Source organism: Sus scrofa, chromosome 14 (assembly GCF_000003025.6).
Source record: "Sus scrofa isolate TJ Tabasco breed Duroc chromosome 14, Sscrofa11.1, whole genome shotgun sequence".
Lineage (NCBI taxonomy): Eukaryota > Metazoa > Chordata > Mammalia > Artiodactyla > Suidae > Sus > Sus scrofa.
Genome location: NC_010456.5, coordinates 21,355,078 through 21,632,139, shown reverse-complemented (window position 1 = coordinate 21,632,139; position 277,062 = coordinate 21,355,078). Strand labels below are relative to the sequence as shown.

At 39.1% G+C, this 277,062-nt stretch overlaps 1 long non-coding RNA gene across 4 annotated transcripts; it reads right to left on the bottom strand.

Moving 5' to 3' along the window:
* Positions 51,844-239,132, bottom strand: LOC110256686. 4 transcript variants are annotated; one of them, XR_002338564.1, is made up of 3 exons: positions 238,619-239,131; positions 237,127-237,219; positions 51,844-52,535 (listed from the first exon to the last, which is right to left on the bottom strand). It is a non-coding gene; the product is annotated as an uncharacterized LOC110256686 (long non-coding RNA). The 4 variants fall into 4 exon arrangements; XR_002338563.1 differs by lacking the exon at positions 51,844-52,535 and adding an exon at positions 125,689-127,904 and having other exon boundaries at positions 238,619-239,130; XR_002338565.1 differs by lacking the exon at positions 51,844-52,535 and adding an exon at positions 142,223-142,637 and having other exon boundaries at positions 238,619-239,132.

Genomic DNA, 277,062 nt, shown 5'->3' with positions numbered 1-277,062 from the left:
TGCTGCCTGAGGTGGCTCCTCCTGACTCAGGCAGCCCATTCCAAGTAGGGATCAACTGAGAGAACAAAAGGAGAACTTTTCACTGGAGACCTTCCTTTTTACTACTTAGATTTTTTTTTAGTATTTAAGATAAATCTGTAAAATTTATAGGCATGCTATTAATCAAAGATTCTCCTTGACTGAACTCTATTCCTCTGAGCCCTTTTCAATCAGACCTCTTGCTTGCCATGTCCTTAAGATTCCAATGTTGACAATAATCCTGCTGGTCAGTATAGAAAGACTCCCACCCTCAATATCTGATCACCTTCCATCTGAACAATTTCCCAGCCCCACCCCCCACCCCCAGGTGACACCAGATACATGGCCTGCCCTCAGCAGGATCCCTGGAGGTTGTTGAGCCAGAAACCCTCCATCCTAACCCCTCATGTTTCCTTTTAGTGAATTTCCACCTACCAAGCTCCACCCACTTCTTCCTGGCCACAAACTCCCATTTTTCTTTGTTGCATTTGAGTTGAGCCCAGTGTTTTCTCACTGCAGAATCCCCTTGTGGTCGCCCCTATACCTGCGTCAATAGACCTGAAAACAGTCGGCCTTGCTCTTTTAACAAGTGTCATAAATAATATTTCCTTTGACATGATCTACTTTGAAATGAAAGAAAAAGGAAATTAGAAAAAAGGGAAAATTCACTGAGAGAATGCATATCACACTGATCACCATGTTAACTGTGGGGCAGGAATTAGAGGCGGGTTACAGGTCATTGTTATGGCAGTGGCCCAGCAGCCCTGCGCCTCAGTGTATTAGCTCTATAGACAGCCCTGTGGCTTAGTGTACCAGCTCCAGCAGCTCTGTGGCTGCAGTGTGTCAGCTCTTTTACCTGGTGAGACACCAAGTGAGCACTTGGAGAGTTGGAGTACTCAGGTTTATTATGCCGGCGTGATATCAGAATCTGGGTTCTTGTTCACTGCGGTCGAAGAATGAACTCCGGGAACACACAGGCAGCAAACAAGCAAAGTTTCTATTGAAGGAAAGCAGATAGCTCCCAGGGTTATTGGGGGGGGGGGGAGAAGAGCCCCCCTTTTCTCTATAATCCTATAGGGGTTTTTATTCCTTAAAGTTGGGGGGGGGTTACCGACGTGAGGTCCAGAGAGATGTGGTCTTCTCCCATTGGCCTTATTCAGTTACCCATATCAGTCCTTGTCCAATGGGATCGAAATGTTACGGCAGCTGCCCAGCAGCCCTGCGCTGCAGTGTATCAGCTCTGGCGACAGCCCTGTGGCCAGTGTACCAGCTGCAGCAGCTCTGTGGCTGCAGTGGATCAGCTCTTTTACCCGGCGAGAGACCAAGCGAGCACTCGGAGAGGTGGAGAGCTCAGGTTTATTTTGCCGGCGGGCTCAGAGGAGATCGCTCTCCAGAGTCTGAGCCCGGAAGAAGGGTTTCACAAGGCTTTTATGGGCTACGTCTTCCGGTCCAAGCTTGGCTAGTTGGACTGGAGTGACGTCAGGCAAGGTAGTAGATGCGGAAACAAATTTACAGAAGCAGATGTGTGGGGGAGGGGTGGTTGGGACAGTTGGCTAGACTTTGCTTAGTCATCATGGCCGGGGTCTCTCTACATTTTTATTGGGACATTTTCTCCTACACTAGGGGTGGACATGTCCTATACGTCTCATAGTTTCTTTGTCCTTTTCATCCTGTAAACTGAGTCACAGGGGATTAGAGATTAACGTCCCTCTGGGCATAAGTACACTCCCTATAGTAAACAAGACCTGTGGGGAGGTTACTCCCTGGAGCCCTTAAGCCGCAAATGTTAATCAATGGTCATATCAAAGAAAGCATCAAAGCCCATGCTCCTACACTGACTACCAGAGTTAATATTCTGCTTCAGGCAGGCTCAGAGGAGATCGCACTCCAGAGTCTGAGCCCCAAAGAAGGGTTTCACAAGGCTTTTATGGGCTGGCTCTTCCGGGTCCGTGCTTGGCTGGTGGGACTGGAGTGAGGTCAAGCAAGGCAGTAGATGCAGAAGCAAGTTTACAGAAGCAGATGTGTGAGGGAGGGGTGGTTGGGGCAGTTGGCTGGACTTTGCTTGGTTATCATGGCCGGGGTCTCTCCTTTCTACCTTTTTATCGGGACATCTTCTACGTCATGACAGCGATTCCCTAACTTTAGATGCTTTTCAATGAACGTGTATTTGCAGATACACGTGCTAATGTTTTATTTCCATAATGCAAAGGAAAAAAAAAAAAACAGGAAAAAAGCCAAGTCTGGTTTGGTTGTTGTCTCTACTGTGTCGTTTCGAGGTTTGCATGGTTTACAGCATCACATAAATAGCTGTGATTTTTTAGTGTTGTTAAAATAGCAACAATAGGGGAGGTGAATTGAGATATTCTGCCATCTAAGAGAAGTGCTGTAATTAATATCAAGGAGGGTAAATTTAACTCAGCTTCTCTCCACTTAAATAACCCAGCTGAAAATGAAACAGATGCTTCAGAAGCTTTGCAGGCTAATATTCAAGGAAGATTTTTCTTTCCAAGTTTTTGGCCAGAGCTTTGTGTTGCTAAGGTTGGAGTTCTCTAGTAAATGGAGCTCCTTCATGCAGAACACTTAAGGAATGTTTGCATATGTAAGACTAACCCCAGAGCTGAATCTGCCCAGGGAAATTGTGCATTATCACAAAGTGTGAGAAAATCTGCACTTCACAGAAACTGGAGGTGGGGAGTTGGGGGGCAGGGGGTTGGCTGGGGAAGACAGGTGAGTCCACTAAAGATCTATTATTATTGTTAAATCGCATGCTGCCCTGTGCTACAGTCCTTTGAATTGCCTCATAGTTTCAGGAAAGGCCCGAAGTGCAGGCTAACTTCGGTGAGGTGAAAATCATGGTCGCAGCTTTGTCTTATTTTAGTCCTCATGGAGAAGAAGCTGAATCTCGCCTCCTTCGAGGAGCCACTGGACGCTCAGCACCAAGGCTCTTTAGGAGATCTGAGTTAACCGGCCGTGTTCGAACAGGAGAGAACACTGGAGTTTCCTCTTAATGAAATTCAAATATTAAAATTAAAGGTGCTCATTGTTTTGGTCATGCATAAACACCCAGTTAATCTTTGAATCTTTAAAATAAAATGTCACAGAAGCTTAATTTTTGAATGCAGTCGGCTTGTAGTTAAGGCTTCAGGAGCCAGGAAGCAGGTCCAAACAGAAAGGAGGTCCAAAGAGTTGTAGGAAGTGAGGGAGTTTGATGGACCAAAGTGAGCAGATGTGAAAAAGAGGTCTACCTGCTGAGGTCCAGGGAAGTCATTTAACTGAAACTAGAACAGCCACACTACGGCCTGTCAACAGGCAGTGTGCAGGTGCCTTAACCATTAAAGAAAAGAAAGCATTTAAAACCCGAACTGGACTCATGGTGGTTCAAGCATCCAGGATGGAGTCGGGTGGCCTTTGTGGTTTCAGACACACTCCTGCATCACTGAGAACTTGAGTTTTCTGAGCTGTATCAGTCAAGGATACAACTGGCTTTTCTCAAAACAATACCTGCTGGCAGCCACCAGCTGTGACCTTAGGTTTCAAGGTCTCTCCTTGTGACTCTGCAAACATTTCAGACCCCAAATAGTCCTGGCTTAACTAGCTCCCTTACCTCTTAGCAGCTCCAACCTTAAATCCTGAAAAACAACTTCTGTAACTTTGTCATTTTAGCCTAGAAAAGTCTTCACATTTTACGGTCTGGAGGGGAACATTTCAAGGGCTCCTTGAACCTGAATCTCCTGAGCTATAGTCTTCGGTTTGCTCATGAAACTCTATTCCTGTTGTAGTGTTACGGCAGCTGCCCAGCAGTCCTGCGCCGAAGCGTACCAGCTCTAGTGATGGCTCTGTGGCTGTAGTGTGTCAGCTCTTTTACCTGGTGAGAAACCAAGCGAGCACTCGCAGAGGTGGAGAACTCAGGTTTATTACGCCGGCGGGCTCAGAGGAGATCGTTCTCCGGAATCTGAGCCCCGGAGAAGGGTTTCACAAGCCTTTCATGGGCTACCTCTTCTGGGTCCATGCTTGGCTGGTGGGACCGGAGTGAGGTCAGGCAAGGTAGCAGATGCGGAAACTAGTTTACAGAAGCAGATGTGTGGGGGAGGGGTGGGTGGGGCAGTTGGCTGGACTTTGCTTGGTTATCATGGCCGGGGTCTCTCCTTTCTACCTTTTTATCGGGACACTTTCTCCTTCAGTAGGTTGTTTGTTTTGCATCTACAGCAAGAACAGGAGGTTACCCTGTGCATTTGCTGGCTGGTTAAAGCCGGTCCCTTTTGTTAGGAGCAGGGTACTCCTGAAGAAGTGCTAGTGACTTGTACTGAGTGGGCAGATGTGAGTGATACAGGAACAAGTTGAAACTACCACTAGGCACACCGGGAGATAAAAATTTAGACACAGGTTCAGTCGATAATGGTGAAAGAGATATAAACCTTACATAGTCATTGGTGATGGGGCCTGGGACACGATACCCCTAAATACGGCACCTCAGCATATTGAGTACTTTAAGCTGAATGGAGTTTGAGAAAATGGCAGAAGCACGAAGGTCACGCTGACCTTCCTCCCCTGAAGCAGGGCACAGAACCCTCAGATGAGAGGTGGCCTCCGTGCGCCCAGAGGAAGAGAACACCTGTGTCTCCAAGCACAGGGGGACCAAGAAGAATCCTAGCAGGCAGGCCCTGCTGACCCCCCCTGTTGCCATGGTTACCCATCCTCTCTGACCCCGCCCTCCCCCAGGGCTGCCCCTCCCAGCATCAAAGTGCTCTGGTTTAACCATTCTTTTGGGTCCTCCTGTCTTTATGAAGGCTCCCCATCAGGTGAAACTTGCACTAAAAATCTGCATGTTTTTCTCCTACTAACCTGTCTTTGTCATTGTAATTTTCAGACCCAGCCAGGGGCCCTGAGGTGTTGAGAAAAACTTCTCTGTAGCAGTTTGAAAGGACTACCTTGTGCTGGGGGCTGGGGGCTGGAGGGTGGAGGGTAGGGGGAGTGCTCTATTGCTACAGGGCAGGAGAAATACTGAATGTGAAAGCACACTTTAAGGGAGAAAATATAATGTTCTCACTACCCTTTTAGGTTTTTAGTTGAGTCAAGTTAACTGTGGAAAACCAAACATAAGTTTAAAAAGTATCTTCTGTAAACATGGGAAAAATCCAGTAAAACTGAGAACTCTCTGAAACCGCCCAAGTCATCACCTTAAATATCATATCCACCTAAAGAACAAAAAATTGGGGGGAGTGGAGACGAGTTAGGAGAGGTTATCAGGAAAGCAGGTAAACAAGAGTGGTTGTGATGCAGATGGAAGCTGATGCCTGGTCTGCTCCTTGAAGTTTCTAGAGGTGGGCATCCTGGTACTGGGGCACCTCACAGAGAGACTTCCCTTCTAAGTGCCTCTGGCAAAGGGTTGTCTCTACTCTGTATTCTCACCTTTCTGGTGTCTGCTGTTTCCTAAAAATATTCAGCGTGAAGTCATCCTTATGCCCAGAAAGACAGTTCTGTCCCCTCAGTGCTGTGACCATAAGCTCTGCGAAGTCTTAAGAATCTGGCAGAAGGTTTTCTTCTAAAGAGACGGATGGACAGGGATGGAAAGGACGGGAGGATGGGCCTGGGGACGTGGGCTGAGAGATGGCATAGTGCGCTCAGTGTCTGCCTTGAGGCTGGTCTGTTCCTGGGAGGGGCCCAGGTTTAGGGCCTGGGGAAGAACAGAAGCTTAACCAAGATTTGCTTAGCAAGCATTTTGTTCCCGTGGATCTGTGGATACAAAACGATTCGGGTAGCCTGTAAGGAGACAGCTGAGATGGGGGAGTTGGATAATTTGTGTCTGGTGTCATCAGAGGTAAACTGGGGTCCTGCTTCAGTGTGACCGGTCCTGGGAGACTCTGCCCCTTGGGCTGGTCCCCAGAGATTCCCTTCAGCCTCTGGTTCTCCAGGAACCCAGGGCTGAGGTCAAACTCAGCTGGTCCCAGGGTGCTCTTCCTCTGTCCATAGGCAGGGGTGTATGTTCATAAAGATGCAATATTTACTGTGTAATAAGCAATTTTTAAGGACAAACTATGAAACTGTAGGTCTTACATGATGCACACAATGCAAACACAAATAATAATACCATTAAAAAGCTTATGAGGCGTATTGAAACCTTTAGAGCTTATTTGATTCTGAGTGTTGTAGAGAAGTGGGCCTTAGTCTTCCTAGGTATCTAGGACCCAAGTGAGGAGAAAAGCAACTTGGACCAAATTCTGTTTTTGTAGATGTGGCCATTTTTAAAGATAGATAATTACTTACCAGACATGACTTTTCCTTTTTAAGGAAGCCAAGTCCTTAAAAAAAATTTGTTGACAATTGATGCTTCTTATTTTTTAGATAAATTTAGACCATAAGAATCAAAATGTTTGAATTATGTATTTAAGTTATTGTCTCAACAGTTTAATATATGTAAACTATTTATCTTCATATAATAAGTAACCCATTTAACAGATGAGAAAACAGTACTACTGCACAAAATTATCTAAATATAAAGAAGAAAATTCATATAAAGCATTTGATAAAATAACTAACAAAATTCATATAAAGCATTTGATAAAATAACTAACATAATAAAGAATTTTTTTCTTTCTATATTTGTTCACACAAACCAGGTGTGAAATTCAGTAAGTAGGCACTAATTCTTTATATTAATGTGTCATTTGGAAATGCTTATTCATGAAGGCTAAGCACAGGAGAATTTCACATTGAGAAAGTTATTTTGGGGTTTTATTTCCTCTTCTATAAAAGGCCTATTGTTATTAAATTTGGCTTTTCATCCCTTTTATATAAAATAGATAAAAGAAAATGAGGGTGTTTAGTTGGAATAAAATCAAACATGTCATCAGGAAAAAGATTTGAGAATGTTTTACAGTAAAATGGTTGGTTACCTTGGGGTATTAAGAGTCATCACACTTGCAACATCTGTTAATAAAATATTGGAAATGGTAAGAAGATCTTAGCATAATTTTATGTATAAATGTCTATGTCTGTGTGCTATATTATGTAAAGTGAATTAGCAAATTGTCAAGTAAAATTCAGATATGGGCAGAAGCCATGCTAATTTGCATATCAAATTAAGGTATGATGAGAAAGGAACAGATGATGGCTGTTTTCTGTTTTGATTTTAAATGTTTGCAAATGTCTGGTTCTATATTGCTCCTTATTTGTGTGCATTTTCAATGGATTTAAACTTAGACATATATGGTTTAATGAGGACATCTAATGAAGAGAAAAGAAAGTCTAATTTCTAAAAATGCCAAGCTGTTTATGCAGTATAAATATTCAGCATGGCTTATTTTGGCTAAAACATTCTTAACTGAGGAAATATAGGCTTGGAGTCCCTTTTGCCCTGATCTTAGAATTTATTCTTTTTATTCTGTCCTGCGGCTCTTGGTGTCTTTCATGAATCCACTTAACACAGATATTTTTTGAGCTTATATCATATGCTGAACATTGCATGTCTGCTGGAAAAATCTCATGAAAAAGTCAGAAGTGGAGCATATCTCCCTGCTTCTTGGGCATTTGATGCCCTGCTCTGATGTATTAAGTTGTTCCCCGGGTGAGTGGATGAATGGGAGCCAGGATGTGGAGCAAACACAAGCTCTATGGTTTTGTCCGGAGTGACTGTGGCCTCTCCCACCAGCGGCAGACCCTGTGTCCCTCTGTAGGTCTTGCTCAGCCCTTGAAGTCCCTGCAGACTGCAATCTCTCCATAACACGCTTGTGAAGCATTCATTTATTCATGGCTACATTTATTTATTCTCTAAATCTTTGCCAACCACCTGTTCTGCGGCAGGAATTTTGCTGGGCTTTGGAATCCCTCACAGCCTCTAGTAAAAAACAGACTTTGGGCAAATCATCTGAAGTGTAAAGAGTATTACAGAGAAACCTAGGGAACCACAAAAGCGCAAGTAATCTTGATGGAAAAACAAACTGAGACATGAAAAATAGTTGAATTTGGCTGGAGGAGACTGGAGGGTGTGGGGATGAACAGTGCAGAAAGGGATGTCCAAAGAGGGCCACATAGAAAAGCCTGGAAGTCAGAAAAAAGGGGCCCGAAAAGAAGGTTGTTTACATGTCATACTGAGAAAAGGTCAGGCAGGCAGGATGGGGTCAGGTCACAGGAAACACCTTGCATTTCCACGAGGAGAAGCCTACCCCTCTGGTTTGCACTCCCAGCTTGGCATGGTCCCTAGCCAATGGCAAGAGAGCCATCATTTCTGTTAAGTGAGAAATAAATGCACTTCCAATATTATTTCAACTGAGCAATGATTTTTAAATTGACGTAATTAATCAATAGAGGCATATTTATGGACATAAAGGTAACTGCCTACAAAGAGTGGTTTTAACATCTGGTTTCTGCTTTAGTTCAATAATCTTCCACTTACCTTACTTGTAAATCTACTTTTTAAGTTACTGTAATAACTCTTAGATGGAATTTATTTTTGCTAAATAAATGTATTAAAAGTCTGATACACATAAATTTCTATTTAAAATATTCCTAGCTATATTTTCTTTATTATATTTATAAATTATTTAGTAAATGCTTTGCTACAAATCACATCCAATTTCAAGGTGAAAAATTATTCTGCTGACAACACTCCCTTCTCTACATTTTATAAACTGTTCCCCCATTGCATAACCAATATATGTCCTAACTCTTAAATGCTACATCTATTTTGTGTATAAATGTTTTGTGCACATTTTTGAGACTATATGCAGCATTGGGTTTCTTTAAATTGCTCTTATTTAAAGTTATAGGAATACTTTTGCCATTACAGAATTCTTAATAGCGTGCAATAGTTGCCAGAATTTAAGAGGTTAGAAAAAAATATCAATTCTTTTTTTTTTTTTTTACACTTGAGGAGATCAACTTTTAAGAAGAGGATAAATATTCTAACAACCTCCCAAGTCATTTTTTTAAATTATTTTATTTTATTTATTTTTTTCCGCTGTACAGCATGGGGACCAAGTTACACTCACATGTATACATTTTTTTCCCTCCCTTTGTTCTGTTGCGATATAAGTATCTAGACATAGTTCTTAATGCTACACAGCAGGATCTCATTTGCAAAAACATAGATGGAACTAGAGACTCTCATACTGAGTGAAATAAGTCAGAAAGACAAAGGCAAATACCATATGATATCACTTATAACTGGAATCTAATATACAGCACGAATGAACATTTCCACAGAAAAGAAAATCATGGACTTGGAGAATAGACTTGTGGCTGCCCGGGGGGAGAGGGAGGGAGTGGGAGAGATCGGGAGTGTGGGGTTATCCTATGCAAACTATTGCTCTTGGAATGGATTTACAAAAAATATCAATTCTTAACCTGTGATGCTTGTTGGATTTCAGAGCGTAATGACCCTAAGATATTTTTGTGAAACACTGAAGGTCCATTTGTGCATGCATTTTATGGCCAGTGGGGAAGTTATTATATCTTTCAACACATTCTCTAATGGGTCTGTCACCTTTCATTAAAATGTTAAGATTCACAGTTGTAAATAAAGACATGTTTTCTCTAGTGTTTTATACATGCAGAAAATTTTGCTTGAGAAAGTGGCTCCCTCCGGCCCCATCCACTTTTGAAACTTATTTCTAAGACCAAGCAGAGCAAGATGAGTTTGAACCAAAGAATTCCACTCTTGGGGCCCATCAGTTACATGGCTTTGGTAACATAAAGAAGCTTTCATCCATCCCTTTGGTTTTTAATTAATACTGTGTTCCAACTTAGGCAGAGAACAGAAATCTTTAACCAGATGATTTTAGACAAATGATTTGCATCCGCGTGTCCACATCGCTGCATCACCGCAGGGCAGTAACCATGAGAAAGTCATTAGTGATCGCCTGTTGGGTCCACTTAGGGCTGTCCTAGGAATTGGCACATCTGGCAGAGCTGACTTGCCAGTGTCTGGATAACCACATCTCTGCACTCCTGGTTGGTTCCTTTTCTTTCTCTTGGTTCTCTGGACACTGCCCCTCGCCTTATTGCAAGTATCCTGCTACCATCCTTTTGGAAGAGGCTTTCAGAAACGTCTAGAAACTCCCTGGCTGTCTAGTACTGAGGGAGGTGTCCTCCACTGTCTGCAGTACAAAAACGAGTTTGAACTCTGGGTCCAGGGTCAGAACAGACTGCTTTGCTCCCCCCTACCCCGCCCTGCGCTCCTGGGGTTCCAACCTTAACCCCTGCAGACAGTGTGCAGAAAAGAGGCAGAGCATCTGTAAGACGGGATCCATACATGCTAATAGCATTTCCAAGTCATCATTGGAGCTTGCAGCTGTGGAAGTATTTTTATAAACAGAAATGACCTGTTAGCACCTCTGAGCTGACGACCTTCTGTCTCTTGCCTGTTTCAGGAGCTCCTTATAAACTAAAGTGTTTACTAGTAAAGAGTCTGTAAAGCATGAGGCTCCCACAGGTCTCCGCTGGCCGAGGTGTTACAACCACTACTTATAAAGCAAAATTAAATAGAATTGTTTGAATTCCTCACTACAACTAAAATACATAGATGTGTAAAATAAATGTCAGTAATTCTATCATGGTCCATATCAGTGATTAGACCTCATCTAATCTCATGATATTTGGCAGCTTTCCAAAGTGAACTATAAAAAAAAATTTAGAATTATAAAATAAAGCAAAACATCCCTAAACTGACATAATGCAAGAGTGTTTAATGTGTTTTTATATATAACGATACACACCCAGATCTAAGAGTTTTAAAATTGTATCATCTTTTATCTTCTTAAGAAATGGAGTCATGCTGAACATTTAGCTCTAATTTTTTTCTTTTTAACAAACATGATTTTTTAGAAAGTTTCAGTTCAGATTCCCTCTTCAATATGGGCAGTGCAGAGTTGCCATAAAGCCATACCCAGTCTTCCCTATTGTTAAGGTTTTAGGTTAGTATGGTGCATTTATTATAATTAGTGAACCAATGCTGATGCTTTATTATTAACTCAAGTCCAAACTTGGATTCAGGTTTCTTTAGTTTTTACCTAAGGTCTTTCCCTTTGCCAAGAGCCCTATCCAGGTACTACCTGAGATTTAGTTTCTGTTCTCCCGAGGCTCCCCTTGGCCATGACACTTTCTCAGACTTTCCTCTATTCTGATGCCCTTGAGAGTTTTGAAGAGGACTGATTGGGTATTTTGTAAAATGTCCCTGTATGGACAGTTGTCTGATATTTGCTTAGGATTCACGCGAGATTATGGGTTTCGGGGAGAAAGATTGTAGAGGTGAACTACCATACCCCTCATGTCACTTCAAGGCCATGTCCCAGGACTTAATCACCGTGGTCTCAACCTTGACCGCAGGGGGAGGGCATGTATCAGGTCCTCTGTGAAATCACTCTCTGCTCTCTCTCCTGTCCCCTTGGAGGCCAGTCCCTCTGTGGCGTTCCACTGGGGAGTTATACCCCCGCCATGAGAGCAGCGTGTCTGTATAAATTATCTCCAAGTTTCCTGCCAATGAATGTTGTGTCTTCTATGCTTATATATATGCAGTCCATCATTGGTTACATCAGAATGTATTCATGGATATTTATTTTATATTTTGGGTTATAATCCAAAACCAATTTATTTGGTGGCTCACCTTATTCAAGCTTTTGGGCAGCAGGTGCTTTCTGGTGGTTCCTGTGATCCTTTACATGACCTCATGAGGATGACTTCTGTTAAAAAAGCTTCCTGGAGTTCCTACTGTGGCTCAGCAGTAACCCTATTAGGATCCATGAGGACAGAGTTTTGATCCCTAGCCCAGATCAGTGGATTAAGGATCCAGTGTTGAGGTGAGCTGTGGGGTAGGTTGCAGACCTGGCTCAAATCTCTTGTTGCTGTAGCTGTGTTGTGGGCCAGCAGCTGTAGCTCCGATTGGACTCCTAGCCGGGGAACTTTCATAGCCTCAGGTGCAGCCCTAAAAAGACTTAAAAAAAAAAAAAAAAAAAAGCCTTCCTTACTTGCTTACTTGTTGGCACTGCACATCACTCCAGCATCATCTTATACTTGTCTATGCTAGTCCTAAAATCAGCCATTTCCCTAAGTAGTCCTAATTCTCTTGTCTTTATTTTATTTTATTTTTTTTTTTGTCTTTTTGCTATTTCTTGGGCCGCTCCCGCGGCATATGGAGATTCCCAGGCTAGGGGTCGAATCGGAGCTGTAGCCACCGGCCTACACCAGAGCCACAGCAACGCGGGATCCGAGCCGCGTCTGCAACCTACACCACAGCTCACGGCAACGCCGGATCCTTAACCCACTGAGCAAGGGCAGGGACCGAACCCGCAACATCACGGTTCCTAGTCGGATTCTTTAACCACTGCGCCACGATGGGAATTCCCTTTTTCTTTCTTTCTTTTTTTTTTTTTTTTTTTTATATTGTTTTTCTTTTGCATTTCCCTCGTTGCTGATGGCTAAACATTTTTACATACATATTTTAACTGTTCCTGGTTCTCTCTGCCAATTGCTCGTTTATTTTCTTAGCAATTTTTTTTTAATGAGCTGTTCTTTTTCGTAATTTTTTATTTTTCTTTTTAGGGCTGCACCGGCAGCATTGGAGGTTCCCAGGCTAGGTGTCGAATGGGAACTCTAGCCACTGGCCTACACACAGCCACAGCAACGTGGGATCCTAGCTGCGTATTCGACCTACACCATAGCTCATGGCAACGCTGGATCCTTAGCCCACTGAGCGAGGACAGGGATCGAACCTGCAACCTCATGGTTACTAGTCGGATTCGTTTCTGCTGCACCACAATGGGAACTCCGGTCATAAATTTATGTTAGTATACACTTTACAAAAATCTTCCTGTTGGTTACTTATATTTTTACTTCTGTTTTCCCTTTGTAAAATTATATTAATGTGGAAAGATTAAATAAGCAGTTTTCTTCATGTGTATATGATTTTTTTCCTGGAGGACAAGTGGAGCAGAGGAGGAAAATATTGTCCTGTCTGTCCTATTGTCCTTTCTGTCCCAGGGAGATCATACAGTTTATCTACATTTTTCCTAGGAGTAATGATATTTTGTTTTCAAAATGCAGATATTTACAATATAGAAATTATTATGATGTGTGGCATGAGGTTGGAATCTTTTTTTTCACCGTGGAATCCAGTTGTCTCAATACTAATTACTTTGTAAGTGACACTTCCCCCACTTTTTCCCCGTGCTGGTTCCACATCACCAAGTTTCCATGATCTAGAGTGTTATACAAGCACCTACCCCAGCTGTGCACGTGTTATATATGCACCACCCCAGGTGTGTGGGCCTTATGTATGCACCTACCCCAGCTATGCACATGTTATGTACGCATATACATATGCAAGCAGGTAGTTCAAACAGATACAGAGTTAACCTGTCATATTATATATAAATATCCACACATACATCTTTTGTGTGTGTGTACAAAGAGGCGGAAAGATAGATGCAGAGAAATATGAAGGAAAAAAGAGACAGAGACAGAGAGAGAGAGAGAGACCTAAAATTATTAAGCATGTCTTTGATTTTTTTTTTTTATGAAACTACATTGAACATGTGTAACCATTAGACCAAGAGATACACGATTCTGAGACCTAAGGACAAATCACATTTTGGGAAATTTTAGCATTGTGCACGTTTCTTTAGCAATATGTTACTGGACTCCAGGTGAACACTCTTTTTTTTTTTTACATTTAAAGATTTTTGCTGAGTAGGTGGAAAATATTTTTCTATTCTTACTTTATTATTTATTTATTTATGTTTTTTGTCTTTTTGCCTTTTCTAGGGCCGCTCCTGCTGGCATATGGAGGTTCCCAGGCTAGGGGTCTAATTGGAACTGTAGCCGCCGGCCTACGCCAGAGCCACAACAAGGAGGAATCCGAGCTGTGTCTGTGACCTACACCACAGCTCACCGCAACACCGGATCCTAAACCCACTGAGCAAGGCCAGGGATTGAACCTGCAACCTCATGGTTCCTAGTTGGATTTGTTAACTACTGAGCCATGACGGGAACTCCTACATTTAAAGATTTTTGCTGAGTAGGTGGAAAATACTCTTCTATTCTTACTTTAAAATGTCTTTGCTGAATTGAAGGTTGAGCATATTTTAATATTTGTTAGAGTTTCCAACTATCGAGAAGCCTTCCTCCTCCCCTATTCTCTTTATGTTTAAAAATTTTGGGAGTTCCTGTTGTGGTGCAACAGAAACAAGTCTGACAAGGAGCCATGAGATTGCAGATTTGATCCCTTAATTCACTCAGGATTAAGGATCTGGTGTTGTGGTGAGCTGTGGTGCAGGTCACAGATGGATCCTGTGTTGCTAAAAAAAAAGAAAAATTAAAAAATTAAATTAGATTAAATTAAATTTTTGGATGTTCATTATTTCTTAATAATATTTAAAAATTCTGTGGAATAGAAGTTATTTAAGTATTTTGGTTATCATACATTTTTAAATTCCCATCTAGTTTTCTGTTAAACTTTGTTTCTATTGGACAGACTTTTTATTTCATATAAAAAAGTCAATATTTCTTTACGATTTCATATTCTCTTTTAAAGTTAGAATATGCATCGTTAGTTTAAGATGAAATATTCTTCTTTGCTTTCTTCTAATTCTTTTAATGTTCCAATTTATGTGCTTATTTGACTTTTATGTTTTATTTAATGACATGGAAAAACAATGAAAAATTCTATTAAAACTAGGAATTTGTTGATATGGTCAGCTAGTGAAGAGTCACTACTTTCTTTTTTTTTTTTGTCTTGGGCCGCTCCTGCGGCATATGGAGGTTCCCAGGCTAGGGGTCGAATTGGAGCTGCAGCCACCAGCCTACGCCAGAGCCACAGCAATGCAGGATCGAGCCGAGTCTGCAACCTACACCACAGCTCATGGCAACGCCGGATCGTTAACCCACTGAGCAAGGGCAGGGACTGAACCCGCAACCTCATGGTTCCTAGTCGGATTCGTTAACCACTGCGCCACGAAGGGAACTCCAACTACTTTCATTCAAAATATATTAAGAAAATAATGGAACATGCAGTAACTCTGAGCTCTTGAACTACACCAAAGAAAAATAAAGTGGAATTTGAGGTATAGGAGCTTGAAGCCTTGACATAAAGCTGATCATCCCAAGTGGAGGGACCTTGCAGGTATGAAGGTGCATTTGTTACACCTGCATCTTTGAACAACCACCTACATTCCTCTGAGCTTTTGTCTTTTATTACCAAGGACATTTCTCAGCTTAGGATATGCTTTTAGATGATAGGGCGTTGAATAAGATACAGAAACACATTCACTTACTTGTTGGTAGGTGTAGAGAGAGGATGCACAACTATTTTGAAATATGACAAAAGTTCCTTTAACATTCAAGGACTGAATGGACAGTTCAGAAATCCTCCAGAGCTCTTTGGACTGAGCTTTCTTTTAACTATGTTCCTGGAGAATCTTCTAAAATTTTATATAAAGAAGACAATTCTCATGTAATATATTGACTGGAGTTCCTAACATAATTTCATACTCACCTTTCTGTCTCGTATGACCCTTTATTTGCCAGTTCCTCACAATGTTATGAATTGTTGTGACTGCTTTATTCAAAATCTTAAATTCAGTTTATCTGGTAAAAGCAGATGCTAAACTAGATTCAGTAATTATCACGTAAAATGGAGCTACACATACATATGTATGACTTTATCTGGTGATACCAGGTACTGAATATTTATCCCTCAAGCCACTATGGCTGCGTATTACACATTTATGACTTCTTGAATCCACTACACAGCATGCTTCCAGCATCCTTAAATGGGCAATTCCAACCTTTCTTTTCTTCTGGGGTTCCGATGGATATTTATATGTGTGTATGTCCAGATATACCATGTATACATATAAGTCATATAATGTAAACCACAACTAATCACAATGATGATCCTGTGTTTAAAAAAAAAATTTCTCTAAAATGGCATAAAACGGAAGACATTCCTGCCAGAGAATCATTTGTGTTGGGAGGTTAATAAATAAGCAAATTAAACAGTGTTGAACGCAGGCATACAGCACCTCTCCATAAAATAAGAATGCTTGACAGTGACCTTGAGGTTTAGCATCTTAAATGTTTTATGCATTTTTCTTCCAGGGGAGCAATTAGGTAAAACTCATAGAAGCTAATATATAATCTGCTAGGGCCTCCTTCTATTTACAAAGGGCAAATAGTTTTCCTTCTTTAGGAAGAAGTTTTTCTAATTGAAGTATAGTTGACTTACCATGTTATCTTAGATTCATTCATTCATTTATTTATTGGTCGCACGCAAGGCATGGGGAAGTTCCCAGGCCAGGGTTGGAACCAGTGCCGCAGCAGCGACAATGCCACATCTTACCCTGCTGAGCCACCCAGGGAAATCCTGTTGTGTTGTGTTAGTTTCAAGTGTATATCAAAGTGATTCAGTTATATATACATTCTTTTTCATATTCTTTTCCATTATAATTTATGCCAAGATATTGAGTAGAGTTCCCTGTGGGGCGTTGTTGATTATGTTTTATACATAATAGTGTGTATATCTTAATCCCAAATTCCTAATTTACCCCTCACCCCTTTCCCCTTTGGTAACTATAGGTTTGTTTTCTATGTCTATGAATCTGTTTCTCTTTTGTTAATGTTTGATCGCATCTTATTTTATTTTTATTTTATTTTATTTTGTATTTTTAGGGCCACACCCACTGCATATGGAAGTTCCCAGGCCAGGGGTGGAATTGGAGCTACAGCTGTCAGCGTACACCACAGCCACAGCAATGCTGGAGCCCAGCTGTGTCTGAGGCCCACACCACAGCTCACACAACACTGAAATCCTTAACCCACTGAGTGATGCCAGGGATGGAACCTGCGTCCTCATGGATACCAGTTGGGTTTGTTAACTGCTGAGCCATGACGGGAACTCTCCGTTTCATATTTTAGATTCCACATACACAGAATATCATATGATATTTGTCTGTCCAAAGGAAGAAGTTTTTTAAAAATACAAATATAGGCACTTCTGCCTTGGGATACTTGATTTTGGAAGGTACTGTACAAACAGTGACAACCCTCAGGGTACTGAAACATTTAGGACAAGACATCCTCACCTGTCCAGCCTCCTTGGTGCTTGACCTGGTGACCTCCAGGGTAGCCCAGCCAGAGGATCCTCTCCTTAGGATCCGTGCACAAGCACACCCCCTGCCTTCAGCTCCTCCCTCATGCCCTCTGTCCCCAAGGAAGTGGAAACTGGCAGGGACCAGGCTCTCCCTTCTTCCCCCACCTCCCTGCTCTTGTCCCCTCGGAACTTAGATGACATTCCCTCTGCCCATGCACTGTGTCCGCAGCACCTGCACCAACTTTCCTCTTTCAAACAATGACTACTGTCATTCCTTCCGTCTGGATAGATCCTGTCTTCACCCTGTTTCTAGCACGAGCATCATCCCTTTTTCCTCCATCCAGTTTCAGAAATGTCCTGAGTCACCTGTTCCGGCCATGCCCCATGGTCTCCTGCATCTTACCCCAAAGCCACGCTGGCCAGACCTTCCTATGCCTGGTCCTGGGGGTTAGACTCCACATCTGGAAACTTGGAGATGCCTCACCCCTTGTCCTCACATCCCGGAAAATGGATGAGAAAGGCTGCCACTCCCTTTGCTGATACTAGTGAATTTCACACCTTGTGGGCAGGGGCTTGGGGGGCTCCCCACTCTGGCCCCACCTCAAGCCACAAGGAAACCATTAGTCAGGCTTCTTCTCTCATCTTTGGAGCCATTTGGGACCAGGCAGGGAGGCTGCCCTGCTCTCCCCAGTAACTTCGTTCTGGACTAACCAGCAGCTTCACACCGTCTCCTCATGTGTGGGTGTGTGTGTGCATGTGTATGAGTGTGTGGGGTGTCATCAGTTCACTTGCACCCTCTCACCCCTCTGACCACCCTTCTCCATCGGCTTGACTGGTCCCCTCTCTGCCTCCCCCTTTCCGGGGGCGGGGGTGGCTAACCCAGGGTTCAGAGCCTGGATGGCGCCTCTTTCTGTGTTCACTTCCTCCTGATCCCATTCATAGATCCTAAAACACAGCTATGCAGAGGACTCTCGAATCCGTAACTCTACCCACTGTCCCTCCCCTAAAATTCAGGCTCACAAATCCAAGTCATCTCCTTATAACAGCTGTTGAAAGTTGAAAATTATTTTTAGTTTGGAAATAAAATTTGTGAGAGTTCAGTCCCACAGCCTAGTTTATACAGTGTCCTTTTGGAATCATCTTCATGAACATTCCTTCACACTTAAGATTTCACAGCATCTCAAGATTCGCGTACTTATACTTTTTGGTCCTTTAACAATAGGTGACATTATTTAACCAGGGCAATGTCTGTAGTGAGTGCTTTGAAGGACCTGTTTATTTCCTAGTTTGGCCATTCAGATCCTGCCTTCTGTTCCCCAGTCCCAAACTACCTTTAGAAAAGGCTTTCTAGGAGTTCCGTTTGTGGTCCAGAGGAGGTCTGACTAGGGTCCGTGAGAATGCAGGTTTGATCCCTGGCCTTACTCAGTGGGTTGGGGATCCAGCATTTCTGTGGCTGTGGCGTAGGCCGGCAGCCGTAGCTCGGATTTGACACCTAGCCTGGGAACTTGCATATGCTAGGGGTGCGGCCCTGGTCCAGGACCTCAGGGACACCAAAATCTGTGGATGTACAAGTCCCTTTTATAAAATGGCCCAGTATTCGCATATAACATGCACATGGTTTAAATCAACTCCAGATGAATTGTGCCACCTAATACAATGTAAATACCATGTAAACAGTTGCCAGCCTGTGGCAAATTCACTTTTTGCTTTTTGGAACTTTCTAGATTAAAAAAAAAAATTTTTGATTTGCTGTTTGTTGAATCTGTGACTGTGCAACCCTCAGCTGTGAAGGGTAGACTGTGATGATTTTTCTCCTGTGGAAGAACTACAGTTATAGTATTTACACAATTTGCTAAACAAATCACCTTAAATTAACTTCTGATCTATTTTGTTATTGCTCCAACTTCTATCAAGATGTAAAAACCTTGGAGTTCCCGTCGTGGCGCAGTGGTTAACGAGTCCAACTAGGAACCATGAGGTTGCGGGTTCGGTCCCTGCCCTTGCTCAGTGGGTTAAGGATCCGGCGTTGCCGTGAGCTGTGGTGTAGGTTGCAGACGCGGCTCGGATCCCGCGTTGCTGTGGCTCTGGCGTAGGCCAGTGGCTGCAGCTCCGATTCGACCCCTAGCCTGGGAACCTCCATATGCCGTGGGAGTGGCCCAAGAAATAGCAAAAAGACAAAAAAAAAAAAAAAAAAAAAAAAAAAAAAAAGATGTAAAAACCTGGGTAATTCTCATTGTGGCTTAGCAGAAACGAATCTGACTAGTATCCATGAGGATGCAGTTGTTTCCGTGAGCTGTGGTGCAGATCACAGATGTGGCTCAGATGTGGCGTTGCTGTGGCCTAGGCAGTGGCTACAGCTCTGATTCGACCCCTAGTCTGGGAACTTCCATATGCTGCGGGTGTGGCCTTAAAAAGACTATATATATATATATATAGTATATATATATATATACACATGGGAAGTTAATGATAAAAATGTCTCTAGGCAGTAAACCACGTTTCTTGGGAATAAGATTTGTATATTCGCTTAACTAGTTTGAGGGCCTGGAAATGTTTCATCCTAGATGTTTCCATTTCCGGATGAGTGAGTGGTGGTTGGTAACCCTCTGCTTATTCCACTCACAGCCCAGCCCCTGTGCCCCAGCAGCAGATGATCTTCCAACCAATGGAAGGTCATCTTATTACAGGTAATGCCCCTGGCATGTTGTGACCAGGGCACATGGTGGGTAAAGACAAGCTCATGGGTGTGACTTCTTTTTATTAGGGATTACATCTTCTGTATTGTGATATGGATTATCGCTATAAATGCAGTAACACTGTGGCAGCTCTATAGGTGTAGTTCAGTGGATGCTGATTATGAATTAAATGATAGACCAGTCACTGTGCGAGTGACTGAAGAGCCATCATCTTCAAAATACCGTTTCTAGGCGCCTGTCATCATAGGGTCTTCACATCACATGTCACTGATGTTCAGGGCCCCTGCTGAGGGAGCAGATGGTCCCTTGCTGCCTTTTGACATCACCCTTGATGTCACCCTTGCTGTCACCCTCTCCCCATTGTGGCTCAGCTGGTTAAGAACCTGACAAGTATCCATGAGGACATGGGTTTGATCCCTGGCCTCGGTCAGGGAGTAAAGGATCCAGCATTGCCACAAGCTGCAGCATAGGTTGCAGATGTGGCTTTGATCTTGTTCTCTCCCATGTGTTAATGCTTGAACTACACTAGCTGGTCAGGGGGCATTACCTTCTTCCCCTCCTAAGTCTCAGTTGCAATGTAGTCTTAGTTCTACAAGTACCTGTCCCTCCAATGCTGATCACGATGAGGGTGGCTGGGTCTGCCTGGCACCCAGTGAGAGCTCACAGAGCAGCAGTTCTCAGCCTTCCACGTCTCCAGCATTTTGTCTGTTATTTGAAAGTCACTTTTTCCTGGATATGAAATTTTCAGATGACAGTTTCTTATGTATGCTACTGTTTTCTGCTGACACAAACATTTCTGCCGATAATCTAATTGTAATTTTCCTTGAGAATCACTGGATTTTTTGGCTATATGCCCAGCACATTATTTTCTTTCCTTTACAATTTGATAATATTGTTTGAAAATTTTGGTGTTAGTCTTTCTGGATCCGTATTATATGTGAAATAGCCCTAATATGAAGTTTCTATTTATTTAAAAATTTTATTTAGGAAACTTTTTAAGTATTATATTTAATGTTTATATCTGTTCTTTTCTTTTGGTTTTCATCTTCAGAATAGTTACTATTTGGGACAGTTTGCCTCATTTTAATATTTAACACTTTTCTCCAAATTCTTTGAGACACTATTTTTTTTGATTATATATTTTTCAACTTCTGCTTCTCTTAAGGAATTAACTGTTACATTTACTCATTGTTGTGGTTCTGATTTAATCTTTATTTTTGTTATAAATTTTAATTTTTTTTCTTTTTTTAGTGCTGTACCTGGCTAGGGGTCAAACTGGAGTTATAGCTGCCATCCTATGCTACAGCCACAATAACACAAGATCAAAGCCGCATCTGCAACCTATGCTGCAGCTTGTGGCAATGCTGGATCCTTAACCCACTGACCGAGGCCAGGGATCAATCCCACGTCCTCATGGATACTTGTCAGGTTCTTAACCAGCTGAGCCGCAATGGGTATGTCATAACTTTTAATTTTATTTCTTATTCTTTATAAGTTCTTTTACTCTGAGGTTTTTGATTCATTGTCATTTTTTCCAGGTTATTATTCTCTCCTCTCTTTCACCTAATTTTATTTATTTATTTATTTATTTTTGTCTTTCTGCTATTTCTTTGGGCCGCTTCCGCGGCATATGGAGGTTCCCAGGCTAGGGGTCGAATCGGAGCTGTAGCCACTGGCCTACGCCAGAGCCACAGCAACGCTGGATCCGAGCCGCGTCTGCAACCTATACCACAGCTCATGGCAACGCCGGATCCTTAACCCACTGAGCAAGGCCAGGGATCGAACCCTCAACCTCATGGTTCCTAGTTGGACTCGTTAACCACTGCGCCACGAAGGGAACTCCCTTTCACCTAATTTTAAAAGACTAAGCTATAGTTTTGATATGTTTTGTTGGTGTGCTTTCTGGAATAATTTCATGGTCAAAAAGAATGTCATTCTGTTTATCCTAATTTTTTCCTTACAGAAATTTTATATAATATTTGAACTTGATTCTGTTGTACATTTTATTTCTATATGAGGAATAATTTCATGGTCAAAAAGAATGTTATTCTGTTCCTTATTGCCTTTTTTTTCTTACAGAAATTTAACATAAGATTTGAACTTGATTCTGTTATCTATTTTATTTGTGTTTCCAACTTTGGGAGTTATAATTTAGTTAGAAAGTGTGGTAAAGTCAGACAATCTAATTTCATAGAGGTTTGTTTCTGGGATCTGAGTTGAGAGTTAGAAACCGGTGGCTTGCCTTCTGAGATGTTCTGACCCTGTCTCCCTCTACCGCTGACATCTGCTTCTTCCTTTGACTCTATTAGCCTGGACCTCAGATTTGATTCTATTCCAAGTGAGCAGCTTCTGCAGACTATGCAGACTTGCAGTATGAAACCCAGGATTTCCTGGGGGCCAACAACCCCCGAAGTCCTTACTCTGGGACAGTGTTAGCGTCTCTTTACAAGTTGGTTACTCGCCTACTACGGGCCATGTTGGCAGTTTGAGATCTCCTGTTGGTGTGTCCCTCTCAAACCGAATGGCTTCTTGGTTCTTCCTCTTGCATGGATTCAGACACATACAGGTCTTCTGCATTTAGCGGTTTGTCCCCACATGTCTGTGTTTAGGGGTCTGTGGAGGTAACTTATTGCTTTGTTTTGTTGCAAATATTGTCTGTGGACTTTGGGCTTTCCTACTTCATTGCCATCTGTACTTTTGTGAAGGGATCCAGAGAGTTTGAAATACTATGCCTGTGCCATAATTTTGAAGAATCTAAATTTCACAAAATATTTTTAAAAATCGTAACTACAAATAAATTACTTGATACACATTATTTTTATAATAATTTTGTTAAAGTAAGTACTCTAGATGGAGAAAAAAGACTATATCTACAAATTCTGTATATCTCAATTAAAACAAGAATTGCAAATGCCCTCCATTCAGCAAAATTCATTCTCAGTTAACCAGAATCCCAGCACATAAAAATATTTTCCTCAAATCAAAATGGTATATTCTAAAGAGAAACTTCCATTGAAAGGATTAACGATTTCAAATTCACTAAGCAAAAAATGCATCTTTGAAGAAAACTAGAATAACCTTTATTTAAAAATAAATAATTCTTCAGGAAAAATACCAGAATTTTAGAAATAGAAACTGGTTAAAAATGTGTAAATCTATCGATCATTATAATCATACAGCTGACCATATTTCAGCAATACTTTTTTTTCTTTTTTTGCTTTTTAGGGCCGCACCCACGGCATATGGAGGCTCCCAGGCTGGGGTCTAATCAGAGCTATAGCTGCCAGCCTATGCCACAGCCACAGCAACGCAGGATTTGAGCCATGTCTGTGACCCACACCATAGCCCACGACAACGCCAGATTCTTAACCCACTGAGCGAGGCCAGGGATCAAACCCGCAACTCATGGTTCCTAGTCTGTTTCATTTCCTCTGACCCATGATGGGAACTCCAGCAATACTTTTTTTAATGTTCAGAGACTCAGCATAACATTTAAAATTTTTGCTTTAATATAAGTGAACATATATATAGGTACAGCAATGGAATAAAGTCTATTTGTTGGTTAACAAACAAACATGTCAACTAATTAATTTTCATTATTTTGTATACTCTTTTCATTACGGAAATACTCTTTTCATTGGTTTGGAAAATAACTTGCATGATGCTGGCTGCAATGGACATTGAAAAAATAGAAGAATCAACATAATAAGCCCTTAATAAGATGAAGTATGGTTACTAGGACAAGTAACTCAGGGTGTTGTCAGGGAGGGATTTTCTTGGAGTTGAGATTTTGATAATTATGGAGTTATTGATGATGACCATGACTTGGGTATAATCATGGAACAGGTGTTCTAACCCTGGGGAAGGAAATGTTTCGGAAGTGAGGGATGGACAAACTGTCAGCCTCAGCAGTGTGTTGACGGTGTAGGAAGGGGCGGGGGAGAAGTCAGACAGGTGTACTCTTGTCAGTGCAGGATAAGGATGGTGCATCATGATCTAAGGGCAAGCCTTTCATGGGCAGTTCTTTGTCCTCTCAAAATGAATCCATTTGTCACACAAAATTATGCAAATTTCTCAGAGCAAATTTTATTGGACTATACATGTTTCGAAGCTGTAAGTCACTAAGAGAAACATGAATGGTGAAGCCACAAGATACGCCATACCTTAATGTTGAAATGCAACAGAAACTTCTAGCTATGAGGATGCAACATAAAGAAGTAGGTCAAAGTAGATTTCGAAAATGCTCTCCCTTAACTTGGGTGTTTAATGCAGGTCCTCCAATTTCTCAAGACTCCCTCACAGAAAGTAGACTCTATTTGTATTTAATCATACTAAACTTTTGTTAAGCATATTAAACACATTACCAAGTTCCAAAACTTTATTACTTTTTTCTTCTTAAAATATATTTTATTGAACTCCAAGACATACAAATTATTATTTCAACTTATAATCAATATTTTATATGGATATATGAATAATTTTACTTCTTTCTGAGTCTTTTTTATTAAAGTACAGTTGATTTACAGTGTTGTGCCAATATCTGAAGTACAGCAAAGTGACCTAGTCATACACATATATTCTGTTCTTTTTTTAAAAAAATTCTCATAGTATAGTTGATATACAGTGTTCTTTCCATTTCTGTTGTACAGCAAAATGACCCAGCATTCCTTTTCTTATATTATCTTCCATCATGGTCTATCCCAAGAGACTGCCTACAGTTTCTTCTGTTGTGCAGCAGGACCTCATTGCTTATCCATTCTAAGAGTAATAGTTTGCATCTACTAACCCCAAACTCCCAATCCATCCCATATGTATTTCTTAATACACAATAATTCAGTGGACAATTTGGTCACCACTTTATAAGAGACCTCAAGTTTATGGTGACTAGGAAATCTGGCCAGTGTCATGTAGGTGAAGTTAGGCCTTGGATTAAAATTTTCATCTATTAGAAAGGGAATTCTTTTCATTATGTCATGTTGCCTACCACTTTAGGTTTTTGGGCAACTTTTGAAAAATTTAATCCTTCTAATGACAACATTTCTAAGTGTGCTTTACAAATACTTCTCCATTTTCTTTCACTGAGATATAAGGACTAGTAATATAAACTCAACATATGAAAATATTTGTAATGTCATCAGAAATAACACTTACCTAAAATTTCTGAAAAATGGGTTATTCATTAAAGAATTATAAGAGAATATTGACTGATTGATTACCACAAATATTGTTATTTAACAAATGCATTCATGTGAAATAAAATATCCTAGGTTTTGTGTGGGCAATTAACTGTTGGATTACAAAATTCAAAACCCAAACATATTACAAGCTGAACAGTGGAGACAAGAAAGGGGCTCCATAAACTTAAGTAATGTGCAAATATATAAGCGTGTCACTCTTACAGAATTTATATAGGTGCAAAAATGTGTAATGTCAAAATGCAAATAAAACATAAATACATATAATATCTAGGTGATTCTTCCATGTCAATTTTGTAAGCATATAGAAAAGTGTATTTGGGATGCTGATTTGAGCAAATGAACCCATACTAAGTTCACCTACCCCCAATGATTCTAGTTAATTGAAAACTGTAATAAACACAAGTTTGCCATTGTGGAATGGGTTATCTTTTGAAATGAGTTATTACCCATCACTGAAAATTGACCTCCAAAATGATTATGTGGTGTCTAATCCACATATAAATGTAAAATGCGTGGATGTGACTGTAAGTGTGAGTTTTGTATGTTTAATTCTTTTTCCAAGTGATTTGCATTGAATATTTTGAAGATTTCCTACCCACCCTCATCCACCTGAATACTAATGCCACAGTGATACCCACGGTAAAGGGTACATTTAAATAGCAACTTCTTCCTGCAGCCCAGAGCTTAGAAGGTCATGTCTCTTCTCATCATATTTTGTGGAGACCTTGCATTAGCAGAAAGTCTTGGAATTGTCAAATGATGATCAGGTGGGGTTTCCCCCATTATCATGTGAATATGCTATGTGCATTAACTCCCACCTGCTGAACCAGCCTTGCATTCCTGGGATAAATCTCTTGGATGTGGCATATAGTCCTTTTTGTACACTGCTGGGTTCACCCTTGTTGCATTTTGTTGGGATTTGTACATCTTTATTCATGAGGGTGTTGGTCCACTGTTTGCGTGTGACGTTCCTGGCTGGCTTTCTTTCTCTCTCCTTCTGGAACTCCCTTTATGCATACTTTCATTATTCTCTCTTTCTGTTCTTCAGACGTGAAAATCTCAGTCGATCTATTTTTTTTTTTTCTCTTTTAGGGCCGCACTCAGCACACTTGGAAGTTCCCAGCTAGGGGGGTTGAATTGGAGCTGTAGTCGCCAGCCTATGCCACAGCCACTGCAACGCAGTATCTGAGCTGCATCTGTGACTACGGCAATGCTGGATCCTTAACCCACTGAGCAAGGCCAGGGATTGAACCCACATCCTCATGGACACTAGTCAGGTTCTTAACCTGCAGCACCACAGCAGGAACTCCTCAGCTATGTCTTCATTTTGCTGAGTCTCCTGTTTTCTCAGATCTGCCATTGAGTACCTCTCTCGAATTTTTCACATTTAAACTTTCCATTGTTTCTTTCTCTCTGACACTCCCTACTTGTGGGAACATTATTCTAATACTGTCTTTTGAGTCTTTAGCCTTTGTTTCTTAGCTCAGTGAACATATTTTGTAAATAGCTGGGCTACAGTTCTTGTCTAGACCTGCCTTCAAAAACATTGTGTTGTTTACTCATTCCCTCTGTTTATGAACCATACTTTCTTTTTTCTTTGCATACTTCATACTTTTGGGTTGAAGCCTAGCCATTTGGAATAGTTTGGGAGTTCCTGTCATGGTTCAGCAAAAAGGAACATGACTAGTATCCCTGAGGATGTGGGTTCTATCCCGGGCCTCACTCAGTGGGTTAAGGATCTGGCATTGCTGAGAACTGTGGTGTAGGTCACAGTTGTGGCTTGGATCCCACATTGTTGTGGCTGTGGTGTAGGCCAGCAGCTGCAGCTCTGATTCAACCCCTAGCCTGGGAACTTACATATGCCACAGTTTCGGCCCTAAAAAGAAAAAAAAAAAAAAGTTTGATTTGGCAACTCTGGAAATAAGTTTCTCTCTTGTGAAGTTTTTCTAAGTATTTATAAACTTTTCATTTCCCAGGCCTTCCTCTCTAGTCTTCAGTTGGTCCAGTATTTGCCCCACTGTTTTTCTCTGACTTCAGGCAGAGGCTGTAAGTTTTCCATACGTGCAAACCACCCCCTGACCACTGGGTGACAGCTTTAGCACCAGGCAAGCTCTGAGTCTGGGATAAAGACCAGCCTTTGAGCCAGCCTTTCAGGGAGCCCAGTATGGGTCCAGTCACAACACATCTTTGTGATAGTTCTGCTCTGCTCCTCATATTACTACTGGGAATGTGAGCTGGTATTTTCAAGGCTACTGGGGAGTTGGGAAGGAAGATGGGAATGAGACAAGTTAAAATGTTACAAATGCCAGTGTTCTCATCAAGATTCAGTTGTTTTTTTCTTGAATAAGCACAATCTAGGGTGCTGAAAGCCTTTGGTTAGTTTTCAGCAGTCTCAAATATTGATAGTAACAGGTTTTTCCAGGTTTTACATTGCTTTTTTCGGAGGGGCACAATTTCAGCGTTGCTTACCCTACCATTTTGCTGATGACTGTTGGTTTTTAATTTGTAACTTTTAAATCATAATTTAATCAACTCAGAAGTTGCTATACTTTGGGCAAGTAATGATTCATCTGAGAGATCCATAGACTTTTTAAAAAGCACATTAAATATTACTGTACTGTATTTAAGCTAAAGTCATATAAAGTCTTCATTCTTTTTCAAGCTTCATCAAAAGATATTTAATTTTCACTTTTCTGGGAATGTTTATGTGCAGTTTCTTTCAAGGCATAGATATATCCTGTAAGACTTGCTGTCCTGTAAATTTATACCAAAAATATATAATCATTATTCCAGGATTCGTCTCTGCTAGTTCTTTTGTGTTCAGTATAACGATGGAATAGGAATAAACATCAGCGTATTTAAAAATGACTGAACAGGAGGGTTAATGTTCTGCCACCTCAAGTGTTAACAGGTAGTTATGTTGTAGGTATGCGAAAAAGTGGAAGAAAAAATGGCAAGCAGACAGGAGACAGGCATGAAAAATAAAGAGTAATTGGTTTATCACATGTTGAAATTTTACGTTTAAGAGAGAGGAGACGTTTAGTTGGCAGGGACTGTTAGATGGGTGATTTGCAATTTGATACTACAGTGAACAAAAAGATTGTTTTTAGGGGTGACTGACACCAGCACGGTTGCTTATAAATGTGAGGAGGAGTCAGAAACTTGTAGTAAAGTCGCATTTCCATGGAATTATCCTAGCGAATAGGATTTTAAACAGGAAAAATAATAAGTCTATTGCATTAAAATCACCCCCAAAAGAGAATACTTTTATTCCCTACCATCAGAAGGAAAGAATGAATCAGTTTGAATAGGTCCTATTGAATAGCCTGTTTAAATGAATACAGCAAATAATTTAAATGCTCCATGGCTTTCTTTTTATGATTAAAAAGTCATCTAGATAAGAGACAATTAAATTATGTCAGCTCTAGCCGAATGCATTTTTATATCTTAAAAAAGTATTTTAAGAGCACATATTTTTGTAGAATCATCTTTTCATTGTTTGGAAAAGCAGCACGTCAGTGTAGTTTTAAACTTTTCTAAATTTAGAATAGTCTAAGCTGGTTAGATGGTCAAACCTTACCTACTTGATGAACACAAAACGTTTGTGATTCTCTGTATCAGTCACTGTGTATCAGAAAATAAAAGAACTATGAAATTATGCTACCAGAGTAACACAACACTGAACACACACACACACGAATGCGACATTGTTAAGATCTCAATGGGAGCACACCTAAAGTAGAGAACATGAAAAGGAATTTATTACTTTCCATAAAATGTGCTTCCCATATTTTCCTAAACAAGTCTTTTTTCAGAAATGTATTAAATAAGTCCTGGTTCTTAAACGATACTTATGCATAAGATAGTGGGAGAAAGTGTTATGTTAAAATGAACGGCGGAGTGTTGTTTTCATGTCATGGTAAACATTGTGAAAGAGATGGCAGGGCTCAGAGTCGAGCTCTGCCCCCTCCTCTAAGTCGTGTCCAGACATTGTCGTGTCCTCTCCTGGGCCCTGTGGGGTTGACCCGCATCCACATACTTCCTGAGACTCTCCATGTCCTGGCCGCCTGCAGAGACAAAAAGCCTCATAAAAATGGTGCCTATTCTTGTTCTGTTAAAGTATTGAACAACAAGTGACTTAAACAATCCACTAGTTTCTTCTCTGGGATTGATACCTAATTTACATCCTCTTAATCACTGAAAAGTAAATAAGGATGTTTAGGACGCATAAACAAGATTACAAGGATGAAAGTTATTTTAAAAAATTGGTCATGTGACATATTACTGGTATTAAATATTAAAAGTTGTGCCAGTTGTTTAGCCCTGCTAATTTGTCTACTATAGTTTTTTTTTTTTTTTTTTTTTTTTTTTTGTCTTTTTGCCATTTCTTGGGCCACTCCCACTGCATATGGAGGTTCCCAGGCTAGGGGTCGAATCGGAGCTGCAGCCACCGGCCTACGCCAGAGCCACAGCAACTCGGGGATCCCAGCCGCGTCTGCAACCTACACCACAGCTCACGGCAACGCCGGATCCTTAACCCACCGAGCAAGGCCAGGGATCGAACCCGCAACCTCATGGTTCCTAGTTGGATTCGTTAACCACTGCGCCACGATGAGAACTCCAGCCATGCTCATTTATAAGTGTCTCCTAAGAGTGAAAATGCTTCCTTGGGTTTGAAGACAGGAGAATCTGATTTTCACTGAATGAAGCATGTGAAAAAAGCAATCAATTGGGTGCATTAAAGGTTGATGACACAGAAAGAACAAGACATAGAGTACACTCAACAGAAAACTTCAGTATTTAAGTTTATTGATGATATCACGTATTATTTTATCTTTTTTTTTTTTTTTTGCATTTTTTAGGGCCACACCCATGGCATATGCAGGTTCCCAGGATAGGGCTTGAATTGGAGCTGCAACCGCCAGCTGACACCACAGCCACAGCAACATGGTATCTGAGCCTCATCTGCGACCTACACCACAGGTCATTGCAACTGATCCTTAACCCACTGAGTGAAGCTGGGGATTGAACCTGCATCCTCATGGATCCTAGTTGGGATGAAAAGAACTCCTATTTCATCTTTACAGTTATGCTTCTTGAGTAACTTTTGCATTATACTTTAAAATTTCCGACTGTGTCTGAACTTTTGTATTGGTGATGGACTCCATAAATCTTTATTTTTAATAAAATCATATTGACATTTAATTGTATTGGATTTCAATCCTATTGAAAATAATTTTGACAACCATACAAACAAATAAAGATTTAGAAAGTATTGGTTGGGGTTCCCATCGTGGCTCAGTGGTAATGAATGTTCCATCCTTGGTTCCACTCAGTGGGTTAAGGATCTGGCACTGCTGTGGCTGTGGTGTAGGTTGGCAGCTGCAGCTCCAATTTGACCCCTAGCCTGGGAATTTCTGTATGCCATGGGTGCGGTCACCCCCCAAAAGACCCCCCCCAAAATAGAGATCAAATGTTTTATTATACACTTTACTGTTACTTTTAACCTTCATTTCTTTTTTTTTCCTTTTTTGGCCATACCCATGGCATATGGAAATCCTCAGGCCAGCGATGGAATGAATCTGAGTCGCCCCTGTGACCTAGACCACAGCTGTGACAACACTGATTCCTTAACCCAATGAACCACAGCAGGAACTCCTCATGATCTTTTTTTATTTTTTGTCTTTTTGTCCTTTTTTTAGGGCTGCATGGGTGGCATATGGAGGTTCTCAGGCTAGGGGTCTAATCAGAGCTGTTGCTGCTGGCCTACAACAGACCCACAACAACGCCAGAACCGAGTCGAGTCTGCAACCTATACCACAGCATCTGTGACCTACAGCACAGCTCACGGTGATGCCAGTGTCTTTAACCTACTGAGTGAGGCCAGGGATCGAACCAGCAACCTCATGGTGCCTAGTTGGATTCGTTAACCACTGAGCCACGACGGGATTTCCCCTCATGTTCTTTTTGAGAAATTATTTATTTATTTAATTTATTAAAATTATTTATTTATTTATTCATTTAATATGTGTTAATTTCAGATTCATGGGAAAGTGATTCAGTTTTATAGTATATAAATTTTAGATTCTTTTCCATTGTAGGTTATTATAAGATATTGAATACAGTTCTTTGTTGTTTATTTATTTTACACATAGTACTGTGTATCTGTTAATCCCCGACTCCTAATTTATCTTTCTCCCCATTTCTCCTTTGATAACCCTAAGCTTGTTTATGTGTCTGAGTCTATTTCTGTTTTGAAAATAAGTTTATTTGTATTTTTTTCCCAATTCCACATGTAAAGGAAATCATATGATATTTGTCTTTGTCTGACTTACTTCACTTAGTAGGATGATCTCTAGGTCCATCCATGTTGCTGTAAATAGTATTATTTCATTCTTTTTTATGGCCAAATAATATTCCACTGTGTATGTATACCACGTCATTTCATTTTTTAATTCAAATATCATTTTTTAAAAATTATTTGATTCAATAAGTACATAGAAATACTTTATATTACAACTTATTAACGTTTTGATAATTATCAGTAGAAGGGCACTGTTATACCTAGTATTTTGTTTTTAATGTGTAAACTCACCTATGGAATGTTCACTACATAGACCGAACATCTACTCTTGAATATTTGAAAGTCTGAAATCATACCTCTTATGTACATTTGTGATCAGGAACATTTTTAATAAAAACTTTTAAAACACATTCATATACAAAACAAGACTATGGATATGTGAAAGTGGAAGACAGATAAAGTGATGATTTGCACATTTATCATAGACAAGGCACTATTCTGAATAGCTTTGCGGAAATAAAAATGTTGTATTTATGTTGTGCTCATGGAACTTATCCTCCGAGAAAACTGGAAACACTAAGGAAGCAGCATGCCTCCTCTGAGAAGGTATTTCAAGAATGTTTGAAGCAAAGCTTCCTGGACAATTTTGTTGTTATTTTCTTGATTAGATTTTTTTCAGCCTGAACATATCAGCACATTTTATTGATGTAATAACCCATAGCTCTCTTCTTTCTACTCTGGGAAGTTCATTCATGTTGAGAATCGATGGAGCAAATAAATAATCGTATTTCTCCTTAATTTGGGACCACTGAGAAAATGATGGGGCACAGGTGGACCTGAACGCCTGCTCCTGAGTAAGAAAGCAGACAGAGTGTAGTTTCCTCTCTGTGGACGGGGACTTGCTCACGGCCACACTGTTGGATGCACACCCTGACCCCAGGTCTTGCCCTGCCATCAAGTGTGTGGAATCAAGGCCCAGGGGACCTGTGACAGACGGGCTGCATCTGAAATGCAAAGCAAGGAGCCGAAGCATGACATTCAGTCTCTTCTTCCACACTCACCTCTCAGGCAGGGCACTGCCCCCCAGGACATGGCGAGGAGGTGGCAGGGGAGGGACATTTCTCATCTGTGTCTCCTGGCAGGGAGTTCCGGGGAGCAGGAGTAGGTTGGAGGATAAAGCCCACCATACCTGTTCCGTGGATCCTCCATGCATGGGGCACTCAGTGCACTGCTTCCTGGCCCAGATCCACAGGGACAACCACTTGTCTCATGTATACTTGGAATAAGTCTTCCCGTAATTTTATGCTCGGCTCTTAGAAGATGCGAACTTGGCTTAGAACCCATATCGATGTGGGTTTGCAGCCCACGTGGGACAGAAGGCATTTCATAGTGTCAGGATGTCCAATTTGGATATGGCTTTCCCATTAGTATTGGAGTTAGAACACCTCATACTTTCCAATTCTGTTGTGAGAACCACAGTTTACAACTAAGAGAGTGAACATGACAGGTGTTTATTTTTGAAGAAACATTACTGATAATTGTTCTTTTTGTGTAAAGTAAAACACATCATCCTGTCACCACACTGTATTCTTCCAGTCTGAAGGGAGTCTAATATTAGTTCTTAAAATGGGGAAAGCAGGGAGTTCCTGTTGTGGCTTAGGGGGTTACAAACCTGACTTGTATCCATGAGGATGCATGTTCAATCCCTGGCCTTGCTCCGTGCTTGGGGATCTGGTGTTGCTGTGGCTGTGGTGTAGGCCGGCAGCTGCAGCTCCAATTCAGTCCCTACTGGGGAACTCCCATATGCCGCAAGTGAGGCCCTAACAATGCAAAAACAAAAAATAAACAAACATGTAAAAAATAATGGGGAAATCATCTCGCTTCAATCAAATAATTATTGGAAACTGGAGTTGGAAGGAATATTAAGACCCCCTGGAAAATCCTTTATTTTTTACCATTGAAATCCAGATGCTTAGACATGTCAGCTGGCTTTCAGACACAAGTTCATGAGAGATTAGGACTAGAACTCCCTGCTCTTCACCCAAGTCCAGTGGTCTTTCTCATTTACTCTGATGCAATCTATATATTTTCAAATAAGCTAGTTTATTGAAGCCAAGGATCCAGACAGAAGTGAACAGCTCTTAAATATCTGGCTCCATACTTCCTTACACAGTGAGCACAGCCCTGGTTCTCACAGATCAAGAGCCACAGCTCCTCCTGCACACATACTCGCCACACCCCAGTGCTCACCCAGAGCCCTCCTGGGTCTCTTTAGCATTCTTCTCCTCCTTCTTCTTTTTTGTTTATTTACCTCCATATGCACATCCACAGCACATGGAGTTTCCAGGCCAGGGATTGAATCTGAGCCACAGCTGCACCTCTGACTGGAGCTGCTGCAGCCGGATTCTTAATGAAGAGGAGTGCCAGGGCAGGAACTCCTCTTCATTTTTTTACCCTGGGATGGGGAGCTTCTTGTGGCAGCTTGTGGTCAGGAGAATAATGGCCCCCAAATGTGTCCATGCGCCAACCCCTGGAACCTGTGACAGGCGAGAGATTAAGTCAAGAGTCCTGAGGGTCACTGTCTCAGCCCACACGAGTCCTCAAAAGGGGACAAAAACGTGGATAATCAGAGGGAGACAGGGCTGGGGAGGAAGCCTCGGAAAGGTGATGCTGCTGGATTCTAAAGGCAGAGGGACAGGGCGACAAGCCAAGGCATATTCTAGAAGCTGAGAGAGGCAAGAAAACAGACTCTCCTGGAGCTTCCAGGAAGGAACACAGCCCTGCAGACATTTGGCTTTTAACCGAGTCAAATCTGGGTCAGACTTCAGTTCTATGTTAGAACTGAAGACGATCGTTTTGCGTTATTTTAAGATAATTTGTTACTGCAGCAATGTAAAAGTAATGTTGAACTAAGACACGTATACTTGGAACCCCAGAGGAAGGGGCAGAGCAAACTTCTTAAAGCAACTCTCAGACAAAGTTCATGATACTGCAGACTTCATGATAGCCTAGACTTCATTAAAATGAAAACTTCTGCTGTGGGGAAGACACTATTAACGGAAGACCAGCCACAGACTAGGACAAAATGCTTGCAAAAGGCACATCTGGTAGAGGACTGTTATCCAAATTATGCAAAGAACACTTAACCCCCCAAATAAGAAAATAAATGACTCAATTAAAAATGGATCAGAGACGTTAACAGACTCCTCAGCAATAGCAGTGAGCACATGAAGAGATGTCACTAAATCCCTAGTGACCTCAAGATTTATGGTGGCTTTTCCCTGGGCAAAGGGCTCTTTTAGAGGAGGCTGGGTGTTTCTAGCAGCCAAGTCTGAGAAAATGCTGATGGGTCAATGGGAAGTTAGCAAACAGAGATGAGCAGAAATGCTAAAAGGCAATTTAACAGAGAGCTTTCTGGATCACTTAAGTATCAAGTCTAATTATAGTAACATTTACACCTGTGTTACTTGTGTTTTCAGCCAGGTGTTCAAAGGAACAGAGTTGCAAGTGGGTTAAATTGAGTTGGAGGAGGAAGTTGGTGTCTTGGATTGTTGGAGTACCAGGTGGGCTGTGACCGTTGGGCTGGGGTCCTGCCAAGGGTTCCAGCTTGAAGGACAGAACTCCACCTTCCCCTGCTGACCCTAAGTGGCTCACCAGGTTTGCCCTTCCTGCATTTTTTCTTGTTGCTACTATAATCTGCTTAATTCTGTGAATATTACAGAAGGATTTAGCAACATTGAGGTGGGATTGTTATAAAAATGCAAGTTTGCTAGTGGCGTAGAGGTTAAGGATTTGGTGGTGTTACTGCTGTGGCTCGGGTTCCATCCCTGGCCTGGGGAGTTTCCAAATGCTGTGGGCACAGCAGCACCCCCCACCCCCGACATATAATCCAAGTCTCTAGGTGCACAGTGATATACGCATGTGCTCATGCGTACACAACCTGTGAATGTTGAGTCACTTCCACAGTACCTTTTGCTCTGGCTCATTGCTCTGGGTGATGCTGTGACTTCCTAACGAGGTGGCTTCCTAAGTCATGGGTGGTGCCAGGCAGTGCCTGGTGCCTAAGGGCTGAGCCAACCGCAAGGTGGTGACAGAAGTTGATGGCCAGCTGGGGTTTGCAATAGATGCTGTTCAAGTTCCCATCCTTGCTATGAAATACAATAATTGAACTGATGCTTGCCGAGCTTCTCTGAGAGATTCAAATGTCTTCGACTGCAGGACAGAAATGACAGTGGCGATGGGCAGCTCAAGGTCCTTACTCATTGTTCATGCCCAGGACAGGCTTGCCCATACATCCTAATCAGATTCTCCCTGCACTTGGGCTGTGGTCACCTTTGCAGTAGGTATGGGGTCATAGAACAGGGAGGGAGGCCCTTCCATGGGCTTAAGTCTACCGTGACTTTAGAACTTTTGGCTGCCAAGTTTGGGCTCTGGCTTGAATTTTGTTTAGATTTACTGATTCTCCTTTGAGGAACATTGAAGTAAATGTAATGGGAGCTGGATTCTATCCAAGTAGGGTCCCAGGACCAAACTCCCAGGGGGTTTGATGAGCAGGAGGATGGCCTCAGACCCAGGAAGCAGTGGGGGGTAAAGGGGTGTCTACATGGTGGATTCCTGATCAGATAAAGGGGGACTTTAGTGGGAAAAATTAAATCCAGTCAGAAGGTATAGCTGCCTGTAATCCTTTCTTTGCTAAAACTTACTTCAGGTTTATTTTTCAAAAATTCCATGAATATATCACTGTATTCTATTTATCCTACATAGCCCTTCTTCATGCACTTAGAAAAGCCTCTGTGTTAGCTCACGTTCCAGAAACCTGTTCCCTTGAGGCCAATGCGCCACCTTCAAACTAATATTAGCCACTTTCTCTACATTCAAACTTGGCCCAGGGGACCAAGAAAATAGATATATATGCTACTGTATATTTGAAGTACAGAGCTCTTATTTGTACATAAAATTTATTATATATACATTCATATATATACACACACATACATAGTGCTTATAATTATATGTGAATGATATTTTCAATGGTTTGCAATCATAGGTTGTTTTTTTTTTAGGGCTGTACCTGCCGTGTATGGAAATCCCCAGGCTAGAGGTTGAATGGGAGCTGCAGCTGCCAGCCTATACCACAGCCCCAGCAAGGAAGCATCTGAGCTGCATCTGTGACCTACACCACAGCTCATGGCAACACCAGATCCTTAACCCACTGATCAAGGTCAGGGATCGAACCTGGATCCTCATGGATACTAGTTGGGCTCATTACCGCTGAGCCACAATGGGAACTTCTGCAGTCATGTTTTTGATATAGCAATATCTTTTCAGAAGTCTAGAGAACAACCTGCATGTACTATATAAGCAGGAAATGCTTTTTGAAAGAGGCCAAAAGAAAATATGTGAGTTGCTTCATTCAATTTTAAACCAAAAGAAATATTGTGCTTTCTGTGAGAGAGTTGGTGTGTGTGTGTGTGTGTGTGTGTGTGTGTGTGTGTGTATCTGTGTGTTTGCATTTGTGTCTGTGGGTGTATCTATCTGTCTGTGTGTTTGCATTTGTGTGTATGTGTCTGTGACTATGTGTGGGTGTCTGTGTGTGTATTTGTGTGTTTGCATTTGTGTGTGTGTCTATGTGTGTGTGTCTTTGTGTCTGTGTGTACCTGTGTGTTTGCATTTGTGTGTGTATGTCTGTGTCTATATGTGTCTTTGTGTCTGTGTGTGTATTAGTGTGTGTGCACATGTGCATCTCTGCTTGTGTATGCGTCTATGTGTGTCTGTGTGTGTGTCTCTGTTTGCTTATATGTGTGTGTGGACCTTTAGCTCAGTCATTACAGGTACTCTATGGGGATGCCCTCTGGACTCACGTGGTCCACCGCATCCTAGTCTCGCCTGTTTCCGTAAAGGCTCTTTATGACTCTCGCTCGCTGGGTTCCCCCTCTGACATGAGGAGCCTCATTTTCCTTTCAAGCGGTTTCCGCTGTTTCTGTTGCTGCATCTTATCAGCTTTATGATACTGTTACCTCTGCAAATAATGAGAAAAACGAGGAGAACCAGCGGGTGTGGTCCTTTGTAGGATCACAGAATTAGGACAGTAATCAATAGGCTTTAATATGAATGCTTTGATTCTTATTTTTGGAGATTGCAATCTAGAAGTTGTAGTCCTGGATGGTCTGCCTTTAAGTCTCTAAAGATCAGTGAAGAGTAAGCGGGGTATAAATACTCCTTTTTTTTTGGTCTTTTCTCATTGTGTGTAAGTCAAGGTTTTCCTTTTCTTTTTAGAACACCCAATATTATTTTTCAGTTTAGCATACATACAAAATACTGCATTTTACTGAAAACTTGAGAAATGCTGAATATTCGTAGAAGGACTTACCTTGTTTTCCCTCTGTGCCCTGTGTGTGATTGAGTTTATCTTCCGTTCCAGCAGCAAAGAGACCCACACCCCACTGGGAGTAATCTGATGGAAAAAGGACTATGCCACAACTTTATAAAGCAAAGGTATTTTATATATACCTTTTCCTCAGACACATTATTAATGGCAAGGCTCATTTCTGTCTGGCTTTTATTTAATTATAATTTACAATTTGAGCTGCCCTTTATGTTTTCAGCAGACAGATGCCCTGTAGGGAAAACTGTACAGCAAATTCCCATCCAGACTCACTTATACAATTGAAACAGTGACTTTGCTTCAATCACTTAATTTTCAGAAAGCTCAATATTTTCACCTGTGGTATAGTTAAAAGTGATGCCCACCTGAAATTATTGTTTGAGTTTATACAGTGTAATATCTACAACATCCCTTTACATGCAATAAACTGGATTCAGTTCCAGCTGAGCATCCATCTCAAACACTGAGAAGGAAATTGCATCAAGACCAACATTTGAAAAATCAGGGCTAACTGTGCAGAGGAAAACTCTAACACAGGGTTGGCCGGGTTAACACTGGCTCTTGTGTAACCTTAGACAATTTAAGTCTTAATCTCCTTATCTGTAAGTAGGGGATATGATAAAGTTCAGCTTTTCGGGCTATCATTAGGATCAAATCTCAGCACAGCATGGCACATGTGGAGTGTTCAGTACAGTACAGTTATCTGTTAACTTTTTGTTCATCTGCTGTGGCTGTTCAGCTTGTGCTCTCTGCCAATCACCAGATGAAGCAACCTGAAGCCAGGGATGGAGTGGGGCTGTAAGGCTAGTGATCACTGGGCTTGTAGATGCTGTTCTCCGAGATCTGCTTTTCTGGTCTGGATAAACACTAGCACGTGGAAGAAGCCAAGAGTGTGGTGGTCATCGAGTGACTGAACGTATTAGAAACAATCTGAATCTCAAAAACGTGTACTGATTGCTTGTAAATGATCACAGAGGCCTCTATCAGGTCCTCACTCTAAGGGGAATCTGGTTCTATTACCCACCATCTCCTCAACAGCTTTACCTACATTGACAGCATTGGCCAGGAGCTCATTAAGAGGACTTAATTCTATAATCACTCCGTATTTAAGGACTTAAGAGAAGTACAAGTATATTTTTATTTAGCTTATCAATGTTAAATTGTTCAATGCTCATTAAGTGTTTGAGAACAGTTATTAAGTATTTAAAGTTTTTTTTTTTCTGAACTATGATTTAGGTTTGATTTGAAAAGCGTTTGATAATGAATATGAAAAACGAGACGCTCCTATCCAATGGTCCGTGATGGATCAGTGACATAACAAAGATGATCACCTCTCCTTTGCTTGCAGGGGACAGAGATTTTAGTTTCTTTCACAATTGGAATTTTCTCAGGATACTCTAAAATTATTATTTTTTTTCATGGCCACACCCGCAGCATATGGAAGTTCTTGGGTTAGGGGTTGAATGTGAGCCACAGCTGCTGCGACCGACACTGCAGCAGCAATGCCAGATCCGTTACACCACTGCACCCAGCTGGGGACTGAACCTGCACTTCTGCAGTGACCTGAGCCATTGCACCATGCTGGGACTGCCTCTAAAATTCTTAATGTGGCAAAATAATATTTGAAAAGCAGGAACTTACTCTCTTGATCTTGTATTTATCTTGTATTTATAGAGCTGTGGGTTCTTATTCAGAATATAGAGGTACTTGGAGGATTAAGGTCTGTGTCATTGGTGAGCTAAGCTGGTTCTAAGAGTCACTTATCACGTTTTTTGCTATTTTATTTATTTATTTATTTATTTTCTAGGGCCACACCCACTGCACATGGAGGTTCCCAGGCTAGGGGTCCAATCGGAGCTGTAGTCGCCAGCCTATGCCAGAGCTACAGCAATGTGGGATCCGAGCCGTGTCTTCGACCTACACCACAGCTCATGGCACTTAACCCACTGAGCAAGGCCAGGGATTGAACCTGCAACCTCATGGTTCCTAGTCGGATTCTTTAACCTCTGAGCCACGACAGGAACTCCTTTTTTGCTCTTTTAAAATACAATTTTCTTACTTTTTCAAAAGTTTAATAATAAACAATAAATGTATGGAAAAGCTGACGTTTTAACTCCGAGAAATGCCAATTAGAAAATGATATTCTCAACATTCAGGAGAACTAAGCCACCACGTTAGGTTTGTATTGTTGAGAGTAAGTTTAGTCTCTTTTTGGCCTATCCTTAATCTAACCAATCATGTATGATTAACTAAGTGTTAAGTCTGAAACAGTATGTATGTGTTTTGTACAGAGATGCAGACTGCAGCATTTTAATTTGATATGGGCATTATAACAATTAAGTATAATATCATAAGAAAAATGCTATCATCCCAGTAGTCCCATTTTCCCTTGGCTTCAGAGACATCTGATGCTTTATACTTGGTCAGATTGCTTACAAAACCAAATCAAGGGATATTCTCCATACTCTGTGCGTTGTGTATTGAAGCCCAAGCACGCTCAGTCTACTTCTGGACAGTGTTCCTTGTGGAGCCATAGTTGAGGTGTAAACTGTAATTATTGGGACACTTGACCACAGAATAGGATTTGTCAGTGCCCTGTGGGGTGGGAGTGACTAGTGAGCCACGGAAGCTGAAGAAGCCCTGAGCCGGGAGCATGTGGCCGAAGTCCCTATGTGATCCTGGGCCACCTGCCAGCCACAGTCATTTAGGATTCCTTCCTGGGTCCAGCACAGAGCAGCCTGGCTGGACCAGGGTTGCCCTGCCCGTCCCACATAGGACCCTCCCTGGCTCTCATCGGACCTTCCACACGGGGTTCATTCTGGCAGGAGGTCTCCTTCAGGTCAGCTTCCTCAGGCAGGATGGGGACCTTGTGTGTAGGATTAGTGTAGACGGAGACACGAGTGTATCCCAGAGGTTTCCTTTCTTCTCAGTTACTCCATCACTGCAGAGATTTGTTTAGTTCTTACTTTAACAAAAAACAGCATAATTTCTTCTCTGGTAAGAGCACTGCCCTCAGGATAAACTGGCTGAAAGACTGAGTGTGAGAAATTAAGTTGCAATTAAAACACTGCCAGTGAACAAGATTTTTCCCTGTGAGCTGAAAATCCTTTGTAAAAGGAGGCAAAGCCACGGATTTCACAGTTAGAGGAAACTCTAGAATTCACACATCGGAGATGGTGAGATGGATGAGATTTTTCACATTAGAAGAGGGAGACAGGAATGACTGTTCATTGACTATTTTGTGAAAGCATCATTATTATTAGATACGGAGAACAAATCAAGTATGAGGTGTTTTCCTCCTACTGCATCCTCAGCTCCGGTGTGGGCGCCTTATGTTTACTGCCTATGTCTTAGGGTGTTCCCATGAAATAGCGACTCGTGTGTTTGTGAAGACGAATTAAACGAGGCCCAAGTACAGGCCAATCCACGGATAACTCCACAAAAAAGAATGTAACAAATGCAAACTCTGGAGTGGGCTGATATTACATTTATGTAGGGGGGAGGCGGGGGTGGAGTGGGTGTGGGTGAGATGACATATTTTCTTATTGGCAAAGAAAACTGGCCAAGTCCATCAACCTAGAACATTTAATCCTGGGACAGTAAAGGAAGGAGAAGTGTGCTATAGAAATGAGGACAAACTCCATCCTTCTCCGGACTAGACTCAGGTCCCGCAGCCCCTTCCGCATAGAGAGTCATGGCTTATGTCAGGGGGTGGGGGTAGGGGTGGTGGCTGTGGTCATTGGAAGGTCAGCTGAGTGGGAATGCTGATGTGGGGGCCTTCCAGTGTTGGGGATCATTACAGAGCTGCTCTTCCTTCCATTTAATCCCATCCTAAGGATTAAGACTCGCCACCTGTGGTCTCTGCTGCGGAGGGGATGGCAAAGGCTTTGCTGAACAGGTGAAGGAGAGATGAAGAGGAACCATGCTCTGTCCTCGAGTTTCCGGGGCCTGGAGGTAGTCAGGACTGTGCCCGGTGATGCTCTGGGGAGGTTTGGGCATCAGGAGAAGGGGCCACACAAGACAGAACGTGGGCCCTTTCCTTCTCCAACTTCCCTCAGTGAACTCCTGCAATGGGAGTGATTGCTGTTTAGTTACCTGTTGATCAGAACGCTGAGGCTCAGAGAGGTGAGGCAGCCATCCCTGAGTCTCAGGGAAGAAATGGCACAATCCGCATTGTTAAAGCCTTGCCCACTCCAGTATGCTCCCCAAGAGTTATAAGTGATAATTCGAAAATTGTAATGGATCATAAGTGATGATGGTGTATGACTGGTGGCCATGCTGTCACATCCATGGACAGGGGCATACACTTCAGTTGGAACATCTTTTATGAGGCAGAGGGAGCATAGGGAATGAGGGGACAGTCTGGGAGATGCAGAAACTACCCAAACTCACTTTGTACTTTTGTCCACCTTGGCTGATTGTCTAGATGACTTCCAGCTAATCTGTGGTTTTAATTGGCCTTTGTCATTAATTCATTTTAATGAGAGAAAACTAATGGAGAGAGAAAACAAATGTTTAACAATTCATATCAATTACTGCCCCAAATTAAGATCATTTAGTGAAAGAGATGACCTTTGTAAATTAATCACATTTATGACCATTCACAAAGGTGATCTTACATACAAAGAATAACTTATGAGGAGTTCCCACTGTGGCTCAGTGGGTTAAGGACCCAGTGTAGTCTCCATGAAGATGTGGGTTCAATCCCTGGCCTGGCTCAGTGGGTTAAGGATCCAGCATTTCCACAAGCTGCAGCACAGATCCAGTGTTGCTGAGGCTGTGGCACAGGCTGGCAGCTCCAGCTGCATTTCTACCCCTAGCCCGGGAACTTCCATATGCCACAGGTGCAGCCCTAAAAAGAAAAAAGCAAAAACTTAGGCACAGAAGAAACGATTAATGAAAAAAGAAAGTTATTAATACCTGGAATACCCCCTGACCATTTCCTGACATGAGGAGTGGGCAGGTAGGACTGACCATCATAGGGATTGTATGACTGCATTTCCATTTCCTGTTTAATATTATACTTTTGAATGCATTGGTCTGGAAAGGTGGCTCAAGTCATGGTGATGCTTTGATTGGAGTGCAAATGCTTGGGGCATCTAGTGGTGACTAGAAGCAGCATGTATTGCAAATTAGGTTAATGATCGTGAAAACAAAACACTGAGCTGAAGTATTTATTTGTCACACAGGTTGGAAAGATATATATGTTATGAAATGTACTTACAGATAAATAGCAGCAAGTTGGACTAGTCAATGCATAGTACAAAGAGCTATGTGGCCTCTGCACAAAACGATACTAACTGGGTTCTTGCTTCTCACCATAAACCCCTGGGTTTATAAATAACTAAGTATGAAAAACAAAGCGACAGAACTTTAGAAGAAAACATGGGAAAATAATTTATTATTTAGCAATAGGATAACACTTTCTTAATTCATTATGAAAGACAGAAAATGGTTAATTCTCTTAAATAAAACATTAAAAAATGCCCCATTCCAAAAGATAACACAACAAATGAAAGACAAGCCGTAGATAGAGGAATTAGTTATTTGAAAAAAACTCATGGCTGATGAAGGATCAGTCTCCAGACTGTGAAAAAAGTTTTAAAGAATCCATGAGAAAAAAACAAAAAACAAAAATAACAAAAATAAGCAGTTCAGTAGAAAAACAGCAAAAGCAAAAGTTCCTCAAAGGCACACACAGAGCCAATTAACAGGGAAAAGAGGTTCAAGCATGATCAGGGGAATTCGATTTAAGATACTCAGGAACCAGGAGTTCCTGTCATGGTGCAGTGGAAATGAATCCAACTAGGAACATGAGGTTGCAGGTTTGATCCCTGGCCTCGCTCAGTGGGTCAAGGATCTGGTGTTGCTGTGAGCTGTGGTGTAGGTCGCAGATGTGGCTTGGATCTGGCATTACTGTGGCTGTAGTGTAGGCCGGCAGCTGTAGCTCTGATTAGACCCCTAGCCTGGGAACTTCCATATACCACATGTGCGGCCCTAACAAGACAAAATAAAATAAAATACTCAGGAACTGGAGTTCCTGTCGTGGCTCAGTGGTTAACGAACTCTACAAGTATCCAAGAAGATGTGGGTTTGATCCCTGGCCTTGCTCAGTGGGTTAATGATGTGGTGTTGCTGTGAGCTGTGGTGTAGGTTACAGATGTGGCTCAGATTGGGCGTGGCTGTGGCTGGCAGCTGTAACTCTGATTAGCTGGGGAACCTCCATAAGCCATGGGTGTGGCCTTAAAAAAAAAAAAAAAAAAGACAGGATTTTGTGCAGTGGGGATATTGTAGACCAGAATGTCAAATGCCATCATCTTTCCCCAATAGGAACTTGTCATCTTGGTACTGGCCAAGGAACAAATAAAGAATAGTGAGGCCCATTTTTTGTTGAAATGGACCATGTTATTTTAAGGAGCACTTGTGCTAATCAATGTATTCCAGATTTATTAAATAAATAAATTCACAGGTTGAATTAAGTCTGCAGCTCAGAATTACAATTTCTAATTACTTCCCCATCACAAGGTTAACTAGTAAATTTAGTGTTCTTTTACAAATTTGTGCATGGTGATGGTAATGCCAATATATTCTATGAAAAAGCCTGACACTGGGGTGTCATGGAACAAAAGGGGGGCCACAATGGGATGCAGGCCCTGGCCAGACACCTGTGTCCTGGTCTTATGCTGACCCACCCCTATAGCCTCAAACAGATGAAATCGGGAGAAATGGAATAGTACAACCACCAGAAGCATCAGCATCCATGGTGCACAGTGTAAGAGTCTTGTCTGGCCCACAGTCACATTGATCTGTCTTGGTGTGGGAGGGAGGCATAGAGTTTAATTTTATGTAAATATCTGAGATTCATTCACTGGTCCGTGTGTGTGTGTGTGTGTGTGTGTCTTTATGCTTCAGTTTGAATGGTTTTTCTCTTTTGAGCACCACAGAGGTGAATATTTCTTCCTTTTTTTTTTTTCCCCAATTCCTGATTTCTGCTGAGCTATTCTCAGAACAGGAGGGCATTCACATTTATTTGTTCTTTTACAGTCATTCATTCTCTGTGTAACTAACCTTTGATGAGCTCTATGAAGTGTCATGAAGCTGGGCTGATACCTTGAGTTATAGTTTGAACTGGGTGAGCAAGGTTCTTGTCCTAAAGGATCTTTCATTGCAGATACAAGCAAGTTCTTTCATGTTGTGATTGGAAGTGAGTAAGAAATACACTGAGCGCTGTGATACAGAGTCCGTACTTTATGTGTCTGGGGAGGTCATGACTTCATACAGGATTGTTAGAGTCTGAAGTGATTCCCTCAGTTTATCTCACTTTGTGGAATGAGCTGTGCAAGGATTTACTCATATTCATGTTTTTCTTTAGGTGCTATTCAGTAAATATTTACCAAGTGCCCACTTTGTGCCAAGCCCTGTTCCAACAGTTAAGGACACAGCTACTGATGAAAAAGGCAAAGGCTGTTTTCTCATTTAGCAGATGCTTCAGGGGAGGAAAAAGTATGTTTACAGAAGATAAAAAGAATATAGAGAATTTTGAATTGTGATAAAAGCTAAGGAGAAAATGACAGCAGAGCAAGGGGGTAGCGAGTATAAGGCGGAGGGACCATAACTCAGGGTGGATCTTACTGAGAAGGGGCCCGACTGGTGGCCCCAAGTTAGGGGACTGGTGTGTCTGTGCTTTGGGGTGATCAATCCAGGCTGGGAGCACAGCGACCCTGGGGAGGGGAGCTCAGGGAACAGCAAGGCAGATGAAAGGCTCTGGTGGGCATAGAAGGAGGCCAGCAAGAGTGGGGTCAGAGAGATGCGGTGCTGGTCACCTTGTGGACATGGACAAGGACGTTGGTTCTTCCTCTGTGTAAGGTGGGAAGTCATCAGAAAGGGAGGCGTGACTGGCTTCTAGTTCAGCATTTTCATTTTGAAATGAAGAGAAGTGGACATGGGCAGAAGCAAAGGAACTAACCAGGAGGCTTGTCCAGTTGTCCAGGAAAATGATAATGGGTGGCTTAGCCAACATGGTGCTTGTGGAGGCGGTAAGAAACAGTCCCAATCTGGGTAAACTTCTAAAGAGTAGATGGGATTCGAGGTGGAATTTATTGATGAGGCTTTTCTGGTAAAATTATCTATTTTTTTTTTTCATTCTAAAAGGATTATGGTACTACTGACATTTATTGCAAATATTAAAGTTTATGCTGAATTAATTTTGACCCTTTAAAGCATTCACATCTCTTTGCTCCACCAGTTTATGAGATCGGTAGTAAGAACACTAGGTCTGCCATATTGTTTCTAAGGAAACTGAAGCACAGAGTAGTTAAATAATGAGATATTGCAAGGATCACCTGTAAGAACAGGTATGTGTTCCATCTCCAAACACTCTCACTTTTGGATGGGTGAGATGATCTGTACTTAGAAGACACTAAACAACTGAAAAGACTTACTACAGAACATGGATTCCTGTTAGAATAAACATCATCTGTGACATTTAAACATGTAACATTCCTTTGAATCAGGAGCATTTGAATTTAAGCACACTGTGTTCATCTCAACTCTTTGCTAATTCCAAAAATTCTTAAAATCAGAAGCACTTGGGGAATTCCCATTGTGGTGCAGTGGAGACGAATCCATCTAGTATCCATGAGGAGGCAGGTTTGATCCCTGGCCTCGCTCAGTGGGTCAGGGATCCGGTGTTGCTGTGAGCTGTGGTGTAGGGTGCAGATGCCAGCCGGATCTAGTGTTGCTGTGGCTGTGGTGTATGTCAGCAGCGGTGGCTCCAATTTGACCCCTGGCCCAGGAACTTCCATATGCCACAGGTATGGCACTGGAAAGCTTAAAAAAAAAAAAAATCAGCAGCACAGTAAATACAAAATATTCCAACCAAATCTCCCTCCCCTTTGAGGTGAGGTGGCCTTTGTACATTCTTATCTTTCTTGCGCCCTCTTCTCAGATCACGCATGCCCACCTCCTGGCTCCACCCTGATATATAGCATGGTTATGATTTTTCTTTTTTTTCCTCCTTTTTTATTTTTTTATAATGATTTTTTACTTTTTCCACTATAGCTGGTTTGCAGTGTTCTGTCAATTACTACTGCACAGCAAAGTGACTCAGTTACACACACACACACACACATACACACATATATACACATACTCTTTTCTTACTTTATCCTCCATCGTGTTCCATCACAAGTGACTAGATATAGTTCCCAGTGCTATACAGCAGGATCTCATTGCTTATCCATTCCAAAGGCTATAGTTTTCATCTATTAACCCCAGATTCCCAGTCCATCCCACTCCCTCCCCCCTTGGCAACCACAAGTCTGTCCTCTAACTCCATGAGATTTTTTTTCCTGTGGAAAGGTTAATTTGTGTCATGTATTAGATTCCAGATATAAGTGATCCTATGATATTTGTCTTTCTCTTTATGACTTACTTCACTCAGTATGGGAGTCTCTAATTCCATCCATGTTGCTGCAAATGGCATTATTTTGTTCTTTTTTATGGCTGAGTAGTATTCCATTGTGTGTGTGTGTGTGTGTGTGTGTGTGTGTGTGTGTATGACATCTTCTTAATCCATTCATCTTTTGGTGGACATTTAGGTTGTTTCCATGTCTTGGCTATTGTGAAGAGTGTTGCAATGACTATATGGGTGCATGTATATTTTTCAATGAAAATTTTGTCAGGATATATGCCCAAGAATGGGATTGCTGGGTCATTTGTTAGTTCTATATTTAGCTTTCTGATGTACCTCCATACCGTTTCCATAGTGGTTGTACCACTTTAATTTGCATCAGTAGTGCAGGAGGATTCCCTTTTCTCCACACCCTCTCCAGCACTTGTTATTTGTTGACTTGTTAATGATGGCCATTCTGACAGGTGTGAGGTGGTACCTCATAGTAGTTTTGCTTTGCATTTCTCTAATAACTAGTGATGTTGGGCATTTTTTCATGTGCCTACTGGCCATCTGTATATCTTCTTTGGGGAAATGTCTATTCTGGTCTTCTGCCCATTTTTCAATTGGATTGTTGGCTTTTTTTGCTATTGAGTTGTGTAAGTCATTTGTATATTTTAGGGATTAAGCCCTTGTCAGTTGTATTGTTTGAAACTGTTTTCTCCCATTCTGTAGATTGTCTTTTTTTTTTTATGGTTTTCTTTGCTGTGCAATAGCTTGTCAGTTTGATTAGGTCCCATTGGTTTATTTTTGCTTTTATTTCTGTTGCCTTGGGAGATTAACCTAAGAAAACGTTTGTATGGTTGATGTCAGAGAATGTTTTGCCTATGTTCTGTTCTAGGAATTTTTTGGTGTCTTGTCTTACTTTTAAGTCTTTAAGCCATTTTGATTTTTCACACACTGACTGTTGTTAGGGTCTTTGATCCTGTTTTATCAACCACGTTTTAGAGACTTCCAGAAATAACCTATGGTTCTTACCTGGGCCAGCATTTGGCATATTACAGTCTGGATCTCCTCCCATAAGGTGGCACCTACACTTCATGTGCCTCTGAGCTTCCCCGTCATGAAAAGACACCTCCTGGTTCTGGCCCGAGAGGATGCTCAGCACACAGAGGCCACCTAGTGTAGTACTGCAGGCAAACTTTGGTTATTTTGGAATTCTTGGGATTTTTTTCTTAGCTATGGTAGGATCAGACTATTTGAAATTTAAAAATTTAACTAGGAAATAAAAGGATGAAAATGCCACATGAGAAAAGAAAAGCAAGAAGAAGGAAGCCATAAAGAATGTTGGGGAATCAGCACTGGAGTTGGATCTACATGATGGTGCCAATCTGTGTGTCACTCTAACTGCTGGTTAGATCATGTCCTGAACAGTGGATTCCTACTTTCCTGATTTGTATTCTACTCTGGACAACTAGTGTTAACAACTCTCATGATAACATGGTTATCTGGTGACAAGTTTCCCTCTTTTGGCTTTGTCTTTGAGGGCAGCATGGTGAACACTGGCTCCCCAAAGTTGGCCCTACTCCATCCTTAGAACCCAAGAATGTGTTGCTTTGGGAAAAGGGACCCTGCAGGTGTGGAGGTCATTGTCGATGATCTGTGTGGGTCTAATCTAATCACATTGGCCCCTAAAAGAGAAGGATCTTTCCCAGGTAAAGTAGGAAAGATGAGACTAAAGGCGAGGCAGGAGAGCATCAAAGCATGAGAAGAACTAATGCTTCTTGAAGACAAAGAGGTCAGCACGGGGATCAGCCTTGAGAAGCTACAATGAAATGGAACAGCACCCGCCAGGGCCACCCCAGCACAAACCCCTCTCAGCACCCCCTATCTTGTGAGGGTGGGAAAGCTTTAGTCTCCTAGGCATCCTGAGTTCTAAAGGACAAGCTCAGACAGCTGATCACTTAGGAGGGGGCAGAAAGGGAGCAGACATGAGGCAGTAGGGCGAGGGAGGGGAGAGGGACTTAGGCACCAAGTCAGATTGGGACTGGAACCTAAGACTCAAGTTCTTTTGGAGGAAGATGGATGACAGTGTCTGATGCCCAGACCACCACGTGAAAACTACTGACCCTAAACACATAGACCCTACATTGGTTGGAGTCAGAAGACTGATGTTGATATTGCTAAAACAGCACATCCTTCCTTCACCCCCTACTTGTCAGAACACTATCCGTAAGCTCATCACACATCCTGGGATCCGCCCTCCCACCTTAAAAACCTCTTCCCTGAAAACCACTGGGGAATCTTTTGATCATGACCTGCCTATTCTCCTTGCTTGGGGCCTGTAATAAGTGCAGCACTTACCTTCAGCACCACCCAGCATCAGTAGGTTTGGCTTTGCTGCGCTTTGGGTGAGCAGACCCAAGTTTGATTCTGTAACAAAAATGCCTCTCAGTTTATTGTCAGCAAAGATATAATTTGTTTTTACAAGGAACTGAACTCTGCCAACAACAGGAAGTAGTTCCTCCCCTGAAGCATCCAGAAAGGAACGCGGCCCTGCCAAGAACACGATTTTAGCCCATTGAGACCCATGCTGGACTTGGTTCTACGGAATTGTAGGATAATACATTTCTGTTGGTTTAAGCCATGAGGCTCTGGTGACATGTCATAGTAGCAACAAAAAACTGACAGAGAGATCAACTGCCCTTTTCCTGCCCACTGTGTCCATGCCACTCTTGGAAGAAGGCTGTGGGAAAAGTCTGGAGGCAAGAATCCACTCGAGATGTGTTTGGAAAATGTGATGAAACTGCCATGATTGGGGAGAGTATGTTTGGTAGTAAATGTCTAGACATGTATATGTTTGGAGAAATGATGGGAGATCAAATTGCAATATTATTTTGTAATATTGCAAATATTAAAGACTTGCTATTTACTTCAACTGAAAAGTCAGAAACATTTATTCAAAGTACCTGCAATTTAGTATGAGTTCAATAAAGTTTCTTCAGTTCCATCAATGGAGGTCACAAGTTGTAAAAAATGCCTCAAATAAGGATTTCAAAGAAAAATGCACCGTGTTCCTTAAAAATGAAGTTTTATCTCTAACCTGTTTTTAAATGAATAATTGAACATTAAGAATAAATGCTGATGAAAGTTTTATATTGAATAACTTCATTAGGCATGAACATGTCTTTGGCCATTTGTTTCCCTGATCCTGCTTGAGTCAACTTACTTCATTTTGTTAGAATATATGATTTTTCACCCATCTGATTGCAACAGAATTGGAAATTGTCCTTAATTCTTGGGCAGTCCTCTGAGTAAAGAATCTTTCTTCTAATCCCCTTAGGAGCTGGTGATCCAAAGGAGAAGCCCTACCCCTCTCTGTCTCTTGGTTGACACCAAACACACTATCCTTGGCAGTTTTCTTTTCCTAACCCTGATTATCTAGACACTATTAGTAAGCAGATAGCCAGCTAGAAATGGAAACATTGGTCATCCCATGCAGAGAATCTTTATACATTGTTCTGGAAGCTATTTGAGAAAAGAGGACCCTCTGATCCACTCACCTCGAAATCCTCTACAAGGTCACCCTTTCTCCTGTCACTTTCCCTTTATTGAACCTAAGTTGACTATGGTAAGGATGCGGGGTTGATTGTTTTCCAAACGTGCACTTTCAAACAAGTTTCACAGAGAGGTGATGATGACCCTTATAGGGAGACCTCTGCTCTCAGAGGCAGATTAATATGTATCTTTTGTTCTTGACTTAGAGAATAAGATCAATTCTAGGACAATAGCGGAGTCTCATGTGCCTCTATTGCCCCATGTAACTCCAAAAAAAAAAAAAAAAAGAAGCATAACATGGGAGTGTAAATGTGACAGAAGGGATCTTAGATGTTTCACTGAAATATTATAGGACTTCAAAAATAAGTCTTCAAAAGCAGATGAGGGGGTAGGAAATTCAAAGATATGAGCTTCAATATGACACTGGATGTAGGCAATGCAGGGTCTTATGCAAGAATAATGAAAACAGGTGTGGTTTGTTTAACGGAAAATAGTATGTAGCTGGTGTAGAAGAGGTAAGCCTGGAAAAAGAGGGGAATTCTCAAGCACTTGGATTTCTATCTGGAGCAAAATAAAATTTAATAGTCATAACTGACTGGTAAGTCAAATGTTTTCTATAAAAGATATCGGTTCATAGGCTGTTATTAACATTAAATTTATTAGAGGTGAAGGCTCATTTAATAAACTTTTAAAATCACAGAACACTCTTCGTTATTATGATCAATCCCTTTTTCATACTGAAAGCACACGGAACCTACTGCTTTGCTCAGCTGATTGTTCTTGGTTAGAAATTTCCTGAAGCATGGAGACCAGTTCACTTAAATGAATGTGTTGGCTTTTGTGACTTGGGATGTTAATCCTTGAGATTGATGCTCTGAGCATTAGAAAATGTATTAGCAGTTTCTGTAATGCAGCTTTGTTTCTTACAATAATAAATTACCATTAATGTGTGACATACTTAATCAGCTGCAAAGCCAGGTCATAGAGTTGATTTAAGTGATTATTCACCTTATTCCTTTGTTACTGTGCTTGGCATTTATTTGTTTTCTTTCAGAATATTTGAGTCATTTTCTCACTTATTGGTTATTGCCAGTAATGTTTTAGATCTACATTATTTCATGACTTGAATAATACCATTTTATTCTATTATAAATGAAAATAACCTTTCACATATAAGTATGATTAGTTTGTAAAAATATATTTATTTGAGAGGAAGTTAAATGATAGAACTGATGGCTAGAAGAATCAATTCACATTTTTTGCACATTTTAATATTAAATAAAAATACAAGAAAAATTTTATCATATATGTGAAATAACAGATACGATTTCTTAGCAGTTTTATGCCTTATATAAACCACCTAAGTTTAACAGTTGAGAGTAAAGTCATTGTACTGTGGGAATTTATTCCAAAATAAGAAATGTCAATTTTGATCATTTCTGGGCTTCTCACATTGATGGTTCCTGGAACAAAGCTCTCTTTTGTGCTACTGTGTGGCTGCAGAGTGACTTCTATGAGCAAATTTTAATAATTTATAGCCTTTTCCAAATTCTTTAACCCACTTTCACAGATTAAGTAGGTTAAGGGTATTTTTAACATCACCTAAAATATAGAAGAAAACTCTGTGTTACATGGATGAAAAGGAGAGAATTGAATGAAAATACCTGTGCAGGTCTCTATTTGGTACTACCAGCTCCAGAAAGGGCCAGATTCTTGCAGAAGGAATGTGCTTGTCGTGCCTAGGTGGGAGCAGCTTCCGGGGGAACAAGGCGTGGCTCTGGGAGGTGGGGCAGCAGGAGAAGCTGGTGTCTGGAATTCATCATCTCAGGTGGATGCAGGACCCGTCACAGCATCCTCAGTCAGATTAAGCAGCAATTCTTCTTGGAGGTAGTGCTGTCACTCTCCCTAATCAATGATAATTGCGGATGGATTATTGCTGGAACAGGATTGGCTGTGGGTTAATGGTTTAGGGCCTAGGTAATAGATACATGAGGATTTCTTAGACTTTTGCATTTATGAAAATTCTTTGTAATATTGTCAATCAAATTCTACAGAATAAAATGTTCAGAAATATAAGAATTAAAAAATAAAGTTTATACTCCAATGTGCTAATACTTAGGAATTTATTCAATCAGTTTTCTATTGATTCTATTTTGTACTCTGGTTAAGTGAGAAAAAAAGAATTTTATATATTTGTTCTGAGAATTTGTTAAGATTTATTTATTTTCAATAGTTCAATGGTGTTTAAAAGATATGTGTGTTTTTGTTGGATACAAAGCTATCTGTTGCTTTTTTAAATATTCATCTTTGTTCATTTAATGTGAATGAGAACATGAGGTATTCTGGGTCAAAATCAGATTTCTTACCAAATACCTCATGGTAAAGGATAAGAACATGGACATTGCATTTACCCTAGTCCTTATCCCACGGCCCACGTGGTCGGTGCCAGGTCAGTCACTTTACGTGATACTTGGAAACCCCATAGGTGAACAATGAAGAAAAATTGTTATTCTCTGCTTGTAAAGGGGGAAGGGCAGCCATCCCACTCTCCTCCTGCAGGGTCTCCTTGGAAATGTAAGGAACTGAATCTTTTTTTTTTCTGTCTTTTTGCCTTTTTAGGGCCGCTCCCGTGGCATATGGAAGTTCCCAGGCTAGGGGTCTAATCAGAGCTGCAGCTGCTGGCCTACGCAGGAGCCACAGCAACGCGGGATCTGAGCCGCCTCTGCAACCTACACCACAGCTCATGGCAACGCCGGATCCTTAACCACTGAGCAAGGCCAGGGATCGAACCCACAACCTCATGGTTCCTAGTCGGATTCGTTAACCACTGAGCCACGATGGGAACTCCGGGACTGAATCTTAACTGTAATCTCTTGGATAAATCTACCCAGAAGCCAGGTAGACCCTGTGTTTCAGTGCACTGCCTAGAGAATTCCCCTTCTCTGGACTGTCTCCTGTTGACGTGTGTACATGGCTAGAGAGATGATGCTGTGGTCTGTCTGGCACTCTAGGTTTACCCCAGACCTAATCTGGACTTTCTCTGGGAGATAAGAGAGGTCTTATCATCTGTCTGGATAAAAGCAATGGACTAGACCAATGAATACCCATCCAATTGCGATGGCATGTGGTGAAGTGTGTGCATTGGAGGTGAAAGCAAACACTCGCTGTCTTTAGGTCATGTTCATTTCAGGAGGCCAGGGCCTCTGGCAGGGATAGGAATTTTACTCTCTCTCTCTAATCTGTTTCAATTTCGTTAGATCAACCTTGGTGGCTCTGGTTCCTCCAGAGTGTAAAAGCTCAGTGAAAGCAGAGGTATTTTTTGCCTTTTTTAGTTTTAAACATGTGCTCTTCAAACCCGTTTTAATATTTCTTTTAGTCAATTAAATATGTCAATCTGCCATTTTCATAGATTAAAGTAATCAAATATTGGCAAGTTCACAAGGTCAGTGTAGTACTTGCTGGCACAGATGTGTTATAAATCGTCCACTCTGATTTTGTGTATGTTGATTTCTCCTTAAATTTCTCCTTTTCTGGTGAAACAATTGAGAACTATGAGATAAGGTAGAATAATGATTTGTCTTCTGGATGGAGTAAGCCTTAGTCAACATAAAATAAACATTTGAATATTTCCTAGTATGAAATTCTTGTATCTGAGGTTATTGGGGTTTAGAGTTTTCTTTCTTGTATTCAATTTTTGTTGTACTGTAGTTCATATTCTTTTGGAAATAGATTGTTGATTATAAGATTATTTTCCTCTTAGACATTTTGTTGTTGACATGTGTTATCTATACTGTGGATTGTATTAAGATCGCATTTTCTCTTTATCCTTAGAGCATAAATTTTCTCTAAGCTGTATCATATACTTGGATAATATTAATTAAATATTAACACATTTAATATGAACATACTATTCAACATTAATAGTTAATGCTGGTAGTTTTATAAATATATAAATTCATACCCATTACTATTCAATATTAATGTAATTATTAAGACAATCTCATTACTAGGATCTTTATTAAGAGTATCACTATTTGCGATTTGGGGAACTTCTCTACATTTTCTTTCCTGACTGATCATGTTTACCTGTGTGTCTTTGATGGCACATACATAGATGCTACAGATATAGCCACTCCTCCAGGCCCCAGGCTCAGAGACCAACTTCTTAGGTGAGATGTCCTCTGCATTTCTCACCACAGATGCCTCTGAGATCATTAGGACTAAAACTGGACTCATGCTCTTCCCAGACTGCTTCCTGGTGGTCTTCCTATCTCCACAACTCTCCAGTTGCTTTCTGCAGATGCAGGAAACCAGCCTCCCTCAGCCCTCCTTCCCTGACACCCCATCCAGCCTTGCCAGCACACTTGCCCTCTGACACAGGTCCTTGCCTTTTTTCTTCGCCATCTTCACTGCCCTTGTCCAGGCCAGCATCACCCTCGCCCAGCTTCTGTGTCCAACTTCTAGCTCATCTCCTTATTGCCTTTGTCACCTATGAACAGGTGACTGAGGGTATGTAAAAACCCTTATTTTTCCATGTAGTCTGTTTGGGCCTAGTTAGTTCTTGATCCATCCCATAAAACACTGCCTGCTGTGCAGTAGAGACCTGGTCCATGTGTAGGAGAAGTCGCGTGGGACCAGTCTAGCCAAACGGCTGGAGGAAGAAAGCTGGCCAGGACATCAATCACCAGGAGGAACTATACCCTGTGCCAGGTTCTCTATTGGTAAAACCATCATACCAGGACACTTAAAAACATACATCCATGCTTAAAAAAATACAAGCCCCAACCTTTTATTTATTTATTTATTTAGTCTTTTTGCCATTTCTGGGGCTGCTCTCGCGGCATATGGAGGTTCCCAGGCCAGGGGTCGGATCAGAGCTGTAGCCCCCAGCCTACACCAGAGCCACAGCAACGCTGGATCTGAGCCACGTCTGCAACCTACACCACAGGTCACGACAATGCCGGATCGTTAACCCGCTGAGCAAGGGAAGGGATCGAACCCGCTCATGGTTCCTAGTCGGATTCGTTAACCACTGCGCCACGACGGGAACTCCAAGTTCCAACCTTTTAAATAATCCTCTTGGCTTTTCCGTCCACTACAACTCTATGAAGGGCAGAATCGTAATGGTGGTGACATTTAGACCTTCAAAACTCTGTACTTGACTCCTTTCCTCAGATTTTGATTGTCTTCCAAGCTCAGTGTCATTATTTGAACCAAAAATATAAAATAAATACTGTATACACGGTGCAGAATAAGAACAGAAGAAATATATCCTCTATATGAATCCCTTCTTTCTCAAAAAATATGGTTAGTAACCTTAGAATAACTGAATGAAAGCATTTTAACTTTTAAACACAGTAATTTAAGTATGACATTTTGGATAGATTAACATGTGTCAAATGTATTTTTGTACTGCTGATATTATAAGTTGATGCAAGTTCATGAAATGTTATGGTGAAAGTTATTTAAATCACAAAATGTCACAAACAGCTTTTAGACTATGAAAGAAAAGCTCATCAACATATAATATGTCAAAACTATGAGAAATACAACAACCTGAAATAGGGAAATAACATAATTTTCCTGAAAATAACACAATTATATTACATTGCCAAGTTAATGAATTATTTCACTGTTGCTATGGTTACTGAATTATTCAACTCTGATACACCTAGTCACACAAGAGTAAAAGTAGAACAGCCCTCAAAAAGCTGTGTAGATTTTGATATTTCATTTTTTCAAGGTTTTAATTTTTTTTAATTTTGTGATTTTTATTTTTCCATTATAGTTGATTTACAGTGTTCTGTCAATTTCTACTGTATGGCAAAGTGACCCATACATACATACATATATATGTATATATACATATTTTTTTTCTTTATTCTTTTTCTCACATTATCCTCCATCATGTTCCATCACAAGTGATTGGATGTAGTTCCCTGTGCTATACAGCAGGATCTCATTGCTTGTCCTCCATATGCAATAGTTTTCACCTACTACCCCAGATTCCCAGTCCATCCCACTCCCTCCCTCTCCTCCTCAGCAACCACAGTCTATTCTCCAAGTCCTTGAGTTTCCTTTTTGTGGAAAGGTTAATTTGTGTGGTATATTAGATTCCAGATATGTGATCATATGGTATTTGTCTTTCTTCTTCAGACTTACTTCACTCAGTATGAAAGTCTCTAGTTCCATCCATGTTGCTGCAAATGGCATTATTTTGTTCTTTTTATGGCTGAGTAGTATTTCTTTGTGTATATATACTACATCTTAATCCATTCATCTTTTGATGGACATTTAGGTTGTTTCTATGTCTTAGTTATTGTGAAGAGTGCTGCAATGACCATACAGGTACATGTATCTTTTTCAAGGAAAGTTTTGTCTGGATATGTGCCCAAGAGTAGATTTGGTGAGTCATATGGTGGTTCTATATTTAGTTTTCTGATGTACCTCCATACTGTTTTCCATAGTGGCTGTACCAATTTAATTCCCACCAACAGTGTAGGCTGGTTCTCTTTTCTCCACACCCTCTCCAGCATTTGTTCTTTGTTGACTTGTTAATGATTGCCATTCTGAGAGGTGTGAGGTGTTACTGCATAGTAGTTTTGGTGTGCATTTCTCTAATAATCAGTGATGTTGAACATTGCAAATTGGTGAAAAAATACATTTTCAGCTATTTTCAAATACTAAACTTCAGAAAAAACAGTTCATATTTATAATGAAACGCAATAGGAACTCTTAGGTTCACAAGGTAGAATTAAATAAGAGCGTATTACTTTTCTGAGTACATTTAAAAATAATATATATGTAACATGTATCGTACATATTTAATCCTGGCTGTACCCTTTAAAAATACTCCAACAAAGTTGGTATTTATTATAAAAATAATTATAATAATTCTGTTGACGTATTTTTAAAGGATACAACCAGAATTTTTAATATATATAAAAATATAAAAGTTTACATATATAGGAGTTCCTGTTGTGGCACAGCGTGTTAAGAATTTGGCATTGCTACAGCTGCAGGGTAGGTCTCAGCTGCAGCTCAGATTCACTCCCTGGCCCAGGAACTTCCATATGCCATGGATGCAGCCATTTAAAAAAAAAGAGGGGGGAGTTCCCATTGTGGTGCAGGGGAAATGAATCCATGAGGATGCAGGTTCAATCCCTGGCCTTGCTCAGTGAATCTGGGATTTGGTGTTGCCTTGAGCTGTGGTGTAGGTCGCAGATATGGCTTGGATCCTGCGTTGCTATGACTGTGGCATAGGCTGGCAGCTGTAGCTCTGATTCGACCCCTAGCCTGAGAACCTCCATATGCTGCTGGTGTGGTCCTAAAAAGCAAAAAGCAAAAAAAAAAAGAATTTGTATATATGCATAAATCTTGAATGTGCTGAAAAATAATTCTATATGTATACTTGTGATTTGTAGGATAAACCCATCCCTGATTTCAATTACTTGATGTGAAATGCCAATTTTTTCTCTCATAGTTGGAAAAGTGAGATGTATCTTTCAAACAGATTCTGGGCAAAGCTTTGGTCTGTGTTTATTGTGATGCCAAGTTGAGGAGAAAATAAAGGAGTCAAAAAATGCAGAAATATTTTGCTTGATTTTTTTCCCCAAGCAAAAATAAGTAATGACTTGCTCATGAAAACTCCTCTTAGTTTCGTTCAAAAATTTTAACATCACCCTTTTATTTATTTTAAAGGGATTGAAAATGGTTTTCAGGTGTTTTTGGTTTTGACAATGATTTTCTGAATTTCTGTTGCATTGATGGGTTAAGTGTGTGTAACAGTTTTCACATGTGTGGATTTCACCCACCTTTTGTGTTTGACTCCAGTGTTAGTGATCATGCAGTAGAGTAGGATGCTAATGATTTAATATATTTATGAATTTTCAGATTTATAGCTTTTAAAAAAGTATTTCAGATTCTACCAAAATTACTACAAGACAGTTAATTGTGTTGCTTGCAAATGTGAACTCTGGGGCAAACTCTCTGATTCCACTGATAATAACCACGCAAGGTTTGTCGTAAATATGTTCTCTGTGCTTAAGTTTCCTAATCTGTATGGTGAATAGTACCATAAAAAGCACTCAGAGGAAAATCTGGCACTTCATAAGCACCCAATAAATGTAATTATTTTATTTAAAATGATAAAAATAAATAAGAGCAATCCACTTAATATTAGTACTTATATTTTTAAATTTGAGTCGCTATAGAATTTTTAAAAAAAAATCCCAAAAAACAAAAACAAAGGCTCCTATAATGTATTCTCTCTGATGCCATCTTCCTTTGATAAGGGTATAATTTTGAATATTTGAATACAAGTATTCACAGAGGGTAATATGATAACAACCTTGCTTATATTTAAGTATAATAACATTAATAGTTAATTTCATTAGTATCTAATATTTGCTGAGTGTTTCCTGGGTGCTAATAATGTGTCTGAGGATTTTTCACATATTATCTCATTTAAACATAATTATAATCAACTGGGGATATTTTATCTTCATTTTCCAAGTGGGGACATTGAGGGATGGAAAGTTTGAGGAAACTACTCAAGTTCATTTCAGAGATTTGAAGTAAATGCCTAAATGAATGTTGTAATACTTACAAATGTGGATTAGGAAATAATGCATTTTTTTCAAATCATGCTGTCATACCTCAAAACATTTTGGGAATTCCATATTTGGGATTGCATCATAGATGCTTTTTCACTCTGTTCTCTCTGGCAGTACCTCAGGCTTAAATCTGATCTCCCCCCAATCCCAACACACACAAACAGACACACATACATACCTTGGCATTTTCTAGGGTATTAAACATGGGATGAGCATGGTTCCAGACAAGATACATTAGACACACTTTTTCCTATTCCCATAGTACGTACAGCTAAAACCCTGTCAATTGTGTGTGGAACAAACAGGAGAAGATTCTGAGAGGTAGATAGAAGATAGGATCTCAGGGCTATCAGACCCAAGGAATGACCCAGCAGTGACTTTCTGAGGATTTTTCCTGACTTATTTGTCACAGCCTGGGTGCTGGGGAATTCAGTGACCTGGAGATGCCAGTGGGCCCAAGCCAGGGAGCCCATAAAAAGCCTTCTCCCTCTAGCCTGATGACCAGGAGAGGCACGTCCCTGCAAGACAGTGTTCAGCCCACCCCAAGCAATACCACACAAACACTTGGTGCTGCTCCCACCCCATCAGCAGAGGCTGAAAGGGAGCCTGGACATCCATCTTTGCCAGTTGTGCCGAGACCCCAGAGATGCCTGTCCTTTGGTGTGGTGGTGTCAGAGTGGCTGAGTGGGAATGGGGTCCAGGAGGACAGCAAGAAGCAATCTCCACTCTGGTGTCAATGGGGGATCTGTGGGTGCCTGGGCTTAACCCCCACCCAACAATGGGCAAGAACCTTCCTTCTCCCACTGGGGGTATCAGAGGAGGCGTAGAAGGCATCCAGGACTCTGCCCACCATCCCGTGTAAGGCTCTGTATCACATTACAGGGCATCTATGCAGTGCCTGCAAGGCACCCCTCCTTCCAGTGGTGTCATGAAGGCTAAGGCAGGATCTGCACGGCATCACCAGGTGGCCTTGGAAGCCAGTGCCTCCTTCCCACTGGCACAGTATCCTGGGAGATTTGATAAACCAGACTGAAATTAGACTGAGTTTTTCATTCCCTAACACCCCAAATCTCCAGAATATAATGGAAAATCACTGATCAAACCATGAACTAGAAAAGCCCTATTTGAATGAGAAAAGACAGATGCCCACATTGATGTAACCCAGATGTGAGAATTATCTGAAAAGAATTTTTAAGCACCCATCATAAAAATGCTTCATGTGCAATTAAGAACAAGTTTGATGTAAATGAAAAAAAATTAGAAGTCTTGACAGAGACATAAAAAGTCTCAGAAAATAAATAGAACTAGAAGGAGCAACAAATGGATGTTTTAGAACTGAAAAATACAGTTATCATATAAAAACATGAATGGTTAGACTCAATAGCAGAATGAAGAGGACAGAGAAGAGAATCCGTGAACTTGCAGAGAGAACAGGGAAAAAATAGACTTTATAAAAGAATGAACAGAGCCTCCGTGATCTAGGAGACTATCTTGAAATACCTCATATCTGTAAACTGAAATTATGGAAGGAGAAGTGGGAAACGGTAGGGCTGAAAAGTTCCTAAAGTTGCCAACAGACATAAACGTACAGATTGGAGAAGCTGAGCCAATCAAAGCGGATAAATCCAATGAATTCCACATCAAGGTTTATCATAATTAAACTTCTGAAACTAATGACAAAGAAGAAATCTTGAAAGCAGTGAGAGAGAAACAGTACCTTACCCAGAGGGGGTAAGCAATTCACATGACAGCAGCTATTTCATCAGAAACCATGTCGATGAGAAGGAAGGACATGATATTTTTCAAGAGCTGAAAGAAAAGAAGTATAAACCCAGAACTGCATCTGTCTGAAGATACCTTTAAGACTAAGGGAGAAAGGCAGATGATAAATGAAAAGTAAGGGAATGCATGCCCTAAATGAATGGATAAAGGGAATCCTTGAAACGGAATGGAAATGATGAAAAAGTATATTGAAAAGACAGAACGAAGAAACAACAGAAGAAAAAATAAAAATATAGATAATTACAGTAGACTGAAAAGAAAAAAGTCAGCTGCCCAGTGATATGCTGTGGTGGTAAATATTTATTAACACCAGCCTCCATAGATCAGAGAACCTTGATGTGCAGCATTTGATCTTTTCTGTGGCTAAATATACCTGCAGATGCCAGCTTTAAGCTACTATGTGGAGAATTGGCAAACACAAAGTTGGGAAGAGGTATGTACCACTGATGTTTGACTTAACCCATCACTGTGTGGACCCTAAATTAGGCAAGACTGAAAATAATGCTTTAGCAATGGTGTATGAGTGAACTTACAACATAATTGTTTTTAATGTCAATGTTTATTTGATGAAATTTTGTTAAAATCATCTGTGTTATAGTCACTGTGAAAAAAAGTCCATGTGACAAAGTAGTAGTCGCTTTACTGAGGCAATACATATATCACACTCATGAAGTCTGGCACGGTGGCCCTGATATCCTACCTAGAGGGGGATAAGGCAGACTTCAGGTCCTGCCAGATGATCAGCTCAACCAAAGGCTCCTCCCCCTCACCTCCCCCGGCTGCCGTCGCCCTTTGGAAAAAAGAGCCACAGTGGGGAGCTGTCTATTCTCTATCAATATTAGTTATAATTTTACTTGCTCTGAACAAACAGATAAACTTGGTGCAAGTATCTTTCTCAATATGGAAGAGAACAATTAAATTGACTGGATCATCTCCCATTAATGCCAAGATTATCATTAAACTGAAGTCGAATGACTGTGGACCACAAGCTGTCATGGTCACAGTGCTAAGTGTTATGACAACGCAACTAGGTCAGTTCTCCACTTGTGACAGCAGCTGGACAGCATCTCCAGGGGAGAAAATAAAAGTGCCATGATGGAAATTTGCAGAACAACTGCTAGACTTGGAATCAGGAGGCAGAAATCCCTGTTCATTAACAAGAAATGCTTAACTCCTTTCTTTCATCTCCCTCTTTCTTTACACACACACCACACATATACACATACATACACCACACACACACATTTACACCACACACATACACACTCACCGCACCCACACACATACATACACACACACAAGCGCGGACATAAGCATACTATTATCAAAACATGGATGTAGCCAGGAATCCCTGTATCCTAGAATGATGGAATTTGTTCATAATTTGTGGGGAAGAGGGAAAATGTTTCTGAACACATTACTTGGATTCAGAAATGACTAATTAGGCTTTTAGAACTTAAGTAAAAAATTCAGGATAAATACTGTCTTCTATGTCTCCTAAGATAATTTTTTTTTTTTTTTTTTTTGGTCTCTTTGCCATTTCTTGGGCTGCTCCTGCGGCATATGGAGGTTCCCAGGCCAGGAGTTGAATCGGAGCTGTAGCCACCAGTCTACGCCAGAGCCACAGCAATGTGGGATCCGAGCCGCATCTGCAACCTACACCACAGCTCATGGCAACGCCAGATCCCCAACCCACTGAGCAAGGCCAGGGATCAAACCCTCAACCCCATGGTTCCTAATCGGATTCACCAACCACTGAGCCATGACGGGAACTCCCTAACACAATTTTTAGAGTCATTTTCTCTATGAAAGTTAATGATTGGAATTATGTCATATTCACCTGATTCATGGTGCACCCCCTAAAATATTACGATTAATTTTCATATCATGTGACAGAAAATTGCCTTTCCAAATTCACATTTGTAGAATAATTCTAAAAAATATTTATCCTCATATATCTTGATAATACATTATCCACTTCTTAAATATTTATATCAAAAGTAGTTCAAATTTATTTACATTTACATCAAAATAACACGTGAGAGTTTTTGCCTTTCCTTTTTTTTCATTATATTTTGCCTAAAGATATATTTTTTAAAAATTTATTTATTTATTTTTCCACTGTACAGCATGGGGGCCAAGATACACTTACATGTATACATTTTTTTCCCCCACCCTTTGTTCTGTTATAATATAAGTATCTAGACATAGTTCTCAATGCTACTCAGCAGGATCTCATTGTAAATCCATTCCAAGTTGTATCCGATAATCCCAAGCTCCCGACCCCTCCCACTCCCTCCCTCTCCCCCCTCCCCAGCAGCCACAAGTCTATTCTCCAGGTCCATGATTTTCTTTTCTGTGGAAATGTTCATTTGTGCTGTATATTAGATTCCAGTTATAAGTGAAATCATATGTGCCTTTCCTTTTTGTATAATATTTGGTACAACATTGCTTTATGCAAAAAGGTTTTCAATGTTGATTCGTAATAACAATTTCAATTGTAATATGAACAATTTAAAATTAATAAGCCTAGACTATTCAGGCTTAGTAATAAATATAAAATTTCTCTTTTTTACTAATGTATGTATTATTTAACTTGAATTTATTTAAAATAAGTGATATGAATTCTACAGTCTTACAATTTATCCTTATAATTTTGCTATTCAACTCTACACATTATTGAGGAATGCTTTTTCCTCTTTCAGAGAGGGACCCAGAGCATATTCCTACAGGTGACTTCCAGTTCCCTGACCTCTGCATTTCCAAAGGAGGGTCCTTTCACTCTTTTCTCTCTGAGCATTATCTTGGTTCCAGTGTTCTCCACTGTTCTTCTACATCCTTCCATCTAAGAAGCAAATAACCATGATGAGCTTATGCACAAGGACAAATTCCTGTCTGTAAAACCAAGGTATTAGAAGATAACAGAAGGAGTTCCTGTCATGGCTCAGTGGTTAAGGAATCCAACTAGGAATGATGAGGTTGTGGGTTTGATCCCTGGCCTCGTTCAGTGGGTTAAGTATCCGGCGTTACTGTGAGCTGTGGTGTAGGTCACAGACGCGGCTTGGATCTGGTGTTGCTGTGGCTGTGGCGTAGGCTGGCAGGTACAGCTCCAATTAGACCCCTAGCCTGGGAACCTCCATATGCTGTGGGAGCGGCCCTAGAAAAGGAAAAAAGACAAAATAAAATAAAATAAAAAATAGAAGGTAACAGGAGCCAGCAAAATACAGCTGAGTTGAGTGATCTCAACAGGAGCCCTACAGACCACCAAGCCTACATGCTTACAGTCTGGCACTTTACAGAAAAAAAATTACCAATTCATGTCAATGCACACGATTTTGGGTGTTTTGTTATGTGACAAAAGCTATATAATGCAAGTAACAAGAAGAAAACATGGGTATTCCCTCTATTGGAAGTAGGAAAACTTTCCAACTGTGATTGAAATTCCAAATCATTTAAGGGAAGTGAATGATAATTTTGATGACCTAGAAATGAAAACCTTTCTCATGGAAAGCAACAGGTGATAAAATAGGGAAACATCTGTGCAAATAGAATCTCTGATAAAGTGCTAATATCCCCTATATGTAAAGAGATTCCGGAGTGTATAGAAGGAAACGACCATTAAGTTCTATGAGAAAAGAGAGCAGGAGATAGAAGTACTTTGATGAAAAAAAAAATCCTTAAACATAAAAATGATTGTCAAACTTGCATGCAATGGAAGCAATATAGACTAGAAGAGCACTGAGATACTATGTCCCACCTGTTGGGTTACCCATTGTCTCTACATCCTTCTGAAGTTCTGGCCAACAGCCCTACCCAAGGTCTCAGCTGATAGCTACTAGCCTCAAGGGGGTTCTAGCCCCTGCATTCTGTGTCTTAACTTAGACCCCGGACATGGTGGAAAGAGACAAGTCCTCTCCTACTATCCCATATTATTATGCTAAAAGCATAATAATAATTTTTTACCATCAAATTCTGAGTAATTTGTTATGAAGTCATAGTATTTGAATATTGTATTTCAGAAACCATATTGAAAAAAGTATCTTTTTTTGGCCACACCTGCAGCATGAGGAAGTTCCAGGGCCAGGGACTGAACCTGCGCCACAGCAGTGACAACGCTGAGTCCTTAACTTCTAGGACACCAGGAAACTCTCTGAGAAGAGTGTCTTGAAGTAGATCTTTTTAAAAAAAGTTACGGAGGAATCTATGATATAATTTTGAATTAGCTTAAATATAGTAGCATTTCCATGTATTAACTGTTCTAGAGGAGCATGAATTATACAACACTGCCATGGTGTGTCCTTAGAATCTGATGTTATAGAACTAACATCTTAAAATATTGGAAAATAAAGCTAGAAGAATCTAAGGATTGCTGTGCTTTAAGTTTCTTATTTTATTAAAACACAGTTGAATATGGAAGAGTTATAAAGATGAAAACTTTTTCTTTCTAAAGAAAATATCCTTTATCTCTCATAGACTTTTTAAATGAAAGCAATATTATTCTCTATACTTGATATTAAAATTTCTCATGGGAACAGTCACCTTGGTAACCAAACTCCATAAAAGAATGAATATCAACAACATAGGATGTGGTTTTCACCTTTCTTTTCAGGGATAAGCCGAGGCAGACAGTTTAGAATTTCAGGATATTAATGAGGTAGTTAGAATATTTTGATTTTGAGAATAATGACAAAAATATCTAATAGAAATGAGCTTCACAGGAATTAGAGATGAATTTAAATGGGCCATGTTTTCTCCTCACTTGGAAGGTTTGCTTGGGCTTTTCCACGGGTGTGTGTGTGTGTGTGTGTGTGTGTGGTGTCACAGGTTTTCCAAGAGCATCAAGTGGACATGTCCTCAGCAGCATATGCCCTCAGTCTCTGCTTGTGTCCTGTCTGCTAATGGACCGTTGGCCAAAGGAAGTCCTATGACCAGCTCAGATCCTTCATTACCTTCTCCTTGGAGGGAAGGATTCGGAGTCCCTTCTTCTGTTTTTTCTTTTTCAGGGCTGCACCTGCAGCATATGGAAGTTCCCAGGCTAGGGGTCAAATCAAAGCTGCAGCTGCTGGCCTACAACACAGCCACAGCCACAGCCACAGCAGATCTGAGCCTTGTCTGCAGTCTATACCACAGCTCACACAAGGCTGGATCCTTAACCCATTGAGCAAGGCCAGGAATGGAACCCACATCCTAATGGATACTACTTGGGTTTGAATCCCGCCGAACCACAATGGGAACTCCTGGAGTCATTTTTATAACCTCTCCAGATCTTTCTGGGTGATATTATGTTCACACTTCTATAAAATAACCTGATGTAGGACCCCAAATGTCTAATCAGATATGGCATAAGGCTCAGAGCTGGGATCTGGATGCATGTGAAGACATTCTTGATGTGAGAATTAGGGAAAATATCAGCCACTAACATACCAGCAAGTTGAAACAACATAGGACAGATGCTGCTGGGACCCTCAGTTCCAAGGACAGGGAACATTCTGTGACTTTGAGCCCTGGAACTGCTTCCCCAGTTAATTCCCAGTTTGCATTGCTTAGACTGTTCTCAGGCGTGCACCAATCTGCCTCTTGGGGGTCTATTCCAGTGTCCACCTTGGTTCCTGGCTCTGCCTCTGTATCCCATTGTTTGTTCTCGGAGAGTCCCTTCTCATTTCCTAAGACTCAAGCCACGCTGGCTACTGCGGTACATTAAAGATGCAGCAAGTTCTTCCTCACTCCTCCCACCAGACACCCTACCTCAGTCTGACCGTGAAAATCCAAGCTTGAGTAAAGTGACTGAAAGGAATTTGGTCTCTCAGTCTTAAGTTCCAACAGGGTAGTCACAATTCAAATAAAATGGAGAAAAAAAAAAAAAGGAATAAGATTGTGGTATTTACTTATCCATGGATTGTTGGGCTAACTGAAAAAATTACAAATCTGAAAATAATGAAAATATAGTATATAGTGTAGATGGCTTCTTAAACTGGTGGCAAAAGATATTTTCAAACAGATAATTTCATCAAAATATAAAATTTATCCAGTTCCTCCTTACCCCACACCCAATAAGATTCCAGGCATGGTTTAGCCCACTGAGTTCTTGCAGATCTTCTGGGACAAGGTGATCGGATGTAAGGGACCTATAGGGATCTGCTGTTCCCCTGCAAAAATCAACCCCGGTGATCATAACAGAGAAGTTTGAGAAATAAATTGCTACCATGTACTTCAAAACTAGGTATTAGTTTGAAGTACACGGTAGCTGAGCTACCTCATTTAGTAAATCTAAATTAGTATACTTCAATTCACTGGTGACTTTTGAGGCCGAATTAATACAGTTAGAAAAAGGAAACCATGTTGACAGAACTGCACCTCATGAACCACTAGGAAGAAACATGTATTTTCCTGACTCTAAGGACCTCATCCATCTGAAAGCACTGAGCCCATATCCTGCAATAAGGATGCAGCGGTACTTCTCCCCAGAGGGGACTAGATTAGAATGTCATTTCTGCTAATGGTGTGGGACTCTGATGCAGGGAATCGAAAATGAATAAGAGTAGTTATGTTGCGAGCCACACGGTGTAACTTGGTCCCCATGCTGTACAGCAGAAAAAACAAACAAACAAAAATGAATGAGAGAATAGGGAAAATTAGCCCCTTTATAACCAACTCAAATCCCAAGGTGTTCCTGGCTCTTCTGTAAGTTTTATTCTTCCGTCTCCAGTATACATGGGCTGCATATAATCTAATAATTCAGCTCTCTGCATCTGAGCACCATGTTAACTTCTCTTGTTTTGATACTCCTTTTACTTCCAACACTGTGGCATCTTGCTGAGATGAATTTGCACCACCTTAATCTCAGAAGTTCTTATGAGCTTCTCTTATCGTGGTAGAGCTTCCAGTCCTAGGATCCGATTTTGTGGGAACATTATGAACTTTATAACTAAACCCACTATTAGCAAGACCTTGTTTTGCCATCTCAGGGTTGAAAATATGTTCTCTGCCCTTACTGTGCAAACTGTGTGAAGTGCCTGAAACAGTCCTTAATGTCCTCTATAATACTTACACTTTTCTTGTTTCAAGGTAGCTATTTTCCAAGTTTTTCCAGATTCTTCCATTCCTTAACTAGCTTCTCCTCTGCCTTTATTTAAAGACATCATCTTGAATCTTGGCTTGGATCATTAAAATCCAATCTAAATGGAAGGGAGCCTATGTTTATTTTCCAGCCTAGCACTTTTCATATTTCTCTGAGATATTCACACCCTAGAAAAGGTTTAAGCATTTTTTCTGGGCCCCTAACTCACTATTCGTGAGTAACCAGAAGACCAGGAAAAACAATTAAAATGTTTCCTCAGTCCCCTCCATTGCCTCCCCTCCTTTCCTCCATCTCTGACGTGATCTGAGTGGTTTTTAACGGAAGTGTGATCATTTATGTGATGATCATAATTGCCTAAAACTTAGACACTCTGAAGAATTTATAGAGGACTCAGGTGTGTAGGCATGAGTTCAACAGCAGCTCCCTAAATAAGGGAGCATGAACTGGACACTGATTCTCCACCTCGCTGATTCCTCTGTGTAGAATATGCAATCAGTCTGACCGAATCCAGCAAAATTTGAAGGATTCTGCTTACATGTAGAAACATGCTGGCCACTCAGAGTCACTGTGCAGGCAAAATTATTTTTAGGGATAATTATGTTACTTGATGAGCCTCAATAGGACATTGAGTCATGTGTTTGTAAGAAAGTAATGCGTTTGTCGCAAAAAAACCCCACTTGAAACATCAGTTGGGCCAGACTCCTCAAGGTGGTTCCCGGGAGATGGGTTTTGGTATCTTTAGTTTGATTTTGATCTCATAGAGCTTGACTTTTACCTAAGACTTGGGCCATTTTTGGAATCCTTGATTAAGACAGCCCAACAAAATATGAAGCTGCAATTATGTTAACATTTAATGTGTGTTGATTACAACAGAATGTAGAACACCGAAATGTCATCAAGTATATTTATAGAAACAGTACTACCTATGACTCAAAGTCCAATTGTGTGTGTATCCTCAGCAATTTAAAACTGCAAATATATAAACAGGGATACAAGTATTTATTGGAATTCTAAAATATGGGCCAAAGAGCTAAATACATCTGCATTTAGCTGATATACACTTTAGAAAAAAAATAGCCTTGAAAGAATGGGCTGAAAAAGGCATTTAAATTTTAAGATAAATGAAGAGTAAGTCTAAATATTTCACACACATGCACAATCAAGTTTCTCAAAAAAAATCAGAATAATTAAATTTTAATACTTAAAATAGACATGCCTTTTATTTCGCTGATGATTCTTTAATTCTAATCAGGTAAATATTAAATCAGCTGATGTAATTTTCTATTAAACGACACATTTTTTTCAAAGTAATAGCCATTTCATTAGATTGGGAAGCTGTTGAAAAGTGGCCATGCATTTAAATCAGAATTTTCGCCTTAGACTGAGTCTAAGATGCTTTGAAAATGTTGCCTATTTCGCAATGCCATTTAAGTTTCCACAGCTAGATTTTGAGCGTGTGGTATTTTTAGAGAGCCATGGGCATGTAACTTCTAAAGGCTTAAAAGAGAAGTACAAACATACAGTTTGTAATAACAGCCACAAATCCAGAGTTACTCCTGCCTGCTACTGCATTATTTTGCCCTTAGCAAGTACACACTGGTCATGATTGAAGAACATCAGAGAAAATCAATATATGGCCTTCTAAACAGTTGTGATGCATTTGGCGTTTTATTTTATGTTTAATTTTTTTTTTTCTCTTTATGGCTGCACCTGCAGCATATGGAAGTTCCTGCGTCAGGGGTCAAATTGAAGCCGCAGCTGAAGCCTGTGCCACAGCCATGGCAATGCTGGATCCAAGCAACCCACACCACAGTTTGCAGTAAAGCTGGATCCTTAACCCACTGAGCAAAGCTGGAGATCGGATCCGCATCCTCATGGAGATTATGTCTGGTTCTGACTCTGCTGAGCCTTTAACAGGAGCTCCTTATTTTATGTCTAAATTAGTGTAGGGACAGCTGCTGCTTATTTTATCCTATTTTGTGCCCATGATACTATTTTTACCTGGAAGTTGTGAGATTAACTGCATAATAACATGAACAGCATCATATGACGGCAGACATGGAGAAGAGGTGGGGGGCTTAGGGTAGCAGGTTGGAGTGGTTTTGCAGGGTAAAATACCATCCTTGGAGGACATGTTAAATTTGTGATGGTAGTTGTATATAGGCAGCCAGCTTCCAGTAAAGCATCTATGGGATAATCTATAAGTTCTTCTCACCCCACCTCTCTGCTCACAAAACCCCTTCTTAGTGGGTTGTCAATCACTCTCCATACCCCTATCTTCTTTCATGTTCATCATAGCAATTAACACTACCTGATATTATATTCCCTATTCACTTTGAGTGCCTTTCACTAGAATGTAGGCTTTTGGAAAGTGAGGGAAGCTGTTTTCTGCTGTATTCTCAGAACCTGGAACAGTATGTGGAACAGAGAAAGCATTCAGTAAATCCTGTTGAATAGATGAATGGATAAGTAAGTTTGGATATTACTTCAGGTAACCTCAACAACTTGCTGGGAAGATGACTTTTCCTTCAAATCTAGACTTTGCCCAAAAGTCAGAGTCAACACTTTAGGCAAAAACATGGCTCTTGTCTCTAAAATGGAAGGTTGATGTCCAGGATTTTTTTTTTTTTTTAATGTGTCCTCCAGAGCAGAGAAGATGGGCCACTTGTGATATGGTTTTAATTGTTACTACTTTGGGGCAAGTTTAATGATGAGGTTTCCAAACTCTAATGACAGTGTTATGTAGTAAATAAGGATGCCTGCTGGAAAGATATTTCTCACAGTAATTTGGTTTACATCCCCTGTTCCACTTCTGCAATTCTTGTTTGCAAACTGTCTTACCAAAAAGATGCTTGCATATCTTTGTTTTGCTTTCTTAAAGAGATGATCATAAACAGTTGTGGACTGTATGTACTTCTTAATGAGAAAGAATGAACCATTAATGGTACAGTGAGTTATGGGGAGGTTTCAGGAAGTTACAAACTCACAACGGAGCGCTTAGCTCACATTTGCTCTATTTTCCATAATCACGTGAAACCAAACAAACGAAACCCTCTTTTTCTTGGAATTATTGTCCAGCACAGAAGTTACAACACTGTTTAATCCCTGCAAGAAAAGAAACTCTTAGGTGGAAACTAAAATGAAGGCTTAAAAAGGAATAAGTCCGTATGACCCATTGACCTACCCAGACCCAGACCTGTAGTCTCCACTTGGTTGGACCTCCACAGGCAGAACAGCCAAGCTCATGAAGTGGTTAACTTTCCAAGGACAAAAACAGCCCCAAGGAGAAAGCTAAATTTTTATACCATGGTCTCAACCACCATCCTGGACCTATAGAGCTCAGCACATGACCCCCTGCCTATAAAACCTGATTCTCTCCCAAGGGCAGGGGGCTCTGATTTTCCCTTGCTCAATGCTCCCAGCCACCCTGCTGGTCAATAAATTTTGCCTGAGATCTCACTGCTCCAGTCAACTGTCTTTCTTTCCCCAGTGCTCTAACAGAAACCTATCATGATTTTAAGAACATAGAGAGTTAATGTTAACACAGAAGACAATAAAAACTGCAAGAAATAGAAACTCTTCATAATTATGAAAGCACTTTCCATTTTCTCCAAGGATTAGGTATTTACCTACAGAATTTTTAGTGGATATATATTTTCATTTCTCCTAGGTAAAAAACCTGGAAAATAGATTGCCAAGTAACAGAGTAAGTATAGGTTTTACTGTATAAGAAATTACAAAACTGCTTTCCAAAGCTATGGTAACCTTTGCATTTTGCACCAAAAATGCCTGAGGATTATATTCCCTGCACATTCTCACCAGTGGGTAATAACGTTTACCACTGTGGTTTTAATTCTGTTACTGAATGACGAATGATGTTGAGGGCACTTTATGTCCTTCTTTGCTATCCCTACAATGTTTTTAATGAAGTTTCTGTTCAAATCTTTTCTTTTGATTGAGTTGTTTATCCTCTTAGTTCTTTGTGATAGGTTATAGGTCTAGACATAAGTCCTCTTTTAGATATGATTTTATTTTTATTAACAATGTCTTTCTAAGAGCAGTTGCTGTGATCAAGTCCAATAAGTATATCATTTTAAATTTAATATGGTATTTTATTTTCTATCTAAGAATTGTTTGGTTTCCCCAAAGTCTTAATATATTACCCAGTGCTGTCTGGTAGTTTTCTGGATTTAGTTTAGTTCAATCTATTTTAAGTTAATTTTGAACATGTTGCAAAGTATGGTTTGGTGCCAAATTATTGTCTAAACTATCCTCTTTCTTTTGAGTTTCCTTAACAAATTTGTTGGAAATCAATTGACCAAGTATGTATGGATCTAATCAACTCTAATTAAAAATTTTTTACTTAAAAATTTTTTAAAAATTATAGTTGATTTACAATGTTCCTTCAATTTCTGCTATACAGCAAAGTGACCCAGTCATACATATTGGATCTGTTTTTAACTCTACTCTGTGCCATTGGTCTGTATGTCTTTCTTTTACCAAATACCACAATGTATTCCATTTTATTTTACTTTTTTATTGATATAACATTGATTTATAACATTATGTGTTTCACGTGACCACATATTTCTACTTCTGCGTACCCTCTGGTGTGCTCATACCAAAATCTTAGTTTCCTCAAAGATCTTATGGCAAGTAAAATAAGTCAGAGAAAGATGAATACAGTGTGATTTCACACATATGTGGAATCTTTAATAAACTTCACTGTTAAAAATTTTATGGAAGTGTGGTTGATTTAGGATGTTGTGATCATCTCTGCTGAACAACAAAGTGATTCACCCTGTCTTTTTTTTTTTTTAACTGGAATGCAAAATTTATCTAGTTTTGGGATGGGTGGTAAAATATATTTTAAGTGAGATTGAGATATGGTTGATGTACAATAGTATGTATGTTTCAAGTATACAACATAGTGATTCACAACTTTTAAAGGTTATACTCCAGTGATAGTTATTATAAAATATTGGCTATATTTCCCTATGCTGTACAATATATCCTTGTAGCTTATTTATTTTATACATAGTGTTTGGTGCCTCTTAAACCTCTACCACTATGTTGCCCCTCCCCCTTCCCTCTCCCCCCTGGTAACCACTGGTTTGGTCTCTATATCGTCTAATCTGTCTTTTTTGTTATATGTTCACTTCAATGTCTTTATTATTGTTACTTCATATTAATGTGAAATCAGAAATGAGAGGCTTTTGGAGTTCCTGTAGTGGCGAAGCCAAAATGAATCTGACTAGGAACCATGAGGCTGCAGGTTTGATCCCTGGCCTCGCTCGGTGGGTTGAGGATCTGGCATTGCCGTGAGCTGTGGTGTAGGTCACAAACGCAGCTCAGATCGGGTGTTGCTGTGGCTGTGGCGTAGGCTGGCAGGTACAGCTCCAATTAGACCCCTAGCCTGGGAACCTCCATATGCCACAAGAATGGCCCTAAAAGACAAAAGAAAAAAAAAAAAAAAGAAATGAGAGGCTTTCAAGTTTTTTATTTGTTTTCCACTAAATTGACTATATCCTTTACTTTTACAAATGAACTTTCAATCCATAAAGACCCAACTGGGATTATGACTGGGAACTTATTATACCTATAGATCACTTTGGAGGGAATTGATATGTTGACAATGTTGTGTCTTTTAATCCATGAAAACCACATAACTCTCCATTTATTTAATTTTTAAAGACTTCTCTCATATTTAGGCTTGTTATTCTAACATTTATATGTTTCATATTCAGTTTTATTTGGGTTTTTAATTAAAATACTTTCTCTCACTTGCGCTTTCTCTTTTTTTTTTTTTTTTTTTTTTGCTTCTTAGGGCCACACCCACAGCGTATGGAAGTTTCCAGGCTCGGGGTTGAATTGGAGCTACAGCTGCAGGCCTATACCACAGCCACAGCAACAGGAGATCCAAGCTGTGTCTGCGACCCACACCACACTCATGGCAACGCCAGATCCTTAACCTGCTGAGCAAGGATAGGAATCAAACTTGCATCCTCATGGATACTAGTTGGGATCGTTAACCGCTGAGCCACGAAGGGAACTCCAAAACACTTTAATTCCCTCCTGACTTTCTCTTTGATTCATGGGTAATTTAAAAGTTTGTTGTTGAACTTCCAAATGTTGGGGCTATTCCACATATTTCCTGTTATTCATTTAAATTTTAATTTGACTGGTGTCAGAACAACATACCCTGCATGATTTAAATTCTTTTAAATTTGTCAGGGTTTGTTTTGTGGCCCAGAGAATATGGGCTATACCAAGGAATATTCCATATATTCTTGAAAAGAATGTGTGTTCTCCTGTTGGTGGTGGGTAGTAGGGTTCAAATCTTCTGTACACTTGAGATTTTTGTCTACTTTATTCTGTTGACCAAAGAGTGCAGAAATACTGACTTTTCCACTAGAACAGTGGATTTGTCTATTTCTTCTTTCAGTTATGTTGTTTTATGCTTCCTGTATTTTAAAACTCTGTTGCAAACACACCGAAATTCCCTGTCTTGATGAACTCACCCCTTTATCTTTATGTCATGTCCAGCTCATCCTTAACAATATTCCTTATTCTGAAGCCATCTTTGACAATTCAGATCATTCCAGCTTTCTTTTGGTTAAAGTCTTCATAGTACACCTTCTGCACTAATTTACTTTCAGTCAAGCCATATCTTGGTATCTAAAGTAGGTTTCATGTAGGTAGCATGTAGCTAGATTTGGGTTTTAAATTAAATCAGATAATTTCTGTATTTTAGAACATTTATACTTTGGGGTTTTGGGCCATTTATATTTAATATAATCATTTATATGGTTTATATTTTCCATAAAGCTAGTTGTTTCTTTCTTTTCTTTTCTTTCTTTTTTCTTTTTGTCACCTGTTACCCTTTATTCTGAGAAATCTGACATTCGTGACAGGCCATGATAGACTCCATTCTCTTAGTCATCTTGGACTGCCATAACAAAACACCATTGCTTCTATTTTATGTATCTCTTCTTGTTCCCATTTCCCTCTTAGTCTGTCTGCTTCTATTACAATTAAATATTTTTATTCATAATATCACCTTCATTAATTTATTAGTTATATCTTTTTCATTATGATTTGTTATAGTTGTTCTATGCATATTTACTTTGTAACAGTCTGTTTTTAAATAATATCATACAACTTGAAGTGTTGAATAACATCAAATTGTATACTTTGTACTCCTCTTTCCTACCCACTATTCTATTATTATACATTTTATTATTATGTATTATGTCTTATAATGCATTGTAATATTCACATAGTCTGTGTTTTTTAGAGTGATTGCAAACAGGAAAAAAACATATCTTTTATATGTCTTCATTTCTACCACTTCTGGAGTTCTTTATTTATTTATATAGAGCCAAGATATTGTCTAATATCTTTCTTCTGTCTGCAGAATTTTTTGCAACATTTTTACATTGATAATCTGAGCATCTGAATTCCTTCAGGTTTTCCTTATCTAAAAATGACTTTGTTTTATCTTCACTTTTTATTTATTTATTTATTTGATTTGATTTGATTTTCTTTTGCTTTTTAGGATCGCACCTGCGGCATATGGAGCTCCCAGGCTAGGCGTCCAATCAGAGCTATAGCCTCCGGCCGATACCACAGCCACAGCAATGCAGGATCTGAGCTGCATCTTTGATCTACACCACAGCTTATGGCAATGCTGTATCCTTAACCCACTGAGCAAGGCCAGGGATCGAACCTGAAACCTCATGGTTCCTAGTTGGATTCATTTCCATTGTGCCATGACAGGAACTCCTCTCCACTTTTTAAGTGAAATTTTCATTGGGTATAGAATTCTTGCTGACAGGTTTTGTTTTACTTTCAGCATTTTACAGATGTCATCTCATGATTTTCTGGCTTGCAAAATTTTGACATGAAATCTACTTTAATTCTTATCTTTGTTTTTCTATATGCAAGGTGGTTTTTTCCTATGGTGACCTTCAAAATTTTCTCTTTATCTTGATTTTCAGAAATTTGTATGTGATATGTCTAGAACCTCATTATTGTTTTTGTTGCATTACTTCCTTTTAAAGATCCTGTGTTTTCAGAGTTGATGTCTTTATTTTCTGAAAATTCTTGGCTATGTCCCTTCAAATATTTCTTCTGTCACCTTCACCCTTTTCCTTCTGGATCGCCAATTATATATTTGTTAGATTGCTTTATATTGTATCACAGCTATTATATACTCTTATCTTTTTATTTTTTTTAGGGCTGCACCTGTGGCATATGGAAGTTCCCAAACTAGGGGTTGAATCAGAGCTGCAGCTGCTGGCCTACACCACAGCCATAGCAACGCAGGATCCAAGCCGAGTCTGCAACTTACACCACAGCTCAGGGCAACACTGGATCCTTAACCCACTGAGCGAGGCCAAGGATTGAACCCACATCCTCATGGATACTAATCGAGTTTGCTAACCGCTGAGTCACAGGTTCACTAACTCCTGAGCCATGATGGGAACTCCATCTCTTGGGTTTTTGATGTTCATTTTTTATTAATGCTTTTCTGAATGTGATTATATCAATGATCTTTTACTACATAATACATGCACTAGTCTCCCTTTCTTCAGATGTTACTCCTGGTGCGATGAATTGAAAGCCAGAAGGGAAACTCTTCTACCTGAGTGGCCGAACATCCCATGGATGGGGCTGGAGAAACACAGACCATCTCCATTTATCCATAGTGACAGACAGCAGGTCCTTCTGTTCCATAAGAAGAGAATCAAATAATAAAAGCTTTTGCTCTTTCAGGATGGGATAGAAAGCATCCCAGATTCTCAGCCTTACCTTTTGGAATGTAAATTCATTTTTTCATGGGTCAGATTAAGCTCAGGTGTCTCCAGCTTTCACAATCTAAAGATGTGTCTAAAGTTTAAAAGACATACTCTCTGATTGTAAATATCTCAGGAGCAAGAACTCAGGCTTCCTCCCCCTTGGGGCTGACCTAGTAATCCCGTCACGGTTGTCATCATTTGTCTCTCCAGAAAATATGAGGAGCTTTATTATTATCCTCTGGGATAAGAGCAATAAACTAGACAAGTGGGTACTGATTTAATCCCAATGGTATGTGAATAATCAAATGGTTCTGGGGGAAGTGAAAGAATTATTTCCTGTCTTTGCATCATATGCATTTCCCTATTTCAGGCGCAAAGGCTTTTTTAACAGGACCGCTGAGAAATCCATGGACGTTTTATTTCTCCCCAGGCCCCGGGGGGTCTATGCTGTCACACTAGCACATACTTGGCCTGTAGCACATTTTTAAAAGTTTAGCTGCCTTTTTCTTGCCTATTTGTGGGGTGGCTTGTGCCTGCTCTTCTGCACTCTGCTGCAGATGTACAAACTGCATGTTTCATCTTTCCTTGAAGGTGCCTGTCCTTTGGAGAATTTATGCTGCGTGGCGGCCCTGCAAACCCAGTTTTCTGATTCTCTCATGGGTTCAATCAAAGTTATTATTTTGTTCTAGACCCAGATCTTTCCTGTTGTTAGGTTGAGAGCTGCACCATATATTCACTATGTATTTTTTTGCGCTTTCTCTGTCCTCAGTGGGAGCAGCATATCTAATATTTATTCTTTGGCATCTGGCTTCCTCAGCACAACATTACTTTGTGTGTGTGTGTGTGTGTGTGTATGAAAATTATACACATTGTTCCATATATTGAAAGTCCATTCTAGTTGTATTATCCTGTGTCAATAATCTATAATTTATATATGTATTCTCCAGCTGATAGATATTTGAATAGTATCCAAGTTCAGGCTATTATGAACAAATCTGCTATGAACATTTCTATGCAGATGTTTTGATGGAAACACAACTTTTACAATGGTCAGGCCTTGACATAGATTGGTATATATTTACCTTTTGTAGGTAATCCCATAGTTATGCAAAGTGATGCCACAATCTGCATACCTATTGCAAAATGTGAGAGTATCAGGTCCTTCAAATCCTTGCCAACATTAATATTGTTGGTCTCTTAAATGCTACTATTAATTATTGTTATTATTAATTATTACTCAGTGATAACAGTGACTAGTTTCAATTTGAGTTTCTGCATTGATTTTGGAGTCTAACACTGGAAATACAATTTTGCTCTGGTTTATAAATACTAATTTAGCTATTTTCTTCTTTGGCTCGTTGACTAACCAGTGTCACCCATGACAAAGTCAACTTAGAGAAAATTAATCTAGCTTCCTTCCTTTATTTCTTGAAATATTCCATTAGTATCAGTGGTGCTACATGATGATTTGACATTTGCACACATCATGAAATAAGCACTGTGATTAGTCTGGTAACCATCTGTCCCCAAACAAAGACTATATTCCTTATGTAGTATGTTTTACCCCCCGTGGCTTATTTACTTGATAACTGGAAGTTTGTACCTCCTAATCCCCCTTACTTGATTCACCCACCCCTTCCACCCTGACTCTCTGGTAACCACCCTTTTGCTCTTTTTATCTGTGAGTTTGTTTCTTTTTTGTTTTGTTGTTTTAGAGTCTACATATAAGAGACCATACAGTATTTGTCTTTTTCTGACTTATTTCACTTAGCATAATACCCTCCAGATCCATCCATGATGCTACAAAATATCTATGAGAATGACCCAATTTGACTTCTTTTTATGCTTATGCTTTTGTTTTATTTTTTTGGTTTCCCTAGTGTTATATGGAGTTCTTGGGCCAGAGATCAGATCTGAGGCACAGTTTTGACCTCGCAGCAGTTGTAGCAATGCCAGATCCTTTAACCCACTGTGCCAGCTGGGGATTGAACCTATGTCCTGGCATTGCAGAGGTGTCACTAACCCTGTTGCACCATGGCAGAAACTCCAATGCTTATGTTTTTAAAAGATGAGGAAGGTCTTGGAGTAAGAGATGAACTTAGAAAGTAAAATTTTCAGACTACCTCTGGATTTCAAACTGTTCTTCATTTCTATGAATGCAATGTAGGAATATTTATATTCCTAAAAAAATTCAAATTATCCCAAAATACATGGGATATAAATTTTGACTGAGGAGGAAGAAGCTCTTCAGAATATGTATATGAATATTCTGTAGCTCTTCTTATATTATTTAAATCATTGATTGTGTTCTGCATATAGTTGAATGTGTCAGCGTTGTAGCTGTACCTTAGAAAGCAGGTATAAATTGATTAACTTTCCCTTTTTAATGGACTTGTCATGAATCTAAACTATTGCTTTGAGCTCGTGTGACAGTTATTTTGGTTATCACTGCAAGAATAATGCACTAATGTTGGCATTTAATCATATGCAACAATTTTAACGACTTCATGTCAATACTAAATAACAAAGAAAGAAATATAGATTAATAAATGCTTTTCTTTAGAGGTTGGCCAATTGTACACAGGACATACTGTAATATATTATATTTAATAGGAGAAAAGACATTTACTTAATCCTCTAAGTGAAAGCAGCCTCTCAGTTGAGATATGTTTGGATTCTTTTCATAATATCAACAGCAAGCTGGCCTTCATGTCACCACACAAGTGATAAATGCCTGATAGTCAGTGAGTTTGACCTTTAGGAAGAAAAAAATAGAGCTCTTGGTGTCTTGTTCTGGTGTCTAGGATTGAAATAACATGCACAAGCCTTATCCATCTCCTGGACCAACCATAGCTTGTTATTAAGTGATGGCGCAGTTATGAAGTACTGGTCACACTGTGAGGAGTCAGATCAAGTACCTCTTTCCAAACTTCATCCCACATCCTAGGCCTGTAAGAAAGGAATCCTCATTCTGTAAAGTAAGAGTGTTTAGTCACTGGACGGTGATAGTCCCATGTAAAAAGCAGGTCATCCAAGGTCAGCCCACAGGTCCTGGAGTCTGGGGCCACACCGCCCTGTCTAGGAGGGCTCGCAGCTTCCTGACGTACTGACTCGAGATCTCGTGCTGCTCTGCAGGTAGTGCAAAATCCACTGTCTCTCACCATTTTGCCAGAGACTCTAAGAGTCTATTTAATCATATATCTATTTAAGAGGCACATGGAGAAATGCACAGACTGCTGAAGAGGTAGAATAAGTGATGAACTTTAAAATAATTAGGAAACCCACAAAACAAACAAAATCAACACAGAATACAACAGGCAATTTGACTTTGGAACAGAAATGGCACTAAGTGTCAGTGTTTGCAACATCAATTACTATTGAATAGAAAGGATTTAAAAGCTACCACTTAGTAAAGATTTACCATCAGGGCAATGCCTGACAACAGAGAAGTGACGACAGTATATATTTCCACTTACTGACCACTGGGTTTCTAAAAACAGGGCAGTGCAGGGAACAACATACACTCTGTAATTGATACGAAAGTGCTCAGAGTCATAGAGTTCCTTTTGTTAAAACTACCTGGAAGAGAAGTAACTAGGGACAGATTCAGGGTTGACAGTGACTCCACCAGTGAGGTTTTTCAGGGACCGAAAGACTCCTTGTGTTTCAGCACTAAACTGTGCGCTGCTCTGTTCCAGGTGATGGGTTAGCTGTGAAGGAGAGGACAGGTCCCTGATTCTCAGAGCTCCCGTTCTTATACTCCAGATAACAACAGGTAATAAACAAGAAAGTGCCCTTAATCAGAAAAGGGACAAGTGTTACTAACAGAGATCAGCCTGGGTGCCTGGGATGTAGGCACTGGACTAGATGAGAGAAGTGCATGTGAAGTGACAGGATTTGTTATATAGACATACACAAATTCATATAAATATGATGATAAAATAAGACATGTCTGCACAAATTGTATAGCTATAAATATGTAGACATACTTAAAAGCTTAATGGTCCTGCTTTCCAAGTCATTTCCTTTAGTTGCCCAGCTGCACAGACAGTGAGATCACGTGGTACCACGGGTGGGAGGTTCTCCGCATCCCCTTCAGGGTTTAGATGCTGCCTTCCTTTTTGTCCAAGCAAATACAGTCAATTCAAACAGGAAGGCTCGCTCGCTCTTTGTAATCAAAGAGCAAGTGCGAAGGGCTGGAGAGTTTTGTTTATTCCACAAAGTAAAAAGGAAAATATGGGGTAGGGCTTTCCTAACATCCAGACGTGGCTCATTTCACATGAGCTCTTCGCTCGTCCCTTGCGGATGTCCCAGTAACACATGGATACTTTGATTTTCCGAAACCAGCTAGAGGGGTGTATCGTCTGAACAGTGGTCCTAGGATTTTCAGTGGATTTTCCTTTTTGTTCTTTTTGGTCTCATCACCTTCCTCCTGTCTCTAACTCCGTCCCTCTTCCTCTCATCTCTGTTTCTTTCTGTGCCTCTGTGTGTATGTGCATATTGTACGCACCCGCACCTGTGTCTCCCCTTATTGTTCCTCACTCCATCACTTCTTTCTCCTTTGCCAACCACCCCCCCAACACCTCTGCCCCGTTCCTTAAAGTCCTTAAATGGCTCATGACCTTAGCAACCCTCTGCTCTGACTTGCTTCATCATTTCCCCTCCTGCTCCTTCCCAGTTTCCACCTCTTACTACTCAACCTCCATCTAGATCGTGCGCGCGCGTATGCGCGCGCGCGCGCGTTTGTAAGTGCCCTTCTTTGCAAATGGTGCAAATGATGCCATCGCTTCAGCAGGCAGATGAGAGGATTCAGGTCAGAAGCTCACCGTGGCCAGAGAAGAAAGGACCCCGGGGTGGGATCAAAGTCCATATGCTCTCTCCTCAGGGGCCCCCTACCCACAGTGGGAGGGGCTGGCAAGGACAATGGGCTCATTGCTGTGGAACTGCCACTTTCAGGGGAAAAGGCAGATGGTCAGCGTGTCATTTGTGACGCCTATAGTGATGACAAACAGTGTCTCCCATCACTCTGAGTTGAAGAGGGGTCAAAAAATATCATTAGTACATTTTGTATTTTGTTACTAGGAAACATAAAAGCCAGCTGTCAAAGTTCAAATGAGATCTTACTTCAGTAGAAACAGAACAGGTAAATAGAAGCTGCCATCAGGGGAGGTCAAATTTGAGGCAATACCGATAGTAAGTGTCTAGTGTCAGTGATGCTAATGAAAACACTCTTATTCATGTGGCAACAAACTTTAGTACTAAGGATCTAACATCTTTATTTTAGAATTGGGAGGAAGGTAAATTTCTTTTTCTTTTCTTTTTTTTTTTTAGGGCTGCACCCACGGCATATGGAAGTTCCCAGGCTAGGGGTTCACCTCAGTTCATGGTAATGTGGGATCCTTAACCCAGTGAACGGGCCAGGGATTGAAACTTCATCATCATAGACTAGTCCAGTTTGTCACCGCTGAGCCACTGTGGGAACTCCCAGGAGAAAGGTAAATTTCATCTGAGTGTACCTCCCAGCAACTACTGCCAAGACAATTATGCATTCTTACCTAAACTTTTAGCCTCAGAAAATCGTAGATAAGTTATCTTTGGAAATAACTTACAGCTAGCTGATATACAAACTGTGTAAAAATGCAATTTAAAAAATCATTTATATGATACAACTGATACATATTTTAAAAATCTGGCCTGACTTAGCTGTTCTCCAGGTTTTGTCAGCTATTTCTATGATTGACTCTTAACGTCTTAACTGTGGAATTTTACCTCATTTAGAAAACACACACTCATTATGTTTTATAGTATTTTTATCATCATTCAAATAAAGAAAAAGTGCTTGTGAATAGCGTTGGGGAGCGGTTAGATCTCATTTGTCCCCAGTGCCTGGACATTGGCTGGCCAGTACAAAGAGCTTTCTTACCTTGGCATTTACTGCAGGATCTCCTGACATGCTTTATGAGCCTGAGAAATAGTGACACCCAATCCAGTCAGTCACCCTAAGCCCTCCTGGTGTGCAGATTTGAGAGAGTGCAAGTTGCACACTGCTGTGTGGAAAACACACTCAGACCTCTGGGCATTTAGATACCCAAGTCCTGGAAGCAAAAATTAACTGGTAGATGCTGTTGGAAAAACCACTGCCTGCATTTTGAGTGGAATTTTTTCATGTAAGTATGAAACAGTCTCATTTCAAGTTATCTGTGTACGATTTAAGAGGTTTAAGTGCTGAATGATTTCGGACAAAGCTCCTTGTTTTTTATTTTAACAGCTTTATGCCCATGGACCATGTCTTTTGCTGACTGTGGGTTCCTGTGGCTCAGAAATTAGCATCCAGGGTATAGGAAGCACATGGTCATTGATGAGGCTAGAGCTTCCTACAGTTAATACCTGATGAAAATTCAGGCTCTTGATTTTTGGAACTGGCAGGAGAGGTTTCCTAATAAAGAAAGAATCGTAGCTCTGGGTAATCGTTAGAGGCTGGGATTGATGGTGATCAAGAAACCGTGTAAAGCTTGTTAACAGTTGCTTAATTAGATTTGAAGAAGTTGTTGAGTCTGTGTGCAAATATTCTCAGTAGGTCAAAGGACAGAGCAAGACGTTAACTATTACACTGGTGCTTCTTCCCCTAATTTACTACTCATGTACAAATGAGGAGATATCCCAGGTAAAATACGCAGTAATGCAGTAGGAAAATCTAGAGTCAGGTTTTTCAGAAGAAAAACGATTATATTGACAAGAACGCAAATGGGTGAAAATTAATAGAAGAATCCTTCTGTTTCTCAAACTTCATACCCTAACACTCCTTCCGCTACTCCTGCCAGATTCAGGCAGTGCCTTTTCACTTCCCAGAGACAATAATGGGATCCATGAGGGTATAGCTTTCACAACTTGCTGCTGCCAATGAATGCACAATCTTCGAAAAACCATTTTTAATCATGATAAAATACATGAGACATCATAATTACCAATACGGCCATTTTTAAGTGTACAGGTCAATGGTACTAGTACATTCACATCATCCTGCCGCTGAAACCCTTCCTGCTAAATGGTAACTCCACATTCCTCCCTCCCCTACACCCTGGCAGCCACAATTTGACTTCTGTTTCTTGAATCTGTTGACTCAGAGGCTTCCTCTAAGTGGAATCATACAATATTTGTCCTTTTGTGCCTGGCGTATTTCACTGAACCTAAGATGCTCAAGGTTCGTTCATGGGGTAGCGTGTGTCAGAGTTTCCTTCCTTTTTAAGGCTGTATAGTATTCTGTTGTATGATTGGACCATGTTTTATTTATCTAGTGATGGACACTTGGGCTCCTTCCACCTCTGGGCTGTTGTGAGTAATCCTGCTGTGATATGAGTGTACAAATAAAGCTTTAAGACTCTGTTTCAATCCTTCTGAATACACACTCAGAAGTGGAATTGCAAGGCCATAGGGTAAGTCTGTTTTTATTTTTGCGGGAACTGCCATACTTTCTTCCATGGCAGCCACACCACTTACATTCCTATCAATAGTGCACAAGGTCCGATTCTTTCACACCCTCCTTCTTGGGATTTTCTTTTTAATAATAGTCATATCAAGGGTGTAAGAGTATCTCATTGTGGTTTTGACTTACATTTACCTAACAATGTTTAGCATTTTTTCATGGACTTACTGGCCATTTGTATAAACCTACAGTCTTAATTGTATTCTCAACAATCTTTTCCTGCTGTTGATAATAATAATAATAGTAATATGTTTGAAAAGCTACTATGTAACAGATATGGTTTTCACTGTATTATAAGTATTGGCCCACTTGATCTTTGCAACAGCCCTGAAACCGTGGCCCACAGAGTTGACAGAGCTGGTAGCTAACAGGAATTCTTGAACTTGCTTTGCAGATCAACAGATGAGGGAGAAGCTTGTTAAACCCCTCTGCTTGTAAATGGCCTTCACTTGTTAAGCCTGCTTTTGTGATTTTTTTTTTTTCTTCCTTCTTCTCCTCTCTTTAATTGCACACCTTCCAAGCTTCATGCAGCCCAGTTGTTTGACAGGAACTTGGGGTCAGCTCCTGCTCAACACAAGTCTACTAAGGCTAGTCGGGACCACTGACCCTAAAAGTGGACCTGACAGGTGTCCCAGGAATGGCCTGGTGGCATGCAAGGGCCAGAAGTTCCCACAGATGCTACGCACCTCCATTCTGAACACGGAGACGCAGGAAACCCAGGTGCACCCAATGAGCAGAACACCCATTAATTACCTCACCTCTCCTGCCTCCAATCACCTTCTCCCACACCTAGGACTGCCCTGCTCACCCTATAAATAGCCCAGCCCCCTCAGCAACCTTGGCGACCTCGCTGTCTCAGCAGTTAGGTTGCTGCGTGTTGGGCAGATGGACCTAGGTTAGTGCCAGCCTTATGAGGTAAGTGTCATTTTGCTTGTTTCTCAAATGAAGAAACTAGGTCACGGGTGGGTTAAAGGTATTTACCTGGGTCACGCAGCTGGTAAGTCTTACTTGGTCGGGTACCAGGTTATTAGCCATCCGGAGTTGCTCCTACTGTCTTTGGTTAATTCCTTCTCCTGGGTCTCTGGGAGCCCAACTTTTCTCATTTATGTAGGCCATTAATTCATAAATTATCTTCTTTCTCTGTTTATTTCACATTTTACTGGTCCCTCGTCCTACATGCTGCTGTTACCATGCATGTAAATGTAGGCGGTTTTCTCTCTTATTTAGCAACTCTCCTCACCTCATCTTGGAGGCAAAACTAAAAGCTTTCTCTGGCTCTACATTTATTTTGATTTCTTCCAAGCTTCACTTCATAATCAAAGTCATTTGCTTACTGTTATTTTATTCTAATGATTTATATATTTGTATATTTTGTATGTGTATATACCAATGAGTCTCAAGTTCAAAGCCTGATGCCTACTCTCTCTCTGACCTTTGTGAGCTTCAGACCATATTATCTAAGTTCTTAGGGTCTCTGTTACTTGTTTGTCCTTCAACACTTATAATATTTACACTGCCCCCCCCCCACATATGACCTCTGTTTCCTTTCTGATTAATGCTTAAATCTACATGGTTGTTTAAGCCTGAACTTAGCCTCAGCCCTTTCTCAGCCCCAGCTTTCATCAGCCCTCAATTTCTGCTGGCTTCGCTTCTGGATAATTCTCACATCTACCCACGTTCTCCCAGAGAAAGGCTGTGTCACGTTTGTCCCATTTGCACTGGCCCTGCAATTGCAGGGTCTGAACTGGCCAACATTGATGGAAGCTTCTACTCAAAGTATATTCCTGTCCTGTCTCATAGAGTTGCCTCTATTCAAAATTTGATTTTTATGTTTCGCTTTTATTTATTTTTTGTCTTTTTAGGGCTGAACCCACGGCATATGGAGGTTCCCAGCCTAGGGGTCGAATCAGAGTTACAGCTGCTGGTCTACACCACAGCCACAGCAATGCCAGATCCGAGCTGTGTCTGCAACCTACACCACAGCTCACAGCAACGCCGTATCCTTAACCCACTGAGCAAGGCCAGGGATCGAACCTCCGTAATCATGGATGCCAGTCGGGTTCATTAACCGTTGAGCCACGATGGGAACTCCTCACTTTTATTTTAAATACAACTTATAAAAAACTTTAAAACATTTGCCTAGCCATGTTTCTTTTGTCAGTCTTTTCTTGGACTCAAATATGATCTATCAAACTTTAAAAACTTCTTCTAAAAGGTCTCAATGGAAAACCAATGTATTAGGTAATATGGTTTCATTGAACTTTCTTTTTATTGTCAGATAAAAAACTTAGTATGCCAGGTACATATGTCTTCCATATTACTAGTGGAATTGGCTTCTCTGTCACAAAGTATTTCCTCCAAGCATTTTTTTTTTTTTGTTCAGAATTTTTTAAATAGGCAAAATTCATTTTTATTTATTTATTTATTTATTTTTTTTGTCTTTTTGCTATTTCTTTGGGCCGCTCCCGCGGCATATGGAGGTTCCCAGGCTAGGGGTCGAATCGGAGCTGTAGCCACTGGCCTACGCCAGAGCCACAGCAATGCAGGATCCGAGCTGTGTCTGCAACCTACACCACAGCTCACGGCAACGCCGGATCATTAACCCACTGAGCAAGGGCAGGGACCGAACCCGCAACCTCATGGTTCCTAGTCGGATTCGTTAACCACTGCGCCACGACGGGAACCCCCTCATTTTTATTTTTAACATTTCCTTTGCCAAGTGTTCATTTTGTTTTGAATGTTCTATCACAAAAATTATGAAACATATAATTGAGTGAAATTTTATCCTTTAGAGAACACAAAATAAATTGAGCTATTTTTCTATCTTTAACCTAAATAAAATTGTAAAGTCTCACCAAATATTGTCTGTTGTTAAAGCTTGCTTTTTATGCAATGAAGAGACAGTATTAAGTAGTAATATATTTTAACAAATTCAGAGTCATTTGGCACAAGATGGAAGAAATCTATTAAACTCTAAATGCACATATATAGTCAGATATATTGGCTGTCTGGAAAATGGTTTTCAGAGAATGATTTGAAATTTTACTTATTCTTTATTAAGATTTTGTAGTTTTAAACCATTTACTTATATTTTGTGCATATGGAGTATAAATTATTTATCTCCTAGGCAATTCTTTCTTTTTTTAAAAGATGGACAACTCTTATGAGCAGTTTTAGGTTCCCAGCAAATTGAATTGAAGAAGGTAGAAACATTTCCTGTGGGTTAGTGCCCTCACACATGCTCAGTCTCCCCCATCATGACCATCCATTTGGCATTTGTTACAGGTGATGGAACTGCGTTGACATGTCATCATCACCCAGAGTTTATGGTTTATATCAGGCTTCACTCTTAGTGCTGTGCGTTCTCTGGGTTTAGGCAAATGTATAATGACCTGCATCTACTGTCACAGTATCATAAAGAAGAATTACTCTACCCTAAACATTCTCTTTGCCCTGCCTATTCCTCCCCCTCTTTAACTCCTAGAACCACTGTTCCTTTTATTATCCCCATAGTTTGATCCTTTACAGAATTGGAATCCTACCTTAGGTAGCCATTTCAGATTGGCTGACTTAGTAATGTGCATTTAAGCTTCCTTCATGTATTTTCCATGTTCGGGTTTGATGGCTCATTTTTTGGTTTTGTTTGTTTTTTAGTGCTGAATAATATTCCATTGTCTGTACCCCAGGTTATCCACTCACCTACTGAAGAACATCTTTGTTGCTTCCAAGTTTTGGCAATTACGGAAAAAAAAAAAAAAACCCTGCTATAAACCTTCATGTGCAGGTGTGGACACAAGCTTTTCAACTCCTCTGGTTAAGTACCAAGGAGTATGATCACTGGATATATGATAAAAGCATTGTTAGTTTTGTAAGAAAGCACCAAACTGTCTTCCAAAAGTGGCTAACCACTTTTCATTTGCACCAGCAATGAATGAGAGACCCTGCTGCTCCATGTCCAACATTTAGTATTGTCAGGGTTCTGACCAGTCTCATAGGTGGGTAGTAGTATTTTGATATCTTAATTTGCATTTCCCTGATGACATCTTATATGGAACATCTTTTCATATGCTTATTTGCCATCTGTATATCTTTTCAAGTGATGTGCCTGTTAAGGTCTTTGATCCATTTTTAAATTTGGTCATTTACTTTTTCTTTCCGTTCCTTCTGTTCCAACCACACCCACAGCATTTGGTATTTCCCAGGCTAGGGGTCTAATCAGAGCTGCATCTGCCAGCCTAGCTCTCAGCCACAGCAGTGCCAGATCCTTAACCCGCTGAGCAAGCCCAGGGACTGAACTCACATCCTCAGAGACAAGGTCAGATCCATAACCCAATGAGCCACCATGGGAACTCCTGCTTTCTTACTAAGTTTTATGAGTTCTCTGTATTATAGATAATATTACTTTATCTTCTATGGCAGTTATTTCTTTAAATAAAGAGAATACAAATGAACTGAAAATAAAATACTAATTATGATCTATCTAAAAAGGAAGTCATATGTATTTTTACAATCTAACAATATGGAAACATCAAATCAAGCAGTATTATAGTAAGACATGCTCTATTTACATATTTAGTGTGCCTAATCATTTGACCCTTTGGATTTCCTATAAATGCTAGGCAATTATTTTATTTATTTAGAAAAGGTAGTGTTTCTTCTTCCTAGCAGATGAGAAAAGTTTAAGAAGGACGCTAGAATAGTAAAAGCCTGATTTTTAAGTTGTTGGTAGTGGTTAGTAGCATACAATTCTGTATAGCTTCTATAGTTTGCCCTTCTAAATTTCTAAGAGAATTTAGGGCATCTTAGAAATCTGCAGTGTTTGACTGTTGTGTGGTATTCTGAGTGACATTCTGCTTAAATTGAGCATATTATGCATAGTAAGTTGAGAGTCCAAAAGCAAGGTGGGAAATTTGATTCTCAGTGGCTCCACATGAATGTTGTGGATCCCAGATGTGGCACAGGAGGGCATTCCTGAAGGAAAACTTAACTCTCCAGCACAGGGGAAGGAAACAGCCTATTCTCTATGTCCCTAATAATTGCTTACTCTTACCGATCTGGGAAAAAGCTGTGTTATTTTTCACATACTTCAGGTTGCAGGCACCAACTGTGGGTAGATCTGCATTCTGAGGGCTTCTTAGCAAGTAGATAAACTAGCTCTTGGCTGTTGAGAACCTTGGACAACAACAGAGAGACTTTAAATGCTGCACATCAAAGTATGATAGGGGATTGATGAATGTTTCCCCCCAAATAATGTGTAGCAATTGGTTTAAAGCCAAAGTCTATTCTCATGACTTTATTGATCTTGGAAATGGTTTCAGTAGATAGAATATGAACAAGTTGGTCCTGGGGTTTCTGACGAAAGTCTATTCCCCAACCCCCTCCCTGTGTGGACTGTTGATCCGTGGCCTCTGCTCCCTGGAGGTGCTACGGTGGCTGAATGTCAAACCAGGCGTGTTTGTCCATAAAACTGGCTTAGAAAGTAGATTGACTAACACATCAAATGTAATAGGAAATGGTTCCTAACTGCTTAGATGTTGTGTGTGTGCATTTAACGTGAGGAAGTCACACTGTCTTAACACACAGACCTGGGAGGAAGGATTCTCAGTCTCCCAAGTCACCAGGTAATATGCAACCCTCAGTGAGGGGTGGGTGGGGACGGTGCTGCTCAGCTGTGGCTACTGCCTGAGCACCTTTATCCATCTTTCTTCTTTACTTGCTCATCATGATTGTTTTGATGTTCAGCTACACCCAGTGACTGGCGTGAGGAAAAGCCAGGGGATGTGAGGAGTGAAGTAAGGGGACAGGGAGTGTTTGACCATTTTCAGGGGACGGTCTCGCTTTGAGGGCTGTGACTGCCCCTTTCCCGTCTCACCTGATTAACTGAATCTGCTTCAGGTGTGTGAGATTTCTGCTCAAGCCTCTCTATTTAGCAAAAATCAGCTTCTGTAATGATGGAAACCTACAATTCACTTGCCTCTTTGCTTAGCGCCACAATTAAAGGGCCACTGTGATATCAGGAAAAAAAGATCTACCTCTAACTAAATTCCCATTTTGGGAATCAAAATGTTCATTAACTAGGAAAAGAGTAAGCATGTTTAAAGCTGCTTAGACTATGGAATTGTTTTAAAATAATATTCAGGAGTTCCTGTCATGGCGCAGTGGTTAACGAATCTGACTAGGAACCATGGGGTTGCGGATTCAATCCCTGGGCTTGCTCAGTGGGTTAAGGATCTGGCATTGCCATGAGCTGTGGTGTAGGTCCCAGATGCAGCTCTGATCTGGTGTTGCTGTGGCTCTGGCATAGGCCGATGGCTACAGCTCTGATTAGACCCCTCGCCTGGGAACCTCCATATGCCATGAGTGAGGCCCCCCCAAAAAAATTCAGACAAATATTTAGTTACATAGTGTCAAATGGGCCTCTATTAGAATAATTTTCAGATCTGTGAATCAGAATTATGATCTGACAGTAAAAGTAATTTTGTAATAAAAATTGACCCAGACATATCTATTCATTTGTTCCTTAACATAAGAAACTATAATTTTATTTTAATTTTTATTTATTTTTCATTTTTGTCTTTTTAGGGCCACACCCACGGCATATGGAGGTTCCCAGGCTAGGGGCTGAATAGGAGCTGCAGCCGCTACCCTACCCCACAGCAACACCAGATCCAAGCCATGTCTACGACCTACACTGCAGCTCACAGCAATGGTGGATCCTTAGCCCACTGAACAAGGCCAGGGATTGAACCTGTGTCCTCATGGATAATAACATTCATTTCTGCTGAGCCATGATGGAATTCTGATGAAATGTAACTTTAAAAAATGCTTGAAACCTTAACATTGTTACTTTATTTTAAAAGTTATTTGATTTGTTAGCACTTTTACTTTGATTTCGCTTTCATCTTCTCCGCAAGGTTAGTTTGTTCCCTTAAACTTTTGTGAAGTTCTAGAAGACACTAAAAGGAAATATGAGGAGTTATTTTGTGGCGCAGTGGGTTAAGGATCCAGCATTGTCACTATAGTGGCTTGACTTTCTGCCATGGCACATGTTCAAACACTGGCTCTGGAACTTTTGATCCTGGCTTTGTGTGTGGCCAAATTTTTTTTTTTTAAACAAAGGAAGCATGAATTTGAGTGAATTAAGGAATTAAACTTTAAAAGTAAAAAAAGTATGTGTGCACGTGTGTGTGCATATGCATACTTTTGGGGGCCTTAGGACTGCTAATTCTGTTTCTGAGATTCTGTTTTTGCATATTTTGAGCTTTTCGGCTGTGTTCTAAACAGCGGAGTTTGCCTGGAGGCAGAGTTCCTAATAAGGGGGATATTATGAAAAAGTTTGCTTTTTATTCCTCAAATAATTTCCTTAAAATCACACAAGCCATGATAAAGATAGACTATAGTCACTAGGATTTCGATATCAGGCTTGCAAATCAAAATACTGCCTGCAGCAAAAGCAAAGATGTTCCCTCTCTTGGCATTTAAAATTCATGAAATGACAGGAAAATTAAATAGCACCATCAATCAAATAATATATAAACATAGTTTAAATTTACACTCTCTGTGACTTTATAAGTCTTTTAAAGTTTTGAATTGTTTCATAATAGCCCGTTTCTACAAAGTTATTCCAAAGTGGCTGTTTCACATAAAACTTGAAAGTAAACTCAATCCACAGAGAGACTGCTTTATAGATCTGTGCAGACTTGAGGTATTTAAACATGCTCTGGTTCAAAAATATGCATGAGAATCACAGGGCACTTGTTTGAAAGGCATATTCCTACACATTTCAGTAGAACTTAGACCCTAGATTCCCAGCTTCCGTGATCACCACAGGCAATTCTAGTGCGGGCTATTCTTTGACTACACTTAGAAGAATTTGGTCAAGAGCCTAGTGATAGAAGTACAGTCCACTCAGCACACCTAGAGCCTTGCTGGAAATTCAGAAATCTCAGGCTCCACCTAGGAATTCATATTTTAGCAAGATCTTCAGCCAATTCATTAGCATGTTAGCATGCTCCATTAGAGGCTATTGTGAAGTTAATTTTTGCAAGTAAAAATGCAAATAAAAATTTTCTAGCAACTTGGAAATCCATATTAAAGGGCAAAAAGTGCATTTAGATCCTCAGGAAGTGTGGAGAACTTTGCATTAGTCACCAGGAAGATGCTGTCACTCCAGATATCTGTGCTAGTGCTCATACTAATTTTCTTTCAGTATGCAATGGCAAGTGCTTATGGTGGCAGGTCTCCTGAAATACAGTTGTTCCTGAGCTGCTGTGAGACTTTGAGACATCAATTCTGGCCAGAAATTTGCATTAGCCCCAACTGTGTTTGTAACTTACTGATTTCCTTTGAAGCAATGGCTCATGTCCTCATGTATGAAAAAGGGCACTATACAATGCAGGGAATTCCATCCTTTTTTTCCCTTTTTGGTAGATAGTAGTTTGATTTAATTTTCTGTAATTACTAAACTTTATTTTTAAGAGCAATTTTAGGTTCACACCAAAACTGAGCAGAAGGTACCTAGAGTTTCCATAGACCACCTACCCTCCCAATCCCTCCCCATTCAATGTGCACACAACCTCTTGCTCCACTGACATCTCACACTAGTGGCACATAGTGCAAGTGATGAAGAAACACTGACCCATCCACATCACTCGAAGCCCGTAGTGTACACCAGGGTCCACTCCTGGGGCTGTGCATCCACTGGTGTCCTCCGTGTCACATAGAAGCCTTTCCTCTGTGCTCTGCCTGTTCATGGCTCCACCTGCCTCCCCCAGGCAACACCTGATCTCTTTACTGTCTCTGTAGTTTGGTCTCTTTCAGGATGTCACATAGTTGAAATGATACAGTATGTAGCCTTTTCAGATTGGCTTCTTTCACTTAGTAAAATGTGTTTAAGGTTTCTCCATGTTTTTTCATGGTTTGATGTCTCATTTCTCTTTAGTACCAAGCAATATTCCATAGTCTGAATGTACCACAGTTTATTCATTCATTGGCTGAAAGCATCTTTATTGCTTCCAACTTTTGACGACTATAAATAAGACGGCTGAAAACATCTCTATACAGGGTTTTGTGTCATAGAAAATTTTAACTCCTGTGGGTGAATACCAAGGAATGTGATTGCCGGATCTTAAGGCAAGAGTTTGTTTAATTTTGTAAGAAACTGTGAAGCTTCCAATGTGCCTGTACCATTTGCACTGTGACATCAGTGAGCATTGCTGTTCTGCATCCTTATCAGAATTGGGTGCTGTCAGTGGGATGTTGGCCATTGTAATAGGTGAGAGTATTGCCTCACTGTTGCTTTCACTTGGAATTTTGTAATGATTTTATATGTGTGGAGGATTTTTGCATTATGTTCATAAAGGATATTGGTCTACGGTTTTCTCATAATATCCTTGTGTGATTTTCATATCAGGGTAATGCTGGCTTTACGTGGGAGTTGGGAAATATTCCCTCTGCTTCTGTCTTTGGGAAGAGATTATAAATAATTGGCATAGTTTCCTTCTTAAATGTTTTGTAGAAGTCATTACTAATTTCATCTGGGCCTGGTGCTCTCTCTTTTGGAAGTTTATTAATGACTGGTTCAATTTCCTGAATAGATACAGATCTATTCAGATAACTTACTTCTGTTGAGTTTTGACAGACTGTATCCTCATGGAATTGGTCCATTTCATCTGAATTATCAAATCTGTGGGCTTAGGGTTGTGTATATCATTCCTTTGTTATACGTTTAATGTCTATGAGATCTCTAGTGATGTGTCCTCTTTTATTTCTGATTCTGATAATTTATATCTCCTCTCCTTTTCTGTTAGTCTGCCTAAAGGCTTATTGATTTTTTTTTTTTTTTTGTCTTTTCTAGGGCCACACCTGCAGCATATGGAGGTTCCCAAGCTAGGGGTCTAATCGGAGCTATAGCTGCCAGCCTACGCCAGAGCCATAGCAATGCGGGATCCAAACCATGTCTGAAACCTACACCAGAGCTCACAACAACGCTGGATCCTAAACCCACTGAGTAAGGCCAGGGGTTGAATCCGCAACCTCATGGTTTCTAGTCAGGTTCGTTAACCACTGAGCCACGACGGGAACTCGACTTTTTTTTTTAAATTAATCTTTTTCTTTCTTCTTTTTTTTTTTTTGTCTTTTGTTGTTGTTGTTATTTCTTGGGCCACTCCCGCAGCATATGGAGGTTCCCAGGCTAGGGGTCGAATCAGAGCTGTAGCCACCGGCCTACGCCAGAGCCACAGCAACGCGGGATCCGAGCCGCATCTGCAACCTACACCACAGCTCACGGCAACGCCGGATCCTTAACCCACTGAGCAAGGGCAGGGACTGAACCCGCAACCTCATGGTTCCTAGTTGGATTCGTTAACCACTGCGCCACGATGGGAACTCCTAAATTAATCTTTTTAAAGAACTGGATTTTAGTTTAGTTTATTTTCTTTATTGATATTGCTTTTTCATCTTCATTGATTTCTGTTCTAATTTTTCTTTATTTTCTTCTTACTTTACATTGACTCAGTCTTTTTTATGTCTCCAAAGGCACATGTTTCAGATATTGATTTGAGATACTTCTTTTCTAATATTTGCCTTCAGTACAATAGATTTCCCAGTAAGCATTGTTTTTTCTGCAGCCCACAAGTTTTAATGTTTTTCATTTTTATTGCAAAATTCATTTTAGGCAAAATACTTTAAAATTTCTCTTGATTTCTTCTTTGACCCATGTGTTTCTTAGTGAGTTGATTAATCTTCAAGGATTTTCTAGCTATCTTTTGTTACTAATTTCTAGTTTAATTCCATTGTAGTGTGAGAACATTGTATAATTTCTATTGTTTTAAATTTGTTAAGGTGTGTTTCATGGCCCAGAATGTGGACTATCTTGGTGAATGTTCCTACGAGCTTATAATTCTTCCATATAGAATTTATAATGTTGTTTTGGATAAAATAGTCCATAGATGTTTTATACAAACGTTTGATGGTGTTGTTGAGTTTAGTTATGTTATTTTTGTCTTTTTCCTGCTATTCAATGCTGATAAAGAGTTTAAACATGCCAACTATGAGAGTGGGTGGAACTATTTCTCCTTCCATATCTACCAATTTTTGCCTCACATATATTGATACTCTGTCAGGTGCATACATGTGAAGGGTATTATGTTTTCTTGGAGTATTGGCCCCTTTATCCTTTCTTTATCCTTGGTAACTTTCATTGCTCTGAAATCTGCTGTTAGAAATTATATAGATACTCCTATTTTCTTTTGATTAGTGTTAGCACAGAATGTCTTTCTCCATACTTTTATTTTTAATTTCTGTGTGTCTTTATATTTGAAGTGAGTCACTTCTAGACAGTAGGTTTTGTTTCTTGATCTGTTCTTATGATCTCTGCCTTTTTATTTGGAATATTTTGAAAATAAGGCTCAAAGGGAATACGAGGAGTTCCCGTCGTGGCGCAGTGGTTAACGAATCCGACAAGGAACCATGAGGTTGCGGGTTCGGTCCCTGCCCTTGCTCAGTGGGTTAAGGATCCGGCGTTGCCGTGAGCTGTGGTGTAGGTTGCAGACGCGGCTCGGATCCCGCGTTGCTGTGGCTCTGGCGTAGGCCGGTGGTGACAGCTCCGATTCAACCCCTAGCCTGGGAACCTCCATATGCCGCGGGAGCGGCCCAAGAAATAGCAACAACAACAACAACAACAAAAGACAAAAAGACAAAAAAAAAAAAAAAAAAAAAAGGGAATACGAACATGCTTGAATTAACATCTACCCTGTATTTTGCTGTTTTCTACTTGTTGCCATTGTTCTTTGTTCCTGTTTTCTTCCACATGTTGTTCTTTTGCTTCTTGTGGTTTTAACAGAGCATTTTATAAGATTAAATTTTCTTTGCTTTCTTAGCATATCCTTTATACTTCTTTTTTTTTTAAAAAAAACATTTTTAGTGATTGCTGTAGAGTTTGCAATATAAATTTGCAACAAACCTAAGTGCAATTTCATATAATACTATGCCATTTACAAGTAGTAGGAGTAAATTATAACAACAAAATACTACTTTCTTCCACCTGTCCTTTGTATCATTACTGTTACTTACTTCATTTATACAAAGACAAATATATATACACATATAATCAAATACATTGTTGCTATTATTTTGGACATACTATTATTGTTTAGCTCAATTAAGAAAAATGTTTTATTTTACCTTCACTTAACTTTTCCTCTGATGCTCTTCCTTTCTTTTGTAAATCCAAGTTTCTGACCTACATTGTTTTCCTTGTCTCTAAAGAGCTTCTTTTAACATTTCTTCTCAAGCAGCATTTCATCCAATTTTTGTCTGCAAGTGTTTTTTATTTCTCCTTCATTTTAGAGGATAATTTCACAAGGTACAGAATTCTAAATTGCTGGTGTTTTCTTTAAACCCTTTAAATACTTCACTCTATTCTTCCCCTGCTTGCATGGTTGCAGGTTGAATATGATAAATGTAGCATTTTGGGGTATTTGTTTATCCTGCTTGGTGTTTTCTGAGCTTCCCAGATTTGTGATTTCATGTGTGACATTAATTTCAGGCAATTCTCAGTTGTTGATTTTTCAAATATATTGTTTCTCTTGCTTTTTTCTCCTTCTGGTTTTCCCATCACACACATCGTCTGTAGTTGTCCCATGTTCTGGAATACTCTGTTGTTTTTTTCCTCAGACCTTTTGTCTTTGATTTGTACTTTCGGAAGTCTCTTGTCATGTCTTCCAGCTCAAAGTTTCTTTCCTCATCTGTGTCCACTCTACTCATGAGTCCATCAACACCATCCTTCTTTTCTTTTACAATGTTTTGATTGCTAACATTTAAGAAATATTCATTAAAATTTTCATCTCTCTGCTTACATTATCCACCTATTCTTGATGCTGTTTACTTTTTCCATTAAAGCCCTTAGCATATTAATCATAGCTAAAAAATCCCAGGATGATAATTCCAACATTCCTGCCTTATCTAACTGCTTCTAATGTTTGTGCATGCTCTTCAAACTGATTTTTTTTCCTTTTAATGTGCTTTGTAATTTTTTGTTGAAAAATATGAATGATTCACTGGGTAATTAGGTGTGGAGTTTTGGGGAAAAACTATGGTCCTCTCACATCTCAGTCCTTTGGTTAGCCTATGCTCCTGGGCTGTGATCCTTACAGTGTCTCTCATTTTTTCTCTCCTTAGGTGGGACAATAGCAGAATCTTCTAGAGCTGGGTATTTCCTTTCCCTAAGTAGTTAGGTTCTGAATAAACCCCAGCAGGTTGGAGACTGGTAAAATGGACCAGAACAGAATGCTCTGGCATATTTCAAAATTGCTTCTTTTCTTTCCCTGCCAGGAGCCTGAGGGGGTTTTTCTTGAATACTTAGCATTAGAACCTGCTAGAGTTTGTGGGGGTAAAATTTCGAGTGTTTGATCCCCCATGCCTGGGCCCCATGATTTTTTTAACTTGAGATTTGTCCATCTGGAGCCTCCAGCAGTTTGTTAATTGCTGTTTTGTTTTGGAAGTTTTTATGTTATTTTATTTTTTTCACTCAATGAATTTATTACATTTATAGTTGTGCAATTATCATCACAATCCAACTTTATAGAATTTCCATCCTACAACCCCAGCACATCCCCCCAACCCCCCAAACTGTCTCCTCTGGAGACCATAAGTTTTTCAATGTCTGTGAGTCAGCATCTGTTCTGCAAAGAAGTTCATTCTGTCCTTTTTTCACATTCCACATGTTGGTGAAAGCATTTGATGTTGGTGTCTCATTGTATGACTGACCACACTTAGCATGATAGTTTCTAGGTCCATCCATGTTGCTAAAAATGCCAGTATTTCATTCCTTTTAATGGCTGAGTAACATTCCGTTGTGTATATGTACCACATCTTGATCCACCCCTCTGTCAATGGACATTTAGGTTGTTTCCATGTCTTGGCTATTGAAAATAGTGCTGCAGTGAACATCAGAGTACATGTATCTTTGCAAGTCATGGTTTTCTCTGGATAGATGCCCAGGGGTAGGATTGCTGGATCAAATGGTAGTTCTATGTTTAGTTTTCTGAGGCTTCTCCATACTGTTTTCCACAGTGGTTGCACCAATTTATAATCCCACCAACAGTGTGCTAGGGTTCCTTCTTCTCCACACCCTCTCTGGCACTTATTGTTTGTAGACTTTTGGATGATGGCCATTCTGGCTGGTGTAAGGTGGTACCTCATCGTGGTTTTGATTTACATCTCTCTAATAATGAGTGATGTTGAACATCTTTTCATGTGCGTTTTGGCCATCTGTATGTCTTCTTTGGAAAACTATCTGTTTAGATCTTCTGCCCATTTTTTGATTTTTTTTTTTTTTGTATGTAGCTGCAGAAGGTATTTATAAATTTGGGAGATGAATCCCTTGTCAGTTGATTCATTTGCAAAAACAATCAGAGAACTAAAAGAGATAAAAGGAATCAAAATTGGAAAGGAAGAAGTAAAACTATCACTATCTTACAGATGACATTCTATACTATACCTAGAGAATCCTAAAGACTCTACCAGAAAACTGCTAGAGCTCATCCACGAATCTGGCAAAGTCGCAGGATACAAATTTAATACACAGAAATCAATGGCATTTCTATATACTAACAATGAAAGATCAGAAAGAGAAATTAGGGAAGCAATCCTGTTTACTATTGCCTCCAAAAGAATAAAATACCTAAGAGTAAATAAGCCTACCTAAAGAGACAAAAGACCTGTACTCTGAAAACTATTAAGACACTGATGAAGGAAATCAAAGATGACACAAATAGATGGAAAGACATACCATGCTCTTGGATTGGAAGAGTTAATATTATCAAAATGACTATACTACCTAAGGCAATCTACAGATTCAATGCAATCCCTATCAAATTACCAAGGAGAGTTTTCACAGAACTTGAACAAAATATGTTAAAGTTTTTTTTGGAAGCACAAAAGACCCAGAATAGCCAAAGACATCCTGAAAAAGAAAAATGGAGCTGGAGGAATCAGGCTCCCAGACTTCAGACTACACTACAAAGCAACAATCATCAAAACCATATGGTACTGGCACAAAGACAGAAATGTAGATGAGTGCAACTGGATAGAAAGCCCAGAATTAAACCCACGCACCTACAGCCAACTCGTCTATGACAATGGAGGCAAGGGTATACAATGGAGAAAGGACAGCTTGTTCAGTAAGCGGTGCTGGGAAAACTGGACAGCCACATGGAAAAGAATGAAACACTCCCTAAAACCATACACAAAAATAAACTCCCAATGGATTAAAGACCTAGATATAAGACCAGACACTACAAAACTCTTAGAGGAAAACATAGGCCAAACACTCTCTGACATAAAGGACAGCAACATCTCAGATCCACCTCTTAGAGTACTGACAATAAAAACAAAAATAAACAAATGGGACCTAATCAAACGTAAGTTTCTGCACAGCAAAGGAAACCCTAAACAACACGAAAAGACAACCCACAGAATGGGAGAAAATCTTTGCAAATGAATCCACTGTCAGTTGCTGTTTAGGTTTTCCTTCCCTGGCTCTGGGCACCAGTGAGCTGATTGCTCAAGAGTTTCTGCTCTGGTAAATTGTAATTCTTGGGGTCGTCTTGTCTGTCTGTTCATATTGAAGGGCAGAATATTCCCCTATGACCTCACTTCTCTGAGGGATCTAAGGAGAGTTGTTGATTTTTGTGTTTGTTCTGCTTTTTGCTTTTTGTTGGGATTCAATGGCAGGTTTTAAAAGCTGCTTATGTGCCTGACTGGAAACTGGAAGCTGTCCTTGACTTTTTTTACTCTGTCTCCAATCAAAATGAGTATAGCACCAGCATGATATTTTAGAGTAATTTTTTTCCTGGCACTTGAGGTAGCAGAAGGAATTTACAGTAGGGAATTTGAAAATCACAACTGACTTAGAGAAAGAGACACTTGGGTTTACTTTGCTCATCATTTGCCTTTCCTTGTCTGTTACATCCTGGTGTCACCACATTCCATGCCTATGAGATGAAGGCAGTTTACTTGCCCATGCTGGGAAGCCCCTCTCTGGGCAGAACACTTCTAGAGGAGTAAGGGGGCATAAGGACACCCACTTAAGGAGGACTGTGGTTGACAGTTGAGGTTTTCATTGTTTTATACACACAAACTCATTGCATGGCTAAAAGGTGTAAACTGATTCAGCTCATTTTTTTCCAAACCACTACAGTAAATACTTGAAATGATTTGCTTCTTGAGTTTATGCATCAGATGATAAACCATCTGCAGTTTAAGAGAAGGAAGTCTAAATACAAAGTGATTAAAATACTTAGAAGAAGAAAAAATGAGTATACATACATACAATAGAATTCAGATTATTGGGATTTGGGATTTTTTTTACAGAGAATATTAGTTATGTTTATTTTTCAGATTATAGCTTATATATAATTCTAATTTCTAAAAATGTACTTTGTTAAAAATATGTTAACATTTCTTTCTTAGAGTTGGTTTCCAGTTCTGGCTGCAAATTACTCTTTCCTGGATTCCAATGGAGACCCGAGCATTAGTATTTTTGTTTGTTTGTTTTTGTGTGTGTGGTTTTTTTTTTTTTTGCATTTTAGGGCTGCATTAGTGGCATATGGAAGTTCCCAGGCTAAGGGTTGAATTGGAGCTACAGCTTCCAGCCTACACCATAGCCCATGGTAATGCTGGATCTCAGACCCACTGAGCAAGGCTAGGGATCGAATCCTCATCCTCAGTGGATTCTAGTTGGATTTGTTTCCACTGCGCTATGAAGGGAACTCCTCCCTAGGCATTTTCATGTGAAGTTTGATGTACATTAGTCAAAAATCTCAGAGAAGTTTTTGTTTCACAGACATTGATTTTTACATGGTTAAACTGTTGCTTTATAGGAAATATTAAAATAAAATGTATGTTTATAATTGACTGTATAATAACATATCATACATTTTGTGTAAAAACATTCTAAAACTCTTAGTATCTGTCATTAGGGATCATAAAGGCAAAGAACAAATGTTCCATAAAATTAAACATTTGTACAGTTGTACTTCAATATACAGAGTAGGAGGTATACTACATTAATTTCCTTATATAGTAACCATTTTTGGTAGAAAATAAAGACTAAAAAATCCACTGATTTTAATAAAGACTCAAATAAAATAATTTATCTAATTATAAAATACACATTTATTAAAGATATTAGGTTAATTTTCAATATATAAAGAAAATAATAGATGAGAAGTTTTTTTCCTCTTGGATAACTGGGATTTCTTTTGATATGGAATGATGCGTGCACTTATGATTCACTGGATCTTCATAAGCAGAACAAGAAACAAGTCACTAGAGGGGCTTAAAAAAGACACCTAAGAAGAGGAAAGTACAAATACATGATTTTTAGAATATTTTGCCATTAGGCAAAAAATCATGGCTACCATTAATTATTTATATGGAGTATTTTATGGCAAATATTGGGAAGTATCCTTTATGTACATTATCACAATTCTCATGCCTTCACTTATCCAGTGAGAAAATAATTTTTGACAAGGAAGTATTCTGAGATTATAAACTTGTAAATGGCATATACAGCACATAAAGTCATGTTGCTGTGACTTCAAAGCACATTTCAAATAATGACACTATTTCCTTCACCAGGCAGGTCAGCCATTAAAAATGGTCCTGCATTTATCACCTCCCCTCCCTCCTTACTAAACTATCAAGAGAAATAAAAACTAAACTAGAAATGGAATTCTTCCTAGAAAAAAAAATGTATGGTTATCTTGATAATGACATTGAAATGAACAATATGAATTGGAGTGAATACATTGGGAGGAAGGAAATCAAAGAAAACTTTACCATGTGTGAAAAACTAAGTGGAGAAATGAGACAGATGAGAATAACTAATAATTCTTCTTAAAAATTGTGTCCTTTTTGTTTCATTTTAATTGTTGTAAATGTTTGAACCCCTTTCACTGATTTCTCCCTCCTATACTTTCTGTCTCTGGCAAAAATGCGACTATCTCTTTGTTTTTCTCTCTCTCATTTCTGTATTAGATTTAACATGTAAGTGCTATTACAGTATTTATCTTTCTCTGACATACTTCACTTAGCACAATACACTTACAGTCCATCCATTTTGCTACAGTTGCTAAATAGTATTCCGTTATACATACATACTACATCTTATTTTTCAAATTTATCAGTATTATTCCTTTTTATTGATGTAGAATTGATTTACAATGTTAGTTTCAGGTGTATTACATAGTGATGCAATTTTTCATAGATGATACATTTAAAACAATTACAAAACAATGGCTATATCTCCTTGAGCTATGTAGCACATCCTAGTTGCTCATCTATTTTATGCATGATAGTTTTTGGGTTTTTTTTTTTTTTTTGTCTTTTCTAGGGCCATGCCCCTGGCATATGGAGGTCCCAGGCTAGGGGTCTATTAGGAGCTATAGCCTCTGGCCTACTTCAGTGCCACAGCAAGGCGGGATCCTAGCCAGGTCTGCAACCTATACCACAGCTCATGGCAACGCTGGATCCTTAACCTACCGAGCGAGGCCAGGGATTGAACCCGCATCCTCATGGTTCCTAGTTGGATTCATTAACCACTGAGCCACAACAGGGACTCTGATGTTATGCATAATAGTTTTTATTTCTTAATCCTACATCCCTATTTTGCCTTAATCCACTTTACTCTTTATGCTGGTAAGCACTAGTTTGTTCTCTACATCTGTGAGTCTGTTCCTGTTTTATTTTTAAAATTCCACGTATAAATGATAACACAGAGAATTCATCTTCTGTCTGACTTACTTAAGTATAACATTCCATCTATATTGTCCCATGTGTCAAGATACAATTATTTTTTATTTCTGAGTAATACTCCTTTGTAAATATATACCAAATCTTTATCCTTTCATCTGTTGATGGACACGTGATTGCTTCCATATTTTAGCTATTGTAAATAATGCTGCAATTGATTGGGGTTGATTGGATGCATGTATTTTTCAATTTAGTATTTTCATGTTTTCAAGTGTATGCTCAGGAGTGTAATTTCTGGATCATATGTTAGTTTTGTTTTTAATTTTTTGAGAAACTTCCATTCTGTTTCCATAGTGGTAGTAACAATGAACATTCCTGTACAAGGATTCTGTATTCTATGCATCCTTGCCAACATTGGTTATTTGTGGTCTTTTTGCTGATAGTCATTTTAACAGGTGTGAAGCGACACCGCATTGTGGTTTGGATTTCTCTTATTAATGATGTTGATTATTTTTCCATATGCCTGTTGGCCATCTGTATGTCATCTTTGTAAAAATGTCTATCCAGGTCTGCCCATTTTTTAATTGCGTTGTTTTTTGGATATTGAGTTGTATGAGCTGTTGATATATTGTGGATATTAATTGTTTATCATTCATATCATTTTCAAATAGTTTCTCCTATTCAGCTTGTTTTCTTTTCATTTTGTTGAATCCTCTGCTGTGCAAAAAGGTTTGTATTTAACTAGGTCCCATTTGACTATTTTTCCTTTTATATCACTCACCTTAGATTGATCCAAACAATATTGGTACATTATTTATGTCAAAGATTTTTCTGCCTGTTTCCTTCTAGGAGTTTTAAGGATTAGGGTTTTAAATTTAGATCTTTAATCCATTTTTATTTTATTTTTGAATATGATGTGAGGAACTATTCTAATCTCATTCTTTTACATGCAAATGTTAAGTTTTCCCAGCACCACCATTGAAGAGACTGTCTTTTCTCTGTTGTATATTCTTGCCTCCTTTGTTAGAGACTAAAGAACTATAAGTGAATGGGTATATTTCTATGCTCCCAATTCTGTTTCACTGCTCTGTTTATTTTTTCTTCCAGCACCATACTATTTTGATGACTGTAGCTTTGTAGTATAGTCCTATGTCTGGGAGCCTGATTCCTCCAGCTTTATTCTTTTTTCATAAGATTTCTTTTGAAATTTGAAGTCTTTTGTGGTTCCATAACATTTTAGAATTATTCTAATTCTGATAAAAATATTATGGATATTTTGAGAGGGATTACATTAAATCTGTAAACCTGCTTTGGGTAGTAGGGATATTTAAACAGTGTTAAACTCTTCCAATTCAAGAACTTGGGGTATCTTTCCATTTTTTGTTTCACTATGAAATTGCTTCATGAATGTTTTATATTTTTCAGAATATAGGTCTTTAACCTCCTTGGTCAAGTTTATGCCTAGGTATTCTGTATGATGTGATTTTAAATTTTCTTTTTTTTTACTGTCACATTTATGGCATATGGAAGTTCCCAGACTAGGGGTCAAATCAGAGCTGCAGGCCTATGACACAGCCACATCAATGCCAGATCCTAAACTCGCTGAGCAAGGCCAGGGCTCAGACCCCACCCTCGTGGATATGATGTTGGGTTCTTAACCCACTGAGCTGCAATGGAAAATCCCTTGCTTTCTTTCCGATACTTCATTATTTATGTATATTAACCTCATATCCTGCATTCTTCAACTTGACTGAATTCATTTATTAGTTCTAATAGTTTTTGGTGGAGACGATTTTATCTATATAACATCATGTCATTTGCAAATAGTCACAGTTTTACCTCTTTCTTCCAATTAGGATATCTTTTATTTTTATTTTCAGATTGCTGTGGCCTGGACTTCCAATACTATGTTAGAAGTGGTGAGAAAGTGTATCTTTGTCTAGTTCCTTATTTTAGAAGAAATACTTTCAGCTTTTCACCCTTGTGTATGATGTTAGCTCTGGTTTTGTAATAAATAGCATTTATTATGTTGAGATAATAAACCAACTGTGAGAGTATGTATAATGAATTACTAAATTTTGTCAAATGCTTTTACTGTGTCTATTGAGATGATCATGTGATTTTTATCATTCTAAAAATGTGGTGTATCGCAGTGATTTGGAAATACTGAACCATCCCTGGATAAATCCCACTTTATCATAGAGTATGATCCTTTTTATATACTGTTGAAATCAGTTTGCTAATGTTTTGTTGAAGATTTTTTGCATTTATGTTTATCAAAGATACTGGCCTATATTGATCTTTTTTGTAGTGTCCTTTTCTGGTTTTATTATCAGGGCAGTGATGGCATTATGCAATGAATTGGGGAATGTACTATCCTCTTCAGTTTTTTAGAATAGTTTTAAAAGGATAGGTATTAGTTTGTCTTTGCATGTTGGGTAGAATTCCCCCGTGAACTCCTCTAGTCTTGGATTTGTGGTTTCTGGGAGTATTTTCATAAAAATATAAATTTAGTATAAGTTATTAATGTCTTCAGATTGTTTATTTCTTTATAATTCATTCTAGGTGAGTTGCATGTTTTAGTAATTTGCATTTCTTCTAGGTTGTCCAATTTATTAACATATAACTATTGGTAATATTATTTTTGTATCTCTGTAGTATCAGTTGTTATTTCTCCTCTTTCATTTCTTATTTTAGTCCTCTATTTGCTTCTTTTTTTTGGTCTTTTTTGTCTTTTGTCTTGTTGTTGTTGTTGTTGCTATTTCTTGGGCCGCTCCCGCGGCATATGGAGGTTCCCAGGCTAGGGGTTGAATCGGAGCTGTAGCCACCGGCCTACGCCAGAGCCACAGCAATGCGGGATCCGAGCCGCGTCTGCAACCTACACCACAGCTCACGGCAACGCTGGATCGTTAACCCAGTGAGCAAGGGCAGGGACCCAACCCGCAACCTCATGGTTCCTAGTCGGATTCGTTAACCACTGCGGCACGACGGGAACTCCTCTATTTGCTTCTTGATGAGCCTGGCTAAAGGTTGATCAATTATGTTTATCCTTTCAAAGAGCCAGCTCTTGGTTTCATTAATCTTTTCTAATTTTTTTATTACTTTATTTTTTTTATTACTCAAATGAATTTATCACATCTGTAGTTGTATAATGATCATAACAATCTGATTTCACAGGATTTCCATCCCACAGCCCAGGCACATCCCCCACCCCCCAAACTGAAAAACCATAAGTTTTTCAATGTCTGTGAGTCAGCATCTGTTCTGCAAAGAAGTTCCGTCTGTCCTTTTCTCAGATTCCACATGTCAGTGAAAGCATTTGATGTTGGTGTCTCATTGTATGGCTGACTTCACTTAGCATGATAGTTTCTAGGTCCATCCATGTTGCAAAAAATGCTGGTATTTCGTTCTTTTTAATGGCTGAGTAACATTCCATTGTGTATATGTACCACTTCTTCTTGATCCACTCCTCTGTCAATGGACATTTAGGTTGTTTCCATGTCTTGGGTATTGAAAATAGTGCTGCAATGAACATCAGAGTACATGTGTCTTTGCGAGTCATGGTTTTCTCTGGGTAGATGCCCAGGAGTGGGATTGCTGGATCAAATGTTAGTTCTATGTTTAGTTTTCTGAGGCATCTCCATACTGTTTTCCACAGTGGTTGCACCAATTTATAATCCCACCAACAGTGTGCTAGGGTTCCTTTTTCTCCACACCCTCTCTGGCACTTATTGTTTGTAGACGTTTTGATGATGGCCATTCTGGCTGGTGTAAGGTGGTACCTCATCGTGGTTTTGATTTGCATCTCTCTAATAATGAGCAATGTTGAACATCTTTTCATGTGTTTTTTGGCCATCTGTATGTCTTCTTTGGAGAACTGTCTGTTTAGATCTTCTGCGCATTTTTTGATGGGGTTGATTGTTCTTTTGGTATGGAGCTAGAGAAGTTGTTTGTAAATTTGGGAGATGAATCCCTTGTCCATTGATTCATTTGCAAAAATTTTCTCCCATTCTGTGGGTTGTCTTTTCATGTTGTTTAGGGTTTCCTTTGCTGTGCAGAAACTTACGTTTGATTAGATCACATTTGTTTATTTTTGTTTTTATTGTCAATACTCTAAGAGGTGAATCTGAGAAGATGTTACTGTCCTTTATGTCAGAGAGTGTTTGGCCTATGTTTTCCTCTAAGAGTTTTGTAGTGTCTGGTCTTATATCTAGGTCTTTAATCCATTGGGAGTTTATTTTTGTGTATGGTTTTAGGGAGTGTTTCATTCTTTTCCATGTGGCTGTCCAGTTTTCCCAGCACCGCTTACTGAACAAGCTGTCCTTTCTCCATTGTATACCCTTGCCTCCATTGTCATAGACGAGTTGGCTGTAGGTGCGTGGGTTTAATTCTGGGCTTTCTATCCAGTTGCACTCATCTACATTTCTGTCTTTGTGCCAGTACCATATGGTTTTGATGATTGTTGCTTTGTAGTGTAGTCTGAAGTCTGGGAGCCTGATTCCTCCAGCTCCATTTTTCTTTTTCAGGATGTCTTTGGCTATTCTGGGTCTTTTGTGCTTCCAAAAAAAACTTTAACATATTTTGTTCAAGTTCTGTGAAAACTCTCCTTGGTAATTTGATAGGGATTGCATTGAATCTGTAGATTGCCTTAGGTAGTATAGTCATTTTGATAATATTAACTCTTCCAATCCAAGAGCATGGTATGTCTTTCCATCTATTTGTGTCATCTTTGATTTCCTTCATCAGTGTCTTAATAGTTTTCAGAGTACAGGTCTTTTGTCTCTTTAGGTAGGCTTATTTACTCTTAGGTATTTTATTCTTTTGGAGGCAATAGTAAACAGGATTGCTTCCCTAATTTCTTTTTCTGCTCTTTCATTGTTAGTATATAGAAATGCCATTGATTTCTGTGTATTAAATTTGTATCCTGCGACTTTGCCAGATTCGTGGATGAGCTCTAGCAGTTTTCTGGTAGAGTCTTTAGGATTCTCTAGGTATAATACCATGTCATCTGCAAATAGGGATAGTTTTACTTCTTCCTTTCCAATTTGGATTCCTTTTATTTCTTTTACTTCTCTGATTGCCATGGCTAGGACTTCCCGAACTATGCTGAGGAGTAGTGGCGAGAGCGGACATCCTTGTCTTATTCCTGATCTCAGCGGGGATTCTTTCAGCTTTTCACCATTGAGAATGATGTTCACTGTGGGTCTGTCATATATGGCCTTTAGTATGTTGAGGTAGGTTCCCGTTATGCCCACTTTCTGAAGGGTTTTTATCAGAAATGGGTGTTGGATTTTGTCAAAGACTTTTTCTGCATCTATTGAGAGGATCATATGGTTTTTCTTCTTCAGTTTGTTAATGTAGTGTATCACACTGATGGATTTGTGGATATAGAAGAACCCCTGCATCCCTGGGATAAATCCCACTTAATCATGATGTACAATCCTTTTAATGTATTGTTGGATGCAGTTTGCTAGTATTTTGTTGCGGATTTTTACATCGATGTTCATCAGTGATATTGGCCTGTAGTTTTCTTTTTTTGTGGAGTCTTTGTCTGGTTTTGGTACCAGGGTGACGGTGGCATCATAGAATGAGTTTGGGAGTATCCCTTCCTCTGCAATTTTTTGAAATAGTTTCCGAAGGAGTGGTGTTAGCTCTTCTCTAAATGTTTGGTAGAATTCACCTGTGAAGCCATCTTGTCCTGGACTTTTGTTTGTTGGAAGTTTTTTAATCACAGTTTCAATTTCAGTTCTTGTGATTGGTCCATTCATTTTTTCTATTTCATCTTGGTTTAGTCTTGGGAGATTGTACGTTTCTAAGAATTTGTCCATTTCTTCTAGGTTTTCTGTTTTATTGACATATATTTGCATATGGTAGTCTCTTATAATCCTTTGCATTTCTCTGATGTCCATTGTTACTTCTCCTTTTTCATTTCTAATTTTATTGATTTGAGCCCTCTCTCTTTTTTTCTTGATAAGTCTCGCTAGGGGTTTATCAATTTTGTTGATCTTTTCAAAGAACCAGCTTTTGATTTCAGTGATCTTTTCTATGGTTTCCTTTGTTTCTATTTCATTGATTTCTGCTCTGATCTTTATGATTTCTTTCCTTCTACTACCTTTAGGTCTTGTCTGTTCTCCTCTCTCGAGCTGCTTTAGATGCAATGTTAGCTTGTTTATTTGAGCTTTTTCTTGTTTCCTGAGGAGGGCTTGTATTGCTATAAACCTTCCACTTAGAACGGCTTTTGCTCCATCCCATAGGTTTTGGAGTGTCGTATCTTCATTGTCATTTGCTACTAGGTATTTTTTAATTTCCTCTTCGATTTCTTCAGTGATCCATTGGTTGTTTAGTAGTATGTTGTTTAGTCTCCAAGTGTTTGTGTTTTTTGCAGTTTTTTTCTTGTTGTTGATTTCCAGTCATATAGCGTTGTGGCCAGAAAACATGCTTGATATGATTTCAATTTTCTTTTTTTTTTTTTTTTTTTGTCTTTATGTCTTTTTGCCTTTTCTTGGGCTGCTCCCACGGCATTTGGAGTTTCCCATGCTAGGGGTCCAATCGGAGCTGTAGCTGCCAGCCTACACCAGAGCCACAGCAACATGGGATCCGAGCCACGTCTGCAACCTACACCACAGCGCACGGCAATGCTGGATCCTTAACCCACTGAGCAAGGCCAGGGATCGAACCTGCAACCTCATGGTTCCTAGTCGGATTTGTTAACCACTGATCCATGATGGGAACTCCCTGATTTCAATTTTCTTAAAGTTACCGAGGTTGGATTTGTAGCCCAGGATGTGATCAATCTTAGAGAATGTTCCATGTGCACTTGAGAAGAATGTGTATTCTGTTGCTTTTGGATGGAATGTCCTATAAATATCTATTAAGTCCATCTGGTTTATTGCATCATTCAGGGTCTGTGTTTCCTTATTGATTTTCTGTCTGGTTGATCTGTCCATTGCTGTAAATGTGGTGTTAAAGTCCCCTACTATTATTGTGTTATTGTCAATTTGTCCTTTTAACATTATTAGCAGTTGCCTTATACATAGTGGTGAACTTATGTTGGGTGCGTAGATATTTAAAATTGTTATATCTTCTTCTTGGATTGACCCTTTGATCATTATGTAATGTCCTTCTTTGTTCCTTAAAATATTCTTCATTTTAAAGTTTATTTTGTCTCATATGAGTATTGCTACTCCAGCTTTCTTTTGATCCCCGTTTGCATGAAATATTTTCTTCCATCCTCTCACGTTCAATTTGTATGTGTCCCTAGAAGTGAAGTGGGCCTCTTGAACACAGCATATATATGGATCTTGTTTTTGTATCCATTCAACCAGTCTATGTCTTTTGGTTGGGGCGTTTAGTCCATTAACATTTAAGGTAATTATTGACATGTATGTTCTTATTGCCATTTTATTAATTGCTTTGGATTTGCTTTTGCTGCTCTTTTTTCTTTCCTTCTCTTGTTCTTTTCTGCCTATAGAAGTTCCTTTCGTATTTGTTGTAAGGCTGGTTTAGTGTTGCTGAATTCTCTCAGCTTTTGCTTATCTGTGAAGGTTTTGATTTCTCCTTCAAATCTGAATGAGAGCCCTGCTGGTTAGAGTAATTTTGGTTGGAGGTTTTTTCCCTTCATCACGTTAAGTTTATCTTGCCACTCCCTTCTGGCCTGCAGAGTTTCTGCTGAAAAATCTGCTGATAACCTTATTGGGGTTCCCTTGTATGTTACTTGTTTCTTTTCCTTAGCTGTTTTCAAGATTTTCTCTTTGTCTTTAATTTTGGTCATTTTGATTAGTATGTGTTTCAGGGTGTTCCTCCTTGGGTTTATTTTATATGGTACTTATTGTGCTTCCTGGATTTGAGTGAGTGATTCCTTCCCCATGTTAGGGAAGTTTTTGGCTATTATCTCTTGGAATATTTTTTCTGTCTCCTTCTTTCTCTCTTCTCCTTCTGGCACCCCTATAATACAGATGTTCATGCATTTAACGTTGTCCCAGAGTTCTCTGAGACGCTCTTCATTTCTTTTCAGTCTTTTTTCTCTTTTCTGTTCCACATCCATGATTTCCACTAATCTGTCCTCAACCTCGCTTATTCATTCTTCTGCCTCCTGTATTCTACTGTTAGCTGCTTCTAGTGAATTTTTTATTTCAGTTATTGTGTTTTCCATCTCTTCTTGTTTAAGTTTTATATCTTATATCTCTTTGGTCAGTGTTTCCTGTAAGTTATCTATCTTTGCCTCCAGTTTATTTCCAATGTCTTGCATCATCTTCAGCATCAACAGTCTAAAGTCTTTTTCCTGGAGGCCGAGAATCTCCTCATTGCTTAGCTTATTTTCTGGGGTTTTTCCTTTCTCCCTCATCTGAGTTATAGTTCTCTGTCTTCATTTTTATAGGTTTTTGGTGTAGTGACCTTTTTACAGATGATAGAGTTGTAGCCTCTCTTACTTCTGGTGTCTGACCCCCTGTGGCTGAAGTTGGTATGGGGGACTTGGTGTAGGCTTCCTGATGGGAGGGGCTGATGCCTGCCCACTGGTAGGTGGAGCTGATTCTAATCCCTCTAGTGGGTGGGGCTTAGTCTCTAGATGGGATTAGAGGCATCTGTGTGCCTGAGGGGTCTTTAGGTAGCCTGTTTACTGAGAGGTGGGGATGTGAATCCACCTGGATTGTTGTTTGCTCTGGGGCTTCTCAGCAGCTGACTGATGGGTGGGGCCAGATTTTCCCAAAATGGCCACCTCCAGAGAAAGGCATGTCTGCTGAATATTCCTGCGAGCTTTGCTTTCAATGCCTTTCCCTCACAACAAGCCACATTCACCCCTGTTTTCCCAGGATGTCCTCCATGAACTGCGGTCAGGTTTGACCCAGATTCCCTTGGAGACTTTGCTTTGCCCTGGGACCCAGTGCACTTGAAATTCCATGTGAGCCTTTTAAGAATGGGGTCTCCATTTCCCCCAGTCCTGTGGAGCTCCTGTGCACAAGCCCCACTGGCCTTCGATGCCAGATGCTCCAGGGCTCTTTCTCCCCATGCTAGATCCCCACACGTGAGAGTTTGATGTGGGGCTCAGAACTCTCACTCCTATAAGTGAGTCTCTGGGAACCAGTTAGTTTCCAGTCTGTGGGGCTTCCCACCCAGGAGGTCTGAGGTTGTTTATATCACATAATCTCCCCTCCTACCTCTTGATGTGGCCTCCTCTTTTCTTCTGGAGTAGGATATCTTTTTTTAAGGTTTCTGTTCCATTTGGGTGAAGAATGCTCATTCTTTAGTTGTGAATTTTGTTGTTTTTAGAAGAGAAGTTGAGCTCCAGTCCTTCTATTCCGCCATCTTAATCCTGTCCTCCTGGTCTTTTCTAATTTTTGATCTCATTTTATTTAGTTTCTCTCTGATCTTTATTTTCTTCCCTCTACTTTGGGCTTTGTTTCTTCCTTTCATAATTGTTTTAGGTATTAGATTGTTTATTTGAGATTTTTCTTGTTTCTTTTTTTTCTTTTTTTGTCTTTTTGCCTTTTCTGGGGCCATTCCCATGGCACATGGAGGTTCCCAGGCTAGGGGTCCAATCGGAGCTATAGCCACCAGCCTACGCCACAGCCACAGCAATGCAGGATCCGAGCTGCGTCTGCAACCTACACCAGAGCTCACAGCAATGCTGGCTCATTAAGCCACTGAGCGAGGCTAGGGTTCAAACCTGCAACCTCATGGGTCCTGGTCGATTCTGTTAACCACTGAGCCATGATGGGAACTCCCGAGATTTTTCTTGTTTCTTGAGGTAGACCTTTTTCATTGTAATGTTCTGTTGTAGAACTGTTTTCACTGCATTTCATAGATTTTGGAAAGTTGTGTTATAATTGTCTTTTGCTTGGAAGTATTTTCTGATTTCCTCTTCAGTTTCATTGCTGATCTGTGGGTTTTTTTTTTTTTATTAGCATGTTGTTTAGTCTCCATGTTTTTATTTTTCTTATATTTTTCTTGTAATTTCTGATTTAATACTCTTTGGTCAGAAAATATGCTTGATATTTTATATTTTATATTTCTATCCTTTCAAATTTGTTCGGCTTTGCTTTGTGACCCATCATGTGATCTATTCTGAAAACATTCCTAGTGCACTTGAAAAGAACATATATTCTGGTATTTTTTGAAATTAGTGCCTTGTAGATACCTATCAAGTAAAACTTGTCTGTTGACCACTGTGGCCTTATTGATTTTTTCTTTTCTTTCGTTTTCCTTTTACAGCCACATCTGTGGTATATGGAAGTTCCTGGGATAGAGGTTGAGTAGGAGCTCAGTTGTGGCCTACACCACAGCCAAGCCAACACCAGATCTGAGCTGCAGCTGTGACCTATGCCACAGTTTGCAGCAATGCTGGATTCTTAACCCACTAAGCAAGGCCAGGGATTGAACCTGCCTCCTCACAGAGACAAAGTTGGGTCTTAACCCATTGAGCCACCACAGGAACTCCACCTTGTAGATTTTCTGTCTGGATCATCTGCAGATTGATTTAAGTGTTAAAATCTTCTACTATTATTGTATTGTCAATTTCTCCCTTTACGTCTGTTAGAATTTGCTCTGTGTATTTAGGCGTTTCTGTGTTGGGTGCATATATATTAATGAGCATATTATCCTCTTCTTGTAATTATTATAAAATACCCTTATTTGATTGTGTTTTATATTTGTTGATTTTTTTTGTTTTTATATTTTTAATCTTCATTTTGAAAAAATTTATTGTTAATTTACAATGTTGTGTTAATTTCTGCTATGTAGTAAAGTGATTCACTTGTACATATACACATATCCATTCTTTTTCAGATTCTTTTCCTGTATAAGTTACCACAGAATATTGAGTAGAGTTCCCTGTTACATAGCAGGTCCCCATTGACCATCCATTCCATATACAATACTGTGCATATGCCAGTCCCAAAGTCTTGGTCCATCACTCTCCCACCCCAGCTTTTGCCTTAGGTAACCATAAGTTTGTTTGCAAAGTCTGTGCATCTGTTTTTATTTTGTAAATAAGCTCATTTTATCATTTTATTAAATTTCACATATAAATGATTTCAGGTGATATTTGTCTTTGTCTGACTTAATTCACTTTGTATGATAATTTCTGGGTCCATTCATGTTGCTGCAACTGGCTTTATTTCCTTATTTTTATGGTGAGTAGTATTCCATTGTATATATATTTACTACCTCTTCTTTATCCATTCCTCTGTCAATGGACATTGAAGTTGCTTGCATGCCTTGGCTATTGAAAATAGTGCTCTAATGAATATTTGAGCAGAGGAGTTCTTGTCATGGCTCAGCAGAAACAAATCTGACTGGTATCGATGAGGATGCAGGTTTGATCCTTGGCCTCACTCAGTGGGTTGAGGATCTAACATTGCCATGAGCTGTGGTATAGGTCACAGACACAGCTTGGATCTGGTGTTGCTGTGGCTGTGGCATAGGCCAGTGGCTACAGCTCAGCTATAACTTTTGATTTGACCCCTAGCCCAGAAACCTCCAATGCCACAGATGCAGCCCTAAAAATACAAAAAAAAAAAAAAATGGATATATCTTTTCAAATTATGTTTTTTTCCAGATAGAGGCCCAGGAGTGGGATTGCTACATCATTTGGTTGTTCTTTTTATAGTTCTTTTGAGGAAACTCCATACTGTTTTCCATAGTGGTTTACATTCCCATCAATAGTGTAGGAGAGTTGTATTTTCTTCATACCCTCTCTAGTATTTGTTGTTTGAAGGTCTTCTGATCATGGCCATTCTGACTGTTGTGAGATGATACCTCATTGTAATTTTGATATGCATTTTTCTAATAATTAGGGATGTTGGGCATCTTTTCATGTGATTTTAACATCTGTATGTCTTCTATGGAGAATTGTCTCTTTAGATTTTCTGACAATTTTTTGAATGAGTTGTCTTTTTTTTTATATTGAGCTCCATGTGATGTTTTTATATTTTGGATATTAATCCCTCATTGGTCACTTCATTTACAAATCTATTCTTCCATTATGTGTTTTATGTTTTTATTTTTTTTATGGTTTCCTTTGCTGTGCAAAACTTTTAAGTTTAATTATGTCCAGTTTATTTTTCTTATCACAATTCTAAGAGGTTGAAAAAATCAAAAAACAAAAAGATATTGCTATGATCTATGTCAAAGGATGTTTTGCCTGTATTTTCCTCTAGGCATTTTATAGTGTCTGGACTTACATTTAGGTTTTTAATACATTTTGAGTTTACTTTTGTATACAGTATTAGAGAATGCTCAAATTCCATTCTTTTACATGTAGCTGTCCAGTTTTCCAAGCAATACTTATTGAAGAGACTGTCTTTTCTCCACTGTATATTCTTGCCTCCTTTGTCATAGATTAATTGACCATAGGTGTATGGGTTTACTTATGGGTTTTTTATCCTTTTCCATCAATCTATATGTCTGACTTATGACAGAACTGTACTGTTTTGATGACTGTAGCTTTGTAGTATAGTCTGAAGTAAGGGAGCCTTATTCCTCTAGCTCCCTTTTTCTTCCTCAGGATTGCTTTTGGGGTTTCCATACAAATTAAATTTTTTTTTGCTCTAGTTCCATGAAAAATACCACTGGTAATTTGATAGGGATTGCATTGAATCTGTAGATTGCCTCTGGTAGCATAGCTATTTTGACAGTATTGAGTCCTCCAATCCAAGAACATGGTATATCTTTACATCTGTTTGTTTCACCTTCAGTTTCTTTCAACAGCATCTTACTTTTTAGAGTATAGGGCTTTTGCCTCCTTGGGTAGGTTTATTCCTAGGTATTTTCTTCTTTTGATGTGATTGTAAATGGTATTGTTTCCCTAAATTTCTCTTTCCAATATTTCATTGTTAGTGTATAGGAATGCAAAAGATTTCTGAGTATTATTTTTGTAACTTACAACTTTACCAATTTATGACCTCTAATAATTTTCTGGTAGCATCCTCAGGATTTTCTGTGCATAGTATCATGTTGTCTGTAAACAGTGATAGTTTTTATCTTCCAATTTGGATTCCTTTTATTTCTTTTTCTTCTCTGTCATGACTAGCACTTCCAAAACTATTGAATAGATGGTGAGAGTGGACAGCTTGTCTTTTTCATGATCTTATAGGAAATGCTTTTAGCTTTTCACTGATAACTATGTTATACATAGTTTTTTCATATACGGTCTTTATTATATTGACGTAGATTCTCTCTATGCCCACTTTCTGGAGGGTTTTTATCAGAAATATGTATTGGGTTTTGTCAAACTTTTTCTGCATTTCTTGATGTGGTATATCACACTGGTTGATTTGCAGATATTGAAAACTCCTTACATCTCTGGGTTAAAGCCTACTTGATCATGGTGTATGATACATTTAATGTATTGTTAGATTTTTTTTGCTGGTTTCTTATTGAGGATTTTTGTGTCTATGTTCATCACTATATTGGCCTATAATTTTCTGTTTTTGTGTGTTATCTTTGGCTGGTTTTGGTATCCAGGTGATGGCTCCCTCATAGATGAGTCTGGGAGCATTCCTTCCTCTGCAGCTTTTTGGAAGAATTTCAGAAAAATAGATGTTAACTTTTCTCTAAATGTTTGATAGAATTCTCCCATGAAGCCATCTGGTCCTGGACTTTTGCTTTTGGAGGTTTTTTTTTTTTTTATCACAGTCTCAATTTCAGTACTTGAGATTGATCCATTCATATTTTCTATTTCTTCCTGGTTCAATCTTAGAAGGTTGTACCTTTGTAAGGATTTGTCCATTTCTTCTAGGTTTTCTATTTTATTGGCATATAGTTGCTTGTAGTAGCCTTGGATGATCCTTTGTATTTCTGTGGTGTCAGTTGTAACTTTTCACTTATAATTTTATTGATTTAAGTCCTCTCCCTTTTTATCTTGATGAGTCTGGCTAAAGGTTTATCAATTTTGTTTTTCTCTTCAAAGAACCAAGTTTTAGTTTCATTGATCTTTTCTATTGTTTTATTTGTCTCTATATTATTTCTTTCTGCTCTGATCTTTATGATTTCTTTTCTTCTGCTAACTTTGGGCTTTGTTTGTTCTCCTTTTTTCTAGTTGATTTAGGTATAAAGTTAGATTGCTTATTTGAGATTTTTCTTGTTTCCTGAAGTAAGATTGCATTGCTATAAACTTCCCTCTCAGAACTGCTTTTGCTGTGTCCCATAGGTTTTTGATCATTCTATCTTCATTGTCATTTGTCTGTGGGTGTTTTTTTTTCTTTATTTCATTTGATTTCTTTGGTAATCCATTCATTGTTTAGCCTCAACACATTTGTGTTTTAGTTTTTTTTTTTTTTTCCTTAGAGTTGATTTCCAATCCCACAGCATTTTGATCAGAGAAGATGCTTGATATGATTTCAGTTTTCTTAAATTTACTAAGGCTTGACTTTTGGTCCAAGATGTGATCTATACTGCAGAATATTCTATATGTACTTGAGAAGAATGTGTATTCTGCTGGTGGAATGTTCTTTAAATATCAATGAAGTCTATTGAGTCTAATGTATCATTTAAGGTCTGTGTCTCCTTATTTGATTTTCTGTCTCGATAATCTCTCCATTGATGCATGTGGCTTGTTAGACTTCATTTCTGAATCTCTTTTTGTTTCATATGGGCATGGCTATTCCTGTTTCACACAGTTCAGGCTTCCCCTAGCCTCCCCTTAATCCCAACCACCTTCTAACCTGCCCAGGAGGTTTGACTTCACTTTGTCAGACCCCAGGGCTAGGATGCCCAATGTGTGGCTCAAACTCTGCCCATATACTCTCCTTTTCTTCTGAGTCCCCTCATATGGCATAGGTTCTGATCTGGTTACTTGTTTTCCCTTCCTACTCAATTCTATATGGATCTTACTTATAGCCTTTTTAGTATAGGAGTTTTCACGGAGAATTTCTCCACATTAAGATGTATTTTATGTATTCATGGGGGAAGGTAAGTTCCATATTCTACTCCACCATCTTCATAAACTATCTCTACCACATCTTATTGCATCCATCTACCAGTAGACAGGTTGTTTCTGTGTCTTGGGTGTTCTAAGTATTGTCACAATGAATATAGGGGCAGACATACCTTTTCAGAATATTGCTTTCATTTTCTTTGGATAAATACTCAGAAGTGAAATTGCTGGATCATATAATAATTCTAATTTATTTTTTTGAAAATCATCCATAATGCTTTCCATAGTGGTTGCACCAATTGACATTTCAACAAACAGTGCAGAAGTGTTCCCTTTCACCATGTTCTTGCCAACACTTGTTATTTCTTTTCACTTTGATAAGTCATTCTGTCATTTTTGAAGTGATAGCTCACTAGAGTTTTGCTATGCATTTCTTATTGATTAGTATTTTGAGCATCTATTCAGATACTTGGCCATTTTTATGTCTGTTCTGGGAGAATGTCTTTTCAGAGCCCATGATCATTTTTAATCGTACTGAATTTTTTTTTTCTCTAAGTTGTGTGGATTCTTTATATACTATGGATATTAATCCCTTATCAGATCTATACTTTGCAAATATTTTATCCTGTTCTTTTTTTTTTTCTTTTTATGGCCACATCTGCAGCATATGGAAGTTCCTGGTCTAGGGGTTAAATCAGACCTGCAGTTGCAGGCCTATAGCACAGGCACAGCAACACTAGATCTGAGCCACATCTGTGACCCATGCCCCAGCTTGCAACAATGCCAAATTTTTAAGTCACTGAGTGAGGCCAGAGATTGATCCCAAATGCTCATGTACACCACTTTGAGTTGTTAACTCAAGCCACAATGGGAACACCTTCTCCTGTTCTCTATATAGCCCTTTCTTTTTGTTCATGCTTTCCTTTGCAATGAAGAGGATTAATTTGACTTAGTCTCACTTGATTAGTTTTACTTTTGTTGCCTACACTTTTGGTGTCAAATACATTAAATCACCACCAAGATGCATGTCAAGGAGCTTACTGCCTCTGTTCATTTCTAGGAGTTTTATGACTTTGGGTCTTATATTCAGCACTTCACTCCATTTTGTGTATAGTTTTATCTACTATAAGGATTAGAGAATGAAAGATAATATTCCAGATAATTTATGATTCAATTTTAGTATTGGCATTTGGACTGCTCATATTGTCTATTTCTTCCTGGTTAAATCTGAGGAGATTATACTTTTCTAAGAATTTGTCCATTTCTTCTAGGTTACCTCTTTTATTCATAGTTGCTCATAGTCTTCTTTTATGATTCTTTATATTTCTGTGCTGTTGGTTATAACTTTTTTTTTTTTGTTCCTGGTTTTATCGATTTGGATCCTCTCCATTATTTCCTTAATGTGGCTTGCTAAAAGTTTATCAATTTTGTTTATCTTTTCAAAGAACCAACTTTTAGTTTCATTAATCTTTGCTGCTATTGATCTATACTTCATATATTTCTTCTCTGATACTTTTTTCTTTTCTTTTTAGGGCTGCACCTGTAGCACATGGAAAAATTCCTAGGCTAGGAGTCAAATCAGAGCTGCAGCTGCTGGTCCACGCCACAGCCCCAGAAAGTCCAGATCTGAGCTCTATCTGCAACCTACACTGCAACTTGTGGCAATGCTGGATCCTTAATCTACTGAGCAAGGCCAGGGATTGAACCCACATCCTCATGGCTTCTAGTTGGGTCCATTACCACTGAGCCACAACGGGAACTCCACTTCTCTGATATTGTTGATTTCTGTTCTTATACTTACCTTGGGTTTTGGTCTTCTTTTTCTAGTTCCTTTAGCTATAAGATTAGGATGTATTTGAGATTTTTCTTATTTCCTGAGGTAAGCTTGTAATACTGCAAACTTTCCTCTTAGAACTGCTATTGATGCATCTCTTATGTTTTGGGTTGTCATGTTTCCATTTTCATTTTTCTCTAGGTATTTTTAAAATTCCTCTTTGATTTCTTCAGTGACCCCACTGATTGTTCAATAAAATACTGTTTTACCTCCATGTGTTTTTTTTTGCAGTTTTTTTTTTCCTTTTAGTTCCTTTGTAGTCTCATAGTGTTGTGGTTGGAAAAGATGCTTGATTGATTTCAACTTTGCTAAATTTACTGAGGCTTATTTTGTGGCCCCACATGTAATATTTCCTGAAGAATATTCTATGTGCACTTGAAAGGAATGCATATTCTGTTTTCAGATGGAATGCTCTAAATTTATTAAGTCCATTTGGTCCAGAATGTTTTTAAGACCTCTGTTTCTTTATTGACTTTATGTCTGGATGATCTGTGCTTTGATGTAAGTGGGGCATTATTAAAGTCACCTACTATTATTGTGTTACTGTGTTACTGTCTATTTCTCCCTTTAGATATGGATCTCTTAACATTTCCATTATGTATTTAGGTGTTCCTATGTTGGAGACATAAATACTTAAAAAATGTTTTAACCTCTTTTTATATGCCCTTTATTATTTTGCAATGCCCTTCTTATTTCATTTTATTTTTTTAATGGCTGCACGTGCAGCCTATGGAATTTCCTGGGCTAGGGGTTCACTCAGACCTGCAGCTGGGGCCTGTACCACAGCCACAGTAAAACAAGATCTGAGCCACATTTACAAATCATGCTGCAGCTTGTGGCAACACTGGCTCCTTAACCCACTGAGCAAGACTAGGGATTGAACACACAACCTCATTGAGATGTCAGGTCCTTAAACCACTGGGCCACATTAGGAACTTCCTTTTTTTTCTTTAAAAGTCTATATTTTTCTGATATTATTATAGCTACCTCAGCTTTCTTCAACATATTTTTTTTTTTACTCCCTTGTAACAATGACAGACTTAGTTTCCATTGTCTTGAAAATATTTAGCCATTGGATTAATTTCCTTTTAAGTAACTGTATAGTTAACCATTGCTGCCTAACAATGTTACTACAAATTTAGAAGCTTTAAATATAATTTCTTTAATGTACAAGTTTTTGTGAAAGTAATGCTGACACAGGGTACCTGGGTCCTCTGAGAGTCTTCGATCAAGGTGTAGTCTAGGGATGAGCATGCTGCTGCTGGTGGGTCTTGTCTGAATCTTGAGTAGGAAGAATCCACCTCTAAGCTCATCATATTATTGGAAAATTAAATTTTATTTTACTTGTAGAACTGAAAAATTTGTTTCTTGCTGGCTTTTTCAAGTCACAGGTCCCACTGACATTCACGTTGAGGGGATCACACAAGAGCATAAACACCAGGAAGCAGGGATCATGTTGGCCACAGTTTCTACCATTACCCTTGTCTTGAGAAAGTGTTGTTCTCACTCCACTGAGTAACACCCTTACCAGTCTGCTGTCTCTCCCAGTTTATATAGACTCTCTCCTCATCCGGCCATGCTCTAACGTCTCTGTGCTGTGTAGGCATCCTTCTTACCCTGCTTTGGCTCTCACACTCCATACAAGGCAGATCGCTTCTGGGGACAACCTTCTTATTCCACTTGGATTCAGATACCCTAGGTTGGGTTGTATCTATGACAAGACACCCTCTTCACATCACCTGGGCTTTGACAAGCTGGTGTGATCCACTAAAGCTCTCCACCATTGGGCAAAAGCTGATCTTGTTTAAAACAGGAGTTCCTGTCGTGGCTCAGCAGGTTAAGAAACTGTCTAGTATCCATGAGGATGCAGGTTCAATCCCTGGCCTCACTCAGTGGGTTAAGGATCTGGCATTGCCATGAGCTGTGGGTAGGTTGCAGGTGTGGCTCAGAGCCTGTGTTGTGGTATAGTGGCTGTGGTGTAGACCAGCAATTGCAGCTCTGTTTTAGACCCCCAGCTGGGGAACTTCCATATACTGCAGGCTCAGCCCTAAAAAGAAAAGAGAAAAATGAAAACAAATAGTTCTTGTATAAGTAAATCTTCTGGGAGGATAAGTGAAAAGAGAAGTCTTGAGTTTCTGAATGACTCTTCCACCATCTCCATGCTAGAGCAGAATATATTATGCGCAAGAAATGTTAGTTTAAGCCACTGATGTTTTAGCATTGTGTGTTAGCTTAATTGACTTACTTAACTTTGCTCTTTAGTATTCACCTGAAATATAATATGTTCTAAATAGAATTATTCATGTTTGTGTGCCAAACTTGTTCTAATGGCATCCTAACACTTTGGAATAACATTCTAAATCCTAGGAGCACTAGCATGGTCTGGTCCTTTGCTAATCACTGGCCTGTTTCTACCACTTTTCTTCCTCCTAATAGATATTTTAGCTACAGGGACTTCCCTGTCTTTCTTGGAACACAGCCAGCATTACTCATTCTGTCTTTCTTGGAACATAGCTAGCATTACTCATTCTGTCTGAATTAATCTCTCAGGGATCCATAAAGCTTATTTCCTCATGGCATTTAGGTATACGCTCAAGTAGTATCTCATCAAAATAGAAATTATTCCTCTCTCCTTTCTCTTTCCCTAGCGTCTCTAACCTGTTCTCCACTGCTCATATCACTGCCTGTTATGACACTGTGTTTTTATTTATTGCCAGTGACAATGTGATAGTTCTCTATCTAAGACCTCCAGTGTCCACAAGAATACTTTTTACTCAAGTGCCCATAGAATAAATACTTGTTGAATGAGGGAACAGGGTGGCAAATTAAAGCAACTGCTCTCCTTAAATCAAAAAGCCTTATTCTTCAATTAATTCCACAACTTGTATTGAGGTCATCTGAACATGAAATGTAAAGGAGTGAATGATTAGAGGAACCTCAAGATTTATTAGAGAGTTTCTCTAACCACAAGGCATTCCAGCTCTAATAGGGTAATATGACTTAAATTCTAATGAGAATTTAAAATGTATATAGGTCAAGAAGGAAAAGAAGTTGTGTCATGAGGCAGTAGGTGATTAATTGTTTTAATTGTTCCATTATGCAGGGCATAATTGCTATAATATTTCAGAGGAGGAGGAAAGTACTTTAATTTGAAATGCTAAGGAAGATTTTATGGAGAAATTACAACTGAAAGAAAGCCTGAGAGATATTTATACAAAACAAACCCCAGGCACTTTTTCCCAATTAGCTCACTGAAGAAGCTGCATTAAAAATTAACAAAACTCTAAGTTGGACTTAGTCATAGTCTCAAATCAAAATGAAATTGCTTTCATTTTTCCTCGTCTTTGTCCTTATACATATTCAGCCTTTACCTATTTGTAGTGTTGTCATTCATAGAAACTACCTTTGTGCTCTTTGTGTATTTAATTCTAAAATGACTCTCTTCTAAACAGCATACATGTGGGTTTTGTTATTATTTCCAATAAGCTACCCTACATCTTTTAGCCCACTGGCATTTAAAATTATTAATATGTATGAGTTATTGCCATTTGTTATCTTTTGGTTGTTTTCTTTTTCATGTTCTTTTCCTTTAGTTTCTTTGCTCGTGGTTTGATAGTTTTCTTTAGTGGTATACTTTTGTCCCATTCATATTTTTGTTCTTTCCTTTGGTGGGCCCCCAGGTGAGACACTCAGTATATGGTTCAAACTTCTCAGTCCCCAGGGTGATCTGCCCGTGTAATTGTCCTTTTGTGCTAGGGGCACAAGTCCAGAACTGATTGCTTCTCTTCCCTTCCAACTTGATTCCATGTGGGTCTTTCCTATGGCCTCGGTTGAACAGAAGTCTTTCTGCTACTATGTATTTTTGATGGGTTTTGGTGTTTTTTTGGGGGGGTGAATTCTGTATCTTACCAGTCTGCCATCTTGACTCCACCACCTCTGTTTTGTAGTTTTGTTTTTTTTGTCTTTTTTAAGGACCTCACCCACAACATATGAAAGTTCCCAGGCTAGGGATCCAGTCATAGCTGCAGCTGCCAGCCTACACCACAGCCACAACAATGCAGGATCTGAGCTGCATCTGCAACCTATACACACAGCTCATGGCAATGCTGAATCCTCAACCCAGGGATTGAGGCCAGGGATTGAACCTGCATCCTCATGGATGCTTGTTGGGTTCATAATCTGCTGAGTCATAATGGGAACTCCTGTTTTATAGGTTTTTTGACCCTCATTTCCTTCATTACTGCCTTTTGTTTTTAATTGATTTTTTTGATAGTGAAACTTTTTGATTGTCTTTATTCCTATTGTATGTATTCTACAGAGATTTTCTTTGTCATGACCATGAGGATTAGAAGTAACATGCTAATGTTAAAGTAATCTAATCTGAATTTATATCAACTTAACTTCAATAGCATTAAAAAAAAAATCTCTGCTCTTATGTAGCTCTTTTCTGCCCTCCAGCCTTTCTGTTACTGATGTCATGGATTACATCTTTACACATCGTATTGGCAATAACATAGATTCACAATCATTTGTCTTTTCTATCATGTAGACAGTCAAAAAGTTATATATCAAAATTACAAAAACACTTTTTTACTTGTCCATGAATTTACTTTTAATGGGTATTTAAAAATTCTTTGTATATCTTAATATTACTATCTAGTTTTCTTTCATTTCAACCTGAATGTCTCCTTTAACAATTCTCTCAAGCCAGATCTGGTTGTAATAATTGCATTAGCATTGTTTTTCTTACTTATTTTGAAAGGCAGTTTTGCTAGGTATAGAATTTTCACTTGATTTTTTTCTTTGAACACTTTGAATATTATATCAACCCACTGCATTTTAGTCTTTGAGATCTTTGAGAAACTGATAAAATTATTAATGATCTTTTGTATATGCCGAGTCACCTTTCTCTTGCTGCTTTCAAGAGTCTGTCTTTTTTTTTTTTTTTTTTAAGGCTGCACTTGCAGCATATGGAGAGTCCCAGGCTAGGGTCTAATTGGAGCTGTAGTTGCCGGCCTATGCCAAAGATTCTGTATTTTAATAGTTTGATTATAATGTGTCTTTGAATTTAACTTGGACCTCACTGAGTTTCTAGGACTTGTTGATTAATGTTTTTCTTCAAATGTTTTCCTTGTTCTTTTGGAGTTCCCACAATGTGGATCTCTTTGATGTCCCACAGATTCCTTAAGCTCTGTTCACTTTTCTTTGCTGTTATTTTTTCCATTTTGCAACTCAATAGTTTTAAATGTTTTATCTTCAAATCTGCAGATTCCTCCTTCTAATTTTCAAATCTCCATTGCATTTTTTAAATTTCAATTACTGGATTCTTAAACTCCAGAATCTATTTCTGGTTCTGTTTGTAATTTTATCTTGTCATTGATGTTCTCATTTCCTTCATTAATCATTTTCATGCCAATGTCTTCTTTTAGCTATTTCAGCATTTTTAAGATAGTTGTTTTAAAGTTTTTGTTCATTAAGTCTGATGTTGGGCTTCAAGTATGTTGTCTATCAACTTTTTTTTATTCCTTTGAACAAACCATACTTTTGTTTCTTTGAGTACCTTGTGATTTTTCTGTTGAAAATATACATTCAAATATTACAATATGTTAACCCTGAACATAAAATTATGCACTTTCCACAGATTTTGCTGTTTGTTTTGATTACTTTAGGGTGTCCTCTGCTTGTAATGAGCCTGAGGTGAAAGCTTAATTTTTCTTCCATTATTTTCTGAGCCTATTTCTCTCCTTGGGCATGTGCAATGACTTTCCACATTCCCCTGTATGTCCTTCTGTTTCTGAATGTCCAACAAAAATCTAGATATGGTTATATTTTCTGGAGCATCTTCAGCTGGTATGGTGAAACAATGAGGCCTAGCCTTTGTACTACATCTTAGTGATCCAGAAGCACCAATAGCAATTGGAACCCATAATGCCAGTATTTGGGAACCACTGGCTGCCATCTCCACAACTACCTGGCAGAGGGATGTAGGATAGGGAACTACTGCCATATTGAAGACAAAAGCAACCAAGGTCAACTGTAACTTAACGGCCAAGCTTTCTCCTGGGAGCTGCGAACATTCAAATCAAGTCCAGTGTTCCAAAATAGTCACCTTAGCCATTTTGTGCCATGAAATTATTTTCCAGGTGGAGAAGCAGATTCCTGGCATGTCCTTCTCTACCATATTGCCTAATGTCACTCTGTTTTTCCTAGACTTGTACAATATTTTAATCATTCAGGAAATAATAGATATTAGTTTGTTTCCTAGTCTATATAACCTTAAAATTAATGTTGCTTCCTCATTTACTTTCTTTCTATTTTTTGAAAAAATATTCATTGCTGCAACTTCATTTTCCTTGTAAATGCTACAATTTAGTTTCCTATTTTAGAGCTGGTACATAAGAAGTGAATGATGTAGTCAATGAATTTGAATAAGAAAAGGAGTAGGAAAATATTTATAGCATTTATGATTGGACTCATCTATTTAATACCAAGATATTTTTATTTTCCTTCATTTAGGCTTTTGTACAGAGGAAAATGTTATTGTTCATTTGGGTACAGAAAACGTTCTCTACAACCTGGAAGAAATAACAAGTATAAAATATATTGGAATATTTGTCCACATTGTCCCTTCACTTTAGATATAATGTAACAAACTTGATAGAGTTTAATGATTTGCCTAGGTTGGCAGGACAGGTTGGTGGTATAAATATATTTAAGATAAACAGGTAGTTAGATTACTCCCTAGTTTCATGAATAAAATAAACCAAGACTCAAAGAGGACAAATAACATGAAACCTAGGTGGTATTTTCACAAGTTCATCTCTGGAAACACAAGAAACATTGGGAAATGCAACTATTTATATTTATAGCATTTGTTATATGGTATATTAAGCTTAGTGCCATAAAACATGCTAAGATGAAAAGGAGCTTCCAAAGATAAATGTTTGCATATTTTTCCTAAAGAAATTTTATTTTCATTAGATAATAAATATTTATAAACATTAAGTTAAATGTAATTTTAAACCGTGATAGTTTGCTGAAACACATTTTTGCCTCTTGAGATTTTAAACATTAGGAGAGTTTGCATTTTTCTCCAAGGATATTTTTGAAATCTCTAAAGGACCATATGTATTATGATCCAGAGGTTGCCATGGAAATAAGGTATTCAAAACAACAAACAATAAGTTATCTATAATGTATTCACAAGGCATGTATAACTACCACATTTCACTTTCATGCTTTTAGTAATTTAGTCATAGTTCCTTCTAAAATTTAACTTTTAATCTCCTGGTTTATTTTTTGCAATTAACACTAAATTTGGGTCTTGGGCTAACTGCTTTTTCTGATTTTGTGTTCTTTAGTTGATCCTAAGTTATTTTCCATGTGAGGAAGGACAGGACAATAAATTCTGTGCAAATTGAATTTACAAAGTAAGTCCTTATTTGTAATTTTATTTTATTAATAATTATATATATATCCTTTGCATGGACTGAAGTGCTTTTACAACTGTTTTTTTTTTTTTTAAATCAGTCTCCCGAATAAGGAAAATGCTTCAGAAGTCATTATTTGATGTTTTGATATAGCAACAGACAGTCATTTCTAGGTAAGTGCACCAACACAATAATAAAAATATGCCTGGCTTTTAATTCCTAAGGGCTTCTAACCCAGCCTCTAAATATGCTTTCTCCTCTCTGAAAATATCTGGCTTAACATATTGTTTGTATATTTTATACATTAATATTCATATATATTTCAATTATATAAAGTTATACTATAAATGGCTACAGAAGAATGGTAATAAAAATGATTTGGTTTAAATGATTCTGTGGCTAATTGACCATTGTCATGAAATTCATGGGCCAGCTACTAAAATGTGACTTAGTCTGTAAGCAGGAAGTGATTCAGTTCAGATGACCTGAGTGTGGCCATGAATCAGCACAGGGGAGGTTCTGGAGCTTTCCCTGCTTCCTCAGACCCCGGCATGGTCACAGTTTTGATGGGGGGCACTCTTGATTCAGGGTGAGCCACACCCCTCTGAGGAAGGGTCCTGCACCTGTGGAAATGTTCCAGCGTGACAATGCTTTAGGGAAAAGAAAATACCCAGAAATTTTTGGATTAGTAGACACTGGATCTGAATTTGAGTGGCAGTACAATGTTAGAGCTTTTATCTTTAAAAGTATTTAGATGGATTTAACATTGCTTAGTTTAAAATTTGGTTGACGTCTAATCTCTAAGTACCTATTCACATAATATCAATCATTCCATCTTCTTACACTTTTTAAATGAACACATACCTACCAGCATAGCCTATAAATTGAATCATATGGTTATATTTTATTAGCAGGAATTCATTTTATTAGTTCTGTCAAACTACACTTTTCAAAAAATCAAAAACAGGGCTTCTGGAGTCTTCCTAGGGTGTAGAAAGCTTCAGGGAGCCTCTTGCCCACACTAACAATGAGGAAAAACACTTCTAAAAATAACTTTCTGTATTTTAAAAATAAGCCCATCAGAGAGCAGTATCCCAAGACTGCCAAATATTCTGAAATCTAGGGACCCTCAGGGTGAGCTGTCACCTCTGGCTCACGCATGGTGAGCGGGGGAAGGAGGACTTGGCCTCCATGCAGACCAGAGAAGAATTAAAAAAACAATGTAAAGAATTGCTAATCACCAAATGGTGACCAGCATCAAGGAGAGAACCCTAAGGACCTCAAACACAGTGGTCCACTAGTTCTGCTGACCTCACTGGGTGCATGTGGGAAAGATCAGAAACAGGGCAGTATCTGAGCAGTTCTGGGGAAAAAAGATTTTCAATGCAGAATTCCATATTCAGGCAAGCATTAAATATAATCTGGCAGTAAAGACATTTTACAAAGAACAAAATGGCCCTCCTTTGCACTTTTTAAAAGTGGCAGCTGGAGAAAATGTTTTATAAAAATGGAGGCCAAAGAGTCTAAAAATGTGGAAAACAAATTGAATCATATGGTTATATTTTATATTTTTCCTGGACAGCTAACAGGAAAAAGAAAATTTACAAGCCAGCATAGAGATCAAGAAGCAGAGTCTTTTTAAGGCTTGCACCTGAGGCATATGGAGGTTCCCAGGCTAGGGGTTGAATCGGAGCTATAGCTGCCAGCCTACACCACAGCTACAGCAACATCAGATCTGAGCCACATCTGCGACCTACACCACAGCTCATGGCATTGCCAGATCCTTAACCTACTGAAGCAAGGCCAGGGAGCGAACCCACAACCTCATGGTTCCTAGTCAGATATGTTTCCACTGCGCCATGATGGGAACTCCAAGAAGTAGAGTTAATCAAGCATTCCTGGCAACCGAACAAAAACAAAACTGGTTTTCATATTTAAAAGAAAATTATGCTATAAGAGTTTGGGAGCAAATTAGTGATAAATGCATATAAACTAAGCAAATATTTTTTAAGACATTTATTAACTGAAGGGAGAAAAATATGTTGTAGAGAGCAAATGAAATTAGAAAATGCATTATGGCATAGCTGAAAATAGTGTTTACATATTAGGTTTTGTCAATATTGAATACTGACTTAACCCAATATTGATTAGTCCCATTATTGATGATGGGGAAGCGAGTGTGAGGTATGGGCTGTGGTAGGAGTAGGCTAAACCCCCACTGTTCCCAGTAAAATGTCAGTAGATAAGATGTGAAACTTAGCAGTATTTGCAGATATTTAGAAGAATGGAAGCAAATACCATGATAAACAGGTGACAGAGTAGAAAATAATATTCTCTGAAGAGTAGAATTTCTTTATGAAGAATGGCGAGAAAGTAGGTGCTATTCATTTTTATTAGCATCTATAACTATAAATAGTTTTAGTAAAATTAAATTGAAAAAAAATCAGGAAGAAATGGGGCTTCTTTGATGGACTCAGCAGTTTAAGTTCTGGCCATAAGTTGGGAAGAGGAGAACATTTCTTCTGCCAGCTGCCTGAATGGTGCCAACCTCTTCACCTTCTGGTGAAGTTTGCAACTTCTCCTCCAGCCTGTCTGGGAGGAGAAGTTGCAAACCTAATTCATCAGAACTTGGGATGTAGATTGGATACAGTTTCAGTAGTGGGCAGAAACACTGACCCTAGGGCTTAGCGTTGGTCCCACCCATTTTATGCTACTTCAGACTTCACTGAGATAAACATAAGTGCACCTGGGCAAGACCAGATGGGGCTTGTCCTGCATGTGGACTGGTCCCCCCACCTCCCTGAGGAGGGTCAAACTGCCGACTGCCCCAGAGTCTCCAGGGTTATGCATACAACACCACTGTTAAGTATTTGGTTTACAATTTAGCTTAGTTTTTCTTTCAGAAATTCTCTCAAGTTAGCATTAAATGGTTTCCCATTTTTTTTAAACCTATTTGGCAATTATTATTTGCATAACTCTAAAGCAAAACCCCCACAGATAGGAGGAGTACACATATGTTTTAGACAGCAATATCTAAATGAAAACCTAGTATATGGCTACTACTTGTCTCAGCAAATGAGGCTTTTGGACTTTCTTAGTTTCAGCATGCAGAGAAAACCCTTTTTCATATAGAAAAAGACTTAAAAATAACTTTCATTTCTCTCCATCTTCCCTATTATCCATTGTTCTTTCTCCCTATCTTTCTATATCTTGGTTTCCTTCCTTCCCAGTTCTATATAAAATTTCAAAATATACTTCCATTCACTTAATTTGGAAATGTGAAGGACAGTATAGTCAGTTATCCTTCTTTTCAATAGTAGAATCCCTTGCTATCAAATAATGATTGCTGTTTACTTTTCCATCAATTGAAACTTAGGTGAGAAGAATGTTAAGACTTTACTACATAGTATATCACCTGTAACATGCAGGTTTTACATTGACAAGAACACTTGTTAGAACATGCGTATGAGGGTTGCATGTACACTTATATCAGTGTGCTTGCCTGTACAATTTTTGCTGAGCAGATTAGCTGAATTTTTAAAAATACAAGTTCGAAATCCCTACCTCCAAAGTCAATCACACATTTATAAAATGTTCACATATATGTACTAGGATGGCTTTATTTTGAGGTCTAACCGATATGTTAATTAGTATGTGTCGCTAAGTCTCCAGTTGGTCTATTAACATCTAATTTAATTTCAGTTGAAATGCAAATAAGATGTGGAACATGATGCATTTTTGTTGAATTTTGTGGTTTGAGGCAATGCCTCTTCAGATCACTAATCTAGTCCTTCTGCCTTTTTAAATCATGACTAAAACATGGCCTAGGTAAGGATATTTCCCAAGGGACTTACAGATTGGTAAAGATGAGTTTGATTAGGAGCTCATTACAAGGGAAATTAAAAATTGATTCTCAAGATAGACCTTAAAATAAGAACTGCAAAAGAGGGAATACCATTAAGGAAAGTTATAATCTATGTTTTCAGTTAATCTTTCACTGAATACGTTTTTTTCCTTAACAGTTACTTCAAACTTCTTAACAGATTTTACCTTTATTTAAAGCTACTAAAAATATCAGTGTCCTAATTATGTGACTCTTATGCTCAGGAAAATTGTCCAAAATGTACAGTAATACTTCCCCCTGGCTCATATTATAATCAAAGCAGCACAGAGTAGCAACGTCACAAGAGACTTTGCTTCCCCACAAGCAGGGCAACTAACAATTCTTCACAGACAAAATGCCACCATGAAAACCCTAGAACAGAGGAGGGTGGTGAGGCTGAAGAGGCTCTTGGACCAGACCCCAGATGAACAGCATAAGGTAAGAGGAGCAGCTACACTGACCACATGGCACAGAGAACTCTGGTGGCAGTTGGGGCGGGGCCGGGGGGGGGTTTCATCTGGACCCCAGCACTGTGGCCACTTCTCAGGAGGCTCACTCCAATCTCACCTCACTGAGATCATGGGGGAGTCTGCATGGCTTTACCCAAGAGTGAATTGTGACAGAGAAAGAGGGCCCTTGCATCACCAGTCTTAGGACCTGTGCAGAAGAAGTTTCGACCTGTGGAGCCCAAGTCAAAGTCCCATCCAGAGCCTTTGTGCACCTGCAGATCCAAGAAGGTGCAGTCTGGCTGGGCCATCCAGGGCTATAGGTCTACCTGATTTGTGAACTTAAATAGCTTCAGCAGACGTGGAGCCTGGTCTGCCACTACTGAGTGTGGCCACACCAATCTGGAAGCCAGGCCTGCACATCTGGGAAGGTGCCTAGCCAGCAGCACTGCCCCAGAGCCAGGAAGGGGGGCATGTTCTTCTTGAGTCAAGACCCCAAAGAGGCTTTATGTTCTTGGAGCTATTTCTTCAGGCCAGCCAGCCAGGGGAGTGAGTCCTAAAACCCCCCATAGCTCTAGCCTCTTTGATGAGAAAGTCTTGACAGCCTTGGGGCCTGTTCCCCTCACCCCAACTCCCTACAGATTAGAGAAGCTAATCTACACTAATAAGCCTTCCCAATTCATAATTGCTTGCTTCTAACTGTGGCCTTTTCTGCCTAGAGAAGTTTCTTCAGCATTTGATATCATTTCATGTTCTTTTAGAATTTGATGACTAACTTTTGTGTTGTGTTTTGTGTTGGATTCATTTTTCTTTTTTGTATTTTTTTTTAAATAATGGCATTTGCAGCAATATGAGTGGACCAAAGGATTATCCTACTAAGTGAGGTAAGCCAGACAAAGACAAATATATGATATCACTATATGTGGAATAAAAAGATAGAAATGAATTACATATAAAACAGAAATAGGTCCACAGTAGTAGAAGACAAACAATGGTTACCAAATGTGAGAGGCATGGGAGGGATAAATTAGGAGTTTGGGATTAACATATATGCACTACTATATATAATTAACCAATCAGGACCTACTTATAGCACAGGGAATTATACCCTATGTTTTGTAATAACATATAAGGGAAAAAAATCCAAAAAAAAAAAAGTATGTATAACTGAATCACTTTGCTATACTCCTGAGACTAATAACAACATTGCAAATGAACTATACTTCACCTTAAAAAAGGAATTTCCAAAAAATTTAAAATGTGTTCAATATAATCATAACCGTAATAACCTGTTATTGGACATACAATGTATCAATAACCTAATATGAGAAGAGGAAGAGAAGTAAAAGTGTAAACTATAGGAATGCTAACAAAGTTATCACTTTAAAAGTGATGCTGTGGTTTTAAGATTTTTCATAAGCCTTATGATAGCCACAAGTGAAAAACCTATAGTGCTAATGCAAAAGATATTGATAAAACAATTTGAAGCTTGTTGAAACTAAAAGTAATCAAATGACAAAAGAATTAAGCAAGGTTAGAAGCAGGGAATGACTATACAACCAAAACAAGGAACAGAATGACACTACCAAGTCTTGACCTAACATTATTTTAAATTTACATGGATTAAATTCTCCAACCAAAAGATAGAGATTGAATGGATTAAAAACAAGATCCAATAATATTCTGACTATAAAGGAGACTCATACTAGCTTTAAAGATGCACTTGACCCAAGAGTGAAGAGATGGAAATATAGTTCAAGCAAAGGATAACCAAACAACCCTTAAGAAGAAATGGAAGATTATTACAGAATGATAAAGGGGTCTGTATACATCAAGAAGATTTAACAAATGGAAATGTTTGATAAGTGCACATAACACATAAAGAAAATAATAACAGAAATTAAAAGGATAAACAGTTAATAGAATAATAGTTGGGGGCTTTAATAAACTCATTTAAACATGGGTAGATCAGAGAATCAATAAGGCAATTGTTGACTTGAACAATATATATCAAATTGATCTTACATTTATGGAATATTCTATTCAATAAAAGCAGAATATATATTCTTTTCAAGTCCACATAAAACATATTCTAGGATGGATCATATATTAGGTTAGTGTCTCAAATTCAACGTTGAAGTCATACCAAGTACCTTCTTTAACCACAATGGAATAAAACTAAAAAGGATGACAACTGGAAAACTAATGCGTATGTGGAAACTAAACAAATCTAAACACTCAATGGATGAAAGAAATTAAAAAGGAAATAAAAATATCTTGAATTAAATACAGAAACACGTATTTGAGATGTAATAAAAGCAGTTCTAACAGGAAGTTCATGGTATAAAAAAAAATCAAGAAAATAAGGGATCTTAAATAACCTCACATTACAGCTCAAGGAACTAGGCAAAAAAAAGGAAACTAAATTAGCAGAAGGGACAAAAGAATAAAGATAAGAGCAAAAATAAATGAAATAGAGAAGATTAACATAACTAAAAGCTGGCTCTTTGAAAAGATAAGCAAAATGAACAAACTTTAAGCTAGTCTAACCCTGGAAGGAGGACCCAAATAGCAAAGCTATACATGAAGGAGAAATCCCTACAACTAACAGAACAGAAATAAAAGATCATAACAGGATACTATGGAGGATTAAGTGCCAACAACTGGTCAATCTAGAAGAGAGAAAGTCTTAGAAACATACAATGTATCAAGATCAAAAACAAATGGGAAATCAGAAGAGACCAATTACAAGTAAGACTGAATCAGTATCCAGAAACCTCCCAAAGAAGAAAGCCCAAAAGTAAAATTGCTAGACCCTATTCAACATACTACTGGAAGTTCTAGCCAGAGCAATCAAGCAAGAAAAACAAATGCTAGAATTGGAAATAATGAGGAAAATTCTGTATGGTTGCCGAAGACATGATTTCATAAGGAGAAAATTATAAATACCACCCAAAAGTATTAGATCTAATCAACTTCACTAAAGTTTGATAATTCAAAATTAACATACAGAGAAGAGGACAAGATGGCGGAGGAGTAGGGGGACATGCTCGCCCTCTCCCACAAACACAACAAAAAAAGCACATCTACAGAATAAATGACTCGCACAGAACAGCAACCAATCGCTGGCAGAGGAACCTAAACTCCAATAACGGCAAGAAGTTCGTGACATTACTGGGCAGAAAGGGAGAAAAGAGGAGAGTGAGAGAAGGTGAACCCGAGCGGGACGGGCACTCCCGAAAGGGAACTGCGGAGGAGAAAGGGATCCCGCACCCTGGAAAGTCACCTACCGGGGGAAAGATCAAACGAACCGGAGGAATCTCCAGATGCAGAGAAGAGTGTAGCAGTAAGTTGGAGTATGGAAAAACCGATCAAGAACCCAACGGACCATCTGAACTACGGGCACAGTCACCAAAAATTGAGATGCCTGGGTGAGGGGCTGGGCACCGAATCCTCAGCTCCAGAGGTTAGTCCCCGGGAAAGGGCTGGGGGGCGCTGCCTGGGTGGGGGCTGGGCACCGAGACCTCGGCTCCAGATATTAGTCCCCGGACTAGGGGGGAGGGGCAGAGCGGAAACTGCTTGGGAGGTCTAGAAACCATTTGACGGAGCAGAGACTGCCTGGGAGACTAGAAAACAAAGCTGTCGCAGAGGAAGGGAGCAATACTCCAGGGGCAGGGAAGTGGAAAGCCACATCAGAGGGAACCTGGGAGAAGAGCCTGGTCTGTGCCCGTGCTGGGGAGGGGAGAAAAGAAGGGGTGAGTCCCCATAGAATACCCCCCACGCCACAGCAAGCTTACAGGCCCGCTAGCTAGCTGAAAGCTGTGTTTCCCAGTGCATTCCCTCCCCCCACCCCCGCCACACCCTATGCTCTCATGACCTGGGGCTGCCTGCCATCCAGGAGGGCTGGCCTCAACAATTGCCTGAAGCCTACCACCGCAGGGGCTGTCCCTGCACAGGCCTGCTTGCCCTTTGGAGGGGCTACACTTTGGCAGAGCAGCACCAAACACCACCAGCCCCCTAGAAAAGGCCTGCAGCCCAGAAAAGCTAGAACAAGCTTACCCAGGCTGTGAATAGATCGGCCTAATTCTCGGACGGTTTTTCTGAGTTGGGTTGCCCCGGGGAGGAGCCTCTTCAGTTTCCAACGGCCCTGCTACCCGCCCAAGCCCCCAGGGGATGCTCTAGTGGACCAGCTGCATAGGACTGCCAGCTCCAGGCAGGACCCCCTGCAGCCCAGAAAAGCTGCAACAAGCCTGGCCGAGTCGGGAAAAGATCTCAGAGGGTTTTTCTGAGTTGGGCTGCCCTGGGGAGGAGCCTCTTGGGTCTCCAATGGCCCTGCTACCCGCCCAAGCCACCAGGGGGTGCCCCACTCCCGTGAAATAACTGCTCAGCACCACCAGCCCCCTGGAAGAGCCCCTTCAGCCCAGAAAAGCTGCAACAAGCTTGGCCAGATTGTGAAAAGATCCACCTACATTCTCAGGCTGTCCTTCTGAGTTGGGCTGCCCTAGGGAAGAGCCTCTTAGGTTCTCAGTGACCCAGATAGCTGCTCCAGCCCCCAGGGGGTGATGCACCCCTGAAGAGCAGCTGCCCAACACTGCCAACCCCCTGCAAGAACCCCACAGCCTAAAAACACCAGAGCAAGCTCTGCATGACCAAGTGAAATCTGCTACCATTGTGGTGTGGACCTCCCAGTCCTGTCTGCACTCAGGAAGTCCTCCTTTGCTTCAAAGAAACACTGTTAGCCCCATCAACACTCCAGAAAAGCCATACTGCCTCAAAAAAGATTGACCAAATATTCCACGGCAGTGACAAGGCAAACACTGCCCGATAACGGAGAGTACAACTCCCTCAGGAGAAAGAAAACAACAAGCAAGATGAAGAAGCTGAGAAACCACCCCCAGTCAAACCAACAGGAGAACTCACCTAAAACAGTCAACAATGAAACAGATCTCTGCAGTCTGACAGACCTGGAGTTCAAAAGAGAAATAGTGAAAATACTGAAGGAATTAAGAGAAGATATGAACAGTAATGCAGATACCCTCAGAAAGGAACTAGAAAATATAAGGAGGAGCCAAGAAAAACTAGAACATTCATTTGCAGAGATGCAAACTGAACTAAGGGCAGTAAAAACCAGAATGAATAATGCAGAAGAACGAATCAGTGATATGAAGAGAGAATAATGGAAATCACTCAATCTGGTCAACAGACAGAAAACCGAATCAAAAAACTGGAAAGCAATGTAAGAGACCTATGGGATAATATAAAGCGGGCCAATCTACACATAATAGGAATTCCAGAAGGAGTAGAAAAAGATAAGGGAATGGAAAATATACTTGAAGAAATTATCGATGGAAACTTCCCAAGTCTAAAGGATACTGGATTCAAGATACAAGAAGCACAGAGGGCCCCAAACAAACTGAACCCAAACAGACCCACACCAAGACACATCATAATAAAAATGGCAAAAGTTAGTGATAAAGAGAGGATCCTAAAGGCAGCAAGAGAAAAACAGAATGTTACCTACAAGGGAACCCCCATAAGAATATCAGCTGATTTCTCTACAGAAACACTACAGGCCAGGAGGGAATGGCAAGAGATATTTAAAGTGCTAAAAGGAAAAAATATGCAACCTAGAATACTCTATCCAGCAAGAATATCATTTAAAATAGAAGGGGAAATAAAAATTTTTCCCAACAAACAAAAACTTAAAGAATACAGCAACACAAAACCCAGGTTAAAGGAAATATTGAAAGGGCTTCTCTAAACCAAAAAGAAAGGAAGGAAAGGGAAGAAAAAAGAAAAGAAAAAAAAAAAAGAAGAAGAAGAGGAAGAACTAGGACTGAGGAAACCACAATCAGAGAGCAGTCACTCAAATAAGCCAGCATACAGATTTAATCATGAACATGCTTCAAACAAAATAAAATTAAAAAGAAAAAAATAAAAAAGTCATCAAAACCATAAAATGTGGGCAAGGGATGTCAGGAGGTAAATAACCCTTTTTGTTTATATGTATGTCTCTCTTCTTAATTTTAATATAGTAATGAAGTGTTTGAACTTACAGGACCATCGGGCTAAAACACACAATTATGGGAAGGGGTTAGCATACTTAAAAAACAGGGCAACCACAAGCCCAAACCAAATATTGCATCTGCAAAAAATGAAAAAAAAAATACACTCAAGCAGATAATAACAGGAGACCATCCAACCAAAAAAAAAAAAAAAAAAAAAAGAAAGGAAGAATGGAGAACCATAGAATCAACTGGAACACGAGGTTCAAATGGCAATAAATAATCATCTATCAATTATCACCTTAAATGTCAATGGACTGAATGCCTCAATCAAAAGACACAGGGTGGCTGAGTGGATAAAAAGGCAAAAACCTTCAATATGCTGCCTACAAGAAACTCACCTTAGGACAAAAGATACATATAGATTGAAAGTGAAAGGGTGGGGAAAAATATTTCACGCCAATAGACATGACAGAAAAGCAGGAGTCGCAATGCTCATATCAGACAAAATAGACTTTAAAACAAAAGACATAAAGAAAGACAAAGAAGGACACTATTTAATGATTAAGGGATCCATCCAAGGAGAGGATGTTACTATCGTCAACATATATGCCCCAAATATAGGAGCACCCAGATACATACAACAAATATTAACAGACATAAAGGGAGATATTGATGAGAATACAATCATAGTAGGAGACCTAAATACCCCCCTCACATCAATGGACAGATCCTCTAGACAGAAAACCAATAAAGCAACAGAAATCCTAAAGGAAACAATAGAAAAGTTAGACTTAATTGATATCTTCAGGATACTACATCCAAAAAAATCAGAATACACATTCTTCTCAAATGCTCATGGAACATTCTCAAGAATCGACCACATATTGGGACACAAAGCGAATCTCAACAAATTTAGGAGCGTAGAAATTATCTCAAGTATCCTCTCTGACCACAATGCCATGAAATTAGAAATCAACCATGGGAAAAGGAAAGAGAAAAAACCTACTCCATGGAGACTAAACAACATGCTACTAAAAAACCAATGGGTCAATGAGGAAATCAAGAAGGAAATTAAAACTACCTTGAAACAAATGATAATGAAGACACAACCTCTCAAAATCTATGGGATGCTGCGAAAGCAGTGCTCAGAGGGAAATTTATAGCAATCCAGGCCTTTCTCAAAAAAGAAGAAAGATCCGAAATTGACAACTTAACCCTCCACCTAAACGAATTAGAAAAAGAACAAGAAAGTCCTAAAGTCAGCAGAAGGAAGGAAATTATAAAGATCAAAGAAGAAATCAATAAAATACTCAAAAAACAATAGAGAAAATTAATAAAACCAAGAGCTGGTTCTTTGAAAAGGTGAACAAAATTGACAAACCCCTGGCCAGACTCACTAAAAAGAGGAGAGAAAGAACCCAAACAACCAAAATTATAAATGAAAAAGGAGAAATCACAACGAATACAGCAGAAATACAAAAAACCGTACGAAAATACTATGAACAACTGTATGGCAACAAGTTTGACAATCTGAAGAAATGGACAATTTTCTAGAATCTTACAGCCTGCCAAAACTGAATGAAGCAGAAACAGACCAACTGAACAGACCGATCACTAGAAATGAAATTGAAGAGGTCATAAAATCACTCCCTACAAATAAAAGTCCAGGACCAGATGGCTTCACAGGTGAATTCTATCAAACATATAAAGAGGAATTGGTGCCCATCCTCCTTAAACTCTTTCAAAAGGTTGAAGAAGAAGGAATACTCCGAAAGACATTCTATGATGCCACCATCACCCTCATTCCAAAACCAGACAGAGATACCACCAAAAAAGAAAACTATCGCCCAATATCATTGATGAATATAGATGCAAAAATTCTCAACAAAATCTTAGCCAACCGAATCCAACAACATACCCAAAAAATTATACACCATGACCAGGTTGGGTTCATCCCAGGTTCACAAGGATGGTTCAACATACGCAAATCAATCAGCATCATACACCACATTAACAAAAAAAAAGTCAAAAATCATATGATTATCTCAATAGATGCAGAAAAAGCATTTGACAAAGTTCAACATCCATTCATGATCAAGACCCTCGCCAAAGTGGGTGTAGAGGGAACATTCCTGAATATAATCAAAGCCATTTATGATAAACCCACAGCAAATATAATCCTCAATGGGGAAAAACTGAAAGCCTTCTCACTCAAATCTGGAACAAGACAGGGATGCCCACTCTCACCACTGCTCTTCAACATAGTTTTGGAAGTCTTAGCCACAGCAATTAGACAAACAAAAGAAATAAAAGGCATCCATATAGGAAGAGAAGAGATCAAACTGTCACTGTATGCAGATGACATGATACTATACCTAGAAAACCCTAAGGACTCAACCCCAAAACTCCTTGAACTGATTAATAAATTCAGCAAAGTGGCAGGATATAAGATTAACATTCAGAAGTCAGTTGCTTTTCTGTATACCAGCAATGAAACATTAGAAAAGGAATACAAAAAAATGATACCTTTTAAAATTGTACCTCACAAAATCAAATACCTCGGAATACACCTGACCAAGGAGGTAAAGGACCTATATGCCGAGAACTATAAAACTTTAATCAAAGAAATCAAAGAAGATGTAAAGAAGTGGAAAGATATTCCATGTTCCTGGATTGGAAAAAATCAATATTGTGAAAATGGCCATCCTACCCAAAGCAATCTACAGATTCAATGCAATCCCTATCAAATTACCCATGACATTTTTCACAGAACTAGAACAAACAATCTAAACATTTATATGGACCAACAAAAGACCCAGAATCGCCAAAGCAATCCTGAGAAACAAAAACCAAGCAGGAGGCATAACTCTCCCAGACTTCAAGAAATACTACAAAGCCACAGTCATCAAAATAGTGTGGTACTGGTATCAAAACAGACAGACAGACCAATGGAACAGAATAGAGAATCCGGAAATAAACCCTGACACCTATGGTCAATTAATCTTTGACAAGGGAGGCAGGAACATCAAATGGGAAAAGGAAAGTCTATTCAGCAACCATTGCTGGGAAACCTGGACAGCTGCATGCAAAGCAATGAAACTAGCACACACCCTCACACCATGCACAAAAATAAACTCAAAATGGCTGAAAGACTTAAATATACGACAGGACACCATCAAACTCCTAGAAGAAAACATAGGCAAAACACTCTCTGACATCAACATCATGAATATTTTCTCAGGTCAGTCTCCCAAAGCAATAGAAATTAGAGCAAAAATAAACCCATGGGACCTCATCAAACTGAAAAGCTTTTTTGCACAGCAAAGGAAACCCAAAAGAAAACAAAAAGACAACTTACAGAATGGGAGAAAACAGTTTCAAATGATGCAACTGACAAGGGCTTAATCTCTAGAATATATAAACAACTTATACAACCCAACAGCAAAAAAACCAACCAATCAATGGAAAAATGGGCAAAAGACCTGAATAGACATTTCTCCAAGGAAGATATACAGATGGCCAACAAACACATGAAAAAATGCTCAACATCGCTGATTATAAGAGAAATGCAAATCAAAACTACCATGAGATACCACCTCACACCAGTGAGAATGGCCATCATTAATAAATCCACAAATAACAAGTGCTGGAGGGGCTGTGGAGAAAAGGGAACCCTCCTGCACTGCTGGTGGGAATGTCAACTGGTACAGCCACTATGGAGAACAGTTTGGAGATACCTTAGAAATCTATACATAGAACTTCCATATGACCCTGCAATCCCACTCTTGGGCATCTATCCGGACAAAGCTCTACTTAAAAGAGACACATGCACCCGCATGTTCATTGCAGCACTATTCACAATAGCCAGGACATGGAAACAACCCAAATGTCCATCGACAGATGATTGGATTCGGAAGAAGTGGTATATATACACAATGGAATACTACTCAGCCATAAAAAGAATGACATAATGCCATTTGCAGCAACATGGATGGAACTAGAGAATCTCATCCTGAGTGAAATGAGCCAGAAAGACAAAGACAATTACCATATGATATCACTTATAACTGGAATCTAATATCCAGCACAAATGAACATCTCCTCAGAAAAGAAAATCATGGACTTGGAGAAGAGACTTGTGGTTGCCTGATGGGAGCAGGAGAGAGTGGGAGGGATCGGGAGCTTGGGCTTATCAGACACAACCTAGAATAGATTTACAAGGAGATCCTGCTGAATAGCATTGAGAACTATGTCTAGATACTCATGTTGCAACAGAAGAAAGGGTGGGGGAAAAAACTGTAATTGCAATGTATACATCTAAGGATAACCTGACCCCCTTGCTGTACAGTGGGGAAAAACAAAACAAACAAAAATTAACATACAAAACAATAGAATTTCTAAATAACAGCAAATTATCTCTGGGAAAGAATTAAGAAAATGATCCCATTTATAATACATAAAATTAATACTTATGAATAAAGTTAGCTAATTAAAGGGAATGAAAGACTTGAATACTGAAAACTACAAGATATTGATTAAAGAAAGCACATATTAGTACTTTAAAAAAATGGTATGGACCAATGCAGATGTCACCATAAGAAACTGACAGAATTTTTTTTCTCCAAGAATCCAGACATTCTGATAAAAATTTTAGGTACCAGGCATTAAATTAATAGTTTTAAAAATAACATATTACTTTTGTTTTAGAGTTACCTCATAATAATAGCAATGCACTAGGACAATTTATTTTTAAAATTATAAAATGATTTATAGGAAAAAATATGCAAAGCTTGTGGCAAGTCAGGTTTCAACCATCGAAACAGAATGAATAGGACAGACTATTTGATTTCAAGTAATGGGCTTAACATAGTTGTTGGGTCTGACCGAGCTGCTCCCAGGTCCAAAGGGCAAGTGGTCAGAAAGGGAAAATCAGAGGTCAAGGTCCGAGATGTCCACAGGAACCCTTTATTTTCTTCATCTCAGGGAAGTGAACTTCAACAGGAGCAGTACCAATGAAGTCTGAAATATGGGCAACATTTGTGCATGCTGTTTGCAAGTTTGGCACAGAAAACTTACTTCACTATTGTTTTGGGAAATGAATTAAAATCTTTAGAGAGGGAGCAGTAATTTTAATTTATAGATAATACAACTGCTTATAAAGGAAATCATAGAATGTCCAGAAATACCTCTTTGAAATAACATATGAATTTAGCAAGGTCGTAGGATATAAAATCAATATAAAAAGTAAATTGTAATTCTTGGGGTTTTTTTGGCTTTTTTTTTTTTTTTGCCTTTTTCTAAGGCTGCTCTTGTGGCATATGGAGGTTCCCAGGCTAGGGGTCTAATTGGAGCTGTAGCCACCAGCCTATGCCAGAGCCAGAGCCACATGGGACCCGAGCCGCGTCTGCAACCTGCACCACAGCTCATGGCAATGCCAGATCCTTAACCTGCTGAGTGAGGCCAGGGATCAAACCCTCAACCTCATGGTTCCTAGTCAGATTCGTTAACTACTGAGCCACGACGGGAACTCCACAAGTAAATCGTAATTCTATTTAATATCAATAAAATTGTAAATGAAATTAAAGCCATGTATATATAGTGATAATAACAAAATATTTAATGCTACACTTAACAAAATATATGTTAAGATTTTTACATTGAAAATTACATTTTTTAGAGAAATAAAAGAAACCAAAATACACTAAGAGATAGTGATGGTTTGGGACTAAAAGATTAAACATTGTTAAGTTGTTCCTTTCATTATTTTGATCTATAGATTTAATGGAATTCTAATAAAAATTCCAGATGTTTTTAAAGAAAATGACAGACTTCCATAGTTGATATGGAAATGCAAAGAACCTAGAAAGGCCAAACAATCTTAAGGAAAATGATGTTAGAGAGCTTTTACTACCTGATTTCAAGACTTGCTATAAATTCACAGCAATTAAGACAGTGTAGTCTTGTTGACAGTATAGACAAACAGATCAATAGAACATAAAACAATTGAGAAACCCATATATTTATGGCAAATTGAATTTTAACAAAGCTGCCAAGACAATTCAAAGTAGAATAAGTGTTTTTTTTACAACTAGTTCTTCAACAACTGAAAATACAAAAACCAAACAATGAAAATATAAACTTCCCACACAATACACACAAATTTGAGACAGAAGACCTAAATACAAAGGCTAAAACTTCAACATTTCTAGAAAAAAAACTCTAGATAGTAAATTTATGTGTTGACATAGGCAAGGATTTCTTAGCAATAATACACAAAAAAACTCCACCTAACTAAAAGACAAAACATTAATAAATTGGACCTTATCAAAAATACAAATTTTGGATCATAAAATATGTATTTTTTTTCTTTTTTATGGCTACACCTTCAGCATATGGAAGTTTCCAGGCAAGGGGTCAAATCGAAGCTGCAGCTGGAGCCTACACCACAGCCACAGCCATGCCAGATCTCCTGCATCTGTGACCTACACCACAGCTTTCAGCAACCCTGGATCCTTAACTTACTGAGCTAGGCCAGGGATCAAACCCACATCCTCACGGACACTATGCTGTGTTCTTAACCTCCAGAGCCATAACAGGAACTCCAAAAAATATATATTATTGAGAAAATGCAAAGATCAGCCACAGAGTGAAAGGAAAGATTTGCAATTCCTTTATCTGATAAATTTTCTTTATCCAAAATATATAAAGAACTCAGACAAATCAGTACTTGAAGAAGCAAGCCAAATAATATGGACAAAACTTAAGACTCTTTTCCAAAAGTAGGTATACAAATAGCCAAGAACCACATATAAAAACATCTCAACATTCTTAGTCATAGGGCAATGCATATGAAAACTATAAGGACCATTTCCAGCTGACTGAAATGACAACACCAAATGTCGGTGAGAATGGGATGCAAGGTGAACTCTCAAATGTTGTTACTGGGTATGAAAAGTCATACAACCATTTTGAACAGTTGGGCATTTTCTTGTCACATTAAAATTCACCCGAAGCCTATGACCCAGAGTATCAATCACCCAGTTTTAACCAAAAGAAATGAAAATATATATGCACAGAAAGATTTGCAAAAAATATTTCCGGAAGCTTCATTCATAATAGTCTCAAACAAGACACAAGTCAAAGACATAACCAAAGGAGAATGGATTTTTTTTTTCAAAATGTGTTATAAATGTGACAGCAGCAAGATTGAGGGCTAGGAGGTCCCAGCAGTCCTGTTTCCCACAAAAACACAACATGACAGGAGTTCCTGTTATGGTTCAGCAGTAACAAATGTGACTAGTATCCATGAGGACACAGGTTTGACCCCTGGCCTTGCTCAGTGGGTTAAAGGATCTGGTGTAGCTATGAGCTGTGGTGTAGGTCAAAGATATGGCTAAGACCCTGAATTTCTGGGATCAGGCTACCCCTGCCCTGACCCCCACCCCCTGGATCCCAAGCCACATCTCTGACCTTTCATTGCTGAGACCATGGTGCCACTTCCCTGAACTCCACTCTCTAGGCATCAGGCCATGCCTCTAACCACTCACTGCTGAGCTGCCCCTTGGCTCCAAGGATGTGGCTCTGGACTGTAACTGACAAGGATGTGTTGCCACTGGGTCCCCCCCTTCCCCAGCCAGAATCTCTGTGGTGAGTACCTGATCCCAAGGTACTGGTTTTATGGGATACCTGCACATACCCACACATTAGAAACCAGTGCCACAGCCACAGAAAGTACACCTGTGCTACAGGGTCCAGGCAGGAGCCATGCCCTGTGGTAGTTCTGTGTGTCCTAGATCCTAGGGTCTCAGATCCAATCCTGCTCCCAGCACTCTGAGTATCAGCATGCCAGACCAAGTGCCAAGAGTCTATCTCAACTATTACGTCTTCCTTTGGGCAAAGAAAAAAGGAGAACAGAAAGACCTTAGCAGTTTGGCCTCTGAAGATTCCATACATCATAGCCTCTAGCAGGGTCTCTTCCATGTGATCAAGGTCAAACTTAGCTGCAAGAACAGCACAGAGACTATATCACTGTGCCTTCTCTGGACCCAAGGACATTGCACCCCACCCTTCCAGCACCCTCACAGCCACCTGCAGGTAAAAGTCTCTCCTCACTGAGCCTGTACAGAAAGACTAGAAGAGGTGACTTTTCCCTGAATCATGCAGACATCAATGCAGTGACACCAGGAACACAAAAGAAAGAAAACATGACACCACCAGAGGAACAATAATATCCCTGTAACTGACCCAAAGAAATGAAGATCTATGAATTATCTGGTAAATAATTCAAAATAGTTATATTAAGGAAACTAAGCAATATTAGAGAATACAAATGGACAAATCATTCATCTCAGAAAAATAGGACATGAACAAAACAAGAAGTTCAACAAAGAAATAGCAATCATAAACAAGAGCCAGACAGAAATTCTGGAGATTAAAAATACAGAAGGTGAAATGAAAAGTGTGATAGTTTTAACAACAACCTCACCCAGGCAAAAGAAAACTGTGAGCATGAAGACAGATCTCTTGATATTATCCAGTCAGAGAATAAAAAAAAAAAAAAAAAAAAAAAGATGGAAAAGAAATCCTATGTGATCTGTGAGACATAATCAAAAGAAACAAAATCCCCACGTTATGAGTCCGATAAGAAGAAAAGGAGACAGAAACTTTATTTAAAGTAGAAATGGCTGAAAACTTCCCAAACCTGGGAAGAGATATGACCGTCCAGCTCTAGGAAGTTCAAAGATCCACAGACAGATTGGGTCCAAAGAGATTTTCATTAAGACACATTATAATCACACTCTAGAAAATCAAAGAATTTTGAAAGCCACAAGAGATAAAAGAATAATCACATAAAAGGGAATCTTCATAAGATCATAAGCATTTTTTTTTCCTTCTTCTGTTGCACCCGGGGCCATGGCCAGGGATTGAATCTGAGTCACAGCTGTAACCTACACCATAGCTGCATCAATGCCAGATCCTTAACCCATTGTGCTGAGCTGGAAAACAAACCCAGGCCATGGCAGAGACAATGCCAGATCATTAACCCATGGTGCTGCAGCAGGAACTTCCCATAAGCATTTACAGAGTTGGATAATATATTCAAAGTGCTCAAAGGGGGGGGGAAACTATCAATCCATAATACTGTACCCAGAAATTCTGTCATTCAGAAATGAAGAAATAAGGACATTCCCAAATAAGATTAAAGAAAACATATCACCACCACACCTGCCTTATAATAAATGCTAAAGGAAATTCTTCAAGATAAAAAAAAAAACATGCTACTTAGTAACATGAAAACATATGAAAATATAAAATTAACTGGTAAATGTGAAAATAACTTTTTCTTCTTTTATTGGCTGCCCTGCAGCATAGGAGTTCCTTGGCACTTGGGACCTATGTTGCAGCTGCAGCAATGCCAGATTGTTAACCCACTGTGCCAAGCTGGGGATTGAATCTGCATCCCATTGCTTCAGAGATACCACCAATCCTATTGCGCCAGGGCAGGAGCTCCTGGTAAATGTAAATATACAGTCAAATTAAAAATAATACTGCAATGATGGTATGTAAATCATTTTAAAATATACCATTTAGGTTAGGATATAAAGTGTTTAATTTTAAAAGATGTAAATTGGGACATCAGCACAAATTTGGGAGTGCAAGTAAATGGGTAGATTTTTTTCCCCCTGTTCTTAATTTTTTTTTTTTTTTTGCTTTCTGGTGATTTTTTTTTAATTTAAATTGAAGTGTAGTTGATTTACAATGTGTCATTTTCTGCTACACAGCAAAGAAATAGGTAGAACTTTCTTATGCATTTGTAGTTGTCATAAACTTAAAATAGTTATAAGATGTATTATAAAAGCCTTATGGTAACCATAGAATACAAACCTATAATAGATGGACAAACAGAGAAAAGGATCAAAGCATACCAAACACTCAAAAGTGAACAACTAACAAAGAAAGCAAGAGATAAAGGAACTAAAGAAATGCAGAACAATTAGAAAGTTATTAACAAAATGATGCTCGTATAAATGTAAATGGACTAAACGTTCCAATCAAAAGACATAGAGTGGTTGACCATTTGCAAAAACAAGACCCATATATGCTGCCTACAAGAGACCGAAAGTGAGGGAATGGAAAAATGTATTTCAAGCAAATGAAAACTAAAAGAGAACAGGGGTAGCTATACTTATATCTGAGAAAATAGATTAAGTGAAAAACTCAGCCAATACTGGAGCACATAAATATACTAAAAAATATTTTTTTAGATTTTTAAAAAATTATTTATTTAGAGAAATTGTCAGTTCACTGCAAAATTAAGAGGAAGGTGGAGAGATTTCCCATATGCACCCTGCCTCAACACATGCATAACCTCCTCCATTATAAACATCTGCTACCACAACAGTGCACTTGTTACATTTGATGAAACTACCAGGTTTTTTTTGTTGTTGTTGTAATTTACCCAACACAGTTTTTTTTTTTCCCCACTGTACAGCATGGGGACCCAATTACATATACATGTATACATAATTTTTTCTCCCATTATCATGCTCCATTATACGTATCTAGACATAGTTCTCAGTGCTACTACACAGCAGGATATCATTATTAATCCATTCCAAAAGCAATAGTTTGCATCTGTTAACCCCAATCTCCCAATCCATCCAATTTCCCTCCTCCTCCCCCCTGGCAACCACATTCTATTCGCCTAGTCTATGATTTTCTTTTCTGTGGAAATGTTCATTCATGCTGTATATTAGATACCAGATATAAGTGATATCATATGGTTTTTGTCTTTCTCTTACTTCATTCAGTATGAGAGTCTCTAGTTTCATCCCTGTTGCTGCAAATGGCTTTATTTCGTTCTTTTTTATGGCTGAGTAGTATTCATTGTGTAGATATACCACATCTTCCTAATCCAGTTGTCTGTCGATGGACATTTGGGTTGTTCCCATGTCTTGGCTATTGTGAATAGAGCTGCAATTAACATGCAGGTGCATGTGTCCTTTTTAAGGAAAGTTTTGTCTGGATATATGCCCAAGAGTGGGATTGCTGGATCATCACATGGTAGTTCTCTGTATAGATTTCTAAGGTACCTCCATACTGTTCTCCATAGTGGCTGTACCAGCTTACATTCCCACCAGCAGTGCAGGAGGGTTCCCTTTTCCCCACACCCTCCAGCACTTGTTATTTGTAGACTTATTATTGATGGCCATTCTGTATGGTCTGAGGTGGTATCTCCAAGGCAGTTTTGATTTGCATTTCTCTAATAATCAGGGATGTTGAGCCTTTTTTCATGTGCTTCTTGGCCATCTGTATACCTTCCTTGGAGAAGTGTCTATTCAGGTCTTTTGGCCAATTTTCAATTGGGTTGTTGGCTTTTTTGCTGTTGAGTTGTATTAGTTGTTTGTATATTTTAGAGATTAGGCCCTTGTCAGTTGCATCACTTGAAACTATTTTCTCCCATTCTGTAAGTTATCTTTTTGTTTTCTTTTTGGTTTCCTTTGCTGTGCAAAAGCTTTTCAGTTTGATGAGGTCCCATTGGTTTATTTTTGTTTTTATTTCTGTTTTCTTGGGTTTTCTATATATAGTATCATGTCATCTGCACACAGTGACAGTTTTACCTCTTCTCTTCCTATTTGGATGCCTTTTATTTCTTTTGTTTTTCTGATCACTATGGCTAGGACTTCCAATACTATGTTGAATAGCAGTGGTATAAGTTGGCATCCCTGTCTTATACCAGATTTTAGTGGGAAGGCTTTTAGATTTTTCCATTGAGTATTATATTTGCTGTGTTTGTCATAAATGGCTTTGATTATGTTAAGGAATGTTCCCTCTATACCCCCTTTGGTAAGAGTTTTTATCATAAATGGATGTTGGACTTTGTCAAATGCTTTTTCTGCATCTATCGAGATGATCATATGGTTTTTGACTTTTCTTTCATTAATGTGGTGTATAATGTTGATTGATTTGTGTATGTTGAACCATCCTTGTGAACCTGGGATGAATCCCACCTGGTCATGGTGTACGATCTTTTTGATATGGTGTTGGATTTGGTTGGCTAAAATTTTGTTGAGAATTTTTATGTCTATATTCATCAAAGATATTGGCCAATAGTTTTCTTTTTTGGTGGTATCTTTGTCTGGTTTTGGAATTAGGGTGATGGTGGCATCATAAAATGTCTTTGGGAGTGTTTCTTCTTTTTCAACTTTTTGAAAAAGTTTAAGGAGGATGGGTATAAGTTCCTCTTTGAATGTTTGGTAGAATTCGCCTGTGAAGCCATCTGGTCCTGGACTTTTATTTGTAGAGGGTAAATGTTTTTATGACATATTACATTCTATTTCTAGTGATTGGCCTGTTCAGTTGATCTGTTTCTTCTTGATTCAGTTTTGGCAGGCTGTAAGACTCTAGAAAGTTGTCCATTTCTTCTAGATTGTCAAATTTGTTGGCATATAATTGTTCATAGTATTCTCGTATATTTTTTTTTGTATTTCTGTATTATACACTATGATTTCTCCTTTTTCATTTCTTATTTTGTTCATTGGGGTTCTTTCTCTCCTTTTCTTGATGAGTCTAGCCAGAGTTTTGTCAATTTTGTTTACCTTTTCAAAGAACCAGCTCTTGGTTTTACTGATTTTTTTCTATTGTTTTTTGAATCTCTATTTTATTTATTTCCTCTTTGATTTTATGATTTCCTTCCTTCTGCTGACTTTAGGTTTTGTTTGTTCTTCTTTTTCTAATTCATTTAGGTGGTGGGTTAAGTTGTCAATTTGAGATCTTTTTTCTTTTTTCAAAAAGGCCTGTATTGCTATGAACTTCCCTCTGAGCACTGCATAGATTTTGAGTGGTTATGTCTTCATTATCATTTGTCTTGAGGTATTTTTTAATTTCCTTCTTGATTTCCTCATTGACCCATTGGTTTTTTAGTAGCATGTTCATTAGTCTCCATGAACATAATGTAGTAGCATGTTCATTAGTCTCCATGTAGTAGCATGTTCCTTTCTTTTCCTGTGGTTGATTTCTAGTTTCATGCCATGTCAGAGAAGATACTTGAAATAATTTTGATACTCTTAAATTTGTTGAGGTTAGCTTTGTGCCCCAACATGTGATCAATTCTTGAGAATGTTCCATGTGCACTTGACAAGAATGTGTATTCTGATTTTTTTGGATGTAATGTCCTGAAAATGTCAATTAAGTTTAACTTTTCTATTGTTTCCTTTAGGATCTCTGTTGCTTTATTGATTTTCTGTCTAGAGGATCTGTCCTTTGATGTGAGTGGATGTTAAAGTCTCCTACTATGATTGTATTCCCATCAGTTTCTCCTTTTATGTGTGTTAATATTGTATGTATCTGAGTGCTCTTATATATGGGCCATATATGTTGATGATTGTAATATCCTCTTCTTGAATGGATCCTTTTACCATTAAATAGTGTCCTGCTTTGTCTTTCTTTATGGCCTTCACTTTAAAGTCTATTTTGTCTGATATGAGTATTGCAACTCCTGCTTTCCTGTCTTGTCCACTGGCATGAAATGTCTTTTCCCACCCCCTCACTTTCAATTTATTTGTGTCCTTTGTCCTAAGGTGATTTTCTTGTAGGCAGCAGATTGAAGGTTTTTGCTTTTTTTATCCAACCAGCTACTCTGTGTCTTTTGATTGGAGCATTCAGTCCATTGACATTTAAGGTGATAATTGATAGATGTTTATTTATTGCCATTTTAAACCTTGTTTTTCAGTTGATTCTATGTTTCTCCTTTGTTCCTTTTTTTTTTTTTTTGGATGGTCTCCATTTATTTTATGCTTGAGTACTTTTATTTACATTTTTTTGTGAATGTAATGTTCGGTTTTGGCTTGTGGTTGCCCTGTTTTTTAAGTATGTTAACCCCTTCCTATAACTGTGTGCTTTAGCCTGATAATCATGTAGGCTCAAACACTTCATTACAATAATAAAATTTTTAAAAAAGAAAAAAAGAATCTATTTATTTCCTTACCTCCCTTGCCCACATTGTATGATTTTGATGTCTTTTTTTTTAAAAAAAAAATCTTCATGATTAGATCTCTATGCTGGTTTATTTAAGTGACTGCTCTCTAATTGTGGTTTCCTCCATCCTAGTTCTTCCTCTTTTTTTTTTTTTTTTAATATAGAGAAGCCCTTTCAGTATTTCTTTTAGAATGGGTTTTGTATTGCTGTACTCTTTTAGCTTTTGTTTGTTGGAGAAATTCTTTATTTCCCCTTCTATTTTAAATGATATTCTTGCTGGGTAGAGTATTTCAGGTTGCAGATTTTTTTCCTTTCAGCACTTTACAGGCAAGGAGAGAATGGCAAGAGATATTTAGAGTTTCTGTTAGAGAAATCAGCTGATAGCCTTATGGGAGATTTCCTTAAAATTGATACTTTGCTTTTCTATTGCTGCCTTTAGAATCTTCTCTTTATCATTAACTTTTGCCATTTTTATTGTAATATGTCTTGGTGTGGGTCTGTTTGGGTTCAACTTGTTTGGGGCCCTCTGTGCTTCCCGTATCTTGAAATCAGTATCCTTCAGATTTGGAAAGTTTCCAGTGATAATTTCTTCAAATATATTTTTGATCACCCTTTCTTCTCCTTATGGAATTCCTATTATGCATAGATTGACCCACTTTATATTATCCCATAGGTCTCTTATATTGCTTTCATGTTTTTTCATTTGTTTTTCTGTCTGCTGTCCTGATTGGCTGATTTCCATTATTCTATCTTCACATCACTAATTCGTTCCTCTCCATTATTCATTCTGGTTTTTACTGCCCTCAGCTCAGTTTGTATCTCTGCAAATGAATTTTATAGTTTTTTTTTTTTTTTGGCTCCTCCTTATATTTTCTAGTTCTTTTCTGAGGGAGTCTGCATTACTGTTCATATCTTCTCTTAATTTCTTCAGTACTTTCAGTATCTCCCTTTTGAACACCAAGTCTGTCAGACTGCAGAGATCTGTTTCATTTTTGACTGCTTTAAGTGAATTCTCCTGTTGCTTTAACTGGGAGTGGTTTCTGAGCTTCTTCATCTTGCTTGTGTTTTTCTTTTTCTGTGAATTTGAAGAAGCCAAACTGTAGTTTGGCACAGTCGGGGGCATGCTGTGGCAGTCAGAGGCTTCCCAAGGGTGGGCAGAGCTGGTGTGTGCACACTGTGGTGGTGGTGCACTTCCTGCGACCGGGCAGGGCTTGCCAGGATGCACTGCTGCAGCAGGGCACTTCCTGAGGGTGGGTGGGGCTTTCAGGGGCTCGCAGAGGCAGCAGGGCACTTCCCAAGGGCAGGTGGGGCTGGCATGATCGCTCTGTGGCAGTGAGGTACTTCCTGAGGGTGGGCAGGGCTGCTGGGTCACTCTGCAAAGGAAAGTCACTTCCCAGGGGTGGGCAGGGCTGGCAGGTGTGCACCATGGTGGAGGTGCACTTCCCGTGGCTGGTCGGGGCTTGCCAGAGTGCACTGCCACAGTGGGGCACTTCCTAAGGGCAGGCGTGGCTGGCCTGGTCACTCTGCAGTGGAGGTGCACTTCCTGTGGATGGGTGGGGGTGGCTGTTGTGTGCTGCAGTGGTGGTACACTTCCTGTGGGTGGGCAGACCTGGCCAGGGAGCACTCCAGTGGCATTTATAACTATAAGCTTCCCTCTTAGAACTGCTTTTGTAACATCTCAAAGTTTTTGATATGCTGTGCTTCTCCTTTCATTTGACTCAAGATACTTCTTGGATGAGCAGAAGATAAGACTTGAATATCCCTTTTGATTTCTTCTTTGACCCTGGTATATCAGCCCTGCTCATCTTACATTTTGGCTAAAGCGGTTTAATCAGACTTCAAGATGTAAGGCAAATTTCAACCAAATTATTAGTGTTTTCCCTTGAACTATGAGAGAGAAATAGGGGAGGGTGCTTCTTGTCCACGTATTCACATGATTCACTGGATATCACACTGTAATGTCTCCACACAGACTTGCTAAAAGGGCAGGGATTTGGTGCTATTTACAATCTTTCTCCTATGTTGTAACAGTGCCTGACACACACTAGGTGCTCAATAAGTATTTGTTTAATGTATGTGAAAGTGGTTAGTACTTCAAATTTCAACTTTTAATCTCACCCCTGAGAATAGCTTTATGTTTAAAGACCTGAGATTTCAGAAGGCAATACACACAGAGACACAGACATATACAGTGACATAAGGAAAATTCATGGCCAATGATAAGGGAAAATCACTTCTCCTGGTTAGGTCCTAAATTACTTTTTATTGCCTTTTTAGAAAGCATTCAGTTAAAGCTTTTAACAGACATTTTATAACAAAAAGTTATAAAAGATATTATAAAAGTCTATTTTCAATTAAGAATTATTCAATTGGTGTCAGCTCAAGATGGTGATGAAAGGGGATCCGGAACTCACCTCTTTCACTGTCACACAAAATACAGCTATGTATGGAACAATGTCCTCTGAAAGAAACCAAAATCTAGCTGAGTGACTCCTACACATTGGGTAAATGAGAAAAAACCCACATTGAAATGGGTAGGAGGGGCTCAGCCACAGTAAGATATTACTTCACACCTGTTAGAATGGATTTTGTCAAAAAGACAAGAAATAACAAGTGTTGGTAAGGATGTGAAGAAAAGGGAACTCCTGTGCAATGTTGGTGGGAATATAAATTGGTGCAGTTACTATGTAAAACAGTATGGAGTTTCTCCAAAACAACCTTACTTTAAGAAGACTGAAGTCATATCAAGCATCTTTTCAACCACAATGGAATAAACTAGAAATAAATCACAGTAAGAGAAATGGCAGCTACAAAACAATATTAATTTAAGAATATTGAAGTCATATCAAGCATCTTTCCAGGGATTAAACAACATAGTACTGAACAACAAATGGATCAATAAAGAAATCGAAAGAGAAATAAACTATACCTAGAGACAAAGATATGTGGAAGCACAACATACCCAAATTTATAGGATGCAGCAAAAGCAGTTCTAAGAGGAAAGTTTATAGCAATAAATGCCTAACTCAAGAAGCAAGAAATATTTCAAACAACTAAGCTTTACACCTCAAGGAACTAGAAAATGGAGAATAAACAAAGCTTAGAGTTAGTGGCATGAAGGAAACAGCAAAGATCAGAGCAGAAATAAATGAAATAGAGACTAAAAAGACAATAGAAAAGGTCAATGAATCTGAGAGTTGGTCTTTGGAAAGATAAACAAAATTGAAAAGTCTTTACTTAGACTCAGCAAGAAAAAAGAGGGCTCAAATGAATAAAATTAGAAATAAAGGAAATATTATAACTCATACCTATGGAAATACAAATATCACAAAAGATTGCTATAAAAAATTACATGAGAAAAAAGAATGTATACATGTATGTGTAACTGGGTCACCACACTGTACAGTAGAAAATTGACAGAACACTGTAATCCAGCTATAATGGAAAAAAAATTATGTAAAAAAAATTATGTCAACAAATTAGAAAACCAAGAAGATAAGAAATTCGTAGAAATACACAACCTAACATGACTGAATTTTGAAGAAAGAAAATCTGACAGAAAGATTATGTAGATTAAATAAGTCAACAAAAACCTCTCAACAAGTAAGAAAACCAGGAGCAAATTGCTTTACTGGTAAATTCTATCAAACATATAAAGAATAATACCAAATTTTCTCAATCTCTTCCAAAAATAGAAGCAAAGGAAGTCTTTCCAAATTCAAGATGAAGCCAGCATCAATGTGATACCAAAACCAGAAAGACACTACAAGAAATAAAATACAGGACAATATCCTTGATGAACATAGATGCAAAAATCCCGAACAAAATATTAGCAAACCAAAGTCAACAATACATTAAAAGCATCATAATACCATGACCAAGTGGGATTTATTCCAGTGGCGCAAGGATGGTTCAACATCTGCGAATCAATAAATGTGATACATGACATTAACAAAGTGAGGGATAAAAATCATATGGTCATGTTGATACATGCAGGAAAAGCATCTGATGAAATTCAACATCCATTTATGATTAAAAACTCTCAATAAAGTGGGCAAAGGGAGACTGTATCTCAATGTAATAAAGGCTGCATATGACAAGCGTACAGCCAACATCACACTCAATAGTGAAAGACTGAAAGCATGTCCTCCGAAGTCAGGAATAGGACAAGGATACCCACTCTTGGCACTTTTATTCAATGTAATATTAAAATTCCTAATAAGAGCAATCAGACATAAAGAGAAAGAAATGCCATCCAAATACAACATAATAAAACTGTCCCTTTGCAGATGACATGATATTGTATATAGAAAACTCTAAAGACTCTGCTAAAAAACTGTTAGATCTAATAAACCAATTAAGTAAGGTTGCAAGATACATAATGACCAAAAAACAGTTGCATTTCTATACAGTAATAACAAATTATTAAAACAATATGGTACTGGCATAAACACAGACACATAGACTAGTGGAATCAATTAGAGAGCCAGAGATAAACCTATATATGTATAGTCAATTATTTTGATCAAAAGAGCCAAGTACTTGTATTGGGGAAAGAACAGTCTCTTTAATTTACAGTTTGGGGACAACTGGACATCCACCTCAAAAGAATGAGACCACTATCTCACACCATACTCACAAATTAAAATGGATTAAAGATGTGAACATAAGATCAGAAACCATAAAATTTTTAGAAGGTATCATAGGGGAAAAGCTCCTTGAAATTGGTCCCGGCAATGAATTTTTATTTTTAAGATTTGAGAACAAAAGCAAAGGAAGAAAAGCAAAATTAAACAAATGAGACTACATCAAACTAAAAACATTCTGCATAGCAAAGGAAGCATTGAAAAAATGAAAAGGCAACCTACTGAATGGAAGAGGATATTTTCAAATCATATAAAGTTAACATCTAAAATATGTAAAGTATAGTTAATATAAAATATAAAATTGATATAAACTTATTCAAAATATGTAAAAAACTCACACAATTCAATAGCAAAAAATCCCAAATAACCCAATTAAAAATGGGCAGAGGAGCTAAATGGACATTTTTCCAAAGAAGACATATAGAAATACTTGGCCAAAAGGTACATGAAAAGATGCTCAACATGACTATTTATCAGGGAAATGCAAATCAAAACATCTGTTAGAATGGTTATTGTCAAAAAGACAAGAAATAAGTGTTGGCAAGGATGTGAAGAAAAGGGAACTCTTGTGCAATGTTGGTGGGAATATAAATTGGTGCAGTTACTATGTAAAACAGTATGGAGTTTCTCCAAAACATTAAAAATGGAGCAGTCCAACAATTACACTCCTGGGTATTTATCCAAAGTAAATGGAAATGCTAACTCAAGAAGATTACCTACACTCCCATGTTCACTGTATCATTATTTACAACAGTCAAGACATGGTAGCAACCCAAGTGTCCATCCATAGTTGACTGGATAAAGAAAATGTGGTACATATACAATGGAATACTATTCAGCTATAAAAAGAAAGAAGTCTTGTCATCTGTGACAACATGGATGGACCTTGAGGGCATTCTGATAAGTCAGAAAAAGAAAAACGCAGTATAGCTTCATTTATACATGGGGCATGGTGGGTTGTTAAAATGGGTAAAGTGGTCAAAAAGAAAAAGCTTCTAGTTATAAGATCAGTAGGTCCTGGGGATGTAATGTACATGGTGACTACAGTAAAGAATATTGTTTATTTTATTTATTATTATTATTATTATTATTATTATTATTTTGCCTTTTCTAGGGCTGCACCCAAGGCATATGGAGGTTCCCAGGCTAGGGGTCTAATTGGAGCTCTAGCCACCGGCTTATGCCAGAGCCACAGAATCCGGAATCCGAGCCGCATGTGCAATCTACAACACAGCTCTACGGCAACGCCAGATCCTTAACCCACTGAGCAAGGCCAGGGATTGAACCTGCAACCTCATGGTTCCTAGTCAGATTGGTTAACCACTGTGCCACGATGGGAACTCCTATTGTATATTTTAAAGTTGCAAAGAGAGTAGATCTTCAGAGGTCTCAGGACAAAGAAAAAAATAATATAACCATGTGAGGTGACCAATGTTAACTAGACTTAACATGGTGATCATTTTGCAATATATAATATGTCAAATCAATATATTGTACTCCTGAAACTAATGCTATATTGCAATTATATCTCAATCAAAACTCTCTAAATGACATCTCTTTCCCTTTCTAAAAAATAAGGCATAAATCGTTTAAAAAAAATAAAAATTTGAGCTGTCAAGCCAATGTCAATACAATTTAGTTGTCCCATCAGCTTTAAAAGTGGTGGCATCTTGGCATTAACTTGGGGATCCCTTGTTAGAATTCCAGATGCCACCAGTGCTTTGAGATCTACATGAGGACAATTGCTGCCATGGAGAGGAAAAGTGAAGGGGGTAGAGGATGGAGATGCTGGGCCTGAGCTTCCAAATGAGAAGCGCTCATAGAGGGATAGAGTCATGCACCGGAATGAAGACAGCGCCAGCCTCTCAGGGATGAGGGGTGGAAGGAGAACACTTCCTTCACAGTCACCAATGTGCAAAGCAGTGGTGGGAGCTATGTTTCAATTACATCTTAGAGATGAATTGTGTGAAAAACTTCAGAAGAGGAGACAATTATGGCACAACTGGAAGTGTGAAGGGCGTGGTGAAAACATGGGTGAATTGGGATAAAGAAAAAGTAAGAAGAGTAAATAAGGAAGATAGACAATCATTTTGACTGCCAGGTTTTCTTGCCTTTTTGGACTGAGCTGAGATTAGAGCTGCTGTTCTTCTTATATTCCACCATCACTTTTCGGTGGTCACTACCACCACATTCTAACAGGTCGCTTGACCCCACAGAGCAAAAGAATGTGAAAGTGGTGTATCGCTCCCTTAATTACTTTTTCCCAGTTCTTTACCCTTCTTTACCCTCTTCTTCACAATTAAGTGTAAGATGCTTACCGAGGTCTAAGAAGACTTCTACCACCCTTTCTTACCCCTTGTCCACTGTCATTTCTCCTGATGGTTACACAGCACATGTCTGATCCCTGGCATCTTGAACCTCTCAGCAGTGCTTATGCTATTTCCTTAGCCCTCAGAGGGCTGACCCAATTTATTTTACAAAGTTGTCATATTCTTAAAGAAATTGGTTAAGTTTGCAAATAATTGTGATAATGGTTGGATCCTGTGATTTCATCTTAGAAAATCTTTGTGTGTATTTTATAATGATTTTTATTTTTTCCATTATAGCTGGTTTACAGTGTTCTGTCAATTTTCTACTTACAGCGTGGTGACCTGGTTACACATACATGCATAGATTCATCACAAGTAATTAGACATAGTTCCTAGTGCTGTACAGCAGGATCTCATTGCCTATCCATTCCAAACGAAATAGTCTGCATCTATTAACCCCAGACCATCTTAGAAAAGCTTGATATTATTGTTGCTCCAGCCCTTAATGTCATCTAACTTCCTTCCTTCCTTCCTTCCTTCCTTCCTTCCTTTCTTTCTTTCTTTCTTCCTCTCCTCTCCTTTCCACTCTTCTCTTCTCTCTTCCTTCTTTCTTTGCTTTTTTTTTTAAGCAGCCATAGCATATGGAGGTTCCCAGGCTGGGGGTCTAATCGGAGCTATAGCTGCTGGCCTACACAACAGCAATGCCAGATCAGAGCCACGTCTGCGAACTACACCACAGCTCACAGCAGCACTGGATCCTTAACCCACTGAGCGAGGCCAGGGATGGAACCTGCAACCTCATGGTTCCTAGTTGGATTCATTTCTGCTGTGCCGTGATGGGAAATCCAGTATCATCTAACTTTAAATTGGTTAACTTACTTTTTTTCATAAATATGTCAGGAATAATATTTTTAATATACATTTCACATAGTAGTTAGGAGAAGTGATACCGTAAAGACCATTCAAGTGTTAAATACAAGTAACAGTTAAGGAGAAAAGCACTGTGACTGAGCCCTGTGCAAATAGTTCTCACTTCTTTGTTTGCCATAGCTCTCCCTAATTTGCATTTATGTATTACTCTGAAATGCCAACACTCTCAGAATAGTTGTGTAAAGGATAGAGCGCATGTATCTTCATCTTGCATTTAGGTCATTTCTTGAAATACAGATTGATTTTTCTGTTGCCATAATGACAAATGCCATATTTAGGGTTTTCTTAACAGGTTAGGATGTCTCACATAACCACAGGATTCCTCAGAGTGACCATGCTGCTCTTCAGAGTGCTAGCAGGCTAGCACTCATCACTGAGAATGATGGAGCGCCTTCCACACGTCACACCACACCCCCAGGTATGGATGCCAGGGTTGGGGGCAGCAGTGATGACATTGCTGAGCATCGCCGAGGCAGTGTGCTCACAGAAAATAAGCTTTCTTGAGGACTCTGGAATCACACACAGGCAGGTGCATGCAAAGCTTTGAAAGTGACCTCAGTTGTGGTTCAGGGCATGGAGAGGGAAACAGAAATGACAGGAGTTTTAGGGGTAACTTGATGACTCGGCAACAGGACTCCAGAAATTATGCAAACATAGGATTCTAAAATTCAACTGGCATTTTCTCAAGAGCCAAAATAACATTAATGCTTAAGGACCAATTTGTGAATATTTATATTCACATATTGTATTCGGTATGTGAATAAATCATTAAAATGTAAAACTTAAGCACAGCTGGCAGTAGAAAACAGAGTGTAGGGTTTGTTTACATAAAATGAATTTGAAACTCATGAAGAGATGGAGATATTGTTGCTTTTACTTTTCAGATCATTTTGGATCAGTCTCTTAAAGCTGTGCATTTGTAAGCCATGGGATAATTTAGTCATCTTGAATCAGCTATATTGTCCCATTTTTTTCTGAGTAGAATCTTAGGTCAGCTTTCTCTGTTCTGACAGTCTTTTGAAATCCTAAGAAGCTTATCGTGCGTCTGGAATCTAAGAAGTATGACAGTGGTTGCCTAAATTAATAATGAAAATTAATTTTTAATGCATTTTCACTTTTAAAAAATGTTATGGCTGCACCCACAGCATGTGAAAGTTCCCGGGCCAGGGACTGAATCTGAGCTGTGCCAATGCTGGATCCGTTAACCCACTGAGCTGGGCTAGGGATCGAAACCACACCTCTGCAGAGACCTCAGCCACTTCAGTTGGATTCTTAACCCACTGTACCATGGTGGGAACTCTTCCATTGATTTTCATCAAAACTAGACATCATTTAGGAAGATAATCTATCACTTTCTTTTCATTCACTTTTCTGTAATGTCAACCCCCCAAAAAAAACCCTTTCACTAAATATATGATATGAAATCCAGGTTTTACATCATAATTTTTTTGTTTATAATAAACAAAAAATTTGTTTATAATTAATTTAATTATAAAAGATGAATGATACTGATGTAGAACTTATTATTCTTTTAAGAGGAACAGTATATTTTAATAACTATGGAAATCTCTAAGTGCATCCCCAAATTTCCTTGGGTAAAATATTTCTAATATTGGTTTTCATGGCTAAATCTTGTACATTCAAAGTTTTTATTTCCATAGTCTTTAATTTCTAATGTTTTTTTAAAAAACCATCATTTGCTTCACTGCTCTTATGGGACTTTGCTATCACAGGGCAAAATTTAAGTGCTGGCTGTTAGGGGCCCTTGATGCACAGTCAGAACTGTGAAATGTGGCACTATTGCAGAGCTAAAAGGAAAAACCAACAATTGTTTTAATGGACTTTTGATTGTCACTTGCAACAGTCTTGCTTACAGTTTCCTGCTGAAGTGCCACTTTCTCAGGGCAGCCATGCAAGGATACAAGCAACAGCTGGAGTATTATATCCAGTGATGAATTGACGCAAGTTTCCTTAACAGAACTGAATGTTGGTTTCTAACCTGACTAATATATGCTAATATGACTTAAATTGCACAGATCTGAAAAAATGGCCGCTTTTATGCATTTGGAAAAACTATTGGTCTTAATTTCATAAAATGAATTATTCTCATGTTCTAAAAATCCTGCACCTAAGGTGTTTCCATGCTGAATAGATTTTGTTTAAGAGGTAACTACCTAAATATGTAGTTTCAAGCTGATATTTTGAAACACAATTGCTGTAATCTCTAAAATATAACCATTCACCTTTTGCTGATTTAGTATTCCAAATGAAGAACAGGAGATTTAACTTCATTTTCAAAAGAATCTGTCTTGTTTCAGTTTATTTCTGGCTGATTTTTTTAGCTTAAAATATCAATCTTAGAAAATCAATGTTCTTTAAATATTTATTTAAAATACATCTAATTTATCCTCTAATTAGAATTTCTTTGAATCATCTGAGAAGTAAAACATTTTCTTTTGTAGAGGCCTCAAGAGTAAATTCCAGAACCTTCCTTGACAGCCTACCCTTTAATGAGGCCACTAACAGGAAAGCCTCGCTTACATCACCCATAAGCCCTTTGTCCCCTGGCTGCCTCCTCAGCAGAAACCAAGATCACGGGGCCATCTACCAGCCTTTTGAATAATAACCTCTAATGTACTTGAATTTCACTGCTAAGTTTCTCCTAAATCAATAAAAGAATCTGTTTGTAATAGTTCCCTGTTGGGGCCTCTTGGGCTTCCCTGTGCTGTTGAAATAACAATTTTTTTTTTCTACATACACAACAGAAAATACAGGCATCTTTAAATCTTGTATGCAAGGCTCTATTCTCACCACTGTTTGGAATGCTTGGTAGAAACATCCATGAATGCTGCCTTGAGGTCAAAGAGGGTAAGTCAGATGAAAACAAACATCATGAGATCACTTATATTTGGAATCTAAAATATGATACAAATAAACTCATTTATAAAACAGAAATGCACTCACAGATTTCAAAACCAATCCTATGGTTACCATAGATGAAACCACCGGGGGAAGGAAGCATTGAGAGGGTTGGAATCACACACACATGATTGTATAAAATAGATGAATGAGAAGAACTTACTGTCTAGCACAGGAAAATCTACTCAATGGTTTGTAATAACCTATATGGAAAAACAGAATGGATATATTTATATGTATGACTGATTTACTTTGTTGTATGCCTAAAACTAATTAAACAATGTAAGTCAACTATACTCTAATGAAATTAAAATTAAAAACCTAGAGGAAAAAAAAAGGTCCTGTTACTCCCAGTAAGAATGTTTCCATGGAGATTTCTCTATTTCAGTAAGTTATTTCCCTTTTACACTGAACATATTTCGCCCCCCCCAGCCCCAAATCAATATATTTGTATCTTAAGCCCTTATAAATTAATTAGAGTCATGGTTTGAAAGGGGCTGGGGCGATTTCCTTACCAGCCAAGCACAGGATGGCTGGGGTTGACCAGCTGAAGCAGGAGGCCACTTCCCACTCCTGACAGGACCCACCCAGTCTCCAGCTTACCCACTGCCTTTCTTCTCTCAGGTGGGATTCCTTTCAGCATCTCAGGCCCAAAGCCATGAAGTCAGCTTTCACTCTCTTCCTTCACATCCCGCCTCTGATATGTCAGCAAACCCTGAGATTCTTCTCCAAATGCCACCCAGACCCTATTGTTGTCCACCCTCGCATTACTTTGTTTCAAGTAATCGTCTTCTCACACCTGAATTACTGCCATAATCTACACATTTTCTCCCTGCTTTCACACATTCTGAACTTTAAAAAGAGCCAAATTGATGTCCGTACACTTTAAGTCAGTACAAGCTAGTTCTTGGTTTTGACCACTCTCCTGAGGTCCATATGCAAAGTCTTTACAGAGACCCCCTCCATTCTCTTTCTGCCCTCACCCCCCCCTCAGCCAGCCCCACCAGCAGCCACACGTGCTGCCTCAATGCCTATGCAATGGTCTCCCTCTGCTCTTTCTCTGTCACCCTATATTTCCTTTTACCCTTATTGAGAGATTCCTAATCTACCCACCATTGCCTACCCAAATGCAGCTTTCCCATCTTCCCTTTCTTGCTTGTTTCTCCCCACAAAACATCCTATCTGATGTTCTCTATCTTACTCACTGCTGTACACCCAGCACTACAGAATGGCACTGAACAGTAGCTGCTCAATTAATATTTAATGAGTGAATGAATATTTACCATCACATTTGATCCCTTGTGCAATGGCCCTTGCTCCTTTCTGCCCATCTTCTTCAGGTCTGGGGGTACTTTCCCTTCTTTTGGCCACGCCCATGGCATGTGGAAGTTCTCAAGCCAGGGATCCAACCCGTGCCACCTCAGCAACCCAGGTGGCTACAGTGACAACACCAGATCCTTAATCTACACAAGGGAACTCTACTTCCCCCCCCCCTTTTTTTTTTTAATTCTGGGAGGCAGACATCATTCTGCTGCTTGTCTCTTGTCAAGGGAATTTCCTTGAGACAGCCTATTAAAGATTCACTATATGTGGCTCAGATCTGGTGGTGTTGTGGCTATGGCGTAGGCCAGTGGCTACAGCTCTGATTGGACCCCTCATCTAGGAACCTCCATATGCCATGGGTGTGGCCCTAAAAAAACAAACAAACAAAAAGATTTGCTATAAACTGTTTCTTTCTTGAGTCTTGTAATAATAGGTCCTGCTGTTTTTTTCTGGCCCTGAAAACGTACGTGGCATATATTTGCTCCCCTAGAGCTTCAGTCAACAAATAGAGTGCAGAACATTTTCTCCAGGACTTCCCACCCTGCTTCATCTTTGATCTTATACCCTCTTGACTTTATCTTGAGAGAAATGTGTTTCTGGTTCAGTTTCTTCCATATTTGGTGAGCAAAGAAGCAAATAACTTTTACTTGACCCTACATGTCCTTTTCCCTTGTGTTTCTAGGCCTTTCTGTAAAAATAGCACCAAAAGGGAAAAAAAAAAAAAAAAAAACCCCAAAAACGAGCAAATAAAACCCAATCACTGATTGTGCTTTCAGCTACAAAACATATTGCAAAAACTTGGTAAACTATATTGGAGGCCTATCTAACAGATTTCTGGGGCATCTTTTGCCCTGAACTCAAGATAAAATCTTAGATGTTGTCACTTGGTCATTACAGCCTCGTCCAATCAGTGACAGTAAATGGAGTGACAGCACATGTGACAGTGATGCCCCAGGGGAGGGGCTCTGGCAGCAACTTTAATCGGGTGAATGATTAGACAGTGGCCAACTGACTGAAGACAGCAGAGAAGACAGACCAAGAGAGCTGGCTCAGTGCTTAGGACACACTGAGAAACTGAAAGAGGAACAAAAGACGTGAGAAAGAAGCCATCATGTTTACAGACGTTTCAGTGAAAAGTGATTCAACTTTTGCCTTGGCACATGCACACTGAGGTCTACGGAAGGGGTGCTCAAGGGGGACCTGCTGTACAGCACAGGGAACTCTACTTGATATTCTGTGATAACCTGTGTGGGAAAAGAATCCGAGACAGAAAGAATGTGTATACATGTATGACTGGGTCACTCTGTTGCACAGCAGAAATGATCACAACATTGTAAGTCAACTATACTTCAATAAAGATTTAAAAAATAGCTAGATTTCAGCCAACTCATCTATGACAAAGGAGGCAAGAATATACAATGGAGAAAGGACAGCTTGTTCAATAAGCGGTGCTGGGAAAACTGGACAGCCACATGGAAAAGAATGAAACACTCCCTAAAACCATACACAAAAATAAACTCGAAATGGATTAAAGACCTAGATATAAGACCAGACACTATCAAACTCTTAGAGGAAAACATAGGCCAAACACTCTGACATAAACGACAGCAACATCTTCTCAGATCCACCTCTTAGAGTATTGACAATAAAAAGAAAAATAAACAAATGGGACCTAATCAAACTTAAGTTTCTGCACAGCAAAGGAAACCCTAAACAACACGAAAAGACAACCCACAGAATGGGAGAAAATCTTTGCAAATGAATCAACGGACAAGGGATTATATACACCTTCTGCAGCTCCATACCAAAACAAACAAACAAAACAAACAAAACAACCCATCAAAAAATGGGCAGACGATCTAAACAGACATTTATCCATAGAAGACATACAGATGGCCAAAAAACACATGAAAAGATGTTCAAACACATGAACATTGGTTTGCATTATTAAAGAGATGCAAATCAAAACTACTATGAGGTACCACCTTACACCAGCCAGAATGGCCATCATCAAAACGTCTACAAACAGCAAGTGCTGGAGAGGTTGTGGAGAAAAAGGAACACTATCACACTGTTGGTGGGATTGTAAATTGGTGCAACCACTGTGGAAAACAGTATGGAGATGCCTCAGAAAACTAAACAGAACTAACATTTGATCCAGCAATTCCACTCCTGGGCATCTATCCAGAGAAAACCACAACTCGCAAAGACGCATGTACTCTGATGTTCATTGCTGCACTCAATAGCCAAGACATGGAAACAACCTAAATGTCCATCGACAGAGGAGTGGACCAAAAAGATGTGGTACATATACACAATGGAACATTACTCAGCCATTAAAAGGAATGAAAATACCAGCATTTTAAGCAACATGGATGGACCTAAAAATTATGCTGAGTGAAGTCAGCCATACAATGAGACAACATCAAATGCTTTCACTGACATGTGGAATGTGAAAAAAGGACAGAATGAACTTCTTTGCAGAACAGATGCTGACTCACAGACTTTGAAAAATGTATGGTTTCCAAAGGAGACAGTTTGTGGGGTGGGGGGATATGCTGGGGTTGTGGGATGGAAATCCTGTGAAATTTGATTGTGATGATCATTATACAACTACAGATGTGATAAATTCATTGAGTAAATTAAAAAAAAATAGCTAGATTAGAATATTCTCCCTGGATTTACAAAGAAGGAGAATAAGGACAATATGAATTAGAGACTATCCCTCTGTCTAAACTGCCAAATGGGGCAGAGTGTACCTTAAAGTGTCTTCCCTTCCATTGTCTTTCTTTGGGACTATTGATTAGATCTGTTTGGTTTAGCAGTCAGGGGCAAAAAAAATTTATCCAGTAGATTTATGGAAAGATTCTTTGCAATTGAAAATTTTTCCAATATTTGTGTATGTATATATATATATATGTACATGTGTATATATTTGTGTGTATGTGTGTGTGTGTGTGTGTGTGTGTGTGTGTATAATTTCTACTTTCTTCTTTTCCTTTAAGTAATTGCTCTTTGGTTTCCCATCTTAGTCTGTCTTCCCCCAGAAGCAACTACTGAGAGAGGATGTGAGTATGAATCATTAACTGTGAACAGATCTCAGCAACCAATGCTAAGGGAGTGGGAAAATGAGAAATAAGGGAACCTGCTAACAGCATGTGATTGTCTGCACTAGGTGAAGGTGCTCCTGGCCCCAATGGGGACTCTGGGACAGACTAGAGATGGTTCCGGGGATTATTCCCAGGGAGGCATGGAGCTGGCATTAGAGGCTGAGTCTTCAGCCAGCCCTTTTGGAAGCCTTCTTCCAGGGCACTAACTCTGAGGCAAGTCCATGCTGCCTCCCTGGTGCTGAGCTTGCTCCTGCCAGCCGGAAGGGCCCTTGAGCAGAGACCTGCAGGCACGCCAGAAAGCACCCATGTACAGGTGTGCACTGAGGGCAGGTGGGTGGGTCACAAACAGTGATATCCATACCTTCCTTAGAGAACATAAGTCCAGATTGTGTTCTGCAGACTCTCATGGATCCATACTGTTTTGCTAATGTCATTTACTTGATCTGTTTTTAAAAACTACGTCTCCTGACACCATTTAGAGTTTCTGTGAATGATTATTTGTGATTTTTACTTTGAAGAAAAAATTTGTTGGAGGAGCTAGCTAGACCTACATGAGGACTCCAACCAGAAAGAACCACTCAAGAAGGGTGTCTGTAAGGATTTCATAGCTATTTCTGTCAGCCCTGTTGATATCACATTGCACCTTGGGGCTGATGGCAAAGAACCAGCTGAATGCACCACCCACCTCTCCCAGGAAACCATCTGCAAAGGCTGCAGTTCACCTGTATGCACGTTACCATATGTCCTCACGTACTGTAGTTTCCAGTCCTTGCCACTGACATGACAACCTCTCAATGAATTTGCTAGTTGGTTCTGGAACACTCAAGTGTGTGAAATGGCTTGTAGGAAAATGCTCAGAGTTCTTTTCACCCATGCTATGGTGACACATGGTGACCATATAAACTAATAAAAATTATCATATGTACTGATATGATGGGAAAAAGGACATATGACAATCTTTCTGAATTTGAAAGAATGTGAAGAACTAAAAAACTCCCCTGTCAAATCAGATTTAAGCAAGAGAAAGAGACTGATGTTCAAGAAAAAGAGTTCTAGTCCAGCCTGTTCATTTTTAAGATTTTGATTATATAAATGGATATTTACAGGTGCACTTATCTGAAAAGAAGAAACTATCTTAAGTTAAATAAAAAGGTTAAGATCACTTCTGTGTTAGCATTTTCCCCCCTGCATTGGCATTTTAAATCACATTTATGAAGGTATAATTTATGTTTAAATTGTACCTAATTTGAGTATACAATTCTATGAGTTATGACATATTTATACAGCCTCATATCTACCACTCAAACAACATATAGAGCTTTATTACCATCAAAGAACAGCCCCTTCTGACTTTGGTGGTCAATTCAGTCTCTTTGCCAAGAAACCAGAGGTCAGATTTCTATCACTTTGAATTATTTTGCTCTTTCTTGAACTTCATACAAAAGGAATCATCATAATGGGCCTTTTGTGTCTTGCTTATTTTGCTCAGCATCATGCCTTTGAGATTCATTCCTTTGACTGTGTCAATAGTGTGTTCCTTTTTATAGCTGAATAATACTCCTTGGCATAAAAATAAATCAGTTCCTTCCTTCGGACCATTTCTGGTTTTTGACTTTGATAAGTAGAGCTGCTAGGAATATTCATCCATGCATCTTTTGTGAGTATGTTTTCATTTCCTGGGGCTAATTACTTCAGAGTGGAATTGAATTGCTGGATCATAATGTGAGCCTCATAAGAAATGGCCAAACTCCTTGTACAACATTTTTATGGTTGCATCATTTTACAGTTCCACTAGCCATAGGCAAGTGTCAGCTAAGCTACTTCCTCACTACCATTTGGTATTATCAGTTACATTAATTTTAGTCATTGTTGTGGATATAAAGTGGGCACTCATTTTGGTTTTATTTTGCATTTCCTCAAGCAAGGGAAACAGAAGCAAAAACAAACAATTGAACTAAACCAAACTAAAAGCTTTTCAACAGAAAAGGAAACTGTCAACAAACTGAAAAGACCACCTGCTGAGTGGGAGAAGATATTTGCAAATGGTATGACTGATAAAGGGTTAATATCCATAATATACAAAGAAGTCAGACAATTCAACATCAAAAAAACTCAAAAATGGGTAGAAGACTTGAATACATACTTTTCTTTTTTCTTTCTTTTTTTTTTTTGTTTGTCTTTTTGCTATTTCTTTGGGCCGCTCCCACGGCATATGGAGGGTCCCAGGCTAGGGGTTGAATTGGAGCTATAGCCACTGGCCTACGCCAGAGCCACAGCAACACGGGATCCGAGCCGCATCTGCAACCTACACCACAGCTCACGGCAACGCCGGATCATTAACACACTGAGCAAGGGCAGGGACCGAACCCGCAACGTCATGGTTCCTAGTCCGATTCGTTAGCCACTGCGCCATGACGGGAACTCCTTGAATACATACTTTTCAAGGAAGATAGATAGACAACAGGCCCATGAAAATATGCTCAACATCACTAATCAGGGAAATGCAAATTCAAGCCATAATAGGATATACCACCTTACTCCTGTTAGAATGGCCATCAACAGAAGACAGTAAGTGTTGACTAGGCTGTGAAGAAAAGGGAAACTTCATGCACTGTTAAGAGGAAATGTAAATTGGTACAACCCTATGGAAAATAGTATGAAGCTTCCACAAAAAGTTAAAAATAGAATAACCATATGATCTAGCAATTCCACTTTTCTGTATTTTTCTGAAGAGAATGAAAACAATAATTAGGAAATATACTTGCACCCTCATGTTCATGGTAGCATTACTTACAATAGCCAAGATACAGAAACAACCTAAGTGTCCATAAACAATTATCAATTAAAGAAAATAAGATATATTGTAATAAACAATGGAATATTACTAAGGCATAAAAAGAATGCTATTTTGCCACTGCAACAACATGAATGGACCTAGAGAGTATTACGTTTAGTGAAATATGTTAGACTGAGAAAGACAAATACTATATGATTTCACTGACATGTGAAATCTAAAAATCAAAATAAATAAGCATCACAAGACAGAAACAGACTCATAGATACAGAGAACAAACAGGTGGTTGCCAGATGGAAGGAAGGTGGCAGGATGAATTAAATAGGTGATAATGATTAAGTGATGGAAACTCCAAGTTGCAAAATAAGTGAGTTACAGGGATAAAATGTACAGCATGGGAAATATAGTCAATAATATTGTAATATCCATATATGGTGGCAGATGGTAACTAGATTTATTGTGATTATTTTGTAATGTATTGAAATACCAAACATTGTGGTGTGCACATGACTGTTAACATAGTGGGTAGGGCAATTATACTTCAATACAAAACAAACAAATAGACAAATACATAAGCATATCAGAACAGATTAAACTTGGAGTGGAATAAGAAAAATTCCAGATAGATCAGAATAACTACACATTCTATGAAATTGTTATGGTAGCTGCCTAGCAGCGTATCAGCTCTAGTGATAGCCCTGTGGCTGTAAGGTACCAGCTCCAGCAGCTCTGTAGCTGCAGTGGATCAGCTCTTTCACCCGGCGAGAAACCAAGCGAGCACTCAGAGAGTTGGAGAACTCAGGTTTGTTATGCCAGTGGACTCAGAGGAGATCACTCTCTGGAATCTAAGCCCCAAAGAAGGGTTTCACAAGGCTTTTTATGGACTACCTCTTCTGGGTCCCTGCTTGGCTGGTGGGACCGGAGTGAGGTCAGGCAAGGAAGTAGATGCGGAAACTAGTTTACAGAAGCAGATGTGTGGGGGAGGGGTGGTTGGGGCAGTTGGCTGGACTTTGCTTGGTCATCATGGCTGGGGTCTCTCCTTTCTACCTTTTTATCAGGACATTTTCTCCTACGAAATGATAGTAATATGTAATAATTTAGGCACATGGAGGTTCCCAGGGGTCAAATTGGAGCTATAGCTGCCGGGCCACACCACAGCTAGAGCAATAAAGGATCTGAGCCACGTCTGTGACCTGCATCACAGCTCACGGCAACACCAGATCCCCAACTCACTGAGCGAAGCCAGGGATTGAACCCACAACCTCATCGTCCCTAGTCAGATTCATTTCCACTGCACCACCACAGGAACTCCTAGGCATTTTTGACAATCTCTTTCATGAAGTCAAAATTTGTAAATCTTCCTGAAAATAAGTGGGAGATAAGACTAGGTATGGAGCAGGATAAAACAGAATACTATAGACGAAGAATGTGCTTCCTTATTTTTCTTTAATGTTCAAAAACTGACAGGTCTAAACCCTGGTAACTGGAGGGAACGGATAGGGCAAATAATCTTTCAAATGGAGTCATTTGTAATAGGAGCAAAAGATGTCACGGAAAAGTCCTGTTGTCCAAGATGAGTTTTTTTAAGAAATAAAACTAAAAACCTTTGTAGCAGTGTCTAGATTGTTATCACTGATGGAGCATCAAAGCAAAACACTGTCCCTGTTTATAACATTTAAATCATTAAAATTCTAAAAGCTTTCATAAAGTGCTTGCAGCCTTTTCTCTGAATTGTGGTTGTGTATTATTGTTCTACAAATGGACAGTCTATGATTAATATTAGTTTCTATATACAGCATCTTCCAAATTCCAAGAATAAAAATCACACTGTTCAATAAATATCATAAGTATAACAATACTAGAAATCCTTTAAATTGACATTTAATTTCTGGAAGTTCTGCCTTGTCACCGTTCGATTTTGCAAGTCCCTTTGTTTCTCTGTTTCATTATAGGTAATTGAGAAGATTAAATGAAACGAAAATTTTCTCTTTAATACTCTGCTATTTGAGTAATAAATTTTCTTTTATTAAAAAACAGTTAAAATCTTGTCAGTGATGCCTTAACATTACACAATGCTTTTTTTTTTCTTGGAATCTTGATAAATTTTATTTTTTCTTGTCACTAATTCTTAAAATAACAGTGGAGAAAATACCATTGCCTGGCATTTTGTGACTTCTTTTTTTTCTATTTCCAGAAGTAATGTTGCCTGATCTTCCTGTTCTGAAGACAAAATATTCTTTCAGAGGGGGCTTCTGAATTTCCTGTCCAGCACCCCCTTCTGTGTCTCAAAGTTATAAATCATATTTTGCTCAAAGCAAATATCGGAAGAAAATTGTTTACCAAAATTATTTTTTTTTTCACAAGTGAATGCATTACTTTTGCCTTTTCTCTAATGGAAAAAACAAAATCAAGTTACAATCTAATCTGCTCAGAAATGTTCTCTTCTCTACTCCCAGGGGCTCCCTGGGTACAAGGCAGCATCTCCTATTCCTGGGAGCTGGTAGGAGATAAGAGGTACTTGTTCTACAGCTCCTGAAGGAAGAGGTGACACACATATTTACCTGAGGTAGTCTAAGCAATTAAAGACTGAGAGGAGGAAAAAGTCAGATGTCCCGAATCCTACTGCATTGATTTTCCCTGTTAGATTTAACTCATCTTTAGTTTAATTCACTCAGACAGAAGAAAATGCTTGGTATTTTTTCAAGCACTTTAGGTAAAATATACTAAAATACATTGCATAATGTACATTAATAATTACAATTATCATTGGTAAAAGTATCATCCAGAAGAATTTTCCAGATTAATGTTATCTTTGAGAGATATCCAAATAAGTGTTTTATTTACTAAAAGTATACATCAGAATTTTTCTTGTTATAATAACTTAATTGTGATGTCCTACTTATCCTATTACTAATTATTCAGGTTATGTGAATAAAACTGATCTTCAATGAATATAGTTTGAAGAGTTTGTATTTACAATTACCAAAAATATCTAAGAAGAAGAAAAAAAAAAAGAGAGAGAGAGAACTATTCTACACCTGCACTGGTTAAATAGCGATTCAGGAAGGACACATTCCTTGGTGATTTTATAAAACTTTAATGTAACACCAAGAAAACTGAAGTAACCAAACATTTCATTATTTTCATGACATCCACAAAGCTCTTCCCAGGTTAAAACTCCTTCGAAGTACCTAAGGAATCTGATGGAGTGTGGAGAAGACTTCAGACAAGGGAGTAAGAAAATTTTGAGGTGAAAAACATTTTAAAGAATTAAAAGATCTGACCCATTTCTCAGTCGGCTCTGAGTACAGTATTAATATTATGTTGAACCTGATTTGTTTTCCCTTTTTACCTACACAAATGGATTTTTAGCATTTCTTTTCCCATTTACCTTACACCAGGTATTTCTGGTTTTAGAAGATATCAGTTCATGTCTGCAACTTAATGTAACATTCAATTTACAAAATTTAAAATAAACATATAAAATAATAGCATTAATTACAATGAAAAATATAATCACCTTTGCTACCTGTCATAGAGGACATAGGTTCAATTAAGGTAAAATATTACCTAAACACAATATTATGTATAACACAATAGACTCTTGCATTAGAAATAATGCTATTTTACAGCAACCGATCATTATAATGGGGAATTACACTAATAATTACAAAGTTCCTATTTATTTTCACCATTATTTTGCTTGGAAGAATTCCAAAGTGAGAAAACATCTTAAGATACTATAAAATAAAAATGTTCAACATCTATAGCTTGGGCTCATGTAGCTTGTCAGTAAATACACTATTTTAAAATTGCCAACATGTAAGGCATTTTCAAACCAATGTTGATTTTTCTTAATCCTTCAAACAGTACTTTTCACTTTAGTTTCTGGGCTACCTATAAGAGCTTGGAAGTTGCCAATAAGTCTCAATAATAAAACCAGAGAACAGACTTGTTGTTGCCAAGGGGGAGGAAAGTGAGTGGGATGGACTGGGAGTTTGAGTTAGTAGAGGCAAACTATTGCATTTGCAGTGGATAAGCAATGAGATCCTGCTGTAGAGTATAGGGGACTATATCTAGTCACTTGTGATGGAACATGATGGAGGATAATGTGAGAGGAAGAATATATATACATATGAGTGACTGGGTTACTTTGCAGTTCTGCATAAATTGACAGAACAATGTAAATCAACTATAATAGAAAAAAATAAAATCTTTAAAAAAATGAAAAATCAACTCTTCCTAGATCCATCAGAGATGTGAGGGCACAGAGAAAACTGCTGCCTCCAAAATGGGAGACTCTGACAGGTACATGCAAAGAATCAGAAATTACTAGAGCAGGAACCAGTACCAGAACAAGGAAGTCTACATGGCAACCACAAATACCCAGGGATTCAGAATGGGCAAATCTGAGAGTCAGAAACTCCAGGGGACCCAGTCACAGGGAGTCTCCATGCTATTATGACTTTTACCTCCTTTGAAAAAGTTCTCAGAGTGAATACTGGAGGTAAATTCCCTAAATTATTGCGATATTTTTTCAGAAACTAACCAATCTGGGAAAGGGACATAACAAACTTTAGCCCATACTAGCATTCTATTTGTGCCCCAAGGAGGGGAAAAAACTGGGAAAGACTTGGGAATTTCACAGTCCAGAGGCACAAGTCGCTAAAAGGTTGAGAAATAATCACAGGGCTAAAGAAGCTTGCCCTCCTTGCTACCTACCTCATCACCACCACACTCAAAGCTCATTTACAGCATCTCCTTTTATCTGTATATCACATATGGCTAAAAACAAAACAAAACAAAATCCTCCCCAAAACTACAAGACATGCTAAAAGGCAAAAAGAAAAAATATTAGAACCAGGGAGTTCCCATCGTGGCGCAGTGGTTAACGAATCCGACTAGGAACCATGAGGTTGCGGGTTCGGTCCCTGGCCTTGCTCAGTGGGTTAAGGATCCGGCGTTGCCGTGAGCTGTGGTGTAGGTTGCAGATGCGGCTCGGATCCCGAGTTGCTGTGGCTCTGGCGTAGGCCGGTGGCTACAGCTCCAATTCGACCCCTAGCCTGGGAACCTCCATATGCCGCGGAAGCGGCCCAAAGAAATAGCAAAAAGACAAAAAAAAAAAAAAAAAAAAAAAAAAAAAGAAAAAATATTAGAACCAGAATCAGCTATGGTAGATAGATTGGAATTATCAGATCAGTATTTTAACTCCTATAATTAATATGGTAAGGGCTCTAATGGATAAAGTAGACAGCAAGCAAGAATGATGGGCAATGTAAGCAGATGGATGGAATGCTAAGGAAGAACCACAAAGAAGTACTAGAGATGAAAATACTCCAACAAAAACAAAGAATGAATTGATGGGCTCACGGCTAAGGAAAGAATTTGAGTTTGAGGATATCTCAATAGAAACTTCCAAAACTGCAAGGCAAAGAGAAAAATGGACTGAAAAACAAACAAACAAGCAAACAAACAAAAAACTCCCAGAATATTCAGGAACAGTAAGACAATTAGAAAAGGTATAAATAGAGGAAGAAGAAAAAGATAATGAAGCAAAAGAGACACTTTAAGCAACAAAGACAGATAATCCCCACATTAATGTCAGACACCAAATCACAGACCCAGGAAACTCAGAAAACACCAAGCAGGATAAACTCCAAAAATTCTACACCAGAGCTCCTATTCAAAGTCCAGATGTCAAATATTTTATTTATTTATTTATTTATTTTCTGAATGACAGGGGTTTTATTCATCCAGAGGACATAACAGTTTAAATATGTATATACATAGTAGAGCTTCAAAATAAATGAAGCAAAAAGTAATAGAACCAAAAGGACAAAATAGATAAACCCACAATAATAATTGGATATTTCAATACGCCCTTTTTCAGTATGTTAGAACAAGTAGACAGAAAAATCAACAGGGATATGGATGACTTAAACAACATTAGAACACTATCAATCAAGCTGACATGATTAATGTTTATAAAACACTCTACCCAACAACTACAGAATGCACATTCTTTCAAATATGCATGAAACAGTCACCAACATAGATCATTATTTGTTCTTTCACACTGCTCTGTGCAAACAGGGTGCTTCAGCAAGCAAAGAGCCCCAGGTGAAAAGAGAAAGTTCTTTTTTTTAAAAAAAAAAAAAACTTTTTACAGTTTTATTGAGGTATAATTAATACAAAAACTGCACATATTTAACATATACAATTTGATGAGTTTGGACATATACAAATTCTGCTAGATGTACAAACTAAATGCTTCTAAGTCAGATATCAAATATTTTAAAAAAGATTCTGAAGGAAGCTAGAAGGAAAAAAATGCCTCAACTATATAGGAGCAAAGATAAGAATTCTCTTCTACTTCTACTCAGAAGCCATGTAAGCAAGAAGAAAGTGGAGTGAAATGTTTAAAGCACTGTGAGGGGGAAAAAAAACAAATAAAAAAACAAAAACGTGATCCTAGAATTTTGTACCCTGCAAAACTGTCCTTCAAAGTGAAGAGGAAATAAAGATTTTCTTGGACAAAAAAAATTAGGGGAATTTGTTGCCAATAGACCTCCCTTGCAAGAAATAGTAAAAGGAGTTCTTTGGAGAGAAGAAAGCAATATAGATCAGAAACTTCTATCTCTATAAAGACAGGAAAAGCAGCAGGGAAGAAATGACTGAAGGTAGAATAAAATTTTTACTTTTCTTATTTTTGATGTCACATTTAATAGTTTGTCCCAAATAATATTATCAACACGGTGTTTGAGAAGGTAGGAGTATATACAAATAGGTACATGCATGCTTACATAAGTAACAAAGATATGTTGTACAGCACAGGGAAATATAGCCATTATTCTGTAATAACTTTAAATGGAGTTGAATCGCTATGTTCCCTATCTGAAACTAATAGAATATTGTAAACCAGCTATATTTCAATTTCAAAAAAGAAGAAAAGGAATTGCTGGATCATTTGTTAGTTCTATTTTTAACTTTTTGAGGAATCCTCATAGTGTTTTCCATAGTACCTGCATCAATTCACATTCTCACCAACAGTACATAAGTGATCCATTTCTCTACATCCTTGTCAACACTTGTTATTTCTTGTCTTTTTGATAAATTTTCATTTTAACAGGTGGGAGGTGATATCTCATTGTGATTTTGATTTGCTTTGTCCTGATGTTAAACATCTTTTTACGTAACTATTGAACACATCTATGTCTTTGGAAAACTGTCTATTCAGATCTTCTGCCCAATTTTTAACTGGATTTTTTTTTTTCTGGGTTGTATGAGTTCTTATACATTTTTAATACCAACCGCTTAACAAATATATGACTTCCAAATACTTTTTACATTCATAGGTTGCCCTTTTTGTTGTTCACAGTCTCCTTTGTTGTGTACAAGGTTTAGTTTTATATAGTTCCACTTATCTTTCCTTTTGTTTTCTTTGCTTTTGGAATCAGATTTTAAAAATTCATAACAAAACAGATGTCAAGAAGTTTACTACCTATTTTTTCTAGGAGTTTTATGGTTTCAAGTCTTATTTTCAAGTATTTACTCTATTTTGAATAACTCTGTATTTGGTGTAAGGTAGTGATCCATTTTCATCCATTAGAATGTGGCTGTCGAGTTTTCCTAACATCATTTATAGAAAAAACTGTTGCATATTCTTGTCTCTTTTGTCACAGATTGATTGACTATATATTCAGGGGTTTATTTCTTGGTTCTCTATTCTGTTCCATTCATCTATGTATCTGTTTTATGCCAACACCACACTGTTTTGATTACTGTAGCTTTGTAATATAGTTTGAAACTAGGGCACCTGATACCTCCAGCTTTGTTCTTTTGTCTTAAGATTGCTTTGACAAATTTTGGTTCCATAAAATTTTAGAACTGTTATTTTTATTTCTATGAACAATTCTACTGGAAGTAATAGGGATTGCATTGAATCTCTCAATTGATCTGGGAAATGTGTACATTTTAAGAATATTAATTCTTCTGAGGCATGAACATGTAATATCTTTCCATTTAATTGTCTTTTTCTATTTATTTCATCAATGTCTCAAAGCTTTCAGTGTACAGGTCTTTTACCTCATCTGTTAAATTTATTTCTAGTTCCCTTAATTTTTTTGATGCCATTTTAAATGGGATTATTTTCTTAAGTTTTTTTTCTGATGGTTCATGATTTATAGAAAGAAACATATTTTTATACTTTATGTTTTTGTACCCTGAAACTTTACCGAATTCTTTTTTTTTTTTTTTTATTTTCCCACTGTACAGCAAGGGGGTCAGGTTATCCTTAGATGTATACATTGCAGTTACAGTTTTTTCCCCCACCCTTTCTTCTGTTGCAACATGAGTATCTAGACATAGTTCTCAATGCTATTCAGCAGGATCTCCTTGTAAATCTATTCTAGGTTGTGTCTGATAAGCCCAAGCTCCCGATCTGAATTCTTTTATCTAACAATTTTTTGATGATACCATCTGGGTTTTCTGTAAATAAAATCATGTCATTTTTAATAACTCTGAGTTCTTCCTTTCCAATTTTGTTGCCTTTTATTTCTTTTTCTTGTTTGATTGCTATGGCTAGGAATTCAAATACCATGTTCAATAAAAGCAGTGAGAGTGGGCTTCTTTGTCTTGTTCCTGATCTTAGAGGAAAAGCTTTTAGACTTTCACCACTGAGTATGATGTAGTTTGCCAACCATGGTATTCTGAGAGCCTTGAGCCAATATGTGGAGAACACAGGTCATCTACCTAGTGTATCATAATCAAGACAAAACCACAGTGTGGTTATTTTTTGTTTGTTTGTTTTTTTGCTATTTCTTTGGACCGCTCCTGCGGCATATGGAGATTCCCAGGCTAGGGGTCGAATCGGAGCTGTAGCCACTGGCCTACGCCAGAGCCACAGCAACGTGGGATCCGAGCCGCGTCTGCAACCTACACCACAGCTCACGGCAATGCCGGATCCTTAACCCACTGAGCAAGGGCAGGGACCGAACCCGCAACCTCATGGTTCCTAGTCGGATTCGTTAACCACTGCGCCATGACGGGAACTCCCAACTGTGTGGTTATTAATAGTAGTTCCTCTGAGGAGAGAGGTGACTGGAGAGGAGCTTCATACACACATTGCTAATTTTGTTTTCTGTGTGTTTGGGAGTTTGGATTGATAAGGTGGTTCCTTTCTTCAATCCCTGTTCCTCCTCCATTTCTAAAAGATTTATTGATCCACTGATTTGACTCATAAAAACCAGTGATATAGTTAAAACCTGCACTTATATTTGAAGTTGCCCTATAACTTTATTTTATAGTATATTTTGTACTGAATATATAATTTTGAAATCACCATAATAATAGCTTCATAAAATAGAGCATGTGGTTATGGAATAGAGTGTTTAATATGCCCTCCAATATCTCTTCTTCTTGGTACCCATGCCCTGCTAAGCCACTTCTGTTGAGTGTGAGCTGGATCTTCTCACTTGCTCCTAACCAAGAGAACATGGTTTAAGTGATGGGATGTCATATCCACAATTAGACTGCAAAATACTCTGGCTCCTGTCTTGTTTGCCTTCTCTCTGTCTCTTCCTCTTATTCTGTTTCTCCTTTTCCCAGGCTCTCTCTCCCTTGCTTTTGCTATCTGGTTCCCTCTGTGTGTCTCTATGTTCAGTTTTGATGGAAATTTTTCTATGTTAGCCTAAAAAACAATATACCAGCTTTTCTTTTTTAAAAATGATTTTAATTTTTCCATTATAGCTGGTTTATAGTGTTCTGTCAATGTTCTAATGTACAGCAAAATGACCAGTCATACATACATACACACTTTATTTTTCTTACATTATCCTCCACCATGTTCCATCATAAGTGACTAGATATAGTTCCCTGTGCTATACAGCAAGGTCTCATTGCTTATCCATTCCAAAGGCAAGAGTCTGCTTCTATTAACCCCTGATTCCAAGTTCATACCACTCCCTCCCCCTCCCCCTTGGAAACCATAAGTCTACCAGCTTTTAGTTTGGTAATTATCACTATTGCTTTGGATCATTATCTAATTTTATATATTTATTATTTTATATATTATTTTTATATATTATGTGTTTATTATTGTTCTAGTTTATTTTGCTTATTTTTACTTCTTGAATGACTGCATGGTTTATTATAAATCAGTTAATTTAAGTCTATGTATTTTGTCAAATACTGATATCAATTTACCCATCCATACATATATTACACATATTTATTTTTATAAACTTCTTTTATTTTCATATATCTGAAATTTTATTTCATTCATGAATAGTTATGTAGCTGGTAATACAATTCTACACTGACATTTAAGGCTTTTTTAATTGCTTTATGACATTGTCCAATTGGGATGAATTTGTCTGTTGGACCAATTTTTATTTCTTTTTAGCTAAATTATCTCTTTGCATCTGTAGGTATAAATTTATTACATAGAATTTTTATATACATAAGTATTTACATATATGTGTACAAATAAAAATATATATTTATATACCTAAGTGTTACACATGCTTCCATGAAGTATAAAAAATAAATGAATTTGCATGAATACACCAACCAAAGTATGTAGTGGAGAATTACCAATGCCACTGAAGGCTATATCTCTCCTTGGTCATAGCTCCTTCACACATACCCAGATATAATCACTATCCCGATTATGTGTTTATCGTTCCCTTGCCTCTATATGTATTTTAGTATATATGTATGAATTGCTAAAATATATATATATGTGTATGCATTCCTAAACTTTGTGAATAGAAAGTTCCTGTTTTATTTAATAGTTTTTCTAATAAGGTATTCAGCAAGTTGCTTCTCAAAATTTAGTTTTCTATTTTTAGGATCTACTTATGTTAATACATGTGGTCTTAGGTCATTAACTGTCACTGCTATCATCATAGCAGTGACAGTTAATAAATTAACATATTTATAAATTAACAGTTATAAATTAACATTTTTATATGGATACATTTAATGTATCCATATAAATGCTATGGATACATTTATATGTCAGTTATTATTATCCTTTCTTCTGAAATGGGATGTTTAGGGCAGTTGTATTTTGTTTTATGAAAAGTACTTTTTTTTTTTTTTTAACAAGCCTCCATACTCTCTAGTTTGAGTTCTATTTAGTCTATATACCTTGGCAAGAAATAGCTGAAATATGAATTCTCCCTTCAAACAACCGGAAAACCCTATCAGTAAGCCCAGAAAATAAAAAGAAGACTGAGTCCTGCCTTCTAAAGGACCATCTTTAAAAGGGAGGCATGGACCTATTATTATAGACTTTTACCTTATCTGTTAAACTTGTCTGGCTCGACCACTAACTTGCTGAGGCACTACAAAAAGTGTCTGTCTTGTCACACTTGCCTGTTTTACCTCAAATGAGCCAAAATGGTGATCTTGGGGGAGTACTGGCCCCACTGCCCATCCTTCTGTGGTTCATTACAGGGTGTTTTTTTTTTTTTTTTCCTGTTGCAATGACTTAATTGAGCTCTGTGATAACTGGGGGAATGTGACACTGCTGACTTTTTATAGGAAATTGAGAGCAGCCTACTATCAAAATCATGATTATTTTTTGATTCTAAGTGACTGCACTTTGCAGTCAAGGGCACTCTAGATTTTTGAGAGACTGTCAGTTCAGACTTTACTGAAAATGAATTTCTAATGGAAGCTTTCAATCTTTTCTTAAATCCTCCCAGTTTTATAAACTGACCATATCTTATCAGAGGGCAAATTTCCTTTAAAGAATTTCATTATTTCCACAGTTGTCTTTCAAGTAAGTTCATTTCTTTTTCTACTCTAGTATTTTGTCTTTTTGCCTGCTACTCGAAAACGTTTTAAATGGTCTCTAAAATATTAGTGTCTGAGTTTCTTCAAACTCAGGAGGAATCACTGTTACACCAAAGACTGGTAAAGAAATATTCTATGTTCACCCTATTTTGCATCGCTTTAGTGTTAAGGGTAGAGGAATGGCCTGTCAAGTGACTGTAACTTAAACTGCCTGGGAGAAAAACAGCAGTGACTTCTGTTTTCTCCTTGTGGACAATATGTCCATGCTGTCCTCAAAAAATTCTTATATTTTCTCCATGCCTGGCCTCTTATTTGACCAGTGGAAGTATATTTTAACCTTCCTTTCCAGGGCATCTTTTTTCTTTATTTTAACATATAGTGCTATGTTATCCATAATAATTACATATTTATCACTTTCAACTCTTAACAAATATTTGGATAATCTCTTACATTTAAACCAATAAGTATGTTTAGTTGTCTTGGTTAATTGTTTAACAGTAAAAGGAAGAATTGCAATTTATCTCAAAGTTTATATTATTTCTCCAAAGAGACTTCCCTGCTAATTGGAAGGCACCTTTCTAATAAGGACAAGTAGCTTTTTTAAGTATTATAAATCCATTTTAATATCTTATAAGCCATCTAAGTTATAACTAATTTCTGACAGGCAAAATATGTTTGATAACATATTGATTAATATTTTCGAATGGATTAACAATGAGATCCTGCTGTGTAACACTGAGAACTATGTCTAGATACTTACAACACAACATGACAATGGGAGAAAAAATTTATGAATACATGTATGTATAACAGGGTTCCCATGCTGTACAAAAAAAAGGATGTTGAGGGAAATAACAATAAGAAATTTAAAAAAATATTTTCCAGTCCTTGGCATTCTTCAGTGAGTTGGGAGAGACAGATCTTTTGTCACTAGACTGGCAGAGGTCATGTTACCTGCTGCTTGTATCTGTCAGTTCCCTGCTTAAGGGATGTGAGGCTACCTCAAATGTTTGTGATGCATGAGAAATACTGATTGCAAGTTTTAGTCAGGGTGGCCTCATTTTTCTTTCTTTTTTTTTTTCTTTTTGTCTTTTTGCCATTTCTTGGGCCGCTTCCCACGGCATATGGGGGTTCCCAGGCTAGGGGTCGAATTGGAGCTGTAGCCACTGGCCTACACCAGAGCCATAGCAATGTGGGATCCGAGCCGTGTCTGTGACCTACACCACAGCTCATGGCAACGCCGGATCCTTAACCCACTGAGCAAGGCCAGGGATCGAACCCGCAACCTCATGGTTCCTAGTGGGATTCGTTAACCACTGCGCCATGACGGGAACTCCTGGCCTCATTTTTCTAACGGCAACTTCTGATATGCAGTTATGGCATAGAAGAAGTAAGTTATTTCCTTCTCTTACAAGTCATGAAATGTGCTCCTGATTATGGAACCAGCCTCCTGCCCTCATTCATTGCTTCACTGTTCCCCAACTTACAACTCCACAATGCTCAAAAGAAAAATGTAATTTTTGGGTAAAGTTCTTCAGGAAAGCATCAATTACAAAAAGCAACCACCTTTACATAAAGCAAAACTACATCTGTGACAGTCCCAATGAAATGAAGATTTGTGCAAGATGGGGCGAGGTGATTTTCAAATTGGAAGCTGATGGTAAGGAAAAGAATATTTAAGATTCCTAAACTAACTTCCTCTGCCAGGTCAATACCAGAGAGAGTGAGGGAGAAGAATGAGATAAGAAAGGAAAAGGGAAAATATATTTTCTTTATGGGCTTTGCAATGGATTGAATAAATACGCTAAGTGATGATAGCAAATATAAATCAGTAGCAACTACAGGCACTGTGAGTGACCACAGGTGAACATTGGCTCCTTCTGTTGAATAATGAAACAGCAAGAGCTCCCTAGAGAGCATTCACAGCAAAACCAGAAAAGTATATTCATCATGAATAACACATACTGCCTGGAATAAGAACAAACCTTTCAGGAGAGACTAAGAATTCCCTGGGCCCTCATTACTGTGGTCAACATAAAGAAGAGACGAAAACTGGATTCATTTTTCTTTCCATTTGAACAAAGAACAGCAATTAAAAAAAAAAAACAAAAAAAACAAAAGACCATAGTTTGGCTTTGAGGAGCGTCTTTTCTTTTTGAAGAATGTTTTTAATTCACAAAACCTATGAGGATATTATGAAAGCACTACACTTTTATCTTTAATTTACAATCCCATGTTTACTTTCAGTTGTGAATGTCCCCACATGTTATCACATGTTTGTCAGTCACTTGAGACCTGGCATATATTCGATGGAGGATTATAGAACCAGAGAGCTTTAAAGAACTTGGTTGTGTTGGAGTCCATTCCATGTGTTTGACAGACGAAGAGGAAGTCCAAGAGGAACTGATTCTTTTTCACTAATTCATTCTAATAAGAATGAGTCAACGCTTTCCAATTATAAACCAGCATGACTCTCATACTGTTTCTATTTTTATGTCTCACATTTGACTTTGTATTCTAAGTTTCAAAGTAGATTATTTTCATGATAGCTCCCTTTAATTTTGGATTTCCTTACATGATTTTATGTGTATTTTGTCCTCCTTGGTCTAGATTCTTAGATATATGAATAATTCTTAAAGAATATAGCTTACTGCAATCAAAAATCATATAATGGTTGAATAGACCCCCAAACAAGACTCATATACATGCTGCCTATAAGAGACTAACTTCAGATCTAAAGAAACACACAGAAAGTGAAGGAATGAAAAAAGATGTGGGGGTACCAATAATTGTATCAGACAAAGTAGACTTTGAATGAAGATGTTCAAAGGTACAAATTTCCAGTAATGAGATAAGTAAGTACTAGGGTTGTGATACACAACATGATAAATATAATTAAAACTGCTGTGTGTTATACACAAAAGTTGTTATGAAAGTAAATCCTAAGAGTTCTTAACCACAAAGAAAATCATTTTTTCTTTCTTGAATGTTGAATCTCCACAAGATGATGGATTATCCAACTTACTCTGATAATTATTTCACCAGGTAAGCCAAATCACTGCACTGTACACTTTCAATTTACACAGTGCTGTGTGTCAATTATATCTCTATAAAACTGGAAGAAAAAAATGAATAACTCCAACAAAACGAAATGAACAATGAACCTCAACACAATCTGACATCGAGTGTAGAATGTGTGAATTTATCAAAAACTCCCTTCTTTCTGATGCTTTAGTTCATTGAAGCTCTCAGCCACTGGGCTAATTGCTAAGTGGTTCTAGCAGAACTTCAGCTGCTTGAACACAGATTTTCCTGATGAAGGTGCGACATTATGAACAAACTTTCATATCACCACTTTTTAAGTGCATGCTCCACACCTTCCATTAGATCATTAAGATTTAATGAGAAAACTGAAGATTTTCTTCCTGGGGGTCATTAAACTCACTCCACATTCCGAAGCTATCTTGGCACAACAGGCCACCACAAAGGACGCACAGATGTCACTGTATTAAGGGTTCATTCAGGGCAGCCCCCCAGTTGCCACCCCCCACAGATGGGATTTCTGAGCTACTGCACAAAACCTTTGGAAAGCGCACATATATCCCAGAATACAGGGTGGATTCTTCCTACTCCTGTGCTCCCTTCTATCACTTTCAGGGCCAAATTTTGGTTTGGGATCCTCAGCTCCTACAGAATTTAAAGGAGGCTACCTGCTGTGAGGCAAATGTGACTGCATGGAGCTGTCAGAAGGTTTTATTTTGGAATCAGGAAATAGCCCAAAGAACTCAAGAATGATCTGCTGTAGGGACTAAATGGTGACACAAATTCCAGGACACATTTTCTTGTGTTTCAGCCTTAGATTCATTTTGGCTTATATTTGCAGGATTAGAAACAAGTAATTATCCAGATAAATTCAAGCTGCCAAATGTCTGGTCTTCCCAGAAAAGTCAACTGTTTTATTTTCTAAGAGAGATAATTACCTAATTATGTACCTGTCAGGGGTAGAAATTACCAGAAAAGGCAACAGTTCATTGATAACTTCTCAAGATAATTTCATAAACTCACATGTCACAAGCTCTGTCTGGGGGAGGGGAGGCAGGGACAAATAGGCAATATAGGGTATTGTGTGGTCTATCAGGCTTCACACTTCCTGATAAATGAATCTATTAACACATAATGTGCCCATTTACACTTTAATTATCCTGAGACTGAATTATAGGCTAAAGCTATCCTCATTAACCCTCCAAAGAACAGCTTGTAAAATAATGTTATTTGCCATAACATTAATTACTAGCAATATTGCTTATAAGGATGTACATCTATTTGTTTTATTTTACTCATTTTCTAAATACAGATGGCTTTGCATTATAAATACTCAACATGCTGGCACACTCCTTCAAATCTCAGATACATATGTCTGTATGTATATGTGTACATGTATGTATATGTGTAGATAGATATAGATACATGTACCAGCCTAGGCATTGATACAACTCACACCTTTACTTACAGAGATGTCCTGTCAAGGGAACAGGTGTTGACAGAGAAAGTTAACTGAGACTCTAGTTTCAGCTGACCCTTCATATTACGATTAACTACCAATGGTAAGTTACTGAAGTCAAGCCACAGGATACATGACCTTGTCTCAAGTCGGTGCCCTTGGGTGGGTTACTTAACTACTTACTGCTTCTTCCTTTATTTACCTCGTGTAAAATCCAGGTAACAAGGACATCACCTCAAGTGTTGTTGCCAGAAGTAAATGAAGTAATATATATAAACATCACAGAGCAGAGCCTGCTGTATAATAAACATTCGATTCAAGTGTTTTTTCATTCCTACGTACCACGTAGGCTTTGATGAGCATGTATTTGGTCTTTTTATGACTCCTCCGTAGATTCACCTACACACAAGCAAAGCCCAGAATGGACAGCTGCTGTGTTTACAACTATTGAAGGAACTTGAGAAATTATTTTTGCAAATGACACAGAAACCTGGAGACTGAGGTCAAGGAGGCCTCGAGGGATGACAGCCAATCTCCAATGAAGCTGTAAATAGAAGCAGTTCTGTCTTCCAGTCAAGACTGACAGACTGACAGAGAATGCTTCCTCTTACATGGGAGAGGCTCAGCTTTCTGTACAGCAAATGGATGATTTCACTAGGCTTAGAATTGCCTAAAATTACTCACATGGGGACTCAGCAAAAATGTGACAAAGATTTCAGCTGCACAGCCTTGTTTTAAGGCCCTGAAGCTTTGTACCTCTTCAGAAACAGACCTGCCAAGGAGAATTTTTTTCCTCCAGTATTCTTTGCAAAATTGCATCTCGGCTTCTTTTTTGCTACTCTTGAAAAATAATAAAATCTGATTAGTTTCTCTTTTGGAGGGTGGGGCTGGAGAGGCTGCTCTAGGAATGCTTTGTTAAAAAAAGAAGTTGTCAAATGACACTACTGCTGTTCGGTGACCATGCCAGCCTGCCCCTGAGCCCTGTGCTCGAGGCAGCAGTAATAGGGAAGGAGTGCCCACATGCCTCCACCCACAGAACTGAGGAAAGATTCAGGGAGTTACCCATGACACCCGATCCATCAGGTTCCCCTTCTTGTACCACTGATCAGTCTGGACCAAACACCTGCTAACTTGCCCTGGCCTGACTCTGTGAAGCTTCTTTCTCTTCCAAAGGGCCCTGAACTTCATTCACTTTCACCCAACCCTATGTCAATATCTGAGCCATAACTAGGCTGACTTCCCAGACCTCCTCGAGAGCATTTTCTGTTCAGATGCCCAGTCATGCCCCTCTCAGTGCGCTGTCTACACCCAGGTCTTTCTCCACCAGTAAGAGAAAAGGCAAAACTTCTTCAGCCTGACTTTTATGAAGCTTGCGGGTTTTATGGTCAGAGCATCACCCCCTTATTATGATCATCCTTCTGGACAAACACTCTCTTTACCTAGGTTCAGGTTCCTTCTACTGACTGTAGAGCACATGTTAAAGTGTGGAGATGAAAACTATAGTGAGTTCTTCCCATAATTAAGATGTGAAAGTGATGCCCTGCCAGCCTCAGTTCTCACAGAGAATTAAACCTACAGGATCCACAGGTATAAATTACATGAATGTCCAGGAGTTTCAAAGCGGAGGACAAAAACAAGATGAGATTTGCAACCATGAGACATCCATATCCAGCTGATGAAAATATTACAGATGTCATGGAGGGGGAAAGTGAAGACTGACCGATTTTGGGGGGAGCTTCTGGCATTCTGAGTCTCACCCCCCACCCCAGACACACTCAATCTAGGAAGCAGGTGCTAGATAGTGTGATGACATTGTCCCATGACCCCCACAGTGTGGAGCCTACATCCCTGAATCTCACCTGAGTCATATAAAGAGTGAGAAGCTGTGGAGTTCCCATTGTGGCACAGCAGAAATGAATCCGACTAGGAGCCATGAGATTGTGGGTTCAATCCCTGGCCTTGCTCAGTGGGTTAAGGATCTGGCGTTGCTGTGAGTTGTGGTGTAGGCTGGCGGCTACATCTCCGACTAGACCCATAGCCTGGGACCTCCATGTGCTGCAGGTGCAGCCCTAAAAGGACCAAAAGACAAAAAAGGAAAAAAAAAAAAGAGTGAGAAGCTGGATTGCCAGCTACCTGAGCCAGCACTTAAAAATAAATGGGTTTAACTGGGAGAATGGAAACCCCAAGATTTCTCTAAAGGAAGAGTCGGCAGATGTGAGCAAGAGAGAGGCTAGGAGCTGCCTCAGCACCAGTTTAGGAGACATGGGGGGTGGGGGGAGTCCCAACAAAGAGAAGCAGCCATGTCCTAATGGCTAGGACATGTGTAGATGTCATTCTGTCATCCTTCTAGAATTTCACATAAGTGGAATCCCACAATATCCTTTTATCTCTGGCTTCTTTCAGAATAGTCTGAAGTGCATCCCTGTAATTATGTTTATCATGTGTTTATTACTTTTCATTTCTGCGTAGCACCTATTGTGTGAATACACCGGTCTGTTTATTCATTCAGCTCCTGATAGACTCTTGCATTATTTACCACTTTTGGAATGCTGTGAATAAAGTTATTATATAAATCTTTTAGAGGATTTTACTTTGGTTTTTCTTAGATGGATATCTAGGCGTACAAATGCTTGGTTGTATTAGAAGCATTCACTCATTTTTATAAGACACTTCCGAATTTCCCAAAACATTGTTATTTCCAATTCGTGTCAGTTGCTCTGTATCTTTGCAAATATTGGGTGATATCTGTCTTTTTAATTAGAGTCTTTGTGGTGGTACCTAGTGGTGGCTCCTTCTGTTTTGTTTCCGTTTTCCTTGAAGACCAGAGATGTTAGACATCTTTTCTGTGCTCACTGAACCATCACATACACTCTATTATGTGTGAACAAAAAGTTGTGTATTTTTCTTGTTAAATTGTATCCCTTTTATTTCTCTTCCTTGCCTTGTTGGTTTAGCTAGAGCCTCCATGAAAATCAAAATAGCGGTAAAGAGAATGGATATCATTGCTTTTCTCCAGTTCTAGGGAAGACTTTAGTCTTTCACCCTTAAATATGACAACACTAGGTTTTTATTAGATGCCTTGTATCAGGCTGAGGCAGTGGTATTTCATTCCATAATCGATAATGACTACTAAATTGAATGTCATTTCTACAACTACTAAGATGGTCATATGGTTTGTGTCCTTTGTTAATGTGCTGAAGTATATTGTTTGATTTTTTGAATATTGTCAGCCCAGCATTTCTGGAATAAAACCCTTTTTTTTTTGCAAAATTTGTTTTCTTTTTTATATCTTGTTGTATTCAATGTGCCGACATTTTATTAAGCATTTTTTCATCTATGTTCATAAGGAACATTATTCTGCAGTTTTCTTCTCTTGTAATGCATTTATATAACTTTAGTGTCAGAGAAATCCTATTGTCATAATTGAATTGTGAGTTGTTCTGTCATCTCCATTTTCTAAATGAGTTTGTGCAGGATTAGCATTCATTTTTCCTTGAATATTGGATGGAATTTGCTGGTGAGGCCATCTGAGCCTAGAGATTTCATTGTTGGGTGATTTTTAATTATGAATCTATTATTTAAGTTGATATAAGTCTATTCAAATTGTCTGCCAGAAAAACTTCCTCTAACACTTGTTATCCTGTGGAGTCAAAATCCTGTGGCTTTTGTTTGGTGAAAAAGTCTTTACATTCAGTTTTCAGTGATATTTTTAATGGATAAGGAACTCTACTTTCAGTTGTTTTTTTCCTCCTCCCAGCACTATAAAATAGCATTCCTTTCCTTCAGGCTTGTACCATTTCTGACTGGAAATGTTTGGTTTTTCCTTGTTGTTGCCCTCTTATGCAGATGTGTCTTTTTCCATGGTTAACTCTTAAGGTTCTTCTCTTTGTAACTGACTTTCATGAATACGGTCACAATGCACCTTGAGGTAGTCCTCAGTTTGGGTTTTATTAAGATTCTCTGAGCTGTGGCTTTATAGTTTTCATCAAATTAAAAAAAATTCTGGAGTTCCCGTCATGGCGCAGTGGTTAACGAATCCGACTAGGAACCATGAGGTTGCGGGTTCGGTCCCTGCCCTTGCTCAGTGGGTTAACGATCCGGCATTGCCGTGAGCTATGGTGTAGGTCGCAGACACGGCTCCGATCTAGCGTTGCTGTGGCTCTGGCGTAGGCCGGTGGCTACAGCTCCGATTCAACCCCTAGCCTGGGAACCTCCATATGCCGCGGGAGCGGCCCAAGAAATAGCAAAAACAAAAACAAACAAACAAACAAACAAAAATTCTTTCTGCTAAAATGTTTCTGTAGCTATCATTATTTTTTTCTGATTTTGAAACTATGAAAATACATATATGAGGTAATATTGTTCCACTATAGGTCACTATAGCTCTATTTATTTATTTTTGGCATTTAAAAATTTTCTTCATGTAATTCAATTTTGCTAACTTTTATTGCTATATCTTCAAATTTATTTACCAATGTTTAATCCACTATTAAGCCAATGCAGTGACTTTCATGTTACTCAGTTTTTCAGCTCTTAAAATTCCATTTGCTTTTTCAAGTATCTTTAATTTTTCTCCATAACGTTCATGTTTTTCTTTATATCTATGACTGCATTTATAAAGCTGTTTTAAAGTCTTCCTCTGCTAATTCTATCATCTTGGTCATTGATGAATTTCTTTTTATTGGCTGATTTTTATTTTCTCTGGGTTTATCTTTTCCTATGTTTTCTTGCTTTGATTGTCCAGCAATATTTGATTACTAAAAATTTGGGGTATTATGATCTTGAGCAACTTGATCCTTTGCCTACCTTAAAGAGTATTGAAATTTGTTCTTGAAAATGGCTAGGTTACTGGGAAATTTGCTGTACATTTTGAGGCTTTTTTCTAAGATTTGTTAGAATCTGTTAAGAATGGATACTGTTCTAAGGGTATAGGATCTCTACCACATGCATTCTTGTTGGTTCACTCTCAGAACTTCCCTACAGTGAACTGGCTCTAAGATTATCAAGGTTGCAGTCCCTGGTCTTTGTTCTTTGCTCAGCCTCTTGGATTTTCATCCTGTGTTTGCAAAGCATAGTGTCCTTTCCTGCAGATTATATGTTCTCATTTACTAAGTACCTCCTTTACACAGGTACACAGCCTGTTTAACTCCTCTGCTCAGCTTCCTCAGACTCTGATCTCTGCCTTTCAACTCAGAAAATGCTCATACTCTGCTTGGGTTTTCTCTCCTATTGGAGCATAACATGTGCCCCTGTGCAGAAAAGGGCCAATGACAGAGCTCACCCCATTTGTTTCTTTTCTCTCAGGGAGCACAGTTTTGCCCAATGGCTGTCAAAAGTCTGCCAAGAGCTGTTTAATTTATTTTGCTCAGTTTTCTAGTTTTCTATGCAGTAAGGTGATTACTATACAAGATATCCCTGTTCCCACTTGCTTCAGGACTCCCCTCCTCTGGGGCAAAGATCTGGTATGGGGAGGGTAAAAGCACACTTAAAGTGAACTAAGTCAGCTGAGGGCTTCTGCTACAGCAACTCGGAATCAGACTCCTCCCCTGATAGGGCAGTGACAGTCACTAAGCAGAGGGGAATTCCTGCCTCATACCCAGCACTGGCCTTAGACTCTCCATCTCTATCCTACCAAGGTGATAGCTTCCAGCACACTCTAAGGAAAGATGTAACTTGCATCCACATCATAACCAGCCCTCCTGCCAAGGGAACTGGGTATACATACTCCACACAGGGATGCTTCCAGAAATGCCATCTTTCAAGACCACCATAGGTAACTGTTTAACTAAATTCCCAATCCAGAGAGACTTAAATAAAATGAAAAGGCAGAAAAGCTACTCTCAATTGAAAGAGCAGGAGAAAACCCCTGAAAAAAAAAATGAAGCAGAAATAAGCAATTCATCAGATTAAGAATTCAAAATATTGGTAATGAAAATGTTAATTAATTAGGAAAAAGAATCGATCAAAACACTTAACATTTTAACAAAGAACTAGAAAATATAAAAAAGACTCAATCAAAAATAAGTAATTCAATAGCTGAAATTAAAAAACTCCTTCACTAGAAGGAGCAAATAGCAGACAGTGATATAGACGAACACAAAAGTGACTTGGAAGATGGAATAGTGGAAAGAACCCAATCAGAACAGCAGAAAGTAAAATAAATCTTTTAAATGAAAATCTCTATGATAACTTTAAGTGTTCCAACATCTGCATTATAGAGGTTCCAGAAGGAGAAGAAAGAGAGAAGGGAAAAATACATTTGAAGAAAGTATGGCTAAAAACCTCCAAAACCTGATCAAAGAAACAGATATCCAGGTATAGGAAATACAGAGGGTGTAAACAAGATGAACCCCAAAAGACTCACAGCAAGACATATAATTAAAATAGCAAAAGTTTTAAAAGATAATTCTAAAGGCAGCAAGAGGAAAACAGTCATATATGAGGGAATCTCCACATATCAACTGATTTCTCTGTAGAAATGTTGCAGGCCAGAAGAAAGTGGCATGATATATTCATAGAACTGAAAGGTTAAAAACCTGCAACCTAGGATATTCTATTCAGCAAGCTTATCATTTAGAATAAAAGGAGAGATCAAAACAAGCAACAGTTAAAAGAATTAATCAATACTAAACCTACTCTAAAATAAATATTCAACACTCTCCTCTAAATGGAAAAGAAGTAAGAGTCTATCAGAAAGAGAAAATCCTACTAGAAAAGGCAAATATATAGTAAGGATTGAAGATTACTTAAATAAGCCAGTATATAAATTAAAAGACAAAAAATAAATAAATAAAAGCAACCATAGCTACAATCGAAAGTTAAGGGATAAGCCTGAAGATGTAAAATATGACATCAAAAACATAAAATGCAGGTGGGGGGATTAAAAAATATACATCTTTTAGAATGTCTTTAAAGTCAAATGACATCAACTTAAAACAAATAGATATAATTATGAAGCAACATAAATAAACCCCATGACAACCACAAATAAAAAAATCTACAATAGATACACTCAAAAAGAAATAAAACACAAGCATACTACTAAAGAAAACCATTAGACCACAAGGAAAGTAAAAAATGATCAGAGAAATACAAAAACAACTAGAAAAGATGTAATAATACATCAATATGAACATATCCGACAGTAATTACTTTTGTTTGTTTTCTGTTATTTGTTTTTTTTTGGCCATAACCATGGCATGTGGAAGTTTCTAAGCCAGGGATCAAATCTGTACCAGAGCCACAGCAGTGACAATGCCAGACACTTAGCCTCCTGAGCCACCATGGAACTCTGAGCAATCGTTACTTTAAATGTCAATGGATTAAATGTTCTAATCAAAAGTCATAGGGGGATCATCAGATTGAAAAAAAAGACTCTTCCACATGTTGCTTATAGGAGACTCTTCAATCTAAAGACACACAGACTGAAAGTAAGGGAATGGAAAAATATGTTTCATGTAAATGGAAATGACAAGAAAGCACAAGTAGCAACATAGATATGAGACAAATAGATTTTAAAACATAAGCTAAAAGACAAAGAAGGACATTATATAATAATAAAGGGATCAATACAAGAAGAGGATATTACACTTCTTGACTTATGTGCCTTCAATATAGGAGGACCAATATATAAAAAGCAAATACTGAGACATTAGGAGAAATTGACAATCTCACTAATGAATATACATCTGGAAAAAAACACAAAAACACTAGTTGGAAAAGATACTTGCACCCCAATGTTCCTAGCAGCACTATTTATAATACCCAAGATATGGACACAATGCAAGTACCCATCAACAGACAGATGCATAAAGACATAGTACATATATATTGGAATATTTCTCAGCTATTAAAATAATTAAGTATCACCATTCACAGCAGTATAGATGGACCTAGAGAATATTTTGCTTAGTGATATAAGTCGGAGAAATACTGTAAGATGTCATTTATATGGAATCTAAAAAATAACACAAATGAATGTCTATGTAAAACAGAAACATACAAAAATAAGAAACAAACTAGTGGTTACCAAAGGGGAGAAGGAAGCGGAAGGGGGAAATTAAGGGTATAGAGGATTAAGAGGTGAAAAACTAGTATGTAAAAATATATATAAGCAGCAAAAGTATACTTTACAGCACAGGGAATTATAGCCATTATCTTGTCATAACTTTTAATAGGGTATAATCTGTAAAAATAGTGATGATCTATGCCATATATCTAAAACTAATTTAATATGTTAACCAGCTATACTTTACAAAAAGACAAAAAACTCACAAATATAAAATTAAATGAGAAAAAAGTTAAATATGAATATTTAATTACTTAACCCCTTGACAGATTGTTTTACTGTTTATTCTCTTATGAAATATTTTGTATGAAGAGTTCTCAATAAACACTTTTTGAAAGACTATATGATACACCAGGCATTTGAGTACAATGTAAGCCAGGGGGATTTTCACTGTTCTTTCAATCACGTTGAGAGTGCATTAAATCTTGGTGTGCTGAAATTAGTGTCTTTTGTTTCCTAAAAGAATCACATCTTTAAAGATTGCTTTTTATTTTCTAGAAATAATTAGGCTGCTTTGATCTACACAGCTTTGCAGTTACGCAAGCTAAAGTTTCACTAATATTTTACCTCCAATTCCCTCTTATTTCCAAATATTCTTTTCCAATATTGATATTTTAAATATAGATTGCTTCATTTTCTTCATTTGAACACTCAGTTCTTCCTTACAGAAATCTCTCAATTCTAGGAAAGCACAGTTGTGTTTTATCATAGTAGTGTTTGCTGCAAATCCTATAAATGATTCTACCACACTAAGCCAGTAGAAATAGGGTTAGTATTACTGTGATTTAATTTGGTTTGTTCTTGGTGATCAGAAGTCCTTGCAACTGAGTTGTATTGGGGGAAAAAATTTTAAAAAGAACTAAGTGGCTTTAAAAGAAGAGACATTACCTTTTGATGTTTAGGTATTCAAATATAGACATTAGATTGGGCATTTTTGTCACAAAGTTAATTTTGTGCAACAAACCATCATGAAAGAAAAGATGTTTAAATAGTGCATTTTCAAAATCATAAATGCTGACACAACACTCTGGGGTGTCTTTTTTCCGTGGGTTTTAAAAATGCTAATTTGTTAGAAGAAACAAAATGAATTAAATGGAACTTTACATGATAAATGAATAAATGAAATGCTAAATTGATAAAAATGTCAAGTTGTTTAATTGTCAGCATCTGTTGTTGAATTCAGTATCCTTATGCTGCTTTTTTATTTCTCTCTAATAGAGTTGTGTTTGCTGGCCTATCTTCAGATTAGTGGAAAGCCTCCAAAAGACAAATAATCATTCAAAAGCATTCAATTTTGAATCCCCACAATCCTGTCCTGCCAAAGCAAGTATTTCAGCTCAGAGCTAAGCACTAAACTTCTCATCTAATGAAAGGTCTTGAAACTCAGTTCAAAGATGTCACTTTTTAATTGAGATTTCTATTTACATAACTAGGAAGTAATACACAGGAGTCAATCTTTGCCTGTTTTCTAAAATGTGCTTGATCACATCACGGCTACTAACAAGTGACCTGAAATCCCGAGATTATTAAGTAAATAGCATCTTGCTAGCATTACATTCTAACAATCCTGTAACAGACATGACATGCCCATGTCCTGTGTATTAGATTTTTTGACCCAACTAACTCAGAGAGAGGACATAAGCCATCAATCTTACAAGAATCAAAGTGTATCCTCCAAATAAAAATTTGTGGAACAAAAAAGCTATAAAAGGATTTGAGGTTATGTCTATTTCTACATAATAGCAGTTTTGTAAGGAAAGAAAATTTAAGAATTAAAAAAATATATGAAAGAAAGTTACTGGGCTAATAGCTCAGGCTTTAAAGCAAATGGTTATTTTATAGACAGGAATTTGAAGATTTGATAAAAAACAAAATGAAATACAGCTTTGGTAAAGAAGATATAAATTAATTAATCAGAGAAGTTGGGACAGAAGAGTACAAAATATCTCCCCTTCTACTCTTGCATTTCTGGGTTCTCAGCCACTTGGACTCTTGCTATTTTGTGGGACAGAAGTTGTGTCCTATGTCCATTTCCACGTGACTGGCAGCATTTGGTACCACCCTCCTCCTCCCCTTTCTCCTCACTGCCTCCCTCCCACTGAGGATGCTCAGAGGAGCTGAGCAGGTCAGGCTCACTCACTCCTCTCCCCCAACCCATCCTACCCCTTCCCCTCCCCACCCTCCCATTCCCCCCACATCCCCCCAGGATCTGCAGTCTGAAGAGGCCACAGGCTCTGGGCTGCACTTGCTCAAGCAGGGAGACATACTGATAAAGGCCTTGCTCTGCAAAACTGCTCTAGCTTTGGTGGGTGCAGCCAAAGTGTGGGTAAAACTTTGGGTGGTTTGAAGGGGTCACATCAGAGGCTGGACTTCAACTCATGTAAATACCCTCAAGGAAACAAATGGGAGATGGGATGGTACCCCCGAGATGTTTAATTCCAAAGAGATGGCTCCCAGGTCTTTCAAGCAGATGTTTCTAATCATAACTGCTCAGTCCTCAAAAAAGATTTACACGCATTTTAAAGAACTGAGAAAGTGCCTAAAATGACAGGTTGTCTAAGGCAAATGCTCCGAGAAAAAAGAGGGAAGGGAAATCTCTTATTTTCAACAGAGAGACTTAAGCCTCTTATTTTTAATGTGTGTATGTCCTTACTTTAGCCCGGCGATTTTCTGTGTAATTTATTTTTAGCCCTTGAATAACTGCTTCTTTGTAAAAGTGTAGAGAGAGCCACAATCTCCAATCCTTTCATGGGTCTCACAGCTTTTACTTTGGGAGAAGATTTTGCATCTTGGGGACCGGCTGATGTCCTCCCTCTGAAAGATGGGGTTACACCATCCAGGAGTAGCTGTGGCTCCAGGAGGCTCGTCGGGGTGGGCAGGGGGGCTCAGGGTGAGGGAAGCAGGCTGGCCCCTTCCTGCTGAGGGGCAGCCACACTGCTGGCTGGCACACTTCTTTCTAAGCTTAGTGGGTTAAGAGTGGAACAGGATGGAACCTCCAGGAGGCAAGGCTTTGCTGTCCCTTCTGACACTCCCTCTCCATCCGCTCCCTTCCCGCCCTGAGGTGGTCATGTCCTGGTAGTTTCTAGAAGACCTAGAGCTCACTGCCATCAGCCCTTCCTCCCAACAACTGGAGAGGAAATGCTTCCAGGGACCGTGTGCCACACGTTAAACACGACATACCTCCCGCTCCCAGGTCAATCAGAGTGACCACTGCGCATACCTGTCCACTCCGAGGCTCCCTCCCAGGTAACTGTGACACTGTGTGATTAAGCCACGACATGCTCAAGCAAGCCTTTGTGGTAAAAAGATGATAGTTTCACCTCTATCAGCCTAATTTGCCTTAGTTGGCTCTGACATAAAGAAAGAGAGAAGAAAAGAAAAACACTGTAGCCCTAAAGCACCACTAAAGGACAGCATCATTAGCTACCAGATTTCAAGTGATGTAATTTATTTAATTTAATTAATTAATTTATTTTTTGTCTTTTTGCCTTTTCTAGGGCCTCTCCTGTGACATATGGAGGTTCCCATGCTAGGGGTCTAATCGGAGCTGTAGCCCCAGCCCACGCCAGAGCCACAGCAATGCAGGATCCAAGCTGCGTCTGTGACCTACACCACAGCTCATAGCAACGCTGGATCCTTAACCCACTGAGCAAGGCCAGGGATTGAATCTGCAACCTCATGATTCCTAGTCGGATTCGTTAACCACTGAGCCACAATGGGAACTCCCTCATGTGATGTCATTTAATATTCACACAAACTTATACAATGGTTCTATCAGCCTCTATTTGCAGGTGAGCATTGAGGGCACTTTGTCTCAGCAACTGGAACTCACTAAAGCAGCAGGTTCTTGCTGCAGCCTGGCCAGCAGGCATGAAGGCAGGGCCCAAGGATGAGGCTCAGTGTGAAGTGAGGGCTCAGAGCAGTGCATCTACAGTTCAGTCTGGGCCACTCCACACATTATCTGTCACTTAAGTAACTTGTTCAGCTACCAGATACTCTAACCCTCTCCCTGCAACTTCAGTAGCAGGAAACAATTGTCATCACAGAGCACATCCATGGTGAGTGCTGATCCAGAAATGAAGTTGTGCAAGACCAAGGCTAAGCCAGACAGAATGCACAGAACACAACTATCAGCTGGAGGTTGGACAGAGTGATCAGAGGCCGCTTACCTGGTAAGATGCATCTTATCAGTTTGAAATGGTTCATTCTGACAAGCCACAGATGGAGGCATTTGCTGTGACTTGAAATGTCATCAGCAAATCATTTACCATCTAAAATATTAAAATTTGATGAAAATAGTTTGAAAGAAATAAAATAGATAATCAGTGAAACTAATGAGATAGTTCATACAATTTCTGGAACATTAACTGATATGAAAAAACAGCATCCCCTTCCCCTGTGGGCCATGGACTGTCTGCACAGCTCTGATACTGTGGCTGCTGGCCTGTTACCTGGTCAGCAGGGAAGAAAAGGAACGATCTTTCATCTTCATTTATTCATGCCAAACATTATGATGGGCTTGAGCTTATTTAATTAGCTCAACAGATTTTAGAGGTAGAGGTACCCCACTTACAGATGAGGAAACTGAAGACACATTTAGTAAATTTTCAAATGCAATATTCTATTCAAATTAAATTCGGGTCTGATTAAATCCTACCTGTCTTTCACTACAGATAATATCAAAAGAATTCCATAAATTTATTCATCTTTGTGAATAAGATTGGCTTGGGCTTTTTCTCATGGCCCTCACAGTCTAGGTATTTTAAAAATAAATATATACTTTAAAAATAGCTTGACAAACAACTATATACTTTGAATTATTATAAATACTTAAAATCAGGAATTATTAGAGCATCCAATCTAGAGCATTAAGGAAGGCCTTATTTTGGTTGATAACAGGAAGAAAGAGTTAAGGAATTAACGGCAACAGTGAGCCTGGAGCATTAGCAGAGACCAGACCACACGACACTCTATAGGCCCTGCTTCAGAGACATCGTGATGTAGTCACAGCCTCTTCTCTTAGAAGGTGAGTTTGGTTGTTGCAGTGTGGATAGGCTGGGGGGAGCAAACACAGACTCTGAGAGACCAGTGAGGGAAGCACAGGGATAATCACTCAGAGAGAAGATCTTGAAAACAGTGGACACGAGGGAAGCCAGCAGATAAGCGATCTCTTCCGAAATCGAGCCAGGTACTGTGCTTTATCAAGTGTGCATGGGAAGTGACAGAGAGACACCAGTGGCCCATCGAGATCTTCATCGGGAGCTGTAGATCGAGTGGTTGTGACACCTGCTTAAGTGGACATCATGAATGCAGGTACAAGCTGTAGGGAGTAATAAGGTTTGAGAACAAGACATGCTCAGTGTGCTTCCCTAGGAGACATCCAAATAGAGTATCAGGCAGACAGGTCTGTGTGTCCAAAAGAAAACCCGGAAGAGACTCAGAATGAGAATGCAGACTGGGGGAGCTGTTTGCAGATAGACGGTATGTCAAGCCCTCCAAAAATGACCATTTAGACAAAAATACAGGGAAGGGAAAAGGCCAAAAGCAAGTGCCTTTGGACATCCGACACAGAAAGGTCCCTTTGAGAAGAACGAGCCAGCTAAGCATTCTAAGCAGCAAGCAGAGAAGCAGGGGCTGGACCTGAAGGAAACTGTTCCCCACTTCTCCTCCCAGGTCAGCAGACCTGAGGAGTCTCGTGTTAACCCAGAAATAAAAACCTGTACATTTACTTAGGGAAGAATGAGAGAATAACCACTTCTTGCAAGTTTGGCTTTAAAAATAGCCGCACTAGAGTTCCCGTCGAGGCTCAGTGGTTAACGAATCCAACTAGGAACCATGAGGTTGCGGGTTTGGTCCCTGGCCTTGCTCAGTGGGTTAATGATCCGGCATTGCCGTGAGCTGTGGTGTAGGTTGCAGACATGGCTCAGATCCCGCGTTGCCGTGGCTCTGGTGTAGGCCGGCGGCTACAGCTCCGATTCGATCCCTGGCCTGGGAACCTCCATATGCCGCGGGAGTGGCCCAAGAAATAGCAAAAAGATCAAAAAAAAAAAAAAAAATTGCCGCACTGTCCTGGGGGTGGAAAGAGCCAGGCAGAGTGGAAAGTGAGAAGCCTGGACTTTGCTCATGCAGGAACTGAACTGGAAGAGTTAAAACACATTCAATACCGCGCGCCTTGTGCTCAGGGCTTAAGAAACCTTTACAAATTCACCAGCACTGTTTACAAATTTAAGTGAAAATGAGAGAGATAGACAGATGTGAAATACTCTAATAGTTCTCCTCCCAAGGCTTTGCCAGTGAGCTGGCAAAGGAACAGGATGAACGCAGGTAAGGACTACGTTTGAAATTCTTTGAAAAGGTTCAGGGTATGGTATTTAAAACCGTGTAAGTTATCACTGGATTTATTTAGGTGTAAAGCTAAAATTATACCAAGAAGTGCAGGGGATGTTATTATTCTCTCTCCCTGATGTAGGCTGAGGGGAGCTGGCTGGGGGCTGATGCCTGATGGCAGCTCTGTGCTCTGAGACATCACAGGCTATATTGTTTCTTCCCTAAAAAACATAGCAATGCAGCGTGTGTTCAAAAAGGGTAAGAGGGGGTACAGTTAGAGTTAGAATGCACAGGAGACCCCAGAAACAAGAACACGGACGCACACTGACCAAGGAAGCTTCATCGTCTATGGAGCCTGTCATTGTGTCCCAAACTAATTCCAGCTTTTACAGTAAAGGAAAGTTGCACTGTTAGTTCCCAAGCAATTGCCAGTTAAGTAGTGCCTAGGATTTCCAACTCTGCTCTGTGCCCAATATATTGAACATGCTTGGGACTAGTTGATCAGCTTGCTAAGTTTTTGATTAATTTATCAGAAATCAAATTGCTCCTTTGTTAACAATATTCCACACTGCATACCTGAACACAGAAAATTTAATTGGCATGACAAGGTCTGCACTGTCTTGAGAGAAGAGCAAATTTGCTGTGTCTTTGACCTGTGATGCCCTGGGCTGCGAGTCACAATTCCTGCCGGACTAAATCTGCTAGGGCGGCCATACAAAACACCACGGACTGACCATCCCAAACACAGGATTTTATCACAGTTCTGGAGCCTGGAAGGCCAAGGTCAAGGTGTGGCAAGTTTGTTCTCCCCCAAGGTTGATTTCCTGGGCTTGTACAGGGCTTGTGCTCTGTATACACCATCCCTGAAGTCTCCTTCCTCTCATAAAGGACAACAGTCCTAGAGGATTAGAGCTCCTCAGATGACCTCACTGCACCATAATCACCTTTTTAAAGGCTTTATCTTCACATATGGTCATGTTTGGAGATGCACAGGATAGGACTTCAATTTTTGGATTTTGGGGAGACAACTTAATCCATGACACTCAGCTCTCTGGCTCCTAAAAATTCATGTTCTTCTCACATGCAAAATACATTCACCCCAATCCCAACAGCCCCCACGTATGTTGAAACCAAGCCCATGGTCTTACCCTCTGGAAAGACCCTGGGCCTGGAGGGCGGTGGCAGCCCTGCCGACCTCCAAATGGCCTTCAGAGTCACCCTTCCCTTTTCCTGGAGGACAACACATGCTTGTAGCTAGATGGCTCTATTGTCCCATCCTGCAGAATCCCAGGAGTTCCTGAACTGTGCCTTGTCCTTGTCACTTTTAGTTCAAGCAGGCAGTGTTTCTGTTGGTGTAACCCCATCTCGACAGCCAATAAAAGATCAATGACTCACGGTGTTATTACCTCTTTATTGAATGATTTTCTAGCCACATCCCCGGTATTCTCTCCACAACACTCTTCCTCATTTTCTGCAATATTGTAGGCACATTTTCCAAATTTTCAAGTCTGGGTTCTTTTTTGCTCAGAATTCTTTCAATGTAGCTCACTTCTCTCACATTTTACTATGATAAGCAAAGAGACACCTCTTTAGACGTGGCTTCTTCTAAATAGCTAGATTCATCACTCACAGAAACTAGAACACAACTGGGGCAACTTCTCTGTCCCTTCATAGCAAGGATCACCTTCCGTCTGGTTTCCAATGACAGGCTCCTCAAGTTTGTTGGAAGTCTCATCAGAATCACCTTTAACTTTCACGCTCCCACCAACATTCTCTTTAGCTCAATCTGGGCACTTCCTATCATGTTCTCTGAAACTCTTCCAGCCCCCACCCATCATGGCTTTCACATTTCAGGCCTGGCAACAATCCAACAGAAAAATGGGCAAAAGTCATGAACAAACATTTCACACAAGTTTTATAACATATGGAAAGATGCTTAACCTAACTCATGATAAGGTAAATTAAAAATGCAACTACACAAAAATGCTACATTTCATCCAGGATATTGGTAGAAATTCAAAAACTTGACAGAGTACTCATTTTATGATTCAGTGGGGAAGCTGCCTTTCTCACATGTTGCTGGTGGAGATTCATAATGGTACAACTCCACGTGGAGAGCAACCTCGAAAGATCTAACAATCACCAATGCAGCAATTAGGTATTTGCTCAGCAGCCCCACTTCTGGGGATCCAGCCAGCAGATATATCTGCACACCCACAAAACAATGGATGTAAAAGCTAATTGTGCACCACTTTTATAATAGCCCCAAATGAAAACAACTGGAGTTTTCATCCATAGGAGATGGTTAAATAATGACAGCATTTCATTTTACTTCTCACTGGTAACTAATCTTGAGTTTCCTTTTCCCTAAACATTTTCATAAAGTCCAGACCTGCATGTCCAGTTCCCAACTTGGCATCTTCACCTGAATTAAAAGTGGCAGCTCATGCTGATGTATCCCCAACTGAAATCACCACCTCGCTAAAGTCCATGCCCAGTCCTAAACCTGTTCTTTCTCCTCTGCCCCAATCTCTTCACTCCATAGAGACCCTCCTTAACTCTTACCTCCTTTCATATCTACTAATGCAGTTATCAAATGGAACTTACCTGGTGCAACCATCATCTCTAAATTATTTCCTTTCCAAAACTACTGTCATCCTATGTTTAGCTACCATCATTTTTCACTTGGACTACTTCAGATGCTCCTGAAGATTACTTTTATATCCTCTTCGGTCACTTATGATTTTTTAACATAATTGCCAAAATATACATTCTGAATAACAATATAATTTATATACTCGAGAATATACCTCTACAATAATATACAATACATACAACCTATATCAGGAGCAATACTATGTACCACATAAATGATGATGTATAGTAGCATCCAAGTCCATGGTTATAATATTCCAGATTGAAACCCTTCTATCACTCCCTAGTATTCTTAAAGTCCCCAAGAGTGCCTGGCTATGTGTGACTTAGGCTTTCTGATTATTATTCTAGCGTCATATCAGAAAATTTCTTTTTCCTCTATTAGTCTTTCCTAATTTTTCTGTCTTAAACTACTCTTTCCCATTTTAAGTCCCTATAAACGAACTTGTCTGCCTAGAATATACCTATTCCTTTTTTGTAAAACTAGCTTTTCTTTTGTGGCTGTGTCAGATGATCCAGTTTTCCTATAACCTCACTATCACTTATTATTATAGATCTATTTTGGCCATTCTAATACTGGTATTTCGTTTTGGTTTTAATTTGCATTTCCTTAAGGGCTAAAGATGTTGAACCTCTCTTTGTGTGCTTATTATGAACCTCATACATTTGAAAACTTACAAGAAATGGATCAATTCTTCAAAACCCACAAACTATCAGTCCACCAAATGCAACAAAGATAAAACATATAAACTGAACATTTCTAAAACCATCAATGAAATCAGAATTGTAATAAGAAAGTTCCCACAAAAGAAATCTCCAAGCCCTGGTGGTTTTATTGGAGAATATTTCCAAATATTTAAAGAATAATCAACATCAATTTTACATGATGTCTTTTGAAAAACAGAAGAGGATAGAATACTTTCCAAATCATTTTTATGAAGCTAACATTACCCTAATACTAAAACAAAAGAAAATGCAAAAAAAATTATAGATCAATATTTTTTCATTAACTTAGATGCAAAAATTAGCAACAAAATACTAGTTCCTATCTTTTTATTGCTGAGTGATATTTCTTAGGGATGTATTGCAGTTGGTTTATCTCTTCTGTTACTGGCTGTTTGGGTTGTTTCTAGATTTTAACTATTATTTAAAAAGCAACATACATGTATTTCTATTGGAAGACTTTTCATTTCTCTTGGATAAATGGGGAGGAGTGGAATGGCTTGGCTGTATGCTGGGGATATATTTAACTTTTAGAGAGATAGCCAAGCTGTTTCCCCAAGTGTTTGTGCCATTTTAAATACCCACCAGTATTGTGTAAGTTTTCTGGTTCCTCTGCATTGTTACCAACACATGATACAGCTAACTTTTAGTTTTAGATATTCAAATAAGTGTGTAGTATAATCTTACTGTGGTTTTATATTATTATTATATAATACTTATATAACATTATTATATTTCCATAATGACTAATTATTTCAACCACCATTTCATGTTATTTGTTATCTTAAGATTTAGATCATAAGACTTAGTTCTTGCTTTTTGTCCAATCTATCTGTACCCTTAAAAAATTTTATTGGAGTATATTGACTTAGACTATTGTCTTTGTTTCAGGTGTACGGCAAAGTGAATTGGTTATACACATAGCCATTCTTTTCAGATTCTTTCCCATATAGATTATTACAGAGTATTGAATAGATTTCCCTATGCTATACAGTAGGTCTTTGTTACTTATATATTTTATATGTGGTAGTGTGTGTATGTATATCCCAACCTCCTAATTTATCCCTCTACCCCCCACTTTCCCGTTTGGTAACCATACTATGGTTTTAAAATATTGTCTGTTTTGTGAATAGCCTCTTTTGTATCATTTTTATTAGATTTCATATATTAGTGATCTCACATGATATTTGTCTTTCTCTGTCTGACTTGCTGCACCTAGTATGACTATCTCTAGGTCCACCCGTGTTGATGCAAATGGCATTATTCCATTCTTTTTATGACTGAGTACATGTACATATACTTAGTAACTTAGTCCATATTACATATATAGGTACCACATCTTTATCCATTCCTCTGTCAATGGACACTTAGGTTGCTTCCGTGTCTTGGCTATTGTACGTAGTGCTGCAATGACCATGGGGTGCAAGTATCTTTTTGAGTTATGGTTTTCTCTGGGTATATGCCCAAAAGTGGGGCTGCTGGATCATATGGTAAAACAAAAAAATTTTAAATTTGTATGGAAACACAAAAGATTCCAAACAGCCAAATAAATCTTGAGAAAGAAAAACAGTACTGGAGGAATCAGGCTCCCTGACTTCAGACTGTACTTCAAAGCTATAGTCATCAAAAAAAAGTATGGTAGTGGCACAAAACCAGATATATAGATCAGAAAGCCCAGAAATAAACCCATATACCTATGGTCAATTAATCTATGACAAAGGAGGCAAGAATATACAGTGGAAAAAAAGTCCTCTCAATAAGTGGTGCTGGAAAAACTAGACAACTACATGTAAAAGAATGAATTAGAACATTCTCTTACATCACTCACAAAAATAAACTCAAAAGGGATTACAAACCTAAATGTGAGGCCTGTTACTGTAAAACTCCTAAAGGAAAACAAAGAACACTCTTTGACATAAATCACAGCAATATCGCTTTGGATCTACATCCTAGAGTAACCAAAGTAAAAACAAAAATAAACAAGTGGGACCTAATTAAACTTAAAAGCTTTTGCACAGCAAAGGAAAACATTAAAACAAAAACGGAAAGACAACCTGTGGAATGAGAGAAAATCTCTGCAAATGAAGCAATGGATAAGGGATTCATCTGTAAAATAGGGAAACATCTCATATAGCTCTATATATTAAAAAAAAAAAAACCAAATAACCCAATCAAAAAATGGGCAGAAGATCTAAATAGACATTTCTCCAAAGAAGGCAGATGGTCAAAAAGCAAATGAAAAGATGCTCAACATCGCTAATTATTAGAGAAATACAAATCAAAACTTCAATGAGGTACTTCCTCAAAACAGCGTGGCCTTGAGAATGGCCATTACCATAAAGACCTCAGGAGTTCCCATCATGGTGCAGCAGAAACAAATCCGACTAGGAACCATGAGGTTGCCGGTTCAATCCCTGGCTTTGCTCAGTGGGTTAAGGATCCAGCGTTGCCATGAGCTGTGATACAGGTTGCAGACACAGCTTGGATCTGGCATTGCTGTGGCTCTGGCGTAGGCTGGCAGCAACAGCTCCAATTAGACCCCTAGCCTGGGAACCTCCATATGCCACAGGCACAGCCCTAAAAAGACAAAAGACAAAAAAAAAAAAAATGTCTACAAACAGTAAATGCTGGAGAGAGTGTGGAGCATTCACTGTTGGTGTTAATGCAAGTTGATGCAACACTGTGGAGGGCAGTCTGGAGGTTCCTTAAAAATCTAAATATAGAACTATCTCTACTTTTTAATATGGTGTTGAGATCAGTTTTCTATGTCTTCCATCAGTTCTTTGTTCCTTTTGTCTTTTCCCCACTTTTTTTGAATGAAGTAATTTCATCCTCAGTATTGGTTTACTAGCTTTTATTCATTTGTTCATTTATATTTTATTTATTGCTTTAGGGTTTGTAGTCTATGTCTTCAACTTAGCAGTCTCCCTTAAAGTGATCGGATCTGATAGCACTTCTTGTAGGTAAGTGCTTTATAATAAAAATACACCTAGTTTTTTTATTTCCAGCTTTATACTATTGTCATACTTTATATTTACGCATATGTTATAAATTCCACAGTTTATTGCTGTTGTGTTTTCAATGGCTAGGTATCTTTCAAAGAAATTTATAATAAGAAAAAAATCCATGTCTATTCTTATTTACTAGATTATTTATTTATTTATTTATTGTCTTTTTAGGGCTATACCTGTGGCATATGGAAGTTCCCAGGCTAGGAGCCAAATAGGAGCTGGAGCTGTCAGCCTACGCCATAGCCAAACCAGATCCCAAGCTGTGTGGGCAACCTACACCACAGCTCACAACAACTCTGGATCCTTAACCCTCTGAGCGAGGCCAGGGATGGAACCTGTGTCCTCAGGGATACTAGTCAGATTCATTACAGTGTGCTATGATGGGAACTCCTTATTTACTAGATTTTTTAGATTCACTTTTCTATTTGTACCATTTTTTCTGTTAACATTTCAGTAGTCCATATACTGTAGGCCTGCTCATGATAAATTATTTCAATATTTATATGTCCAAAAGTATTTTAAATTAATTTTACTTATGAAAGGTATTCACTCTGTGTATACATAAATTCTAAGTTGTATTTTGGGTTTGTGTGCATGTTGTCTGTATTTTAAAAATGTTACTCCACTGTCTTACTTCATTTATTTGTGGAATAAACACTGCCAACATCCTTATCTTCATTTCCATGTGCCTATTGTGTCTTTTTTTTTTTTTTTAATCTTTCTGCCTTTAAGTTTTTCTCTTTATTCCTATTTCTGAACAATTTGATGATGACATTCCCAATGCAGTTTTTTTTTTTTTATGTTTGACATTTTGGGGGCTTCTTGGGTCTGTAGTTTTTATCTATTTGAAAAATAGAGTGGCCATTATTTCTTCAAATGTTTCTTGTGCTTTGCTTCTCCCAAAGAGAGACTTCAATTACCCTACATTTCACCAATGCCATGTCAAATTTTGCTAAGTATTTTTATCTTTATCTGCATTTAATTTTGGATAGATGCCTTTGCTTCAAGTTCACCAATGTGTTCTTTTTTTTTCTTAAATAGTGAATATTTATTTATTTTTTACAGATTCTTTGAAGTAAAATTTACATGTCCAAAAGTTCACCCACTTTAAAGTATACAATTCAGTGATTTTTTTTTTAAGCAAATATACAGGGTTGTGCAACTATCACCACAATCCAATTTTAGAACATTTTCATCACCCTCTAAAAGATTCTTTGTGCCTACCCTTAACTTCAGGCAGTCACTAATCTACTTTCTGTCTCTGTTGTACTATTTTTAATATAAATGGCTTTTAATGTAAATGCAATCCTACTATTTGTGGTCTGGCTTGTTTCATTTAGGTATGTTTTCAAGGTTCATCCATGTTGTGGCATGTATCAGTACTCCATTCTTTTTTTATGGCTAATATCCCATTGTATGAAATACCAATGTGTTCTTTTGTGATAATCTACCAATATATAATTCTAGCCACTTTACTTTTCAAGAAACAATACATTCTAACTTTTATCACCTTGACTCTATGCCACATATCATTTACTTTACCTTGTTGAGTACTAAATATTTTTATTCTCCTGTAAAATTTTTGCCATGCTTTGGGACCCAGTTTAGTTACCTAGAAACAGTTTGACCCTTTTGTGTCTTTTTAAAGATGTGTTAGACAAAACTAGAGCTATGTTTAGTCAGTTTTTAATGGCTTAGATCATTACATCAAGTTAAAAATATTAGGGACTTCTGAAACTTTTTCTTCATAAAGCTATACTTTAAAGCAGAAAATATTTGATCAATCTAACTCCTACATGGGAAAAAGAGATACCAAAGAGAGTAACAATTCCAAATTAATTAATAAATGTAATTTCATTTAATAGACTTGTATTATACTATTAATTTTATAAAAAGAATAATTAAGCTAGATTTTAATTAAAATCTATATAATAAAATAAAATGCTAAGCTGATATTACTAAGAAAATAAATGAGTATGCTGCATATATTAGGCTTTGTCCCAATAGTAGAAAATTCCTATTATACCTGAAAGTTAACAGATAAGACCTTTCTTACACATTTTGGCCTGAGCTCCTCATTTTTCCCTTCTTGGAGTAAAAAAAAAGAGATACAGACTCTTTTATTGCTGTCTCTAAACAAGCTTTTATTTCTCTAGTCATATATCTTTTCCCTTGATATTGCAATGTATTGTATCTCAATATAATAGTAAAATAATTTTGTATATTTACTCCCTGCTTGTCATGACCTCAAATGCATAAATTGTATCTTGTAAGGGATAATATATATGAGAGAACAAAATAAACAAAGGGAAACATGTATGTGAGATTACAAACAAGACAACAGAAACCTCGTAAATGAGAAAGAAGGACTATATATTTAAAGATTTCAGGGAAATTGAGGTCTTGTTTTTATTTACAAATTTGGGGAAATTATATTAAACCTGAGCCATGTACTTAGTGCAAAATCTTGCTTTTATGCAACCACGATCAGCAAGGTACCTAGAGGCTCCCACCTCATTCTCAGCCAGGTTGGTACTGAATTACTCCAACAGAAGCAAGAGTTTTATCCCCAGTGACCATTTTATGTTTCTATTTCTAAACCCAAAGAGAAAAATAAGATATTTCAAAGCCCCATAATCCCAAGTCCCTAGCAGCTTCTGCCGAATGCAATAGGAAAACAAACTCCTAACTAGTTCTTAGTTTCCTACTAGATTCCAGCTGAAATGGCTTACGGTTCCTGGGTTCCTACTATTTTATTGAGATAATCGATAATACTAACTTATCTTTGTGAAGCTAAATCTGTGTATTGCCATAGACAAATCCCAATATTTCAGTGGTGTAACACATGGTTAGTTTCTCATTTCCACAAAGTATAATATATAATATCTTGTTCATCCACATTCCACTAGCAAGACCTCAGGCACAGGATTCCAGCTGATGTAGACTAGCCTCTGTTAGAAGGACATGGAAACAGTTTGATGAATGGCTAGCAATATTGGCTACCACCTTTCTAGAAGAGGTGGGGTCCTAATACCCAAGGCCTAGGACTTAAATATCCCCAAAGGATGAAACACCATCTAGACGCTTTGGTGCAACTTTGAAAAAGAGGCACCAGATTTGGAAGCCAGTTCAATTCACTTGCTAGGTAATTCTGAGAAATGACACCGTCTCTATGAGTCAACATTCTCATCTGTAACATGGGAATTATAACACCTACTAGAGGCTAAACTGTGTCCTCCCCAAGTCTACCTACCTGTTGAGGTCCTAACCCCAGGGCCTCGGGAGGTGATTGCATGTGCAGGTAAGGTCTTTAAGAGGTAATTAAAGTAGAATGTGGTCATGTGGGTGCCAGTCATTCAAATGACTTACCTTCTCTTAAGAAGAGGAGATTAGGACTTAGACACACACAGAGGAAAACCATGAGAAAACAGAAGATGGTGACCTAAAGCCAAGGGTAGGATCTATAGAAGAAACCAATCCTGCCAACACTTTCCCCTTCCAGCCTCCAGAACCCTGAGAAAACACCTTTCTGTTTAAGCCACTCAGTTTGTGGTGCTTTGCATGGCAGCCCCAGGAAGCTAAGACCTCAGCCAGCTCCAGATATGGTCAAGATCACGTTGGATATTCACACTGCCAGGTCAATATATAGAAATCACTATGGGGAGATCACTCAGTGAGTGACAATTATTTCTACTTTGATTTGGACACACATGTTTAATTGAAGTTTTTAATTTGCTTTCCAAATGTCTGACTGTGGAAACCATTTTAAAAAGTAAGTTGGGTAAACTCTCAATCAAGATGATACCCACTTAATACAAATCATTTTTAGGGTTCTATTATAACACATCCCCTACTGAATAGCTCTAGTGGTCATTTTAATTGCCCTGACTTACTAAGTCCCCTCAGTTGACCTCCATGGTTTTTCTCCCCCCTGTTCTCAGACTAGGAACAAACTGTTAGAGAGTGACATTTATTTTCACTGGAGTCATGGTGTTTAGTGAAATTTAGATGCAGCTTATCCTAGCATACTTTTTTAAAATATTAACTAAAGTTAACATTTTGTTCAAGTTTCAGCAGTTTTGCCTACTCTCCTTCTGTCCCAGGACATCACATGACATTCAGTTGTCATGTTTCTGTAGGTTCCTCTTGGTTGTGACTTGTGGTCGCCAAGAGGGGTGGGGAGGGAATGGGATGGACGGGGAGTCTGGAGTTAATAGATGCAAACTATTGCCTCTGGGATGGATAAGCAATGAGATCCAGGTGTACAGCACAGGGAACTATATGTAGTCATTTGTGATGGAACATGATGGAGGATAATGTGAGGAAAAGAAGGTATGTGTGACTGGGTCACTTTGCTATACAGTAGAAAATTGACAGAACACTGTGAACCAGTTCCAATGGAAAAAATAAAAATCATTAAAAAAGAAAAATAAATAAAAATGTTACTAAAATTCCTACTTGGTACCCTGGGAGCTCTTTCACTTGGCTTCTGTGTCCCTTTAACACAGCCCTTTAAACATGGGGGAGTATTTCAGTCATTCTGTATTTTGCTTTTTGGAGCACTTTCTCTCTGGTGTTACTGCTCCAGGGCATGTTGGCTATTCTCTGCTCAGTCCTAGAATCAGCTTCTGCTGCGAGGAACCTGGGTTTCTGTGACTGAAGAGCAATGCAAGAAGGCAAGATATAGATGCTGGATGTCACTGCTTCTAGACCCTATTAGAATCAGGATAATTTTAAAATACTGGATCTTTGAAGTCACCAAAAGATGTTCCAGTCTATAGAAATATTGCCCTTCAGGTGTATTTGTGGTGTTTTTCTCCAGGAAAAAGTTCGATTGCTCAAATGGCACCAACCCGTAATTAGCACTTCCCCATTTGCAAATAATTACTGATAAAAATTTGTTTAGCCCTGACAATGAAGACTTATCATGTCCTTAATGAAAACATGTTTTGTGTAGTAGCTTTCACTTAATTTTTTTTTCTTTCTTTCTTTTTTTTTTTTTTTTTTTTTGCTTTTCTTTTTAGGGCTGCACCTGCAGCATATGGAAGTTTCCAGGCTAGGGGTTGAATCAGAGCTGCAGCTGCTGGCCTATGCTACAACCACAGCAACGCCAGATCCAAGCAGCATCTGCGACCTACACCACAGCTCATGGCACTCAATAATTTCTAAATTGTGTTTGCATGTCACTTTATAGTTTACAATGTGCTTTATCCTGAGAGTTAAAAAAAGACAATACTATTATGTCATTTCCATAACTGAATTCAACAAGACTCAGGAAGATGATGGATCTAAGTTCTGACACCTAGGCATAATCTAGTATTTTTATGTATTTTTCATTACTGCATTCTGGTTTTTATAAAGTTAGTCTTTTTTTTTGGTAACTATATTATTTTCAATAAAAACAAAATTATTGGATCTCTGATTTATTATAAAAACATAAAAACTAGGAGGATGTGAACTATATGATATATGTTCCTTTATACATCCCAGAAAATATGTGGTTTAAAAACAGTGTGTCTGAACATTCTTAAATTCTAAAAATCGCATGTTCTCCCCATTTCTACCAGTGACTTCTGTAAACTGATTTAAATCACTCTGAGAAAAAAGAATCACTTTACTCTCACGCTTCTACCACCTTACCTAGCTTCCTTGCAAGTGATATTTAATGGTTATTTTTGCCAGTGCCTTCAAGGTGGAAAACCTGCCCCACTGGAATCCTAGCGTTTCATGGAATTCAGCTGCAGCCTATTCTAGCATGTTCTTTTTTTTTTTTTTTTTTGTCTTTTTGTCTTTTTGTTGTTGTTGTTGTTGTTGTTGCTATTTCTTGGGCCGCTCCCGCGGCATATGGAGGTTCCCAGGCTAGGGGTTGAATCGGAGCTGTAGCCACCGGCCTACACCAGAGCCACAGCAACGCGGGATCCGAGCCGCGTCTGCAACCTACACCACAGCTCACGGCAACGCCGGATCGTCAACCCACTGAGCAAGGGCAGGGACCGAACCCGCAACCTCATGGTTCCTAGTCAGATTCGTTAACCACTGCGCCACGACGGGAACTCCAACATGTTCTTTTTTACATTCTTATTAACCATCCTATGATTAACTGCCATCACTCTGTAAATACTCTGTACTATTTAAACATATGTGCTGCTGAGGCCCTTTTTATCTCTTAACCTAGTAAGTTTGGGGCAGGACGTATTTTCCCTTTCTCCCTTTTTCCGTAGACCACTGGTTTACTGCAAAAGTAATATAATTACCATATATATATAATTAAATTTATAATTATATATTATTATAAATATTTATAATTTATATTTTATATATTATTAAATATATAAAATATAAAAAATATTTTAAAAGTTAACGTTATCTTTAAATGAGCCTGTGTCCTTGCATCTCTAGATTTTGTGACAAGGTTATAAGGAATAATTTTAAATTATTATTGATAAATGTCCCCACTTCTTTCCTAGAATCTCATCTTTGTGTTCATCTTTATGTGTTGCCATCTTAATTTTTCTATTATTTCTACCTGATTCTCCCCTCCATTACTGCAGAAAGATCACTAAGGTAGCAAGGTCCCCTTTCCTGTGATCTGTATTTTTCATAGTAATGTAGGGTCTAGTTAGAGACATCTGATTAAAACTGTATTATCTGAAAATACAATTTAACAAAAAATAGAAATTTATACGTCACCTACAATTTCGCAAAGTTACAAAACAAACAAACAAAAACACAAACCTGTGAGCATTTAACGCATTCTCTTCCTTCCATCAATAACTCATGGATTTTGGAATCCTGGCTCTGCCATCTACCCATGTCACTATGGGCAAGTTCCCTCATGAAAACCCATCATTTCATATTCTCTGCTAAGAAGCACTTTTTTTGATCTCTAATTTCCTAATCAGTAAGATTTCTTCCAGAGATCTCTCAGAATATTTGGCCTTTCTAGTGCATTGGCATTTGTTTTATGTTATCTTTTATGGTTACTCATTTAGTTTAAGTCTAAACTTACTATCTTATTACTTAGCACCAAAACTTATACACAGAACGCATTCAGACAAAGTTAACAGGTGATGTTGACAGATTCCATTAGCAAACTTTAAAATTTCATTTTTAGGTAATGTAAAATTTTTCATGATTGAAGTTGTCTTGTTGGTTTCAGCAAAAGAAGTTAAGGATTTTATGTTTTTACTGTTTTTCTGCCTGAATTTTAGATTTCTCAAGAAGTCAATTTGGATATTGCATACCCACTTTAAAAACAGTTGTAATATATTTTTAAAATAAAAATATATCTTTTATATTTAGTCTTTAGTTCATACACTTATTCAAAACATTTAAATCTTACTGTAACCTAGCAAATGCCTTCTCTGTTGGATATAATTTACTGTTACAAAATATCTATTGCAATCATGCAATGCAACTTAGATGTTTTAAAGGGCACTCTTAGTTGTTGAATTCATTTGCATTTACATCCAATCCAGCATCTACAGTGATAGTTCATTTAGGCTTTATTATTCTTGACTCCTTATAATTTCACCTCTGAATTATTATTATTATTATTATGGTCCTTAATGGTAACCACTGTGGACTAACCACACTGCAGAAGAAGCCTAGGCTACTTAGAGTGAAAAAGAGGTTTCTAAATAGGGTGTCAGGTCCAGGACGTGATAAAATAAGAAGCTGAGAAGGATAACTAGGGAAGGTATCTTTGTCATGGAGGCAGGAGACCAGCACAGACTCCAACCAAGGCCCTCTCAGCCATTCCTAGACTCACCATCCCCTGTACTGGTATATAGAGGTCCTGATTGGCTTTATGAAGAATAATGTTTTATTAGAGAACAATAAAATATGCTTTGTTATTGTTCATATAAAGACTTCTAATAAATCATGGCTGGTTAGATTACTGGTACAAATCATTAGTAAAGAGATTGAATCTCAGTTTCATACCAAACCAACACTCTGTACTCTAGGACTGAGAGCATAAATTAGAAATATTTATAATGCACATAACATTTTGGAAATATTTCTTGGTCTCCATAAATTACTCTCAAAGCAATAAGGACATATTTATTATTATAAAACTGTTTTAGATTAACAAAACATTTTTTAGTATACAAAATTGGTAAGAAACTCATACTGTATATGAAATAGATAAATGATGTTATATACATGAGCAAATAATGCAAAATTAACACAATACCAGAAATTATGGGCTTCTAATATTAATATAACATGCTTATTTGATGAAATAGTCAATATTTAAATAGTGCCAAAGAGTGGAAGAGTACTTAGATGTATAAATCAATATTGCTTCTTTAATAGCCACCTTTTAAATAACTCACTGGTATAGAGCAAGATAAGCTATTAAGTAATGATTGATGAAGAAATGGATTATCTTGATGACAAAATAATTGGACAGTCTAAACTATAAGATCCCATTGAGATTCTTTCTATAATTTCTAAAAGTCTCATGAAAGCACTTCTCTTACCCATTAATCAAGGAGCCATGACTCATAAATAGCAACTGAAATATGTAAGAGAGAATGTTACAAAGTATTAACAAGTTTTGTTAAACTGAAATAAACTATTACATTCAGATTCTCTATGACTGTGTACTTTAAGGGCAAAGCAGGAGTGATTCTGTAGCTCCCTTATTTTGTGGATCTTAGGGCCAACAATTCTCTGTTCCCCAGAAGAGAAACAGTCCACAAAGGACATTAATTACATGTTAAGATTTCTGATTCACATCTGTGGAATTCTTTGTTTGCTTATTCTTTTCCTTAATGAGGGCAATAAACCACCACTGTCCAAGGCAGTGTGGCCAGGACACTTCGGTGCAGACTCATTTGTCTCACACTATGAACACCATCCAAACCATCTAAACATGGCGTTTTGTTAAAAACTTTTAAAAAACGGAGTGGAAAATAGAAGCCAACAATCAAAGGTATCAATAAGCTTTTGCCAATCTGCTGACTGGTCGGGTCCTCAGCTCTGAATGTGGTTCCCTAACTCAGCAACTGGGTCTTATGGTGCTTTTTTTTATAACTCACATATCCCCAAATTATGCTCACATTAAAAACAAACATCTGGTGTACATCATTTTAGGCAACAGGCAAATTAATCTACTGAATACAATGTGGTAAAATACATTAATCCATAAACTACAACACTGAGCAACAAAGCAACCATGGAATAAACCCCCAAACTAGCATCCCTCACACTAAAACTCCCCTTCCTGGCTTTCTTGGAGCCACGAGAGTTGTCATTGAGTCCCCGGCTCCCAGGAGTATAATGATCACAAGTGACTCCTGCCCAACAAGGCAGCCAACTCCACAGCTTAGATGCGTTTCGGGAGGACAACATGAGCTGCATGGGCTATGTCACCTGGTGTGTTGAATATTCTACTTCCTAGTTATAGCTGAGTATTTTCCAAAGTTTGAGATTAAAAAAAAATGCTATCTGGGGGCATCACTATCAGTTGAGCAATTAGAGTCTCCATGTATCATGTAGCTCCTTCAAGATTTTATATAAAAAGTCATTTGGTTTCACAACAGACAATTCAAAGACATGAGATATTAATTCCACCTCTAGTTTCAATATATTTTGAGAATGTATACAGTTATAATGTTATTTATTTATTTATCTATCCATGTCTTATAATGAATTTTTAAAACACAAATAATCTCCAAAAAAGACATACAGATGGCCGAGAAACACATGAAAAGATGTTCAACATCACTCATTATTAAAGAAATGCAAATCAAAACCACGATGAGTTACCACCTTACACCAGCCAGAATGGCCATCATCCAAAAGTCTACAAACAATAATTGCTGGAGAGGGGGTGGAGAAAAAGGAACCCTAGTACACTGTTGGTGGGATTATAAATTGGTGCAACCACTGTGGAAAGCAGTATGGAGATTCCTCAGAAAACTAAACATAGAACTACCATTTGATCCAGCAATCCCACTCCTGGGCATCTATCCAGAGAAAACCATGACTCGCAAAGACACATGTACTCCAATGTTCATTGCAGAACTATTCTCAAAAGCCAAGACAAGGAAACAACCTAAATGTCCATCGACAGAGGAGTGGATCCAGAAGATGTGGTACATATACACAATGGAATGTTACTCAGCCATTAAAAAGAACGAAATACCAGCATTTTTTGCAACATGGATGGACCTAGAAATTATCATGCTAAGTGAAGTCAGCCACACAATGAGACACCAACATCCAATGCTTTCACTGACATGTGGAATCTGAGAAAAGGACAGACGGAACTTCTTTGCAGAACAGATGCTGACTCACAGACATTGAAAAACTTATGGTCTCCGGAGGAGACAGTTTGGGGGATGGGGGGATGTGCTTGGGCTGTGGGATGGAAATCCTGTGAAATCAGATTGTTATGATCATTATACAACTACAGATGTGATAAATTCATTTGAGTAATAAAAAAATGAAAAAAATAAATAAAAAAACCCACAAATAAGACAAAATTAAAGTCTCTAACAAAACTGTCGGCAATGTAAAAAATCTTGAACATATTGGTACATGGTCATTTAGATAACTAAATGTGTGTCATACAAAGACATCATAAAGCATCATCTCACCCAGCATGTCCTCCCCTTCACTTCCCATGATTCCAGGGTGCCCCACAGTTTGGCCTGCAGTCAGTCTACCACTTGCCCCAGAAAGGGTAGCATTATGGGGACAGACAATGAGAGCAGAGGCTGGATGCCTGCTGCAGGTGACACCTTACCTTTTTTTATTTACTCAATGAATTTCATTATATTTATATTTTACAATGATCATCACAACCTAATTGTATAGATTTCCATCCCAAACCCCTAGCTCATCCTCCTACCCCCCAACCTGTCTCCTTTGGAAACCGTAAATTTTTCCAAATCTGTGCATCAGTATCTGTTCTGCAAAGAAGTTCATTGTGTCCTTTGACTTGACTTCATTATAACTATTTCTTTGCATTTTCAAGATCTTTTTCTAAAAAGTGATGCTCTCCCCTTATTTTTAACCACTAAGCACAAGTCACTGTCTTTCTGGAATTCATCCACAAAGCCGCATCCAGTGTGTATGTGGAAGAGCATTATTAATCTCCCCACATCGAGTAGACAGTAACTCTTCCTAACAGCCAAATCCCCTGCTCCAGATCCACACATGCAAGTTTCACTGCGATATGGAGAGAAAGAGGTGCATGGTCGGTAGGTCAGCATGTCTTGGCCTGAAGCCAGAAAGGCCCACAATGTGGGGCTGGAGCAGAGAAAGCTGGTCAAGACTGAAACCAGAGAACAGTCCTGGAAGGAGAAATGCCATAACTGCAAGACGAGTGACTTGTAAAAGCAAAGGAAGTTGTGCAGGTTCCCAGGAGAACGTGCACATTCACATTCCAGTATAGGGCAGCGAGATCTGCACGTGACACAGAAATGTGTGTGTCACAGTCTATTAAGCAGAACTAATTTAAGGCAAACTTGAAAAGATGGTTTTCTCTCTCCCCTTCTAATCTTGCCAGACCTGCCCTCCTGAGTCAGGATTTTTTTTTTTTTCCATCTCTTTCTGGCTCCATTTCCCTGTGGTGCTGCTGCTTCTCTTGACAGTGGCCTCGTTTCAACATCCAACCTGCTGTTACCACAATTTATCCTCGGTAAGTCTCAGACTGCAGGAAAGCCCATTAATACACTCTGAGGAGGTCAGAAACTCATACGAAAAAAGATGTTGTATATTTGCACAGGGTATTTCCAGGTAGCATTTGATAGATGACTGGCCACTTAGCATTTCTGACATTTAAGAATAACTGTCATCTACTGGAACCATCTTATCACTGAATTCCACTGAAATTCAATGTCATGTATAATACAGTAGGTTTCACAGAACGTGTAGATATTACTGAAGTTTAGGACTGAGTTGTGTTTTAGGGGCAACCAGGAAGGAATCAGGCTTATAGAGGTGGAGAGGTTGAAGCTACTCAGCATGACAAAGTCATTAAGTAGCAACACTTTATCTTGAACCAAGGAGCAAATTTAGAGAATAAAGCAGGTCACAAGGTCAGAAGCAGCCATGAATGAGATTGGCTCTGTTTAATTTTGTCATTAAAAACGAGCCGTTGCTAATGTAAAATCATGGTAAAAATGGTTACTAATTATCTTCTGTGGGCATGACTACCTTCTAGAGAAGGTGGATTTGGGAGGCACCAAGGTTATGAGTTTTCAAGATAAGAGGGAACAGAGGGAAAACTACTGAGACAGGAGAATCCAATTAGAGCCAGTTTGAGAGAATGGAGTTGCAGATGTTAGAGGCAGCAAGACAGTCTAACACTGGTGAGGCTGACCAGGCACTGACTCTGTGTTCCCCAGAAACAGGTAGGATCTAATAGGGTCAGCCTGTGCAAAGAGAGGGGATTCATTAAGAAGGGAGGGGAGGGCTCATAGGGAGAGGGCTGGGGTAGGGAAGAGACTCAGACACTGTCCTGGATTCATTATGATATATAATCACATCTATTTCAGATTCTGCAGCAAACTTTTGAATCCATTTATCATTTTCTATAGCACCACATTATAGAATGTTACACACTAAATTTTCCGTTAACACTATTTGGCTTTGGACTTCCAGTTTCTGCTTGAAGATAGAGATAATTAGAAAGAACTTCACTCCCACCCTTCTAACAAGAATAAATGCTGAACAAGTCACAATTTTTCTTTAGCCCATCAGATAAATAAGTTTGTTCAGCAAGCAAGTCACCCCAAATTTGAAGAGAAACAAGCACCTGCAGAGAAAAAATCCTAAGCACTTGCTCACCAAACAATCCTGACAAACCCCACAAGGAAGTCAGGGAGAACCTTCAGGAAGCTTTCCCAGTGGACTTACTGAGGGAGAAGAGCACACACTGTTGAGAAAAACATTTTGTCCACATGCTGTAAAGCTAGAGACACATAGAACTATGCAGAAATCGTGTATTCTCATTAGGAAAGGTATTTTTAATAAAGGGATGGATCAGGGATTCTGAGAATGAATTTTAAGACTCTGTGTTGTAGGATTAGTTACATAAATACACTGTAGATACCAAGAGCAGGTTTTTAATCTTCAGAGAAAGAAGCATCAAAAAGGCAAAGGGAGGACAGAGTTAGTCTGAGATGCTAGAATGGACTTGAAGGTGGCAGGACCAACCTGTGGTTTCAGACATGTAAATATTCAAGTGGAGAGATATTGACAGATGCAGGTGCACTTCTTACACATCTGCCTCTTCCACCTCTGTCCTCTGCAAGGATCCGGAAGCAGTAATAACAAATAAGCAATTAGCACACCAGTTGCCCTATCTTGGTTTCTTTTTACCATTCTCCAATAAAAAGTCCAAGACTTGGAAAAATGGCTCAGTTAAGGATAGGAGAAGAGAAAGACAAAGATGTTCTTAGAACACTTTGTGGTGCCAGAAATTAAAGTGCTAAAAAGGGGGGGATTTTATCAAAGATTCTGGAGCCAGCCTGAAGGAGGTCCAGAATGGCGACAACTTGAACAACTATATAAATACTATTATCAAAATACAACCCAAAGAAAAAAATAAATCAATGAGGAACATTAACAAAGCATACGAACTAATAAATAGGGACAAAGGTATAACTATTCTGTACTGTAAGACTCTAAATAGTAACTGTAAAATGAATGAGGAATGTAGAAAGTCACCATTTGGCAGACATCACGGTAATAACTATCACACACGAGTCATCACGGATACTAAAATTAGACACAAAATTAGATTCTAAAAAAAACCCCAGAGGATAACCACATAGACTTGAAGCTTTGTTTTAAAGGCAAAAACAAATAACTGTACCATTGTCACATCCATCAAGTGTCACCCTGTGATCAAAGTTAACATCACAGGTACTGAGACCTAGCGACATCACTTACTTCCTGACATGATGCACTGAGAAGGACATGTCCCATTTGTGGGACTCTTGCTCCAAATTCATAGCATGAATTTAATACAGAAGGAACATTAGATGAACCCAAATCAAGAAACATTCTATAAAATATCTCTTCCAAAATATCAAGTCATAAAACACAAAAAAATGAGGACCCGCCCCAAGTTGGAGGGCATTAAGGAGATATGACAAATAAATGTAATGTGGGATAGTGACCAGTAAAAGGATATTTATGGGACAAGTGGTAAAATTTGAACAAGCTATATGGATTGGTTAATAGTATTTTTCAAGTTATTTTTCTGTTTTTGATAATTGTGCTATGGTTATTTGAAATGTTAACACTCAAAGGAGCTTGATGAAAGGTATATGAAAATTATATGCTGGTACAAAAACAGACATACGGATCAATGGAACAGAATGAGAGCCCAGAAATAAAACCAGATACTTACGGTCATTTAATCTTTGACAAAGGAGGCAAGAAGATAAAATGGGAAAAAAAACACTCTCTTCAGCAAGTGGTGCTGGGAAAGCTGGACAGATGCATGTAAATCGATGAAAACTAGAACATACCCTCATACCGTGCACAAAGATAAACTCAAAATGGCTTAAAGACTTAAGCATAAGACACTATAAAACTCTTAAAAGAAAGCATAGGCAAAACATTCTCTAACATCAACCATAAAAATGTTTTCTTAGGTCAGTCTCCCAAAGCAACAGAAATAAAAACAAAAATAAACCAATGGGACCTGATCAAACTGCAAGCTTTTGCACAGCAAAGGAAAACACGCACAAAAAAAAAAAAAAAAAAAAAAAAAAAATCCAAAAACACAGCCTTCAGGATGGAAGAAAATAATTGCAAATGATGCAACCAATGAGGGTTTAATCTCCAAAACATAACAAACAACTTACACACTCAACAGCAAAAAACCAAACAACCTAGCTGAAAAAATGGGTAGAAGATCTGAAGAGACATTTCCCCAAAGAAGACATAAGGATGGCCAACAGGCACATTAGAAAATGCTCAACATTACTAATTATTAGAGAAATGCAAAACAAACTGCAATGAAGTACCACCGCATACCAGTCAGAATGGCCATCATTAATATGTCTACAAATAACAAATGCTGGAGAGGGTGTGGAAAAAAAAGAAACCTTCCTTCCCAGTTGGTGGGAATGTAAATTAGTACAACCACTATGGAAAACAATATAAAGGTTTCTCATAAAACTAAATATAGAACTACCATATGATACAGCAATCCCACTCCTGGGCATATATCCAGACAAAACTGTAATTCAAAAAGATACATGCACCTGTATTTTACAGCAGCACTATTAACAGTAGCCAAGACATGAAAACAACCTAAATGTCCATTGACAGATGAATGGGTTAAGAAGATGTGGTACATATACACACTGGAATACTACTCAGCCATAAAAAGAACAAAATAATGCCATTTGCAGCAACATGGATGCACCTAGAGATTATCACACTAAGCAAAGTCAGAAAGAGAAAGACAAATGCCATATGATATCACTTATATTTGCAATCTAAAACATGGCACAAATGAATCTATCTACAAAACAAACAGACTCACAGACATGGAGAACAGACTTGTGGCTGCCCAGCAGGGAGAAGGATGGAGTGGGATGGATTGGGAGTTTGGGGTTAGTTGATGTAAACTATTACATTTAGAATGGATAAGAAATGAGGTCCTTCTGTAGAGCATAGGGAACTATATCCAATTTCCTTGGATAGAACATGATGGAAGATAGTATAAAAGAAAAAGAATGTGTATATTTATTTGTACGACTGGGTCACTTTGCTATACAGCAGAAACTGACACAGCACTGTATATCAACTATGCTTAAGAAATTTTTTTAGATAAATAAAAGATCTATCTGCAACATTTTTGGAATTGTTTTTTCTATGTATGAATTCATTTCAAAATAAAAATTTAAAGGAGACTGGATCAAGATAGAAGAGTAGGAAGAGCCTGAGCTCCCCTCCTCCCATTTTCACGCCAAAACTACGCCTACACATAGAGTAGTTATCTCTGAGGGCAGCTTGAAGGCTAGCAGCACACATTTTCTACAACTAAGGAAATAAAGAAAAGGCCACATCAAGAGGGGGAGGGGCAGAGATGTGGTTCAGTCAGAACCCATACCCCTGAGTAGGCAAGTGGGAGGGTATCACAACTGCAAATGGTATCACACCAGGCTCCCAGCTCAGGGGGCCTCACTGGGAAGATGAGCTCCTATAATGTCTGGCTTTGGAAATTAGAGGAGCTGACATCCAGGAGAGTGGGGGAAACTGAGACTCTGCTCTCAAGGGGTGGGTGCACAAACTCGCTTACTCTACATCCCAGCACAGAGGCTGTAGCTTGAAAAGCATCGGTCACATGGAAAGGAGACTCACCAATAGGTTAGTTAGGGTGTGAGCTGGAGGAAATCTGTGATGGAATCCCCAGGGATAGGAGAGCTTTGGGTACATTTTTTGGTTAACTCTCCTTCCACCTACTCGGCTCAGTGCTGGTGGAGCCATTTCTGTCATTTGCCGTCAACTTGTCTAATGCCATGTGCCTCACCCTGGCTTTCCTTGAGTACAAGCCCCATACAACCCACTCACTCTTCCTGGCCCTTCAAAAGTGGCTCCCACCCAAGGGAGTTGACCCCACTCACCAGCACACCTGCAGCAATCATGGCCCAACCACAACACAAGGGCACATGCAGGCCACCCAGGGGAAACCCTGGAACACCTGACTCTGGTGGACCAGGAGGACTGAACCACTGGACCTCAAAGGGTACCTTCTCCATAAGGCCTCTCTTTCAAGACTGGAAGATGTGGTGGATATACCAAATAGAGAGACAAACATGGTGAGTCAGGCAAAAAGAGAAGATAAAGAAATACCTTCCAAGTGAAAGAACAAAACAAAACCTCAGAAAAAGAACAAAACAGAGATAAGAAAAACAACAACAACAACAACGGCAGTCAGTATGGAACTCAGTACACTGTTCTCTAGACCAGTGGTAATTTCTTTCATTATTTAAAAATTCTCCAAATTTTTGGGAGAATGTGCTTAAAGTAAAATATTTAAATTGCAGCCCAATTCAATAAAGTTGGGTGGAATCAAGTAAGTACAATGCAAATAAAGGAATATTTTCCATTAAAAAATAATATAAATGGAAAAAAATTTTTTCTTCAGGGCCTTTATTGGACCCTTCCCTCTAAGAATTGTATCTAAGGTGACTGCAAATAGTACAATCTGCCTGTTTCTGCCACTTATTTGCTGTGTGATCTTGGGTGTATCACTTAACATCACTGTATTTCAGTTTCTTCATTCTGAAAATGGGGATAATTATAGTACTTATTGGATTGTTTTGGGGATTAAAGAAATTAACATACGTAAAAGCACTTAAAACAGTGTCTGGCACATAGTAGGTGCTATATGGTTAAAAAAACAGAGATAAGCAATGTATTAGATTAAAAGTTCAAGGTAATAGTCATAAAGATGCTCACTGAACTCAGGAGAAGAATGGATGGACTGAGTGACAATTTCAACAGAAATAGAAAATATAAAAAATAATCTATTAGAACTGAAGAATACAATAACTTAAATGAAACATTCATTAGAAGAAATCAATAGCAGGAGTTCCTGTTGTGGCTTGGTGGATTAAGAATCCAACTAGTATCCATGAGGATGTGGGTTTGATTCCTGGCCTCACTCAGTGGTTAAAGTATCTGGCATTGCCACAAGCTGTGCTGTAGGTCACAGATGTGGCTCAGATCTGGCATTGCTGTGGCTGCGGTGTAGGCTGGCAGCTGCAGCTCTGACTCAACCTCTAGGCCTGGGAACGTCCATGTGCTGCAGGTGCAGCACTAAAAAGCAAAACAAACAAACAAAACAGATTAGAAGAAGCAGAAGAACAAAATGAAAAAATATTTTAAAAAATGATGACAGTATAAAGATCTCTGGGACAATGTCGAGCATGCTAACATGTACATTATAGAGGCCCCAGAAGAAGAAGAATAGAGAAAGGAAGAGAAAACCTACTTCAGATAATGATCAGAAATTTCACTAACCTGGGGAAAGAAATGAACAACCAGATTCATGAGGCCCAAAGGACCCCCAAATTGACTGAACCCCAGTGGAACCACAATAAGACTATTAGCTAACTTCGGAGCATAAACTTTACATGTTAGAAGAGACTGGTAAAAGTATTCAAAGTACTAAAAGGAAATAACTTACAGCCAAGAATAATTTCAAAGAAAACTTAAAATAGAAAAATGAATTTTAAAACAATAACTATAACAAGAGACAAAGGGAATTACATAATGACAAAGGGATCAATCCAAAAAGAAGCTATGACAATTGTAAATACATATATACCCACCATAGGGGCACCTAAATACATGAAGCAAATATTAAAAGAAATAAAGGGAGAACTTGACAGTAATAGAAAAACAGTAGACTTTAACACCCACTTACATCAATGGATGACAGATTATCCAGACAGAAAATCAATAAGCAAACAATCACCTTAAACAAGACATTAGTCTAGATGAACTTAATAGATATCTGTAGGTCATTTCTTCCAAAAGCAGCAGAACACACATTCCTTTAAAGTACATATGGAATACTCTCATGAAAGATCATATATTAGGCTGCAAAACAAATCTTGATACATTTACAAAGATTGAAATCATGTAAAGCATCTTTTCTGACCATAAAGTACAAGACTTAATTACAAGAAGAAAACTGGAATAAAATCCAAACATGTGGAGACAACATGCTACTAAACAACAAATGAATCGCTGAAGAAATCAAAGAGGAGAAAAAAAAAATAACACCTAGAGATAAGTGAAAATGGAAGCGCAGTGATCCAAGGTCTATGGGATGCAGCAAAAGTAGTCCTTGGAGGGAAGTTCATAGCAACACAAGACTATTTTAGGGAACAAGAATCCTTTTTTTTTCTTTTCCTTTTTTTTCTCTTTGCTTTTTAAAATCTGCACCTGTGGCATACGAAAGTTCCAAGGCTAGGGGTCGAATCAGAGCTGCAGCTGCCAGCCTATGTCACAGCCACAGCAACACAGGATCTGAGCCGTGTCTGTGATCTACATCACACCTCATAGCAACACCAGATACTCAACCCACTGAGCGAGGCCAGAGATCAAGGCCACATCCTCATAGCTACTAGATGGGTTCATATCCTGCTGAGCTATAGCAGGAACTCCCTAGAATCTCAGATAAACAACCTAACATTATACCTAAAGGAACTAGACAAAGAACAAAGCCCAAAGTTAGTAGAAAAAGAAAATAACCATCATAATATAAATTTAAAAATAGACTTAAAAACCAGTATAAAAGATCAATGAAATTAAGAACTCATTTTTTGAAAAGATTTTCAATAGAAGGATAAGCCTTCAGTCAGACTCATGAAGAAGAAAAGAGGACTCAAATAAATAAAATCAAAAATGAAAGAGGAAAAGTTAGAACTAACATCATAAAAATACAAAGAGATACTGGGAACAATTTATGCACCAACAAATTGAGCCACATAGGAGAAATGGATAAATTCCTAGAAATACACATTCTTCCATCAATGAATCAGAAATAGGTAGAAAATCTGAACAGACTGATCCCTAGTAGTGAAATTATATCAATAATAAAAATATTTCCAACAAAGAAGTCCATGACCAGATTGCTTCACTGGTGAATCCTATGAAATATTTAAAGCATTAATGCATATACTTCTCAAATTATTCCAAAAAAAAAAAAAGAAACACTTCAAAACTCATTCTACAGGGCCAGTAGTACCCTGATACCAAAACTAGATAAAAACACTACCAAAAAAAAAAAAAAAAAGAGAGAGAGAGAGAGAAAATGACAGGCCGAAATATATGGGAAGAACTTAGATGAAAAAAATCCTCAACAAAATATTAGCAAATCAAATTCAACAATAAAGTCATTAAAATATTAGCATATTTAATTCAGCAATACAACATGATCAAGTGGGACTTATTCCAGGGATGCAAGGATGTTCAACATCCACACACCCATCAACATGATAAATATCAATCAACATGATACACATCAATTAATGTGATATACATCAATCATCAACATGATACACACCAATCAACATGATACACATTAACAAAGCAAAGGATAAAAAGCATATGATTATTTCAGTAGATGCAGAAAAAGCATCTGATAAATTCAATACCCATTTATGACAAAAAATCAACCAATAGGATATAGAAGGAACATACCATAACATACTATATCATGTTATGTTATTATGACAAACCCACACCTAACATCATTCACAATAGAGAAAAGCTTTCACCATTAAGAAGGTATAGGAACTAGATTAGGAACAAGACAAGAATGCCCACTATTATCAGTTTTATTCAATATAGTATTGGAAGTATTAGTCACAGCAATTATAAAAGGCATCCAAACAGAAAGGAAAGAAGTAAAACTGTCACAATTTGTGGATAACATGGTAGTATAAATAGAAAATTCTAAGATTCCACAAAAAAAACTATTAGATAAATGATTTCAGTAAAGTTGCAGGATAAAAAAAACATAATATACAGAAATATAGTTCATTTCTATACAGTAATGGCAAACTAAAAGAAAAAGAAATTAGAGAAATTCCATTTACAACTGCATCAAAAAGAATAAAATACCTAGAAATAATTTTAATAAGAAGATGAAATAGATGTACTCTAAAAACTATAAGACGTTGATTAAAATAAACTGAAGATCACAGAAAGAAATGGAAAGATACCCTGAGTTTGTGGAATGGACAAATTAATATCAAAAGACCTTACTACCCAAAGTAATCTATAGATTTAATCCAATCCTTATTAAAACAGAAATGGTATTTTTTGTACAACTGAAACACATTATCCTAAAATTTATATGAAACCACTAAAGACCCTAAATAGTCAAAGCAAATTTAAGAAAGAGCAGAGATGGAGATATCATGCTTCTTATTTTGAAAATGTACTACAAAGCTACAGTTATCAAAACAGCATGGTACTAATACAACAGACACACAGATCAATGAAACAGAATACAGAGGCCAGAAATAAATTCACATTTACATGGTCAATTAATTTATGACAAATGAGTAAAGAATACACAGTGGGGAAAAGACAATCTCTTCAATAAATGTATTGGGAAAACTGGACAGCTACATGTGTAAGAATGAAATTGGACCACTTTCTTATACTATACACAAAAATTAACTCAAAATGGATTAAAGACTCAAATGGGAAACCTTAAACCATAAAAGTCCCATAAGAAAACATGTGGTATACTTTTTGGCATCAACCTTAGCAATATTTCTTTCAATCAACCTCCTCAGGCAAGGGAAATAAAAGCAAAAATAAACAAATGGGACTAGATCAAACTAATGATCTTTTGTATGGTGAAGGAGACTATCAACAAAATTAAAATGCTGGACAGAAAAGTATTTGTAAATGATATATCAGATAAAGGGTTAATATCCAAAATACATTTAAAAAATACATTTAAAAATGTATATCAGATAAAGGGTTAATATCCAAAATACATTTAAAAAAATCTGACCAAAAAAATGAATAGAGGACTTGGATAGACATCTTCTAATGAAGATGCAGATGGCCAACAAACACATGAAAAGACACATGATGCTCAATATCACTAAGCCTCATGGAAATGCAAATCAAAACTATAATGAGATATCACCTGACAACCATTAGAATGTCTATTATATAAAAGACAACAAAATCTAATGTTGGCAAGTGTGTAGAGAAAAAGTAATCCCCATACACTATTGGTAAGAATGTAAATTGCTGCAACCATTATGGAAGTGGTGGAGGTTAATCTAAAGATTAAGCATATAACTACTAGATGATCTAGGAATGTACCTTTGGCTATTTAGGCTGAAGAAAACAAAGCATTAATTCAAAAAGATACATCACACCTATGTTCACTGCATCATTATTCACAACAGCCAAGACATGGAGGCAACCTAAGTGTCTGCCAATAGATGAATGGATAAAGAAGAATGTATACACACTGGAGTATTACTCAGCCATAGAAAGAAGGAAATCTTGCCATTTCTGATAACTCAGAAGGACCCAGAAGTTATTACACTAAGCAAAATAAGTTAGACAGAAAACAAATACTCTCTGATTTCATTTATATGTGGAATCTAATAAAAACAAAAACAAGTATGACAGAAATAGATTCATAGATATAGAGGAAAAGCAGGTGGTTCCAGGGAGGAGGGGTTGGGGGCTTGGGTGAAAAAGGTGAAGGAGATGAAGTAATGCAAACTTTCCGTTATAGAACAAATCCCAGGGATGCAATGTACTGCATGGGAGATATAGCCAGTAATACCGTGATCATTTGGTAACAGATGGTATCAGACATATCTTAGTGATAAATTCATAATGAATAAAAATATTAAATCACTATGTTGTACATTTGAAACTAATATTGTATGTCAACTGTATTTCAATTAAAGAAGGAAAAAAATCAACATATGGCCAAAGAATTGTTAAAATTATGATTAAATAATAAAAGACATACTCTTTCTGTTAAAATCTAATCTGAAAATCTGCATACATTATTGAAGGGCTATTTCTACCTAGGATTTAAAAAAAGACATTCATGGCACAGCCAGAAAGGTAATACACATTTTTCTTTTTACTCTTTTGCTGTCTACCACATGAGGAAAGCAGAATCTCATGAATTCTGTAGAGCTGGTCAGTTTGGTTACACAGACATCAAAGGCATCGGGTAGCTCTATGCTTTTAATGTCCCTCTTTGTAAAAATGTCAGGGAAGGTGCTTAATTCAGGCCACTAACTTAAATAAATATTATAGACTTTTGACTTCTTCACCTTCAGAGCTAAACATCCACAATCACATTAAGAGAGTAGAGGGGACATCACACCTCGATTTCCATGTGTACCCCCCCCACCCCAATACTAGTGGAGGATAAACAGTTAACTAACTGAGCTGGCATTAACAACAGTGCCAGGCAGGGTTAGCTATTAGTGTTGTCATTGCTGTTATTATTGTTAATGTCATTGCCCTGATCTTTAACAAAAATAACTCAGCAGACAAGTGTTGGTTTTCCTTTAAGTTGTTCCACTTTCGAAACACTTACATTTTGAGGCATTAAGTCATTTCACACAAGTAGAAAGAGACCATTGAATTATTCAGAAATTAAATTTTACGACACCAAGCCTCAAGGTGGACCTGCTCAAATTGGCAGCACTCAGTGTCTCTAGTCTCCTGCTCACTGACCTTCTCGAAGGCAGTGATCTTTAAGTTGTCTTGTTCTGCTTCAAGTTCTGCTCTGCCTTCAGCACATAAAATCACCTGAAGTTATCACCACCCATGAATGTCAGTGGAACGTGCTCTGCTTTTTTATAGACTCAGTCTGTGTTGCATAAAACCAAAAATGTGCCCAGAGCGTTTGGACATTTCCTGGAAGCATGAGAGATGCTCGTGAAAAGCAGATTGAGCTGGTCTCCATCTTCTCTCCAAGAAGCCAAATAATCAGGGTAAACCATGAAGCAGGCCTTGTGAAAGCTTCGGGGACAGAGCTGAAAATTTTACTCTAACATTGATGAAGGAGCATGTTTCCCCTCGACCCAGGGAGAAACATTTCTGCTTGCAGTCCTGGGCATGCATTAGTTTGAAGTTATTCCTGTGTGGATATGCTGCCAAGGCTGGAGGGAGGCCGGCAGGAGTCAGTCAGGAAAGGCCTTTTGAAAGATGCCTTTGGATCCAGACTCAAGAACACAATCCTTAACAAAAAGTTCAATCATAAACATAAAATACAGGGCTGCTGTGCTGTTCAGTTTATCGAATAAGGCTATTTTTAACTCTCTATGTTTTGGGGCTATATTTCCAATACTGAAATTTATAATCAGTGATAAGGTTTTGAAGTTGTGTGTTTTCTCTTGGCTCATTCTTTTATATTATGAAAAATGTAAAGGAGAAACTGATTTATGGAAGTGTCATCTTCAAGAAGAGCTTTGGGAATGGTGAAATAATAAAAGCTATTTTAATATTCTGCTCTTTCTCTCCGTCTGAATCATGAAAGGAAAGCCACATGCTCAGTCTGGCTTGAACAGGCCCTCTAGGGTTAGTGGATCACATACGGTTGTTGGGGGAAGAAAGAAACTAGAAGGATCCTGCATTCAGCTTACTCATAAGACAGAACAATGGTACTTTAATGCAGCCCTTATTTAAGCAAGCTCCTATGATGATCCTGCACCATAGCAGCGCTGTGGAAAATAGGAAAGGAAGGGCAAATAAAGTCTGTCCTCACCAAGTTACTGCCTGACTAGTGCAGGCGAATGAAGTCCTAGAATGTTGGCAGGAGCAATGGTAAAGAAACGCCAGAACCACAAACACGACAGTGCACATGTTACCTGGGCTCAGAACTAAAAGCAGGCGTCCTCTGGGCTGCGCCCCTTCCCGGACTCTGGGGCAGAATCTACAGAACCTGTGTCTCTTGAGGGGCTGCGTGTCTCCTTGAGACGTGAACCACCCTCTCCGGCCCATCAGGGCGATCCCTCCTGCTGCTGGTCTCCGGTTCCACACCCCCGTTACCCTCCTCACCTGATCAAGACCCTTGTGATTCTCCGCCTACCTGATGAACAGGCCCCGCCCCATCCGAGGCTGGCTGATGAGCCGAGTGGCATTGCCACCAGCCCAATGCCCCTGTTGCCCGGTAACGGGACAGCCAGATTTGGGGACAAGGGTGTGGACCTCTTTGCAGCTGCAGGATGCTGTGGTTACCTTCCGAAATCTGCGCTCTCCAACAGTGCAGGCTGTCCTCTAAATTAAGCAGCATATTTTGTTAGTTTTCTTAGCAAGTCCTTTTAAATTGAGTGCAAAATGCCGTATTGATTCCTGACGATTTTTGAGGCTGTGACCCCTCTCCTGGCCTCAATAAAGCAAAAATGTAATGAAGTCCCCCTCCTCCCTCACCTCCCCCCACCGCCCCCAGGAAGCAGAGTCTTTTGTCCTATAACCAAGATAGTCACCAGCAGTTTGAAGTGAGCACTTTTCTCCTCTTCCTCCCAGGTGTTAACCTCTTTGCTTTTCCTTTCTGAGCTCCTTCTAATCATGCTCTGATCGTTGTTTTTCTCTTATTTTTTACCTCTACTCCAGTGGTCCGCATTTATCTTGTTTAAATATTTTACTGGATTACCTCCACTCTAGGGTAGTGAGTAAAGCTGTGTTCCCTCTATTTTGTAGATTTTAAATGTGATAATGACTCCTCAGCTGAATCTCCCTTTTCTGGTAAAGTTCTTCATTGGAAAGTCTCCCTGAAGAACGTAAAACCTCAGCATGACCTATATTAACTAAAGCAAAAATATTCTCTAAGTACTTTTGGGGAAATTTACCTTGCTGGTCCAAATGCTTAGAATCTTTTTTTTTTTTTTTTTTTTTTTAATTAAAAAGGCCAGTACATACCCCCAAATGATAAAGAACAAGTTCATACAACATATGTGGATTCCAGAGACAAGACATTGGATTCAGGGCTTGGGCTATTTCAATAATTTTTGATGACCATTTTAAGAAAAAGAATGTCAACATTATAAATACTAGGTATATATTTGTTTAAATGTTTTTAGAATGACAAATCACCTTTAATTATTTTAGGAGGCTGAAAAACTTCATAAATGTAACACAATTCTGAAGTGATTAAATCTATTTAACAATTGAATTTCAATCCTTTCTTTTCCAGTTGCATTCAACATGAAAATTCTGAAAAACGTGTAATTTCACCCCTTTCAGAATAAATGCGCATTTGTGAGAAAAGAAGGCAAACCTGAAAATTATACAGCGAACAAACAGAGTAAGTTTGAATGGCTTCTGAGTCAACAGTTTTCCTTTCATGTTTCCCTCCACCACCCACACGTCTCTGGTCTTGTGACCATAGGATGATGTAAATCACAGAGTGACTTTTGGCTCAAGACCTCAAGTCATTACAAAAGGGGGTCAGCTGGGGGCTCAGGATTGCTCCTGAAGCTGTTCCTGCACAGGGACGTCTGACTGCAACTGTGTCCACACAGGGCTATGCCATTCTCCTCTCTCCTCTTCTGTCAAAGTGGAGCTCAAGTTTTTTTTCCACTAAAGAGTGGTTGCTGTACCATATTATTTAACAGGTGTACAACACAGTGATTCACACTTTTTCAAGGTTATACTCCATTTATAGATATTATAAAATAGAGGCTACATTCCCCATGTTGTACAATATATCCTAGCAGCTTGTTTTATGACTAATAGTTTGTATCTAAACCCTTTACATTTGACTTTTGCCAGCTGGCACAATGTCAATCATTTTAATGGAGGGTCCAAGCAAAATATTAAAAAGAAGGGGTTTAATTTCCGATTCCAGCTGCTGTGCTTTTGCCTTTTCTCTTTTTTCCTGACTCCTCAGGCCTGGTGGCTCGCAGCCTCCCAACAAAGCATTATGTGCTCCAGGCCTGTGAAATATACTGGACCCCTGAACACACACACACCAACTGACACTCGCCTCACCATGAAGAGTCCCTTCCTGCATGCCCAGTGGTGCAAAGTGACCCACTTGAGAGACCCAGAGAGCACCTCCATCCAGGGAGCTACAGCCACAACCATCTGAACAGGTCCACACTCAGCCCTGGATGGTGCTGGGTCCTGCTAACATTTTCATACTTAAGCTCATATCTAATAACTTAAAATGTGAAATTTTAATATGAAATTTAAAATTTCCCCTCTACAGAGTGTGGGATTTGGACTCCAACCAAGACAGGAATTACTGGAAAACCATATATCCATTCAAGCCAAGCTAACTTCTCTGTAGCTTGGATACCGAAATGTCTGTGGCCATTAAAATACCACCCAATGTTATGAGAGGGTGAAGTCAACTCATGGCTGAAAGAGATACTTTTAATTAGGGATGTAGTTCTCTCTCTCTCCATATAGATATATACACACTTATAAACATATCTATCATCTATGTATTGGAGAAGAGACAAAGATTTTACACACACACACACACACACACACACACACACGGCCATGAGAGTCAGCTTTGTGAAAAATTTTCCTCAGCCCTGGAAGGCCTAGTCTCTGCATCGTCAATTCCCAATAAAAACGCTATCCCAGGATTGGTAAACTACTGGAGGTAGGATATAGCCAGTTTGCCATGTGCTTTTGTAGATACACTCACAGACTCTGGAAAAATTTATGGTTACCAAAGAGGACAGGTGTGGGAAGGTGGAGGGAGGGACTGGGAGTTTTGGATTGGCATATGCACACTGTGGTTTATGGAATGATTGGCCAACAGGGACCCGCTGACAGTACAGGGAGCTCTACCCAAAGTTCTGTGATGATCTCTATGGGAGAAGAATCCTAGAGAGAATTTATGTGTGTATGAATCTAAGAGAGAATGGATGTGCGTACAGATATCACTGTTGTACAGCAGAAGTTATAACAATCTCCTTATCAACTATACTTCAATAAAACGCTAAAAACTGAAAAAAAAATGCTTTAAAAATTTTATTGAAACATCTATTCTTTTAAGAATTGCCCATGGCTGCTTTCATGCTACACTGGCTTCAATGAGTAGTTGCCATAGCGCTCACAAAACCTCCAATATGTACTGCTTGGTTCTTTACAGATAAAGTCGGCTGTATTACTGAGTGACATTGGATGTTGAAGAAGACAGCTAACCATTTAGGTCACATACACACAAAAAGAAGGAGCCCTTTGAAGTCATCCATTAGTTTCTGATCTAAGAACACCAGGGTAGCTCTACGTGTTTCTTGCAAAGTCAGAAGCCTTTAAATTTTATGTTCGGTTCTTCTACTATGCTATGAAATAATGTTAATGTCAAAGGTATGAACACTAGTTTATATGTTACCTTTTTAAAGTGCTTTTAAAAGACCAATATATTTAAGAAATTCTGTAGTGGAAGCAGAGAGAAATGGACTGGAGAACCACTGCAGAAAAAAAGAAAGCTATTATCAAAGCACAAAGACAGGATGAGGAAGTCATTTTGGAAGCATACTGGAGAAGAGCGGTTGAAATGTAAGAGGAGACTGGAAAAATGGATTAATCAGGCACTTTTAAGACTTCTGTCTAAGTTTCTTTCCTTTTAAATGACTAGCACATATAAAAGACAGTATTAAGGAGGGTTTACATAAGAACTGGATATAATATAAAGGTCACTTATTTAGTGAGATGTGGCGGAATATCTTCTCTTCAAAGACTAAATGTTCCACTAAGCAATAAGATGGTTCCAAAAAATAAATGAGAATCTTAGTAAGATGGAAATGAATGCAGGAGCAAGAATCAAATTTGGTTTTACTTTGTTTCAAGAACAATATGGGAGAAATAAATCTAAGATGCCAGATGCTCTCCTAAACAGACGTGAAAAAGATACGGATACTTCTCGAACATTGACAATTAAAATAAAAGATGTTAATTATTTGGGATCCTTCTTTCTCTTCCTAAATATATCTGGGAGAAATACTTAAATATATACTCAAATGCATATAAATATTTAAGATCAATCCTTTCTTTATCCATTAATTTAAATACAATCAGATTTAAAATCAAATTTCCTTACTGTGGCCCCCTGGGGGAAAACAGATGTACTTGATTTAACAGTGAAATGTCTCTAACTGTGGGTCTGATCACAGAAGCAGCTAGTTTTCATGCTCCATTATTTTATCCATACCCTGATTTATACACTGAATCTGTTAGCCATAAAATAGGACTCAGCATATCAGGAAAGAGATGTTGCCCCAGCCAATGTATATTTCAAATCTCACAGGAGAATAACAAATGCATTGTCATTTGAATACCAAACTTAAAGCACTTACCCTGTAGCAGCCATTGCATTTGGTATCAATAAACTTTCTTTTGAGTTTGTATTTAAATGCAAAACAGGTGATAAAAGTTTGTTTTAAATGATTTGTCCATGAAAGTACTTAACTCATGCAGTTCTATTATTCCTCAATACACATAGGTTTGTTTATCACAGATTTGTTTCACTACTGATATATAAGGAAGCATGATAACACTGGTATTTCAGAATTATCATACGTCTCACACAGGATATATTGGAAATCAACTTGCTCATATGTGCCTTTATTACAAGCCCTAGTAGTTCGACTGCTTTTCCAAAGGAGGAAACATCTCCTAGACAGAGGTTAGTGACAGGCCCCAAAGAGGCTTTTTCCTGCTGAGATCCTCCAAAGCCAAGCCAGAGTGACTTGGCTCTATAGGTTTTGTTGGTTTAGACCCAAAGATACACCATAACAAAATACAGGGAGAAAAAAATGCTAACTAATGAATTGCACAGTGAAGCTCCACCATTTGTCAGCGAACAAACCCAAGTCTCTTCTTGAAGAGCCCTGTTCTCAGTTTCAAGGTCCCTGAGGTAACTGAAGAACCAGAGGACATTAGCACATGAGGTGCAAAGGCCTTTCTCTCAGGCTCCAGCCTCACCAGGGAACACATGCATTCAGGGACCTGGCTCTCTCTTCTGCTCTCCTTCAGATGGTGCTCAGCGCTGATGGATTCTAAATGCATTTTCTCTTTCCATTTGCTCTCTGTTTAGGCCACCACCCTCCTGCTCAGACACCCTGACTTCACAACTGCTCAGGGAAGAGATCATTTTTCGGTTATTTTGTTCTACTCCAAATTCTAAGCGACCGCAGTGATTTAGTGTAGATTTGAGTTGTCGCTGGTTCATGTCATTCCCTGGGCTTTAGTACAGTTTTAACCTCTGAGAAGGTAACGCCGTATCTGCCCCAGGAGGAGGAGGAAGAGGAAGAGAACCACCCACTCTGGAGCTTGGGAAAGCATCATTGTGGAGAAATTGTTCAAAGTGTTTGTTATGTGTGTTTAGCCAACAAGTCCAAGAACCCAACAAAACAAACCAAGTCAGTCTAAGAGTCCCAAGCCAGCACATCAGGGAAAGGCATTAGAGAATGTTTTTATGGTATACTGACTTTCACTTAACAGGGTTTTTAATGATATCGCCCTTTTGCTTGTTAACTTATCAATAAGCTGGCACTGCAGCCCTGCTCTGTGCAAAGACTTTTTTTCAGGCACTGAGAACAGAGGGTTGGATGAGAAAGTAAGTTTTCTACTTTTAGAGAATTTGCGTGCTCGTTAGAGAAGAATGAGGAGAGTCAATTGCAAATCGTTATTACATCCTCCAAGTTCTTCCAGTTGACATAAAAACAGCCTTGCAGAGCGCTAGAATGTGTGCTCAACAGCTTTTATGTTACCCTTTGCCGATAAAGTTAGAAACAGGTGACAATACAGCAAAACAAGTCCCCACTTTCAAGGTAGTAGGACTATGAAGGGTCAGTAAATCAGTAGAAGGTTTTATTTTATTACATACTTATGATAATTTTGTAATTTAAGGTTGCTAGGAATGAACAACAAACAACAAACCCTACCTGAAACTTTCCACCTGTTGAGATCGGTCACATCTTTTTGTTTTGGGAACTGCAGGGATCCTGCCTTCGAGTACAGGACTCAGCAAGCTTGCTCTGCAAAGAGTCAGACAGTAAATATTTGGACTTTGGAGGCCAAGAGATAAAAACAGGATATTATGTAGGTAATTATATTGCTAAGAAATGAATAACTTCACCAATTTTTATTGATGACATTAAAAACTTACTAGTAATGGAGAGTAATATTTTGTAATACAGGTCTACCTATGATAAGGATGGAATTTGGGGGGAGCGTAACATTTCACTTATTTGGGGTTCCTTCCCTTTCATCAAAATACATTGCAAAGGGAGTTCTCATGGTACAGAGGGTTAAGGAACCAGCGTTATCACTGCAGTGGCGGGAGTGGCTGCTGTGGCGCAGGTTCAATCCCTGACCCAGGAACTTCCACATGCCACAGCCATGGCCAGAAAAAAAATAAATACTAATTTGTACTGATATTTGTAATGATATTTACATATGTCATCTTTGAAAAAGTCTTTCACACAGATCTTGTGAATACTGTTCGTACACAGGCAAATATTTTTGATTGCACATTCTCACTTTGGAAGGTGTTAATGGATTTTGTTAGATTCTGGTCCTGATAGGTGCCTTTTGCCCATCACAGCATTGCAGATCACATCCAGCTGAAAGCCAGGTGGAAGTGCCTCAATTACATATTCAAATGGTGTTTTAAATATGAAAATTATATTGGCATTTCACTGGGCTTTGAACTGCATTGCTGGAGGTGTCCTCTGAGTTTGGAAAATCTATGTGGTGTGGTTTGGAGAGAATAAGGATCCCGCTTTATGTGTTAACTTTTGATAGAACACGAGATGTATAAAGTAGTCTTTATTTGCCATTTGTGCTTGAGATTCAAATAATGGTAATTGTCATCAAAATGGCTTAACTAAAGGGTAAATTTAATATCTGTACTATTTTACTTTGTAATTTTAGGCTGAACTCATGAAACACTATCAAATATAGCAAAAGCCAATTCCATGTTATTTAGTGTCTCATAATTAATGGTTGAGGGCCAGTGTTTCCTTCCAGAAAAACATCAGTATCAACTCTGAGCTCAAGTTATCATAAGGACAGTTGACCAGTGCTGAGTTATCGACTGGGAGGCAGGTCAGGACAAGTAGCCTCCATTTCAGACAAAAATTTCCAGACCTGAGGATTCCAGGTTCATGAAAGGGACTGGAGTTCACAGTTGATGCTGCTGATTCCATAAAACCTAAGAGGCAAGTGTTTCACTCAAAGTGCCCGCAGGGGATAATAAAATGGAAAACCAAAGGCTTTAAACAACTCACATTTTCATAAGTTTTGCAAATGGGTTCAAATAACACTTCCCTGCTCCAAGAGTGTATGTGTTCACCACTAATGGTTGTACACACAGATTCCCCTCTGAGCTCTGCTGAATTAGGGCTTTCTTAAGATCTTTAAAGACATCCTTACCTCTCAGTCCCAGGTACACTCTCTCCGTGGCTCACTCCTCAGTCACACAGAACTTAAACTCTCCAAATCAACAACTGAGGGTGTCAACACCACCCAGCCGCTCACCAAGAGCAAAGAGAAACCGCTCTGAAGTGTCTGCCTTCGAAAAAGGAAGGCAGTTTATTGTGGCTGCTCCCAAGGGCCGCCCTCTCCACGCAGCTGCTCCCAAAGTCCTTGTCTGAACAAGCTCTGTACCTGCATCTCTTCAGCTGCTGCAGTCAGGTAAGATTGCACTAACTCAGCACCGGTGAGTGGCTTTTCTTGCTGAGCTAATAAGTGAGATAATTGGAATTTTATTTTGGTTATAGCCTCATTTCAATTTTTTATTTATTGTGAAGAAATTCTGCTGGGATGAAGTACACTGTTGTAGTAAGCTTTCTAGTGTTTCTGAACATTGCTGATCTGTGAGTACAGACACCACGATGGGTGTTTATTCATGTCAGCATGTACTCATCAGCCCAGGTGGAGTGTATTGCATGATACAGGATGATTTGTTATCTACTGTGGTACAAATAATGCATGCTCCACTGTGCCTTAAAAATGCAACATTTGGAATTCCCACTGTGGTGCGGTGGGTTAAGAATCTGACTGCAGTGGTTCAGGTAGCTGCTGAGGCATGGGTTCCAACCCCAGCCTGGTATAGTGGGTTAAAGGATCCATCATTGCTGCAGCTGCAGCTCAGATTCAATCCCTGGCCCAGGGAACTTCATATACTGCACATGTGGCTGTTAAAACAAAATGCAACATTTGTCATTCACTCTGGTTCTTCTGCTTTAACATTATGAATGTGCCCTGGTATAAGAAATAAATAAAATGTGTTATGGTGACACCCAAAATGCAACATTTGTCATTTACTTTGGTTTTTCTGCTTTAACATTATGAATGTGCCCTGGTATAAGAAATAAATAAAATGTGTTATGGTGACACTCAGCATTTAGAATGCTGCCCACTTATAAATGCGTCACCACAATCTGGAAGCACCAAGAAGCAGGAGGAAGGGAGTGTCAGGGGATACACACACACCCCACCTACTGGACAGCTGCGAAGCAGCCAGATATCACATGGGTGGCAGAGTACGGCTGTCTTCCAACAACCTGTATTTGTGGACACTAAAATGTGAATTTCACATAATGTTCATGTGTCATAAAATATTATTCTTAGAGTTCCTATTGTGGTGCAGTGGAAACAAATCTGACTAGTAACCATGAGGTTGTGGGTTCAATCCCTGGCCTTGATCAGTGGATTAAGGATCTGGCGTTGCTGTGAGCTGTGGTGTAGGCTGGAGGCTATACCTCCTATTCGACCTCTAGCCTGGGAACCTCCATATGCTGCGGGTGCAGCCCTAAAAAGCAAAAAAAAAAAAAAAAAAAATTCTTTTGATTTTTTCATCCATTAAAAAATGTAAAGCCAGAGTTGTCTGGTGGCCTAGTGGTTAAGGATCTGGTGTTGTCACTTCTATGGCTCAGATTCCGTCCCTGACCCAGGAACTTCTACATGCTGCAGGAGCAGACGAAAAACAAAACACGGAAAAGCCATTCAAATAAGCTCTAGGCTCACAGGTCACAAGAAAGAGGTAGTGGGCCATGTGGGATTCTCAGGTTTAACTGTAATTTGCCAACCTTTAATTTGTGATTTAGAAAACAAAGTACAGGTGTTGGTGTTTAGAAGACAGAATTTGAACCTAAGGATATTGAATAGTGGATCGTAAAGTGCAAAAGCAATCAAACAGTAAAGCAAGCAAGCTGGTAGCAACATGCTGTGAGTTTTTCGCTGGCTCTGGTGAATCTGCTGTCCTGTCCTTTGCAGTTTATCCCCAGGGGGTTGCTCAGCATCTAGAGTTAATGGTTTGATGTCTTTCCTCAGTTTTGGAAAATTCTCAGGCATCAGCTCTTTTTTCTATCTCCTCTTTTGTGACCGTAATACTATCTATTATGTGATATCATTATATTTAAAGTATATTATTAGTTGATATTGTCAAAGAGTAAGCACACTCAATGTATTTTTATGTATGATATTTCATTTTTCATTTCTAATATTTCCACTTGGTTATTTTTATCTATCTATCTATCTATTTATTTATTTATTTTTAGGGCTGTGCCCATGGCATATGGAGGTTCCCAGGCTAGAGGTTGAATCGGAGCTGTAGCTGCTGGCTTACACCATAGCCACAGCAACACGGGATCCAAGCCACATCTGTGACCTACACCACAGCTCATGGCAACAATGCTTGATCCTTAACCCACTGAGCAAGGTCAGGGATCAAACATGCGTCCTCATGGATGCTAGTCAGATTGGTTAACTGCTGAGCCACGATGGGAACTCCCACTCGGCTATTTTTACCATGTTCATATATATATTGAAATTCTCCATCTGCATCATGAATAAAGACTCTTGTCTTTAGATCACAATTTTTTCTATGTTTACTTCTAAAAATTGTGCAGTTTTCAATTTATTAGATCTGCAACTCATTTGGAGTTAATTTTTGCATAAGTATGAAGTTTAAGTCAAAGTTTTTTTTTTTGGATCTGGATGGTAATACTGAGGTATGAAAGAATCTGAATGAATTGCAAATGCATTATGGGAACTGAAAGCCAATGTGCCATATAATCGATGATTCTGTGTATAAAAAATTCTAGAAAGAGGCAAACTATAATGGCAGAAACTTCTCAGTGTTGCTACAGGCCAGGATAGTGGAAGGGGTTTACTGAAAATGTTTTACATTATCATCATTGGGGAGGTAGGTTTATATAACTATGAAGACTTATTAAAACCTGTTAAATTGTGCCATATATTAGATTCCAGATATAAGTGATATCATATGGTAACTGCCTTCCTCTTTCTGACTTACTTCACTCAGTATGAGAGTCTCTACTTCCATCTATGTTGCTGCAAATGGCATTATTCATTCTTTTTTACGGCTATGTAGTTTTCCATTGTGTATATATATCACAGTATGTGTAACTGGATCCCCATGCTGTACAGTAGAAAATTGACAAAACACTGTAAACCAGCTATAATGGAAAAAAATAAAAATCATTATACAAAAAAGGACTATTACGAGTTCCCGTCATGGTGCAGTGGTTAGTGAATCCAACTAGGAACCATGAGGTTGCGGGTTCGATCCCTGCCCTTGCTCAGTGGGTGAAGGATCCGGCATTGCCGTGAACTGTGGTGTAGGTCACAGACGTGGCTCGGATCCTGCGTTGCTGTGGCTCTGGCATAGGTTGGCACCTACAGCTCCGATTAGACCCCTAGCCTGGGAACCTCCATATGCCGCAGGAGCAGCCCAAGAAATGGCAAAAAATACAAAAAAAAGAAAAAAAAAAGAAAAAAAAAAGGACTATTAAATTGTACAGTTAAAACTGGTGAATTTTATTTTAGGTAAATTAACAGAGCTGTTAAAAAAAGATGAAAAGACATACAAGTTTTCGACTATCCTCAATAAAAATATGTAATCTGTTTAAAAGCAACATATAATTATAAAAATACTATAATGTAAACCAGTAGGGATAGGTGATGTTTCCTACATGGGTTCACTGTATGGAGCGACCACTAGGGGTGAGGTGACCAGGAAGGGTCATGAACATGCACACACTTTCTAAAGGATGTTTTAAAATATATTGAGGAGTTCCCGTCATGGCGCAGTGGAAATGAATCCAACTAGGGACCATGAAGTTTCGGGTTCGATCCCTGGCCTCATTCAGTGGATTAAGGATCTGGCATTGCTGTGAGCTGTGGTGTAGGTTGCAGATGCAGCTCAGATCCTGCATTGCTGTGGCTGTGGCTGTGGCTGGCAGCTGTAGCTCTGATTTGACCCCTAGCCTGGGAACCTACATATGCTTTGAGTGTGGCCCTAAAAAGAAAAAAGAAGTTAAAATAGATGGAATTCAATACAGCGGATAACATTTCTGTAGTGAAATATAACTTGCATGCTCCTAAAGTCATGCCTGCTCACTATGTCTTGATGCATTGGTGAATTTAATTGCAATAAACATTTTCATACCATGAGTAAAAAAAAGTAAAGGGCTCTATTTTCAAGTGTTAGGTTTATCCTGAGCAGTGGATGGATGGAAGAACAGAGCACAAACATTGGTTATTACGAGGTGAATTCAATGACGTGTCAAACCTATAATCCTAAAATCACTTCTTTTAAAGAGCACACTTATTGGGTATGTGATATATTATTACTTCTTACAACAATCTTATAGTACTTTGGTTTTGATTATCAAAACAACTTTTTTTTAGTTAATTGAGAATGAAAGAAAACACATGTTTATCCATATTACATGTAGTAACAGCCTGGGCTCCTTTACAGGTGGAATTATCTATGAAGTTTACTAGATTTTCTATTTGAATTCTTTGTTGAACAGGAAGAGCTTCAAGACACTCAGACAAGTATCTGAATATTAGCTCCCTTCTCCTCCTATTTTTCCGATTTTTCATTTGCAGCCCACTACTACGTCTGTCACCTTAACCTTTTCCTTATAACTCAAGTCTAGTATCTTGGAACCTATGTTATTGACCATGCCAGGGGCTTTGCCTTGATAAGCTGGTCAGTTTCTTCAAGGTACTGGGGTTTTCTTCAACCTCAGTTCCCAATGACCTGGCATTGGCTTGACTGCCTGTGTACTTCTGCCCCCCAACAAGACCACTTACCTTTCTGACTTGAATTCACCTCATACACAACCTATTGCTCTATCTCCCAATATCCTTCTTCTTTACCAACCTGGCCCATCACAGCTCTCCATTACTGCTCAGTGATGAGGTCTTCATGGAAGTAGAAACACCAACTGATTAAAAACTTCCAGAGTCAACAATACTCTCTGATGATGAACAACAGCCCACCTGAACAGACAAGTCTACCAATCAAAATGCTCTCTGATACCTTTTAAACCTGTCTTCCTAAATCTGAAATCTCATTTGACACTGGAAAGGCTACTCTGAACCAAGCATATCCTGTTCTTCCTGCCCACTCGCCTTGCATGGACGTGTCTCCCACCCTCAACACTGTTTAGTGAGGCCCCTCTTCCCCTTGGAGGCCTAGCTCGCCTGCCGCTTCTCCACGAAATGATTCTCGTATCCTCAAGATGGAGGTGCCCCACACATTTAACCTACCTGACCCCGTGAAGTTTTGGGAGAGCTCATTTGTTCTCCATGGTGTTACAATTATATGGACTCATTTCCCAACCTTCCTTAGATCAACCCTCTTGAAGACAGGGAGTATCATGGTACTCACCTCTTTAAGACTCAGAGGGTCTAGCATAACATAATGCTCATATTTTTTATATTTATTATACTAAATAATTACAAGTGATAAACATCAGATGCCTGTTCATGATGCTCTAAATACTGGGTTAAGCAGTAGGTGTGTATGGAGACCTAAAAGATAACCATGTCTTAAAGAATTTGCAATCTGATTGGAAATATAAAGAAATGAGCAAAGTTACTATGCAGGGGTAGAGCTATACCCATGGTGCCTCAGAGCAGAGAAGCTTGGTGATAAAAGTGCTATTAGGAAAAGATTCCAAGAGAAGGTGGTGTCTGAGCAAAGGTGTGAATGGGACTTAAATCCTAAAACAAGGATGGGGAGAGAGAGAGGAAGGTTTTCTGAGAAGAGTGAGCAGGCAGGCAAAGGCATGGGCATGTGGGAAACACGGAGGAGAGTCGCTGAGAGAAAGTCTGCGCACATTCACAGGCATTATTTCCATTGGTGCAGATTTGAATTTCAGATGGGAGAATTTAAGTAGGGTGGTAACATGACCAGGTTTACCTCCTAGAAATGAATTGAGAGCAAAACAGCTGCAGGAAAGAAAAACCAATTTCAATATCATTTCATATGAATTCATTCATAAAATGATAAGGACATGAACTAATGTGAAACAGTTGCCTATTGGACAAGAAAGATGATATTCTAGATTTAAGAATATAAAACTTTTCTTTTGGAAAATAATTGGGAAACAGAAATAAAGAGCAGCATACACATGGTATGACCGTCAGATTTCTGTACTTGGTGACTAGAATAGGAAGTACAGAAGATGATGAGTTCTGATTTGAACACATTGAATTTGAAGAGAAAAATGACTCCATAATGACCTGTGGATGGTTGAAATTATTACACTAGATCCAGGGAAAGGCATCGTTAAGTGTACAGGTTGTTAGTTCCTCAGGCTTGGTCCCAGCTTGCCATTTTCCTCAGCAAATGAAGCAGAAAAATAGAACAAAGGATTTAGAGGGTATTGGCTGAACAGTGGTTGAAGGCATAAAATATATGGTCCACGTCAGTGTCTCTCAAATTTGTATCACGTCTCCCTGGTTATGGTAAAATGCCCCATTATCTTCATACTCCATCTAGCCTCAAACTCCACTGGAAAAATAACTTCAGGATAAAGAATTAGAGTCATACAAAGTACATAATAATTTTGTCAGAGAAGATAAACATGACCATCTATTTAATTACAAAATAATACCTAAAAGGCACCTGATTCTTTCATTAAACTATATTTTATCATAGGCTACATTTTAAAGATCACAAACACTTGGGCAGCATAATGCTTATAAAATGTCACTGACATAAAAAATGCGGGATTCTTAAGATGTGAGTGCCCATCTTAAAGTGAATTTTCATAGAAATGTGTAAATGTGCCCATGCTTAGCCCACCAATGACATGGTTAGGAATGAAGAACAAAATCATTGACCTCACACCAGTCAGAATGGCCATCATTAATAAGTCCACAAATAACAAATGCTGAAGGGGGGTGTGGAGAAAAGGAACCCTCCTGCACTGTTGGTGGGAATGTAAGCTGGTACAACCACTATGGAGATCAGTATGGAGATACCTTAGAAATTTATACATAGAACTACCATATGACCCAGCAGTCCACTCTTGGGATAATCTGGACAAAACTCTTCTTGAAAAGGACACCTGTACCTGCATGTTCACTGCAGCACTATTCACAATAGCTAAGACATGGAAACAACCTAAATGTCCATCAACAGACGATTGGATTAGGAAGGTGTGGTATATATACACAATGGAATACTACTCAGCCATAAAAAAGAATGAAATAATGCCATTTGCAGCAACATGGATGCAACTAAAGACTCTCATACTAAAGGAAGTAAGTCAGAAAGAGAAAGACAAATACCATATGATATCACTTATATCTGGAATCTAATATAAGGCATAAATGAACCTTTCAACAGAAAAGAAAATCATGGACTTGGAGAATAGACTTGTGGTTGCCAAGGGGGAGGGGGAGGGAGTGGGGTGGTTGGGGAGCTTGGGGTTAACAGATACAAACTATTGCCTTTAGAATGGATTAGCAATGAGATCCTTCTGTGTAGCACTGGGAACTATGTCTAATCACTTATGAGGAGCATGATAATGTGCGAAAATAGAATGTGTACATGTATGTGTAACTGAGTCACCATGCTGTACAGTAGAAAAAAATTGTATTGGGAAATAACGATTAATAAATAATAATAATAAAATGAAAAAAAATCATTGATAATTAGAAGCTGAACCAGCAGTGTAATTTTTCATCAAAAATGAGTATGGTTTATAAAGTATGGCTTATAAAGCTCATTTCATGTTTTCTTTTAATACATAATGCAGGAGAGTGAGACATTCTGGATGTTGAGGTTATCAGAGACATTGGGAAGAATTAAGTCACACATCTACATCTAATTCAGCCACCGCCTTCTCCCAATCCTCCTGCCTTGCATACCTGTGGCTCTGTCCCCTCGTCACCTTCAACCTTCCAGGGAAACTGCAGGGCAGGTACCTGACCACACCAGGCATCACTTTGTAACATCCAACACAGGCATTCTGTGCCCAGGTTTGAGGTGGTGTGGGAAAGAGAAGGGGTGGCTCACAGCTGCTGCAAAAAAAAGAGACATGAAAGATCAAGGGAGGAGGAAATCAGAGCAAAGTATGATGGGTAGAACTTAAACCCGCGAGGGAGCTCCCAGGGCAGTGGGGGAACAGCCAGCAGCCTGGGGGGTGGGGCAAGCTATCACCCCTATACCATGATTGTTCCCTCCTGGGGGTGGTGGCTCTTTGACTCCATTCTCTAATCTCGTGTTAGTAAATTCTAGAAAGGTGTTGTCGGCAGTTATATTTTAGTGTTATTCACTTTCTTTACATGAACTCTAATTTGCTTTATGGTCCTATTTAAAAGCCCACCTGTAGTTTTGGGGTTTCCCCCTAATGCGCACCCAGGTGAGCACATGTATGCGTGTGGAAGGATGGGGTAAACTGGAGTCAGGTGCTTGTTTTCTTAATGTCTCAACACACCCTTTGTCATCATTAGTGTGAACAGACTGCTGGTGTCCATGGCTAATAGCAGTAGTTACTCTGAACACACACCGATGCCTCAGAAATCACAGTCATTGATCTCTATGGGTACCCTTTGCTTAGACTGTCAGCGGGAGGGATTTGTGGATAGACTCTTATTCCAACAAGATGATTCTGAAGAGTGAGCAAAACCTAGCAATCTCTGGGCTTTCAATGGAGAGGCACGGAGAAATACATTTGCTCGGTGACTGTTTGCAGATGTGATTGCTGACATGAAGCTGCAGACCCTTTTGCTCAAAAGAGTAATAAACCTCAATATTATCTGTATTGAATGGATATGACTTTGTATTACTCCCCTTATACAACACAGGCCACTTTCAGCAACGCAAAACCTACTTGAAATAAAAGATGCCAGCATATTACTCTCCTGCAGGCTCCCTGCTCAATGAAATCCTGGTTTTCTCAGATTCTGAAGAGAGGTTTGAAGGGCTAAAAAATATTCAAATGCATGTCATTTTAGTCTAGGTGTGTCCGTTTGTGGTCACAGCATGCTACAGCTGAGCATTCCATTGCCTGTGCAGTGCAGGAAATTGGTCGTGAAAGTCACAGTGGGTTTTCAAGCTGAGATCAAATGAGGATATTACTGTTTGGATTATTTCAAAAGGGCAGACAAGATCACCTCTTCTTTGTTTTCCTAGGGTTTCTTTGGGCATTTTTCTTTGCTCCCCCACAACACACACACACACACCACACACACACACACACCACACCACACACACACACACTCAGAGAGAGGCAGCAACAGAGAACTGAGATAAAAATCACTGAATTTAGAGGCAGTCAAGTACCAGTGTGAGCCCGCCCAACTTTTACCCTTTAGGCTGTACTCACAAGCTCTATTAGTATCTGTAAGTACAAAATAGAACAATAAAGCTCCTTATCTACTTCATTTATTTAATCAATGTTTCTTGACTAAGCTCTATGTTTCAGGTGTTGGAATAGCTAAAGAAGACTGAAAGCCACATGTGTGTGTCACCAATGTCAAAATATTTGAACCAAACTGCAGGCAACTGGGGTCTAGTGACCACTTGCCAGTGTTGTCTTCCTGACTCTCTGTAGACAAGTAAGGCATGGTGCATAGTAAAAAAACATTTCTACAGGTTATTAAGAGACAACATATGTGAAAGCAACTTGCAAGTTCTGAAACAAATACAAGACACCAAAAACTGCATGCAAATTACCAGAATCTTTGTGCCTGAAATAATGTTTACTAAAGGAAAAGGAATAGAACTATAAAGATTCATTCCGAAATTGTCTACCAATGGACCTTTCAACACTTCTCAGAAGGGATAATGAGAAAAAAAGAACCTCCCTCTTAAGACTGACTGGTTTTAAGTTAGTACAACTATGGTGATAATGCTACCATTTCATCACACATAGAAGGCCTTAGGTGAAGGGTGAAATTAGAATAATACCTCTAGGAGTTCCTGTCGTGGCTCAGTGGTTAAGGAATCCGACTAGGAACCATGAGGTTGCAGGTTTGATCCTTGGCCTTGCTCAGTGGGTTAAGGATCCGGTGTTGCGGTGAGCTGTGGTGTAGGTCACAGACACGGCTCGGATCTTGCGTTGCTATGGCTGTGGTATAGGCCGGCGGCTACAGCTCCAATTCAACCCCTAGCCTGGGAACCTCCATATGCCTTGAGAGTGGCCCAAGAAATGGCAAAGACAAAAAAAAAAAAAAAAAAAAAAAAAGAATAATACCTCTAATGTGGAGAAGCCACAGGAATATCCAGGTGGACATGTGAGGGAGGCAGTCCACCACGTGAAGGTGGGAACTGGAGACCAACATCAGGTCTGAGGATGTAAATCAGCAATCAGCCTGTACTGCTGGGAGGCGTGAGAGCACATGAGGATGCTGAGAGAGGGACACAGGTAAGGAAAACAAGAGACCAGGGGGGCAAGACCCAAGGGCTCAAATGCTAAGAAGCTGTAAGTGAATTCAGCCAAGAGCACTGAGAAAGGACAGCTGGTGAACAAGCTAACATGTGCAAAAGCCAAGTGAACATGGATCTCAGTGAGAGGAAATAATCAACTTTGCTAAATGTGGCTGAGATGTCAACTAAGATAAACACTGACACCTCACCACTGAACACAGAAAGATGGAGAGTTTTTAAAAAGTCAACAAGAGACTGAGAAAACTAAAGCTTCAGGAAAGTAAGTAACAGAGTTCCTGTTGTAGCTCAGCAGGTTAAGAACCTGACTAGTGTCCATGAGGATGCGGGTTCAAACCCTGGCATTGCTTAGTGGGTTAAGGGATCCTGCATTGGTGTGGCTATAGTGTAGGCCAGCAGCTGCAGCTCCAAGTTGACCCCCCTAGCCTGGGAACCTCCATATGCAGGTGTGGCTCTAAAAAAAAAAAAAAAGAAAGAAAGAAATGTGAGGACATCACTTTTCCTTAGCTCAGATAAAGGCAGACAGCAAAGACGGCAATCTTGCTTCGTCAATGGAGAATGAATGTGATGGAAAGTAACCAAAAACTCCATCATAGTGGCTAAAACCAATATGGGATCATTTTTATCGCATAACAGGGAGTCTATTGGCAGAAATCTTGGGGAGCAAGTTCAGAGGTGAAACCACATCAGGACCGCTGGTCTCTGGTGCTCTCCCTCAAGCTCTCGAGATGAGAGCTGCTGCAGCAAAGTGCAGATCAGGAGGGCGGGGAGGGAAGGGGCATGAATGGGCATTCTTGGAATGGTTCCATTTTTTCATCAGTTAAAAAAAGATTCCCAGACACTTTTCATGAATTGTGTCCTTGACAGAATCAGGACTCTACACCCGAGGCAAATTCTAAGGAGAATGTTTTGTTTTGTTCTGCTTTTCAGCCCAATGTGGGGCTCAGAACTCTCGCTCCCATGGGAGAACCTCTGCAGCATCACTGTTCTCCAGTGTGAGGGTCGCCATCCTGGGGGGTGGGATGTGATTCTATCTAAGCCCACCCTCCTTCCCATTTCCATGTGCCTCCTTCTTTATGTTTTCAGATGTAGAATATCTTTTCTGATAGGTTCCAGTCTCTTTCAGCAATGGCTGCCCTGCAGAGAGCTGTGACTTTGGGGTACTCCTGAGGGGAGGTAAGCTTGGGGCCCACCACTCTGCCAACTTGGCTAACCCCTAACATAAAAATTGAGGGTAAGATTTTATATAAAAAATGGAAAATAAAGTGGTTTTAGGAAATTAACAAATGTATCGGGTTTTTCCCTTAGGCTTAGCAGTTTGGAAGCATGGTTTCTAGATATACTTGGAATAAATTTGAGTGGCCCTGTCAGGTGTGTCTAACATGCTGCAGTCGATAACATGAGTGGCTCCTTCAAATGAGGCCAACGAAATGTTTCCTCTGGGCTGAAAGATCATCGATGCCAAAGCACAATAAACTTACCTGTTCTCATACTTTCATAAAGTATACCCTGCACCCCTTTTTATACCCTAGGCCATAAAGGTATATTCACTCTTTCATAACCCTACACAATTAGAGAGCCACAGTGCAATATTATGGGTTTAATATAAATATCATGGTCAAATATTTACACTCATTCAGAGATGAGAACGTCCATACTTCGACATATTAACATTTTAATGGTATCTTTAAAATGAAAACAACCAAAATCCAGGTTGGAGAATCACCCAGGAAAAAAGTGTCATTTGTAGGATGAATCCATTTCATCCTGGATCGGGGAAATGATGGGTCACGTAGCAAACTTTATGTATGATGAGGGTTACTCCACCAGTGTGGGGTCCTTCTCAGTTCAGCACACACACAGAAGCTCTAACATGAGAGGCAAAACTGAGACCTCACAGGTGTGGTAACTCCATGACCAGTCAATTAAAAATAATTCACTCTAGGGAGTTCCTGTCGTGGCACAGTGGTTAACGAATCCGACTAGGAACCATGAGGTCGTGGGTTTGATCCCTGGCCTTGCTCAGTGGGTTAAGGATCCAGGGTTGCCGTGAGCTGTGGTGTAGGTTGCAGACGTGGCTTGGATCCCGCATTGCTGAGGCTCTGGCATAAGCCAGCAGCTACAGCTCTGATTAGACCCCTAGCCTGGGAACTTCCATATGCCATGGGTGTGGTCCTAAAAAAGACAAAAAAAAAAAAAAAAGACCAAAAAAAAAAAAAGTAAATAAAAATAATTTACTCTAGTATGACTTCCAAACCTGTTATGTTTCTTCCACCCAGTGAATAGCCTGCAAAGTGGCAATCCCCTGCTCTGTCACCATTGGAACGACACCTCATTTTAAAATACTTCCAAGAGTTCCCTTTGTGGCTCGGCGGGTTAAGAACCTGACTTGGTGTCTATGAGGATGTGGGTTCGACCCCTGGGCTCATTCAGTGGGTTAAGAATCCCCCACTGCTACAAGCTGCAGCACATACGGCGCAGATCCAGTGTTGCCATGGCTGTGACATAGGCTGGCAGCTGCAGCTCCGATCCGACCCATAGCCTGGGGACTTCCATATGCCGCAGGTGCAGCTGTAAAAAGAATTTTAAAAAGCCATGCCAGTCCATCCCTGCATGCTAGCTCCTTTCTCCCTTAGAGTCCAAAGCATATGAATCAGAGCTGTTTTCAATTCCTGCTCTGATAATTCTAACATCCCTGCTATATCTAGTTCTGCAGTGTTCTCTGTCTCTTCAAGTTGTGTCTTTTGCCTTTTGGCATACCTTGTAATTTTGTGTTGCTAGCTGGATGTAATAGACTGCATGAAAGGTGACAGTAGTCCTTCAGGAATGCGGTGGAAGGGTGTTGGGGCGGGAGTGTTCTGTGGTCCTGTGGCCTGGTCTCAGTCTGTCAGTGAGCCTGCGCCCCTGGGCTATGAACCTCCTTGACTGTCTCTCTGTTTCTCCCATCTCAGGTGGGACAGGATGGCCTGAATGGGTGGGCCTGGGGCATTTCCCTTCCCAGTTGGGCTCTGGTGATACACCAGTCCCTCCTGAGGGCAGCCTTGACAAAGACAAAATGCATATGGTTCCATTTCTCTTCCCCCGACTGGAAGCCTGAGGGGATTTTTCTCTGATATGTGCTGTGGGAACCCGGCTGAGCTCCTGGACTTAAATCCCTCGGTATTGTGGGGCCCCCCCAGGTCTGAGCTTCAAACTCTCAGACTTGCCCATGCCAAGCATCTATCCATTCATCAAGGACAGTCAGGGCTTTGCTTCCCAGCTGGTTCCTCTGACTGTTACACTCTGCGAGTCTGCTCTTGAAGCCTTGACTCCCTGTAACCACCTGTTGAGACCCAGCGATCTTGGGGAAAGTTGCCTGGTGTCCTCCCCATTTTTATGGATCTAAGAAGAGCTGTTGGTTTGTGAGTGTTCAGCTTTTCACTTGTTAGGATGGAGCATCTACTTCCAAGTTCCCTCCATGCAGAACAAGAGACCAGAAGTTCCCCGCACATTCATCAAGCCCCCAAACAGAAAGAAGCTGAGACGAAATGCACCTTGGGTGAAATTTCCTGGGTGGGTTGGTAATGTCAGATCAGGGGCTCCAGGAGCTGCCTTTACTAGCTACCTTCTTTCAAGGGATATATAAAGATATGGTTAAGGGAGTTTCTGTCATGGCTCAGCAGTGAAAGAACCTGACTAACATCCATGAGGATGTGGGTTAGATCCCTGGCCTCGCTCAATGGGTTAAGATCTGGCATTGCCTTTAGCTGTGGTGTGGGTCGCAGACGTGGCTCCAATCCTGTGTTGCTGTGGCTGTGGCGTAGGCTGGCAGCTGCAGCTCCAATTGGACCCCTGGCCTGGGAACCTCCATATGGTGCGGGTGCGGCCCTAAAAAGACAAAAATAAAAATAAAAAAAAAAATTAAAAAAATAAAATAAAGATGTGGTTAAAAGTGTGGAAGCCTGACTTCAGTGAGAGTTAAGTTCATGAGTTTAGTTATAAGTCTAAATCCAACTACTGCTAAGGCATATATGTGTTTCTAATAAAACTATTTTTTGTTTAAATTTTTGATGAGTCAAGAAATTAAATGTGATTCAGCAGTACTGGGGTATACTGCATATGTTGCATAGTAATGCTATTATTAATAGCATGATAAGTGACCACATCCAGAACTCCTACTGTTCACAGTGAATTTCAGGACAACGGTGTTGTAATTTTTGTTCATACAGATGAGGGATTTCTATGTGACTATACTGGAAGGCAGAGCAAGAGGAAAAAGGGCAACGTATTTAGTGAAGCAAATGATCTGAACACAAAAATATTCGAGGACCCAGGAACAAATCAGAAACTCCTAAAATTCTTAACTGAGCCTTTTTCTCCTAATAACCTCCCCTAAATATTTCCAGATTTGACTATTGTGATCAAGTCCTTTTTCCCGTACCTTCTCTCATTCCATTTATCTTTATTCTCTCTTTACACATAACACGATACGTTTTAAGTATATAAAATAATAATTCAGGGAGTTCCCGTGTGGCTCAGTGAGAAGGAATCCGACTAGTATCCATGAGCATACGGGTTCGATCCCTGGCCTCGCTCAGTGTGTTAGGGATCCACGTTGCCATGGGCTGTGGTGCAGGTTGCAGATGCAGCTTGGATCCTGCATTGCTGTGGCTGTGGTATAGGTCAGTGGCTACAGCTCTAATTCAACCCTTAGCCTGGGAATCTCCATATGCTGCCAAGGCCAAAAAAATAAATAAATAAAATAAAATAAATTGGTATATGTGTTATCTTGTGAAATGACCACCACAGTAAGTTGTCAACATTCATCACCACAGTTACATTGTTTTTTCTTGGATAAGACTGTCTAATATTTACTGCCTTATCAACTTTCCCATTTACAATAGAGTATTGTTACCATAGTCACCACCCTGTCCATGACATCCCACTTGCCTTTAGTTTCTCTATGGAGAAATATGCTTCAACAAGTAATAGTCTAATGTCTCTGTCCACAGCAAATGATGATTTTAACCTCAGCTTTCTAAGGCAAGCAGCAGTAAGAGAATGAGTTCAATCATGTTGCCTTCCAACTGAATACACAGCATGATAAAATGAGTTGCCATTATAGAGCACACTTAGGCTAGCAGGAGAAACTTTGCCATCAGATAAGTATCACTTAAAGGCTATATTCTTTGCTCAAATGAAATATTTTGGAGCTTAAGAGAATAGGAGATAATTTAATAAAATTTAGGATGTGAGTCTGTTCTAAAATGTCCTTACCACACTTGAGAGTAATCCACTTTCCTCATTTGAGGTAAAAGCTTTCTTCCACACAAAAGAAAGAAATGGATTTTACTATTTTTTGCTTTTTAATTTATTTCTATTTTTTAATGACCACATCCATGGCATATGTGTGTGGCTAAGGACTGAATCTGAGCTGTAGCTATGCCAGATACTTTAACCCACAGTACAGGGCTGGGGATTGAACCTGCACCTCTGCAGCAAGCCAAGCTGCTGCAGTTGGATTCTTAACCCACTGAGCCACAGTGGGAACTCCAAGAAATGGATTTTTGGGGGTCCTTTTTTTGGGGGGTGCACTCAAGGCATATGGAGGGTCCCAGGCTAGGGGTCAAATGGGAGCTGTAACTGCCAGCCTACACTACAGACTCACAGCAGTGCTGGATCCAAGTCGAATCTGCGACCTAGACCACAGCTCACGGCAATGCTGGACCCTTAATCCACTGAGCGAGGGCAGGGATCGAACCCTTGTCCTCATGGATGCTAGTTGGGTTCGTTAATTATTGAGCCACAATGAGAACTCAAAGAAATGGATTTTTTTTTTTTTTTTTTTTTTGTCGTTTTGCCTTTTCGAGGGCTGCTTCCCACGGCATATGGAGGTTCCCAGGCTAGGGATCGAATCGGAGCTGTAGCTGCCAGCCTACGCCAGAGCCACAGCAACGTGGGATCCAAGCCGCGTCTGCAACCTACACCACAGCTCACGGCAACGCCGGATCCTTAACCCACTGAGCAAGGCCAGGGATTGAACCCACAACCTCATGGTTCCTAGTTGGATTCGTTAACCACTGAGCCACGACAGGAATGCCCCCATAAATCTATAGACTTTAAGTTACAAAATCAGATGTTTACCACAAAGGTCTTCAGACGTTACCGAGTCAGTGCAAGGGAAGGAAATGCCACCATAAGCACTTTGGACACATCTGCTGCATTAATCATAAAACAGCAGTGATCCAGGATGAACATCTTTTATATACGAGCCACTGTTCTGGATGCTGAACTTGTCTTGACTGGATTCAGTTTGATTTCTACACTCAAAAATGATATTCATAAATAAACACAATCCACAGCTAAACAAGTAAGTCCTGTCATAAAACCATCATTACTATGGAGGGCAAAGGAGGGGAAGTCATCTAAGAAATAATTTCTAACCTTAATTGAGCTTATTTTCTGTTTTGGTCCAACTTTCTTGTACAGTTAAGAGTTTAGAATGTGAACCTAGTGTGAACTGTTCCATGGATACAACCCAATTCCTGATGGTTGTAGGATCAGCTCATTTCTCCTCAAACAAGGCAGAGGCCTGGAGCCTCACACCCACAGCCCCCAGCACACTGTCCTCTAGCAGGTGTCACTGTTTATCAATGTCTTACTTCAGTGTTTTGAGGCTTAGCTGAGGGGAATATAATGTGATAAATCGCAGTAGACAAATGTCAGAAAAGATACCAGAAACAAAATACCCCCTTATACTTGCAGACATTTGTTATAGACTTCCAGGTCAGAAATGGACAGTGTAAAGTAGCATTCACTGTCTCTCTTCAGGAGAAAGAGCCATTTTTAGTTGTAATCATAATAAACCCTTTTTGTGAGCACGAGGGGCCCTGTATGCTCGTTATCAAGCATCTAAAAACCTCCAAAGCTATGCTGCCATTTGTTTTGTTGTGTTTGTTTTGTCCCCAAGAGAAGGGATGTAACTCCCTTCTGGGTTCTCCTGTATGGGACTCTCAAACACACGACCACTTTATAGGGACCCTTTCTTATGACGTGTGCTTTTCACCGAGCTTTTATTAAACACCTGCAATGTGCCCGGAATGGGTTACATACAGAACCGTGTGTCAGAAAATGTTCAAGGTGGGTTTATTGGCTCTCCTCCCTAGGCTGGAATAAAGCCGGGCACAGCCACTCATAGAGGTGGAAGGGGCTATGCAGATTGAGCCAGCACCGCACCCTGCTTTTCAGCATTCTATTTAGAAGAAACATCTCCTCGTGCTGATACCAGAGACCACAGGCAATGGGGACATGGCCTTATTAAGGGTCCTGTCAGGAGGACAAAAGCATCTGGCGGTGGGGGGGGGGGAACAGAGGGTCAGACCATGTATCTTCCTGACCTCTTCCTCCCAAGGAGTGAGTTTTGCTTTAAAGGGAAGGAGACCCAAGGAATCATAAGCCCAAGTCAACAGTCAAAGTTGTGTGTGTGCGTGTGTGTTGTGTGTGTGTGTGTTTGAGTTAAACCTAATGCACAAACCATCCATCAAAGCCCAGAAAGGGCCACAGCAAGTGCTACAGATGCACACCTGACTAGAGCACCCCCAGCCCTAGGGCTCTGTGATGATGTACAAAGCGGTCACCTATGTCCCTGACACTGGGCCTGCTCCCTCACAGCAGCCAAGAAACATGTTTTAAATTGAATCAAATTTAATGTCATATTCTTTTCTCTGTAACAACAGAACAGGCAGCTCTGCTTTGGAAAAGAAGAGGAACAGAAAGTGAAATCTCAAGAGAAACATCTATCAGGGGGAAAAGAAATGTATATGAATTCCATGAAGTCACAACACTGCTTTCTAAGCCTAGGAAGCCTGTCTGAGCAAAGCCGATGCCCGCGGCTCGTGCTTGTAGCTGCAGCTTGTGAAGTCATGAGCGCTGGAGGGAGCAGTCACGTGCCTGCTCAGACTCTTGAGGTCTGCAGGACCAGAGCTACTCAGATGCTCTGGGTTCTCTGGTTCCTGCTACTGAAACACTCCCTCACCCCCCAGCCAGCCCCCTGACCCCACCCCAAGCAGGAATCACACCAGAAGTAGCTTCATCTTGGAATCCAGGACACCCAGGCTGCCTACTTGAACAAATGCATGCACTGATTCTTAAAGAGACCCAGATAAGACAAATTCCAACAATTACACAGCTTCCTGCCCTGAAATCTGGGTTCTTCTCAAGATGACAATACACACACAGGCAATAAGACTCAGTCCTGGGTCCTCCCTCCGAACCCTCTCAGTGCCACCAGCCTGGGCCATTTCCAAGCACCCCACTGGGCCAGACTCCATCCCTGCTGCTTCCTCTTTCTTTCCCTTCTTCCTGCTGCTCCTAGCTCACCCCCTCCTCCTTCATTTTAGGTATCAATTCCTCCAGAATCCTTTCCTGACTCCTTGAGTTGGGATAAAATGTGCATCCACCCCTCAGACATGCACCTGTCCTGTCCTCACAGTAATGCCTGGTGTGTGACATTCTGCCTCCACAGGTATATACGCTCTGCACACCTTCCCCTGGATCACACACCAGGTGGCTGTGAGGTCTCATGGGGCCTGGTGACCATGTTATTCTCGCTCAGAATATTTTCTCAGGATATAGCTTTGTACCTGGCACACAGTAAGAATTCAGTCAACAATGCACCTAAATAGGTTGGAACTGCAATAAGGAGCTGAAAGTGGTTTAACAAATATATATTTCTTTTTTCACTTGAGTAACACCCATCAGGGGACCATTTTCAAAAGTCTAAAGAATCTGAGGCATGTCCCTAGCTGCCACAAGTGAGGAAAGGACTGTGGCACTAACAAACAGAAACAGGTGCTTATAGGTGCCTCGTAGTCTCTTCCCAGGTTCCTGCAGCCACCAGCCAACGCTTCCTCCTCCATCTGCTCTGACTCCCTGCTTCTCATGCTCACATAATCTGACCTCATTCTGTAGACACATAGGTCCTTAGAGAAACCCCTGAACAGACCACTCTGCGACCAAGGTCCTTCCCTGGTCAGCCAACTCACGTCTGCTTTGTGTGTCTACAGCACACAGTTCCAGCTGCTTTGTTGAGAGCACATAGCCTGTGTCATGGCCCCGCCCCCTGCTTAGCCTCCTCTCATCAATCTATGCCTCAAAATGTATGTTCCAGCAAGACCAGGCCATTGCTGCCATTGCTGTCATCTATCTACAAATACCTAAGTAATAAATGAAAACGCAGGTGATATTAAGTCACTGATATACCTAAATCATAAATTCTACAAGAATTTAGAATTTGTAGAAGAGTACCCCAAATCTACCACATCCTTCCACATTTTCCTCAGTGTGTGGGCATTCGTAGGTTGCCCTCTTTCTTCTTTGTAAGGCTATTTGATGTTCATTTCACACTGATTTCATCCAGGTAGGACCTTTAGAGACTTGTTTCATCTGTGTTGAATGGTTAGTAAGGAAGGAAATCAGTGTTTAGGGACTTTGGTCTCCAACACACTGGAGGTGTCCTAATGCAGATGAGGAAGCCACCACCTTCTCCACACTCGGTGCACCAGGGTGCTGGGCATGGCCAAGACTTGGCAGGAGCTCCTCCTCCTGATGCCCTGGCACCCACTGCCCACAGGTATGCTTGCTGGTGCAGACCCCCTTCTACCGAGACAGCCCCCCTCTAGTTGTGAACACAATGAAAGCATCATTTAGGACAGTTGCTATATATTTCAATTAGACCTACATGGAAATAAAAACCTACCCAGAACTTCCCCCTCTCCTGCATGTTTAGAGAACTGCACACACTTTGTGGAATGACACGCAATGGGAGGACCAGCCTGCGGAGACGCAGGTGTGAAGTAGAGACGTGCATACGTGTAAGCGAGAAACTTTTAGCTGCTGAGTATTTTGGGGACAGCGCAGGTGAGTGTGGCTGTCCTGCTAGAAGGTTCCAACCCCTTCTACACAACTACTGTTTATTTAAGGATGTCTCACTTGACTTGAGCTCCAGTCACTGTGACAATAACAAATGGGTGTCCTTATATTATTTTAGTTTGAATTTGGTCGTTAAATTTTAAAGCGTACTGAATTATTAACATTCTTCCCCCTGGACATACTTGTCTTCAACTTAACATATTCAAATGTCTCTTCTTAAGAGGGTGCTGAGTATGTTAGAACTTGTCTCGGATGCTTTTCAGCAAATACGTATAGAACATGCAGATCCCTACAGAAGGCATCACAAACTTTGGACCTGAGATGGTTTCCCATCCTTCCCACATCAAAGCTCAAATGTCAGTCTCTCAGCACATCATGTGTTTTCCATTGAGCAGTGTCCCTGGTGTTCACAAACTCAATCACTTTTCAGTAAGATTCTGACATGATCTCATTCTGCAGTTCTGAATTTCCTTTCTGCTGCTTTTGGCTTTGCTTGCTTAAAAATCCTGCCATGTTTTGGTAGTGTATCAGCAGGTTTTATCCTCCTCATGGGTGAAACAAACACTTATCTGGGAAGTGAAGTGCTTCACACTGATTCCAGTGAAGCGGAGATGTTCTTGTGTAGTTATTTTCATGCCAAGGATAAGCTTTAGTTTAAGACAGATGTGAAACCCACTGACTCACTTGACAGTTTATTTGTATCAAATACTCAATTCTGGATTTCCTTAAAAATGAAGACTTCTTAACCTTCAAACTTACCCTTTCCCCCCAGTTTGCATCACATTTGTGTACTTATTATATCCACAGAATGCTTACATATAAAAATCACCCCTTCTCCTAGTTTCAAAGAAGATGTATATAGGTCATTGCTGCAATGTAAAAGTGATTTTGGAGTTCCCATTGTGGCTCAGCAGTAATGAACCCAACTAGTATACATGAGGATGGAGGTTCGATCCCTGGCCTGCTCAGGTGGTTAAGGATTTGGCATTGCCATGAGCTGTTGTGTAGATTGCAGAGGTGGCTCTGATCCTGTGTTGCTGTGGCTGTGGTGTAGACCAGTAGCAGCAGTTCCAATTTGACCCCTAACCTGGGAACTTCCATATGCTACATAGGTGGCCCTAAAAAGCAAAAAAAGAAAAAAGAAAAGAAAAGAAAAAAAAGAAAGGGACTTTTGCCTCCATGGTTTTCCCCTGATCACAAAGCAAACAGGAGACAAGAGGATGAAGGTGCATTTAGAACAGCATCTTGCCAGAACTCGAGGTGTTCCCCAGTTATGGCTGTGTATCAGCCAGCTCTCCAGAAAAGAAGAACCAGGCTCCTTCCTTAGGAGCAGATTAAGGAAGGTCTGGCTCACGTGGTGATGAAGGCTGAGATGCTCGGTAGCCGCTGTCCGCAAACTGCAGGAGCAGGAGAGGGGGTATGATTTAGTGCCAGTCTGTAGTTGCACAGCAGAAAATGTGTGCCTCTCGCCAGACACAGCAAATCCCCTGCCCCGTTGGTCTGCTGGGGCCCTCGATGGGCTGGGTGATGCCCACCTGCGTGGGCAAGGGATCTTCTCTACTGGGTCCACCTACTCAAATACCAATACCTTCCAGAAACGCCCACACGAACATGCTTAGAGAGGATGTTGTCTTCACCACGTGGGCGCCCCTTAGCCCAGGGAAGTTGCACCTAAAATTGAGCATCACAGTCTGTCTTCAGATCTTTCTCATAGCTGACACTTTAGTGCTTCAGAAAATGCAAGAAGATGAATGAGGAGGGAGATGCAGAGACAGGGAGTGTCCATGCTAGCCTCCGTCCTCAGGCAGAGGAACAAGAGCCTGTGCATGGGCCACCTGTGGCCTGGGCCGTGCCCTCCGTGGCCAAGGAAGAAGCTCCTCTTGCCTGAGATGAAGGTCACAGCCGGCAGTGACCCCAGGCGTCTGCTGTGACCCAGCTCATCCTGCCTCCTTTCATCTTGCCTGAGAGTTTCCGAGTCGTGACACAGTCTATCAGCCTCAAGCAGCAACCATCCCACTTAACAGCCTGCATGTGCATACACCTTTCAGAACATCCCAGTGCATACACTGATTTTCTCAACAACCCTGCGAGAGACAACAATACTATCCTGCAGCTGTGGCAACAGGATCAGAAAGGTGCAAGGTTCTATCAGTCACACCTTAACTGGTGGAGCCAGGACACAAACTCTGGCATCTGATTCCAAACCATACAACTGTCCCCTCCCCCTCCCCCCACTGCAGGTGACGATGCCACCTCCTTGAGAGACCATTATGCCTGTTCCCTCTCTGGTTCTTCTGAGCTACTCTGTTCTTGCCATCGTGTCAGCATGCAAACCGCAGTGGACTTTGGTCCAGGAGCCCTGACTTGCATTTCAGAGTCCCTTTGAAGGCTTGGTGACTAATTATCTCTATACCTGACACCCCAGGCCACCCAGACGTTTTGAATTCAGAGGACCACCCCCTCAGTCTATTTAATAAGGGCAGAGCCTCAGGTGGTACCTTGTAGGAATGGAGGATCCTTGCTTTCTTGTTAACTCCAAGGTGAGAGATGGCGACTGGGGAAACAATAAGCTCCTGTCTGCCTCAGGAACAGATTTTTTTGAGATGTCTGATAAGGGCTGCTCAGACAATGCCTGTGGGACTTGGAGTTCCATTTAGAGAGGCAGAGGCACACTCTGTTTTGTTTGAATTCCACACATTTGTATTAGAGGTTCAGAGGTGGTCCTGCTGGCGGACTCAGGTGATGCTGACGTGCCTGTTTGAGGCGAGGCCACAGGCTGAGCTGGGACGCACTGCCTTCCCAGCAGGCGCAGTGGGACATGTTGGCCCAAGGCCAAGGTGCAGGTGGTGCTGGCAGAGGGGCTGTGACTCAACGTGGCTCCAGCTTCCTACAGTCTCTCACTAGTTTGTTTGCCCTGTACCAAATCTCACCTGGCGATTTTTCTGTCCAATAGCTTTTGTTATTAAAAATGTCTTGGGGAGTTCCTGTTGTGGCTCAATGGCAACAAACCTGACTCGTATCCATGCGGATGCAGGTTCAATCCCTGGCTTCCTCGGTGGGTTAGGTATCCAGCATTGCCTTGAGCTGTGGTGTAGGTCACAGATGCAGCTCAGATCTGGGGTTGCTGTGGCTGTGGTGTAGGCTGGCAGCTGTAGCTCCGATTTGACCCCTAGCCTGGGAATTTCCATATACCCCAAGTGCAGCCCTAAAAAGCTCTTTTGCCCTTATTCAATTAGATAATAAACAATGTGAAACTGGTGACCCTGTGTAAATTGCATTAATGACTCAATTGTCAAGCCCTACCCTGTGCAGGGGCCTGATTCAGTCATGGGACTTGTCTGAGCCAAAATCTAATATAATAACAAAAAAAGGGTTTTGCAGAGTTCCCATCATGGTGCAGTGGAAACGAATCCAACTAGGAACCATGAGGTTGCGGGTTTGATCTCTGGCTTCGCTCAGTGGGTTAAGGATCCGGCGTTGCCGTGAGCTGTGGTGTAGGTCACAGACGTGGCTTGGATTCCAAGTTGCTGTGGCTGTGGTGTAGGCTGGCAGCTACAGCTCTGATTAGACCCCTAGCATGGGAACCTCTATATGCTGCGGGTGCGGCCCTAAAAAGCAAAAAAAAAGGATTTGCTAAATGTGAATTTTTTCATATCTAAGAGCACTGCATATACAAAGAACAAGAATAAACTTTTATCATGTCTTGGAAGGTTTCTGGAATATAGAGCTTATTGTCAGGAAGAGTTTAAAAAATTCAAATGGATTTCTCAATTACATAATCTTGAATTTCCCTCTAGCTCAGCAAGGTAACCTATGAAAATAGATTTTCTCTATAAATATCCATGCTTCATCTGTTATTTCCTGGTAGAACATTTTTAGAAACACATATTTTCTCATTGGTTCATGTTGTGCTGTACCTTGCAGGCCTGTAGGCCTGAACATGCCCAGCCTCCAGATTGGCAGGGACAGCAATGGTTTTGTGAATGGGGTGTGGGGGAGCTTACCCTTCTGAAACAAAGGTCCTGGAGCAAGTCCTGCCATGTACAGCAAATGGTGAACTAGAGTTGGGGGTGGGAGCAGTCATGTTCACTACTGGGGGAAAAGGATGCTACCGGTTACAGGGAACTGATGTCATTGGCTCATCATTTACCAGGGAAGCCAGCAGCTGGAGCAGGGGTCAAGCAGTGAGCAGTGACTAGTGACTGGACCTCATAATTAAGAGGATTGAAAGGTCGCATGAGAGAAGCAGGCCCTGGTGAGGCAGAGGACAGACAGAGAGCAAGAGAATAGCCATCCTGAGTGACATGATATGCAGGTCACTTCTTCCACATCCAAACAACGAGGCCTCCGCTGTGTATTTCTGAACCCTGAAGTGCTTGCATGGATTTGAGCTCCTCAAGCTGGTAGAGGTCTCAGTGAAGGAGCCTGGGACTTTCTGAAGTGTTCAGCAGATTTAGATTTCTGGTCATTAAATGTGTGTGGTGTCCACCTTGATGATGGACACAAGGCCTCAGGAAAGTCACTGTGGTGTCCTGTCAACATCTGCACACAGGCTCCTCCACCTCCTCCTCTGTCCCCAGGGCGACCTGCTGTGAAACTCCAGGACAGGAGGGGACTCATCAGTGATGTTCTCCGCCAGGCTCCTATGCCAGCCAGCCCCAGACCAAGGCATTTAAGTTCTTGGATCCAAGGGCCCATGGTGATTTCACAGAGGGGGTCTCAGTCTATGACCTCCTAAAGCTCTGTGAGGCATTATATTTGGGATAAATTGCATATGTAGATGGACAGCATAGACAGGGAAATGGTAAGTGTTTTGCCCAGTACAAAATAGACAAGAACTTCCAGTACTTTCCCAGGTAATATAATATGAAGGTATAAAAATCTCTCTTGTGCTTTCAAGGAGTTTATACTTATAGACAAAGTTTGATCTCCAACTCCTGTGAATTTAAGAAAGTCAAAGATCTCAAATATTGCGGTGGATTTTTGAACTAAATCATTCCACCAGCTCTAAGCATCGAACAGAAGTCATGCCTCTTGAGGAGGTTCTCGATGGAATCTGTGATTAGTCTACTTACCAGATAACTAATGTCATGCTTTAGTGAAATATTTGAGCATATTACAGTTATTTTTCAAAAGTTTCTAAAATCTTGCTGTTGATGCAGAAAGAAAAGTAAATTGAAATTCAATTAGCCTCTACTTTTAGAACTCTTTTTTTTTTTTTTTGGAGTGAGAATATTTTTTTTTAAATTTTTTTTATTTTCCCACTGTACAGCAAGGGGGTCAGGTTATCCTTAGATGTATACATTACAATTACATTTTTTCCCCCACCCTTTCTTCTGTTGCAACATGAGTATCTAGACAAAGTTCTAAATGCTATTCAGCAGGATCTCCTTGTAAATCTATTCTAAGTTGTGTCTGATAAGTCCAAGCTCCCGATCCCTCCCACTCCCTCCCCATCCCATCAGGCAGCCACAAGTCTCTTCTCCAAGTCCATGATTTTCTTTTCTGAGGAGATGTTCATTTGTGCTGGATATTAGATTCCAATTATAAGTGATATCATATGGTATTTGTCTTTGTTTTTCTGGCTCATTTCACTCAGGATGAGATTCTCTAGTTCCATCCATGTTGCTGCAAATGGCATTATGTCATCCTTTTTTATGGCTGAGTAGTATTCCATTGTGTATATATACCACATCTTCCGAATCCAATCATCTGCCGATGGACATTTGGGTTGTTTCCATGTCTTGGCTATTGTGAATAGTGCTGCAATGAACATGCGGGTGCATGTGTCTCTTTTAAGTAGAGCTTTGTCCGGATAGATGCCCAAGAGTGGGATTGCGGGGTCATATGGAAGTTCTATGTATAGATTTCTAAGGTATCTCCATACTGTTCTCCATAGTGGCTATACCAGTTTACATTCCCACCAACAGTGCAGGAGGGTTCCCTTTTCTCCACAGCCCCTCCAGCACTTGTTATTTGTGGACTTCTTAATGAACTCTTTTTATTATCAGGTTGAAAATATGCACCAACTGAATCCCCATTCTTTAGGGGCATGAATTTTCAGGAGTCTCCCAAACTGAACAGGCACATACGAAACCTTGGAAGAATGGTTCACTAGTGGAAAAGAACTGAGCAATGTTAGTAGACCACGCACAAGTGCAGCAATTTGAATGATAATTCATACCAACTTGACCTCCAGTCCTGGGAATTCGCTTTATCCCATCCCTCACACCTGCACATGTCTCAGGTCTCAGGAGCAGCTGACTAGACCCAGGGGAAGAAAAAGTGACCAGTGACTGAGATACAGACTACTATCTGACCCACAGCTTCGTGCCTTCACTAAGATTCTCTTTAAAGCAGAACTGGATAAAAGATTATTTCCAAGATATATAAGGAAACCCAGTTTAAGAAGGTGAGCAAAGGACTTCACCAGACACTTCACAGAAGAGTTTACCTAATGCGTGGTGAGAAAACAAAATCATTGCTAGTCCTCAGGAAAATGCAGCTGAAGGCACAGCACATTCTACTGCACTCTCATCCAAATGTGGAAAAGAGACATTTACTATGAGGTTACCACCTTGCAATTGTCATAATGTCCATTGTTAACAAGTGAACAAACAACAAATGCTGGAGAGGGTGTGGAGAAAAGGGAACCCTCCTGCACTGTTGGTGGGAGTGTAAATTGGTACAACCACTATAGAGAGCACTATAGAGGTTCCTCAAAAAAACTAAAAGTAGAACTACCATATGACCCAGAAATCCCACTCCTGGGCATATATCTGGAGAAAACCATAATTCTAAAAGATACATGCACCCCAATATACACTGCAGCGCTATTTACAATAGCTAGGACATGGAAGCAACCTAAATATCCATCAACAGAGGATTGGATAAAGATGTGGTACATAAACACAATGGAATATTACTCAGCCCCCCCAAAGGAACAAAATAATGCCATTTGCAGCAACATGGATGGACCTAGAGTTTATCATACTAGGTGAAGTAAGTCAGACAGAGAAAAATAATCACCATATGATATCACTTATATTTGGACGTTAAAAAATGATACAAAAACTTATTTACAAAATAAAACAGACTCATAGACTTTGAAAACAAATTTATGGTTACCAAAGCAGACATAGGTAGGTTGCGGGAAGGATGGACTGGGAATTTGGGAATGACAAGGCACACTTTTGTATGTGAAATGGATGGTCAGTGGGGACCTGCTGTATAGCACTCGGAACTATTCTCAATTTTCAGTGACAACCTATATAGGAATGGTTATATGTATATGTGTGGTTGAACCACTTTGTTATACAGAAGAAATTGTTATTTACAATTCACACAACATTGTAAATAAATTATATTTCAATAAAATAAAAAACCTACCTCAATGAATTCATTTTCTATGGCGTTTATGAGTCTCTTTTATCATGTCAAGCATTTTCTTACTGTTAGTTCCTTCCTCAGTACCCTGTCTATTAGTTCCATGTGGCATTCTTAAGGCTTCATGCAGTGTTTTTCATTTGAAACCTATCATTGACCAAGCACAGCTCAGCTGCCATGTGCCTCATGTGAAAAATTTGAACTAAATGGCTTGACTGAGGCATCACCTGTCCCCAAGAACAGTATTTATTGTTTCCAGCAGATAAACTTGAAAGTGTCTTAGGTGGAGTCTAAATAGTTCTACTAGGCAGTGAAGTTGTATAAATGAGCTCACTCTTACACTAAAATATCTCACACACTAGGCATAGATGATAAATTGATGAAAACACATGTAACTTGTTATTTATTAAGAGTAACAAAACACTTTGTCAGTTCAGTAATTTTCTGTTTCTTTGCATGTATGTTTAGTAGGATTGTAAAGTGTGTGTGTGAAATCTGCCAAGCAGGGGGCTACTGATTTCTTGTATAAAAGAAGTTTAAGTGTTCCAGCTATGTCATTTTATTTTTAAACTGGAGCAAAATTCCTTTACTGCCATAAGTAATATCAATAAGGCAAATAATAGAAGGACATTGTATTTAAATTCCAAACTTGTTCATTCCGTAAACATTTATCAAGTGACTATGAGTAATACACTGTCTAGACTACAGAGAGATACAGAAAGAATTTGAGAGGACAGTCTCCGGCTCTAAGAACATATGATACTGAATAAAAAATATCTAAGCCACCATGTAGAAATAAACATACCCCATAATCTGGGTGAAACATTAACTGTACAAGCAACACCTCTTAATTACTTCCTTCTCCAGACTAATACAAATATTTCCAGTAATTCTGACTCACATAGAGATAGAAACAGCAAGAAGTAATAGAAGTAATTGTGTAATATCAGAGAATTATTTTCTAGTTCTGACATGAGGCAATTTACTTCTATTTCCAACTGTACAAAAAGTTATGATTGTGAAAGATCCATGTTAAATAGCATACAAAATTGGGATACAGTTTTATGCTGGAGAAAAAAACCCACAACTGCAAAGATGAGGTGTGTGAAATTTTGACCAACCACCGTTTGTACAAAGGGCACAGTGAATCACTTCTCTCTTGACTTTGAATCCAAAAAAAACCAATTAATTTTTGGAAGCTAGGTATAGACAGTCATAGACATCTATAATAAATTTTGGTAATACACAATCTGGACAGTCTCTTAAAGAGTCACAGAGGTGTATTACAGGGGACTATATTTAGTTGTCTTTTTCAGTAGCTCTGTAACAATATTATTTTAAAAAATAGTCTACTAGATGAATGTGATAATAGGCATATTAGTCAAAGTAGAAGATCATAATTTATTTATCCACATTTAATATTATTAATTAAAGGTCTACATCTTCCTCCTGTTCCTATAAAAGTACTATAATGCCTAATACTTCACTGGCGCTTTTAAAATGTTTCTTGGGGAGTTCCCGTCGTGGCGCAGTGGTTAACGAATCCGACTAGGAACCATGAGGTTGCGGGTTTGATCCCTGGCCTTGTTCAGTGGGTTAAGGATCTAGAGTTGCCATGAGCTGTGGTGTGGGTCGCAGACACGGCTCGGATCGGATCCTGAGTTGCTGTGGCTCTGGCATAGGCTGGCAGCTACAGCTCTGATTAGACCCCTAGCCTGGGAACCTCCATATCCCGTGGGAGCAGCCCCAGAAAAGGCAAAAAAAAAAAAAAAAGTTTCTTGGAATAAACAAACTATAATAGTTAAATTTAACTGTTTAGAGTTTGATATTTATGAACTATTTCTCTAAAGGACTGAAATATTCTTGAGTGAGCATTATGCTTCTACAAAATACAAAATGGGACATTCTGATTGCTATAAATATTTGGAAAATACATATTTTTCAATAAATGTCCATTTTAGTAAACAAATATGGGAGTAAATCAATATATTTATAATTTATATTTCTACTTTTTAAAGATAAAATGAGATTCCTATTCTACTTTTAAGAAAACTGGAGTTCCCATCATGGCTCAGCAGTTAGTGAACCCGACTAGTATCCATGAGGATACAGGTTAGGTCCCTGGCCTCGTTCAGCGGGTTAAAGATCTAGCATTGCTGTGAGATCTGGTATAGGTCACAGACGGAGCTTGGACCTCGTGTGGCTGTGGTGTGGGCCAGCGGCTATAGCTCCGATTCAACCCCTAGCCTGGGAACCTTTGTATGCCACTGGTGTGGCCCTAAAAACACCCCCCCGACCCCCCAAAAAAAGAAAACTCACTTGGCCAATTAATGTGAAAGATACTGGAAAAGGAACGCTATGGGTCGTGGAGTAATGTATTTTAGGAAGCAGATTCATTTGGGGTGTTAGAAGTAAGAAGACTTGGGTGGAGGGAACATTGCAGGTACAAAGTAACAGGAAAGACTATTCAATTGGACCTGGGAATCGATCCAGAAGAAAAAGCTGAAAATGACACAGATGAGATTTCTGATACTTGGGAGAATAGTGGGAAATGGAAGTACTGATTTTTTTTAAAGGAGATAGAAAGGAAAAATTTGTTTTATGGTAAAGATAAGAAAAATGATTTTTCAAATGAAAAATTACTAGTGTACCCCTCCAGGTGAAACCGTCAGTAGATCCTTGACAAATGTGGAACTGAAGACCTGGAGTGAGAAGATGTCCACAGAGGGGGGTGGGTTAAAGTCTCAGATACTGAGATTCACCCAAAGAGACAGGGAGGGAGGGAAGAGGGGAGGGAAGAGGAGGGGACAGGAGGGGGAGGGAAGAAGGAGAGGGAGGGGCAGGGGAGGGAACTTGGGTGGGGAGATGGCAGTGCTTACAGAAGGCCCTGCAAATAGGGTGAGCCAAGGGACCAAAGGCAAAAAAGGTGCAAAAGAACCCTTGTAGGCAGGGAGCAAACATGGGGCTGTTTGGATACTGACAAGGGGGAGGAACTGGTGAAGCTTAATGGAGAAGGTAAAAATAAGACTGACAAAAAGAGCTAAAAACTGGGAACATATTTACAGCTTTTAAAAATGTAGGTTGGGGAGAATGGCTAAGATTTTTTTGAAAAAGGCAAGGTATCAGGCGTGAACACAAGACAAATGACACAGAGCACTGACTTTCTTTTTGACAAAAATTTCATTATAGAGGGAAGGAAATACTTAGAAAAGTATCTACAAAACTCAGTAGGATTATAGGAAAATGTCATTTTTGGAAGAAGATTTACATGTTTTTACAGAGATAAAAAAAAATAAAATTAAAAGTAATCAATGGAGCCAGACTCAGGGGAACTTCAAGATTGTTATGTGTACCGTCTAACCCTCCATCTCAAAATACTTGATTAATTGAGAAAGTAATTTGTATCAAGTGAGGACTAAAGTTTCAAACTGCTTTTAGCACTGTAATTGAGAATTTAAATCATACAGATAAACTGTGACTCCAGATAATTAATACAGTCCATTACACATTTCCATTTAAAATAAGAATAAGTTCCATTAGAATTTCTGCTCAACGTTCATATATGAACCTTATGGGAAATTTAGGGCTGAAGAAAATACGATTTCTCTAATGTCAGATGTTTTTATTTTTAAAATACTCTCCAAAGCAGCAAGAGATTTGTTGATGAACAGCTGTGTCCCTCTTGCCACAGCCACCCCAACCCTGAAATAAGCTACAGTGAAATGCCACATGCAGATTTTACTAAATTTGTAAGAAGTGAAGATTGTCTGAGTTTAATTGTCTTGGCTATCAATTAAACTTGGCTAGCCTATCAACTATAGGCTATAAAATTTAATTCAGCAAATCATGAAAAGCAAAAACTCACCTTGAGAATCAAGCATTTTTGTTTGGACAGTTAAATTTAGTTTCTAGGTTAATGAGCTTTGATAATTTTTCAAGACTGAGAAGGAAAGACAGTGAAGCTTCTGGAAAGTATTTGGCAGTCAGGCAACACCTACCAGGCCCACAGGCAGTGATGCCAATCACACGGTCCCTTTGGCACACACAACCACTCCCTGGCTCAAGTGTCACATTCCTAGAGGAAAACTGAGTGACAGAAAATGACGGGACCTTTGGCTTGAGGGTCTGATCCTCTGGGAAATAAGCATGGTGAGGGGAAAACACAGCACAGAATTAGAGACTTTATTCTTTGGTTCGGATTTCCTACTGGTTGGAAACATCTACCAGGTCTTATTTTTTTCAATTCAGTTACAGCTCTTATAAATTAATTCTGCATTTCAGCACCAATAAAGTACACGTGAAAACGACACATTTTATCCTCGAGCACTCTTGGTACCAAAAAATAGAAACTTACCTTTCCTGGATAGTAAAAAGAGCAAGATAAAGGTGGTTCTGTATCACCTAAGGTATTGAAAAGCATATTTATAATTCATTTCTCAACAGAACTGTTTTCCCAAAAAGAAATATGTGCCTTGAGCTAATCATTACTGAGTAATGCTGGCCTAGTACAAAAGTATTTTGAAATTTTTTGTTACCATCTGAGTAATTAGCTGTTACTTTTTAAGGTAACAATAATGTAATGTCTTACAATGTGGGTTTCCAGTGAATTATAAATTAGCGGCAAGACAATTATATTTACCATGGTAGGAACTAACATATTCTGAAGTATCTCATTAGCACACATATTTCTTTATCCAAGCAGCTAAATTATCAGATGAGATATTTCGAGAGGCTGAGTTCATATAACTGAAGGGAAGATACTAATTAGAATTTTATGCTTACATGAACTATGTAAAATAATCGGCTAGAAATGTGAGATCGGGTATTCTCTTTAGTGTGAATTATTTATTATAATACACTGAATGGTGGACAAAAGAGAAAATATCTCTTCAGTTCAATTAGATGTTTCAGGTCACTTTCTATGAGGAAAGTGTCAAGTGTGAAGCAGAGAAAGATGCCCAACATGGGCTCACAGATGTGCTAGGGATCCATCTACATCACAGGGCAGTGGAAAATAGGGTGAAAAGAGTGAGCTCTGAAATTACACTTCAAATATGGAAATGTTTCAAATCCTAGCACAAAACATGTTCCAATGAATGATCCTTGAATGAATTAATTGAATTGTTGAAACAGGAGGGCATGTGAGTTACAGCTACTGGCTAGTAGCCAGACAGCAGGAAATACATATAACAACATAAAATTTGATTCATTGTTTGATTGGAAAAACCTTTAGCCTCCTTTAACCAACAGGTCCTTTTCTGACATTTTACTCAAGACCAAGGAGTTCAATTTCCTTATTTGCATCTCACTGATCTTTTTTTACACTTTTGATCCTTAAGAGATGAGGAAAGATAATGAAAGTGAAACCAATGACCTTGTATTTAAGTGTAAGCGACACAGTGGTGTGGGAATAGAAGAAATGAGTTCAGCCTTCGAGAGATGAAATCATGTGGGAATCTAGAGAGGATGCTAGACCATGGACCCCATCACCAAATCCTGGAAGTCATCAAAGTCTGTGGGCTTCGAGGTCAGAGCGAAATTGGGAAGTTTTGAGTGAATTAACCATTATCCAAGAACAACCTAAAGGGAGTTGTTTGCAGAGGTTTCCATTTCTGTCTGTAAACTGCATTTTAGAAGCACAAGGTCATGTTCTATATCATGTTAGTATGTCTTTCACTTTCCATTCATGCTATTATTTTGCTGACTTTTTTTCTTTTTGGTCTTTTTAGGGCCGCTTCCGTGGCATATGGAGGTTCCCAGGCTAGGGGTCCAATCGGAGCTGTACCTGCCAGCCTACACCATAGCCACAGCAATGCCAGATCCGAGCCGCATCTGCAACCTACACCACAGCTCAAGGCAATGCTGTATCCTTACCCCACTGAGCAATGCCAGGGATTGAACCCGCAACCTCATGGTTCTTAGTCGGATTTGTTTTGGCTGCACAGAAACTCTCTTTGCTGACTATTTTTCAGCTGCTTCTAGTTGATGTTCACCAAAATAGGCGCAGAAACTGCCAGAATGTCGTCTTGTGAGTTTACAGTGATGGCATGCAAACATTTCACTATTATTTTCTCAATTGTTTACCCAGGAATTTACCCTGGCTCCTGGGATAATCAACAAATATGTTTTATCTCATCAGGACAAGGACCGTTTCCCAGTGTGATATGTCCAAAAAAATCTATGAGGGAAAAGCAAACTCCTCATCACCAGTAATCAGACACATCTGGCAGCCAGAGCGGCACTTCAGGTAGAGAAGAGCCTTCCAGAAAGAGAAGTGTTGCCAATGACCTGTCTTCATTGAGCAGAGACCCTGTGTCTGTCATTCCACTGAGTAATTCTGTGGATTACACATTTAAAACATGACAACAGCCCTATGAGGGAATTGGTGTCAAATTCCTCCTTTTATACCTAAGGACCTAGAGGTGCTGACCAGGTAATTGATTTGTCGAAAGTCTCACATTCTGCAAGTAACAACGACTAATAACTATTATTAAAAAATAAAAATACAATAAAAATGGTGATACCGTTGAGAGTTGCAGGGAATGTACCTAATTTAGAGTTTTCTGAGCAGCATTATATACATAAACCAGGATTTACTTTGATCACTGGAGTGGACAACTGATGACAAATATGGGCCAATTCGACTGTTCTTTGCCTAGAAGTGGTTATCAGATGAACATGGGGAGAAATCTGTCAGCATCATCCAATACAGTTATAAAAACATGGTCTTTGAAGCCATGCAGAGTAGGCTAAAAATCCAGATGTACCAATTACCAGTTTTTATATTCCGGGCAAATAAGTTAAAATTTTAGAACCCATTTCACATCATTGCAAAACATAGATAATATCTCCTCAGGGTGACTGTAAAGATTAAAGAATTAAGACAAAAATTAAATATATCCTAATAGACAGCAACTGGGATGTAGAGACAGTACATGGCAACCTTTGGTGTCAGGAGCTGCCTGAAAGACTAAAGAAAGGCATTCACAACTCCAGGTTCCCATTTGAAGGGGAGAGGAAAGAGTGAGGAGGATGGAACACTAAGGATACTTCATGCTTTGCTTTCTTCCTTCCTTCCTTCCTTCCTTTCTTCCTTTCTTCCTTTCTCTTCCTTCTTTCCCTTCCTTCCTTTCTTCCTTCCTTCCTTCCTCCTTCCCTCCCTCTTTCTTTCTTTCTTAGGTCCACACCGGTGGCATATGGAAGTTCTCAGGCTAGGGGTCAAATAGGAGCTACACCTGCCAGCCTACGACACAGCCACAGCAACGTGGATCTGAGCCATGTCTAAGACCTATGCTACAGCTCACAGCAGTGCCAGATCCTTAACCTACTGAGCCAGGACAGGGATGGAACCCATGTCCTCATGGATACTAGTCGGGTTTGTTTCCACTAAGACCACAATGGGAACTCCAAAAGTATACTTCTATTAAAGCAGACTGAGAATTGTTCCCTGAAGCCAAATGTATATCAATATATAGATTATGTCCAGTAAAAATAAATACACATAAATACAGGGTATTAAAAGTTTTTAATTGTATTTAATTATTTTAAAACTCACAGATTAAGACAATGAAAAAACAAGTCACATACTTGCAGAACATTTTTGCAAAACACATTCCTGATAAAGGACTTGGGAGGTGAGAAGAAGGAGGGGATTATATGGGAACTCTGTACTTTCTCCTGGATTATTTTATAAAACTGAGTTTACTGTAAAATAGCTTATTACTTTTTTTTAATTCACAGGAACAAAAATCAACAATAAAGATAGTCTTTTAAATCCACATGGAGGAATCTGGAAGACCCTATGTGCTACTGGCCCTTCTTGGAAATCAGGTTGCCTTAATACATCAAATGGAGAGAAAACCTGAAGGACAGAGACCCTGTTTACCACCACATTCAAAAGAAAAAAATACCTAGGAGTAAACCTACCTAAAGAGACAAAAGACCTGTACTCTGAAAACTATGAGACACTGATGAAAGAGTTCAAAGATGACACAAATAGATGGAAAGACATACCATGCTCTTGGATTGGAAGAGTTAATATTATCAAAATGACTATACTACCTAAGGCAATCTACAGATTCAATGCAATCCCTATCAAATTCCCAAGGACATTTTCACAGAACTTGAACACAATATCTTAAAGTTTGTTTGGAAGCACAAAAGACCCAGAATAGCCAAAGACATCCTGAAAAAGAAAAATGGAGCTGGAGGAATTAGGCTCCCGGACTTCAGACTATACTACAAAGCAATAGTCGTCAAAACTGCATGATACTGGCACAAAGAGAGAAATATAGATCAGTGGAACAGCATAGAAAGCCCAGAATTAAACCCAAGCACCTACAGCTAACTAATCTATGACAAAGGCGGCAAGAATATACAATGGAGAAAAGACAGCTTGTTCAATAAGTGGTGCTGGGAAAACTGGACAGCAACATGGAAAAGAATGAAATTAGAACACTCCCTAACACCGTACAAAAAAATAAACTCCAAATGGATTAAAGACCTAGATATAAGACCAGACACTATCAAACTCTTAGAGGAAAACATAGGCCAAACACTCTCTGACATAAACGACAGCAATGTCTTCTCAGATCCACCTCTTAGAATAATGACAGTAAAAACAAAAATAAACAAATGGGACCTAATTAAACTTAAAAGTTTTTGCACAGCAAAGGAAACCCTAAACAAAATGAAAAGACAACCCACAGAATGGGAGAAAATCTTTGCAAATGAATCAACGGACAAGGGACTAATCTTCAAAATTTATAAATACCTTCTGCAGCTCCATACCAAAAAACCAAACAATACCATCAAAAAATGGGCAGAAGATATAAACAGACAATTCTCCAAAGAAGACACACAGATGGCCAACAGGCACATGAAAAGATGTTCAACATCACTCATTATTAGAGAAATGCAAATCAAAACCATGATGAGGTACCACCTTACACCAGCCATAATAGCCATCATAAAAAAGTCTACAAACAATAAGTGCCAGAGAGGGTGTGGAGAAAAAGGAACATTATTACATTATTGGTAGGATTGTAAATTGGTGCAACCACTGTGGGAAATAGTATGGAGATGCCTCAGAAAACTAAAAATAGAACTACCATTTGACCCAGCCATCCCACTCCTGGGCATCTATCCAGAGAAAACCATGACTCGCAAAGACACATGTACTCTGATGTTCATTGCAGCACTCTTTTCAATAGCCAAGACATGGAAACAACCTATATGTCCATCAACGGAGGAGTGGATCAAGAAGAAGTGGTACATATACACAATGGAATATTACTCAGCCATTAAAAGGAATGAAATACCAGCATTTTAAGCAACATGGATGGACCTAGAAATTATCATGCTGAGTGAAGTTAGCCATACAATGAGACACCAACATCAAATGCTTTCACTGACATGTGGAATGTGAAAAAAGGACAGATTGAACTTTGCAGAACAGATACTGACTCAGACTTTGAAAAACTTGTGGTTTCCAAAGGAGACAGTTTGGGGAGTTGGGGGATGCACTGGGGTTATGGGATGGAAATCCTATAAAATTGGATTGTGATGATCATTGTGCAACTATAAATGCAATAAATTCATTGAGTAATAAAAAAAGTAAAAAAAAAAAAGAAATATGTTTAGGTCCCATACTTCCTGGTGTTTTTATTGTTGAACTCCAATTTCTACTAATAATATCTATGAGCAAGCAGTAGGACATATTTTATGAAAGTTGGACTGGATATTTTAAGGTCTCCTTTAAACTGCTTTCCAAAGAATGTCCCCTCTATCTGAATTTAACACACTCGAGTAAAGGAAAATAATCACCTTGGCACTCTCCTTTTCTCACTTTGCACTTGTAGCACAGAACCCCTATAGTTGTCCAATGTTTTCTTAGGTCAGTCTCCCAAGGAAAGAGAAATAAAAGCAAAAGTAAACAAATGGGACCTAATCAAATTTATAATCTTTGGCACAGCAAAGGAAACCATAAACAAAACAAAATGACAATCTATGGACTGGGAAAAAGTATTTGCAAACTATGCGAAAGACCAGGGCTTAATTTCCAAAATATACAAACAGCTCATACAGCTCAATTAAAAAAAAAAAAAAAAAAAAAAAAACACAAACAACCCAACTGAAAATGGGCAGAAGACCTAAATAGACATTTCTCAAAAGAAGTCAGACAGATGGCTACTGAGGACATGAAAAGATGCTGAACATTGCTACTTATCAGCCAAATGAAAATCAAAACGACAGTGAGGTGTCACCTCACACCAGTCAAAATGAGCAGCATCAAAAGTCTATAAGCAATAAATGCTGAAGAGGGTATAGATAAAAGCAAACCCTCCTACTCTGTTGGTGGGAATGTAAGTTGGTGCAAGCACTATGGAGGACAGAATGGAGTTCCTTAAGAAAAAACAAAACTAAAGGTAGAACTACCATATGACTCAACAATTCCATTCATTAATGAGGCAACAAACTAAATGTGCTTGGAAAGAGAAGAGGCCAGAATTGTTATGTCTCTTAACATCTAGCATAAAGTTGCTTTTTTGCTCTTAGATTAAAAACAAAAGACTTTAGGACCAGTCTACCTGCATTCACATCCCCCTTCTGCCATATCTGACTGTGTGATCCTGGATGTTTAGGATATAAATAGCAAGTTTCATAAGTATTAGCAGTTGTCAGTGTCATTTTTATTTTTAGCAAAGGTCCAATTTTTCAGATGGCATAATCTTCAAAGGGACACAATCTGGATGCTGATGGAAAGCCAGTGGCTACCATACATGTTGTTTTGTAAAAGGTAAAGACAAATGCTAAAAGGTGTAAATCTTCATAAAATGGCATTTTACTTCAGCAGATGTAG